Consider the following 220,853-nt stretch of genomic DNA (forward strand, 5'->3'; position numbering starts at 1 on the left):
TAGCATCTAGAACCCTGTATTGAAGATTTTAGCAGCATCTCCGCCAAAGTTTTATCATTGCTATGGTACTTACACCATGATGCGATGACAGAGCCTGACATCATGAACGAACATAGAGGAAACCGCCATATTTTTTTTTGTTTTATTTTACATTTGTTTATTTGTAATGATGTGGGAGAAATAGTTGGGCACAAGAAAAGAGTGACTCCTTAATCTGGCCCTGAGTTTAGGTATAGTATAGGTTTCCAATGCTGTCCATCACAGATGGTACGAGCTGGCTTTGGGCAGGTTTAACTAGAGGTTATTGTTAAGTGCAAAATGTTTTAAACCCTTTTGCGCCCAAGGGTAATTTAAACGCTTGTCATATGGAGTGTCAGAAACACACAGGATCACAGCTGTCACGTTACCTCATGATTGTTTCCCATGGAACTTGTGAAGCAGTCTCTCTCACCGTGGGGGGAGGATAGAAGTGATCACTGGAGCTCTCATTACTTGCCCATGATGTTCCAAGCTGTCACAGTAGTTTTAAAGGCCACTGTTTTTTAAATCAGAGGTTGCGCTACCATATGAGCAGGTTAAGCAGCTTCTTAAGGCCCAAAGTCTAAGGGCCTCCTCAGAGATTTCTGGGTAGAGAAACAGAATCTTCATGATGTGTGTTTTTCACGCGTTTCCGTTTGCTATACCTTTTCCTTTTATCTGACTTAAACGTAGGACCTCAACTCTTTTTTGCTAAAATCACAAACCACAAGCACTTGGCTGTCTTCCCCCAGTTTCCTTAGACCTATATATATATATATATATCTGGAGAAGGGGCATTAATCATATTTGCACAATTGGTTACCTGCCCTTTTGTTTTCTGAGCATTCTCTACAGATTGGTTTCCCTAAAAAACTGGGACACACATTTTTCCATCTTCCAAAGTGTTATTCTATCTAGTCAGATATATGTCATGGCTTAATTACTGTACCTATGGTTATTCTTTGGGGTATTTGAAAGTCTCTTTAATGCAAGCCTTATGCTTTGCAATCTGTTACAGGCCCCTCCAGCTCTAAAAGGGATTTAAAAATCAATTATTTCAGCATTCCCTGGCTATAAAAGGTTTCATATCTCATCGCATCTGTTCAAAGGTCCTTGGAAACAAAGCTCCTTGCAGCTAGAAAATATTTTTGCGGTAGTTTGTCACCCCTTTGAGCATGTGTGTGTGTTGTCAATCCTTTAATATGTGCGTACGCATGCTTACACTGTTTGCAGAGATTAAGCAATATAAAGAATGTTAAATGAGTATAATCTTTATATCATCTATCGATCTATCCATTCATCATTGTGTCCAAATGGCCAATTGTTGTGATCACTGTCCTACTAGGTCAGTTCCTGCCCCCGAACATGTACAATGAGGGTGACCATTGCCTTGGATTATAACCAGAATGGATTTGTTGTCCATCCTCTCCAGGAAAGAGGCTGGACTACTGCATATTTTTATTCTTATAATTAATTATCATTCCTATCACCAGAGTTAAGGAATTTGTCACAGAATGACTTAGCTTATCCCTTTATAAACATGCCCCCTCCCCCACCCTCTATATAGCTCACTCTCCTGGCATGTGTACAGATATGTCTCCAAGAGGCAAAAAGCAGGAATATCTCTCTATTTTTTAAATTTCCATATCATCCTTTATTTCAACCAGTTTAGCCTTTTATTTAAATTATCTTCATTAAATTATATTACTCCAGACCTCAATTTTTTTTTAACTTAATAGCTCAGTTTTTTCCCAGCATCTTAATTTTAAACACATTGTGCAAAATTACAGGGACCAAGAATCCTTCTTGTCCTTACCAGGATTTGGGTCAAGAAAATATTCTGCCCCCCCACAAGCTGTGTTACATACCCCCTTTCTTCACTTATCTATCCTATTGTGGATCCAAATTATGTAAATTATTTTCATTCATATTACGGAACTGATAAAACTGAGGTGTTTTCTAAATTAAACACCTTGCCCATTCCTGATAAAAAAAAAAAAATCCAAAATTCATTAGCAGCAAATATCATCAACACAAAAATCAAAGGATCCACAAACAGAAGCCTTTGGGGGCACTAATACTTGCCACCTCATTCACCACAAAGGGGTTGAGGGTCCTGAAGCTAATGAAAAAGGAGACAACTCAAAGTTCCTGAGGAAGGAGACAGAATCATGTCAGCAGAAGGAAGAAGATACCCAAGGGGGTGTAATGGAGGCCACACAACTTTGGGACAAGCTAATAAGCGGCAAGGCAACAAACTTAAGGTATTATGTGTTGCTGTGTGGCAATCCATAATACATACATTACATTTACAGTATAGTACACCAGCAGATTCTGGAATCCATTCATACCTTTAGCCGGTTACCCTGCTCTTTGTTTTATTTTTAAGTTATCCGCATACCTGGAAACATCATCTATTTAAAATTGAAGCATAGTTGTCTAATTTTAATATTGACCTCTTGTTATTTGCTCTGTCAAATGGACCTCATATCTATGTGTACATTATGATAAGGTCACCTATTAACGCTCCTGTTTTGTAAAGTAGTAAATAAATCCAATTTAGCTAAACGCTTATCATGGCTGGGATCTCCCATTGCCCTCATTAATTTGTGCTCTTCTTTGGACACTTATCAATTGGTATCCGGAATTCAACTACATAATCCAAATGAGGCAAAACTAATACAAATATTTTTACACACCGTCAGATGAAAAATAGTCAAAATATGTCTTAGTTTACCCTTAGTAGGGGTTTCGTAGACACAAGACGTGTTTTGCGGGCATCTGTGAAGTGTTATGATCTGAAGGTATGTGTTTGCCAAGGTGAAAATGAGTGACTTAACACGTACAAGAAACAGGAAAAAATGAGTTTTAACAAAATGATGTTATTTTGTAGGCTTAAGGAAATACAGCAGAAGCAGAGTTTAAATTATACTTTATTGAGGTTAAAATCAGGTAATCCCCTGATCATTAAAAGATATGTTTCCCAATGTCCAGGCCACACAGATCATTTCGCGTAGAACAGGGGGATGGAAATGATTGGTGCTTCAGTATGAAGTCTGAGATTGTAATGCCCAACCAATGTTTTCATTTTTTATAAAGTTTTTTTTTGACATTTACGTTATTTTTACCTTAAGTTATGTCAGTTACAGAGAAAGGAGAAGTTCTTTACATCAAGTGAAGGTATCCAATAGTGTTCTAAAGACAAACAAGAAGTCTTGACCCTGGGTTATCATACAAGGCAGAGGGATACTACAAAATCATTTGAGTCTAAACACCAACCCATGCTACACAGTCCCCTCTGACACACAAAAGAGTGAAACAAAACTGCATTTTTGTGACATTTAAGTCCAGATTTACCAAGTGGTTCCAAAGTAATCATTTACGTTCCCATTACATATCATGTTATCCATAAATATAAGACTAGAAGCATTTTAAGTGTTCCATTCTTTATAGGTTTCTGAATGAATATAAGTTTCTGGTACATATTCTCTTTAAATGGAACCTAGTGTCAAAAACACACTTAAATATAATAAGGAAAAATGTTTACATGATGGAAATTTAGGTCTTTTTAGATAGGACGCCATCTTTCTAACGTGACCACACCGTCTTTCTTCATTCTTTTATTCATGATCAGGACACGTGTAAACATTTAGTTCACTCAAAAATGTACAATTAAACTCTGGGTTTTTCAGTAAGTTTTGAAGATAGGTTAACTTTGCAGTTTGAGTAAGTATACTTCAAATAAACGTTCTTGTTTATGTTCTTTTAATAGAGGGTTACCATTTTGAAATTCTGGAAACGGCTTTATTCCCAAAAAACAGCTGTTCCCTTCCCTCACCTTAGGAGGTTTATAGCTGAGTTACTGGAATCCATATAAAATAACAGGTGTTATGCGTAACTATTTCTGATCGCGTTACAAAGGGCAGAGGCCATTGAAAATACCTTGTAAAAAAAGTTTAAACAATTACACAGATACTGTAATGTTCCTTCAACTGCTGTAGCCCAATAATGATACTTTCAGATCTGAACTATTATCAAGTTGTTTTCTGATGGCTATAATAGGCTAAATGTATCCGTCTTCTAACCATGTGAATAATTTAAAAATTCTGCCATTACAGGGGTGATAGATATCAAATTCCCCTTTGGCAATGAGGTAGAATAATCATTTGGTGCCCTTTGGGGGATGAAACGCGTAATAAAGCATTGACTGTGCACTTTCCACAACCATACGAAAGACAGATAGCGTTCCATATAGTTTCTTTCCATATAGTTTTTTTTCAAAAATTCACTCAATAATCTACATTCCAAAACCAATCCCTGTGTTCTCAGCTTTTGTGGCTTTATGTGCTTTTTAAAACCTCTCTTTCTTTCTGGGCAGTATATGGTATGTTTATAGTAAATCAAACTTAATATATTTAAGCCATTTTTTAGCTACAAGGATGCAACAACTGCTAATGTCCAGAATGTTGACTGGCGCCATATATAAGAGACAGTAATGTACAAAAAGTACAGCTGATACAAAAGCTTTGGCCTTTGTTATGGAACATGTCTAACTTTTATTGCTCCGTATAATGCAGACATTATTTATTGCAGACAGGAGGATGCCACTAGTTTATTTCTTCTATGCATTTTTCTGTTCAGAAATTGAATCTCTGCTGCATTTTGTTGTTTGTCCCTCTGCAACTATACCGGTTTTCTCAGCAGAAGATAGACCGGCATAAGTGTTGGGTGTCTTTCTGAACATCCCCCCGTGTTACAGTAAATAGAAAAGCCATTTACATTTGCATTACTGTCACTTTAAGATACATAGCCCTTTCCCATTGGAATTTAGCTTCCAACAAGAGAGTCCCATCACTAGTTAGTCGTGGATACGCAGATAATGGTAGCCGTGATATACTGTCTTCATGTCGCACATGGCAGGGCCTGGTTGGCTGTCTCTATACCATATGTGCCGAGCTGTACATCTGAAATAACTTCGGTCACTGGGGACAGCGTAGAACCCGCAGTGTGTCATAGACACTGGCAGTATAATGTTTCAAAAACACAAGAAGTATTTAGATGTAATCGCTTTAGCATCTATGAATATGCTTACTATGAGAAATGACAGGGAAGCCTTCCAAATGTTATCAATGGGCCTGAGACTCAATTATCGCCATAAGCAGTGAAAATCTGGAAAATTAAAAACAATCATTTCCTCTAAAGGCTCATTTTGAAGCTGATACACAAGCTCTACATAATCATATTACAATAGGAAAGCTGCTTAGATAAATGACACAAAGTATGGAGCAATGGCTTTCAGCTCAATCTAATTTAGATCCAATATCAGTCATATGTTAGTGGAGTGGACCCTCACAGATCTTGGTTAACTCGCTGGTAGATCCTCAGTTACCGTAGATACGAGTGACTATCTCAGATACATTACATTCCATGATGGTCAGGCCTTCGTGAAGATGGTTTCATGGGGGTAGGAGAGATGTGGGCTGCCTGCCACATAGTTACGCAGATTAGGTACCTTTGGTGGAAGAAGGACGTCATTATGTATTTTTATCACTATTTTTTAAGGTGCTAGGTAATAAGAATAATTTTAGTCTTGGTACATATGCTCATTAAAATACAGTGTGAAGTTTAAGTAAAGAACAGGCTGCAAGGGCTCATGAATACACATTTATATCAATTGATTTCTGCTTCCCTGCCTACTCATCTAAGGATTCACACATTAAAATGAAGGGGAGTCTATAAAACATGACACATTTCTAGAATAAAACAAAAAAAATGTATGTTTCCAAATATGTCTACTTAGAAACTTGGTAGTTTCTATTACATGTCTACATTAAATATAATATATCCAATTTCCACACACATTATTGTTTGTATCTTTCTTTAAAAGGAATTCTTGATTGGGTTTTAATGAATGGAGTTAGCGGTACCTACATTTTACCCAGTGCCATGGGCTGTCCAAAAGAGAGCATAACTAAATAAAAAATGAGACGTCTTCTGACACTTGCCTTTCAGAGGCTCGTACACAAGTTACATACAATTTCCATCGTTAGATGCCGCTTGCAATGTGGTTTGTATATATAGATTCCATTTATGATCTTATGAAAATTGAGCAATAGACCCACTTTACTAGTTGTGTTGACACCCGTCTCATGCAAAAATGTTGGCCACGGCAAAAAAATCACAAGAGGGCTTCAGAACCTCAAATAGAACCAAGTATTATTTCTTTAAAAGTACTTAACCAGTTCAGCAAATACACACACTTCCCTCTGATACTGAAACACCTAATATTACTAGTACTTTTAACTTTTAACCTTAATAACAAAAATATTCTTTTTACTGTTTACTAGCAGCAAAAAAATTCCTTCTCCTCCCTACTATTGTCGAAGTATTGATGGGTTTTCTAAATTTGGTAGCCAGATCTTTGTGCGGTTCTCCTTCCTCGTGATAGAATCCAGTTGTTTTAGATACAGGGGTGACTTTGGGAAGGTTAGAAGTACTCCAGGGTGCCCTGAGCTCCATTCAGCAGTGCACAGTGCATTTATCATTGTATTTTGTGAATTACTATATACCACGAGCCTCCTTGCAGGCCAACAGCTTTGGGCCCTGTTCCTATCTTTGGAAAAAAACCCAGCTAAAAAAAAACCTTACAATTCATTGACTTTAAATGTATTTAAATTAGCCGGTGCCACCAGCAAATGGGTTTCAAAAATCATCTTAAACTTTACAGACAATTATAATAACTCTTCAACATCTGAGCTTCTATCAAGTGACTTCATTTTGTGTTGAATTTCAGATGACCTGCAACAGGTGTTTAGTGTTTTTATCACCTTGTCTGGCTTATGTTGCAATGTAACAGGAAGCCCAGTCTTCACTCGTCCCAATGAATCCTCCTTGAACACATCAAGATCTCTGGCTTCCCAGGTGAGCCACTAGAAGGCTCATTGGACTACCTGGGGCGCTTGTATGGAAGTCTTGTTACTTTTCAGTCAAGGAGAGCTGTAGGATCCTCTCCAGCTCTTCCTCCTCCTGCTGCTTCAGCTTTATCTCTTCTTCTTGTTCCTTAGCTGAAAGCTCCATGGCTAATCGCAGTTGCTCCTGGTAGGTGGTGAATGCATTGCTGGAACCAGTGTGAGGAGGGCTGCAGGGTTGTGTGTGCTGAGGTGTCCTGAAAAATCAAGCTGGTAATTAAACAACCTTTCATACATACAATGTGGGAATGGAAGCAAAGCCAAATTAAAATGGCTTCATAGTTTTCTTGCAGTCTATTGCTTTTTGATTGGCTAATAGTTCTTAGGACCCAGAACGATTGATTAAAATAGTGTCTGTCTTTGGACACTCATATCTCTATGCTTGACCATCTTCTGACCCCTCCATGCATGCCGTATATCCCATGAACATAATTAGTCACACATACCGTTCTCCTTTCCGGGATTCATTGGACATCGGGTGTGTTCCAGGCTTGCTGTTTGTCAGAGCTTCCCAAATTGTTACCTGAAAAGTCATTACAGACAAGGCAGCATAACATTTTCTTAAAATTTCCCCTTTCCTGATAAATTACCTGATTTGTGCTACTACATGTCACATTTTAGTAGTTTATTAACGGAATAGTAATGTCCTTTTTGAATATAAATTTTATTTTAATAATCCTCTATCAGACCCCATCTCATCATACACAGTGTTTCTGAGCTCTCCTTTCACATTGATGGTACAGACGCCGGCAGGGAAACCATGAATGCTCAAGAACACTTGCCCTGATGCCTGAGAATCCATACATGCAGGTGCAGTTGTGGAAATTCTGAGGATTTTAGTCTAGTGTCCCTTCGTTAAGTTTTCTCCCCTTCATTAAATGTTAGAAAAAATGTCATGGCTCAAAGATATTTAGGTTTATTTCACAAGATGCACTTGAAGACTAGATTATGAAGTTTGCTTGCTATAATGCTTTTCTGCATAAATGTTCAAATTCCCATCTGAATAGATTACCTTTGACCCATCAATTCCCACCTATTGTATACTGAAATACCAATAGAAGCAGATATAATTCATTGAGTCTAAATAACCCAATTACCATTGTGTATATTTATACAAATTGATGGAATTTAGGTGTCAGATTAATGGGATAACCTCTCGCTACTTTTATTCTTTAAAGGCCAAAATGGAACAAGTACAAACAATATGTTATAACGTGGGTTCCTTGACAATTTCCACCCAGCCAAGTTATGAATAAACGGATCACGTAGTTGACCTTCCCTTAAAATAAGATGTCCAGTAAAATAGTGCTGGTGGCAATTTTTGGCTGTGTAACTTGGTAGATGAAACCTATCCATTAGTGAATAACTTCCATAGTGGAATTATGTGGCTTGTAACAGTCAGTGGTCCTGTGAGTGGGAAGCAAGCAATACATCTTACCTGGTCATACTCGCTTCCAGCTTCTAGCAAACTCTGTTGGATAGCAAATTGAAGCAGGTCATCTTCTTCCTCACGCATACTTTCCCGGTAACTCCCGACCACACTGTAACCTCGTGGAGCTTCAAACAATGATTGATCCATTTCACAGGCGCGTCCAGAAGCTGGAAACGAAAAACATGCGCAATACTCATTCATGGTGCAAAATAAACAGTGATAACCTACAACACAACAGATAGCAAGCTCTTTATGTATGCGGGCAAAGCAGTGAAGGGTGGAGGTCTTGAAGACCTTCTGAAATGTTGATGAGGATCATGCCACCTGAGCCAGAATTCCCGCACTCTCAGGGTGAGGTTAGGCATGGCTTATGGTACAACCCTCTGCCAGCCCAGCCAAAGACTTCCTCAGTGCATTGCCCGTCTGAGGACTGACACATACTGTTGGGAGCCCTCTGTCCCGTGTCCCCCTGGTGTGGCATCATACTTATAGAGCTGGTGCTGCTAACACTGCAGGAGTCGCTGCTCGGGGAAGGCGCTTCACTGCTGGGGCTCTGGCGTAGGGATGATACTGGCTCGTCACATCCATTGAGGTTGCCGAATGTGATGCGGGCGTTCAGGATGTGGAAAATGGGGATTTCTGCAGAAAGACACATTGTTTTACAACAAACAACTCCCTTTTAAGACAATGTATCCGTCCCCTTTAATTACACTTTTTTACACAAGCACAAAAGAGATACTACATTCATATATAGTATTGTACAGTATTTATGCTGTCCCCTTGGACCTGTCATTCTACTCTTAGTCCCAGCTACTTTATAAATGACATGATCTGTTCATGTGAAGAAATAAGTTCATTTGTGATCTTCACTAACCTATTTTGACAGGGAAACCAGGGGGTAGCCTGAGAGTGATAAAATCACGAAGTTTTGCAAAAAGTGCATTGCTTATTGCCATGAGGTCAATGATTGGAGCCACCTGTTCTGACAATGACAGGGGATGGTCCTCACACAGCCACAGCTTGGCTTTAAACCTGCAAGATAAAACATATATAAGGGGACAGGTTTACCAATGACCACGATGTGATCCTTTTTTGTCTGGTATTCTGGATTACACAAACGTTGTGTATATATTGCACCACCAACATAGCAATGTATTTTTTATTACTGTAAATATTTTAATCAGATAAAGTAAACGGCGGATCTAGATTTGCATCTAGACAATAAGAGCCGCTGAACAATAAACAACTTTTAAGAGCTTTTAAGAGGTACATTAGAGTGTCTCCTGCTGCTGACATAACCCACTTCTGTGTTTTGGTCGTGAGCTCCATGGGCCGTCCCATATCCCGATGTCCCAGCTCAAAATTAGGGTCAAAATATTCATCTGGTGTGATGGAGGTTGGGTTCGTCTGACTGAAGGTCTGAGTGATTAACGTCTGCTAAAAGAAAGTGAAAGTTTATTAAACCTTTGTGGGCATTTTACAGGCAAATTTAATTTATGTAACTTTTTAACTCAAATCAAGTCAGCTTAGATGAACACAATTGTTGTTGCTCACCAGTGTACATCTACAGGCATCAACATTCAGAACTGTAAAAGCATAACTACCAAGTCCCCTTCTTTGAGACCCAAAGCCCTTTTTTCTCCTCTTTCCTCCCTTTATCTCCCTCTTTTTTCAGAATCTCAAAATGTTTGCTGGGTATGGTTGGATCACAGTGTTCTACCTCTCTAAAAGTCACAATTAGACCTTACATTGGGTAAATGGCTACCAATTGCTGACAAATTCCCATAAATTGTACAAGTGAAGCCCCACACCTCTAACCACAAGTGTCTCCACCGTTGGCAGGTGTATAAAAGCTACAAACAAAAGGATAGATCCTTATGCATTATATCACAGCTTATAAGTGTCAGTACTTCATTTAAATTCGATTATTTACATTTTTTACCATCATCTAACATGATTACAATAAACTGTTCTTCAAAGTAAAATCCCTTCAATTCTGTTACAGCAACAAGGTGAGGAAACTCACTTTCATGTAGAGATTGTAAAAGGAATCAGTGCATATCTAATACAAAGGTTTACACACTTGGGTTAAAGTATACCCTTCGGTAACTTGACACATCTTACCTGAAATCAACTTCACATTAATGTCCATAAATCATATTATATTAGCATTTTCAAAGCATTTTTATGCACCAAGTTTCAGCCAAGCTTCCATGGATATTTTAATGGTCTACCTGGGTGCCCATAATACCTTTTATATATAACACTACTGAATGTATTTATTTCTGTTACATCAATTATAAATCAAAAACAATTGAAAGATACAATAATGTGTATCCTGGCAAACAGTTTATAAGCAAGAGACAGGAAAATCATGTTATTGAATATATTTACTCATTTAATACATTTTTTCATTAATTATTTTGATGGATGTTAATGAAACATGTTCTGTTGATGTAACTTGGCTCTTTTAGAACTGTGATGTCAGTAAAGTTTTCTTCTCTTCAGAAGACGATTAAAACAATAAAGTAAGGATTGCACAACCAGCACTTTATGGACACAACCCGTTCCTGGACTGTCTGGGACCGGCTGTGCAGAACAGAGAGAAAGGATGGAGGAAGTGAACATTTACACGTTAAGGGGCTTTTTCACTTAATCATTTAAGAGAACAACTGTGCAAAATCTAATATAAGTAAAGTTTACTTAATTGTGTTCTTAGCAACAACAAAAATCTTTACTATGATTTTAATGGTGAGCAGTCATCCTCACTTTCCTTGGGGTGCTGAATGGGGAAAATGGGAAATGTAATGGAGGCCTATTTTCCAATCAATGCTCCTCTATAAGTTATTTTTTTACAGGTTTCCCTGTAAAAGAGCTATGGTTATCCTAAGTGAAGTGGACATGCGATTTGGAAAGCGATGGACCCTGGAATTACATGACCTTTAATTATTGAGAAGCTGGTGCTGGCAGTGGAGATAAAGAGCTATGGAACGCAATATTCCTGACTGCAAGAGAAAGGAAAACACAAGTGAGCCTGCTAGCTAGATTGTGCTAAGAGCACATCCATACTTACTCCATTGTTTGGTCCCACATGCTGCTCAGCTATCCCCAGGAATGATTGCAAAGGCGTTTTACTGCCTGGAAGGCAAATAAGAGACACAAGGACAGATTGAAATGATGATGATAATTAGAAGCAGTATGTCACAGTCAGTTTTGTTCTTTGCCAGAGCATTCTGTTAAATGGGATGTAATTCTGCTTACCGATGGAAAAATCAGTTCATAGAGGAGGGAAGGATAAGACAAAATGTATAGATAATCGTTTTGAATCTGTCTCACATCTGACATTAATTTTATAAAATGAAATAAATGTGAATTTATTTTACTATATAAAATGTTCTGTGTCGCCTTCTCTGCTGAGCTGAATACTATTACAACTAAATGCAGTATTAGAAACATCAACCTCAATGCTCCTAAAGCCCAAACCCTTCTTGGAAATGACTCTTTAATAGATACTGATAGTTTGTTGCCATGGAAAATGAGTCTATTGTTTTTACTAAAGAGTGCAATTACATAATTGTATAAATGTAATCACACATTTAATATTGTAACGTATTCCAGTAACTATACAACACATGTATGCTTTAGGATTTTCAACAAGTGTAAACTGTATGAATGTCTTATATGTGATCTCTGAACATTTTTCAGTTATATATGCCCAGTTTAGCAAATCTGAGACTTTTGTAAACTATTGTATTAATATGCTTGTTTGGCGAGTGCCTGCCTCATTGCCTAATAACCTAATAAAAGGCTACCAAGGTGTCAACTCTAGATAGAGCTTATAAAGTGAGAGAGGAACCATATTAGACTTGGGCTAGGCAATGACTTTTTATCTTCCCTTAAAAAATAATTACATTTATGCTTAATTGTATTTGCTAATAAATAATAATAATAAACCAATATATAATACTAATAATATTCTTGCACTTGTGTTAATACCTTTACTTTTTCCCTTGTGCTGGTCTGATAGGTGCTCTGTGCGAGTTCTTGTAATTAATTCTACATTGGAAGCTCCGTATACCTAAAACAAGAAGCAGCTGCATCACGTGGCATCCAGATTTCAAATGTAAACCTTTGTTTGTGCATCTAAAGAATATGTTATCCCGTGGACTTACAGCCCTTGAGGTTAGTAATAAGGCAAGACGCATAGGGCACAGAACATAAAATCTACCGAGACACCAAATGAAACCTTGCTACAGAATAAGATAAGCAATGTTCTCATCATAGTAAATTGTATTTGTACAAATAATCTATGCTTTATTAGCCCCCTCAGTCTCAGGGGTTTTTGGTACCTTACATCGTACAGTTTTTGCCACTTTTATCAGATGTTGGTTATATTAAGGTTCCTATTTTCTGTGTTTGATGTATCCACAGAAATTACACCCCCCCCCCCAGAACTAACAGGGCTTTCATTGGAACCATAGAAACATGCAATATATAATAATTGTGAGTGCTAGTGCTAGAAAAACCTAAAACAACCCTCCTTTTTTTAACCCTTTTCACATTTCGGAAGAGGGAGAAGCATTTATCGCGCTCTTCCGTGCGATCCCCTGCACTGATCACGCTGTGATCACCAAGCATTGGGGAGTGCAAAGTGTGTGATCGGCCAGTAGGGGGACTGATCAGATATCCCAGCAGGCTCTAGCCGCTGCACGTGAGTCTGATCTCACGTGCAGCGGCAGGGAATTCAGGACGTACATGTACATCCTAAAGAGCTTTATTGAATGCCTTTTCAGGACGTACATGTACATCCATAGGAGACTGAAGGGGTTTTAAGCATATAATACCCTATCTCAAATGCAACCACTGACTGTAGTAGGAAAACCCTTCCCCAATGTGCACTCCAGCAAACCCCTTTAAATTTTGGGGAAATACCAAGTGGAATACAACTTTTTTTCAGACAATGGACTGCACACGTCAACACAGAGTTATATAGTTATATCGGGTTTTTTTTATTTAAAATTCACCAGCTATACAGTTTCTAGCAACTTGGTTAGAAAAGCCGTTGGATCAACATTCTATTGAAAACATCTGCATCTGGCAATCCCCTATAACCATTAAGTATAGAGTTTCCTAAAAGCTTGTTACTTGATACTAATGGGCCTGTAAGTGATAAGACGCGACAGGATTTAACTTTTTCTATAATTCATTTTACGCTATATGATGTCTGCCCAAAATTTCATCCAACCTTTGCTTCATAACCGTTGATAACTTCAGTCTTCTCGCTTCTCCACCCCAGGATTCCTGATTTGTTCCTACAGAAGGGAAGACACGGGGTCCAATTTAGAAAATCATGCAGAATTACAAGGGGTCATAAGCAAAAGTGCAAAATAAGTCTTATCCCCATATAAAACAACAAAAGTCTACTGTACAGTCCCATTGCATTGATTGGTGATAGGATAGGTTTCCACAACTTGCACTAGAATTACCTTTTCTATATACCCTATTTAGACTTAAAAACAGTTTCAATATATATCCATATCAATAGATCACTATAGCACAATCATCAACTAATCATTATTTCTATTCCATGATCAAGACATCTGGAAAACTATGCTGGGAGGTTCTTCCTTATATACACAGCAATTCTATAAAAAATAAATTCCTCCTGTGCCTAAATCCACCCCATGATGATACAAGCCTATTGCTTTAACAATAACGTTATGTGGTTTGATGCCTATAAAATATTTCCCAATAAGAAGAGAATGATTTTATGACATCTATAAAATTAGACAGAGGCATTAATAATGGCTGTTTTGCACTAAAAGATGCAGAAATTAGAAGCCAGCATATTTTTACGAGTCAGGAAATTGGTGGTTACTTTACGATTGATGGATCAAATAAAAAAATAAACCCAATCCTAGATTAGACTATTAAATTGGTAAGATATATATTTTACTTAAATATTTTAAAATGGGAAAGAAATATGTGTGCGCTAGTTGTTTTGCAGCGTAACAAATTGAAAAATGAAGAGCTATAATGAAAGGGTCGAGTCAGGTAAAGAATATAATAGCACAAAGAAGGGGTGGCAGATACAGTTATTGCTCTAATTTTGCTTTCTTTCCTCCTCTAGAAATTCTATGTACTGCATAGTGTTTTTTCTCGTATCCCTAATAAACTTTTTTTAGTCTAGAATGTCTCGTAGGCCTGGATATGTATTTCGCAGTTAATTTATTTTCACTCTGGAAATACAGGTAACGTGAACATAAATTATTCCTGCCTTATAAAACAGAAATGTCAGATTTTAAGCATGGTGTTAGGTTTTATAGACCTAATGCACAAATACACTTTGTGCCCAGTGGGAAACTGAGAACCAGCCGGGGTATATAAATATCTAATAACAGACAAAGCAAACGCTTGAAATCTCTATCTGCCCCGGGCAGTATCTCAGTGGATGATTATGTCATAAAGTTTATCTAAAAGCTAAAAGCTTCTAATACGATCAAAATCTGCCGAGATGCACTATTGAAGTTCACATAGCCCTTCCATCATAATATGTCTAGAATTTTGCATCCATCTTTTCTCTATAACATAACTTTTGCTCAGTTTAAAACTCCCCAAAATCTACTAAAACAATACATTGATGGGCTTACCGTCATCGTTATGAGATGCCTCATAATAAAATGTAGTTATGAGACCTGCGGAGTAGTCTGGTTTAAATGTTATGGTGGAGCAGCTGTTCCTATTTTAATAGTGCAGTGCATTATCATCACTTAACAGCGTTAATACATTACAGGAAGGCGGTAATGCACATGATCTCCAGATGTATTGTAAAATTATGGTTAACGTTAAATACTGGAGCAATGGGAGTATATTTTCTTCCCCATATTCTAAAATCTAACCTTGGCATTTAAAGTATGATGAATATTCTCTCAACTATAAAATGAATAGAGGAAAAATAGGAGAATAATCTGCATAAAGAATCCTCCGCTAACTCACCTCTCAAATCCAGGTTCTCTATCAGATTTATAGAAGAGATAAAGCCTGGTTCCTCCACCAACTCACCTCTCAAATCCAGGTTCTCTATCAGATTTATAGAAGAGATAAAGCCTGGTTCCTCCACCAACTCACCTCTCAAATCCAGGTTCTCTATCAGACTTATAGAGGAGATAAAGCCTGGCTCCTCCACCAACTCACCTCTCAAATCCAGGTTCTCTATCAGACTTATAGAAGAGATAAAGCCCGGCCCCTCACCTCTCAAATGCAATGTTCTTGGTATCCAGCTGTGTGGTTACCACAGGGGCAGTCAGGCGACTCATGGCTTGCTCTTCAGTGGGCTGCACGGCAGCCAGGAGAACTTCATGGTCCTGGGACCCTAGAGTCAGAGTTTCAGAGAAAACCACCCGCCTGTCGTGATCAATCTCCATTACCACAGCGCTGGTGTCTAAGATGATATAAACAAGTAAGGGCAAATATAATAATTGAAGTTAAGTAACCTTATGCTTTGCCCCATTAAATGATTTAGTGTCAAACGAAAATCAACTAAAATCAAGTAGCTACATAATTTTGTAACCAAAACAAAATACAAAATAAAACATGTAAATAGATACATGATAATATATGAATCAATTGACAGATATTTTGGTCCTGTATATATATCACAAAACTGCTAATCTTAACCTATACCTAGCTGGAACTAAGCCTACACTTAGAAACAACTTGGGCTGACCAAACATCAAAGCAAACAAACCGATATGATAAAAGCCACTGTATGGTATTTTCTTCCTTCACGAAAGATCTTGATCCTTAATCACAGTCTACTTAGAACAACAAAAATCTCTAATAAGACTATGATGGTCTAATTGTAGCATTATCACTGTTATACAGGAACGTTATGACAAACTACTTCCGCTCTACAATGAGACTGTTACACACTTTTTATAGTAATTAGATATTTAGGTTGTCAAATGCTACCCAGAAGCATGTAAATAAATAAAGACAGAATAAACATAAATAATTGGATTTTGTATAACAAGGCTTAAGGAGATAAGTTCAGATAAGTATGAGATTTTGAATAACCAACAGAAACCTTATGTAAGAGTCTGGCCATTTTTGATGCTGTAGAGGTTCGAACATTAATCAGTTCTTTGGGGTTGTCTTCCCTGTATTGTATTCCCTCACTGTTTTAGCCTCTATAACTTCTCATGGGAGGCTATTTCATCAATCTACCACCCTCTCAGTACTTACAAGAATTATCAGGCGCTTGGAGTAAGCCTTTAACATATGGTAGGGGAAGTTATATGTTTTAGCCGTGAATGCAAACACTCTTTGGCAGACCACACATTACAGAGTGAGCTCGAATGTTTTCATTATGGTTAGATTAACAGCCTCATAGGGCAGTAGCAATCTACTCTCTGACGAAACCAGATATTTGACTTCTTTCCAAAAAAGACCAAAGAGCTAGTAAATCTTGTATTTATGATTATGAGTCAAATAAATCTCAAGCTATTAATCACCACATTAAATCTAATCAGCCCCTAATATGTTTTATGTTGCAGTGGGTTTAAATATAAGTATAGAGAAAAATACTGACACATCCTAAGTAAAGTGCTTAATCCAGAGCAATCATCATAGTAGCCAGCATTTCGTTCTTGCCGATCGCTCCGGGTTTGCTTCAGGATTAGCTTTCGTAAATATGCATAATTACAATAATGTTTTATTACTATACCAATCAGTGGAATATCCTTGCTGATTAGATAAGCCTATTGCTACTGTGATTAGAAAAGGGTTCTAATTTTACGCCAGAATCAATAGTTATGAATTACCCCTAAGCACAAAATAATGCCCTATGTGTTTAAGCCATATGTATAAATGAATAAAATACAATAGGGTGCAGAAGTCCGCCATCTGCAACTGGTTTCATTTGATCATTTATTAAAATGCAGTACACTACTGTAATCAGTTGACATGTGTGATTTAGGAATACATTATTTAACACTTAAATCAATATTTTATCTCTTTGTTAAAACCTTACGTGGAATTGCTATTTATACGATCATCTTCACACACCATTTGCTTAGAAATTTTGTGACTGTTGCGACTTCCTAGCACTTTGATTTATATTTGTCATTTAACCATTAACACCTGACAAAGATTCTATAAGTATTGTTCTGCTAGCACTCCTTTTTTTTTAAAGGGTCTTTAAAGAGGAACATGACTTGAAATACCTTTTGTAGTCATGACAAAAAGAGCTTAGTGAAAGAAAACTGAGGACAGGTTGTTCTCTTGAGTGAAGAACTTTCCCAGCACTAAACTGATTATAACAAGGGAGCAATACAACACACAGAAAAGATTTTCTGAAAAACCATATGATGTTCATCCAAAGCAAGGCCAGGCAGACCTAAAGTGATCTCGCCATCAGAAGGCCGCTAAATCATGCTTATACCATCACAGAATAGAACAGCATCTGTGTCCACAATTAAAACCGATCTGAACCAGGACTATCGAAACGCTTAGTATGGGCCAAACTATACAGATATTTTATAAATACCCCCCTTACTGATACCAAAATCACTTTTGGTTGCAAACGCTGGGTTCAAGAGAGGAGATGGCCCCATGAGAGGCTAACACTACCGTGTTCAATGAAATATGGTGCAGGAAACATTCAAGTTTTTATTAGTGAAAATGACATATTTTGAGAAACACTAAAGTAAAAGCACATTGTGGCAGTGCACATTTGGACCCTATTGTACTACTGATAAACAGCGGTGTGCTTCTGCTAATAAACTTGTCGTATAAACCTAATTGAGAGGCCAATCATAAGAGGATCTGGTTTTACGCCAAGAAGCTGCACAGAACATTCTAACGTCAATCCCGCTAATCTATAAAGACATCACTACAGTACGAATACTGTTCCCCTCCTCTGATCAAAGATGTATTATGTTTCGCTCACATATCATTAACTTGATTAACATGTAATTACAGTCGAAGACGCATATATCAGTGTATATGTTTATAAAGCCACTCACCTTGTCCCCTGAAGATAAAGCTGCGATTCCCGCGTTGCCAGGTCATATGATCAAACCCAAGCAGCGTGGTGTCTACTCGCAGATTCTGCCCGCTCTTCCACACCTTGTAAGTGTCACTGGGGCAGATCTTGGATACTAAGGGCACTAGAGAAACAATGGACACTACGTTACTTAAAGGTGCAGTATGCATGATGGTTTATCACGATTTAGATTTAAATAAACTACCCCACCCATATTTTTAAATGGTTCTTGCTGTAAATCACTGCAGATCTTATACATAAATTATGGTAATAAAATGCAGCAATTAATATAACATGTATGTTGATGGGCTGCATTTTACCGCAGCATTTAGTGCATTTGTTAAAAGTGAATATATTTCACAACAATGACACGGAATTGAAATGTTCGCTGTAGATTACTATGCATTTTGCCAAAAGCTTTTGGAAACTATTAGTCATTCATTTTTGTACTTATTCTAGAAAAAGATGCAAGAATTGTATTTAACAGAAAAAAAGTTTGCCTTAACAATGTTCTAGATACTTAATGGATTGTATTTAATAACATTTCCCTAATTATTCTAAAGTTTCGCACAGAAAGTGATTTGTATGAAATTCTGATTTCTATGGTTGAATATAAAATATAACTGTGAGGACAGATACAGAGTGAAGAGGCTTTGTGGAATCAATTGCCTTTTGTATTTCATCAGATGAGAAAGGATTGAGGTTTTAACATTTACCATAGATACTCATGCCCTTCCAGACGACTTTTATTGTGCAATAATACTTAAAAGAAAGCAACTTGAAGTATATTGTTATGAATGCCTGCACAAGGCAGCTTATTTCTTTTGCTGCTGAAAGCTTCATATTTCCCTGACTTAAACCCCAAATCTAGTTATCTTGGTATAAAAGCATATCACAAGTTAATCTAGTTCATGTTCAAGTGCACAGCCTGATACTAATGGAAACCATTCCATCTGCACCTTAGTCGCTTCTCTCTTTTCATGTAATGCCAGACAGACTTGATGACGTTGATATCAGGGCTGCGTGGGGACCATACAATCACTTTCAGGAATCATTGGTCTTCTTAACACTGATATAAATTTGGGGTCAATAAATTGTCTCCATGGTGGTATTGCATTAAAGGTAAGTAGCTGCCTGTGCTTCTCAGCATTGAGACTTCTCCCAGACAGACTCGGTGATGTTGAGGTGAGGGCACCACACCATCACTTGAAGGACTTCTTGTTCTCTTTTACACTGAAGATAAGTGAACATCTTAATGGATTTGGCTGTATTTTTAGGGTCATGCTGCATAATAAATTTGCCTCCCTGATGGATAAGTATCTGCCTGTACTTCTCAGCCTTGAAGAGACCATTAATTCTGACCGATTTCCCCAACTCCAGTTGTAGAAATGCACTCCCAAAGTTTCATGTAACCTCCACCATGCTTCACTGTTGCCTACCAACACTCATTCTTGTACTGCTCTCCAGGCCATCGGCGAAGCTGATGGTGCTTCTGGTCAAATTCTGATTGTAAAGGGAATTGATGTGCCTTGATGTACCTATGATTGTCTTTTCCTTGGCAGAACTGTGCAAATATGGTCCTCAACATTTCATGTTTCTTTGTGGTTCTTCAAAAGAGTTTGAACAGAACATCTGGAAACCTCTGTTTGGCTTGAAGTTTTTGCCTGGGAGAAACATTGCTGATGCGGTGTAACTACCGTGTGTCTTGTTGCTGTGCTCAGTCATGCCATGCTTTATGGCTTTTGACATTAAACTTTCTACAGCAACCTCACCTTGTTAGTGCGTTTAGCTGTTCCTTACCCAGTTTTATTCCTGCTACACAGCTGTTTCTGTTACAGCTAATGAATGTGTTTTAACCTACATATTAAATTGATGATCATTAGCACCCGTTTGGTATAATGGTTTAATCATACACCTAACTACATGCCTAGAAAATCCATGACTTCATTAAAGTGTACCTAGGATTGATGCTGTTTTGAAGGCTAAGGGTGGTCACACCACATATTAATTTGATTTAAGTTTCTCTTCTGTTCACTAACTTGTGTAAATAATAAATGTGTCCAATTTTAAATCATTCTTACTTTACAGAATTTTTTCACATCTGCCAAAAACGTTTGCACCGTACTATACCAAACACACCATATACACACCATATACACACTATATATACACTATATACACACTATATACACACTATATACACACTATATATACACTATATACACACTATATACACACTATATACACACTATATACACGCTAGAACTATCAATATCACTTTTTTCTACTTACCCCAGCTTGTAAATTCCCATTTCATTTCTACATAAAAGTCTTGTGCCTGGGAACAAGGAAAAATATTAGCAAAACAAATCTTTGTGCCTAGTCTATTTGGATTTAACTTAAATTATAGCTAAAATAAAGGTTGCATTTAAATAATGGAAGGGAGCTAGTTTTTAATATTTTGGTAGTCATATGTTCCAATATTATTTATTTATTCATAGATTATTTATTTAAACATTCAAAAAGTATCTAATTCCAAAAATCACAGAAATTTTCCAATAACGAAAACATGTGAAATGGAAATGACTATCCCCAGCTATAACAGGACTTCAAATACATGGTGCTGTCTGAGTAGTGGCTATGAGCAGAGTCTTATGTGAGATACTGCTTGTCTTTATGGTAAAACATGGATAGGTGACGAACCATTGAACCCTGAAAAAACCTATTACATGTCTGCTCTTTTACAAACGTATAAAAAACTTGAGCTGAAATAATAAGCCCATCTTTGATACCAACGAGCACCCTGTAGGTAGGAAAGTCCTAGAAATGGATTTTGGACCTGGAGGACTGAGTTTTACACTGCTGGGCTAAGCGAGGATTTTACTTGATTAAAAAGACATTAAGCCATATCGACTGGCTTGCAATCTCTGCATTGTAGGTTACCATGCGATCTGCGAAGGTATTTATAGTGTGACTATTAAAAAAAACCCCAATATTTTCAGCCGTGTTCTTTTCTCTAATCACTGGGCTATAAGTGTTTGCGTCCATTATATCCGTAATTAGTGAATCATTTGAATTAATGATTTATCAACCCATTTCCAATACAGAATTAATAATTGAAGGTGTTGGTTTGTCTAAAGTCGCATGTGGTCATTCGACCTTGATTTACACGCTGATGTCATACTTATTTCATGCTCAGCTTCGAATATACCTTTCAAGACAATTTACCTATTATTATTATTAAGACATTTGAACAGTTCATTATCTGGCAGATTCAGAGAATACCCAATCCGGCAATAATTGTTAATGCAGAGAAAAGTTTATATAGGATAATATCAAGAGAAAACAATCATAAACAAACTAATAAACCGTCACTGACCAGTCACATAGAATTTATATATATATATATATATATATATATAACGGTTAAAATAGCCGTTATATATATATTATAATATATATATATATATATATTATAAATAAGATGTAAAATATTCATTGTATTCGCTGTGTGAATTATCAGGGGAAATATAACCCATTTACTGGCAAGAGTAAGATAAACCAACCCATCAATGACTAAATAGAATAACTCAGAGAACACATTAGCACTTAGTCACTAGTAATGCTCTAAGGATAAAACCAGACAGAAAGCAGGTAAAAGATGGAGCAAGTTCCTTGGGAATAAAGCAGAGAACGGGAGAGAAACATAAAGAACACGACTGGGTTGGAAAAGAAAGAAATTCACAGATTTGCTCACATACATAAAGCACTGTATGTTGGTTGTTTAATTGTTGAAAGTATGTGTAAACATGTAGGAAAAACAATAATTTTTCTTTCTTCGAACAGCATGCAGTTCAAAATAAACATTCTTTTTGCACTTCAATGTGTTGATGGCATTTGCCCAAGGACCATCATGACTGTCGGACTTCACTGTCAGACTCTTTGTTATATATATGTAAATATATGTTGTGAGGATATGGACATGGTTATATAAATGTGTGTGTATTATTATTATTATTATTATTCTATTATTGCTCCATTTACGTGCCCTGCTGGTGGACCTCTTTGTACCTTCTCAGAGACACCACTGATCTACCCCTGTTACAGAACACCATAACAAATGAATTGTGTCTTTCAGCCTGGGATTTGAAATCATGTCCCTTTCACATTTTTAGACTGTGTTTAAAACTAGAAAGCTACTTTCAGATCATTTTTTTCCAAGTCTGTGTAATTACATTCAATTAAGATGTAATGAATGTGATCAAACTCATCGTGATATAGACTGTGATTTACACTTTATACAAGGGGGAGCTGCCTCTGCAATCACACACATTCTAACACTCATTCAGTAATCCTGCCAACCAAAGAGCTTAAAAAATGGGAGGGTATACGGCAGAGCCCGGGGTATCACTTTTAATTTGCGTGACCTTCCTCTTTACACTTGTGAAATTATTTGGGGAGGAAATATGAAAAAGCATTGCAAAGGTGCAAATGCAGGGGTGATGATAGGAGTTAAAATAGTAATTGTGGTGAGAAAAAGTGAATGATGACTACAAAAAAAGAGATCATGAAACATAAGACTGGCCTGCAAAGACACAAAAGTAGATTAAATGTGGGTAAAGATGTGGGAAGGATGATGACATAATGGTGACAGCATTAAAGACGATCTGACTTCAGAATAAAGTTGAAAAATAAGCCTGATGCAAAAAAGTGAAGTTTAGTGATGGGTAGGTGAGAAACTGGAAGCCGGTTGAGAAAAATTATACGAAAAACGATGAGATAGTAAGAAAATATATGACGACCAAATGAAAGCCACAAACGTACTTACTGGGAAACATTCACACCTCTGATATGTATGGTTGAGTTATTTGTAGGCACCAGAAGACAACAATGTAGTCCATTAACCAAAACCATTAACCAGTTTCCGATTACCTTACGTAGTTTCTCCAGGAGAATTGGTATTCCTGACAGCCGTTTTATGGTTCTCTGGTAATCACGATGCCGTAATACCAACCGCACTAGTTCTAGGTCACGTGTGCTGACTGCCTCCTGAAGCACTAACGGGAGACAATTATTATGTGATTACATTAAACATTTTTACAAGAAGCAGTGGCAATAGAGCAAGCAAAGAAACTGCATGCGGCTTGCACCATTCAAAATCAACATAGTATACCAACAATCTATATTGCTTTTTGGTAAATATAATTTTTCATAACATATTTTTATCATTAAAATGTTTGCTGTTGGCTTGTGTTTTAGCTCCATGTCTCTTAGCTCCTCTGCAAGTATAATTCAAGTAAATGTATCTGAATCATTGCTGTTAACAACGCGTTTCTGAATCACATTGCTAGTGTATTAACAGGCTCTTGGATACTCAGTACAATAACTACATTTCTGCATTTTCTACAATTCTGGAACATTTTTTCTTTACACAATAGACAGTCCCAGAATGATTCGGTCTGGGATTTGAATTCCCCGGTGAGCTGGGTCCCCAGGAGGGGACATACAAAGCTAGGGGGACCGTCATGCAAACCTAGTTTTTGTTCTCACACAATAATATCCAAACCAGCTGTGTAACTACAGCCGCCCCGGGATTGCTCTAGGGGGCCTGGGCAGCCCCCGCGACCACTTATGTTTGTCTTCTCATGCCGATTCATAAACGTTTAGAAAGGGCCCTTCTGTCTTGGACCGTAGCGGTCCGTGTCGGAAGGACCCTTTCTGAACAATTCTGAGCTGGCATGAGGAGACAGTAACGAAGCAAGGTCACGCTATGTTACATCATGTGACCCTGTGGTGAAACCGAGGCTGCTCGCATAGTGTGTGAGCAGCGAACCAAAAGCTGCAGGAGAGGTCTATGTCTGTGTGAGCATGAATGCGTGTGTTAATATGAATATGTATGTGCTATGTATGTTTGCATGTATGCGAGTATGAATGTGTATGTTTGTATGTATATCTATGTATCTTTTTACGTATATGAGCATTAATGTGTATGCATACGTTTAAATGAGAGCATGAATGTGTATGTATAAGTTTATGTGAACATCAACGTGTATGTATCACTGTATATGAGTATAAATGTCTAAGTGTATGTAAGTGTATGTATAAGTGTATGTAAGCATGAATGTGTGTGTTAATATGAATGTGTATGTATATGTTTGTGTTAACATGTACATGTGGAAGTGGTTGTACAAGCATTAATGTGGAAGTGTTAGTGTGTTAGCATAGATGTGAGTGTATACTGGGAGGCAAGTGGAAAAGACAAGCTGTTTCGGGGCAAAGATGGCACAGACAAGTTGTTTGGGGGAAATGAAGCCTCCCAGTAGCCCCCACACATATACTCCATATCTTTTTATATACAACATGCAAATATAGACACAGACCTCTTGTGCAGTCAACATTAATTGCAGTCACCCGTTTTACCTCTAACAGTTAAAACAAGACCTACTTTTATACATTTTGAAACTTATCAAGTATAACAGCCAACTCAACTATGAGTCAAGGTTCTAAGACCAGCACTAAGACCAGCCCTGACAGTGTATAAGATATCTCTGCAAAGTGATTATACAGGTGACATGATCCTTTACAGAGAACCTGCCTCCAAACATGGGCCGATGAGACCATATACATCTTACAATGCTCTTTGTATGACTATACAGATGATATCTTACACAGAACAACATTACGCATTTGTATTATACTATAATTTCATATAATGGATATATCTACTTGATAGCACTGCGGTAAGAATATATAAAGAGCACACTGTTTTATGTCTTTGCATATTCATACACAGGCTGTATACTTACCTAGCAAACATAAAGTGAATATAGTGAATTATTATTAAATATGATTATGTAGAAGATGCTTAGAAGAACATGCTTTCTGTAGCTCGTTCGGTGAGCAAACAATGGATTAGACAGTGTAATGTAATTCTTCTGTCTCGTACACTGCAGGGTTTTTACACAGAATGCCCAGACACTCCATTACTTAAGGCTATTTTTATATACAGGACACTCCATTATGTTGAGATTATCCAAGATCAGCTCGTGCATACACTGTAATTGCATTACTCGGGATCTTAGAACAATGTAAAGTATAAAAAATGAGTAAAGATCAGGGTGTTTTTCCTTTCCACTCTGAGTAGACAGGGATTGATCCGTTTGATGGCTGTAACATGTCACCCAGTCTTCAATAGGTACTTGGCAGCTGCTTGTTGAAAATCAGTAAACCAACTAAGAGGGTTAATGGTGCGTGGTGTAAATCTACAGCTGATGTGACTTAAGAAATGTCAGTCTCTTTTACAATACATTGATTTTAACGTAGATTTAAAAAGAAGTGTAACGTACAATCCCTGTCCATGGTACTGAAACGTGACCCAAAGGGGACCTCAGCGAACTGTAAAGTTTATCTTTGGGGGTCCAGCTGACCACAAAGTGTATACTTTTTACACACCAGCTGTCTGTTATAAGTCACCAAGACTTCACCCATACTTGAATCTGTATCTTGCCACATTATTCCACATAGTATATGTCACAGTGATTACTGAGACCACTCACCTGTCCATCCACTGCGATTCTCCTTACTGACATCGGCCCCATGTGTCAGCAGAACTCTGGCACACTCTAAGTGCCCTAGTGTGGTGGCGAGATGAAGGGGGGTCCGGCCCCTGGGGTCCACCTGCTCAATCTGCTCCTGTACCAGGGAAAATGCAGTGTCAGTTCAACGTTAGACCTACCACAGTCCATATCACACATGGGTTATTCAATATACAACTTTCCAACAACACACTATAGGTACCAAATTACAAAGTACAGATCATCATCTGTGACATCCTCCAAGGAAAAAAAATAAAATCGGATATTAAGTAAACTATCATAAAAGAATAATAAGAAGAAGTAAGGCATGTGTGTTCCATTCATTTATTTTAGCTTGAGGCAGTAAACATGGTATTTTTTAGATACAGGGTACATGTTAGCGCTGTAGCATATATCAAACATCTCTATAGACTGCTGTTGGTGCGCCTAGAGCCCTGAAGTGAGCATACAATAACTTTCCTCCTAGTATTGGAGAGTGGGGAAAAAAATCTCCCTAATTAAAAAGTAAGGCACTGGCAGCTCTACTTTTTGGGCGAGAGGTAAACTGAACATTTTTCGAAGGTGGACCTTCATATCTAAAAGTTAGCAGTGCAGGCATAATTTTCAGCTTCCGAGGGTAGTCTATCCAGAGCGCGTCCTCTTGTGCACAACATCAGGGCTGGCCCCAGTCAGACGTTATTGGGCAAGGAATTGGCAGAACCTGGGTGGGTAAATGTGCGACTAAATGCCACTTACTTGCCCAAGGACAAAGAAACAGACTCTGTGTGACACCAGGAGGGTACATTAATGTCGCTGGGTAACTTGTATCTGCTTATGTGGTATCATCATCACTGAGCAATGGTTTAAACACACTAACCCTGATTACTCTCCCACTGGATAAACCCCATTTCACAGCGCCACAAAATGCTACCCTTAGACCTGCCATACTGCCTTTTCGTGATCACTTTATGTAATAAAATGACAAATTGCAATTTCACATCTGAAACACACCAAGAACATGGAATCATCATTATCGCATTGTATGATCGCAAGCCTAAAGCATTATAGCGCCATCATAAAGGTGGTAATTACATGCAGACATTCCAGTGTCATGGAAACGGATACCAGACAGAATACGTCTCCTGTGGTTTTTTGTTATTTCTCTTTCTCGGTTTCCCCAGTTCCTGCAAAGACCACTTACATGAAATGGAAAACAGGTTAATTTTTCATTAGCTTGACTTGCTAAGAGCACTAAGCATCCATGCGTATAAAGGGCACGATACCAACAGCGCAGGAAGCATATAAGCTCTATGCATTTCATTTGCTGGATTTAAGTCGTAGCCAGGAGATTTTGGGTGCAAACCTTGAGAGTGGGCATATATATATACATATATTTTTTTTTTTATATATATATATATATATATATATATATATATATATGTTCTTTAAATCTTTCAGATGTAAATTCATCATGAATTCTACAGTTTTTAGGGTTTAATTATTCATGATGTGCAAAATCTCCAGAAGATGATGCAGATGCTGCCTGACACCCTATGAACATGGCACAAATATCGAGGAGCCCCACCACCTGGGCTTGCCAGCATAGTGGTCTCCAGGGGTCTGCAGAGTATGACAGACGGCTGGGCACGTGGGTTGCTCTGTAGCCTGGCTTCTTCAATAACTCCCCAAGCTACTGCAAGCGTGCTCAGCCTGCTTATTGCTCGGCAAGGACTTTGTATGCCACATGGGAGAATGATGCAAACACATTCTATCAGGGCAGCGGCGCACCGAGCACGAAATACAAAAATAGCAGTGAGAGGGGCACGAGGGTAAGAAACCTCTGGCACACCGGCTGCTGCACTCTGTAATTCCCATGATATTTATATCACACAAACGCATAGACACAAAGACATCTTTGGCCGGGAAGATTCAGACTGAAGATAAAGCTATTCCATGATTTTCAAAGTAAACTGAGTTGTGTTCTTACTTGTAAATATGATTTTATCATGCGACTAAGTCATCAATAGGAAAAATGCCCCCTGGAAATAGAGACTGCTGCTCATTCTAACACTGGAAACACAATGAGCTTGTTAGATGCGCTAAACTCGTGTTCCAGAAAGTCACTGAAACATTGTTAGAAAATAACTAAAATACTGAAATATTTGATACTGTGTTGCATTTTATATATTTCTATGTAGCTTAGTAAATATCATATTTTGTTGTATGGATTTACTGTGCATTCTTTTTTTATTTTTGTATGTATTAAAATGCATATGATACTTTGAGCGTCCCCTTAAGTTATCTCTGCCCTATTGTTAAGTTGCTGATTGGTGTCGATGACAGTTTCATTGTGAATACGCACAAACTAAACAACGCACGGGGCTACGTTGATAATCGGTTATTGTCGTGTTTGGTACAGGTTGTAATTTCCTTAATACTACTAATAAGATAGACTGTTTCCTTTGTGAAACAACGTTTGTTTGCACTGTTTTCCACACTTCCAGTTTCTGAGCACACTGCAATTACATACTAAAGTTCAGAGGCAATGTCACAGCCCTGGCCCTGAAAGAGTGGGAGGAATAATTCCGTTATCATTATCTAATTAATGCCAGGTTAGCGGTGTCCATTAGGGATATAGTCATTTCTTTAGACACATAATTTACCTTGTGTTTTAAAAAAAACACTTCTATTTCCATCCCTGTGTTATTACGGTGTAAATTATAGCGCAGCAGGTAATGTTGAAATAAAAACAACCGCAGGGTTTTGGAAGAGGGAGGAAATGGGAATAACGCCGGGGATGGCATTAGGATACCAGGTCCCCTATGTGAAATCCAGAGCTGACCCCCTCCCCCCAAAAAAGCATATAGATACTTACAAACATTCAAAAATACATTGGGTGCATTTGGACATACATATAGATTGACACACTCGTGTGCAAACATAGTGACATATTCCTATAAATTAATAAACTCAACTAATTACATGTTTCACTAATGTAATTATATTGATTCTACTTACTACAGAGCTACGCTCACCATAAACTGTCCTCCGGTATATAGAATTTATAGGAGATCCCTTTTTTAAATAGCAGAGATGCAAGGGATAACAAAAATATGTCAATGCTAGTACAAGGTTTGATATACTGGAACAATAAATGTGTAGAACCACACAGTCTTAACATTTATTTATTATAGCCAAATAGCTAGCAATTGTGGAATAGCTGATTGATCATTACAGAAGTAAAATTGCTAAAACGGACAGAAATGCTGAAAAACGACAAGCAGAAGCTGTACTACTGTGTTCTTTGAAGTTCGTGTCTCTAATGAAAAATAAAGGTCTCCACGGGGGACTATAGCCTAAAGCTGCACTATTCATGTTACACTCTGAGAATACAATGCTCGCAAATGTGATGTTTTAGCATACTTACAGTATGTGCAAAAGTTTTAGGTAGGTGTGAAAAATTCTGTAAAGGAAGAATATTTTCAAAAATTTACATGCTAATAGTCTATGTTTGTCATTTAATAAAATGCAAAGCGAGTGAAATCAATATTTGGTGGGACCACCCTTTCGAAACTGCATCAATTCTTCTAGGTAGACTTCAGGAATTTTGTAGGCATGTAGTTAGGTGTATGATTAAGCAGTTCTACCAAACGGGTGCTAATGATCATACAACTTAATATGTAGGTTGAAACACATTCATTAACTTAAACAGAGACTTCTGCGTATGAGGACTAAAACTGGGTGAGGAACAGCTAAACAAGGTGAGGTTGATGAAGACAATTTAATGTCAAAAGTCACACACCACGGCAAGACTGAAACCAGACAATGTCTCTCTCAGGCTTCAAGATGTTCTTTCCAAGCTCTTTTGAAGAAGCACAAAGAAATAGGTAATGTTGAGGACTGTAGATGCAGTGGTTGGCCAAGGGCTGGAGAGCGGTAAAAGAATGAGCGTTTCCAGACAACAGTGAAGCATGGTGGAGGTACCTTGCAAGTTATGAGCTGCATTTCTACAAATGGAGTTGGGCATTTGGACAGAATTAATGGTCTCTTCAATGCTGAGAAGTACAGGCAGATACTGGCATCTGGCTGGCCCCAAATGTATTCTGCAGCATGACAATGACCCTAAAAATCCAGCCAAATCCATTAAGAAGTTAACTTATCTTCAGCCCTCACCTCAACATCATCAAGTCTGTTTGGGATTACATGAAAAGAGAGAAGCATTTGTGCTTTACAGTATCTTTTTCCACGCCTGCCTAAAGCCTTTGCACAGTACCATATAAATATTTTTGATATATGTATGCTACAGACAGAATGTGAAAATTGGCTATTCTACGCAACATCTGGGTGCTTTGTGGCAAGTGTGGAATCTGATCTTATTAACATTAAAAAGTTAAACGGAATGTGATGTCAATGCAATGACTTGCAGCTTCTTCTATTCTCTTATTATACGTATGATTTCATTAGTCTTTGGAATAGTACATACTTTATGCATTAATTTGTAAAACAACAAAAAAAACATATAATTAAGTATTCTGTAGAACACCCAGGCTTAGTATACACCACTTTATGTTTTTGTTTTTTTGAGGCTTAGCTATCAGTTGCTTGGGAAGACCAATGAATCTCATTTCAAGAGGGAGCTTTCTCCTGTTACTGACTGATACAGGGTACCGGCATATGAGGTCTTGGGGTTCAGCACTCTGAGGCTTCTCCTCTATAAATCTTATCTGTATATGAAACAAATTAATATCTAGATTAAATATCAGTGGGTAGTCTGTAAAAAAAATAACAAAGAAACAGCTGACGTTCTACTACATTCATGTGTACTATACCTGATCTCCCACTTTGCTTGTAACGTATACACGTATACACATATTTTGCATGTAATCATTTCTCATTTACATCCATTTTTTTTTGTTTTTAAAGAAACCATCTGGCAGCCCCATTCCCAAGAGACTTCTAATTCACATTTAAGTCATTTTTTTTATAGGACAAGTAAATTGCAAAAGATCCCAATGCTTTGCATTCATTATAAATTTGACGGATTATACCTGACTGTACGTGGGACGTGAGCAACGAGGTACAGGCCCCTCTGGAACCAAAATGCTTAAGATGCATAAAGCAAATGTTGATGTAAGGGACAGGTAACACTCTTCTTTTTTTTTTTTTTTTTTTTTTATATATATATACATGTCCACTTATAAACTGGTTTAGTGCATAGTGGAATATTGTGGAGAACCCCAATCCATAATATTTCCCCTACAGAGTCATAGAAACAGAACTTAACGGAAGATAAGAACCATTTTGGCCAGTCTGCCAATTTTCCCTTAAATACCTTAATCAGTCCTTGGTCTTGTCTCGGATTAAGGATAGCTTTAGGCCTATCCCATGCTTGTTTAAGGTCCCTCACTGTATTTTGATGGGAGGCTGTTCAATTTATTTATCACCATCTCGGTAAAATAAAACTTCCTTTATCTAGTCTAGTCAATAAACTAATAATGATCATAACCTGTACTTTGTGTATGGTATCAGATGGATACACGGCTGTCCAAAACATGTAAAATGTAGATGACAAAGGTCACCGTCTGAGGGAGTCTGTGGCAGTCACTGGATCAGACACCTCCTCGGTGCAGCTGCTGTACTCGGCTCCCACGGTGCAGAGAACACGCACACAAAGAAAGGACCTTTGTCCCAAAAAATAGCTCACAGGTACAATTATTGGCAAAGAAACTTACATAGAGACGGACTGTTGCCATAGTCTCCATAAACCTACAGTACAGTCACGTAGGTCTTATTTAAAAATGGAATAAACTGCAGCTGCAAAACTTTCCGGTTACGCATAAAAAGAATGTATAACATTCACAATACATATCTAAAAGTTTACAAGCCGTGATTATATTTTAAATATTGAGATTACCATGGTCTACGGTTTATCCACGGAGGAGGAAGCCATTTTGACCTGTCTAAATCTGCCCAAGAACAGCACGTGCAAAAAATTAAGATATTTAAAAGGCCACAACAGGCCACAATTCTTGGATATCGAAGCTTGTGTATAGTTGTGTAGTCAGTAGGGAACGTCGTAAAGTCTGCATACTAGGTAGGTGTTCAGTTAGGCGGTGAACTGGAAAGCTTACATGAAATTTTCAATGGGAGTCCTTGCTTCATGGTTCCATCTATGTGCCCAGGTTACCATGTCTTCCTTCTTCACAGTTGCCTCTCCTAGCCAGACCAAACATGACTGTGATAGCCTCCAATGTCGTCAGACACGCCTTGGACACAGCCACGTAACGGAAAGAATAAGGCTGCATTTTGCTACATTTTGGGCAACGTGCAGCTTGAGTATGGAGCATTGGATGCCATTTTTGGACTCTATATTTGCACAACGCCATTGTACACTACTGTGTGTGCAATGCCAATTCTGCATTGTAGAACTAACTATTAAAATTATTTACAATAAAGCATTAAGTATAAGTAGGCAATGTTTTATGCTTTATTTAAAAAACTTTGGGCATGGTTCCCTTCTAAACTACTTGTTTTTAGGCAAGGATACACGGAAGTCCAGCCTATCTGCAGCGTTTGAGGACAGGAGTTGTGCGTGCCTGCCTTACACCCTTAATGTAAATCATATTTTATATATATATATATTAATGTATACTGAAGTCGATCTAGCATAACAATCACAACACTATTGCGTCTGCTGGTGTTGCTACCTTTTGTGTTATACTTTTACCTACACTTTTGGCCACCAAAAAAGTCTACCCTGCTGAATGTAACACTTTTATAACTAAAGATGACTTTAGAAGCCTTATACTAGCTGAATGCCCAAATCCTTTCCAGAAATAATCCTGTTGCCTCATACACGATATGAGTTTCTGGTCTTGTGCTATTTACACGGTTATTTCTCTGTAACATAAAACCCTTTTTTCTGAGATGTTTTGAACCCCATCTCCATGGACGTCATGGTGAAATTAGATTTTTTTTTCTGCTCTTGAGACCTGTGTCTCTGAAATAATCCTTTGCTGCTCAGTTTGTAAACTTCAGTTTTTTTTTATAGGCTCCCAGAAATATACAGAAATATTTTGATTTGCATTGTGTCGGGGTAAACAGAATTCCTAGAAGCTGCAAAATTCTTTTGATGCACAAAAAAAAATACAGATTCTCTTCCAGCACAAATTTTTCCCAAAATATAAGCAACCATAAAGCAGAGGAAGTAGCTGAACTGTGAGAACCAGAACCAGAACGCCTCCAGAGCTTAACCCTTTTTATCACTACACTACTCTCCAGGTTGTAGCTTACTGCCCTGGTACGCAAAGGGTTAAGTATATATTTAAGGGTTTAGGTAATAAACATGATTTAAATTTTCCCCTTCTTAGCGTAAACAAGCATTCTTCTAGCATGCATTCATCTCCGATGCCTCGCTTTTCAGAGCTCAGCCTTGAAGTCACATTAATGTACAAAATATACCGCATGTATGTATTAAAATACATTATGCGCCTTCTAAATGCCTTGCTTCTAACATCAATACTAGTCAATATGTCAAAGAGTCACATAAAAAGGCTTGGTACAGACTTGTCTATTAGCCATGTCCCTAACCATACCACGGAACAGGTCCGGCCCTAAGATCCACAGCACCCTCAGCCATTGAGCCATAGTCACCCGCCTAGCGAAAAAAATAAAAAGATGGGGAACATTTTATGCAAGATTTTCCCTAATCTGTTTTTGTACAAATATACTAATATTTGTTTTAATTGGTATTTTACACTTATTCATTTTATTATAGCTGAGTTATATATATGAAAAATGTATTTTGTTCCCACTTTAAAGAGAAGCAGATTTAATTTTCTGTATTTCATCTCTATGGCGCTGTTGCTCCAGAAAACAACAACCAGAATTATCTCTTGATCACACGAGAACAGCAAATAAAAAGCCCAGTAGGATTTGTAAACCACGTGGGAAAGAAAAACCTAGGCTACCGCCTAGAAGCTCTGGCAGACTGGATGGTCAGCTATTGTCTAAAGACCATTTAAGATAATGCACAATGACTGAGCGGATTTAGTAGCATGCATGGCGCAGGTTTAACCGGGCCATTGAGTGTACTGGGAGAAAACGTACTTCACTACAGGACAGAATTCATATCACGTTACCATTCCAAGTTGCTTCTCTCACACGTGGGAAGAGACATAATGAACAGCCCTTTGACACTGGGGTCACTTAGAAATTTCTTTGTTTTTGAAAGAAAAGCTAATTTTGTCCATTAAAATAACATGAAATTGATCAGAAATACAGCACAGACGCTGTTAATGTTGTAAATAAATATGGTAGCTGGAAACAGCTGATTTTTAATGCTATATCTTCATACGCGTACAGAGACACTTTATCACTCCCATCACTCTGTGTTCCATCGTTGTGTTCGCTCATCCAAGTTTAAGTGTAAAAGGCTAATTATTAACTAATTATTAACTAAACCCTTTTGCAATTATGTTAAAACTAGAAACTTCCTTGTTTTCCATAAAAACAGCTAAGTGATCCCAAAGTTTTGAACAGGAGTGTATATTGGTTTATCACAGGTTGCAGACATTCAGCAGGAATGAAGCATAAGACTGGAGCCACTAAGATCTAAAAAAAAAAAAGCGAACGTAGGAAGGAAGGAAAATGACTATATATGAAATAATTGCTCCTGAGTATATACTTCTGCTCCTTTCCCACTGATATTATCTGGTGCTTCATTTTGTGGTCTGTTTATTATTTTGTCAATAAACACTTTATGTTTGGTAAACTACTACTTGTACTTTTTAATATTTGGTGTGCACCGTAGATCATCCGATTCTACTATTGTCTATATGTGACATGCAAGACATATCAGCTGTGTTACTTAATATATGACACTTGAATTTCCAAAACCTGGCTTGACATAGCCATCCTTCTACAAAACTCATTTGACGCAACCGTCTTCCTATCCGTTTAATGTGACAAAATCATCCGTTAATGTGATATAATTATCCTGTTTATGAAATTCTTTTTAACACCTGAAGAGCAAGAAGCAAATTACTAGTTAGAGCTGGAGTGATGCATTAAGCTTCTCCCAAGCGCCAGAGATTCATTAGAGAAAGTGAAACCATCCTGTCCTAATTAGAAGGTTTACAGGATAAAAATAAAATAACCGTCCATCTGCCCTGCCTCCTCACAACAAGTGGTAAACCCTTACCTCTAGGTCTAGGTTTTTAACCCTATAGTGTTACACTGTTGTGTCACAAGATGGTATGAGTCTCTAGGTTTTGTGTATAACATTGAAATCTAGCTTCATTTTGCTAGATAAAACCCACAAAACTTTACCTTACAAGCCCTACGAGCTCAGAAAGCCTACTTCACCTCCTATGAACTGATGTGAGCTTAAGCCCAATACATGGCTCCTTGAGGTACGGTTAACTAGAGCTGAACTGCACAGAATTCCTTCATTCCCTTTTTTACTCCCATAACTGAAGATAAAAACGTAGCAGAAACCTAGTAGCAGATGAGCCAAATGAACCGGTGCCAGGGTCGGGCTGACCACACAGGGCGGAAGTCCCACAGCTCAGTTTACACTCACAGCCAGCTTGACCACCTCGCCAACGAAAGTCAAAAAGGAAATGGTTAACAAGGATTTACTATACACTTCCCTACTACAGTCATGTAGTCATGGGGCTGTAGGAGACATCCTACAAAGATGATCTCCAAGCAGATAAACCTAACTATACACTGTTCTACTCAACACTATTATTATTATCTTTTATTTATACAGCGCCAATATTACACAGCGCTTTTTACAATACATGTATTTATGGGGTATGACAAGACTAAAACTGACAGACTAAGACACTGGAGAAAACTAATAAAAAAAAATAAGTGTTTAGAGAAGCATTAAATCTATCCTCATACTACCCCACTGTACAGCGCTACGAAATGTGATGGCGCTATATAAAACAATAAATAATAATAATACCCCAAAAACCTGTGTTCTTTAATCTCTCCCCATCAGCCTTTTGACCTTCAATACAATAAAATTATCCTCAAAGAACCAGTAGCTCGCCTTCTGTCTCATTCTCCCTCAACCTGCTAAAAGATTGTAACCACACACAAACCACTTCTGTACTCTTTATTTGTTCACGTTAACGTTAATTTTCTGTATTGCTGAGTATTGTTCATATACTCTCCTCTGATTGTGACAGCGCTGTAGCATTTGCGGGTACTCTCTAAATAAAGCGTAACGCTGATAATAGTTACATACAGTACATGCTTTGTATCAATAACAGTCAAACCAGTTTGTCAGCAATCAGAATAACAGAAGTGCATTCATTCTTGCTACAAACAGCTCATTCAGTCATTGTTCATAATATACCGTAGTTAACACACTTAATGACAGTTTTGAAGCCTTGGACCATTTGAGTTGTGTAACCTGGGGACACGTTGACTTAGAAAGGTTAGGTTGGTGCTGGATAGACTCCGTGTTACACAGAGGATTTTGACAGACCTCAGAAAGGGGTTCAGAGTATCCCAATATATCATCTCTTGCTGTCTCAACAATCAGACAATACACATGATAAGAGCATGCTCATAGAAAGCTATTTTATTAATTGGCTGAAACGTTAATTCTGTTCTGTTAATTCTATCTGCCTACATGTTTGAGAATAATTATGGAAATAGGTAATTATATAAAAGTACAAAGTGGTAAGGATATCCCAAAAAGCATTTCATTGAAATATTGGAGTGCCACTGAAACACCATCATTATGTAACAAGAAAATTCCTAATAAATCTAACTGCCATAATAACAGCAACTACAGGGAATCGTCTTCTTTGTGACTCTATTATGTCGCCAGGCACTCTGCATTATGGAATTCCGAACAGCACATATATGACTTCTACATGTCGTGGGGCACTCTGGGAAAGAATGCAGGAACACAAAAAGGAAAAAAACAGAGATTGCAGATGTGAGGCAATGCTGTGTGTGACACTTGAGTGTGTACATGTGAATAAATCCACATTTAATATGATCAACACATTCTAATGTCATTAAACATCTTTAGGGAATGATTACATAAGCCAATGCAAAGGCACATACTGGGTAGGATGTGAAAACCAATGTGAAATTTTGTACAGATAATACTAAAAAATGTATGGTTATATATATATATATATATATATATATATATTGACATAGACATTCTTGTATTACTAGGCATTGGTTCCAGCGATGCATTTACCTTCTGCACTACCGTAGACCCGATGATGGGCAGCAGCATCCCTGGCCATCCTCTTTCCGTCAGAGTCTGTATTGTGTTAAAAGGCGCGCCGTGCCTTTAAGACATGCAGCGCCTGGATATGACCTCATATCCCTGCTCTAGGGTGTTTAAAGATGCACGGCACCTTCTATTCCGGACTATGCACAGCCTCCATAGTGTAAATGGGCTGGTTGAGGAGATCTAAGATCTCCCCTGGAACTGGCCCATTGAGAAGTGGTATAATGGGGCCCTCCTGGCCCTGCCACCCTAAGCCCAGTAGTCTAACTCAGAATACGTATCTGATTGTTTCTAGAGCAACTAATGTATCGTAGGGGGACAATAATCTATTGGGGAATTTAGGGGTAGAGCATTTCCAACAAAAGAAAAATGTCTTTGGGCAATTCACTGAACACAATGCTTGATTGAGTGGCATGTCTTACAGTGAAATGCTGATGACTCCATTTACATCAAATTTGCCTACTCACAGAGCACAGCGACTTCACATATTAGCCTCATTCACAAAGTCTCTTTTCCAGGCTGCTGTAAAGTTATGTGTATGATGCGTATGATGATATATACATGCGCCACAACTGTATTCACACCAGTGATCAATTTGTGGGACACTGTCGGAATTTTAAATACACATAGATGCACATATGCAATAAACATGAACATTATTCAGTGTATCATCACAATATTTAACCAGTATGAATTACAGGCTCATTGCCATCTGATAAACTAACCAGAGCTGTTACTTCTGCGGTAAAGTTGATATATTAGGGTTGACCTGACCTGTCATAGGCTGCCTCTGATCACTTAATATTAAAAGTAAGAAATCTTAACAAAAGAAATAACATTTTCAGTTATGACTCAACCCGTATGAAAAAGACCTTTTAAACTATTTGAAGCACATTAAAATATATTATATACATCATAAAGAAATTTAGGATATATTTAAAATATTTAATAAAATGAAAATATTCCTACAAAACTTTGATGCAGTATTATATGTGTATAATATATATATAATATATTGCCAGGCACACAAATTGACATGTGACACAAAAGAAAGCATGGGTAGGTTTGTGGCAATGGAACTTGAACGAGCTTCCTAAAAGCTTATGCATCGTTTTAACGCAATTAAACCTTAAGTAAAATGCAAGATGACTGATCTGCTGCTGTTTATTTGCTTTACATGCTATAGAGACAAATCAATATAAAAGTAGAACAGCACCTTTAGTGGTCATTTGTGCTCAAGGGATTGATCTGTATTTCCTCCACTGTATTTCCTCCAAAGCAGCCAATACTTTCAAGGTCGTGGATCAACCAAAGATGAACATTTTCTATGCGGAGGCTCGCAGAGGATAGTGGGAGTTGTAGTTAAGGAATAGCTGGAAAAAAATCCAACTGTCCTCACTGTGCACAAAAGTCATGCCAAAACAGGTGTTTCATACATCTCGTGCAGATGCAAATGTTCCTTAACATTATGTAAATATGTTGAAAAGCTGCTTTTGCTGCGAGCCTATAAACGGGACATTTACAACAATATTGGGGAGAGAAGCTACGAATGACTAAGTGCTTCACTTTAAACAAATAATGGTCAGTCACCAAGACATCATGTTATACAGCCAATTAAAGGATCAATGACCCACTCAGTCTCCCACCTTCCTCTCCTTCCGTTCATTAATCAATTTGTTCTGACTTCAGCCAAATGGCTATGATGTTAAACCATCTATCTCTGACTCCATAGCTAATGTGTTGTGGTGTTGCATTGCCTGTATTTACACTGTTGCCCAGGGCCTGGGTTCAACAGCATATTGCCCCCCCATTTCCGAGCGAGCTTACCACTTGATATGACTTGAGTTGGTTTCCATTTCCACCATTCCTGATAACACTGATTATATCTGATCCACTGATATGGTATGGCATTGTATTACCCTGTCCCATCCCCCACCCCTGGGCTCTGTTCTCTAGTTTTCAATTTCTTCATAGCCCTTATTGCATCTTTTTGAAAGAAGTGGACTTAATTACCATTTCTGGACATGTTCTGTAGCATTCCCACTAAAGTCAATGGGAGCTCAGATCCAATTGAGAGATTAGTGGCAGCCAACACACGTGTCCTAGATAAACATTAATGTTCAAGTAGCATGTGCATGTAAATAGCTACGGGCACTTCTATTGATTTTAATGTTTAAAGCTGGAAGCGTGTTCATGTATACTCCCTGCTTGTTTGCATTCCATCGGAAGGAAAGACCTATAAAAGGTATGATTGAACTCCATCTAAAGACTCCTAAATGTGGCCGAAAATCAAAGCTTATACTGTATGGAAATGAATACATACAGGGCACAGCCCCCTGGGCGGCAGGGAGCGGGCGCCCACCAGTCACAACAACTCTCATGAACAAGCGGCTCATTCATGAAAAAGTTTTCATAAACCGCTCAGCGCCCCACTCTCCCCTCCGCTCCCTGCCACCGCCTGCGTCTGCGCGGCCTGGAGTACATAAGGTGAGTTTGTTGGTCTCTAGTAACGCTCAGCCAGTAAATAAATTCTAAGGAGAAAAATGTTCCACTAGGGCTAATTAAAAAAATAAAAGGAATTACAAGATTTTGTGAAAGATTTACAAAAACATCTAGATTTTATTACCGAAGAAGCATTTAAATCCAGAGGACATTCCTTCAGTGTGGGTTCTAATCTGTCTAATAAAACACGGCCATTAATGATCTTATTTCTTCATTTTTTACAGTTTTTGTTAAAAACTCTTCACTCTCTGTGCCACGTTATGATAACAATAGTAATACAAATGAAAAAGGAATGATACACTGAACCATGGGTTTCGTGGGCTAAAGAGCCAAATTCCTAGTGCATTTTTACATGTCTGCGATCCAGGATGCTTACAGTTTATATTACTCGGATGTGCCTGAAGCCATTAATTTTTGACAGTCTGCCACCGGCTCGGCTCTGTGTGTAGGAGTGATGAATTGTCCTATTCATCAAGGGATCATAAAGCAGATCTGCTATAGAAATACATATTGTTTGGAAGCTATTCCAGGAAAAGCTCTCATGACCTTATCCAACACCAGCTATGTTTAATAATCAGCACCTATTAGTATACTGGTACCTTCCTGCTATTAGGAATTCCAGTGCATTGGTACATCTTTAGGATACTGACAGGTATGACGCATAAACAATGCGTATTATTTAGAAATTATTAAATGGCTCTGAAGGGAAGCCATGTAATAATACCTAAAGATCCTGTTAGCGTTCAACTGAAAAATATGGAATAAGAAAAATGCTCATTAATTGTGCAGAAATAATATTTCCACTGTTCATGGATTCTTTTGAGTTAACTATTAAAACAAAGCACTGGTATTCAAGGGGCAAAGCCTAATATACCGGACGCATCTTCTATATCTTCTATATTCTCTATAGCAGTCGCCTATCCATAGCCATTGGATTAAAAGGCGAGATTCATCTGGCCACAAGACAAGACCACAGTACCAGGGAATCCAGCTCCAGATGAGCAGAAGAACATACATTGTAAAAAGGGTTTGAGAACAAAATAAACCTGTTCCTCCCAGTTCCACGTCATGTATCTTCCCTCATATGTACAAATTGTCTTATGTACTAGTATTAAAGTGGCCAAATCAAGATATATATTCATATTGTTACTATGAAAACAGCTTTAATACATAGGATTGTTTTTTATCATTAACTAAACTACCTGTGTTTAATTACTAACTGTAAAAAGGAAGGCATGATTGACAACCAACTGTATGCCAATGAAGTGTAATGGTGTTCTGATGCAGAGATCCAATGGGCAAAGCCTCTCTATACAAGATCTTAAAATGGTCTCAAACATTAATGGAGATTCTTCTCTGCAGAGCACATGGCAAATCAGTTAGGACATTTGGTCACCTTCCACTCCCTCCCCCAATGCAATGTCATTTCCCTTTTCTATCACCTTGGTCTCTAAGGGTCACTGGAGAAGATAGGTTACCAGGGGAGTGTCCAGCAGAAGGAGGACTTATTGTGTTTATAAAGTCCTGCCAACTCTCTCTCTCTCTTAGTGATGGGAAGTTCGGATCATTAAAGTGAATCGGATCATTTCGATTCGTTCACTGAAATGATCCGATTCATGATCCGGATCTTCGGATCACTCAGTGTGTCTGCACGGAGTTACTGTTTTCCAGTAACTCCGTGCAGGCACACTAACGATTAGCCCCGCCCCTTTCATTATGAATCCTCCCCCCTGCCTCCAGTGATGTCAATGAAGGCAGAGAGTCGTTCAAAGATTCGGATCTTACACAGATCCGAATCTTACAGTGATCCGGATCACTGTAAGATCCGGATCACTGTAAGATCCGGATCATTGTAAGATCCGGATCATTGTAAGATCCGGATCTTTGAACGACTCTCTGCCTTCATTGGCATTGTAATCATTCAGAGAATGTCACCATACTGTTATAAATAATACATTAATAATCACTGCCCCCAGGATTTACATTCCCCTTTACCTGCAACTGCACCTTAAGCTAACTTTATTAAATTAATTAAATTAACCCTCACCATTAAATTAACCCTAAACACCCCATCAACCATGACTGCCCTAAAATTAACCCTTAACACCCCATCAACCATGACTGCCCCTAAAATTAACCCTTAACACCCTATTAACCATAACTGCCTCCAAATTAACCCTAAACACCCCATTAAGCATAACTGCCCCTAAATTAACCCTAAACACCCCGTTAAGCATAACTGCCCCCAAATTAACCCTAAACACCCCATTAAGCATAACTGCCCCCAAATTAACCCTAAACACCCCATTAAGCATAACTGCCCCAAATTAACCCTAAACACCCCATTAAGCATAACTGCCCCCAAATAAACACTAAAGACCCCATTAAGCATAACTGCCCCCAAATTAACACTAAAGACCCCTTTAAGCATAACTGCCCCCAAATTAACACTTAAGACCCCATTAAGCATAACTGCCCCCAAATTAACCCTAAACACCTCATTAAGCATAACTGCCCCCCAATTAACCCTAAACACCTCATTAAGCATAAATGCCCCTAAATTAACACTAAAAACCCCATTAAGCATAACTGCCCCCAAATTAACCCTAAACACCTCATTAAGCATAACTGCCCCTAAATTAACACTAAAGACCCATTAAGCATAACTGCCCCCAAATTAACCCTAAACACCTCATTAAGCATAACTGCCCCTAAATTAACACTAAAGACCCCATTAAGCATAACTGCCCCTAAATTATCCTTAAACACCCCATTAAGCATAACTGCCCCCAAATTAACACTAAAGACCCCATCAACCATACCAATTTATTAGGTAATTTATCTGGAGTACATGCAATTAATTTAGGGGCAGTTATGGTTAATGGAGTATTTAGGGTTAATTTCAGGGGCCGTTGTGGTTAATGGGGTCTTTAGGGTTAATTTCAGGGGCCGTTATGGTTAATGGGATCTTTACGGTTAATTTCAGGGGCAGTTATGGTTGATGGGGTATAAGGGTTAATTTTATGCTGATGATTGAGGGTTAATTTAATTAATTTAATAAAGTTAACTGTAGGTGCAGTTATAGGTAAATGGGGGCAAACTCAGGGGAATCTAAATCCTGGGGGCAGTGTGAACATTATTAATGTATTTATTTATAAAAGTATGGTATCAGTAATATTCTCTGAATGATTCGAATCTCTGTAAGATTCGGATCCTTGTAAGATCCGGATCCCTGTAAGATTCGAATCATTCGACTCTTCGGTTCATTCGACTCTTCGGTTCATTCGACTCTTCGGTTCATTCGACTCTTCGGTTCATTCGACTCTTTGAACGACTCTCTGACTCTATGAGTCATCGTTCCTGTGAGAATTAATGAGCTGTAATCTGACCCCAGAGTGCTCTGCAGATGACTCACAGCTCTAGGATCAGGTTACAGCTGCATGATGATTCACAGACTGAACCGCTACAAACGAATCGTTCAGTCTAGTGAACCGACTCATCCGGATCACTAAAAAGAACCGGATCAAATGAACGATTCGTTCATGATCCGGACATCACTACTCTCTCTCTCTCTCTCTGAGTCTGCGTGGAGATGATCACAAGGGAGTGGTAATTGTATCACGTGTTTACAGGCTTATCCTGCTGTTTCTTTGTTATTTCCATTCAATCAATGAATAGTTAGTTTGGTAACAGCATATACTAACTTATAGTAATTTGTATATGTATTGTTAGTTTGTTTAGCCTCTCTTAATAAATATTGTTAATTGCAGAAAACAAGGAGTGTGGACTCTGACTTTACACTCGATAGTGGCTATTGATAGCATAACAGTGTAAATATATATATATTCATACAGTAAATGTTATTCAATAATTATAGTAAGATTCATAAAATACAGACACGTTTTTATATTTATAACACTAACAGACTGATTGTACTGGGGGTCAGCTTTCATATAATAAGCTCAAATAGTTTAAAGCAGCCACATCCATTGTAATGGAGCAACATGGATTATTTATAATAATGGTAAGCGCTAATTTTATGTCAAACAGGATATATGCAATATCAATGTCTGCCTAAGTGAATAAAAGAGCTTTGATTGTTTGTAAATCAAGTCATTTGCCATAGGCTGCCCTGTGTCTTTGCTTCACGTATGCTTTATAAGAAGAGAGTAATTGTTTTATAATCACCATATCCATCACTGTTTGATCTGTAGGTATATCATATTTTAATGAAGTAATTGCAATATTGCCACCTCTCATGAACCTTCCTACAAACAAAAGCTTATTCTTTTAAGACGTTGAGCTCCAAATGGGCCAGTAATAAATTATAAAGCAGAAGGTTAATAACCGATCCTTTCACAGATATCTCTGATCTTGCGAGTCCAGGAGATGGTTATCAAAAGAGTATCAAGGGATATGGTTAATCAAAGTCATTGTGTTAAACACAATGGCAAATGAACACAATGGTGTATAATTGTTGTTTACTGCGCTCTACAAGTCACAAAATGAAATGCAAACATTAACAATTCATTTGTCAATACATAAGGCTGCTGTAAACGACCTACACAAGGTTTAACTGGTTTTATATCTACATTTTCTATAATCAATTTACCCACAGGGGAACCGCGTGGATGCTTACAGCTTCACATTTTCGCTGCTACTGTGTTTTGGTCTTGTGATTTTGAGAATTTTCCTTGAAATTAGTCGACTGGGTCTTAGTCCTTGCCTTTACAAGTTAGTCATCCTCTTAATTTTAGTAACATAATTTTTCACAAGGGATAGATTTTCATTATCGATATTTATGCATTCCTTTTTGTTTAACTTCTGTTTGCTGGACCACCATAATTATATGATTAATTAGGCAACTTCAAAAGCATTAGTCATATGTGACTCCTTTCTTCTACATCATGGTTAACCAATGATTTGGTTTCACATTATGTTCTTTTCAATAAAGAATAATGAGATCACTATATCAGTATTATAGTTTTTCTTCTGCTGGTCTACATGGAAACATTACCCTTGTTTAGGTATAGAAAAATAAGTCGTTTCTCATAATTACAAAGAGTTTGACCAGATCTTACCACCACTAGCAGTAAGCTGCCATACTTTGCATATCTCCTAGATTGTAAACTCACAAGGGCAGGGCCCTCTTCTCCTCCAGTTTTTATTGTTTGTGATTTTACATTTATCCTACCGACTCTGATTGTAAAGCACTATGAAATCTGCTGGCGCTATATAAATAAATGTAATATAATTATGTGGCTAATGTTGGGCATCATCATCATGTGGTTTGTGCAGATCAAGCATGGTGATAAGGAGCTCTCTTGGCAGGAAATATTTTCTTTAAAATCAACTTCCAAGTAATCTGTACTCCTTATAATGGGAAAGGGAACCATGGGCTCAGTCATTCTGGAATACTTAAAAAACAAGCCACCTACCCAAGCCAGCTTTCCCACCTAGAGCGGTTTGAATTTTCATGCCAAAAAGAGAGGGATATACATATATATATATTATATTCCTCAGCTTCAAACAGATAGTATAGAGGCTGTGGAGTACACATTGTTTGCAGCTATCTCCATATGCTTATCAACTATGTATGGAACTATTGAGCCTTATCTTCCACCTGCAAGTTCGTTCAGAGCTCTTGGCCACTAAACAAGAAACTAGTGAGCACTTGTGCCAATTCATATTTTGTATATGCGCTTCTACTTGTATATTACTGACTGAATCACTTTTGGAAAAGTCCGCCACTGCCACACCCTGCAGTTAGAAACATTTGGCTCAACTCAATGACAAAATTGACTTTTGAACACTGTTTAAACATCTAAAAGGGATACTGATGCGTTCCATCAGCTTATATACCCCTCAACATTTCAGGTATCCAGATCTGGACATCTTGTGTTGAGGCATGCATCAAGAGACCATGCCGACATCAGAAGCGGGCAATGCCCCCTATGGAAGTGGGCAGGTCCCGAGGAATGGCACCCACCTTACCCAAATTAAGCTACCTCACTTTGCTCGGCTTCATAATATTGTGAGCAGGTCACGTGGGGACTACAATGCAGGTCTGTGCTGTAATAACACAGATTTCCATTGATTTTACAGCTCCTGGGGCCAGTCAGGTGAGATCAAAGGATTCTCTGAGCTGGCACATGATTCCCACTGCCCACAAAGGTGTGTCAGCGGCTCAGCTACCTAGGGCAGTACCTGAAAATCAGGACTGTCCTATCGAAACTGGGACTATTGGGAGGTATAATGCGTTGCATGTTTTTCTTACATAATACATGCAGAAAAATATTGGGGAATATCGGCATCAGTCCAGAGTATTGAGTTCAGACGATAGTCCAGCCCTTCACTCTATTTTGTTTATTTTTAGTGTGTCTACTAAAAGAGGTATCACAAAGGTAGAGAGGCTGCTTTGCAGCGTGTTTCCTCCCCCTCGTGCGACTAAGCTGTTATCTGCCGCAGTACATCTCAGCAGTTTAGCTGTCAGACTCACACAAAGCAGACAGACCGTCTCTATGGAGCTGCATTCACATCCAAGTATCTTTGGAAACGGTTCCTTATGATTCAAAGCGTGTAGAGCAGGAGGGATATTTGGAAAGTCAGTACCCATCAGATAATCTATCACACTTGACGCTGCCACGATGTCTTACTTTAATTTTAGATTCTCTGGTGACCTTGGTTAGCCTTACAAACGGTGGAATGAGACACGGCCACGTGAGCTCTAGCCAAGGACAGTGGAAACAACTGCATGTACTTAATTTGTTGATCGTTATCATGTTGATGTTCATCTTAATTATACATGAGCATATAAAATATGTGCACATCACTATATCAAGAGCTACAGTGCAGACACATTCATCTTTAATTAAGTCAGCAACAACTGACTACACCATACTTCCCAACATTTCAAAGAGAGGGGCACTTTTTTTTTTTTTAATCTTGCGGAACTCACTAATACAAGCGATTGCACTTTAAAATGTATCGCCACTTAAAACACGCTTCATTTTTGTCAGCACAGTGATGCATATTAAAAATAACCAACAGATTGAATTCCCATAAGGCTCAGCCAGACATACTACTTCCATGATGCTGGCTGAGCGTCATGGGAAGTGCAGCAACAGTAAAGCTGCAGATGCTAGCTGTGAACTAAGCGCCCCTAGGTGGATTTTGTTTTAAGATTTCAACATTTGGAGAGTGTTGTGTAGGGCTGCTGCTGTATATCCCGATAAAGAAAGAAATTATTATTTTTATTTAATTTTTCATTCTTCACTTTGACATAAGCACTGTTTTTCACCTTTCATAAACACACATATACACATACACTGCCTTTACACACACATATACACTGCCTTTGTACACACCTGTCTGAAGGCAGACCTTGCGCTCCCTAATGTTGAGCCAACTAGAGAGAGATTGTGATCTCCCAACTAGGCCTGCAGGCTACAGCTGTGCGCCCCCTCGCCTCACCCTTCCTCTGCCCCTGCACTTCTTTTAAAAGGTACTATACAAATTGATTGTAAAAAATCAGTTCACTTGACATTTGAGGAGTTGGCTTTAGAAAAGGAAAATCTGTAAACAATTCAATAGTAATAGGAAACAGGACAGAAGATGTATGAATGACCACAGGACGACAAGATATTATATCCCAACAGGGGTTTTGTTATTGGAACATTTATTATTTTACTGGTGCAGAGGAAGGAGAAGGCTTTTTTTTATTAAAAGCGCGACAAAATTCAAGGACACAGGACCCACGTATTATCGATTGAGATTACATTCGAGTGCGATGGGGGGGTTTGTACCGAGAGGAGACATTTGATCTTAGAGCATGTCAAAAAAAGAACTATTCTGTCTTGGTCAATTCATGACAATTGGAAGCTACATGAATGTTATAACATAGCAAGGCCGTATTAACTAGTTTTGTCATCCAGGGCAACAATACAATCACAAGACAAAGGGAACTGACATTAACCCTGGAACAAATCTTAAAAAGGTTAAATGTAAATATGTCAGTGGATCCATGTATTGTGGATGGACAGAGCTCTCTAAGGAGCTGACATTTATTTCCGCTGGTTCATCATATCAATACCAACAAACACAAACACTCTTTAACCGTTTGAGCACCAGAAGTAGAACTCACCATCCTTTGATTTAAAAGGCACTGACAATTCTACATAACTGAATTTTTTCACACAAATAGACATTTATCACATTTCTAACACCCCAGCTGTGAATGGCATATATAATGTTCCCTATTTTTTGTGTAATGCCACAGCTTATGAAACTCTGTTTAGCTTATGGGTATTCACTGAACATTTACTTAGTACGCACTTTGCTATTAGGCAACGGTATTGACCATTGTAGTCCACAGAACAAAAATGTGAAATAAAAAAACACGTATACGGGTACAGATTTACATAAAAAGAAAATCTAGGTATAAGCACTTCTCACACTGCAGACCGGCTTATAAAATGGCTGGGGCAGAACTCCAGGGCAACTGCAATATATGCTACACATGCATATTACTTGATTAAAGTCTTCTCTACCTCGCATACAAGCTGTGGAAGTAACTACCCATATTAGAGAAAAGCATACAAGGCCAATATAAGTATACTATTTCTATACATTTTTCACTGATGTATTTCACTTTTCACAATGGATTCATTTTATTGATATATATAATTTTATTTTATATTTTATATTTATATATTTTTTGTACATTTCATAGTTCATATTTGGTTTGCCGTGTTAGTTTGTTAACTATTGTTTTTTGTGTATAAAATTAGTATTGGTGTTTTGACAGAGAGCATTTTGTTATTTTAACGCTTATTAACACATTTATGTGTATATATATATATATATATATATATATATGTATATATATATATATATATATATATATATATACCATATATCTATGCCTTGACAATCATTCTATAGGCTTTTTTTTGCAGTTGCTATGTGTAGTATGCAGTATTCATGAAATGTATCCTGGCATGACTTTATCCAATAAAGTTATTCTAACCTCAAAATGTTGGATCACTGACGAAGCTCAACCAGATGGGTTCAGAAGGAGTGAAATGGCACGTTTTAGAATCTGAATGTGATAGGGATATGGCACCACAGACAAAACCTCACAACTACTACACATCAAAGCTCATACCTATGGGTTATCCTATACAAGGGTTATATATTCAATCTATAGAAGGAGAAAGGTCTGAACAATATGCCGACCTTCTAATCTTTTTAACAAGAACTCATTGGATGCATCACAGCCTAAAATAATGCTTAACCAAAGTGTCAAAACAAACTAGCATTATAATTCAGGATAGGTCTCTTTATCGGCCAAATCGTCCAACACTGTTAATAAACAAAATAACATTGTTGATCTTAGCCATTTATATTTTGGAACCCAATATTTTGTCTGTCTCTCTAACTTCTTTGTAGGAGAACCGTGACATTTGTTTATTTAAAAAAAAAAAACAGTAAAATGAAGGCTTATTTTAAAATAACGTTTTTGTTTTAATCAAATTCTGTATTTTTGCCTTATGCATGTGCTTTAGCTCTGTTATCTTTTCCCGATAAAGCAGGTCCACAAAGCAAGTTTTTTTTCTCTTGCCATGCAATATATAAAGGACGTTTAAAGCAATAATATAAACCAACCAAAGTTTGGTTGAGGGGGTGCTCTTACTTCTGCACGTTAGCCATAATAGCATTATAAATTACATAATTTCTAGTGCCATACAAAAAGAATAAAAAAAGATGCTCACCAAGGACAGACAGCAGCTTCATAGCCTGTCCCGCAGTCAGTCCTTGATTGGGAGCATCTCAAGGTTTAGCTCTCTTGTGCCATAACAGAGGACAAATCCCCATCAACATGTCAGTCTGATCCAGTCCAAAAGGGTAGTCCAGAACCGAAATGAGAGGCAAATTTCCTCTACGCAGGGACCAACAACCCCAGACCTACGTTTCAGCTGTCATTGGCCTCATCAGTCAGGGTATGGTTGGTATAAGAGGACTGCATTGGGAGGCGGGTCCCGCCAAAAAACTTGCGGGCGCGGGCGGTCTTGCTGGTGTTGCGGGCGGGAGTGGGCAGTCAGGCCCTGTACCTGTGGGTCCCGGTAATCCCGCGCAGCCCTGCAAGGCTGCAAGGCTCCCTTACAGTGTCTCTGCTCTTGCTCCGCCCAGGAACAAAGCGGAGTCACGTGATGTGACCTCACGTCCCAGGTGACTCCGCCTTGTTCCTGGGCGGAGCAAGAGAAGAGACGCTGTGAGGGAGCAACTCGAGGGCAGCCTTGCACAGGAAATCTGCAGTTCAGGTAAGGAGGTGGGCGGGATTGGCCACAAATGTGGCGGGAGCGGGCGGGATTGGCCACAAATGTGGCGGGAGCGGGCGGGATTGGCCACAAATGTGGCAGGAGCGGGTGGGATTGGCCACAAATGTGGCGGGAGCGGGCGGTAGTGGAACACCCACATTGCGGGAGCGGGCAGGATTGGGCAAAAAATCAGCGGGAACGGGCGGGAGCGGGATTAAAAAAGCTGTCCCGCGCGGGGCTCTAGTTGGTATCCTTCAAGGCACAAGAGAGATAGGAGGTCAAGGTCAGGGCTTGCCTTTACACTAGGGGTGAACCCCAAAAGATCCCCAAAGGATGAAATGGCATAGGAAAAGAGCAGAGCACCAAGAGCAGACAGCTGCTTCATAGCCTGTCCGATGGTGCATCTCAGCATATTATCTAAAAAGCTTTTGACTTTGCCTTAAGAGTCTTTCTTAAAATAAAAAAACATGCCTATTTTTTCTGGAATCAAATGGAGTCAAATACTTATGGAGAGAAGAGCCAAGGTTTGCCCGTTCCCACTCATCAACCACTTCTGCCCACCATCCGCTTACTACTACCTATACCTACCCCTTTATGGAAAGGAGGGCTCTGGTAATTATAAACTGATGGTAAGCCTCACACCACAGCTATGTCCCATATAACGAGGCCACTTCAAAGCTGGACAAGAGGAGGTAGGTATCATTCTTCCCAACTGAAGGTAGTTTATATTAAAAATGCTGATCCACTAAAAAACATATGCTCGTTTAATTCATGCAGAATTAATATTAGCTATTTTAGATCTCATTTAAAATATTTCCATGAGAAAGATTTGACAAATTACTGCTTTAAATAAAATGTGCTAAGCAGTTATCTATCAACTGTGGGGGATTTTTGTTTGCTTAAAACCTAATTATAGTTTTGCGTGTGGCAAACCTAGAAAACAGTTTTCAAATAGTTGTTAATGTTTGATGAGAAGCAGAGCGGGAAGGTAACCGTCGTATTGTTTGTAAGATAGTCATATTGTTTTTTGTAAAAAAAACATGAGAGGCAGATTTTCACTCTTTAAACAGTGGGTAGCAAACGGGATTATCAGCTATTAACACTTTCTTTTTCAGTGTTGCTATATATGAATATTTATGCAAACACACACCCGGGAACTTGCTACTTCACTGCGGCTGGGAGAGAAACGGGGCAAATGCAGAATCGCCTCATACATTTGCAAAACAGACGCCACTAAAATTTTAAGAAACCGCGCTGATATCCTATGCATTAACCCATCATGACCCTTAGGATGTACTATTATAAACGCTAGATGACCCTATGGAAAATGGAGCAGCATAAACCCGCTAGTTCACCATGAGGGTTGCCGAAGACCCAGTCCTCACCTGCCGGGATCTATGTAAACATTTGTCTCCATGCTCTGCCGCTCTCTCCCTTCACTTTGTACTGAAAGTGGAGTGAGACAAAACATTGTGATACATTGTTCCACAGCGTTCCACTGCACTTTAACCTCTTGATCGCCCTTCACTTCACCCCGTGAGCCCTCTAAAACCCCATTGATCTGATAGCGATCCGAAAATTTGGGGCACTAACTCTATTTATGGGGATTACACTTACTGGTGCAAAAATCCAGTTCTAGCAACCGCCTTTTTAAAGGTGTCACGAACACGGTATGTTACGAAATCCTTCGTAGGTTTTTGCATTTTAGTAACAATGCCCAATGCCTACGTAGATGGGCTGTAAAAAACTAGACCCCTGGTAACATTTCTGTCAAAAAGGTTCTCAGAGGTGTGCACCCCAGAGCAGCCCTGATTCTAAAGACACAAACGGAAAAATAGTTTGGGACCTAATTTTGCCCTCACTAAATAAAGGGTATCGCTTCGGGATGGATAATTATTACACCAGCATTGAATTATTTAGGAATCTCTACCTGTTTGAGACCTTGGCCGGGGGCACTGTGCATAAAAATAGAAAGAGCTTACCCCAGCAGCTACTTTCTCCCAGAAAAAAGTGTGCCAGGCTACAGGTTCGCACAACGAAGAAGTGCTAGCCCTGAATTACAAAGAAACAAAGGATGTGTATGTTCTGTCGACCGTACAAACCAAAGGGACAGTGCCAGTGACTTCCAGGGAAGGAAGGGAAGGAGAGGATCCAGCCAGCACACTGCTTCCTCGAATACAACACATATATTCGGGGAGGGGGGGAATTTGGCCGACCATGACCTGAAGCTGTACCAGGTACACAGAAAATTAGTAATATGGTACAAAAAAGTTGCTATCTCTTTGTCCCAAATCGGGTGCTATACAAAAAAGTTGTCACATTTTCTTTTTGAAACCCCCTTTGCCAAAAAAAATGTAAATCAGGAAACATCCTAAGGCTTGTTGGCAGACATTTTCCCAGCAGGATTCCTCCCCACTGCATCCAAAAGGAATCCCCGCAAGCGGTGCAGAGTGCATGAAAAATGGGGGCAGGAGAGACTCAAGTTGCCCCTTGGGGGGAAATTTGACTTGGACCACCATTCAAATCTCAAGTAACTATACAGGCATGTTCTGGTCTGAAACATCCAAATATCACAAAAAAACTATGCATATGGAGTACTTCCGTAATCTAGGGATGCAGCTGAGCATGTTTTGGTGTATTTCTCTACAGAAAAAAGACAGAAATACATACTTAGTGGGGTTAATTTAAACTGGTATGCTGTTAAACCATTCCAGGTTGACAGGCACAGGCCCAAATAGCAAATATGAAAAACCTGTGAGGTCCAAATAGCAAAAACAATTATGCGCATGGAGTATTTCTGTAATCTGGAAAAGCTGGTGGACACGTTTTGGTGTATTTCTCTGTGGTTGCCCTTAACCTGTGCAAGAAATCCTAAGGAACACACAAGTAATATTACGCACAATTTTGACAGTAATTTGTGATAAAATGGTTGCATGGTAAGTGTCCATATAAGCTCCTAGGAAAATACCTCAGGATGTCTGCTAACCAAAATGATTCCTTGTTGTGGATATTTCATAGATACTTTGCTCACTATTAATGTCACAAACTAAGCATACTAAAGGTAAAAAAAAAACTTAAAACTTCGAAAAAATCTACACTCTTTAATTTTTACCCTGTAAGAGCCAGAAGCAAATAGTATAAACATTATATGTAAATTAGGTATTTTCAAAATCACACATTATTAAATTTTGGGGTGTTTTTGTTAACTGAACTATTTTAGTGGAAAATTAAAATTCTATTTTTTATATATTTATTATAATCTATGTTGCGCTATAGTTGATGTATCAAAAGAAAGCTCTGTAAAAACAGTACTGTACTTAGTTTGTGAGCATTAAACAGGGACAAGAAGAATCGCAATGGAACAAAGATATGGGAAAAATAGCACTGGTCACCTAGGGGTAAACTCTTCTGTCACAAAGGGGTTAAAGTGCAAATGATGGCTGTAGTGTCCCTTTAAATAATGGTAAAGCCTTTATTCCTATGAAGATAAAAGTAGGAATGTCAAAACACTCATTCACAAAATGCACAAACTGATAATTTTCTTTATTTTAATGTTAAGTTAAACATTTGATTATTTTTATTGCCATCCTCTTAGCGGCTTACTATTTAGTAATAGTAATAAAGAAGAATGGGGCATATACATTAAATTGTGCCTGTGAAATACAACTTTGTTCGGCAACGTTTGCCATTCTAGTTGTTATCCGCCAGTTACAGGGCCGAGGTAGCCATGCCATGCTCTGTGGGCTACCTATGCAGTGTCTTTGGAGGCCTAATAATATGCTAGAGGGTTTTCTGCTACTATAATGTCATCATTTTGTCATGAGTGCATTTATTTTGCCTTATGAGATCTTATAATAAAGCTATATATTGACTTAAAGGTGCTGTCCCACCTACTCTGCTGTTACACTGCTCAACACTTAACATTTAATATTTATTCTGGTTTTCATATTACAATACATAATGTAGACATAGTTAACAGAATTTTTACAGATCGAACCGTGCATAGATGACATGTTTGAGCAGGCATGTCCAATTTATAAGTTCATCTCATTGATCTGTAAAGGCGCAACTCCAGTTTCAATAAAACGTATGATGCATCCATTCTAACATTCACACCATTCATACTGGGAGCAGGGGAATTCTAATCTAGATTGATCAATCATATCCTGGGAAGTCATGCTGGGGGGAAGCCTTTTTGTAGAGGTGTCGTTCACCTGTCTAATTGGTTCGTATGTCCCTTTATCTCCCATATTAGTCTTAAGCCTTGCTTCCTTAACTTGAGGCTAGGTAGGAACATCTGTTACTCTGCGCCCAGATATTCCAAGTCTCCTTAAAATGGTCTACTCTCCCATCCCTAAAGTAGAACCTTTTTTTCCATATTGTACTGATAATTTAATTGATTTGTCACTTCCCACCATTCCATATCCTCTTTGTCCATTTCCTTGTAATACATATCTTAGCCGCTGAACTTATATGCGTAAACAGATTTCACTGTTTGCTATTTATTTCTGGGAGATCTAAGAGGAGCAGTAAGGTTTGTGGGGAAAATGTAATATTCACGGCAAAAAGGGAATTAATCAAACGTGTTAGTTTGTATTTTAAATTAGCTCACCATTTATGGAGGATTGTTCCTCTCTCCTTTCTACATCTCCAAGATGTGGGTGAATGCAACATTACAAACGTCATTCCTAGCAATGTCGAATGACCAAACCCTTCCATGGAATTCTTTGCCTCAATCAAAATGATTGCCATGTGACACAAATCAGAAATTGATAGGTTGATGACATAGTAACTGAAAACAGTTTTAATTTGGCTACCTTGCTGTTAGATCTCAATATTAAGAATACTTTGCTTTCAATATTGTGAGTCTGACAGATCCTCGGTTCCAGAGCCGGACAACAGCCTATAATTGGCCAAGGTATTTAAAGCACAAGAACCCCATGGGTTATATGATTAATATGTATCAATTACTAATATATAGGCTCCTGCTCAAAGGATCAAAGTACATTTGCCTTGTATTCTATCTGCCTATTCCAGCGTTGCTTGGTTCCCTCACTTTTGTTCCCAACAGCCTCCTTTATCCACCATACTGAGAATATTTTCTCTGTCTCACTAGCCCGCCAGAGAAAAGTCTAACGATTGCATTCAAAGACTATAAAGGCATTTGAATGCATAGAAAAGGATTACCAAATTCTTTGCAATATTCTTTGCTTTTTGTAATCCTGAGCATTCCATTTAATACATTTTTATGTGAATGTGAAACATAAGTTTTTGACCAATCTAGACTGTTACTTTTTCCAGCTGTGAAAACCTTGAACCTTTCCTATTGTATGCATGTTTAAATTATCTTACTGAATTAAATATTTCCACTTCTGTTCCATTTATCTTCCACCCTCCCAGTAAAGTAAAACTTCCTTATATTACATCTAAGCCTCTGACCCTTTAGGCTATGAGCTCCAGGTCTAACATTTCTCTCCCTTTGAAATAGACTCCTCTCTCATACTTCATTTAGGTATTTAAATGCATCCATGTTGGGATCCTTTAGTCTTTTCTGTTAGTTTTAATTTATTTTTCCAAACACTGTATAGGAATAACGTCCCCAGTGGGTCCTTCATGCAACAGTCTGATGCAGCTTATATAATATGTTAGCAGATGCCTCATTTGTAGACATCAATTCCCAGTTACCACAAAAGCAAACAATCTGTTGGATACGCAGTCCAATATAGCAACAGACACAGGGCTTACGACATAACTATTCACCCATCTGACGGCAGCTATGATAACTTTAACTTAGATTTAATAATTAAAAGGTGATGGTAATCATTAGCAACGACAGATTGCTGTGGATTGAATTACAATGCAGGCTTAAGCAGACCACAAAGGCCTTACACTGAGTATTTAAAGGCGCTGTCCCACTTAATCAAAAACTTAACTGCAAGCTTTACTAATCATTTTCTCCAACATAACATAATACAGAACGAAAGATTTTTCCCTTTCTACAGAAACAACCAATTGGTGTCAGATGGCAAATAAAGGGACACTCGAGCCATCATATGTATGTTTTAATGCATGTGATAGTTTAGTGGTCCGTTTACGGTTTTATGTGGACTCCTTTTTAAATTCATGGGGTTGTCTGTAAAATCCCCTCACACGCATTTGCCTGAATTTCTTTCTCCTGCCCCCAGCTACTTAGCTTGCAGGAGATGTCTTCATTTCTGCTGCTTGGTATACTCACTACCAGTCACCTCCAGCTCTGGCTTGGCAAGTTTTCCAGGGTGGGGTCTAACGAGACCCCTGTGTGTATGCCTTCCCATCTCAATGGGAGCACTTTCTTGCCACTGATTGGCTACTAAAAGCAGCCAATTAGTGGCATACAAATGGGACGGCAGAGGAAGTGTTGAGCTGCAGCTTCTCCTAAAGTAAGTCCCTTTATTTTTAACAAGTTGAAGAATGCATATCAAAGTTCTTTAATATGCAATCTTTGTTGGTAAGGCTGCGTAGGTCACTGGGGCGGCCCTTTAAGTGTCCTCACCAAAAATTTCTAAATGAGGTAGAATCATTAATTGTGAACGAGAATCGTGAATGAGAAAAGCATCATGATTGTACTCCCAGTAAATTCATATATTTCAGCACTGAAAAACCCTCTTTTGACAGAAATACCTTATTGGGCAAAATATCTGGCTCTTTTAGTCTGTTCTGTATGTTTCTGAAGATGGGAAAATTGGTGACGCAAGTAAGAGTTTATTAAAGACATGGTCATGAGGACTGCTTTTGAACTACTGGGTTAAAACAAATTTGCTCAAACTGAATCCATGTGATAAAGTAATATTTCTAAAAACCCCAGTTCCATCTTGTTATTTTGCACTATACTAGACTGCATCCACCTGACGCCTGCAGCAGAATCTTTACTTTTTCCTACTACGCCTCAAAAATATGCTTTTTCAGTTTGTGACTAGTACTGACGTCATAAGATGTTTATTTCTAGAATATTTTAGCATATGCAACTTAATTTATATGCGCTTTCACTGCAGTGTACACGCACAATTCTGTGTGTTTAGTAGAACACTCAAACATTCAGAGCTATAAACGCGCAGTATCAGAGGAAAAGGAAGGAACGAGGAGAGAGGAAAAAAGAGGGGCCCTTGGGAATTATGCTATATGCTCTGGAGCCCAGGAGCACATTGTAGAAAGATGCAAGATACAAAGTAACCAGCACTAAGCATTGTGGGGCTCTGTGTAGACCTTTTTGGGGTTCCCCTCAATTCTCTCGTTCACTCCGTTTGCATTCCTGTCGGGAGGCACAGATCTCAGGCTCACTCTGTAAAACAACAAGAATATGAGGAACAGGAATTTTGGGGACCCGGGTCCCTTTTGTCAGCAAACTCCCTGTGAACCCTATTTAATGGGTACCACCTTTTCAGTGTATTAAAACAAACCTATTATCTACAAATTACACTACGGGCAATAACGATCATATATACAGTTAGGTCTTATGGTACCACAATGGATTCGAAAAGCAGTCAAGATGTTATTGAAGTGCAGACTTTCGGCTTTAATTTGAGGGTATTCATTCAAATTGGGTGAATGGTTTAGGAATTACAGCACTTGAAATATGTAGCCCTCCCTTTTTCAAAGGAACCAAAATTAATTGGACAATTGACTGAGAAGCTGTTTCATTGCCAGGTGTGGGCTGGTCCCTCATTATTTCTTTAACAATCAAGCAGTGATAGTGCCTGGTATTGATTCCAAGTGCAACATTTGCATTTGGAAGCTATTGCTGTGAGCTCTTAATATAAGCATACCTGGGAACAGGCCCGGACTGGGACAAAAAACAGGCCCGGGCATATAAGACTGAGCAGCCCATTTTAATTTATTTATTTATTGTTAAAGCCCACTTTTCATGTACCATCTTTGCATTTCCCCAAATCACTTAAACATTCATGGGTTAAACAAACTTTATTTAACATGACGGATGTTAAATAAAGTAAACAAACAAAAAAAAAACCGATGTTTTAATTTAAGCCCTGTGCGGCCGCACACCCCTAAGGCCGGCCCTGGTTGGGGCTGCCCGGCCCCTAGAGTGGCGGACACGGTCGCAGTTGCTGCGGGCTTAAGGGGCAGGTGCCCCTTATGCCCTGCGTTAATGCGGCCGCATAGGCCCAGTCAGTCCGGTCCTGACTGAGCCTATTTTAAGGTAGGGGCCTGGAGCTGCAGCTCCATCAGCCCCTACGTCAATCCGGCCCAGGGCCGCCCGGCCCATCGTGAAAATGCCCCGTGTGCCCGATGGCCAGTCCGGGCCTGCCTGGGAACATTCTGGCTCGGGCTACCCGAAACTCCCGTTGCCAAGTCGGAGGTCCCGCTGACATTAGTGGGTCATCCTGCTGACCTCACAAGCAGTCCCACTGTTGTCAGTGCGTGATCCCTCTGATGTCACAGGACACACACCATTGTAGGAGGGGAAGTTGGTGGGGACCCAGAGTTTCCCCGTACTGACCGAGAGACCTGGAGTAGCGGAGCTCCTCTGGGTAAAACCCGGAGCATTCCCAGTTATGAATATGAAGCCCAAAGGGGTGTCAATAGAGGTAAAGCAGGCCAACATTAGCCTAAATTTGTCCAAATTGTTTTTGTCCCATTTGCATCTATGGCTGCCAATGGAACTGGGTCACTAGCGTTTAATGATTGTATGACTGTTGGCAGCAGCAGGGTGAATTCTCAAGCATATTGGGCTATATTGTCAGCTCAGATTCAGCTAAATAATGCAAAATTGATAGGATGACACTTCACAGTACAAATGGATAATGACCCAATACATATTGCAAAAGCAATCAAGGAGCTGTTCAATCCGAAGAAGCGGTATATCCTTCAATGGCCAAGTCAGTCACCTGACCTTAACCAGGACCTGGAAATAATTGCATACCAGCCTCATAGCATACATACCATTGTGTCATTATACCAGACCCTTAGCATAACATCATTATTTTCCTGTTTGTAAAAATGGAAAACCATGGATTTTAAAACACATTTAAAGAGTATATTATTCATAGATAAGACAAATATGAAAGCACGTGGGGGTTTATATTTAAAGAGAGAATTCCAGTGGAAAGTGGTAAAAGTGGAGCAATCAGCAAACAGTCCATTGATTGTTCTGGTGATTAGACTACATTGAAAACCTTGGACTACAATAGCTCTTTATGTAGAGCCCCAATTGTTCCTAATATTACAGTAGACCATTATCCCGTTCAAATGGGTCGGAGCAATCAATATTGTCAGAAAAAAGAATTCTATTAACATATATAAATTACTCATAAAAACACGAAACAGTAGTTGTTAAATAGTGAAATGAAACATTTAGAGGTGATAAAGCCAAAGAATAATTTCTCATATATATTCAGAAATAAAAAGCTTACCGAGGTTTAAAGTCTGGTATCAAAAGTGTGTATGAACTCAGCATCAGACCACTCTTTGAGACAATCATATAGAAGAGCATTATATATATATGTGAATGTATGTCAGCCAAATAAGTCTCGACTATCCAAAGTAAGCAATACAGGGAAAAACATGCAGTGTAGAGATTAAATACATCTAAACCCTGCATTGCAGGTATAGATCAACTGAATGACACATGCAAGCCTGAAACTGCAGTCTGCCAGCCACTGACATGATAAAACCAGTTATCAGGACGCAGTCCAAAATAAATATATAAGAAGTGGCCAGTAAATATATTACCCAAAGTGAACATATAATATAAATCTAAAATATAATTGTATATATATATATGATAATAATACAATAATGCAATAATAATGGAACTTGCTGCAAAAGTGATCAAGTGAAACACAAACTTCAAATAAACAAACTACAATGTATAATCCTGAGCAAGGATAGCACCCAAACCACCAAGACCACCATAAAGTGAAAAATAATGAATAAACTTACAATTAAAATAAATAGGACCAAAAGAATGTAGTCAAAAAAGAAGGTATAAACGCCTTCCCAAAATTCTTCAAAGGGTTTTTATTTTTTAGTTAACCCTTTAAAGGAGGACAAGCAGTCTGAGAATTTTGCTTCCAGCTTTGACCTCAACCAAACTGAACATGCATTTTATTTGCTAAAGACAAAACTTAAGGCAGAAAATGAGCAGCAACAAGACAGCTGCAATAAACGCCTGGTAAAGCATCACTAGCGAGGAAACCCAGAATTTGGTGATGCCTATGGATTCCAGATATATGAATTCACTTCAAGTATTAAAAATTATAATTTTCTTCATGATTATTTTAGTTTTTTTCCCAATTACTTTTGAGCCTTTGAAAATGGGGGGAACGTGAGGCTGGAACAGTTAAGGTAAAGATGTACCCTCTGTCTGAGGACATCTTTTTATCTGTGTTATAACAGGTGTACTATAATGTATATCTGCCAGTAGCAAATAGCAAGCTCCCTGTTGAATTATTTTTCACGTGTGCCGGGTGCTATGGCAGAAACACGTTACTGAAGCCACAAATCCCAAAGCATGGGACATGTTCAGTCTGCAATTTATCACTGTTAGGAGTCACAGCCATTTCTCAGGTAGGGCTCTGAAGCAGGTGTGTCTCAATTAGATGACGATGGACAAATGTATGAAAAACAAATGCGCGATCTTAATATTTGTAGGAAGACAATAAGGATATGTCCATAGGGATCAATACAAAATGTTAGAAATAGGTTACGAGCCAGATGTAAACATCTAGAAGTCATGGTTGCATGTCACCTGAGACTTGTCTTGCTCTGGAGATCTCTCACTGGAGGATCTGACCCTCACCATCGCTCTGCTACTCTAATGCCTACTCTGCTACCACTCAATAGGGGTCTTTTAGTTATTATTCTTATTACAGGTCACCTTTTCATTTACATAAATAGTTTTAAAAAAAATATTATTGTACTTTTTTATGCTCCTTGCAAAAGACTTTCATCAGAGCAATTGCATCATTTTATTTTCTCATAGGAATTGTTTAATCCTACACTGTTTCAACTGATTATCATGCCTACTTGGCCTATAGGCAGAATGGGATAATTTACATACGAAGAAGCTTGTATTTTAAATTATAGTGTACAACAATATATGAAGGATTGCACTAGACAAAGAAATATAATGCGTAATATAAGGCAAATTTCTTAGTTTTCTGTGTGTGAACCATTAAGAATACACAAAGGGGAATGGAAGATGACTATTGTACCATCCGAGAATTATTCTGCTTATTGTTATATTCTTTCCAATACCTGAATAACGAATAACGAGATTTACCTATGGTAGATACCCTTGCCAAGCTGCAAATGCCCTCTTCCTCTGTGAAATCAGTGAGACCGTGCAGACTTAACCCCCAAGCCATAGGCAGCTTCAGATATTATTTTTATTTTACCCCTGACCCTCCCCAGCAGCAGGATGACTCCATGACATTATAGTCAACGGTGCTTCCAGCTCAAACAAGAATGAGCTGATGATGATCAGATCAATCGTGACAAACAGGAGTTACCTGATCATTAGGACAGCCACTTGATGACCACCCGCCCTCCCACAAACAGGACCCTTACTCTATCCCCAACCCCTAACATAACTGCTAGTTATATTCACTAAGCTATTGATTTAGTTATTCTTATGATTTGGCACTGACATGTAACGATGACATGCCACACATACAGTCTGTGGTATCTATGTGATCAGGAGAGGCGGAAATTATTTTTTTATTATTATTATTTTCTTACGTAGCGCAGCATGCATCTTCCATCCCAAAATGGGCCTGACATGTGAAAAGGTTGAGAGAAAAAAAAACCTGTGGTTTGAGGGTCTTGTGACCGTGTAACGATGAAATAGCACATATATGTGGTATCTGTGTGCTCGGGAGAAGTGTGGGATTATTTCTTGTGTTTTCTTTCTTGTTCCAGGTAGCCCAACGTAAACCTAAAAACATGCCTGAAACGGTTGAGCAAAAAACCTCAAATGTCTGTATTCCAGTTAGATTGGTGGTTACAGTGTGCAACCTAGGAAGTTAAAGGGGGTGTCCTTCAAATCTTCAAGGCTTGTGCTTTTAGGGAATATCTAGTCTTATGGGGTTAAATTGAAATATGGGACCTTTTCAGTGCCTCAAATAAAACATAGGACCAGTAAATCTGATTTGTTGATATTCCAAGTTTGAAAACCGAAATGCGCATGTTCCCAATTTGACAATGTCTATGAAACCTATGCTGTCTAGTTTTTGAAAATGTATAATTTTATGGGGTTACATTTAAATATGGGACATGAGCCCAGCAAAATGATCTGTCAATATATATATATATATATATATATTCATATCCAGTATATATTATGTGTTTTTGGTTACTGGGGCCCAACTCCGAGTATATCACATTTAAAAACAAAATCCAGAAGTACATAATTGATATTAAGCATTGTAACAACCAAAATAAATGAAAATTTCCAGCATGGGGTGTTAAAAAACAAACAAATTTTTTCATTTGCACTGGCTATGGATAGATTTTAATTGTTCCAACTTTTTTATATTTTTTCATACTACGTGATGGTTTATATATCAGTATAATAATTATGACTTAAAAAAACATACTTAAAAAAGATATCTATAATTTGTAGGGTACACAAGCTGGTGGGAAATCACAGTTGAATAAAGACATAGCAAAAACATGAAAATTGCTAAAATAACCCTGGTCCCTAGTGGGTTAAGACATCTGTTGGGTTTCTAATACATATATATTGTGTTTAATCTCTGAACACCATTACATAGCTATATTTAGCAAACTCTACGGCAAAATATAATATTTGGAAAACGTGACAGATCCACTTCATGTTCACAGTTTGCAGATACCATTCTTGTCTGATGTGAAGCAAACACAGATAGCACTACCATATAAGCAGATCTATTAATGGAAAACGAGTTAAATGTGACAGAGATTTATCATATTTTTACATAACTGTATTTTACTTTTAAATAATGGATTTTATTTTTTTAGAACAAACATTTGTGTTGTGTAACTTAATGTGTCCATTATTCATTTACTCGTGTTAAGGACTCCTACATGGTTTAGCTGTAACAGCTTAAAAACTGACTCCTGAAAAGAAACAACCCACTACTAATCACCTTGAAATAAAGCCCCCAAATTTATATTAAGCTTCACTTAGAGGGGAAAATTGATCTTTAGGTTTTAGGTTTTTAGGTTAGAATTTACAAAAAAAATAGATTTACCTTATTTTGTTCCAATAAGACCAGGAGGCCTTTTCCGCATCTTCCATCTTCTCCCTTCTCTTCTTTATTCTTTTTCCAATCATTACTCTGCTATCTTCTGTCTTCATCCGAATCTCCGCAGACATAACCTGTACTCGGAGTAAACTTCCTCCAAAATGGCAGAGCTGCTGTGATGTCTTCCCTACTAATCCAATCAGGGAAGAGGACAGCACAGAAAGTGCCAGCAAAGGACAATATTGGGTGCTTGCAGTGATGTCCTCTCCCGATCCTCCCCCCAGGGGGTTTCTGAATACAAATATGCAGACCTGGAGGCAGACCTTTGTCTTCAATCATGTGACATGCTCCATACACTTTCACCCAGCCAATGGGTGTCTGGCTGGACGATTAACACATCTAGGACCTCCCAAACAAGCAAAGTCATCGAAGCAAAAACAAGTAACTAATAACAAACAAATAATTAAATACTGAAAATTCATAAATCAAACATTTCCTTTTGCTAGAGATGATCTCTATTAGGGTAATCGCTATTAAACAAATAAATAAAAAATGAATTATAGCGCACGTAGCACCTACCACCCTTATAGGGTTGCCTAATGTTTTTCACCTTTCTCCTGACAAAACACAGGCTGCTAAAAAAGTAATTTTAAGGCCTTATTTTTTAAAAAATAGTCCAGTAATTTTCACAGGTAGCCAAGCAAACAGAAACTAAGACAGCAAGCAAGTGTATATAAAATATTGTGGGGCTGAAGAAATACCGAGGTAGTCAAGCCTATGATTCAGTTCAAACTGTTTTCTCTCCATTGAACCCCTTGTAATTTGCCTTATGCCAGGGGCTGACAAATATGGTTTGGATCTAGAAGCCAGTCCGAAAATTTAGTAGCCAATTTTTTTTCTTCACAATCATGTTTTTATTTTAATATACCCCCCCCTGGTCTGCAGTTAAATGATGTTTATTGGGGCAATACAACATAAAATACACCTTTCTTTAGTGCTACACGCCTTTGTAGGCCCGTGTCACTGGTCATAATTCTATTAATCTTGTTGTTAGGACTGCAGCCATCAACAGCATATATGATTTGATACTATTAGTGTTATACGACTGTGGGCATTTGCCCTCATGTTACGGTGACGTATACCTTTTACCGTAGGACTGGTGACACTGGTGTTTTTAAACATCTTTTTTGGTTATACCTTTTAACAAACACGTTAATAAAAGTGATGTTTTAGGGAGGGGTAATAATAAGGGTATTTTTGATCCCGGGAACAGGATTGGTTGGTTTTATACCTGTGTATGTGTCAGAATTTGAACAGATTGTTTGTGATAGAGAAAAACAGTAAAGGGCACACACTGAATTTTATGTTAATAATACTTCAAGTGGTTACTGAACTGGGGATTTGATTTAATGCCGTCTAAAATCCGGTAAGTTGCAAGGTAGATGTTTAATCGCCAGTAAGCAATTCAGCTTTCAGAGCCAATATCCCACCCCCTGAAAAACACTGCTAACTGCTCAAAACCAATTAAACATTTTGAGCATATCTCATAACCACAACTAACTTGAAGCCTAAACCACGCAAGTCTAAAGAAATCAAGGCAAACCTCTGCACATGAAATGGGATCAAGATAATAGGAAAATTCAAGTTCACCTTAGGAAAAATGTGCAGCAACACCAGAATGCGTTGAGATCCTTACAAAAGTATTATTTGTTAAACCAGTATGTCAGGCTCCTACCTCAATCCCCCGGCGGCAGCAAAGGTCTCCACCCGATGGTGGAGTCGCGGGATGTCTGGGACGTCCGGGACTTCGTCCGCGTACCACGCGGCTGCGGCCCACTGCGGCCTACGGCGAGCGAATGCCGCACAGGAGAAACGCCACACGTGGAGTGATGGCGGGGAGGCGTGGCCTGCGCCTCCACTGATGAGAAAGTCCTGGTTAGGGGCAGGATGAGTAGTGATTGACAGTCACTACTCCATTTGGACATACTGAGGAGGGATGGGTCTCTGTTATTGGTGGGGAGGATTTCTAGAGGGCTATTTAAACCCACAGCTTCTAGGCCTCATTACTTGATTGTTCAAGTCTCCACATACCTGTTTGCTGATACCTGTTTTGTACCTGTTTGCTGATACCCCTTTATTGGATTTACTGGACTTTTGACCTCGGCTTGTTTATGGACTTTGATATACTTCTCCTACCCTTGACCTCAGGATTGCTACACGGTACAGTTTATGCCTTTTTCTATTCTGTGGAATAAACTTGCTGATATTCCTGATATTGCCTGTTTGCCTCTATTGCATATCTGGTGTCTCACTGCGCTACGCTCCAAACCCTGCATACCCTACACAGTAATTACATAATTACATTTTCTTTTAAAGTTTACTAAAACCCTAGTAAATACATATACAAAACCCCTCTTAAAAAAGATAGATAGACCTCTGCCAAGTTGATATATCTGTAACAGGCAGTTCAGTTAAGTAACATTGATATTGTAATTTTTAGTAAATAATGTTTCAATTTTATTGCTGGTACACATTCACTAATCTATGGTGTGTTAAATTAGTTTCAGAACTGTCAACAACTCTAGACATAGTTTTTTTTCTATCATCGAGAATGTAGGTGTAAAAAGTATCAATCTTGGAGGTGTTAATACTCTGTGCACCCCATTCAATCAATTGAGTAAAGTTGTTTCCTATTGATTGATTTTAACAGTTGCAGGCTAGATTCTACAACGTCGGCTATGTTTTTAGTAATGAACTTCTAGCATTACATTTTAACCATTATTAACATCAATTAAGCTTTAGATGACTAATTGAAAGGAGTCCTAGATTTCTAACCAGGCAAACTAGATGTTTTCTAATAGCACTATATTCATGAGCACCGAGAAGCAAATTAGCACCCCAAGATATAATCTCCCATAAAATAGTAATAGCATCGGTTTAACTGCTATTAATTTAGGGAAGTCGGAAGGGGTTAGTTTTCCCATCTACTCCAGCACCATAGAATTGTGAGATTTGATGCCAGCGTTCATTTCATCCACCCCTCTTCTCCATGCCCATCCACCCCGCTATTCATTTTATTTATACATTCTCTTTTGCATCCTGAAACCATTCCCCCCTAATTACTGCTAAGAGAGCTACTGTTCCCTCTTTTTACTCCTTCATTTGTTTCAATTACTCATATAATTCCTTTAGATTGTAAACTCAGGAGCATGGCCCTTTTAAGACCACCATTCTTGCTAGGAACATTGGTTTAAAAATAACATAAGGCTAGAGGGCAAGCTCACGGGTCTTCACTCCTATTGTGCCTATATGTAAAAATGCATATGCATAGGTATATTTGTAATTGTACAGCGCTCTGTAATATTTTGATGATTAATAAAGGCTGATAATAATAATACACCATGCAGAAGCTAGAAGAGTCCCGAGTATTCTTGCAAAGATTTGTTGTAAAGTAAGGCAATAAAACAAAGAAGCTTTTACTCTACTTTAATTTAAATTTAATTTAAGACCAAACATAATTTTAGTACCGATAATGGTCAGACACCATGTACTTATGAAAATAGCCACTTCAGCCTTTTTATTTCTCCGTTTATTTCAACAAACCTTGTTTTGTATTTCATTTTAATGGTAAATTTGATTTTGATGGCTTATCGAAGATCAATCAACATCTTTACAGAGAAATAACAAAAGCCCAAATGGTTCTAGCCTCTTATTGTCAGGCTCATATTCAGTTTTGCTTTTTATCGACGCATTGTTCTAAAGGTAAACAATAGATTTATCATATCAGAACTGACAAAAGTGTACTGTGACCTGCCATAAAGGTCACCCTTGCCATCTGATTCTTCTAGACCTTTTGCGGGTTTCAGTGTTGTCATGCAATTTTTTTTTTTTTGCATTGAACGTTCTCTGTATGCGATGTATCTAGTTAAGAGCACTGCGTAAGGCAATGAATATGCTATCAAGACAGCTATTTTATTATTTCTTCTTGTCTTGCTGTGATGGAATAGGATTACTTCGTAAATCCACAACCACAAATATTACAGGAATCGATAAACGGGATAACGTGATTTATTCACTAAAAGAGAGTTGACGGAGTTGTGTTTCGGTTCCTTGAATGCACTACACTATGAAGGTCCAACCCTGGGGAAGGTCTGCAGGAAGAGCTTGGCTGCCCTGGAAAAATGTTTTTATTACCTCAAAGTCTCCTTATGGATTGAATTATGCCGGCACACATCAATATATTTTTCTTCATGGTCCCCATTACCTCTGTCTCTCTGATTACATATCTTACGCATTACTTTAGAATGTTTGCTAATAAAATTAACATTCCACTTTGACCACAGTTTTTCTTTTTTTTGTTGTTGTTCCCCAATTTGAGAAACAATGTGCAAATTTGTTTTTCAGGTGTGCGTTGGTTGTATGTGTACAGACTGACAGGTTCAGCAAGCAGCTGTATCCTAGAAACTTCCTCTAAACTGTACACATCCTATTAACCCTGTGAGTGCCGCAGGAGTCCGAACTGCATTGTTAATTCCCTTTGCAATCACACATTTCTCCGATTAGTTTTTTTTTGTACACAGTGTTGCTTTGAGATCGTTTTTTTCAGCAGCGCAGAGCACCGAATGAATATCTATCTTGGATTTTAAATTGAGCAGTCATAGCTTCCTCTGTGATGTCATCTACCAAATCTTTCATCCTAAAAGCACATTTGCGTATGAGGTCAGGATGATGAGGATGCAAGCTCGCACAATGCATTTGTTGAATGTTTGAATACTGCGACATTTATATTTTTTTCTCATTTACACACTTTCCCAAAACATTTTAAATTAACGCATTACATTTCCATTTGTGATTTGCATCTGAACACTTAACACTCTTTTTCTATTGACCTATATTTCCTCCTCTGGCAGAGTCACCCCAGTTGCCTCCAATCTTGGCTTACGTCCTGGACTGCTTTTTCTGTTTACAGGTTTGGCCTATCTCTGTAGGATGTCGATCACAAAATGAAGACTTAATTACCAATTCATTAGGCCCTAGCCTAAATTACCATTGATCTTCTTTTAAATAGCCAAATATTATTTTGCTACTATGCACATGACCTTTTACCAGTAAGATCTTATCCAGTCTTCAGAAAGTGATAACGCGATTATTTTGGGGAACAAAACACCACATCCTTTGGAAAAAATGTGTAATAAATAAGAGATTTTGTCCTTTTTAGATCAGTTTTGTAAATGTAATGTTGTGCTGCACAAGATCAAAACTACAAACATCCCACGTTGTTGTTGATCATTTGTCTCTTGATCTACACATTTGCTAGCATATTCTACTTTTCTACTGTTTGACAGGTTTATATTTATTATTCAACCACGGTGTGCTCTGTCCACTTAAATTTTCTGCTTTTAATCGTTTTCATCTCATTCATCAGAAGATCTTTCCTGATGTTTTCCTTCTTGTGTATGGTGAGAATTTCGGATGGACTTATTTGTATTGTTAAATGTAATAACTTATGTCTGAGAATGTCAATGTTATTCATACCTTTAACAAAATTCCAAGTTCAAAGTTTAAGGGAATTTCTATAATGCATTATTTTATTTAGCTCCCAATCCTTCTAAAAATTAATTGTGTTTTTGTCTATATTAAAACATACATTTGGGCCATTTAGCTGAAAGAGCATGGCATGCTCCATGTATACAAGATTGGGAGCTTGGAAGAGGGCTAAACCATTATGATTATCCTTGGGTTTAAGGGGGATAATGTGACTTGTGTAAGGACCCTGTTCCAGGCTATGCTTTTGCATTAGCCCAACTCAAATATATTTAGAAAGTTGGCTGTGACACCATTGGAACCAATAGCTGCTATTCCTATGGTGGCACTTCCTGCTGGATTATGGCCACAGGAAGTGCTCACCTGTCATTACCTCAGCAGAGTTATTCCCCGGTCCTATATAAGGCTGCTCCTCCTTATCGCCATTACCCTTGTGTGGTCTAGCGGCTAGTTTGCAGCAGCGTGTCATGGTTAAGATCTTCTGTTGCTGTATTGACATTTCTGACTTCTCCAATCCTGCTCAGCTAGTTCCTCTCCTTGACTGAAAAAACCTCCATTCTCGAGGGGTACATTCCTTTGCCTGACAGTCTATCCATCTTGAATCAAGTAGACTGCCTACACGGAAGACGTGACATACTGTAGGAGAGCAATTCCTAGGGTCAGCTAATAAGGGCAAACTTCAATGCAATGGCATACCACCAACACTGATACATCAGTCACCTCTTTGACACCCAAAGTAGTAAACAGTGATGGCCTCATGTGTCTCCTTACGTTGGTGAGGTGGAAGGCATAAGACATGGGTAAACATAAAATGATACATATATAAGGAAGCAATATTTCAAAAGGGAATTATATTAAAACATTATACAGTTAGTTTTACACAAACTGGTGAACATCAGGGAGATCTTTATGAAACCAATAAATAAAAGTTAACTGCTGTAAATGAACTAAATTGAGAGACAGAAATTAAAATGCTTAAAGAAAACAACATGTACTTAAAGCACAGTCACAGTTGTAATTAAATATGTCCAATGCTTTGTACCAAAAGACAACTGTTGAAATATCTTAAGGTGTTGTTGCATTCTCTAAAGGATTGGCATCTAAAAGTCATCTGTTTAGAGCTACTTGGAATAGCTTTCCTTGACAGATCAAGCACAATATGTAGATTTGTTCTTTTTTTTTAGTTTAGTAAGAAAGCTAAATTACCCTTGATCATTAATCATATTTTAGGACCCTCTGTATATTGGATATACAGTGACATAGTTTGCAAGATTATCTATAAAAAATAATAAAGGCACAAATATTCTACTAGAATCATATTAGAATCAGTCAAATTAAGCTTTGTTCTTTTCCTGCTGCTCAGTGTCCCCCACTTACTCATTTTACCTTATTCAAGTGGAACCCAATTACTGTTTTACACCTACTTTTTTTTTTTTTTTTTTTTTTACTTATTTTCCTGTGAATGTAGACATTAGACATCTGCAATGTGGCCGAGACTCAGTTGCATTACTATCGGGTTAGCCGGTAATTTAATTCCGATGTCTGCTTTATGATTAATCCAAAAGAGAAAATGTATTCCAGAAAATGTGTCCTGGCTGATTCAGACTACTGAGATTTGGAGCCCAAACACAACAGAAGGAGAACAGGGAATAGAACATGCAGATACTGTATATGGTAGATATTAGAATGGGCAGACATGGTTCTACAAAGATTATGTATGATTTGTGGTCACAAAGCGCAAAATCACTTGGGCATGGGATATAAGTGACATATTATTTATTAACGCACAAGTAAATTCAATTTTTGAGCATATTTTTTCATATACAGGATAAGTTCTATTCAATGTATTGTATGACCTGGCACCTCCTAGTTTTAAGAAGGTATAGGCACCGTATAGGTTTAAAGAGCATATGCTTGCTTTTATATGTTTGGGGTTTTTTTTGTTATTTTATTAAAATGCACATTTTCAAGAGCTTGGTTTTGTCACTGGGGTTTAAATCACTCAGTGTCAAGCACATATACTTGAATAAAAACCTCTTTGATATTAATGCAGCAATGTAATTCTGCCTTCTCGATTTCAAAGGGGGTTTGAGTTAAGCCATTAATGATTGCCAAACAGTAACCTGATCTGTGGAATGCCTTATTCCAATTACTCTAATAGATGAGGCTTAAATGGCTTTGAAGGAAGACTAAAACCCTAGGCCTGTAAGATATAGCAGTTGTACTGAATGCAAAGCATGATACAGCTTTGCTCAAAGAGGCTAAATAAATTAGCCACACTATTTTCTGGAGGAGAGACCTTAACAACCATGTTAAGGGGCAGCAATCATCCCAATGAGTCTTCTACTGAAAAATAAGATTTCTTAATGTTATGAAGGAATGTTTTTTTCCTACAAAGACCATGTCAGTTTTCATTTTACCACCTTAATTGCCTGAATATGATTGAAAAAATGTCATGAAATGGATTCTGTATTTTTTTCATCATCCTACATGAGCGGTCATGTTATTTCATCAGCACTCATCTAATAGTTCATGCTGAGGTTTCCTGTATTGAAGAGGTCTTGATCCATCGCTGCATAGGTCCCAATTGTACCCGTTAGGACTCAAATCCTTCTGTCACCTTTTTTCTCCCCGATGTTTTTCTTTTCTAGTGTATGAGTGCATCTCATGATGTTCTACAGCCCTACAGTCACATCGCTGTATAGACACCACAGAAAAGGCATTTTAAGTGCCTTACTTTATAGAATAAATAGACATCAAACTCACACAAAGACATGTCCCTGTTTCTAAGCTCAGCCCTAAATGTTGTTTGGCATGTGTGGCGTTCCTAAAGGTCGGAGCTAATTCTTCATAAAAAGGTATCATAGAGGTGCATATGGTCTACCAAGGCAGGCATTGCATCTCCAGTGTCTGTTTCACACCAAGACTCCCAGTGAGAAAATACCACACAGAAAGGGGGTCATAACTGATTACCTATAAGATAAGTGCATATAAAAATAGTAAACTACTTATTAAAAAAGAAAATAAATACACTACTCCCTCTTTCAATGTATCCTGCACCCCAAGAATTTTAAGTGGACCTCTCAACAACAATTGTATAGGATTTTTTTTTTTTACGCACTGTGATAGAGATAGCAAAGGATTAAATATAAAAATATATAGCCCCTGAACTTTGCGTTCTAAATGGTCTGGAATAACTCCAGATGTGCAGCTCTCTGCCACTGCCAGCTGCTTCTACTGCGTTTTCATGAGGATATAAAGGCATCTGTTCACAAAATTCCACCATGAAAACAGAATCAGAAGTCAAAAACACTAGCGCGGTTGAGGTACAAAGAACTATAAATAGATAGACGCCAATTATTATTTAAAATATATATTAGTAATTTTTTATTTCTTAATAGCAATGTTATTTTTTAGGTACAGGCAAAAAAACATATATTATTAGTTGTTTTCTTCTAATAACGTCTAGGCATACAAACTGATTCCCACACTCTGTTTTTCGCTGTGGGCAACAACCGAGGTTGACATATCATTTGGGTCTCACTTTAGGGTCATAAAACACCATAATTCCACATGCAAATAGATTTCGAGTTATTCAGATTCCAGAGGAAAAAATGAATGAGAACAGTGGGATTTGGCTCTATTTTAAGTCATTTTACCATATAAGGGAAACACAACACATAGCGAGTCCTTAATTCAGTTAACTTAGTTCCTATGGAACCAGGGCGTTAACGTCATACCAATTTAATTGAAAAGTGAATAAATAAAAACAAAAAAACAAAAAAAAGTGGCACAACAAATTGCTGGCAAAAATATGTGTTTTTTCACACTGCAGTACGCCCCGCTTTCCCATCAACAACCACGGGAAAGCCCACCGACGCCAGCAGGACCACCCGCAACGTCAATAGGGCTGCCTACTCGCATCCCGCAAGGTGGGCTCTGGGTAGCGGGAGCCTGACATTTCCCAGCTATGACAGCACTGTGCAAAGGTTTTAGGCAGGTGCCAAAAAATGCTTTCTTGTGGTCACACCAAATATCGATTTGATTTAGAGTTTTCTTCTGTTCGCTCATCTGGCATGTTTAGTTTTGAAAGCATTCTTACTTTACAGCATTTTTTCACACCTACCTAAAACTTTTCCACAGTACTGTATAAGTATATATAGCTACGTATATATATATATATATATATATATATATATATATTTAGATCTGTAACACCATTACATTGTCAGCGTAAATTGTTGGCGCTATATAAATAAAAGATAATAATAATAACACTTCAGCAGTCTCTGGGGTTAATGAACTCCATTGGAATCCTATTATTAGTACAAGCAGGAAGTTGTAACACGCTTCCTGTATGCATTGCTTATAACCAGAAATTGTCTGTAGTCTCATGGTTACTCTGTAAAGTTGTTCTTATGTGTGCAGAACAAGATGTGATGCGATATAAAGATTGTAGCTGTCATATATATATATATATATATATAGATAGATAGATAGATAGATATATATCTATCTATATATATATATATATATGCCTATAGTAAGCTAATTTAATCATGCATGGGATATGCATATGGCTATCCTAAATCTAAGAATATTGCTGGCAGACTAGATGCCTCAATGGTTCTCATCTGCTGGCAAATTCTGTTTATAAGTAAAAAAAATAGCAGGCATTTTTATATTGATTCCTAAGAAAATAAAATGAGATAAAATTATCCTTTACTGTAGGTGTTCAATAATTAGGTGATTATTAGGAATACGACTGTTCACATTGAAGTTGACAATAATCTTTTTTGCACGAAAGTTCCTATGTTCACATTATCTGGAGTGACTCTGATATGCAGCTGGTTCTCTCAACATTAAAACAACCGTATCAAAATTATTTGCCTTGTGTGAGTCTGTCAAACAATTTATCAACATATCTAAATTGGCACAATTTCCTGGCTGTTACTATAGTAACAATTGCCAGGCACTGCAAAAAAACCAACAATATGCATATAATCAGATACTTGAAATATATTCTTTCTCACCCTTTTCCTTCCTTATACAACCTCTCGTACATAAGTCTCTAGCACAGTAGCACTCACTCACCAGTTTCCATCTAATAGTAGGTTTAGAATGTGTCTCTTAGATTGTTATCCATCTGCTTCAATGTGAATTATTGTGGGAAAAAAAACCTCTTTAAGTTGGTTTGTTGATTACTTATTTGTGGTATGTCATAGAGGTGGACATGCCCACTTTTTTGCACCTGAGGTCATCTCTGACATCATTTGTGGAAAAAGCATTCTTTACATGCAGCACGGTACTGAACTGGTTTCACACAAGTTGCCAACATTTGGAAAAAAATTCAAGGACACACAGTTATCAATTACTTACTTGAAAATTTACCACACCCTCTGCCCAAAATCCCCATTATTATTTATATTATTAGTGGCAAAAGTGGCAAAGGCAGGCTGTTTGGGGGCACTGACAAGCTGTTTGGTAGCACTCATTGGTGGCAAAAACGGCACAGGCAGGCTGTTTGGAGCACTGACAAGCTGTTTATTGGCAAAGGGGGCATTAACAAGCTGTTTGTTGGCAAAAATGGCACTGGCAAGCTGTTTGTGGACAAAGATGGAGTATATATACTATTTGGGGGGCACTGGCAAGCTGTTTGGGGACATAGATTGTACAGACAAGTCATTTGGGGCACTGCCAATCTGTTTGGAGCCAAGGATGGCACAGGCAAACTGTTGGGGTACAAAGAAGGCAAATTGTGGCAGGTTAGGGCAGATATGGCATAGGCAGGCTGTTTGGATGTACTGACAAGCTGTTTGGTGGCAAAGATTGCACAGACAAGCTGGGTCAAATATGGCATAGACAAACTGTTTGGGGTACTGACAAGCTGTTTGGTAGCACTGACAAGCTAGCTGGTGGCAAAGATGGCACCGACAAGCTGTTTGGAGCCAAGGATGGCACAGATAAGCTGTTGGGGTAAAAAAAAGGCACAGGCAGGCTGGTTAGGGCAGATATGGCACAGGCAGGCTGTTTAGAGGCACTGACAAGCTGTTTGGTGGCAAAGATGGCATAGGCAGGCTGTTTGGATGCACAGACATGCTATGGCAAAGATGGCACAGGCAAGCTGTTTGAGGGCGCTGTGGTTTCAAGTATAGCTCCTCCCTTCACGCTCTTTCACACACACACACACTGTCATGCATACTCACACTCTCAATAACACGCGCTCATGCTCTCTCTCAATGTCTCCCTACCTTCTCTGCCGACCACTTCTGTGTAACCTTCAAATTTCCCTGCCTTTTCTCTTGCCTTTCTTGTTCTTTTCTTCCTTTTCTCTTCTTTCTTCATCATGCTTCTCCCTGGTACCAGCTCGGTGAACCAGGCATCCCAGAGCTGTTCCGCAAAACCGAGGAGTTTCCAGGCACACCCTCTCCCCCGATTGGAGGAATAGGGGAGAGTCTGTCTCTTTTTCACCTGACACTCACAACTGCTCATGTTCTGGAACATGTGCCAGAACACAGAAAGTACAGAGACAACCTCCCAAATCCCAGGGAAAACATGGGACAGTTGGCAACTATGATCATATCTAGAACACAGTGCACAAACTTTCAGACGCTCAGTCTTTACACTTTGTACTCACTTTTATCTTTACAAATGTCAAAGCACTCACAATCTCCAAGGAATACCCTGCTTTGCATACAGAATAATGCTCCAGCACAACACAATACACTCATCTGACCTCCCATACAAATGGGCTTACACTAGACTGTTCCATACAAAACCAAGTTCCTCGTTTGTATTTTACAGCAATGAGGTGTTTTGTTTGTTTGTTTTTTTAAACTTTTATGCAGTAAAAAGATGAATAATTAAAAGTAGATAAAATTAATTCTAAAAGTTGATGGCCCGTCTAACCTAGATGTTACCAAGGTTATTTTTCAATATAAACAAAATATTTAGTTTTCTAAAATAATAGATACAGTAAAATATATCTTTAGATAGAAAATATGAGTCTCCTCCCTAATGGATTGCTATCAGCTTCTGGCAGCAAGACTAGCTTGTTGCCCAGGTGAAGAACTTAAGAAAGCTAAGAATATATAACATTTCACTTGGAAGAAAGGTAAGTGCCTGTTTAACATATGTCTTTATTTGTAGTTAGTGATGGTCTCTTGTTAGGGGCACTCGGAAGGCTAGTAGTCTTTCAAAGGGGTGCAGATTGGTGCACTTTAAATGGACAAGATTATGGTATTTAATTAAAAATTTTATTTACCACCAGGAGCACATTGAACGTGATCTGTAGGCTACAAAGATAGTATTAAGCTTGCAGTATATACGAAGGCAAAACGGAAGCCCACTCCAATTTTTTCATTGTCCCATTTTTCAAGAGGGTCTTGAGTGTCTGGCTGATCAACTGGAAGCACCAAATTGACCAAGTGGAATCTCCAAAGCAGAGCTTCTGTAGCCATTTTCTTGCCATACAACTATCTATAGGTAGCCTTAATTGCATGAACCTGAGTTTTTAATAGGGTGGAGCATTTCCAGATGTCCTGTTCTATAAGGGATGAATGACCAAAACCCTATGGAAAGCACTAGTAACACATCAGATGTATATCAATGCTGTGTGTAGTGTAAATACACTACAGAGGGTCAAGATGCATTCTTGTTATCCTGGAACAAGAGTTTTCACAAAATACCATTACATTCTTGTTCTTAACTTGAAACCATGTGGAACCCTTAGGTACATTTCAATACATGCCCTAGTACTATTGGCTAACACTGATGTCTCCAGTCAATTCCCGTGTCTCTGACGTCAGAGAACCTAAGAATTATTAACACATTATAAATTAAAGGGACATTTTAACGTCACAGACATAAGTACATTAAGAGCTATAGGTTTGCATTGATTGGGAGTGCTTTTTGTGCATGTGCACAGGGTTTCTTATTAGACGCACCCGCCGAGCCAGCCCTGGAGCTTATCACATGGCAGAAGAAGCGTTCAGCCACACACATCCCCTACATCAGAAATAGCTGGGGATGGGGGAATGGGGAAAATGCATGTGTTTTGCCGACTTCTCCCCATGAATTAGCAACAGGGATTAAATGGAAATTTACAGGGACCACCCAGCTATCATATGCATTTAAATACATATGATGGCTGGATTGTCCCTTTAATTCCTTAAGATGACACTATACATTTATAAAATCATGTTCTTAAAATGGCACACCCTTACACAGAACTGTAGCTTTGCACCTTCTAACCATTATAAGGACAACCTCCACGTTAAGGTGCTTATTATCCCTGATTCCTGTAAATCCAGGAGCTTTCTAAATGCACAGAAATGCTAATTACATTAATAATGAACATACATCTGACTACAGATATGACTAATTACCCTGTTTATTTCACACTGGTCACACACTACAAGATAAGAGAGGTGATGTGGTTACTCACTGCTGACTGCACCCACTCACTCTCACCAGTGCAGAGTACACAGCCTTCACCTACAAATCCATTGAATGATTTCACGGTAAGGTGGCACCAGGTATCACGGTGCTGTACACTGTCAACCGATACATTATGATCCTTTACCTTTCATTTTAATAAGCTTTCCACAATCACACATGTTTAGCTATTATTATATTATCACATGTATTATTATATCGCTTGGTGCATCCAAGCACCTGTAATCACAGGCGCGGTTCCTAAATTCTTTTAAGCCCTTATAGATTCTATCTATAGTATACAGACCTATGGTCTTCACGTCTGTCTAGCCTACACCTTTCACTAATAGTGGCATAATACTGTGTAAATGGGATGTAGTGCTACAACAGTCAGGATCCTCAGTCTACCTCTGGCTGAGGATATGATTTGAATAGCACAACAACATAACATAACTCACAGTTCATACACCTATTGCTTAATGGGTTTCTAAGGCCAAATGACATACGCTGCACAAATTAATTATTTTAAACACATATATGCATTGAAACATTTGAAGGAACTTTAAAGCTAGTTTTAATAGGCAGCAGTACACATTACTACATGTCATGACACATCTCCTAGCTTCCTCCACCTGAGGACAAGGAGAAGCATTCATTCAATACCTCGTCTTATCAAGGCATCATTGTAGATCTATAGCTCCTTCTGCTTATTATAGATCTTAATTCCCTTTTCCCTTAACTTTTATATAGATGGCTTTTGATGTCAATGGACTGGTTGATAAGCCTAAGCCATAATGTTTTCATAAAATTCAATTTATATTATATAATATATATAATTACATATGGTTCTTGTACATCTACATAATGCAGAACCTGAGTGTTCTACACAATGCACATTGAATTACATTACATTGGGCACGTATATCCTTAAACAGTATATCCCCTGAACATAATATAATGTTTGTATAAATCCCCACATTGCTACATCAATATGTCTCCTGTGCAGAATGTATTTCTATATGGCACCTGCTTATGCATACTTACTTTGTACCCCTACAGGAAAGCCACCCATACGCTGATGCCTCATCCTACACCCACAGAGCACCCCATTCACAGTGACAGTTTGCCCAGAACCCACCTGCTTCTCCGGCAGCTCCTTCTCCAGCTCCCTGTATTTATTGTGCCAGACCAGGTAGTGCAGGGGGTATTTGCTCTCCGGACCTTTTCTTCCTGGCATCATCCTCGTCTCATGCTGGATTGTCCACCCTTGTTCCCAAAATCGTCATGCAGAACCGTGTGGGAGAGGGGACTCGAGTGGGGAGGCTCTGGTGGGTGTTAGCGGAGATGTGGGTGCAAGTGGATGTGCCTGAGTGTGTATGGCTATGTGCTGCTCCCCCTACACAGCAGCCGTGCAGGGAAGGGTAGGAGCTCAGCGCAGATCCACAGCAGCAGCAGACAGTTCCTTTTTCTTTTCACAGCACCCTGCAGCAGCAAGGACTGGAAGGGAGAGGCTGGCTATAGGGGCAAAGTTTGGGCATGCCAGGGAGGGGTAACCCCTGGCAGGCAGAGAAGAGCCTGCCGGGCAGCTAGGAGGGTAAGGAGAGGCAGTGCCAGGGGCTCCTGGTGGGCTCAGGACTCCTCCCTGGCAGCGCTGCCCCTGCTCCGTTGCCTGTGCATTGTGCTGGATGCTGCCAGTGACAGGCAGGAGAGATTTGCATTATGGGGGTTGTAGTTCGGTGTCTGGCTCCGGCAGCAGGTGTGGCTCTTAATACATGGCTGTCCCCATCAAGCAGGATCTTACAGACTGATTCTTGTAAATATACTTTGTATATAAATCACAAGCTTCCTGCAGTGACATCTGCCATACAAAAAAAAACACTGAGTATCTTTATTTACGTGGCATGTCTATTATGTAAATAATGTAAATACACAATTGAAATAAATGCCATTTTTGTTAGTTATTGTAATATTTTAATACTTGCAAAACAGTCCTTGTGATCAGTGTATTTTTAATCCTATGGTTTTGAAAAATAGCGTATAATTAAGTGGAAGAAGGAGTAAAATACATTTTACATTGTAAACTTAACCCCTAGTATGCTTGTCATTTGACAGGTATGTTATACCCATAGTTGTTAGTCATAGGGAGGCATATGAGGACTTCCAGAATATGGTGGGCAAGCCCAAGCCCTGCCATATAAGACAATTAGACTTCTGTCTAGATCTACGTACTGGAAGGGTTTGTTGTTGAAAAACTGCATGATTGAGGGGGTGGTGCAGGGAGAATTTGCAAAGGGATACCTCCCAACTGTCCCGATTAACATAGAACCGTCATGAATATGGGGTTCTCTCCCACAAAAGTTATCCGATCCTGCGAAATGGAGATTAGTCCCACATTGAGGCAACTTTTTCTTCTAATCACCCTGGCCAGTCTTGTGTCTCACATACTGGGCACCAGGATATTAAGTTACATCAAGCCCCCCCCACACACAGTGGCATAACAAAGGCCCCTACAGCCCATGTGGTGCAAGAGGCTTCTAAGTCCTTGGGGCCTCAATGCACCTAGGCACCCCTTGAAATTGTCCCAAATCTCCTGTTAATTATGTCATTATTCTTTTTATTACCGAGCATGCCATAACATTTGTTAACATACCATTGGCTCATATTTGGAGTGAAATTGCATTTATTTGACCCATGATATTTAGATCAAAAACAAGGTACATGCATCGGGAGGAGCCCCTAAGCTTCCCTCAAGATTGTACGTTTGCAAGGAGGGCTCTCTCCATCTAATGTATCGGTTTGTCTTAGTCAATTCTTGTCTTGTCATACCCCTTGAATATATGTATTGTATTAAGCGCTGCGTAAATTGTTGGCGCTATATAAATAAATAAATAATCATAACACAACTTGCAGGTTAGGGGGCATGATTTTTTGTTATGCCACTGGGAGCCCAAAAGACTGGTAACGAGGAGAGGGGGTGCATGGAGGGTAATTGGGCGAGGGGGCGTTTGGCTCATTCCAGACCACAGATGGCACATGCCACCCCAAGGCCAGACCACCCAACTCTATTCTGTGCGTCAAAGTTTGTATAAATGTTTTCATATTTAATAGTATACTCACACATTCCAACATTTCAGGTGACCAAAGAGGGACCCCTTTGTTTTAGAAGATGTTGTTATAGAGTAACCAGGGAACGGGGGTTTACCAAGTCTTTTGTGTAACTTTGTGACGTCTAGATATTTATTTAACCAAGTAAGGAATTCAGAAGAATAACATTTCCTATTGTTTCTATACATATTATTGTAGCTTTTAGGGCTGTAGCGCACTGGGATACACTCATAACCAAGAAATAGCAAGGGATGGTCACTGGGGCAGGAAAAGAGGGTTGAGGGGATTTGGGGCCAAAAGGGGACTGTCCCTTCTAAAGGGAGACAGATGGGAGGTATGGTGTATGTAGCTTTTTTTATTTAGTTGTGCGTCACTTGCTCCTAATCAATGTCAGTGCGGTTGTTTGTGGTCTGATTCTGGTATAAATAAGCATGTGATCATTATCGAAAATAACGTCAGACTTCAGAGCAACATATTATCTACTTAAAGATCACTTACTGTACGGCTACAAAGTAACTATTGTGTACAGTTATTCAGGGCACACATATGTAAATGAGATACCTAAAGGTGGAAGGGTATGACCACATTTTTACATAACATAATCTACATGTGCAAAGTTCTCAGAGAGCAATATTTGTCTTTGCATGGGCGCCCCCTACTGCTGACACACAGCATGAGCATCTTTAGCAATGGTCGCCACTTCTTTCACTCACTAATATGTACAGTTCAAGCAATGCTATTCATGTCAGAGTTCTGTCAGATCGTCACTAAGACATTGATTGTTCTGCTTCTGTTCATAACAAAATATCCTGTAAACTAGAATAAAAAAATCTAGACTAAAATGCCCTAGGAAAACAAAAAGGTTATTTTTTAGTTTCCGCAGAAAGATTTCAAGAGTAAACGTTTTTTACCACAGGGCCAGGCCTAAGTGGCTGGAATAGATGTCCTAGTGAAGTTTGTTTATGTGTGTATACATCAGTTTGTGTTCGATGATCAATGTGAGTTTGTCAGTGTATTTCTATATAACATCATCATTTTGGTTAAAAAAAAAGACACAATTCCATCAAGTTCAACCTTGCTGTTAATCCAGAAGAAAGCTAAAAATCTATTCCAATTGTGCTTGAAAAAGGGGAACAATTTCTTCCTGCCTCGCAAGCTGATATCTCACTGGATCAACAAGCTATAACTACTCCTGTCCCTATAACTCATTATGTCCCTGTATACAGGGAAAGGCTGGAACCTTCTGGCCCTGGGACAGGTAAAACCAAGTGGCCCCATCAGCCTCTTGTCGCCCCCTGGTAACTCACACACTAGCACACATATTTACAAACACACACATACACATTCATGCTAACACTCATACTTATACATACTAACACATACATTAATGCTCACACATAAACACTTACACATACATGTTCACACACATTTACACGTATACATTAATGCTAACACACATACACATTTATGCTAGCACAAACTTATACATACACTCTTACTCTAACTTGCAGACATACTCCTTCTCTCACCCCTTATCTCACCCGCAGTGTGCACAGCTTCATTTTTTAAAATGGGGTCACTTCTGAAGTGGTAGCAGAGCTTGGACAGCTTTACTAGAGACAAATAGGGACCGCAAGCCTTGTGTGTCTTTTTCCTCCCCTGATCTGCCTCCTTTCCAAGATCTTGGAATGTCTGTTACAGGTGTATTCGAGTATTACACAATACAAAAAGTAAAAAGTTTAGATAAACAGCAATGTGAGACATAAAATGTGCTTATAAATACAAAAAAATTAAAAGTATAATGGGAAAATGGGGAAAAAAATTATAAGGGGTGGCACTCTAGAGAATACTCTTGCCTGTGGTGCCATTTGGTCTAGGCCCAGAAAAGCATAGCATCCTTATTCACACTTCGTGCCGAGCTCCTGTTTGTCATCCAAATTGCCAATTGGTCCCTGAAATCTTTCTTATGTCTGAAGGTAAATTGGTCATTATAAAGAAAACTGAAAAGTCAACTTATTTTAGGAAAACGAGTGTTAATGTCCCTGCCGCACCGGCTAAAAAAGAATGAATATTAAAATACTCTGTGGATACTTTAATATGTATTCTGACACAAAAGAGGCAGCCATGATGCAGCAGCTGCCCTCCTTCTCTGAGGAGACCCCTGTACAGAGCACTAGAGCTGACTAGAAGTGAGTATATCACGTGCAGGGAGATGTGCGGCACGCATGGCATTTAGCTGGGTGTGGGGAAATGAGCAAATGCATATGGGTGTCAGTGTACAGTGTTAGAATGTGTGTGTGTGCACGTATGTGTTTGGGAGTAGGTCTACAGTTTTAGATTGTGTGAGTAGTATTAATGTATAGTGTTAGAGCGAGTGTTAGTGTATGATGATAGCATGTGAGCTTTAGTGAGAAGGTGATGTGCTGAGTGAGATACAGGGAGAAAAGGATCGAGCACTTACAAAGTACTTTCATATGTATTCTTGGTTTAGGGGACCCCCTAGGACACTGGAGTGTCCCTTTAAAGCGTAAATGTAATTATTAAAACACAATAATATACACTGGTATCAACAACACAAACTAGCAAGTGCAGAAACCATGTCACAATCAAATAAGAAATATATGAGCCATACTGTGCAGTCATTCTAGTGACATGCCGCAAACCCTGATAGGAAAGTCACCGTAACGTGTGCATCAACCAGCAAAGCAAGTGGAATGTAAACAGTCTGGTAGAAAGTTCTACCCTGCAGCCATAACGCATATTATAGCTCAGCGCATGGACCGCAAAGCCCCAAGGCACCAACTTACCTTTCCTCACTTTGGACTCGAACACATTCTTCATGTTCATCTAAGATGAACTACATTTTTCGATGATGATGATGTATTGGTATGTAGTTTTTTGTGGAAATCTAAGTAATATTGCTTTTACATTTGTGAAAAGATCTAACTGCATCTAACATTAAAAAACATCTAGTATTTGTGTTATCAGGGGCAGGCTGGCCCAGGAAGTAGGGGGCAATTGCTCCCTGGGCTGTTCCTAATTCTCCAGAGAGGGCCGGGCTGCTTGTCCTTTTGATATATTGGGGCCCTAGGTAACATGCTATATATCAGAGTCCCTTGTAAAATTGTTATCCAACAGAGATAACCTATGTTGGTGGTCCTTGGGGAATCACTGTTCTAATCAGTGGTTAATAAAACAATTATATAATCATTAATCACAGTTCTTTAGGATTCACATTTTCCAGTCTCTATCACAGCCTGCCTAAAAAATCATGACATATGATTCGGCATAGCTGGGTACTATCTGGAAACCCACTACCTAGTCCTGCTGAGCAAATATGAAGAAAACCACTTGTTTAGGAAAGCAGATACATTGGATTTATATTGGTACATATAGCTTTCATACTTAAATTACAAACGGGAGCATTAATCAGGATGTCTTGGCTTAGCTGTCACCCCTACTATAAATATGCTGACTGCAGCCGTTCCTGGTTACACTTGAAATCAATATATGTACAATTTTTTTCTCTCTTCCGTAATCTGATTTTAATGGCATTTGCAGGCTTGGGATTGATTTTACATTATGAGACGTGCTCCTGTTTCTTCCACAGCTAATCCCACAACCATGACATGCTGTTGACAGTGATGTTGCATATTGCAGTGCAGCTACACGTCAAGTAAGGAGCACATTAATCGGATGCTTATGGCATTTGCACTGACAGAATGTAAACATATACACTAGTGTATATAGACAAAAGTATCAGAACACCTTACCATTACACCATAGACATACATAGACAATAATAGTTATAATAGTTAGTCCCACTTTGCAGCTATAACAGCTTCCACTCTTCCAGGAAGGCTTTTCACAAGATTTTGGAACATTTTTGTGGGAATTTTTGCCCATTCATCTAGTAGAGCATTTATGAGGTCAGGCACTGATGTTAGACAAGAAGGCCTGACTCGCAATCTCCGTTCCAGTTCATCTCAAAAGTGTTTCATAGACTTGAGGTCAGGGCTCTGTGCAGCCGGTCAAGTTCTTCCACACCAAACTCATCCAATCCTGTCTTTATGGACTCTTTTTGTGCACTTGGGAACAGTCATGCTGGAATAGAAAAAGCCTTCCCCAAACTGTTCCCACAAAGATGGAAGCATAGCATTGTCCTAAATGTCTTTGTATCCCCCCTCCAGTATACCAAGACCTTTTGGACAGCGGCATGCTTCTAACTTTCTGGGACCTTGCTGAAACCTGGCTCTGTTTGGAAACATACATCAGCCTGGCAGATTCTGCCATCTTAACAGTACCTGTTGGGTATGCCAGTATATTGTTTACCAAAGGCAGAATGATAACAAGTCATATTGTTTGTGATGTAGATTGGTCTAAGATAACACTGCTAGAATAAATGCAAATGGCCAACATGCAGCTGCCTAAAAACATTAAGCAAAAACTTTTTTAAAAGGAAACAGTGCATGTTGAGGAATCTTTTTTAGCCAACATATTTCCATCATACCTTGGGTACACGAACGAGCTAGAGTCCCTCTCATTCCTCACCATCCAACCATTGTTCCTACGTTACGGGTTCTCAAGTGAGTTTTGCGGAAGGGTGCTATCGTTTCACATCCTAGCCCTCTTTTGCCTATTTTTCCTAATTCTGCTTTTCCTCCAGGTTGTAAAGTTGCGCAGATGAGTGCCTTGCTCCCATCAGGCATTCTTGTGCTCAGATTGCATCATGTTCTGCATAACCTCCAGGACCTTAGTATGATCCATCCCATACCAAAACATCTACCTAAATTTTATTTACAACTGAAACATTTTGTCTCTTGTGTGTTGGGGGATACCCGGGTGCTGCGTCCTCTCACGCCTATCGAGAAGCTCTCTCTTTTATACTCTGCCCTTCTGACAGCTGAACATTCGACCAATCCTTACTATTTTAACTTTTGGGAGGGTGAGTTGGGCATTCATTTTTCAGACTTGGAATGGAGACATATTGTTTACTTAACGCATAAGGGGGTTATTTTCAGCAAAACACAGGAATCAGCCTTCAAGATACTTACCAGATGGTATAGGATCCCAGCAGACTTGCACCGGTGCCTGCCACAAGTCTCCCCAAATTGCTGGAGGAGTGAATTACACACTCATATGTGGTGGGAGTGCCCCCTTCTGGTTGGGTTCTGGCGGTGATTAGGGAAGTGTGTGAACCTGAATTTCAAGTAACACCTCAATTGGTTTTATTGCAGGCCTCTACTATCCCTATAGGGAAATATATAGGGCTGTGATCCTCCAATAAAGGCCTGGTTGAAAAGGTGACTTTTCACTTACCATATGGCGTACCTGGTGATGGTTTCCAGGGGCTTGGCTCATAGACATGAGCTGAAATGGTTATATTGCAAGGAATTTATCTTCTCCTCGAGGTTCAAGACAATTATGGGGGTTGAAGTCCCGCTTGTCTCTTGAACAGATATAAATTATCTCTGCGCTTATATGTTTGTATGGTTACTTCTACTACTGCCTATTTCTTATTATTTTTATTTATTAATGGCAGTCGCACCACTCGCCACTTAGTTTTAGTTCTTTTATTTTCTTCTTTGTTACCTGTTATTGCCTATACCCAGGCTAAATTGTTTGCAACAAGTTGCCAGTAATATGTAGGTCTCATTGGGCCTTTATTCCTACTTCCCCTGATCATTTAATTGAACTTCATTGTATACGAACCAGTTGACATTGTCATTTTAATGTTTGTTTGGACTTACTGATGCCTGGATTTTATTTCACTGGGCCACTGTGCCGGTGATCACTCTGTACAACGTATGCTATTATATTTTATCTATATGACATGTGTCTGTACAAAATGCCCAATACTGACAAAGTATGTATGTATGTAAATGCGAGGGGTTAATGTTTCAATAAAAGAGAATTGATTCAGAAAAAAAAGGAAACAGCACAACACATTATCTGATACCGGTAATTCTTATCTGATACTAGTAATAGAAGCATGGAAGCATAGAAACGGGCAGAGCTCACATTCAAATCAGCGGAACAAAAAGAGCCAAGAAGGAATTACAGAGACAATGTTGCGGTGGATATCCATTTGTAATCCCAGTGTGTAGTTACTAGACTATGCAGACTCACCCTGTATTATTATTATTATAATTTATTGTTGTATATAGCGCCATCATATTCTGTAGCTCTGTAAGATGGGTGGACAGGACATAACAAGTAGTATGTAACATAACAAATTGACTAACAGAAACAACGGGTGAAGAGGGCCCTGCTCAAACGAGCTTACAATCTTTAATACTTCTAGGCCTTTGGCAGGAGAGGGTTAAGTAATGATGGAGCAGCATTTCCTTTTCCTGCTGACACTGTCACCCTCACACAATGAACTATAAATAGGATGCCTGAGTTATATATAACGGGCACCCTGCTACTGCTTTCTGGCGTTAACTTGCAGAGCGTTTTTAAAGCCTAAAGGTTATTGGGTGGTATTATATGTCTGTCCGTCTCAAACCACCATTAATAAATAGTGTCAGCATCATTAACGGGTAACAGATTATCCTATACACATCCCCGGGAAATTTGTGGCTACTCAGAGCCATCCCTTGCGGGTTTCGGGTAGGAGGTCCTGCTGATGTTGGTAGACAGTCTCGCTGATGTTGCAGGTGGTCTCTCTGACCCCGTGCCGCAGCGCTGGTCCTGTGACCCAGGGTCCATAGAGTACCGGAGAAGCGGCACTTTAACCGGAGTCTCTAGGCAAAACCCAGAGATTTCTCAGGTTTGGCCATACATCCGAAAACGTTAGTTGTACTTTTTGTTGTACACTTGCATATAGTATTATGGTCTCAGCTTCTATATATTATGACCATACCTGGAAATGGTTTGACTGTGAGTTTCAGGGTTTTTGCCCAATGTCAGGGTGGAGGGGCAGATTATCATGGTCGTAGATAATATCTAAGGCTCCGAATTGGTGCTTTTACTACCAGTATGTTGTGGTTGATGCCCCTGCTTCAATACAGGTGACTCAACTAAGTGTATCTTCAAATAATGAAAGGTTAACACATTTGGAGAGTCACTACATAGAATCATCACAATGGGCTACTAAAGGGTTAATATTTCTAAAGCCTCAGGGTAAGCTCATTTAGAAAGTTCACAGATATGATTATGACCCAAAGTACCTAATTTTTTATGATTTTGTTGGCCACCTCTGAACCAAAGTCACATTTTATGATGTTTCACATTAATTTAGGAGGCTTAACATGTGCCAGAAGTTGCCAGGATCGTCTCCATTTATCATCATTAAAAGGGAAGTCCCATGCAGCATAAAATACAATGCTGTATACAGTAGGTTAGCGTTGACAAAAAATATTTTTATCTCATTTTGTTCCGATAAACTTTTTTAATCTCGTTTCTCGCCCATCTGCTGCTTACTTATAAGCTTATACAGTATATATATATATTAACACATAAGTAATATTTGGCTGAAAAAGAAGGACTGTCTCTCCACAATAGGGAAACTTAGGCGGTATGAAACAATGGCGTGTTCTTAGCACCCTGAATGGCTAATAAAATCATGTCCATGTTACTCTGACCCATATTAACTTTGAATTCAAACTATAAAAAGTAAATATTTCTGTTCATTCCTAAACAGATTGAAGCAAAAAATGTAGCAGTTTGGATGTACCCTATATACTCAAAGACAAGGTGAGGTTATGGGGTTCAAAAATGCACACAAAAAATCGGGTTCCACTTCGTGTTACCTGGGCCAGACCTGGTATGTAACTGTGTGCCTGAGTGTGTTAGTGTGTGTCTGGGTGTGTTAGCGTGAGTGTCTAGGTGTGTAAGTGTCTGGTTGTATGAGCATCAAAGTGTGTGTGTTTACATTTTCGCAACCAGCTTATCTGATTTTTCTGGTATTTTGGTTGAAACTTCGAGGGTCGGCTCATCTGCCAGTATACACGGTATTTTAATGGATAAACTACAGGCATTGTTGTGAATAGAACAATGCTTTCTATGACCATATTGGCAGCCTTCCTGGAACATTTATTGAGCATTAATAAAACAATATGGTGCAATTCTCTTTTGACCTACTTTAAAAATAAGCTCAATGTGTTTCCTTGTAAACCAAACAAGCAAGCGCCTTTGTAATATTTTCCTATTTTTTTGTGCTAAATCCCAAAACAAATAAAGACATAAAAACTGTAATAGACAATTATACAGCAAAAAAACAAGCAAACTGGCCATTAGAGACTTTTATGAACTCTTGCACGGCAGCTCAGTTAATGCAAATATTTTTTTTTTGAAATTATATCCAATGTGAAAAGAAATAAAAGCCCAATTACTCAATAAAATGAAAAGGTTAGAACACCTTTCATGGTTTGCATTTTCCCGTCTTGCTTTTATGTATAAAACGTTGAAAGATAAAACGTAGATTGATCTCCCCTTGTAAATTCCATTGTTGAGGCTACGAATGCAAAAAAACAGAATGTTGCAGAATCTTGTAATACCTTTTTTATTGGACTAACAGTATTTAAAATAATAGACGAGCTTTCGGGAGTCCTCCCTTTGTCAAGTCAAAAGCATTACTGACCAAGCAAGTGAAAAACACAGTTTAAAACAGTTTAAAACTGACCAGTACATGTTCTGATACAGGGTTAAAACAGGGGTTAAAATAACAAGATAGAGAATTTGCAGACAAAAAACTAAGAGGGTCGTAAATAGTAAATAGTGGTCAGTAATGCTTTTGACTTGACAAAGGGAGGACTCCCGAAAGCTCGTCTATTATTTTAAATACTGTTAGTCCAATAAAAAAGGTATTACAAGATTCTGCAACATTCTGTTTTTTTGCATTCGTATACACTGGACTAATACGGCTACCCCAAACTACAGTATTGTTGAGGCTGGAATTCCGCACTTACAGTGAACTATGCAGAAAAGAAGGACGATTCCGTGTCCCTACACGACCTCAGCGTAGCTTTACGGTGCTTAAAATAACCCCCTCTACCTAATTCAATACTTCCAAGAATCCAACGTATGAGACAATAGTCATTATTTACAATAGATGGCTGACAGAAAAAGAAAACGGCCCACAGCACATAATACATTTCTACTAGAAGCATGCTGATCCTACAGGGGATTCTTTAGAGCCGTCATCAAACGGAGAAATATTCTGTGTAATTGTGATGTGGGACAATGAAACCATTATTATTTACCTGCGATAGCACATCTCACATTATAATTTCGGAGCATTGGGATATTCTGGCGTGCAATCACTAAAGAGGGAGTTTGCAGATGAATTGTAGTGACAATTACTGTTGCACCCATGCCAGGTATACATTGTCATTTTCTGTGATGACTCACCGTATACACCTCTACCACTAGTGATGGGGGGCTGTTCCATTTATCTACCACCCTCTACCACTATCTCTGCTACCAGTTATATACAAATATGAAAGGCAATAACCAATTGTCTGTGCAGAAGCGGAATTATGTACTCAGCTTTAAGAGTACAGACTGCAATCGCTGCACTAATGCGTCCTCGTAGATTGTTAGGTGGCGAGCAGCGGCCTCTTTAGCTCATGTAGCTGTTTGTCTTCTGCCAGTTCTAGTTCTGTCATACCGCGTGAATGTAAGAGATTGCCGATGATGTAATAAATAAAATGTAATAATTATAAAGTCTGCTGTCTTTTCTCTTCAGCCGGATTTAAAACTCCCTCCTCAGTACTGAAGCTTTCTCTCTAGCCCCATCTGCTGTATCTCCATTCATTACTGAACTCCTCCTTACCAAGAAACATGACATCATCTTTCAGGCAGACTCGGTCACACCTTCCTTTCTGTCTCTTTGTTTTCTTTTTTCCAGCCCGTCGTTGACTGCACCATATCCACATATCAGCTTTTTAAGCCGACTACTGCATTTACACGAAGATTATCACCATAACTCGTTGCTGATATGTTTAACGAGCACAGCAAGCAAATTAGTAGCTATCAATGTGCTGTATAACTACAGGTCTCACGGTCACACCTGGGAAGTTTCAGGAATGGCCCACCCTCCCAAAATAAAACACTGCTGCATTCTTAATTTGTGTAATAAATTCATACAAACAATATTGATTGCCATAGTATTGGTAAGGTGTTAGACTGGCTGTGTATGTATGTGTATATATGTGTAAGTATATTGAGTGGCTGCGTATGTATGCGTAAGTGTATGGTGGTAGAGTGGCTGTGTATGTATGTGTGAGTGTATGGTGTTAAAGTGGCTTTGTGTGTATCTGTAAGTGTAACACTGGCTGTGTGTGTATGCGTATATGTGTGAGTGTATGGCGGTAGAGTGGCTGTGTATGTATGTATGTTTTCACGGCAACACATATCTGGATGGCTGGCAACAGTGAAGGTGGCTATCCCGGTTCTGCTTGCAAGTTATCTGCAGCGATGACCTTCTCCTGTTGAAACAGCCAGGAATACGGAGTCTCTGAGCCCTGGAGCGTTCCTAGGTATGCTCATGGTGCGTAGCTGACTTGATCATTAAGGGAGGTGGAGCTCCCCATTATCAGAAGAGTTTACCTATTACCCGCCTGTTCCTTGGGTGCGAAGATCACTGAAGGTTCTGACCCTGTGCTTTGAGCAATGACCTAGATAGAAAATGGTAGCCGTCATAAGGGCAGGTCTGGTGTAAAGGGATGGAAATGGTTCAAGTATCATAAATAATGCTCCAGAACGGCTTTTTATACCTAACCTAACATTTAACCCTTAGGTGCCATACTAAGAGACAAATAAGTTTGTGGGGCGTGGGTGTTTGATATGGTGCTAATAATTTATTCTTGTAGAACACGTTAAGTGTTAATTATACTGCACGATGGGTGGCCATTTGAAGGATCCATCTAGTGACGTTCTGAAAATACAGGGGTTGGGTGAAACAACAAGGCATGTAAAATTGGAACATATGCTAGGGAGTTAAAAACGAGGCTTTAATAAAAGGCAGAGCCAGGATTATGGCTCATGGGAGAGGCTCAAATACAGCGAGTAAGTTCTATGGCAGCATTACTCATTGTAATTACAAGCTCTATGGACTATGGGGTTGTGCAATATTATAGTCAGGTAGAAACAGATCAGATCGCACGGAGCCAAGTCATTCTCTAATGTAGTAGCCAAAGTGCGGCTCACTGAACATAAGTCAACGTGACATCTAATACCATTTATAGATCTGCAGGGGAAGCTCTATGGTACCTGGGAGGACTCCAGGGCTGTTGAGTATTTTAATGAAGGGAGCTACAGTACTTGCCCTAATGAATTACAAGCCATAGAACCAAAGGCTGTAAACGGAATTTAATACAATAAAGTCCACGCGGTTTTACAGTATCCTGGGTGCCACTCAGGAAAATATTACGTGCGCTCTTTAGTATGTTTAACAAAGTAACCTTCGCAGATTTGCCACTTTATTCTTTCCTCTGAAGGTTTAATCACATAAAACCAGACACTTTTAATTAACGTTTATTACCAGTGCTTTTATGTCACGTGACAATGTACTGTTTAGTATCCCTGGCGGCCCTATTAAAGAATCGATAATAAAGCGAGTACACTGTGATGACTCTAATACGCATTCTTCATGAACAACAAATAAAAGGGGGGAAGCTGCAGCCCTGTAGCTGTCATTCTCCTGCGTGTTCCGGGGATTCTTTCCACTGATTGGCTGCTTGAAGCAGCCAACCAGTGGCAGGAAAGAGCTCCCGCTGAAATCAAAGGGGGCACTTTCTGTTCATGCGCACATGAGTGTGGACCCATCTCATGCATAGGAAATGGCTGGGGACAAGGGACGGGGCAAATGCATATGGGGGGATTTGGCAGAATCCCCTCTCCAAGCACTTGCAAAGGGGACACCATAACAATGTAAAGGGGTCTGCAACAATGAGGGGTACGCAACGCCCGCAGCACTTTCCGAGCCAGTGCTGGAGCTGACTACAGGTCACTATATGACTGGAGAGGGGATGCCTTTGACTGAAAACATCTCCTGCCCAGAAAATAGCCGAGGGGGGGCAGGGGATGGGGCAAATTATAATTACTGACCTTTAGGAGACGCTCCCAATCAGCGGAAGGGAAGTCGACACAAGTTCTTTCTGTGCATGTGCGCTCACCTACCCACTCTATATATCGGGTGGCTTAGGATGTATTCGGCTAAACACGCCTCCTGCGCAGAAACTAGCTGGGGGGCAGGCAAAGGGGGGGAATGCATATAGGGGGGGCTCTGTAGACCCCCACCCCATGCTTTTGCAAAGCAGACACCGCAAACATTTAAAGGGACCAGGCAGCTATCATATGAAGGCAGGGGTGTCCCTTTAACATGCCTGTAACATGTATGACGGCAGTCAGTCATCATGCTAGCTCCACACATGTGAGATCTGAAACCCCTGAAACTTCTCTCGGACATCCTGCCGTGAAGATGCTCGGCGTGCAGCCTCTCTCCTTCCTCCTCCTCCGGAGCCTCCCTCCTTCTCTCTCCCATTTCCTTTTCCCATCCCCTGGGGGAGAAGCCTGGGATATTGCCCCTCCCTGTCAATGGGCAGGCCTTCATTCAGTTTCCTGCAGCCTGGCTTCAGCAGCTGAGACTCAGTGAGGGGAGAGAAATCACATCCCGGGCAAAGCGCCCTAACAACCCGTTTCGGTGATAATATACGGGGGCGCGGGAGGCCGCCGGGGCTTGCAGGCCTCTCCCCCGCCTCCTGCCGGCAGCATCTGCCCGTATTCTCTGGCTTTGGGCGCAGGCTGCAATCAGCACCGTGGCTCAGAAGGTGATCCCTTCCTCTCCTCTGAGGATGTCTCGGAAGGTGCAGAGGGGCGAGGTGTGTGCGGACTGCAGCGCTCCAGGTAAGAGGCGCAGCGCCGGGCACACGGCAGGGTGCAGCTTCGCAGTCTTTGCAGGCAGGCAGGTGACATCACTGACAAGGGCCCGGGATCCAAGTGACTCTTCCACGGGCCTGATACAAGCAGGGGTTGTGGATGTGCCTCAGGCCTGTAAATGGAGTCAGCGGTGCATGTGTGTTAGAGATTCGCTGTATGTCGGCTCCTTACGGGTGTCAGGAGTCACTACAGGGCGCTAAAGGTAACCATGCCACTGTAGTGCCTCTCCCTAACCGTGCCGGCAGGGGGTTACTACCCTGGGTGTTGTTGCAGGCCTGGGTCTCCCTCTAATAGATGTTTGATCAGGTGTGATGGGTGTTTATTACAGTATACAGTTATTCCTTGTGCATCTAGTGCCATGTAGTGATTTACCTGGACTTGAGCATGTATGATGTCATCACCTCGTCATCATGGAAGCTGCTTGTGATAGTAGCTAGGATGTACTTATTCCTTACAGGAACTCCTTGGGTGGTTTATTCACTAAATGGTGAGTTTGCAGGAGAGTTGTGGCTCAATCTTGTTACTATTCATTACGGAAGGCTCACGCTGCCGAGTTTCTCCAGCTGAGCTGGCCCTACATAATGTATAGTTCAATGAGTAAGGTCAACTTGAAGATACCTCAGTGATTTAGCTATACATAATACAGGGTCAGCCTATGCAAATCCTACTGCAGAACCTCACTGGCTTTGGATCTTCATAATGTATAGTGAAGTCAAGGGGCTGAAACACAACTCTCCCTTTCGTGAATAGGACCCGCATTACATCCACATGTCATTTCATATTTTTTGCATGTCCTGTAAAAATTAGTTCTGGAATATTGGGATTATTTGGGAACATCTAGGAAACAGACATCATTTAGAGTCCAGCTTACACAGAACTTTATCACGTGGAATAACATGTAAAAGTAGCAAGCAGTATGCATTAATGGCTTTCGTTTAATAGGTATGTTTCCGAAATTACAATTGCACGTAAAAGAATGCATGATTGTGCATTTGTCATAAATTATGCTCGCTCCAGGGTCTGACAGTTATCCATGTTAAGGACTTCTTTAGTTTTGTCTTTGATCACGGCTCTGGTTGGAACATTGAGGTTATGTATAAAAAGGGATTCTGGAGTAAAGTCTGAATGGTGGTTTTCTTAGCATAGCAGCTCTTGGCCGGGAGGTCTGTGTAGAGACTTGGTTAGGTCTTGGCTTTCATGAAACCTTCAGTGGCTTTTACACAATAATCCGTCTCGGTAATTCCCATTTACTCTGTTAACAGGCTGGATATACAGAATCTTTCATACTCATTGGGGGGCTATTCACTAAATGAAGCGTTTGTAGAGATCAAGGGTTATTTATACTATACGTTATGGGGATCCAACCCCAGTGGATTTCTGCTACAGGAACAGCTTGGCTGACCCTGTATAATGTATTGTTAAATGAGCAATGTTCTGCATTACATTGTATTTTAATTTGTTTAGCTCTAGGAAGCTGGACAAGTGTCAGATGGGGAAAGAAAGTCATGGTCAATTGAAAGGCACTTATATGTAGTAGTTACAAGGGGTGCATTCCAGTAGAGCTGGCAGCAATAGTGATGCAAACCGGTGGGTGATAGGTACGACTGTTCCAGCTTAACCGCTCGAGCCTAACGGTGTGTGCTGTGTTGTATTGATTTCTTGGATATTGATCTCCTCTTTTAGGTTCCTAAAAAAATCTGTCTGGCTACTAAATGTCATGTGATTTTTTTTTTTTTTTTTTTAAAGCCCGTTGATCCATTCCAAAGGTCCATCTGAATGAAGGGGCATTGTTTTTGAGTGATGGTGGTTTGTGGCATTAAAGGAACAGCAATGCTATTTTTTGCATAACTATTTCTTTAATAGAGCGGAAGCTCCTGTCCTGCGCAGAAGAGCGGGGAACAACCTGCAGGCTCATACAGCGTGGCACAAACTAGCACATGTTTCCACTGCTCCTGAAAGGGTTAACAAAGGAGTCTTTAGAAAGCCGTAAAGTCTCTTGTTCAGTCGAGGTTTGTTACGTGGTCGCCAAGACCCCCTTTAGATCTGTATTGTAAATTTGGGGTCTTGCCAGGTCCGTACGCGTCTCTCGGGAGCGTCCGGCGTGGTATTCGGACAGCGCGGCTCCATGTTAATGGAGAGTTTCCTAGTTAGAAGGTAGGCTGGGTGGCTTAATGGTTTTATGTTGGAAATATACTTGTGAATCAACCTCAATGTGAATCTTGGCCCTTTGCGCATGGATGCCTTATGTAGCGATGTGCTTTTCTCATTTGCGTGATTTTGTAATCATCGGTTGTGGGTTAGTTTACTCCGCTTGTAAGTGTTACAAGAGACATCTATTCTCCCAATAAGTGCTTCCATGCAGAATTAGCTTCTCTCCCACAAGGATTGAAAGGGGTATTTTGCTCCTACCTTTCCTGTCTGTATATCATCTGTATATATATATATATATATATATATATATATAACAGATGGAATAAGTATCTTGTGATACCTTTTGGACTAACAGAATTTTGGAATGACAATGTTTTAGACTTGAGAAAGGGAGAAGAGCTCCCAAAAGCCTGTCATTCCGAAATTCTGTTATTCCAATAAAAAAGGTATTATCACAAGATACTTATTCCATCTGTTTTTTTGATATTGACACCACTGGACTAATACGGCTACAACCTCTAGTATATATGTGTATATATATATATATTGCGCGCACACAGTATGTGTATATAACCAATTTCTACCTAGGATAGTGAAACAGATGACATCACAGATCAGTGAATGGCTTCTATTATCCTTTTAAAGTTCCTGCATCATACTGTGTTGTGTAATATGTCATTTTCTATATACATTTCTATAAGTGTGCTGAGCATGATGGGACTTGTAAGCGTCGGAGAACGAGCAGAGATTGCCGCTGCTTGGAGTTTTTATTGCTTGCCCCCAAGAGTCTTCTGTGCTGCTTGCGTTTACACATCGTCTGATATACTCATCGTGATGAAACACATCTTGTGAAGTTTTTTTTGTGTGATTTATTCATTTTTTTTAATAGATTAAATTGAAATCTGATCGCTTGAAAGACTATTGCAGGAATAAAAAAGGGCAGTCATCAATTTAGTTTGCTGTCTAATTACTTTATGACTAAATCCTGTTGTAGCTGTCAGATTAAGCAGCGAATCATGTAATCATTTACTTCTCCAGCGTTTTATTAAAAAGAAAATATAAAGTTCTTCTAAAAAGTGTTCTGTTCTTGTTGTCTTTCAATAGTGATACTTTTCTACCATTTTTAATGGACTATGATCTAATTATTAAATACTTTTATGAGTGGTTAAGCACATTCTTACCACTGTGTAGTGAGGGTGGTAAATAAATAAGTGGAATAGCCTCCCAGTGGAGGTGGTAGAGGCTAATACAGTGAATGAATTGTAACATTCATGTGATGGGCATTAAGCTAACCTGAATCTAAGACAAAACCAAGGACTGCTTAATATCAGAGTCTCTACATCGGGAAAACTGGGCAGGCTAGATGGTTCTTTACCGTCGTCAAATTCTATGTTTTTATGAGAGGGAAACCCCTACGTTTCTGTAATCAGTTTATTTGCCAACTGTAAATGCACAGGGATCGCTTATAAGTAAACGTGCAGTGCTTGTGTTGGACAGCAGATGCCTGGCACACCCGACGTGCCTTTTCTTCGCTCGTTCTGTGACGGCAGGCAGATGGCGAGCTATAAGTAAACGACATGCGTTTCTCACCAAGCTGTCTTATATCTGACAGAAAGGGCCAATGATGCTAATATAGTGATCCCCCGAAGTCTGACGCTTGGAACCCACTTCAAATTGTTGACCTGATAAAGAGGGATCCCCGTATGCTCCAGGGATTTAGTCGTTTGTTTAGCCCTGTTACAAGTAACGCTAGCGCAGGTACGGAAACAACTAACAATTATCTTCTTCTATTCGCCTTGCTGCGGCTCCATGAACAATTTATTGGTCTGTCCGCAAGTAAAGATATATAAATGTTTAATGGCTTCTGAGTCGGATGAACTAGGGACGTTCTTGCACTTTTTCTCCCCTCTGTTGCTGTGATAAAACCACAAGAAATGATCGTAGCAGGAGAAAAGCTCCCTGTCTGATGACCTGTTAGCTATCTGTAAATTACATTGATACATAAAGCTTTTCTTTCCTTGCGTTTGGGAGGATTTGAGCGGAAATGGGTAGAGACGGTGTGATGTGACCAACATGCTTACAGCTACTTGGTCATTTGTAAAATTATTAAGCATCATTGTCATTCTCAGCGTACCATTCATTCTCATTCTCCCAACAAGAGAGCCCGTTGACCTCAGAAGAGTTCCTGCTCGGATTGTGCCTTTTGGATTCGAGCAGTCACGGGACTCCAAAACGGGGACAGACTCTAGAGGTGCACGTGCAGGATTGTCCAGACAAGCCATAGTTGGGGAGCCGGAGTTATCAGAGCCAAGGTCAAGTAAAACAGAATAGTCAAGGTCAGGTCAAGTCAAACACTGGATCAATAGTAATGATGCGCTTGGATGGGATACACTATGACAAGCATGGGTACAGCCATCAGAAGCCAAAGTGTAACGAACTGAGAGGAAAGGAGTCAAAATCAGAGTTGGCACCAAAATTCAAAAAGGAGTGACATTGCTCTGTAACATTCATACACCCGGGGCCCTCTTGAGTGTGGCAAGGCTGCTGTAGATTAAGGGAGCCAGGGCAGCAGCAACAGTAGATGGGCTATTGGAGGTTCTTGCTGCGAAACGACCCCTCTGGTGGAGAGAGACACCGGCTGGTGGAGGGCCCCGCCAAAAGAGATGAGGTTGGGACCCCGTGGCGTCGGTGGGAGGCCTACCCTGGCAGCGAACCTGCGGAAAGTGAAACTCATCAAGTAAAACTTGGAGTAAATGGGTTGAACAAAGTTCAACAGGGAAATGTGCATTTGTCCTTTAAGGTACATTTGAAAGAATATGATAAATCTGTGTATGGATTAAACGGGTCATTATGAAGGGGGCCTTGTTGCAATGGGAGGGCGGGGGGCAAAGGAGACCTCCTGTGTGCATGCACAGGAAACACTCCCATTTTTTTCATTTTTTGGGAGCACCATTCTGCCCTTATTGGCTACTTTGGTGGCATTAATCATTGGACCATAGAGGAGTGGGAAGCTGCAGCTTCTACTGTAGGTGAGAAATGTTTTCTTCCAACTTTAAAGAATGCATGGTAAAGTATTGTAATATGAACCGGAGTGTCCATATAATGTGCTGCTGCTTTGTAATGTGTGCCGTGTGTGGCCAGTTCCTCTCGGTGAGGCTGATGTGGTCATCCTATGGTTACAGGTGTACTTAGGAACTTTCCGGCTTGGGCTACTTGGAACCCCCTTCGGGGGATGTGGGTATGGGGTCCCGCTGACGACGGTGTTGCAGGATGCATGTTAATTTTAATGGGGAAGCGGCCGGGGTGTGGGGTATGCTACAAAGCAGCTTTTGGGACCAAGAGTTTCCAATTAGTGACCCTGAGAAGTGATGCTTCACCTGGAGTAAGGGCAGGCCCGAAAATGGAGCCAAGTGGGGCAACTGCTCCAGACGGCACTTTTGAAGGGACGGCACTTTGCCGCCCCAAGCCCTTTTTTTGTTTGTTTTTTTAAAGCGAAAGACAGAGAAAGGGGCGCCGAGTGGTTTTCGCTTACCAAGCTGTCGGTACCCACTCTGCGCCCTCTCTCTCTCCTCTGCGGTAAGTCTCCCTGTTCAGTCTCGGAACAGGGAGACTCGCCGCAGGACTGCTGAAAGGTAAGTACAAGTGGGTGGGTAAGGGTAGATAAGAGGGAGGGAGAGGAAAGGTAGATAATGGGGGGGGCGGCAGGGACGGAGGGAGAGCAAGGGTAAATAAGGGGGGGGCGGCATTTTAAAATTCGCGAAAAGAGGCTTTCCAGGTATGGCTCCATGAAACTGAGATTTGTTTAGCCATGACAAGAATGTAGTTTCATAATTTACAACCCGGGAAAGCGTTTAAGTGCCATATATTTATCTTCAACCATACTATAGCAAGAAGAAAAAAACAAACGTTTATAAAAATAAAAAAAAAACCCATTTCAGAAGGCTTGTTCAGAGCATGCGTTTCCTATTAGTCCATGTCGTCTCTGTTACACATGACAGTTCCTAGAAAGCTATGGGCCAGCGTGACTCTCACAGCTGGTGCACAAGCTTTGCTGCTCTGGGGATTCGTATGCCAGAAAACCTTTGACTCTTGATCAAGCCTGCGGTGATGTAATCTGGGGCATGGAAAAAAGCACTGTTTAACTTCAAAGGAAGAAAAAATATAATGTAGGTTTGATAGTTAAATAAGGGTGTTGTCTGGGCAAAAAACCAAACCTTGATCTGGCGATATCACATCATCCGGGATTATTAATGATAGTGCCGTCGAGCACAAAATGCTCCTGCGCACGCACTTCAATATTTAAAAAACAATTATTCACCGGGGATCTCTATGTATTTTCCTTTGTCTTGAATTACTACGCCTACCATCCGTCTGTGCTGATAACTGAATGGAGTCCAGGACAGAGTCCCACAAAGCCATAAGCTGTGGTCCAATGACAGGTGACGTTTGCCACTTCTCCTAAATCCTTAATAAACCTATACAATGATGTTTAGAGATGGGAAGAAGTAATGGCTGTGTTAGAATCCCATGTTCTGTACCACCCGGAGCAGGGAGCTGGACTCTGCTTTCACGGATCTGCATAAAAGAATTGGGTTGCAGGAAGCCAGAGGACATTGAGGCAGGAAGCTGCTTAATATGGAAGTCTAATGGTAGAATTTCTCTGTTTGAGCGTGAAATATCTTGTCTACAGTGATATAGATACGTTTGAAAGAATGGTTTTCATTTTGCTCCACTAGACTTAAGTGAATGATGAATGTCACTATCTAGAAGTCTTGATGGCTGAATCTGAGTTTGGCAGATGCCAGGAGAACACTACCTTCTGGAGGTCTGCTAACTACCTACCGGAGGTCAGCCAACTTCTCGTCCAACATCGGTGTCTGGCCTCGCAAATGCTGTACTGGTGAAAATTCCCACAGAAACTCTCCAGGCCTTCCAAGAAGAGTGGAAGCTGTTATAGCTGCAAAGGGGAACTGACTACATATTAATGTCTGTGGGCTTTGATTGGGATGTCCTACAAGCTTTGGGAGTGTGATGGTCAGGTGTCCACATACATTTGGTCATATCGTTTATATCACGTGCAGAAAAACGTGTTCGGCCAAACGCATCTTCTACGCAGCATTTAGCTGTAGGGTGGGGAAGAGCAAATGTGTATACGTTGGGGGGTGGGGGTCGACAATTAAGGGACAGCGCAATGATCATATGCGTTAAAATGCGTATGAATGCTGGCGTTTCCCTTTAAATATGGGTTGTTAAAAACCAGTAACTGTGTGTACAATAATGGAGTATCACTTGTAACTTCTCTAATCATTAGGAGTTTTTACATGTGGGCTGTGAGTCCCTTTCTATGTTACTGGAAAGATGTGACATTTTTGATAGTACTTAATAAAGCAAATCGTGTCTCAAGGTTTACCTGCTGGGTTAACTAGCTAGGCCCTGCTTAACTTTTTTTTGTGTTTCACTTTTGTCTCTGTCGATTAGCGTTTCTTGTACTTTTTATATTGTGTGTGTGTGTGTATATAATATAGGAAGTCAGCAACAACCCCAAAAATCAAGTCTCATACGGCAACTGTATTGAGGGGTACAAATGTAGATTAATGGCTAGCTCATCTCGGCATTGACACATTGTAGACATTAAATATTTATGATTGTGTGTGTGTGTATATGTATGTATGTATGTGTGTATATATATATATATATATATATATATATATATATATATATATATATATATATATATATATATATATATATATATATATATATATATTTATATTAAAATCACAAAATTAGTCCTTTCATGCCCATATTGTTTAGAGAGGGAGATGGCTATTCCAATGGTATACGGGTTAGCCGGGTACATGCGTGCATATTGTGCGTGTGTATATACCGTATATAATTTGTTTCATTTATGGAGAGTATTACATAGGTTTACTTAATATACTGGACTTAATATTTGCTTTAAGAATATTTTTAAGTCATCACATGACGTGATGAATGAAGTACACATCTATCTATTTAGTGAAGGGCTGAGACTTGTCCGATATCCCGTATTGATTCCGAGACAATGGCAGCGTTTGTTTTCTCCCGTTGGCTCCGGCGTGCTGATTTGGTGGAAAATGACACAATAGAAAATGTGCGTTATCTGCAGCAGGATAGCTGATAACAGGGAGGTGGCTTATCACAGAAAACAGCTGGATTATATTATGTGTTCCTGGGAGGAAAACGTCGTATTGGTTTACACAGATCCCTCTATACGGACCGTTTCATGTGACTGTTCACCTACCCATAATCCTCTAATAAAGCGCTAGCTTTCGTGAACTACAAGCGTCTTGGAGATCAGAGCTTATGCCCTGCTTACCCATTGTACAGCGCTGCGGAATAAGATATAAATAAAATAATTCCTATATATTTGCAGAAATATTCATGCTTCAAGTTGCAACAAACGTCCTTATGCCAATATTGTTGCGTGAATATCCAATTGTGTTTTTGAGTCAATACGCTGGCCAGTGCCACCCCAGCTGGTAAAGGAGACAATCCTAGAAACAAAAGAAAGGATCAGAACGTTAAAGAACAAACGGCTCGGCTAATCGTGAAACATGAAAAAAATGCGTACCCACCGCAAAAGTGTGTCAACTTTTAATAATCTTTCCATCCCACCTCTGCAATGCGCTATTAAAGAAATGAATGATGATGCACCAATGTATGCAAACTGTGCCTTCACTATCTGTGGTCCAGTTTAATTAGTCCCCTGGCTCCATTAGCTTAAGGAAAGGAGAGAGTTAGTGTTAAAATTGCATCTTCATCCCACTGACTTCGCTTTGGAGGGAGATCTAGAGTTTGTAGGCGAGTTCATGTTCCTCAAGCTAGGAGGGTGAGCTGGTTCTGGATAACGATGGTGGACGAGGAGACTTTGAAGGATTCTACTGGTTTCACTGTGCATTATATCAGGCCAAGCGGTCCCAACGGTCCCTGCAGATTGGTCTTGGACGTTCATAATATGTAGTGAAGCCACAACTGTGCCATTATAAAGAGTTAACTGCAATGAGGCTCTTCTTTAATAATGTATGGCCCCTCGTAACCCTGATGTCATCCTAACCGTCTATACATTTTTCTGTCATCTGCAAGACCTGAAAGTTTTTGACACGACTAGATTTTTTGAAGAATTGTTGGGAAGCTTGTAGAACCCAAGTCATGAACGTAGATTAAAGTTCTTGTTGGTAGGCTCATAGCCGCTCCGCTAAAGCAAGTCTCCCTCTTCGGACATTTGAAATGTTCGGGGTATGGTATAGTATGCAGAAAAATGTATGTTTCTATATGTTTATAATTGGCTAGGAATAGCTGTCCTACTTGTTTTTAATAAGTGGTCGGGATAAACACACGCAGTAATTCACCTGGCACTGATAAGGGTTGTGAGTTTTAATTCAGACCTCTGCTTAAATTCTTTTCATCAAGCATCATATAAAGATCTTGCTGCATGCCTGCACCACTGTCTTCCCCTTTCAAAGAAACATGGATTTAAAAAGGGGAGGAAAAAAACGTGAAAGTGAATTTACTATTAGCGCCCACAGGGACTTGTCTAGCGTGCTGATGCTCTATTGTTCCCTGTTTTTCTTCCTTTGGTGTGTGTGATATACCGAGTCAGTCATCGTCCAAATGGAAATTACTTACTTCCTATTCAAGTTTTGATGTCAGGTGGAAAATCTAGGTCAGGTCATTGTCACGTGACTTCCAGCTTGTCATAGTCTCAACAAACAGTAACTAATGCCAGCCTTAGGCCTTAAAGGGACGGTCTAATGCCTCGTGCAGCCCCGCCGATGAAGCATTCATACTAAAGTACTTTGTAAATATTTTAATGTGTGTTCCTGCCCGTTAATAAAACATGCGCAGGTTCAGAGCCACAGCAGAACTCCTCCTGCGTCCAGATGTGGCATCCGTTTTAGATGCTCTTTCAGCACTGTGGAGTAAGCATGAAAATCGATGTGAATGGGATAAGAACTAATGCATTCTTAGCATGACAATCCCCTTTATCACGTGGATTAAACTGCGCTGGGGTGTCCCTTTAAAGCACCCTATTTAATAACACATTATGTATGTAACTAGTACAATGTTAATGTTCTATACATTTCTGTTTAAGTACTCCTCTTCTCCTCAAGATCCGGAGGCCACCTGGAGCTCAGAAGTCTGCAGCAATGCCATTGCACGTAACATAGCATGCAACATGATCGCTATACCTGGGAACTCGCCGGGTTGCGGGAGTGGGTCCTGACACTTCAATTTCACCTTTAAATTGGGGTGCCCCCCCCCCCAATGAGGTCACGGGGCCACCCACCGGTTCCCAGGTATGATGAGCACGTTCATACTGAATCCAATTAAGATGCCCTTGTGTGAAGTTGTGTATTGCCAAGGAAGAAAGATTTGGAATCCATCTTAAAGCAAATTAAGGGTGAATTTCGGAAGTTACCTTTTGATGACATCACAGCAGTGAGAAACCATCATTTTGAATTATCTGTAAATATCATGTCAAAAAAAATCTTGCGACATGGTTAGTGGGAATCTTTCTAAGTGTGAGAACCAAAGAGGCTTATTAAACTGAGCTCTCGCCCCTGTAAGCTTACAATCTATTATGAAGTTGAGGGGAAAGGATTATTATGCCCTGCATAATGCCCAGTTATATGGCTGGTTTACTCTTTGCAAACATAACTGAGGTAGAAGCTACAGCTCTGAAGCTGCCCTCCTCCTCTATTGTATGACTGTTCTTGCCACTGATTGGCTGATATATATCATGTGGAAAGGAGATGTTTTCAGCACAGAAAATAGCTGAGGGGCAGGCAAAGGGGCAAATGCATATTGGGCGATTCTGTGCCAAATTTAAAGGGATCACATGGCTATCGGGCATATGACTGGAGTGTCCCTTTAATAAAATGAGATTTCTGGAGTCGCTCCTCCAGTTTTATTAAGTAAGACCAGCTTAGGGCTTTGTGTTTGAGAAAATTACAGAGGCTGGCTCTTTTTAATACGCATTTGAATTGAAATGTTCAGCTTGTCTGCTAATTCCCTCCCCCCCCTTAGCTTCTTATGACCTATCATTCAAACCTCCTAGGAAGGCAATTTTTACTCTTAATGTCCCAGTGGACTGTATGTTCTTATATGATGTGTATAATTAAGGTTTATACTGTCTATAGGTAAAATCTTAGACTTTCTTACAGGTCGATCCTCTGCTTGCATTATATATATAATCGAAAGGCCTTTTCATTAATCCTATCAATCCAATCTCAAAGCAGTCTCTTATCACCCTGAAATATTCAAGCTGCCATAAAGTAGGTGGGAGGAAGGCCCAGCAGTGTGTGGGAGAATGGAGAACAGTTTGTTTCTCAGCAAAGACATTTCCATTAATTCTCACAGTGTGAAAACTGCGTTAGAGTCCACAGTAACCCTTCCGTTCCCTCTTCCAGCTGTAAGAATGCTTGCATGTTGGCAGCAGTTTTGTCGTCTTTTGTTGTCTTTGAGCAGGTGCAGACATTCCATGCTAGGTGCATCACGTATGTATGAATCGCGGGGATAGCATTCTCCTCAATCTTGCCCCGAGTCTTACACATATACTGCCTTTACACACACCTGCCCATAAACACACACGTACACATACACTGCCCTTACAAACACCTGCACGTAAAAATACACATACACTTCACTTACACACAACTGCCCATACACGGTGCCTTTACACATAACTGCCTATAAACACACATACTCCACCTTGACACACATCTGCCCATGAACACACGTATACACATACACATACACTGAACTTACACACGACTGCCCATGCATACTGCCTTTACAAACACCTGCCCATGAACAGACACGTACAATGCTTACAAACACATATACACATACACTGCCCTTCTTCCCATCTGATTAGGGAGCACGGAAGCTGAGGTCTGAAGTGACAGACCTCACTCTCCCTAATGTTGGGCCAGTTAGAGGGGGATTGTGATCTGCAGCTGCTGATTGGGCAGCTGCTTTTCCCGCCCTCTCGCAGCTGCACCAAGGTGAGTCACCCTTCCTGCGGCCCTGCCAATTTATCTGGGGGATTTCTCCATAATCCATACCCCCCGGATGATTTCCGGGTGAGGGTTCCATCCCCCCTCGTCCCTCCGCGGTTCCTATGCCCGTGTTCAGAATCAGTGCCAGTGGGAGTGTAATTCTTCATGCACCCTTGCAAAGGTGATGGATTAAGATAGATGTAAACTTACATACAGGTTTGTATGGGTGACCTTAGTTCCAGCTTTCCCGATGTGCCGGTAAACTGCAGTAACATAGAAACATTGAATTTTACTATAGATAGGAACCATTCAGTCCATCTAGTCTGCCCTCCATTTTTCATCCTGTAGAGACTCTACTTTTAACCTTAATCAGTCCTTGGACTCATCTTAGATAGCTTTATGCTCACCCCATGCATGTTTAAATTCCCTATATTGGCCTCTATGGTGTTTGCCTGGGACCTGTTGGTCTTCTTTAAACTTTCTGTAAATCCATTGTTAGCTACACTTAATCATTGCTATTACTAGCCTGCGCTGACGTCTGGCACCCCATACACGAAGACATGTATTGCCAATAATAAAGACATATTTTGCATAACTGATAAGTTAACCCTTTCCAAAGTATATTGAATGCAAAATGTATAGATAAAATGTCCCTACTATAGAGAATTCCATTATACAATATATACACCATTTAAATGTTTGAGGTCACTTATAAATTTCATATCTTGTTTTTTTTTTAAAGAAAAGCTAATTTTGTCAATTTAAAATATGAAATGGATCACAAATACAGTTTAGATGGTGTTAATGTTACAAATGACTATTGAAGCTGGAAGTAGCTGATTTTTAATGGAATATCCTCAAAGGCGTACATAGGCCCTTTATCACTCCAACACTATGGTAGGTATTGCCGAAAAATAAGTCGTTGCCCACCGGATACCTTTATTACGACTGAGATTTCAAAAAACCCCATTGTGCTTCCCTGCTTGTTCTGTGGCATTCAAGCTGCCGCAAGCAACAGCATTTCAAGATCTGTTCTAATAGGATTCCAATATGGCACTAAAATAAACAATGGATTATTGAATATGCAGCACTTATTGCCGCAGTTAGTATGCAATTAGCCACTTCTTCCTGATGGAATAGCTCTGCATTGATTTCACAGCTTCCTGCCTTGTGACACAGAGATTCCAAAAATATACTTTGTGCTGTTAACCTTTTATGTCCCAGAGGGGTCTGTGTACTGCAGACATCCATGGTGCAGCTGGTTGTGTTTCACCGGGACTATACTTCAATGGGATCGGTCTCCTAAACGGTGTTTGCCAGAATTATGAACAGGTGCGTGGAGCCCAATAAAAAGATCACAAGCCAGCGCTAGCAGAATAGATACTGTGCAGTTCAGTAGAATAGTAATTGCAGGCTGCACGTTTTGACATTACGATGTCATGGATAAGTAACTGTCCCTGACTGCCCCACCAAAGGAGAATGCATATTATAGTACTCCGTTAGTAGTTTTATATGCATTATTCAAAAGCAAGATAGAAGCGGCCATTTCAAAGCTACAGCGGCCCTCCTGATCATTGGGCTGACGATTCTTGCTTTAAAACAGGCAGTCGGTGGCAGGAAAGCATTCCATTGAAATCAGTTGGCGCGCTTTCCTTGCATGCACGTAGGATTGTGAACAGACCCCATGCTCGGTATTCACAGAGCCAGCGCTGGAGCTGACTCGGGGTAAGGAGGTCACACGCTAGGGGGTTTGGGTGGCCAAACATATGTCCCAGATGGAAAATAGGGAAATGGAGCAAATATATATGGGTGATTCTACATGACTCTCACGTGTAGCAAGAAGGGGGGCGCAATGGAAAGAGGGACCTCTCCGCTATCTTCTGCATTAAAGTGCATATGATGGGCTGGAGTGTTCTTTTACATTATTGTTATTGATTTACTCTGCTATGGGTGTTCGTCACAGTTTCTGTAGTTTTTTTTTTGGGGGGGGCATGGTTGGAATTGGTGTAGCTCATGGTATTCAGCGTGAACGTCTGAAGGTAGGGACTGGAAGTAACTGTCATGGCTCGTTTTTCAGATATGCCTGAACTCCTTGCTTTGGAAAATAACTCCTGGCTGTTGCTGGAACCTGATGGAGTGGAAGGGATGGGCAGGTCACTCCACGGTTACCTAGAAATGACTCCATTATGTGTGAATACATCGCTCAATATACACAGCGTGCATCCAAGACGGAGCTGATGCGTTTTTCTGACCCCGAGCAAGTTTGTTTAAAGTTCAGAAATGCGTGCTTTGTCATGTAAAGACTGCACAAGCTGTCAAAATTCACAAAAAACACCTTAATGACGAATGCCCTGTGTTCTTTTTCCGCAGAACAGATGTAGGGTTAAAATAGGTTTTAAATACAAAGTGTTTCTTTATTGCATTTCATAAATTGGTGGACCTAATTCTATATTTGATATTATGTTGTACTCTATGTCCTGTAATACACAATCTATGGACAGTCAGCAGAACCCAATGACTGGAGGTCTTCAGGATAATAAGAAGGGGATTTATTTTGGGAAACGTGTGTGTGTGTGTAAGTGTGTGTAACATAGTACAGCCACCACTTAAACTGACACTCCAGCCATCATATGCACTTTAATGCATACAATAGCTGTGTGGTCTCATTACATTTTGATGCATGGGGGGGGTTCTGCGGAATCTTCGTGTAACGCGTTCACCCCTCTGCCGCCCTCCAGCTCTTTTCAGTGCAGTGGATGTCTCAGCTGAACACATCACCTTGCACGGGATATACTCCCAGTCCGCTCCAGCACCGGCTCCTCCATGCATGGGGAGGGCAGCTGCAGGGCTACAGCTTCTATCTCTGGAAAGTGCTTCTTTTTATCAAAAGTGGACCTTTTACAATGAGATCTGCTCCATGTTTGCCAGTAGTTGTTGTCACATTCCATTAAACCCCGTATGCTTTGCCTGATTTAGAGGCTGTCAGAAGATTAATTCCCGATTTTATATCCATTTTTCTCCCTACTTTTGCTTTAAAATCTAATTACGGTCTTCCCTGTTCTCTCTAGTCAAATGCAGAGGACAGGGGGTTCTTAGAAATGTCAAACTGCATTATGTGCCGTAATAAATAGTCCTCCGTGTGGAGCATTAGTAATACAGCTGAAATCTTATTTCTGTGAATAATGATCCCCTTTGTCATAGGGTCAGTGTCGTGTTTGATGGTTTTATTTTACTTTCAAACACTTGTATTCCTTTTACTTCATGGTGCTTCTTGTTAGCACATGCCTTTTATTATATAAATATTGTATAGTCTGTAATGTGTCTTGTATGAGCTGTGTTGCCTTCATTTCAATGGTAGCTCTTGTCCTTGATGTTCTTGCCCTTTGCCTTCTCTGTTGGAATTCTTAGGGTTCTAGAACATCGACTCAACTAAGTGTTTCTCAAGCTCTTCTCACCCAGTAACGAGAATTTTCTCACCCAGTAACGAGAATTTACAACTACCAGACCTCTGATGTATTAATGTAGAATATTTTTCATTTCACGTAAGTGGCTGTCTGCTTAGACAAGATCGCGGAGTATCTGCACAGGCGTCTGAAGCAAAGACGCCTGGTGGGCAAGCCGTGGGCCGCAGCACAATAAATTAGAATGGTGGTAGGCGGAAATTACCAATGTTTCCAATATGAGTATAGGGGATATTCAGTATTTTATGTAAAAACTACTATATCTTCCTTAAAGACTCTGACAATGGAGAATCTCAGAGAAAGTGATTTCCTCTGTCTGTGGATTCGTCCATCACTGCTATGTGTGCTAATAGTCATAGAATAGATTTGCTTGTAATTTTTGGTACACTTGCCTTTTTTGGGCAATTTGACAAGTTGCCCACAATCCTTACATTGTATTAAGTAGAAGAACCAGGCTCTGTCTTGCGCTGGTCACTCTGAATCACCTCATTGTTTAAAATGTCTTAAAACTGTACAAAATTCTGTACGGTTTTATTTAGCCTTTCATTCCGCCGCACAGACTTCCCATTATTTTTGGTACCTTTGGTCATAGGGTGAAGTGTAAAGAACCACTGCCCTACCGCTTCTATAATACAGGCTGAGCTCAGATTTAGCTTGAGGTAGTTGATATGGAAGGTGCAGGAGGCATACTTAAGTATGCTTCCTCTTTAACTTCCTCTTCTTCTTTAACTAAAAGCAGTCTTATTTTCTGATGGCAACATCCAAAATGAATGCATTAGAATCCAATACACACTAAATTAAAAAACAAAAAACGGGGGTAGAATGTCTTTTAGAACATAGTATATGGTTAATTTAACCCCTTTCCTACCAGCAAGTGGCTCCAGATCGTATTGTTAGGTTTCTGAATGTAATCCTTTGATTTTTGTGTCTTTGTCACAGTTTGCTGTGTTTCCTACACTTTCAAGAACTGATTTTGAGTCTCATTTTGCTTAAGCTGTCCACAACTTGCCATGACTTGCCAAAGCAATAATCATTCTGTGAGTAGACTCAGAAGCCTGCCGCACTAATGCGTTGCAGTGTCTTGAAACTTCACAAAAAGAATTATAAAAATGCTAATGGCTGCTAATTTTATTTTGTATTTCTTTTTTTTTTTATGGGGTACCCGCAAAACTATTGGCTTTCATATGTATTTTATTTTAAAGCACTATGTGGAATGAATAGTCATCTCAAAGTCTGCATCTATATATATAGAAGGATTACGGATTCTCCCTATGCCGGTGCACGTTTCTTTGTGCAATTTTGTGTTTCTATGGCAATATCTTCCACACCAAGGCTTTGGATAAACTAAGAATTCATTCTATTACAGTTGATATTGTTACATTTCCTTGAAATAAAATAACTGCTTTGGAGTCGTCCAGGTCCCCTCTTTAAAACACCCTACAGTTTGGTATAACAGAAGAAAGTTTAATTCCATTGCACTCGAATATACTAAGGAAACAAACCATGGCAGATCCTCGCGGTGTTTGTTAAAAAAAAAAATAATAAAACAATTGGTTTCCATGCCAACAGTCTATCAGTGCCTGCTTTTGTGTCACGTGACAAGTCATTCCCTGAAAAGATACAACTGAGGCAACGTTTTACATGCTTAATGTATTTACATGGAAACATAGAATTTGTTGGGAGAACCAATCCCCCCCATCTAGTCTGCCTGTTTCTCTTGCTGTAAAGACTTGGGCATTAATCATCAGTCACTGGGCTTGTCTTGGATACAGGATAGTCAAACGCCTATTCCCTTATAGTGTTAACCTTTACGACCCCTGGCGGGATGCAATTCCACTCTCCACCACCCTCTCTGTAACGTCATACCTTCTTGGAAGTGTTTAGGCATTCATTATGAATATTATTTCTAGTGCTGCATTTAGTAACAAAGAGTTAAATTGTTAAAATGAAAAAAATCAATGTTTGGTTGTTCTGATTTATTTGTATTCTATATGTCCAAAGTTATGGATACCGCCAGTGCAAAATCTAAGCATCTGCGTTTATTCAGCTATAAGGAACACGGTGTGTCCCAGGGTGCTGGGTGCATATAGACATGCGCTATATACTGAATCGCTTCCTTCTGTAATGTTCTAACCTTAGATATTTGCTGTAAAGGCCAACTGTTTTTCCATATGGTTAAGATGGCAATTACCTTCTGGACTGCTTTAATCTGAGTCTACTACTGGCTTTTTTTGTGTCCCGTGTTTTAATCTTAGTTCCAAATGTCTCCACAAGGGTGGAGATAGTAATGAAATGCTGCCTACAAGTCCACAACAACTGGATCCACCCGATGCTCATTCTTATGTCCCTTTTGAATGAATGTATGGAGTGGAGTGTTTGATGTGTAGAGAGTGGTCTGTTACTAGCCCATTAGACTCCCCCTCCCCGGCAGATAGTTGCTGCCCCCCCTCTACTATTAAATTTAGGGTTGTTTCTTGCTTTAGCACCAATAGCCTTACCAAGTAAGTTTTAGCAAAGTGTGTAGCTTTTGTAATATGTTTCTGGCCCACATGGAGCCATTTTAATGTTTTGTTTCAGTCCATGCAGGTGAAAATACTTTTTACAAAACATATGCACATTTCTACAGTGCTAAAGTAGTGGGTGCTAATACTAGAATATTGTATATAGTTAGGTATATTACAATGTTGATACTTTATTAGAAGTAAAGGAATAGTCTAGTCCCCTAGTTTGTGTTTAAAATGCATATTAGGGTTGAATTTGCATGGACTCCAGTGCATTTTACTGTGTTAACTCGAGAACTCCCGCTCCTATTTTATCAGTTAGAACATGAGGTTGATTTCCAAACAATTTTTTAAATCAAAATTTGTGGTGACATTGTAGCATTGATATGTCATGAATCCCTAAATCAAACCCCCCCCCCCCGTGGCCAGCCAGTATATTCATGGAATGTTGCTGAAATCCTGCAACTTCCCCTGACACTCTTGCCAGCGCCATATTTAAAAGGAATGTCGGCTACAGAGAGTGATCATATGGCCACCAAGCATAATTTTGTTTGTGTTGCTGAATGCCTCAATATCAAGGCATTTCGGCAACACTGGCTGATCGAAGGAAGTGATTGTTGATCGCTTTCTAAGATCATTTCACCACATGACGTTCGAGGCACGTCATGTGTCATTAACTGTAACTTTCAACTTATTTACGACAGTCTTGGGAGGTCTGTCAGATACAACCTAGAGAGTTTCTAGCAGCCCTTCTGATGGTAATCAATGCAATAAAACAGAGCTAATAAAAAATGCTCTGTTAAGTACAACAGCATATTTTAAAATGTTCTTGATCACAAGTATTTTAATGTTACAGTTTTAGTGACTGAGTTGGAGATCTAAGATTAGTTTATTATAAGTAAGCTCACAAATGGTGTTACGCACTACCTGTTGTGTCCTGTTTACCTATTGTACAGCGCTGTGGAATATGATTGTGCTATGTAAATGAATAATGGTAATTGGAAATTTACTGTTGTGTCCTCTGGGATCCATGTGGGCAAATATATAGAATTTAAGCACTTCCTCGATTTCCAGAGGTCATCAAAGGATTCGTCCATATAGATGAATAGAGCACAAATCAAGAAGGTTTGGGACTATCATTGACAAATCACAAGGGATTATTAAGGGTTCTGACTTTCATAGAAGGTTTTCTTACAGATGGTTTGGATAGTTGGCTCTCTATGGGTATGTCCAACTTGTTAATCTCCTCTATCTGCCTGAAAACATCAGTCTTTTTTTTTTCTAATGTGCAGATCCCGGTTGGGCTTCCATAAACCGAGGAGTCCTGATCTGCGATGAGTGCTGCAGTGTACACCGAAGCCTGGGAAGACACATCTCCATAGTGAAACATCTCCGGCACAGCATGTGGCCATCTTCTCTCTTGCAAGTATGTATACAATAATGTGTCCTAGTTGGATGCAGCCTTTGGGTTCTCTCGTCTCTTGGGTTGCGCTGTTCACGGAAAGGAGCATTTATATTACTTTTGAGAATTTACTGTGTGACAATACTGTTTCTGTTTTTGGGGAAACTCACACTTATTATATAAACTACAATATGTGCCTGTCAATAAAATTGCATCCACTATTTCTCTCTCCCGTTCTCTTGCACACACTCTCTCTATTTATTCTTAACTCCTTCTGCACGCTACACTATCTGCCAGCCCCTCCTGTCATATGCAACGCTGTCTGGCAGCCCCGCATAGTAATATACATATGCACCCTACTGTTCAAAAGTTTGGGGTCACTTAACTGTTTTCATGGAGAAAGAGTATTTCTAGCTAACATGATTGGAAAATGGGGTTTCTAGTGATCGATTAGGCTTTTAAACTTAAACATGAATAAGCAAACACAACGTGCCATTGGAACACAGGAGTGATAAAGGGCCTCTGTATGCCTATGAAGATATTCCATTAGAAATCGGCCATTTCCAGCTACAATAGTCATTTGTAACATTAGCGTCTACACTGTCTTCTTGATCGGTTTTTAATGGACAAAATGTGCTTTTCTTTCATAAACAAGGACATTTCTAAGTGACCCTAAACTTTTGAGCGGTAGTGTATATTCACAAACTGATCATAATGCCACCGATGCCAGGTTCTCTTCAATGAAACAGCCACGCATTCATTTACAGTTGGTAAACAGTGCTTTGGCAAGAAAGCGTGTGTGTGTTCCAACATGTACGATCTCGGTAAATGCATGTGGGTAGTAAGTATTTCCACATCCTTATTAAGTGGAGAAACTGTTTCGTTACAAAACAAAATCCCACACACACATGAAGTTTTATTGAACCGTTGCATGGTGTATCAATTTTTTCTTTTCTCATTCAAATGTAAGTGAATATGAAAATATATAAGGAAAAATAAGTATGTACTTTAGTGCATGTGGTAGGTAATCGTTACCTTGTAATTTACATTTTACATGATTTCAGCGAATATATCGCCCGCCTGGGACTGTGTACACGCCATGTGCTCCGTCCCATATCGGCTCACGTGTGCAAGATTGTGATAGGGTCAAATGAGATCCCATCACTATCAAATTTGTCACTTCAATTGATTTCAATGGGATTCCTGTATGGAAAGTCTATTCTGTTTCTTTGCACTGATCTACCCCCTTCCCGCTCCTGATAGATGGTGCACACGTTGGCCAGCAATGGCGCCAACTCCATTTGGGAGCACTCTCTACTGGATCCTGCGCAGGTTCAGAGTGGTCGACGCAAGGCCAATCCCCAAGACAAGTTACAGTAAGTATCAGAGCCCATTAATAGTTGAGCTTTACAGAAGGAAGCCATAAACAGTCTAACTGTCCTAAATTCTCTCTCCCACCCAGCCCAACGAAATCAGAATTCATCCGTGCCAAGTATCAGATGCTTGCTTTTGTACACAAATTACCGTGCCGTGATGATGACGGAGTGACTGCTAAAGACCTTAGCAAGGTGAGATTTTTTTTCCTTTCAGGATTGAGTTTTAATTTAAATATTTCCTTTTCTGATGAAGGAATTGTCCGATCGGTGACAAATTAAGTTTTGTTATTATGATATGTGTATGTTTTGTATGTTATGTTATGTTTTGTGTATGTTTTTAGACAGTGGTACTTAGGGCCCTCAAGGTATTCCTTGGGATGATAAATGGTGATGCTTAACCAAAAGATACATTTTAAATACAAGGCTACGTGGCTAAAGTCTACGCAGTCGTGTGCCTCATTAATCTCTGAGTAATGCCCTGTTTCCCTGGATATTTTTTCAGATCAGGTGCCTTACTGGGGTAGTTTCAATCTTTTGCAGTATTTCCATGAAATCAGAGATTAGGAAAGTCTGTTCCCGCACACTCATGTCGGTTATGAGACTTGTCCAAGTCATTTGCCGTGTCCCCATATCTTACATTTTAATATTGATACATTTTATTTTTGCCCTTTACATCTTATTATAAACTCCCTGATTTATTTTGTATGATTCATTCAAACATCAATATTGGTATTAAAAGATATGACTTATTTTATAAAAACCAGGATAGTCACAAATTGTGTCTTTTGTCTCATCTCTCATACAACATCTGGTACAGACCCTTAACCGAGTTGTTCAATTACTCGCAGATCTTAACAACTCATTGGATTTTAATTCCAGTCTGACAATTTGACATAAGCTTTTTTTAACAGGTGGAAAAGGAAGCAACCAGTTCCACCGTGTTATGTGGTCTCACCAAGTTAGATCCCAAGTCCCTCCTATGTGGACTATTTGTGAAAGAGAGTAGTTTCCCTGATTGTTAGCAGCCTTGACATTCATTAAAGTCAGCAGTCTAAATGAACCCATCTAATGCTGCTCACAAATTAAAAGTAGCAGGGCGAGTGTATTAGAAGCCCACCTCTTATGTGTCTCCTAGGGGAACAATCATCATACTTTCCTTCTGGTGAACCATAGGCAGGAGAACCATAGGCAGGAAAACCATAGGTAGTTTCAACAAATTCCTAAATGCTATGAAGGGCCCATTGTGCAGCGCCTACATCTAGGCAGCCTCCTCAATGGAGAATACATATTAAAGTAGTTTACCGTGCGTTTATTAAAAATAACTTGCTTACATTTAGAAGAAGCTGCAGCTCCATCGTAAAGCAGCCAATCAGTGGCCGGTAGTTTAAATCTTGTTAGTCTTGTTTGGCCAGAACACAACTGCAAGCCAAGTCCCCGGGTGATGGAGCATGTGTGCAAGAGGGAACCACAGGGACATATAATGAGGCCACTCAGCAATCGTATGCTTTAAAGTGCCTATGATGTCTGAAGTGCCCCTCTTAGTGCAGCTGAGTAGCATTTTTAGTATTGAGCGTCACAGGAGTGGAGTGGAAGTAGTGGATCCTCTAGATCTAGTAGTAAATAATTAGGGCAATTACCACTAAAATGTAATCTTCTTTACTAAAGCTGGGTGACCAAGTTTCAATTAAAGGCGTGACTTTCACATTAGGAGTGTTTATTTGCAGGTAGAGTTATAGAATTTCCAGTTTTATATCTTTGCTATAATTATAATAAATTCTGCTGATATAAAGCTGCACATATGGAATCCATACGATTTTAGTATTCCTATTGTTTAGTGAACGGACAACTGTGTGTTACTATTGCTAATAAGATCTACACAATACTGCATTTAGCAGAAGCTTTATAACGGCGCCATTCTTTTCCTCTGCAGTGCATTCAGATGCTCATTCAGATGCTCATTCATCCGCGTGGCAGCTGGGTGTGCTAGCACTGCAGTGCCGAAGAGACTGCTGCGTGTGATAGTTTGGAGCAAACTCACATCATGTTTTCGCATTTAACTTGACATCTGGAGATTATGAAGAATAAAACAATCTTTAATATAAAATGTTAAATTGGAATTAGCGTTTTTAGAAGCAAGTGATCAGGTCGCTGTTGTTAAGTGAGCTAGGCCATGTGCTATTTAAAGGTCCTGCTAGTGATATCCCAACACACATTTAATTAATTTTATACATTAGCTTTTACATAAAGACCACATATTACATGTGACCATGCCGAGGGCGCCTTGCTTGGAGTATACAACGTTGGGTTGTACTGTTGACTTAATGTTGAATTCTTTCATTTTTTTTTTTTTAACAGCAACTTCATTCCAGCGTGCGAACTGGGAACCTGGAGACCTGCTTACGCCTGCTTTCTCTTGGTGCTCAAGCCAATTTTTTTCACCCGGTAATAACGTCCTTGAAGTTTCCTGCGTACAATCCGTGAGCTAGATAAACCAAATGCTTCTCTGCCGTCTGATTCTGTGTGTTAAAGTTCAATGTATGAGGTTACTTTTTGCTTGAAAAGGTCATCCTTGTGAGCCTCTGACATCCTGTCATTAGGAAGGCAATTGACAATGTTTAAACCAATGTGTGTGTATAATATAAAAAATATTTTAAATGCAACATTGCTTTTAATTAACTGCTCAGATTAAATTTACAACATATCCCCGCACATCAGTTGCAGTTATAGGTAAATCTACTGCAAAAATACATTTGTTAATGCTCACTGGCAGAGGACCCAGCAGAATTAAATATAACGTTTGTGATCTTCCACAGTTCCGTTCTGTCTGTTGCAGAGAATGCTTTGATTGTTGAGTCTTTGACACGTAGCATCAAAACGACTGCATTTGTTATTTTAGGAGAAAGGCACTACTCCTTTGCACGTAGCTGCTAAAGCTGGACAGATTCTCCAGGCTGAGCTCTTGGTGGTTTACGGAGCTGATCCTGGGGCGCCCGATGTGAATGGCAGGACGCCCATTGATTACGGCAGGTATGGGCATCCTGGCGGGTTTCTATTCTGTAAGTGAGTTATCAATGAAAGGTGGGTCTGGATTAAATTTTGGAATGTGATCTTCTGCCCTTAGTAGGATGATCCTACTGATTGTGCTACCAAACTCTTGAACTTTGCACCAAAAATTCCCAATGCCTTTTTTTTTTTTTTCTCCTGAATATGTGTCCTGAGACTGATATGATTAGCAGGCAACACTCCAAAACATTAAGATAGAATTTTGCTGTAGAAAGCCTTGCAATAAATGAGTAATATTATGTTTTCATGAAACCATTAAAGTTAACCTCCCAAAACGATTCATTTCACGCTGATGCTAATTATGTGTTGATGATCTTGATCCGCAATCCTCCCATGAGAGTGATCAGATATTTATTTTCTGCAGGCAGGCGGGTCACCATGATCTGGCGGACAGACTGGTGGAGTGTCAATACGAGCTTACAGACAGGTTGGCCTTTTACCTCTGCGGACGCAAACCAGGTGAGTTCTTAACTGGGCCTGAACGTACCTAGCTGATCGTTTATATAGGGAAGAGCACATGTATACATTTCAACCATCAGGAAGAGTTTTTATACTTAGAAAATGCAATACAATTAATTTTGTTGAAAAAACCTCAATTATCCCTGATGATGATGGCTTTATTTACTTTGGGTTCTGACAGTCGGAGATAGAATCATAAATAATGTGCCCATCTGTACCATGCATTCACAAAACTGTGCGGTAGCAAAAACGCATCCTCCATATGAAGGCAGATAACTGTGTATTTATGGTAAGTGCGATAATTAACCAGCGTATTGTAGGTGGAACTTTGTGCTGGGAAATAAACTCCTCTCTGGAGCTGAATAGAACACACGTCTGCTTCAGCACTTTAGAATCCAATGAACCGTTCATTTAGCCTGGAACGGATCCGCACAGCGCTGGCACTTTGGTTTGTTAGACTGCATTTATTAAATGAGCCGACCCTTCAATGTACATTTAACACACTGGAAAAGTCTGATTGTGCAGCTTGTTTCGACAAATGATGCTCAGAAAGCATTAGTGAGAATGGAAGGTGTCCAGTCATAACATCTAGAGAGAGAAATCTACAGTAACGTAGCAAGCTGTGGCTATGTATACCATGCTATGTACACTTAAAACCGCATTGTGTGTGTAATATATATATATATATATATATATATATATATATATATATATATATATATATATATATATATATATATATATATAATTACTGTACATATGAGTAATACCCTGATTTTTCTGTTGTAAAATTAAGCAGTAGATAATTCCTTTTTTCTTTTCTTTTCAAGATCATAAAAATGGGCATTATATTATTCCTCAGATGGCTGACAGGTGAGTGATTTCCAAATGTCAAGTAATAGACTTGTTTGACCCTGCATGTTAGCCTAGTGATGATTAGAAAGCCTTGCACAATATACCCTATTGTTACATCAAAGCATCTATATCATACATGTAACTTTTTCAAGTGTTTCATTACCACTGCCACCAATGCAGCATGTAGACATTAACCTTTTCAGTTACCGTTAAGTCCACCAGTAAGTGTTTAACATTTTGATATGAATGTAGCCGTATCCTTAGCTCAGACTTTCCCTTATGCAAATCAATAAAATACCTCCCACGTATCACTAGTGGTCGTTGTGTTTGGATATGCCAAAGTCCCATTGACTTCTGATCCGTGTCTAGCAAGTAGTATGTGAGAGCATCTGATGATTTGTAAGAATAAAAATGCTCCCCCCTCCAAAAATTGCTTGTAATAGAAATCGCTGGCATTAATCCCAGTTATACAAAGTCCTATTGTATTGTTACTGTACCGTACCTCCCTGACTGCTGCTGAACCACAGGTCCCATAATTATCTCTAGAAATACGGAAGGGACGTGCCAAATCGGATGTAGTGAAGGTGCATCAGGTCGGGATTGTATGCTGCACAATCCCAATGATAAAGTTAAATTAAAATGTTGGCATATAATGTTAGCTTCAGCATTTGCATATTATAAAAATGTACTTTATTAATTTTAAGAGTGACTTGTATAAGGATACTGTATATAACGCACATTAAAAGTACATTCCATTTTAAAATGTTCCACATATAATGCAGTGAAAAAGGTCTATGATTGCAAGTACAAGAGCGCCATCTCTTGGTAGCATAGAGTACTTCAGGCTATAATTTATTTTAGTTATAGACATCTTGTAGTGCAATAGGAAGGGTTCAAATTAGCCGTAATGTTAAAACAGACCATATGCAAAATTGAAAATAACATTAATATGTGTTAAGACATACTTGTACAGAAGGACAACATAAACATGCTCTTGTAAGTTACGACAGAGTAGAACAATACGTCTGTACATAATGCAGGCGGTTATTTTTATACCTTTTATACCTTGTTTTATTTAATGTGTGCTTTTAGCTTTCTATGGTTTTGTTTGAAATGTGTACCCCTGTCCAGCTCTTGTAATTCTACAGTAATTACCATTCCATGCCACTCTGCTGTATTTGTTTGTGTGTATATAATATATATAATTTGCAAGATTTTTCTGTCCTGCCTTATACGACATCATGTGATGGGCACTACAGATATATTGCTATACTCTATGGTGTATATGGATCATACTCACAAATAAACTCAATAAGCAATCAAACCTTTTTCTTTCATTCCGTTGAATTATTGATTGATGGATTAAATACAGAGTGACTATTTCATTATGTTGAATAAAAAAAAGCATCTCAGAAAGTTATGCCTTCACTGTGAAAATTAAACACGTGAAAAAATTGGTCATGGCGCAAACTGTGAAATGTTCCCGTTACCATGGCAACCCATGGAATGGTTCAATCAGCAGGCACTTTCTATTGGTTAACTATTGAGTTGGAGATAGAAGTATATTCTAGCGTGAAGTTTTGGAAGCGTTTTAATAATATAAAGAATATATACCGCACATAATTTATTCACCTAAGGAAGATCTGGCCGATTAGTTAATTTCTAATGTCTCACTTAAGACAAAATGATGTCACCTGTGGTGACTTAATTTTATCTCTAGCGTTGCCGTGAGGAGTGTGTGGTAGCTTGGTAAGGGAATAATCATATTTACCATGAATCCATGTTGTAAAGATTTAATGTGTGCACACTATTGGATATACACGCTAAGTGTCATATATTTTGCTGTTTAATGGTTTTTGTTCCTCATCTCTGCTTCTGATTGTAAAGATAACTTGCTGTTTAACTCCTCCTTTCTTCTATTCTTTCTTGCGCTGCCCTGGATCTAGAACACGTCCCCGAGGTGTGCCCCAGAGGTACTGTGTGACTTGGGCCGGATCATACCCTTTAATGTGGTTCTGTTATACATAGTGAAATGTAATGAATCTCTAGACCGTTCGGTGATATTGGACGACAAGAATAGCTGTGCGTCAATCACAGCGCATAGCTCATCGTTAATGAGGATTGGGGTATTTAACTATAAAAACAGTTAATAGGGGAAACAAATATTTGAAACTATGGAATAGTTTATAGCTATCCCAGCAACCTATCCAAATTCAGCCAATAGGAATTGGACTCTGACTGGCGATTGGCAGTACCAATGAACCAGCAGTGTCTCACGGCACATCCCAAAGCCCTATTCGGGACGGGTGAAGCCTCATCTCCTGTATTGGTGATAGCTAGACCTGTTTGCTGTAGTCTGAGCCCAACATGAGGCCAGCCGGTCAGCTCTCCTTGTGGTCAGTTATGCACAGATCTGTGTGTCGTATGAGCATAATGGCCACTGCAGGTTTCTATGGAAGGACTGGCAAGCTTTGACCCTCCTGTTGTGCCCTGTCAGTCCATGGGTGGCATGTCCTGGATGATGTACTAACCATACTAGATATATGTGCTCTAGTTAAGGAGACTATTTTATCTTCCACAGCTCTTCGATGCCAGCTGTTCCCTGTGTGCTTCTAATAAATGTTATAGGCTCCGCAGAGAATTGTTTTGTAGCATTAGTGCAACCTCGCACCTTATCTCCTCTAGCTTTGTATCGCAGTTATTGTTGCCTGTGTATTCCAGGCAGCTGATCTCCATTGGCTATGTCCTGCATTGCGAACCTACAGTATAGGGACATTTACGTGGCACCTGCAGTGTTGCACTGGTTTATGTACCCCGCTACCACACTCGCTGAGCTCAGCGCTGCCCCTAGTGGTGTACATGTTGATGAACACTGCTTTTATTTTCATTAAGCTATACAGCACATCCTAATCTAGTTTAATTGCATTGAGAAGAATAAATGTAATATTTTACTCTTGCCACCACAGTCTTGTGGAATACCTGGATTATACCAGACATAGAGCACTAACACGTTTCAGTATTTCATACAAGGCCTGTTGGCTTTTAATTAGACTGTAAAGCTCTTGCTGCCAATCAGATGATGAACTTTAAGTTCATGGCGATGCACTTAACCGCACGGTTCGTTCCTTTGAGACCTTTGTCAGCGCTCGCATTGAAGCTGTAGTTACTGGCTAAATGTGTTAACCAAATGGAGCTAATAGTAGTCCTCATGGATAACATTACTTGTCATTGCTAAAAGGTACACCTAATTGAGTCACCTGCATTCAAGCAGGAATATCAACTATAACATACTGGCGACAAAAGCACCAATTGGGAGTCTTGTATATGGTCACATGAGTGCAGAACAAGAAGGTGTCTGCACCAGACTGTGTGACCCCGAGAAACTGCCCCAACACCCTGAGTTTGGGACAAAAACTTAGGTGCTCCAGGTCAAACCCTGATAGTTGTGAGGCATGATTGAGGCTCTCTGGTGTTTTGGTAATTTGCACTGGATACTAGTAAATTTAGAGAATGCCCTGCAATGCCCGGGTTGGCAATGTGTTCTTGGGTCTCCTGGCAACAATATGTAGTCCTGTCCTGGCTCTTTCGGTTTGGACAAATCTGTTCCTAGAAACTGTTCATTGCTCCAAACCAGAAACCCTGAGCAGCCAGAGGAACCAATAATGAATTCATTTTCAGAACTGCCACCTGTTCCTCCAATGGCTCCACCACTTTGTGGAAGTTCCCAGAGAGGCCAGAATAATGAAGACCGATTTGCTGAGGAAAAAAGCACCTCTTTCTCCGCAAATCTATCTGTATTATTATGGCCTCTGTGCAAAAGGGTGGAACCATGGGGACAGCCTCTCCCGTTTTGCCAGTTGTGGGGAGAGTGTGCCTGGTGGCTCCAACCTTTTGCAGAAGTTCAAAAGGAGGCCATGTCCACAGAGAAGAGGTGAAGAAAGAAGACATGAGGAGCAGCGCACGAAGAAAGAAGAACAGAAGATGCAAGAGAAGGAGCGGAGCTGCATGGCCAGGAGCAGGGACACAGAAGTGGTCAGCGGAGAAGGTAAGGAGAGATTCAGAGACTGTGAGAGAATGTGAGTGAAAAAAACAGCCAAAGCTTAATATTAACACAAAAAGGGTGAAAAGTGATGGAACAGCATATGATTTCAATACATAGGTCATTTATTTAAGAGTTTCGTGTATCACCGAAAGCCATACAATTCTTAATGGGGCATTACACCGAAATGCATTGTCTGGATATGAGGATTACCTTCACTTGAAGTTTATAACCTTGCCAGCACAAAACCATCCCATACAGATGTGTACCTGGCTTACTATGTGTGATGTCAACAAGAGTTGTCAAATGTTTTGACAAATAGGCATACATTCCAATGTTCTTCAAGGGGCACTCTAGGCGTCGTAAGCACTTTAATGTTTACGATATGCGTGTATACGTACTTACATAAGCATTCTTGTTGGTTGGGCTATGTGGCGGTTGCATTGTCCCTTTTAATGGCTATATTCTTATTTTACTGTCTGTGGTTCTTGTAGTCACTGATGGCAGCTGCCTGCGCAGACATGTTGTTATGTGTAAGATCTGAGCAGCACCCAAGCCTGACACATGCAGAGACGTTTGTTCGCGCTCCGTTCTGTTACCGCGTGATTACAGTTTGCATTCACGTTTACCGGTTGTTTACCTCTTTATTATTCTCTTTTTGTTTTGTAGTTTGGATCTGTCTGAGCTCGCTAAAGCTGCCAAAAAGAAACTTCAGGCAGTAAGTCTTTCTTCCATAACGACTTACATGGGAACCAGAGAAACAATTATTTTTACTTATTTTTTTTTTTTTACATTCCTCTGTCTTCTTTTCTGCCTTTTTATTCTGACATTTTCTATGTTCATCTGCACCTACTGCTCAGTCTTCCTGAGCCCCGAGCGTCCGATATAATTACCTGGCTTGGATGACTCCCTCTACATATATATATATACCGTATTGGCGCGAATATAGGCCGCACTTTTTTCCCCCACTTTAAGTTTTTAAAGTGGGGGTGCGGCCTATATTCGGGGTCTAGCGCCCGACGCCCGGGACATGCAGTCCCGGGCGCCGGGCAGGCAGCGGGGTTAGGATACAGATCCCCCGCAGCGGTGCAGGGGACCTGTATCCTACTGTCTGATACGCTCAGACAGCCTCCCCTGCCAGCACTTCCCACGGGGGGGGGGGGTGCCGGCACGGGAGGTTATCTAAGCGTTTTACCTCTGCCCACCCCCGACTTACCGGAGCAGACTCCCGGGTGTCTTGCGGGGCCGGCGGGAGACATTTACGCAATACGCAAATGCAACTTCCGGTAACGGTACCGGAAGTTGCATACGCGTATTGCGTAGATGTCCCTCGCCGGCCCTGAAGACACCCGGGAGTCTGCTCCGGTAAGTCGAGGAGGGGGGGCAGAGGAGGACAGCGGCAGCGTATCGCGGGGAGGGAGGACAGCGGCAGCGTATCGCGGGGAGGGAGGGCAGCGGCAGCGTATCGCGGGGAGGGAGGGCAGCGTATCGCGGGGAGGGAGGGCAGCGTATCGCGGGGAGGGAGGGCAGCGGATCTCGGGGAGGGAGCGCAGCGGATCGCGGGGAGGGAGGACAGCGGCAGCGTATCGCGGGGAGGGAGGACAGTGGCAGCATATCTCGGGGAGGGAGGACAGTGGCAGCATGTTTTTTTTGGTGCTTTTTTAAAGAAAAAAAACTTTTTCTTTAAAAAAGCACCAAACTTTTAGGGTGCGGCCTATATACGGGGGCGGCCTATATCCGAGCCAATACGGTACATATATATATATATATATATATATATATATATAATTATCTCTCTGCTAACGTCTTCTGTCTTTGTGTGAGTGCCACTTTCTCTACACCCCCCGTCTTCCATTAGTAACAGGACCCTTGTGTTCACAGCTCAGTAACAGACTTTTTGAAGAACTGGCCATGGATGTCTATGATGAAGTGGATCGGAGAGAAAATGATGCAGGTAACTATAGATATATTATATATTATATGCCTCTGTAGCGATTTAACACGTGCCACCGAAAAGTGATAATTTACAATGTCTTTGAATTGTAATCCTATAACAATCCTAAGTATTTGGTAAAGAATCCAGCCAGGTATTTGAGTGGATATATACGAAGCCAAATGTGTATTTGATAACATTTAAATTAGCTTTGAATAGGGAGAATGACATAAAATAGGTTCCCCAGGTTCTTTTTAAATGTCAGGTGAACCGATAACGTTTTTAACACAGGAATTAAATCTTAAAAACACAAAACGATGGAGGTGATAGAAGATTACACATCTACCTAGTAGCACAAAATTTAAAACCCTTAAGTTAATGGTACTGTGAACACTTCCAGTTATGTTTCTTAACCATTTTCATTCATAAGACAATAAGATAACTGTCAGCTCTGCTGAAAAACGTGCATTATCACTTATTTATTTATTTTTTATTTTTTTTATATGGTGATAACAGTTCAGTGAGCAAGTGAAGTTACATGCTGGTATTATAATAGTGACTATAATAACATGTTACGTGTAAAAAGGTACTTTGATTCAGCACATGTCGATAAGGATTAGTTCGGAAACTTTGAGGCTTGGTCTGGGCCAAGTTATACGAATAAGTTATTATGGTGGTTATTATAATTACTGCTTCTCAGTAAAAAGGTGCTATATGATACAGCAGATACAGATATGGATCAGTTAGGAAACTTACAGGCCGGTCAAATGTGGTCATGGATAAGATACTCTTACCATAATTTCACAGGGATCTAGAGTGTTTTCTGAAATTAAAGTCCTTATAGTATTTTATTTTTGAACACAATGCTCGCTCTCGTAAAATATGAAAGATCAAGTGTTTGACTTTCTGGCCGCTTCTAACGGTGGATCCTTTTAAATCTGCTCTTCCACCTCCGCTGCTGAATTGAGCACTTTTCTAACTTCATTTAACATTCAGTTGTGTAGACATGCTTTCCTCATGTTATAAATGCCATAAAAACTGAAAAGGCTCTTTAAGATTCTGTATTTTATTTTATTAGACTTTTTAAAAGGAAAGAGTGACGTGACAGATCTGTTGAGGTTTGTTACATATTGGAGATTAAAGGTGCTGTCCCACTTACAAAAAAAACCGTTGACTAGGCACACATATATAAAAAAAGAAATGCTGGGGAGTTCTATAGCCCTATAGTATACATTTCCCATAAGAATCTGTTGTTAGACTAGGGTTACCAGTTGGCTCTGCTAAGTGATCAATTTACTAAAAACCCAGTTGGCTTGACAGGAACATTTTTTTTTTATTATTATTTTTAGAAATGCAATTTTTGGGGGGGCCAGGTCAGATTCCAATAAGCCATAAGCAATCTGTCTCTGAAGTTTTACTTTACTTGACAGGAATCGACATGTTCTGCAGCAAGGTGCAGTGGTCCTAGCAATACATCTTTAGCAAATTAGGTGACAGTAAGCACGTTTGAGGGCAAGGCAGACTCTAGGCAGTGTGTTGGTCTCAACTTCTTATAAAGGGGAAATCTTTGGGAAAAACAAGTGCCCAATACAGTAATGTAGTTTTGCATTAAAGAAAACTTGATTTTATTTCATTTTGTTTGTGATATTTTGAGTGATTTGTCCCAGTTCAAACACTGTGGTTATCTGATTCGTTATGGAAGTGCTAATTGCCCTGCTAAGTCCTGGTTAATTTTTCCCTTTAAAAGCTTTTATTAGTCACAGCATCCAGATGGGAGATTAAGTCTGAGCCATTCTGCTTAGGCAGTACAAAAAGGATTCAGCGTCTAGAGTTCTTAGAAAAAATACAATGTTAAATGCTTTATAACATTAGTGAAAACAATGGTGTCTGTTTCCCTTTAATTTGAAGGAGTTCTGTTCGTAAAGGGACAATCTACAATAGAAGAATGCATACTAAAGCACTCTGTGAATAAACCCAACCATTTGCGTAATTTAATACATTATTTCAAAAAAAAAAGAACAAATGAAGCACTTACCTGACACAGAATTCTTAACCATGCTGCAAAGATGCCTTCTTCCTCCATGATCTGACATTTTGTGCCACACATGTGTTATGGGGGGGGCTAAACAGATCCCTGCATGAAGCACTGGATCTGACTGGAGATGAGTCTGTCACATACAGGGAGATGCATTCAGTTAGAGGGTGGGGAAGTGGCATATAAATTTTTTTTGGTCTGTTTTTGGTCTGCAAAAACAGACCATGTGAAAATGTAACCCCTTGACAACAATTGACATTCCAGACATGTCACAGAAATGCATCCCATTAACGACAATTGGCATGTCATGCGGTTAAACGAGCATAGAAAGCAATCGATTGCTTTCTTTGTTTTGCTGCAATGCCTCAACATCGAGGCATTCAGCAACACCAAAAAGAATGTAGAAGTCCTAAAATTGGCACTGTGCCAAAAATCCTGGCATGGATAGAGTTAAAATACTAGGATCTGATATACCATGAGGTGTCTAGTTTTGTAAAGTTTATGATTTTATAGGGAAAATTGAATTGGCCAGCTTCAAAGATCTCCCAAATAACACATGGGACAGGATGACCAGATGTCAAAATTCCAAATTGAAAAATGCGCACCTTCTAGCCCTCAAACATTTTGCATGGGTTGTATCCCTGTACTCTGGAGATGTTGCTGAACACATATTGGCTGTGACATATACCAGGAGCCGTAAGTTCATACTTAAAGTACAATGTGTGTGGGGAAAAAATGCAGCAAAGTTACTAGTGAACTGACTGGCCTCAAAATGTCTCAAATAGGACATGGGGGCAGAATGACCAGGTATGAAGAAAAAGAAGTTTTTAAAATGGCATTATGATACTTTTTATACATTTTTATGCTTTTTTGCATTTCTGAACTCAGGAGAAATATTAGAATGTATTTTTCCAGTAAAAAAAAAATTTTTTTTACTGCGGAAACTTTAAAACAGCCATTGTCACGAAGAGTACAATAAAAATTAAAAAGCGCTCTGTCCTTAAGGGGTTAAAGGGACCACACAGCTATCATATGCAATAGAGACACTTTAATGCACATGATGGCTCCAGTGAGGTTTTGTACAGCACTAATCTTATTGAATGGTAGGCCTTGAGCTGTTTTCCTTATTGACAAAGAGAAATCTTAATGTAAGTAAGCACATTCAAGCATGTTTATAACTATAGCACGGGTCCTGGTTTAACCTTGCTACCTGAGGAATTCCTTTATGAACAAGTCATATCTTGGTGGGACATTTACTTTGTGTGATATGTGTGTGCCCTACAAGCTATGAGGAAGTCTGATCCTTCTTTTGCGTGTTTACAAGTCTCAATTATGACATTTCCCCCAGATTCCATCCAGATCTGTGTTTCTTGGAGCTGTATTAAACACTCCAGTCAACAAAAGTTTTTCTTTTGCCCCAGCACAACCCACCCTGCTTATTCCAGACAGAGACGTCAGATGTAAGAGCTGCCAGGAGAATGTGGGAAGAACAACCACCTAATAATAAGCCCGTTCCATTGCTCTAAAGTCAGACGGGGTTAACCCAATATAGTCCTGAGTGCCAGAACACACAATTTATAGCACAGCGGAATCCGCGAGTGACTAATCCTGACAACAATAACAACTCACAAAAGTGGTTGATACAGTTTTTTCCCGAAACAGTTCCTGGCCCAACCCACATTCCATACAGCTGCCAATTCCTCAGTAGTGTAAGCAGACGTTAAAAGACGTTTTCAGCTTAAGGAAGCAGACCGAGTCTTTTATTCTGTCTCCTTGCTTAACCCAGTTCTCATGAGACAGCGGACCAGCAGGCTGCATACATTCTCCACCCCGAGCTAAGGACACGCTCTGCTCCTTTACTGTGGTCCCAGAGTTCCAGATTGCCTGTAGTTGGGTGCAAGTTGTGTCTTGTGTGTCAGATCCTGCTTGCTGTGGACAGAGGTGCTACCTATAGGCCAACCCCTGCCAGGTATGCAAACATCATCCATGCTTGAGGTTCAAGAGTACAGCCTTTAAGGGTGTGTGGCTTGCAATAGTTCTTTATGTTTGTCCTCTAATGTCCGTACTTGTTTTGCCTTCTGTATACTAACAGTGAGTATTTATAATGTTCTTTTGGTCTGAAAACGTTTCTTGTCTTTCAAGGTGGTGTGCGTTAATCCAGAGCTGCTTGCTTGTCTGAATCACCCAGTGTAACGGCTAAACATGCCATTCCTCTAAGATCATTTTTGTTTTACTTGAGGGGTTGTCTGTTCCAAGTCCTGTTGCAGTGTTTTGTTTTGTGTCGGAAGCGAGTGGGGGCTGTAAGTGTATCAGTAATAAAAAGTTGACAAAAGGGTATAGACCATGACAGAAGCTCCACAGCAGGGGTGGTGGATTGAGATGTGTATTATGTATCCATTAAACAGATTTTCTCATTCTTGATATCTTGATGCATTCTAGAGGACCAACCCTAGAATGGCTGATCTGGCCTGACATGATGCACAGTTAAATCATGAGACGACTTGAAGAAATATCCTTGCATTCCCTATCCTGTAGGAGAAACTCACGGGGGTTGGCCTGTCATAACGTGTAAAGAGGAAAATGAAAATATTCAACTTTTGTATAAAGTCCCGGTTCAGTAGGTACACAGAAATAATGATCGTCGCAGAGCGATATAGCCAAAACTGGTGTGCGGATGGCTGATATGGGGCCATTGATGTTCGTTTCTGTCTGTAGTCGGCTTTATTCAGAAGCCCGTCTGAGTTTTAGGAGCATGGGGACAGCAACATCTATGGAGTCCTACCGTAGGAGTGTTTGTGCACCGCTAATCTCGGCCAGGTTTAGAACGTATTAGCTTCTTTGTGCTTATTGCATTCAGTGTTGGGTATTTTTGTGCACTTCCCACTGTTACCCTTCCCTGTTTCATCCTCTTAAAGTTATTTTTAAAAAACAAATTTTTTTTTTAAAAAAAAATCCCTGCTTCTTGCACCTGTGTTAAAGCATTGTGTTTTTACAGCTCTGGTCTTCCGTTCTCTAGCACAGGAAATGTCTGCAGCAGGTGGGCTCCGTTTCAAATTGGCCGGGGTTACATTAAAGTCACCTAAGAGAGCTAATATGAGATCCAATGTCGCTGACTGCTTTGAAAAACCGCAAAGACCAAGGCTAGACAGCTTAGTTTGTCATCTTCACGCTGACTCAGCCAGGTTCACTTTACAATGAGCTTCTGGTGTTTAACCTTTCAGTAGAATATTGAGTGATTAGCCATATTCAGACAAGCTATATATATTTATAATGTTCTTTGATTCTCTGTATTCTGCTAAGGGGTTGTATGATGGTTTTAATTAAGCCTTCTTTTCTAAATTATTGTTAAATTATGAAGTCACAGTTTGATGTTTTTTCTTAATTTTTTTTAAATTGTTTTATGGAAATTACTTGAACTGACTATTGTGGGTTTTCTTGTGGTTTTCTTTCTTTTTTTGTTCCTTGGGATACATATATAATGTGATCAATATTAAGAAAATTAGACTAAGACTTAGAAGTGCCTTTTTTTATATTGATCTCTACAGCTCTACCTCTTCATGGATGGCCACTCATTGCTAGATAGATTTGTCTGGCCCAGATCAGGCAATTGACTAAACTGGGTAAGGGGCACAGTGTCTTCTGCTTGTGATTTTGTGACACAAAGCTGATGAAGATTCCCCCGGCTTCCCACATACCTGGGGGCTTCCCACATACCTGGGGGGCTTCCCAGCAGAGCCACGTTTGGTGATTATTGATAAAAGCTGGCATGCTCCCTGGTATGGGTTTCGGTAACACATGCGATGTCAAGCCCCGCGCCTACACTAATGCTCGTGTGAAGACACCAGCATATTGTCCATTAGCATGTTAAATATTCTTTATATCAGCGGTGTGATAGAGCTTTTCGTGAGGTGGCAGGGCTCTGTAATGCTCACGATAAGTATGAATGTGCTTTTGTGTTTAGGCTTTCCAACGGCAGCAGCTGGGAAAACAAAGTGGGATTAATATGAGCTGTATAATTAGCGCTTGGGTGCCCAGAAAAACAGACGAATGCTGAGTAGGCATAAATGAACATGTTGCAAGAGCAGGTGTTCAGGTTTTGCCACGAGGGATATTGTCTCCTTGTTGCTGTTGGATAAGACATTCATGTTTTACAGAGTGTAGGACCCTTATGTTAAAACAATGTGACAGTAGAACCTTGTGTCTTCTGAATTAAACCAGATTCTGTTAGATAAGTGAAATGTAAACGTTCTGTGTTTTTAAGAAGAAGGCTGAGTTTTAGCTATAAAGATCATTATTGTGACGCGAAAAGTTTAGTGGCACCAGTCAAGCAATACTTGTGCTCTGGGTAAGAAAAGGTTGGATCCTCACATGGATCAAGACACTATGGCGGATAAGAGTTTGATCCAGCTTGGCTCCTGCTCACGTTCCTCTAATCTTTATGAGCCGGGCCAAACCAGGACTACATTGCCCATCTATTGTATGCTCCATATCATGTTCTTGCATTATCAGAGCTTATCTTGTGTTTCACCATTGTAGGCAGTAAGGGGACATAGAAGCATAGTTTGAAGGCAGATAAGAACCATTGGCCGCTTTGGTATGCCTCTTTTTCCTGATTTAAACGGGGCAGTGTGTGTCTTGTGGTGTCTGTTGTGAGGTCAGCTGTACTAATAGAGCTCCTTTAGGCCCAAGCAAGTCCAAGAACCACTGGAAAAATCTTTGTATGCAATTAAGAAGGAATTTAAGCTGAGGTGAACCCAAAACAACCACATTTGTTAATGACGTAGGAAAAATAACTTTGGTCTTGCCAGTCCCTGTTTGAGACTCTAAACACTTTGAAGTCAAACCAACCTCCAACTTGGCAAGACTTCTGCGAGCGAGGAGAGAAAAAATATTTGTAATTTTCATACTTACTACAGACACGGATAATGGGAGCTTAAAACGCTGGCAAAATATCTAATAATTAAAATGAAAAAAATAGTGACAGTACCATAAAACCAAATTTTCGGGTGGCGAGAGAAGAAAATACAAAATCGATACTGGATGTGCTTCTCACAAATGTGCTAAACATAGTATACCTTCAATGCAAAAATGTGTAGCGTATATATTTGAAAATGGCTGGGTAACTATGCTAAAAATGTGAATCGATCTGTATAGCCCAAGGGAACAATAGGTTCTGCAAACACAAATTAAGCATACTTTTATTATTTACAATCTATGGACGTTCTTTCCCCATTGTGTGTTTATCATTCTTTCTTCAGCTCCCCGCTGTGTGCGATGACGCCGTGAGCTGGGCACTGCTGCCTACCTTGTGAATCTCTGATCGTATGGGCATGTCTGTGCCTGTCGGAGTGCTTAGGAGTGGTTTAAAATCTTACAAGATATGGTTTTGCTTGTTTGAGAGAAGGTTACATCGATTTGCCTTTATTTATTGTCATGTTTACAGCAAGCACAGTTGTGCACACATGCAGTTTGGGGAAGGCCTTTTCTATTCCAGCATGACTGTGCCCCATCGTACACAAAGCAAGCTCCATAAAGACATGGTCTTGAGTCTGGTGTGGAAGAACTTCACCAGGGGGCACAGAGCCCTGACCTCAACCCCATTGAACACCTTTGGGATGAACTAGAACGGAGATTGCGAGCCAGGCCTTCAGTGCTTGTGAGAGAGAAAGAGAGGTGCATTTCTGGATTCCCAGCCTTATGAGACAAAACGACCCTTTTCCTCTTTATCCTCTTCCTGTTTTCACAAACGCTACGCATAATCTTTTTGGCATTAACACTTTTTTGCATTGGCACTTTTCTTAGATACAGTTAAAAGCCATATAGCAAACCTCGTGTTATAAAGAGCTTGCAGAAATAGTCCAGAGAATTTGTGGTTCATCAAGAAAGTATTAGAATGAAGATTCACGGAAGTGATATAGGTGACTTTAACCCAGGATGTGATGGCGGCTGCGAGAAGAGTTTCAAAAAGTTTCAAAGAGATACTTTGCGGAGTGATCAGCAGGGAGTGGAAAAAGGTCTTATTACATTGATGCCTCATTTTGAGCCTGGCTGGGCTGTAATGTACTTTTCCTTATCCATGCCTTCTCTCTCTTATAGTCTGGCTGACTACACAGAACCACAGTACTTTGGTCACTGAGCGCAGTGCTGTACCCTTCCTGCCCGTCAATCCGGAGTACTCTGCCACTAGGAACCAGGTGAGTTGATGAACAGAATCTCCTAACTAGGACTGGTTATTCAAAACCAAAACTTAAAGCAACGTATTTAATACATGCAGGGCTGGGGCAGGGATTTTTGCCGCCCTAGACAAAAATGTATTTGTCTACCACCCCCTTGGAGTCCGAGTCATGTGAGCACATCATACATGACCCACTCCGCTGCATGGAGGGCACCTACACCGCAGACATAGATCACAGGTTGCTCAACCCAAAGACCAGCCCTTTGTACTAATATTGCACACACAGGACTCGCCCCAGCACTGAGACTGCATTAATGGGACCGGCCCAGCACCCAGATTGCACACACAGGACCCTCGTCCCATCTCTATATCTCTCCCTTTTCTCCTCCCCTCTCATCCCTTCTTATCTCTATTATCTCTCCTTCTTTCTATCTGTATCTCTCCTTTGTTCTCATCTCTCCTCCCTCTCATTACCTCTATATCTTTCTCTGCAACTTTTCCCCATTCTCATTTTCTCTTCTCAAATATCTTCATTCTCATTATGTCCCCTTTTAATCTCTCCCCTTTATTTATCCTCATTATTTCTCCCCTATATCGTTCTCTTTCTCACTATATACATACTTAATACTATGTACATAGCCAGGCGCATGCTTACACGCATACCCAGGCAGACACGCACAACTCGCTTAACCAAGAAAGTCTCAGTCGGGCTTTGATGCAACTTCCCCGACGATGTTGAGTGACCTCCCCTTCTCCTTGAAGTTAGAGAGATAGAGGTAAGCACAAAATTAGTGCTTATAAAGATAGTCTTGGCTTCAGTCTTGCTTGCAAAATTCACTGAAGTCCTGCTTTTTCCTGACATGCTTAAAATTTGATATGAAGAAGGCTCAGTCAAAGCTGTAGGAAGGAACAGATTTGGTCTGTGACCTCTGTCAGTCTAGATTAGTGATCTAAAAACTCGATATATCATCATGAACTGAAAAAGGTCCCGGAACTGATCTTCCCTTGTTGACTGTTTAGCTGCTCTGATCATAAAACTACTAATTCTGAAACATATGGTGGAACTTACTAGCTTAACTGATGACCTCAATGTTAAATATATTGGGCATACCGCCTACCCTGACCCTGTTATACAAAATCCCCTGTCCCTCTTTCCTCCTCTCTTTGGCATTGAGAATGTTTGCTGGGTATGAGAGTGTTCGTGTTCTACAGCCCGAAAGATTGCAGTAACTTATGCATAAATACCGTAAAATGTGATTTCTTCCCAGTTATCGTGCAATAATCAGTAGTTCGTGGCATCTTTTCCAAACCGATGTCTGTCTTGTAGGGGCGCCAGAAGCTGGCACGCTTCAACGCCAGGGAATTTGCCACTCTGATCATTGATATTCTCAGTGAAGCCAAGAGGCGACAGCAGGGCAAGACCACTATTATCCCCACAGGTAAATGGACCGATTGTATAAAGACACAAAATCATGTTAATCGGTTAACAATTGATTCATGAAAAGTTGAAACAAAAAATAACAAGCATTAAATTCCAATGTGCATTCCCCTAAAGCAGATGTCTGTAAATACCCATGCTTTTTTTATAGTCTTTCTCAGTGTCCTGCAGCTACTTTTCTTTCGTAGCAGGCAGCTGATACAAAGTGTGTTGCTTGCTCAGGTTAACACGTTTTATTCTCCTATTCACGTCAATTAAACCTATCCTTTAAAAAGACGGTCCAGGAGCTGACCCAAGCAGAAATGACAATTCTTGGTTCTTTGGGCTTTTCAGACAATCTAGACTACTCGCTACGGAACGCGAATGACTGCGATGATCAGCACGACTATGACAGCGTAGCCTCTGATGAAGACACGGACCAGGAGCTGCTCAGGAATTCCAGAAACAACCGAGCCAGGGTGAGACGGGCGGCAGCGTGCTCCAGCCTCGCCATCCCGTGTTAATGGTTTTCTAGTATTTAACTGTTACTTGCGTGGTGTGAGTCTGAGTGTCTGTAGTGACTAGTGAGTCGGCTGCTCTTGCATTTCCCATACAATTTGGGTGATGGGAGTTGGCGTCATGCTACCGCTTGGCTTGCATTGGTATTTAGAATATAATTCTCAGGCTCTCTTTAGTGTCTAATCATTCTTCGTTCCGGTCTGTCTCTACTCTCTGTGCAGAGCATGGACTCGTCCGACCTCTCCGATGGCCCCATCACTCTTCAGGAGTACCTGGAAGTCAAGAAAGCGCTCGCCACATCTGATGCCAAAGTGCAGCAACTGATGAAAGTGAACAGCAACCTAAGTGAGGAGCTGCGCCGACTGCAGAGAGAGGTACCAGGATTTATTCATTCCTTGTGCTGTAACGGTTAATCAGGTGTGGGAATTTATTTATTATTGTGCATAGACCAGGTTCTGTGTATGCATATATGTGTATGTTAAGCATTTTATATATATATATATATGCGTCTTTAGGAATTAGTATAAATTGTTGCCCAATTATGTTTCGCGAGCGCCCTTCCCTGGCTTCATGTTGCAGTATATTATCTTTTCTTTATATCTTCTTATGGAACATTCATTTAAACAGTCACTGACAGACTAAGACGAAGTGATACATCATTGTTTTATTACCATTACTGTAGATTCATAAGTTGCAATCGGAGAACTCACAGATTAGACATCAGACCGGCCCTTCGCCACCTCCACCAGCAAACCCAGAGAGGACTGAGCACCAGGTGTCGGCAGCTCACCGGCGGGACCGCCAGGCGTTCTCCATGTACGAGCCTGGATCGGCCCTCAAACCGTTCGGGCAATCCACAGATGACCTGGGCAACAGACTTCAACCTTTCCATTCTGGGGTACGTGACTCTTACTTCCAACCATCACATGGAAACATTTCCCTATCTCAGTGTCTTTAAGATTCCACTCAATGTGGCATTAGAAACTTTTTTCCCTTGTACTATGGAATTCCTTCTCAGACACAATTATTGATCCATGTATTGCCTAATTTCCCTTTTGTTTGTGAATGCTCGCTTGTCGTGATGAGCTGTTGCCCCACTTACTGATTTCATCAACTCTCCAAATTTCAGTTATTCTGTCTAGGGAAAATATACAAAAGGGCGAACGAGCGGGTTTGCTGATGTTCAGGGGTTTTGAAGGCTATTGAACCCGGTTTCTGGGTATTTATTACATGTACTATAACCAGCACATGCAAGCATTCCTGTTTAACACAAAACACTGGGTGTGCATTGAAACAAATGTCATAATACATGCCTAGCTTGTAGGGTACAAGAGCAAGCGTTTTCTTTTTGTCCTATTAAACATTCCCATTTATGACATCTGTTCTCAAATCTAGCACGTCCTGCAGACTAAATTCATCCAATTTAGATGATGAAACTATAATACTGAACATGTTCTTAGTGACATTAGGTAAATCTGCTGCCATATGGTGAGTGGAACTGGCCAATTTGTTGCTCCAATCAATCCCATGAGTCGTTTTGCACCCTTTAATTTCCGGGCATTATGTAGCGATCTTAGTAGTAGCCAATCGGGTGTCTGTCTTGTGTGCCCGTCGCGTCCTGGTGGAGGTAAATGTCTCATGTAGTTCCTATGTTTCTCCTGTTATAGATTATACAGTATCCGTGTTCTCCTAATGTTTGTTTGCATGCTCCTTGACGGTCCCCTTCCTGTTCTAGATCCGGAAAGGCATCTCAGCCTCTTCTGTGCCCTTTCCCCCTTTGTCCTCCCCTCTGTTCTCTGGACCCCTGGACACTGCTCGGAACATGGTGACGTATCCCCCCTTCCTTATGTATTCACTTTTTATGTAAAAAAATGGGATCTAACTCATGATGTTATGTCCTGTCTACCTATTGTACAGCGCTACGGAATTTGATGGCGCTATATAAAACAATAAATGTTAATGATGTTAATAATGAGGGTTTTTTCTTTAACAAATTTACGGTAAAGTTATGGCCCTAATCGCAAAATAGCCTCACGCTCTTTTAACCCTTTGCAATGTTACCTTACTGGCCATATCGTGGCTGACTGTTTGTATGAAGCCGTCCGTATACGGTTGTATATTGGTTAGAGCGTTAAGGACGGGATAACGGATTGTATGAGCAGGAAAGAGACGACTAATAGTTTGTGTTTTCTGCAGCCAGTTAAAGCCGATCGACATGGTAGCGGCACAGACAGCGACTACGACAACACCCAGAGCGCTGACACAGGCAGTGGGTACGTAAAGATAATATATCATCGTATCGACGTCTGTGTGTCTTCTTTATGCCTATTTAAAGAATGACTTGCTTTGTATGAGAGCTGCACTCATGCTATTTGAGTACTAGGTTATACCTAGAGCTGATGAATGTGTTGTACGTATCCATGATCCTTCATTTGCGGCCCCAGGACGGATGTATTTGTATAGCCTCCCGCTGTATTTTGCTTTCATGGTTGTTTGGAGTTTCCCAAGAAATCTGTCTGATTTGGGAGCTTGAAAAAACCAGTAAAGGCCGCTTTTTGTTTTTCCCCCTACAGAGTGGATGGGAGAAGGTTCCTGGACTTATCTCGGGATGAGGACCTCCATCCAGAGTCTGAAGATGTGGAATTGGAGTTGGACCCTACGCTGCCGAGTACAGAGGATGTCATCCTCAGGACGGAGCAAGTGACCAAGAACATCCAGGAGCTGCTGAGAGCTGCGCAGGAGTTCAAGCACGACAGGTAATCTCGTTATTTCATAACTCCTGATGGGAGAGTCACTGAGGTACAGACCTGTAGACGCAAAGGTTTTATAGAAATCTAAGTGTCATATGATCCATTAGTAGAATCCATAGATTACATGTTTGAACTATGTCTGTGAGAGGTTTATCATGTGTGGGGCTTTAATCGAATGCCTGGTGATGTCAGAGAACATGGGACTGTATACTATCTGAGCAGGGCCCTCCTTACCTGTTTCTGGAAGTCTAATTGTTATTTTATATACTACTAGTTATATAAAAATATAAATAAATATTTATAATTATGAATAATAGTGGATTCTGTCCCTTGGTTTGTAAAATGAGTCAGTATGACCGAGCAAATTCTAATTCTCTATTTTTTCTGCAGTTTTGTTCCCTGCTCAGAGAAAATCCATTCAGCAGTAACAGAAATGGCATCGCTCTTCCCCAAAGTAAGTTATGTATTTTTTATTTTTTTTTACTTAAGTTACAGATATGAACCGATTCTCTAGTTATTGTACTTGAGTGACTGACGTCACCAGATGCAATTCACCAGATGCAATTTAAATATTTGTTTTAACGCTAAACCAAAATTATAAACACGTTTTTTGGCTGGGGGTGTTGACTTTTTGACCACAGCCCCGGATCATTTCCCCACATGGGCGTCTGAGTGCCCTACTGTGCAGTTGCGCTTTATGGTGGTCTGAATGATTCTTATCTGTTGTCAAACTCTGTTTCTACATATATATATATATATAATCTGTACACATAGTTCATATGTAGCATATAGAATTTAAAATGTTGGGTTTGGGAAGCGTGACAAGTCCACTTTAACTTCGTAGAGTTATCGGTGAGCTTCAGCTGGAGTTTAGCAACATGAACCTACTATAACTATATATTGGAGGTTCAAGGATGTTTAGTACGATACTTGGTTCTTATGGAAGAGACTTTAGTGAATACCTAGAGAGGATAGTTCACCGTTACATAAATTGATTGGGGAAAAATTGCCATATTCAGCATTTTTTTTTCTGTTTTAGAAGCCTGCTCTGGAAACGGTGCGTTCTTCCCTGAGGTTACTTAATGCCAGCGCTTACAGACTGCAGAGCGAGTGTAGGAAAACGGTTCCTCCAGAGCCTGGTGCCCCAGTAGACTACCAGCTGCTCACTCAACAAGTCATCCAGTGCGCTTACGACATCGCCAAAGCAGCCAAGCAGCTGGTCACCATCACTACCCGGGAAAAGAAGCAGTGACCCCCTACAGTAGCCAGGTGGCCCTTCCACTTTCTCATATCAAGTCCCTAAGGCCTGTGATGTGTTCCTAATCTGTACTCTTCTGGAAGTGCACAGCCATCAGGATACCCCTGTGCAACCTACACAGACTGGGATATGGATTTATACACTCCTGTCATCCATCAAGAGCTGGTCCCCTTTGTCAGCGGAAGGCTTAAAGGTGCAGTCCCAAGCCTCAAAGCAGCCCTTCCTATCAGTTAGTTAACTTTATGGTACAGGCTTTGCGCTGTTCAGCCAAGCATTGCAGTGCAGCTAGTTGGTTTACGATACAATATGCTTTACAGCAATTGCCAAATTGTTATCCAAAAGTAATGTTTATACACCAGACTCTTGTTTACTTGTACTTAGACAAGAATGTATTTTCAACTTTGCTGTGCATATACCGAGGCTCAAAAAGCACATCATGTCTGTAGGCACCAAGAACCCTGTATGTTCTTACTATTCTGAGACATAAAAGCATGCGCACCAACTCACCATTTCACAGTTAGGACCAAAGAACGTTCACGTTTTATAGAAACCCCCAGAAAGCATCGCTGGAGAATGTCTGAATTCGATAGATATTTCGACATCGGAAGGAAAGAAGCTTTACTCTGGGACTGCACCTTTAAATGCCTCCCCGGGAACACGTAAACTATGCAGTGGAGCGTTGTGAAGTCTACACGTCTGTCTTCACGTTGTGGGTCACCAAGCGCATGGAGCAAAGCTGGTTAGTAGTACAGCAGCTCGCATAAAGAAAGACACGGACACCCCAGGCACCTATGAAGCGGATGGCACTTGTGTTATCGGACCGTGTCATTCATCGAGCACAAGCACAAAACGCCTGGCGTCCCGGAAGACATGCAGTACTAACCCTTGAGGAGACAGCGTGCCCCTCTGCACTACATTGTAAAGCGTTATGGGGTTATTGTGAACTAGTGAGGCTAATCTGAAACTTACACTGGAATCATTGTGCGTGTATATATATACATATATATAATATATTCTAAACATCTCTTTTTGTTATCGGGGTGGTATGGGGGGTGAACTTAGAAGATTGTTTTAAGTATTTGGTGTGTAACCACTTTAAGCTTGTTACCCTACAGAGTAGCACAATACAGACGCTCCATAGCCTGCAGGACGCTAGCCGGATCGCTATCCGATGTCCTCCCCTCTAACACCATAGCCTCGCACGGCGGTGAATGGCACCTTGGCATGGTTCTTTCCCTGCTGTCATTTACATTGCCTTTGTTTTGATATTCACGGTCTATTTCTACTCTTGTGGCCTCGTCGGAGCTGTGAATTATAGCAATGCGACGATTGTGCTCTTTAATATATCATACCAACAGCTAGTGCAAAAAAATATATTAATTGCTGTTCATAAATCCACTACTTCATGTGTCTCGCCATTGCCAGGCTACAACCGGCCGCTAATACTGGCTGAGGTTTCAACTGGAAAATAAGGAAAAAGACTATTCATAGACAGCAATAATAATTTGGCGTTGAAATAAAATATTATTACGATTATGTAATCTACCTTAAAAAAATTAACCGTTCCATTCTTTTTCCTTCAAAAATGTACATCGCCACCACTAGTGAGCTTCTCAGTACAACGCTTTCACTTTTAAACCTTTTCTTTTACTGTTTTTTTTTCCTCTCTATTTTTGTTGTGTTTCTGCTTTTCGGTAACACATGCCATACTCTGTACTGCTATGAACGCTTGGTGATGGGTGTTTTATGTACAAAAGATGCATAATGTACATTTGTATCAAATTAAACCAGTAACATTGTGTTGTCATGTGGTTTTTTAATTTTATTTTAAAGAAACTGCCCCGTTGCTTTTTATTTTTTCCCCTTCTGCACCTACGTGGCACATTGTGCTTGGATAACATTCTTCCGTTCTTATAATTAGTGGTTTAGTGGTACTAGTCTCTTTATGGATAGAAAAATGTTATTTTGGGACCGTTCCCTTGGTTACTGTAATGTTCCCTTACAGAGGTTAATATGTATGTTTTGATTCAGTTGGCTTCAGCTAGTTATTAAAATAAAGAAACCCGTACTATGGAATTCAGCGGGATCACAGAAGAGACACGGAAACCTGCATGAAACCAGTAAGAGTGCAGAAATACCGCTTCGGTTCCTGGCCGTATTTTATATAACAGATTATTATTTTAAATATGTTTTGTTTCACAATTATGCCCAGGACCTGGACATCAAGTAGCCCAGTGTTTGAACCACACCTGTCCTGCAATACATTTCACTTTAATTCACGATCTGTTATGAAGGGCTGAGCTGGCCCTGGGTAATGTATAATTCAATGAGACTGGATAAATCTCACTGATTTAACTCTATATGTTAGAGGGCCAGCCAAGCTCTTCCTGCAGCTCACTGGAGTTGGTCCTTAAGAATGTCTAATAAGACACGACTCTTCCATTAGTAAATAAATCCCGATTAATGTATTTCTATAGAAAAGAGATGGAAAAAGTAATGTTATGTTACCATTTAAGACAAAAAGAGACATACTAGGCAAAAAGGTATAGATGACCTTAATTTATGGAATTAAACTTGCTCAATTACCAGAATTCTCTGTTTGCGTCTCCTACATCTCACCCTGCCCCGATAAACACACCTCCGCACCTTTCACCCGGGATAATGTATAGACCATGCTTCATAACAAAGGCTTTTTGGACTCTGGAGTTTCTTTAACCATAAAGCTCTTATCAAGCCAGCTGGACTACGGTTAGCCATCAAGTGTTTGTGTGTCTGTAACACGTGATTACCCAACCTTAAGCATAGTCTAACCAATAGTATGCAGACACCGCTCCTAATCACTGACTTTTGGGTCTTCAGCCGCACCTATTGCTAACAAACAGGTATATAAAATGAAGCAGCCGGCTCCATAGACAAACATTGGCAGCAGAGCGGGCTGTACGGAGGAGCTCAGTGACTGCTAATGCGAGGTGGAAGCATCTAGGAGTGAAAGCTCAGCCATTAAGCGGCAGACTACGCACGCTCCCAGAGCGGCCACTGTTTGCTGCAGCACATAGTGAAGATCGTTATGGACTCTGCAGCAGTGTAAACATGTTCCCGGAAGTGATGAAGGATACTTCGCTGTCTGGAAGTCTGATGGACGAATGCATGCTTGCCAGATGCCACCTACCAGAACGGATAATGTAAAGTGAAACGTTTGGTGGGGGTAGAGGAGGAATAATGGTCATCCATAACTCATACCTGCCGCTGACTGTGCAACTCATCTATAAATATACAGTTTACTGCACTGGGTGCAAAGCAGAATTCTACATACAAAATGAAAAGCTTGATCTGCACACATGGAAGGGGACAGGACACACACATGCATTTATAGTTTGACGCCACAAATGATAAACAGCTGTTGCAAAATTACAACAATCCATTATAAAAAAAATATTCTTTTTATTGAAGGCACTTAAGAAAACTATTTTCATGTACAAATAGCTTAAACCATTTCCACAAACATTAAAAAAATAAATACTCTTAAATAGCGAGAGGTAAAGTTCCCAACGTGGGGATAAACGGCACATTGGAATTCACTCCATATAGAGCTTTCTGAAAATAAAATCGACACTAAAGCTCTCTGGCACGCAGATAATTTTTTTTGTGTAAAATATATGCTTAAAAGAAAAAAGCATCGGGTTGGATCTGAACATTAAAGATTATTCAGGATAAATCTGGTAAACGATTGGAAATCTATCCACATCTGTTTTCTGTTCCCCTGGAGTTTCTAAGCTGGTTTCACGGATTGATCATCAGGCATTACTCGGCGGTATCGCTCCACACGATGTCGGAATCACATTGAAAGGTGCCTCGTGATGAAATGGACATTGCAGTGGAATGGTGGCGTTACTTCACCTACAGTTATAATCTTTATCTGCATGTAAACCTTCCAAATGTTCACTGGACGCCACATACATATCACTTAAGCCATAAATTAAAGTGCAACCCCCTGCGTCCTAGTCAGAGCTCTCGCTTAAACTCTCATACAGCAGCACAGGGCTTTTCTTCCGGCTGATCCATTTCTTCCTCTTACTGTGGCCTTGTATTAATCTTCTCTTAATAACAGCTGTCAAACAAACACAAAAAACTGTTATAAATATGTTTATGGAATATGTATACCCAACAAATAACCTAACTGGCTTTATTAAAAATGATTGGTCTTCATAAGCAATAAAAACATAAAACTAAGTTTGAGTAACCTGCTAGAAAGTCAAAATGACTGCTCTCTGTAGTCTTAAAGTCCCTTAAAATTTAAATTGCCAGGAATACCAAATATTCGTTGATATGATAAAAAAAAACACTTCTCCTTTATTATGATGTCATTTTCTTATAGTAACTTTCCTTGAATGTTACCACATCTGATTTAAAACAGATTGCTTCGCCCTCAGAGATTGACAGGTGTATGTTTACATACAATAAAGAGCTTTAGTGTAGCTGATAATAAAACACTAGGGGCTTAGAGGGGGCCTGCAAGCTGCACTTTAATGCTCTCCTCCAGCACTGATCCGTTTGTTGGCACAAGTGGCGGGTGCTCACGGCTGGACAATGCTAAAGCAACCACAAGCCACCAATTTATTTTAATTCATTTTAATTTAAAAGATTTACTCACACGCCACTGTTTCGGTTTCTTCAGAGTGCCTTTCTGAAGCCCAGTACAGGCTCTGGCTCTTCCGGAACTTCTTATAAATTTGCGTGTAAAGGACGCAAATGGTCAATAATACAAATAAGAAGATCAAAGAAGCGGCAGCCCAGGCTGCATCCTCTGAACGAGGTGTGAGCAAGTAGTCATCAGAAGACTTATGCAGTCCAGTCCCAGATCTCTTTTGGGCTGCAGGCGGAGGTGGTGTTGGCTCGTGTTGACATATGCACTCTTTCTTCGCTCCCGTGTTGTTTTCCAATGACTTTGGAGGTGTAGCTGGCAAGGCTTTTGGAGGTTGGTCAGTCCATTTTTCAGAGTTTCCAACATCTGGTTTTCCAACATTGTCCTTCTGGACCGCGTTTACGTGATTGTCCAGGTATTTAGAAGCATTCAATTCTTGACTTGGGGTAGATGGTAACGGTCTTTCCTCGTTGTCCTCAAACTTGACAAAGGTATTTTCACGGTTTTCTATCGGAGGTGACTCCTTGTTACTATGTTGTGAATTATTTCCCAAGACTGGTATTTCTTTCAGCCCTGGAGGCTCAGGAACGCTGCTATCAGCAGTCTTATTAAACCCTGTGCTCTGAATGCTGCCTCCTGTACCTCCAAGATGACCTTCTTGTTCGGGCATAGGAGAAGCTGCCAAAGAGGCCGGTTCTACACGCTCAGTTTTTGTAGTAGAAGAAACTACAGTACCAGCGTCTGATAGGTTTGTTTTGTGAGATTCAAATACATTCTGTGACTGCTTTGCGGTAACTTCAGCCACAGGGGTGACGGGTAACAGAGACCCACGGAAGGAAACTGCTCTCCTCTTCTTCGGGTGAGCTTTGCTGAACCATTTGCCAAGGTTTAAAAAGGAATTGCTCAACACCTAGTCATAAGAGATAAGGTGAAGGACTCAAATTTATTAAAATGGTCGAACAGAATTTCTTGAGAAATGTTCCAAAAAACATATTTTCTATGGATACAAATTTCAATGATCTTTAACCCCTTAAGGACAATGGGCGGTCCCTAAACCCATTGAAAACCATGCATTTTGTCATTTTGTCATTAAGGGGTTAAGAGTATATTGGCTTTTTTGAGGCACTACTCATGAACCCAAGCAATTAACCGCTATGTACAAAGATGTGGACTTACAAGAATAGCCCCTTTCATTGTGTAGATGAGGAAACATTTTTCTATGATGTTTAAACCTTTTATTGAAAATGAATTGCAAGGAGGATTGGCAGAAATGATTGAAACATGGGACTATTGGGTTTGGATCTTACCTCTGTGTGATTTCCAGAGCGTGCGCCTTTATCAAACATCATCAATGACGGCTGGATGAGCAGGTGCTGATAATAGCCATTCTTTCCACGATCATGTTGCTGGTAGACGTTGGCCTGCAGCCAGTCCCTAACCTCGTTCAGGCGTAAGCGAGACATTTCCAACGTCGCACACCATGCAGCCAAGGCAATGGGCTGAAATAAGTAGACACCAGGAAAGCAAATTAACAACCTCAACATTCCATCTGTTGATTTTTTGTCGTTCACTCCACACCCTATTTCATCTGATTTTAGTTGTATTTATCACTTCCTTTATAATTTAAGCATATGGCAAGCAAAACAAATGTACCCGATCTCTTGAGAGGCTCTTTAGAGGGGTGATGATATGCTTGTACATGGAGGATCGGGCCACTTTGGCTAATTCTTCCTTCAGTTGTGGGTTGACACAGGGGTGATATAGGAAAGACACCCCTCCTTTCTAGAAAACAAAGAGGTGAAATTGCATGGTGTGCAGACAATTATAGTCAACATAAAGGACAGTAAGTGATTTAAAAAAAACCTACAAAAATAGGTGTATAAACAATATTTTTACCTTAGCGAAAATGTGAAATATACATTATACAATGGATGAGGAAAAAACAAAGGAAAGAAGCTCTCTACACGTTCAACGTTTCTCAAGCATTACCCAGCATGAAAATCTAAAGTGCAAGATATCAGCCGCATGCTACAGAAACGCAGCGTAGAAGCAGACTGATCTGCGCATGTTCTAAGAAGGCGACATTGCGGATGTGCGCAAATTAACTAAAAATGTATGAATCTGCACAAACCACTGCATTTCTGCTACTGGATATTTATATTAAAATAGAACTCATCAACATGAAATGATTTGGAGTAACAGTTGTTGCGAAAGGGACAAATACCGGTGTCCTGTTGCTGGTCCAAACTGATACATAAATACTACACTTTACAGACAAATACCAAGTCACATGGAAGCTACCAGAAAGCATGCTACCCCCTCAGAGGGACCTACCTTGAGGTTGTGCACCCAACGTTGGGGTGGGCAGTAGATGTACTCTCCATACTTGGCCCATTTTGGTCGGTGCATCCCGCTTTAACATAAGAACACACATATCCATATGAACCCCAATAACAACAGAACATAAGAGTAATTGTTTCCGAGGAATTAAAGGCAAACCGTAAAGGAGGGCATCATTAAGTCCCTCTGTTGTGTTGTCAACGACCCCCCCAACCCCCCGACGCTACGTTTTGCCTTTGGATTTTTAGGTTTCGATCAGGGGAATGAGCAGGATAGTGGAACGGTTCCGCTGTCACATTTTATGTAAAATAACGCATTCATGAATTTAAGACAGACCCGTGATATACATACAGGCCATGCTGTTACTGAGCAGTCGTTATAAAAGGTTCTTATAGTAACCGTTAAGGTCTAGAAAGGATTACTTAGCACAGAGACCAAGCAGAGAATGTGAGAAGACGCCACGTTGCAAATAACTGCTCTAATCCTTTGGACTTTTATTCAGATAAGACATTCACTGTTATCACCTGTTGGTGTTTAGCTTATCTTCTGTTGTGTTTGTATCACTTTTTACTAGCATACTACTACAATGAGCTGTATATATCCACATACCGTAGATGTGTCCCAATGGCACGTTGTGCTCGTTGATCCAAGTTTTAGTTTAAAAGGCTAATTAATCGTTAGAAAACCCTTTTGTAATTATGTCACAGCTAGATATGACCCCAAACATTTGAACGTTAGCGTGTGTTCTGATCCATACCGATTTCTGTTGACTGTGTGAAGGTACCCTGTCATTTACACTTTAACATACATATATATATATATATATATATATATATATATATATATATAGAAACATGTAGGAATCATCATTTAACCCTTTGTGTGTCACACAGTGGGTAATCATCTAATCAGTAAACAGCAGGACATGCCAGGCGGTAAACGTACTGTCATTCCCCTCGCTGTCACGCTGCCATATGCTCCTTAATATACATTCTAGCCTTATCAGTAGTTGCCGTCACCCACCTATTCGGGATACGGGACGTGTACTCTATCTTCGTGTCCATACAGGCGTGGTAGGAGTTCTATAAGATAAGGTTAATATATATATATATATATATATATATATATATATATATATATACACACACACACACACACACACTAACAGCCGATTATCACCATCAATGACAAATTTGCAATTACTTCTACCGATTATATATATATGAGAAAGACTGTACTATTCCGTGTATACCTTCTCTATAAACATGTACTTATCACGGATAGAGAGTGGTTTATAATCACAACTTATTAGTAAGTATTTACAAGAATAAATTACACCATGCCAAAATTCAACTATAAAAAATGGAAAATACAATCATAAGGGTTTTTTTTCACCATTTTTTTTAGCATAGTGGGAAAAAAAAAACATACTAATTCCATTTCAGCATCAATATCCTTGGAGAAAGTGCACCACGAAATGACACAATCGGGTGTTAACCCAACAGGAACAAATGCCATTTCTGGAAAACCCTTCTCACCTCTTCCTTGTAGCTCGTGGATATACTCGGAAGCACCTGAGAAACAGAGATAAAGCCGTAAGGATCACACACAGCAGCCGTACTATTCTTTATATTAAACACGACGGCACCTGGAAAGCTGTGGCTGATTTCTCCTAGCTGCTAGTTCAATGGCATTCTAGAATAAGAAGCCAACGATTGGGGGGGAAATAGCAAAAATTTTTACGAGAGATTTACAAACCCAAATAGGAATTGTAAACGTCAGAACGTGCCGGATTTTAAGTAACCTGGGCGGAATCATCACAGATTTCTGACCTACCTCTACTCAGAGTACACATATATATATATATCCAATGTCCAAAGGAAAAAAAAAAAGTTGGATGCAAGAGGAAAAGTAACACATGAAACAAAACTAATCAAACATTTACAAGATAAATACACTAACAAAGGAGAGTGAAAGACAAACGGGGGCCGGTAAACGTAATAGTGTGACTTTAATAGTGTTCTGTAACACACAGGGGTTTGGGCGATAAAGAGCCATTTACTATAATAACGCTTTGGTGGTCGGTTACCTCGGGGGGCGGCCAGTATTCCTCGGCACACAAGTAGGCAGATTTATCCGGGACGTCCACATCAATGTTAAACTGCAAGAGACAAACGCGTTAGAAGCTGGGATCCGGGATAGAAACACGTATGTAAACGCCGCAGCCTGATCCGTGACGCAGGAAAGATAGCGGCAAATACACGAAGGTGATCCCAGCGGCAACTTTAACGTGAAGCATGCAAAGATGCGTGTACGTGCGGCAGCCGCCAGCGCAGCGATACACGCCATTCAGAAGCTTTATGACCAAATGGCTCAAATAAATAATATTTAAAGTTCGTGTTTTGGTTCATTAACACACGGTTACCCAACTAACAGACCCCCAAGCGGCATGGCACCGGTGAGGGGACAGGAGGATTAATACCCCGTCCCCCGGTACTGATCGCCCCGTCCTCGGGTGTTACCCCTGCGGACACTCTTTCTGCCCCTGGAACCGTTTATTTTTACTGTATGATGCGATTACTGACGCTTCTCAGTATATTGCGTGATTTTTCCTTTCAGGTATACTGGTGGTTACTGACAGTATACAGATTCCACGGCTGTACGCACTCGGTTCAGCTGTTGACGTTCACGCTCTGTGTCGCACTTTCGCTTGTTTGTGCGAAAAATCTACATAATTACAAAACTTCAATTCTTAGAGAGACTTTCCCGTCACGGGTTATCAGACAGGCGCCTACTGGCGGCAATGCACTTTATTTGGGCGATTTTTCTGGCTAGGACTGCTTTAATCTTCCGTTAGTTCTCTGTCCGGTCCTATAGTCCCGGTTGCTGTTATCAGAACCCGCTGCGGTGTGAGTCTTACACGAGAACAAGCCTGCAGCTGGACCCGGCACTCACCCGTCCGTTATCGCACACAGCTCTGGCGTCCAGCACCGTGCACAGGAGCAGTAGGCAGCGGGCGCACAGACGCCACATCTCGGTTACACAGAATTCCCACACCGTGGAATACGGCCTGCTCCATACGTTACGCCTGCGTTCCAGGAAAATCCCCACCAATCAGCGAAGAAACAATTCGCCAGCCCTGCGGTGATTGGATAAAGCCGGTCCCGCCCGCACACGTTGAACGAAATCCAGCCCGTGGAGAATGTTTTCTATATTGTTAACCCAATAGTTGCCAAATGCACGTGCGAACGGCTGTACACCCGTACGATAACGCACTGTGCGGCGGGGCGGGGGCTGCTGATTATTCGGTATATTGTAACGATATGTAAATATTTATCCTGATGAAACATATTATGGCAGGGGACATGCATAAATAATATTAAAATTCATATTGGTAAACATTTACACGGCTCGTTTTTCTATCCGTTAGCAGCGGCTTGAATGTTTCGTTGGCTGCGATTCTTTAAAAGGTGTGCCACATTTTTATTATTTAATGCTAAAAACGTATAATGGGGTTTCACAAACTGACAGCCAAGAAATGGCATTTCTAAGCCTATACGTCAAAAGAGTACATTAAAGAGTACATCTTCAACAAAATGTGATCCATGAACTGTTCTTGTGGTTCTCGGCATGATGGGAGTTGTGGTCCAGCTGTGCTGGATGGCTGCCGGTTATCTAACCGCGCTTATTCATGTTATAGCTGAGCGTTCAAACATGACCTTCAGAGTGTTTGTATTGTGACTTTCCCAATCCCGGAGAACGTTGTGTAACGTTAACCTATCGTACCCAACACAAACCCGCGTTACCAGGCTTGTGCGCTCTGATTCTCCAGTTTTTAGGTTACTGTGCGCTGCAACATTTTCTAAATAAAAATAAAAAAAAACTGGGCAGATAGATGCTGCATTTACTTACATTTTCTTACAAAAAAACTCTCTTAGCAGGGAGGGGGGAAGATACAATATTTCTAGATTGTAAGCTCTTTTGTCCCAGGCCCTCCCAAATTGTTATGCGGTGTCCGGTACTGGGGGGTATAGCCCCCCTGCCAGGTACCTGAAGGCAAATCACCCCCACTATAGGAGTCTATACCTTTCTGGCATGCTGTATCCGTGTTTTACATCATATTTACATCATACACGGTTACTCAATAGAGAGGATGCGGGTACCCCATTGATGCCATTCACTACCTGTTTAACTATTTAACAGCGCCGTGTGATATAAATAAAAAAATAATATTATATATAATAATATCGTACCTTGAAACAAACATCCGCAAACATGCAAATGGTTACATAGCTATATCAGCAAGAAAAAGAGGCGAAAGGTTGGCTAGAAAAAGAAAAAATGAGAAAGGAGAGAATAACCAAATCAATATATACCGGTATATTTTAAAATGTTCGCTCTGATGTGTGTGTGTAACAATGCGTAGCGCAGCGACTAATAGTTGACCGCTTGTGTATAGAGATTGGGTTTAAGTGGAAAAGTTAAACCAATTGCACGGCAGTTACGCACTTTTTAAAGATGTACCATTATCAGAGACTGAGGGAACAGATAATGAATTGATCCTCATCATTCTAAGGTCCTCTTATTACGAATATATTCCTTCTGCCTGTTCTGGTTCTGAAGCTATAACACATGGTAATCTGACCCCACGATCTTCATGCACATTTTTGCCGCACTTGGCTGTCCTCGAGTATCCTGAGTTTGTAACCGCGTTCCACTAAAGACAATAGAAGTGCTTTCTTTCAATAAAAGCCATTAATGGAAATATTAGCATTTCTAACAGGTCATAGCCCAGCGGAGCATTGGCACGGAGGAGGGAACGGCAGGCTTCATCTAAACACAAACATGAATCAGTGTTTAAACAATGCGCTGCGGGAACAGCTCAACCTTTTCAAAAACCCTGAAGCCAACTAGAAGGTGGCTGAACCTTTAAATAAATAATTTGCTAAGTAACTGAGAAAAAAAAAGATTGGCATTGATGAAGGGTTCAAAGACAAAACAGGAAAGAATATCAGATCAGTGCTGTGAAATGGGAGGAATATGGGTTCAGTGCTTAATCTGAGTTCTACAGCTTTGTTGTGTGTAACTATCCTACTTATTCTTTTAGCAACATTATTTTGGACCAAAAGGAAAGGGGATGACAGCATTGTAGAAGATGAAGAGGAGGAGGCGCATGGAGATGTTTTTAGAGGCACTTGGGAGTCCCTGCCTGGGGGTTATCAGTTGATTTGTAAGCCGTCAGCTCTTGCCAACTGGCTTCGGAGAGATATCCAGCGGTTGTCTTATCTGGACTCCAATCACTGTTGGTGGAAGAACTGGCCACATCTCCAGACAGTTATTCAACACTTGCTACCAGCTGACAGAATACTGGAGTTGGCCAGGGACCATTTGCAGATGACCGATGGAGGTATAGTTGCTTTGGACTGGGTGGTGGGCCCAAGACCATCTTCCAGACCTAGAAGAAGTACAAACACAGTGGTCAACCCACCTCTTCTCTTGCTAATTCCTAATTCATTTGGGAAGATGACCAGAAACCTACAGAAACTTTCTCTGCAAGCCCTAGAAGAAGGTTATTACCCAGTCATTTTTAACCGGAGAGGCCAAAACGACTGTCCACTGACCAGTCCAAAATTCCAAGCTTTTGGAGATCCTGCTGACCTTAAAGAGGCTGTCACCTACATTCGTTTCAAGCATCCATCGTCCTTGCTCTTTGCGGTTAGCGAGGGTCTGGGTTCTGGACTCCTGCTCTCCTATCTAGGAGAGTGTGGGTCATCCAGCTATATCACAGCCGCTTGCAGTATATCGCCAGTGTTCCGCTGCCAGGAATGGTTTGAGACCGGTCTGACCTGTTTCTACGAATGGGCTCTGCTACTTTATCAGAAAGTTATTCTTAGCAGGTAAGTCCAGAGAGATACCTTTACTGACATACCATAGAACACCGGCCTGCCTACTGGACACAAAGTTGCCAGTCCTCCCCTGCTTGCTGGGATGCAAGCAAATAATAACCCACCTTCCATCTTCTGCTACCTCCTAAATCTTTTTACTTTCCGACCCACTCGCAGGACGCAACCGCCCAAATTAGCTGTGCATTTAAAGGTACTGATAAAATACACACAGAAGTGCACTTTACCAATTAAACTCGCCCAAAACCGTACACGAGGAATACCCCTCCTAACGGTATTGCTAGCGTAAACTTTAGCCCAACAAGGAAAAGAACAAAGGGCAGAAATGGGGACTTTAGACGCCGACGTTTATGTTGATTCCACGGTAGTTAAAGTTTCCCGTTTTTTTTAATCGATCCTGGCTTGGTATCTGTAACTCCGTTAAAGTTGATTCAAAAATCACGATCAAGAATAAATTGGGACTATTACTTCTCAAATAAAATATATTTTACATCATATATTCTGAGAGAGCTAACAAAAAATAGGGGGGGGGTCATCTGTATTTTAAAGCTTTTCAGTGGTTTACCATTTGATTTTCAATCAAAAGGCTTATATATTAAAAACAAACAAACAAAAAAAAAAACTTATTGAGTTTTAATCACTTCATGCATGTTTATATGTGGTGTGGCGGGTAAATAGTCTAGTAAAGTAACTAATAGAGTTCCCCCTTGTCTTGTTCACTGCAGATACTCCACCGCTTTAGCAGAGGTTCTTCCAACTGATAAACTTTTTCGAAGCTCTTCCCTGCAAGAATTCCAGAAGCTTTTATTTTGCCCGACCAGCAGCGAGAGCATAAGCTGGGAGAGCTACTGGGAGCGTAACGACCCCCTCCGTGACGTGGATGAAGTTGCTGTACCAGTTTTATGTATTTGTAGCACCGATGACCCCATTCGAGGACTTCCAGAGGCCACTCTTCCCATTGAGCTCTTCCGGACTAATCCTTATTTTTTCCTTTTATTGACACATCATGGAGGACATTGTGGTTTCCTTACTGGGTCATTAGAATCATGGAGTCACGAAGTTACTTTACACTACTTCAGATCCATTACGGATTTTTTCTGTGTAGAAGAGAAAACAAGGGGACAGTCCAGACGTCAGAGTTCAAACATGATTGGCAGGCTGAGAAGAGCAACACTGCAACGACGTGAAAGGCCTCGGCACACAGACCCCGAAGAGATATTTAGCTGGAAAAGGTCATACACTAGATAGTGAGGTGACGAGGCTTCTTTATTTATAAACAGATTTGGTGATATTAACTAGGATTGTCAATACAGGCCAAAAGTATACAACAATCTCAATCTGGTGCAAAATCTGGTCAAAAGGCCCCAAAAGGTAAAAAAAAAACCACAAACAAAACTGTTATGAATGTTCCAAGAGCATGTGTTTAAATACATGTCATAATGAATGGGGTAGGTTTAAATGCCTCACCAAGTTAACCCTTAATACAAAGTTAAAACCAAGAGGGGGGGACTTAAATCCACCAGCCTAAGCATCATTACACAGTAAAATGTTTACAGCATTTCTGTTTAGCATGGAAGATATAATTCCCCCTATTCTGGATTAATTGGCCAAGTAACTACCTTTTACCTCCGGTATCGATTTATTAGGAGAGCTTGTGTGTTTTGGGTAAAATACATTAGCAGTTTTAACACTTTACCACTATATTGTAAGCTCGTTTGAGCGGGGCCCTCCTCACCTGTTTCTGTTAGTCAAATTGTTATGTTACATACTACTTGTTCCGTCTACCCATTGTACAGCGCTACGGAATTTGATGGCGCTATATTAAGCAAATAATAATGTGTGCTCTTTCTTTACCTTTTTAGTGCCTTCATATTAAAAGTTACATTTTAACTTTAGGTGTATTTATCTCCCTTTTCTCTCTTATTTGTTGGTGTGATAGTAGGGGCCAGTTGTGTCTTAGTTTGGTTGATATGTAAAAACGTATAATTATTCAAGAAATGGTTTTACAAAAAAAAACAAAGAAACACGCTCCATGTGTACTAAAATTACTTTATTACAGTTGATTTTTTTTTGTTTGATTTTTTTTTAACATTTCCTTTGCTATGATACAAAGGATAATTACAAACAAAATATTACATAGGATTTATTTTTCTCTCCTTTTTCGGACAACTTGGTAACAGCTTTAAATGCACAGTCTATACAATTAATACAGGTTATATAATATATTGTGAAACCAGAGGAATACCAGAATACTGACATTACACTGTACAAGAGACCTCACTGTACAAGACCTCAGCAAGCGGTGGGGCGAGCGCACCCCACCGCAGATAAATGCACACCCGCAGCCGAATGGGATGGAAATGCATACTGGAATTGTGCTGATCAATTTCATTAAAAGGAAGTCCTTCATTTTGCATTCACTAGTCATATAATGATGAACGGCAGAAGCGTCAGAGCAAATCGAAAACAAAGCACACTTTATGTTACATAGCCAAGTCACTTTAAGCCTTTACATACCACAGAATTAAGCAACTCGCGACCTCACTCTGCCGGAACATAAAGACCTAAAATGAACTTTGTGTATTAAAACGTGCTGGCTAAATGACAATAATATACGCTCGCGTCGTTACAAAGCATGCATGGCTGATCAAGAAAAATTTCTGCTGATGGCAAAGTTGTAACAGTTTTATATATCCATAAAAAAAAAAAAAAAATAAAAAAAAGAACAAAAAGAGCGCCAGATCCATCTCATAATGTAAAGGTTTCAATGCTGTCGCCAAGTCTGAGCTTTGCCCCGAGGCTGACGCAGGGTTTGTATGACTATCCTGGCAGATATAAACATGGAACCTGTTGGTTCTTTAAGTAGTGACACTCGAGTGTCTTCACATGGTTACAATCATGGCCTTAAGAAATATTATTTATTTTTTTTGCTATGCAGAGGTTATAAGGCACGGCAGTGTGGTTGATTATCGACTGAGAAACTGACACGTTAACCTGGAAATTACAGAACTAATCGTATGCAGGCCCTGATTTAATAGCATTTTTACTTCTAGAAATATTATTGAAGAAAAAAAAAAGGGGAAAAAACCCTTATCCCAGTAACTTTCTCCTCCTCAAAACTGCATGTAAAACATCTACAGTATCTCTCTATCATTCAACCTATTTTTATTAGACTGCAAAAGAATCCGAGTGGCCCCCTATCCGACCCAAGTAAGCCCACTGGAGCTGCTTCCACAGGTACAAATGGAAGCACCGACTCTTTTCATAGCCCGTAAAAAACACGTGCAAAGGAGAAGCCTCCGCCGATGAAGAATTGTGTTGCTTTATTCCTTTAGTATATGGATTTCATGCGGGCAACTAAAACGAAATTGACAAATACCAAATGGATTATTCAGCAACAGTGGTCATTATTGTAGTGTCAGAGAGGTTTCGGGGCAAGTGGGTAAACACATTGACAAGCACATAAAACATGGAAAGGGGCTAGCAGCATACATAATATGAATGACTATAAATAAAAATTTGGAGAAATGATAAAACAGACATTCGCACAATATTGTATATTAAACACAACGGCCCTGAGCATTAAAATGTTTTAAATCCATCACACTACAGTTCTTTAAACTGTCATTACTTGAGACAGGCGAAGAAGCGTCAGACAAGTGCAAACGGTCACATGAATGCAAAAGTGAAATAGGATTTTGGCTAAGAATGAAGAGTGCAAAAAAAAAAAAATTATTAAAAAAAATATATAGAGCACTACCACTAACTGTGGGTTCTTTTGGCAGTGCCTGCGGGTGTGCATTTAAATCCTCCTTATAAAATTCAGTTCTTAAGCATTTTCTTCACTAAAGGGAAGAAAAAAAAAAAATCATGTTTTTATGACGTATGCAGAATTTTTTTTTATGCCTTGACATGATAGATAGTGGGAGTGTACAGGGTAAATAGAACGAAAAGGTGTAGAGATTCTAAATGAAGAAAAAAAATATATATATATTCATACGTATAAGTTCTACAAATAAATGTGCAAATAAAAATTCTCAAACATGCTGGGGTTGGAAATAAGCCTCAAATGCAACAATTTTATAATAAAAAAAAAAATAAAAAATAAAAAAAAAATGATAAATTGCATGTTTTCTTTTAACTAGAGCTGCCAGAAGCACCTGGAACGCATTGCAAGAAAGAAAGAAAATGCAGTTTACGGTCATAAGGACGAATAATCTTTACGGATTACTTAAAAAAAAAAAAAAAAAAAAAAAGGTTATTTTCAAAGCATAAGCGATTATTATTCCTTATTTTTCAGCAATAAACTGACCCGCAATGCATTCCTGGCCCCTCCCTATAGAATTTGTATATTTGCCAATAAGGGAAAATGTTAAGAAAAAAAAAAGTGTGTAAGGGAGGCAATTATTTGGTAGCAACAATGTTAGAATTTGAGTTAATTGTTTTGTTAGACAACAGCATCTTGTTTCTTTACTGTTTTCTGACCATTTCTTCTTCACAATACAAGTAACAATTTTAAAATGTACAATATACACAATTCTACCCACTGCCCACCCCAGCGTCTCAAATATGAGCCTACAAATTAGACGTTTATATTAGTCCTATAATATAAGTCCCTCTTAATTGGCTGAAATGGGCAAAGGGTACGCTTATAAATAGATTTCTTTCATGTTTAGCAACTTAAGTGTTAATAAAAAAGGCTCTAGCATTTACAATTTATTAAGTCAATATATCTGTGTAATATGCACTAATTCTTTTTTAATTTTTATTTACACCAGTGTTTTTGCTGCCCTCTCACCGTCCTCTTATTCGACAGGTAAAATATCTCCTGCTGGGAACTAGCGATAGGCAAAATATATTGCGGTACTAAAAACAACAAAACTGTCACATGCCCTGTTGACCAACTCAGTTTCTAATTTCCCTATTGACCAGGGGTAGACATTCCACTTGTGATATTACTGCACTATCCCTAATTAAAATGAGTAATCCAGCCCGATTTTCAAGTTAAATGCACATTTAAGTCAATTATGCACGGACTCCAGTACATTTTAATGCATGCAAACAGATGCATGCATTCTTTAGTTCAACTCCTCCCCCCAGCTGCCTCTGCTGAAAGCAGGGAGCATACCGTGGTATGCTTCTTAACCAAGCTCAGTAGAACTCCCATTCTACTCCACGGAAGCCGATTTCCCACTGGAATCAATGGAAATAGAAGTAGCCAATCACATGCATGCCATGTGAACGATTATGTTTTGCCAGCACACATGCGATTGGCTGCTGCTGCTTCAATGACTTCAATGGGAATGAAGTTAACATGCTGATGCTTCCTGGTTTCAGTAGATGAAGCCAGGTGGGGATGTAACAGAAGTCCCCAAAACTATGAATGCTCCAACTTAATGCAGTAAAATGTTTTGGAGCTCATGGAAAATGGACTAGACATTTTCTTTTTATTTTGGCTTAACTAATGTATGTGTCACTATACATGTAAACATATGGCCTGAATTACATTGCATTACACTCCCATATAATTCACAGCTCTTCTAGTAACTCCAAACTGCAATCATGCGCAATCTGAGGCTAAGTGGCAAAGATAGGACTTCAAACCCTGGACATTACTCCAGAGAAGCACAGCTAAGTACACATTGTATCCTCCTGCAAACACTTTCTACACTCCTGGCGACCTCTACATTTAGTCTGCTGAATTTCAGTTCAGAACCCATCAAATGATCAATGCACAAGAGAATTCTTCCATCAAGGCACTCATGTTACTGCCTGTGTTGTAAAAGCCTCTCCTTGTAGCAAAGTTAGATATATTCCTGAACAATGGCCACACTGACAATGCATTTCAGGTGGATGGCCCCTACACAAGATGTGGAACAAGGTTACCTGTTAATCGTAATAACCCCCAAGGACGTTACGGCTGCTTTGACAATCAAACAAAATAATAATACTTTACTGTTGCCTCTGAAAAAGCCAGAGCAGTGTAGTGTATAATGGCAGCTAGAAACCAGGAATGTATTTATGGTACTTCCAATATATCAACATCAAGCATGGATGTAAATATTAAAGATTTCAAAAGAAACTACTATAAGAAGCAGAATGCATGTGTGACTCTTTAAAATGGCTTGGTTCCTTGATTTAGTTATAAGTACTATGTATGTATGTAGTACTATCTTATTTGCCCCTCTCAGAACATTAGCAACTTTAAAGTGCAACATTACAATAGGCTTATCTCACGCAACAGCTGAACGCAACAGCTGAACACAACAGCTTCTGGCAACCTACAACTTTCTGCACATTCCCCGTGCATTGGCACGTCTAACACGGTGCATGGGGTTTTATTCATGCAACCAGATGGGCGAAAATTGGCAGCCCTAGAAACTGGTATGATATTAATCACTTTGGTAAGCCAGTCCTGCTTCTACTAGGTACAGTGCGGTGATTAAATTGGGCGTTTCAAATGGAAAGTTCATACACAACAACCATACATACCTCCTTAAAGATGACCCACAAGCCAACTGCCCAATCTAGACAAGCCTTCCAAAAGTTATTTATTGTCCAAATGGCATAGTTAACACTGACAATGTAATACCACCCTCAACCGCGTGCACTAAAAAATAAAATAAAAAAACGTTGGCTAAAATACATTCCAATTAATTGTACAATGACTGTGAAGCACTTACACGACAGCTGCCTCATTTATAGCATGCTCTAATGTATGCTTACTGACTTGTACTTTACTAATTAAAAGTTATGATTTCACTGAACTGAAGTAGCAAATATCACAACATGACACAAGCAGAGTGGAGAACATGGGGTTAAAAATTTTGCTATATTATTTAAAAAAAAAAAAATTTGGCAGGTTTTTGAGTCCAATAAAGAATATTTTAAGAATGCTCAGCACAGCAGCCCCAAGAGCACCAGCAATAACATTACTAGTTGAATGTATGAAGGGTTGCTGGATGGTTCCTAGAGCTTATGGATTCCAAGTTGGTAGGATGGGCCACCCCAGAGCCAACGTTTACCATCAGATTCATCACAACATTCCATACCTCTCTTCATACACACTGTTCTGAACTCATTCAAACCATCTGATCTGGAATAAATGAAATAGTTTGCATCCTCGGCAACTACGGACCATCAGTCTAAATATAAATGGGGAATTGCCGCAACGAATCTCTGCGGTGGGTTGGCATCTGAAAACCTAGCAGAAGCTGTGAAATACTAGGGAAGGCTAGTGTAAATGTAAAGCCATCATGATAGATAATATGTTGCCTGAACACAAGAACATGGAGGATGTCAGAGTTTCCATTTAAAAAGGAGGAGCACTTAATGTTTACATCCATACGTCAAGCACTAAACTCATGGATTAGAAATTGACTTGAACGCCTTCGGCTGGAAAGCATTTTTTACGCCTCGCTACCAAACGGCCAACCAAGTAAACAGAACAGAGTTACTGCGGTCACACTTCAGGTTAACTATCAAGACGTAAGAAGTGTATAGGGGTAAAGTCTCAATAGAAAACCATTCTGTATAATATTTTACGTGTTGGATAGAAATAACTATAACTGAATTGAGTATCAAAATAACAAGCTATGAGAGTGGGGGGTGAATGTTTATAGTAGTTACTAGCATACTAAAGCAATATTTCTGCCTTGGCATGATTATATCGCAGGTACAATTAAAACATCTTAAAATAGAAAGACACGGCTGTTTAATTTAGTGGTTTAGCCTGTATTAACATCGTACAATGAGCGAACAAGCCCAGTGCACTCCATGCAATAGTGTTCAAATAATAGTGTTGGATAACGCTAATGGATAATTATGGATTGTCTGTGTCCATGTCCCTTCATGTAAATAGGCAGGGGGGGGGAAATCACCCAAAAGTTCTGAAGGACAAGAATTTGGCATCCCATTATTTAATATTTTGTCAGTGAAAATGGAGACAGACATCAGAATATTACCCCTGCCGTTATTGTTATATATGTCAAGTAAATATATTTAATCAGACAATATTTCTAGTTATCCTATTCCTGTTAGGATGCCTGACCAGTTAGGGCTTTAGAGTAGATCCTCCGGGGGGGTGGGGGGCAGATCCCCCTGACACAAGATACCAGGCAAACCGGGAGAGGGGCGCATTACATCCCCCAACAATGAGAATAAAGTGAAATCCCTAGATATCCATTATTTAATTTGGCATACATGATTAAAAAGAAAAGTACGATCTGACAGCTTCCCCTCACAAACTATATTTTGGTCGACATTACCAATTTTGTCCAGTAGCACCAAACCTCTTGGGAAGTTATGACTTTAGGATCCTGCTGCCCGGCACCATATGATAAACTAAGGTTTATGCGCATGGACTCGCCAAGAGATGCAAAAACGCATACAATGCAAGACAGTGCGCCAGTACGGAAAAACAGCATTCACCCGACCAAATGTTGGAAATCTTTCGGCAATCGACTTAAAACTCTCTTTAATCTATAGCACTGCAGTTTCACAGAACGAACCCAGTCCGTCCATTGGAACAATCCTCATGTATCTCTAAACCTTTATACCTTATCGTTATATTCTTATATTACTTGTGAGGTTCCGCAGGAGTAAATGCCCTGCGATTGGCACCAATACCAGCATCTAAATAGATAAAATTAGTAAAATACATAAATGTGATCCTTATTTCAACATATCAGCATCTATCTGGCTCATAGGATTACATGCATGTGACACTTCAATGTCATCTTGTATCACATGCAATCAATCATAGTAACAGAACACACGGTAACATGAAAAGTGATTTGACATACTCGCATGTGGAATGCATAAGCATTTAGCAGTTAATCTTATGTTATGGGGGAAAAAGAAGAGCAGCGAATGGTTGGCTCTTAGCAGTATCTTTAGTATTGTGGCACAATCATAAGATTAGACTAAAGACACAAAAGCATGGATTCCAATTAGCCTACTTCTTGGTATATACCTGTGAGGCCACGTAGGAACAGTAGATGAACTACCAGAAGTACATGCAGAAATTTATGGGGAATAGGAGGAATAACGACGCCATCCTGTTTTATACGAGCATCAAACCAGTTAAAGGAAACCTGTTAAAACCAAAAATCACAGCAGCTCTGAAAAGCTTTGCAAATATTCTCAGCAAAGGGCTGCCAAGCTTCAACCAACTGTTAAAATATTAAATATATCAGCGAGAAAAGGGAAATGTTACGTTCAATTTATATATACCATTGTACAGCATACGGTCACCATGGGTGGAAATGGAAAGTGTAAAAATGATTACAACTGCATGCTGAGGAAATGTGCATGAATGAAAATTGGGTTATAAAATGTACAGACATAAGGGTCCGAATTATGAGTTTTGAGTTTGAGATCAATGAATAAAAAGCTTGGAATAAAAGACTAATTGGCACAGCCACATCGCATGATAGAAAATAATATGAAAACTACCCTTTGGTGTTGGAGGAATCTTCAAAACAAATCATGTTAAAGGTAGGAGTGGAAGCTGTGTTTCTCAAGCTATTGTTGAACTAATCTCAACAAATCTCATCATTCATTCTTTAAACTTAGGTCTATCCAGGTTAATTTAGGATGATGCATTTAAAAAAAAAAAATCAGCTAAGGAATAACAACTTGGCCTAACCCTTGACATAATATGCTGAAATCTCATTTGCTGGTTTAAGCACCAACTTAATGAATACCTGAATCTGATGTGTGTTGTTTTTTTTGGCCCATTTAAAGCTGAAAGTAATCTTGCATACCTTCAACAGTTCAGCAGATTTAAAATCGATGCTCCCAAAAACATCTGGATAGAAAATGTATTGACTGCGCAGGGTATCACACGCAAGGTGCCATTCTCATTTAACCATGAACTAGAACATACCCTTAATGCCTGCGTTCCAAAACATTCTAATAACCAGGGAATGAACCAAGATTCTGAGGAGCAGGAATTGGTGTAATGTACATTTTCATAAATTGTAATCTAATTATTTTAAATGCTTTGGAAAGACCCTCTTAAAATCATCTTTGCTGAAAGCCACTCTCATCACATGCTTTAATTTCCAGCACTCGTCCATCTTTTACAGATAGAAACCCAGCAGCCAATACAATCATACGTTAGATAACACAAACATGTAACCCTGTATAAACTGATTAAAATACATCATGTGTAGGAAGCCTTATTTTTGCAGCTGCTCAGTACCATTGAGAAAGCTGCTGTGAGGACATCTGTAGGCAGTTTGCGTTGAATGGTCAAAAGGAATGGCCAATAAGTTCTTTTTGCAGTTATGTGTAAGACATATGGGAACCATTGGATATCTGTGAAGTAACACTTGTGCTCCTACTCATTCCCTGCTCTGTCCGTCCCCCAGAAGCTGTCCGCCTCAGAGCCTGGGGGCTGTTGCGGACCCCCATCGTACTGCCACGGGGGACACCTTGTACGGACCCTGAAGGATGACCCCATGGTTGGGGCCCACCTTGCATTGGGTGACCCCAGGCTTGAGGTGGGCCTCCCATGGGGTGACCCCACTGAGATCCAGAGCCACCAGTGGGATTATGGGACCAGCCAGAAGCTCCCGGGTAGCTGTGGCTGAACGCCTCGGGGGAGAGATTAGAGAGTATCATATTGCTAAAGCCTAGCCTCATGCTTTCAGAGTCAAACGCTTCAATTTCCCGTGCTTGGCGCTCCAACAGACTTCGTATCCGTTCGGTGCGCTCATTTTGAAGAGCCAACATTTCTTCTTCAATCTACGAATAGGAAAAAAAAGAGACATTACAGAAAAGCCAAAACACACATTATATACAACAAAACAGTGTTAACGACAGCACAAACCTCATCATAGTCTCACCTCCCTGTTTTTACAGAGCACAGGTTGTTACAGGACAATGCCCACTATACTTTTATTATGTTCCCATGGCTTTAAGGAACATATGTCATATTATGCAAGAAGTTGCATGAATAGCAACGTCATCATTTATTCCCGAGTTCTTACCTGCCCAAGATACTCTGCTATTTGAGAAGCTAGTTCTTACGAACTAAAAGCATCCCGGAGATAAAAGTGCAGCATCTCTTACGTACCCCGACGCAGCGTGCAACGTATCCACATCAATATTTACGTGTCATTTGTCCTTACACAAGACATGTATCCTTACATAATAGCACCTTGGCGTCTGAAGTCTGGCTCAGGTGACACTCAGCTGTATCAAACAATGGATGCCTTGGGAAAACCAGAAACTAAAGGGACGCCCATACAAAACTTTGTGCAAGTGTGCTACTCTACTTCAAGTAACAAAACCTACTTGGCACATTTTTTTTAATTGTATTTATTTATTTTAGATACCCTACTGACGATATAAATCTTCCACATCCAGAAGGAAGGAAATAACGGAAATGCTACGTACCTTTTGCTCCAGCAGGGCCCTGCGCAGTGAAACCCTCTGCTCCAGTTCCCGCAGCTCGCGCTCGTGCTGAGCCTCCGCCTGCATCTTGATTTTGCTTTGATAGGCATTTAGTAATTCCAGCTCCTGCTGCAGCTGCATTTTCAGAACTTGGCACTCTGCTTCTTGTGCCTCATCCAGACGCAGCTGCCAAACCAGGTAAGGACAGGGTGTCACAAAACAATACAGCTCCCTTTACTTACACACGGCCCGCTGCCTTCTCGGATAATATCTAGATCTACATTACATTTATATAAAAAAAAGATGGACTGAACTTTATTGCGAGTGATCGCTTACTACATCCAAATTCAGGCTGACATTATTTGTACTTACTGCTTGCGTAGACAGCATTTCATTAATGCTGTGATCATACTGCTCAGCCAATATCGCGAGTTTGCGGGTCTGCTCCTCTTTCAGCCGTTTGAGCACCGCCTTGTGTTCGTTCTTTGGTGTGGTCTCCAAGAGGTGATTCCTCAAAGCTTTATACTGGCGTGTTTGGATTTTGCATGTGTCCTGGAACTGCTTCTTTATCTGTAACTCTTTAGACTGAACATAAGAAGCAGCCATGCATTAATTACATGATACAAAAATAGGTTTATAAGTGACACAATGGCAAAGCCGGTCACCACACTGTAGGTAGAACGCTTGGTCATATTCTAGACAAGGGCCATAACCAGCAATGGAACCAGGTGAGGTAGCCGGAACCATGGCGCGTGGAACTTCCCCAATGTTCTAAACACACACACACGACTGCCGCAGTATCAGCGGAAGAGAGAAACAACAACAAATATTTCAATTAAAATGAGAAACTATAAGAAATTAGGAAAATGTCAAACCTCTCTCCTTGGGTGAATTAGTGGAAACTGACGCAAGAAGCCAGGGTTGTAACAATAAATGTCAAACCACCATTGTTTTGTATGAGCAGAAAAGCAATCACAAGATTATAGAAAACCAATAGGGGAACTGTAGATAAAGATGGGTATCAGACAATGGCTGACAACATGCATTTCTATACAAATGGGAAGAAATAATCCTGTAACCCCTATGGAGAGAAGGATTCATAATTCATTGTGGGAATGGATGGATTTATTCAACCATTTTCTGCCTCAGAGGGTAATCAGCCAAACGCACACAATCTCACAGGGACAGCTGCCCCGGCACCGAGAAAAAATCACGACCAATTAGTACAAGGAAAGTTAATAACAGGGCAGAAATCAAACATCTGTCACTGCTCAATGGGAAGCTGCTTATGATCAGGCAGAATCGGGATCTCAGGCCGTCTCCAACAGCAAATTGATTTGCTGGCAAATAAGGTTTCCTGAGAGTAAAATTTAGCTCAGTTTCCAGCAGAAGAATAGATTTCTTTTGGATTTATGGACAGAGTGTTCTTTTGGCAGCACATAAGGGAATAGAAAAATTGCAAAGGAGTTAAAGAGAAAGTGAGAAATATGGACTGGACGACACGATTCTAGACTCGCTCACAAATCAGTATGATGTTATCGGTCCTAATAATATTGAAAGTAGAATCATCTTGTTTATTTCACATAAGCCAATTAGCCTGATTTGACAATCTAAGAAAATATAATTTGAATATATTTTGTTATCTTTACACCCCGAAACAAAATAAAATAAAAAGGGAAAAATAAAGACCTGCTTTCTCTTTAGGGAATTTCTTATTGTATGCTTTAGCAAGTCCACAATAGCTTTTTCCCCAACAAGCTGGTTACCTTGAGGCTTTTGGGCTGCTGTCGGACCTCCATGACATGCTTGCGCCTAAGCTCCCTCTCGCGTCTCTTATTGTATTCCAGCTGGTTTGTGAGTTCTGTTTGGTGCTGCAGCTTTATGAGTTCACATCGCATCCTCTGAATAGTATTAAGGTGTCGGAACTCCAGCTCTTGCATGGATTCGTGCTGTCGAAGGAGCATTGCATGTTCTAAGTCCTTTTGAGTCTGCCTTTTGTTGAGCTCCTAAAAAACAGACAGTATATATTGTGGAAATTAGATCCTCTGTATAAAACAGTTGTTTTGGAATGCTAATGAGTAAACTAGAAGCCAAACAGACAACAATATGTCATGTAAGCCCAAAATATTTCAGACGGAGGGTCTTGGTGGCTGCAGTCCATAGGTAAAAAGCTCATATTATAACAATCTGAACCATCACACACCTCTCTCACTAGATCCTGCTCCAGGTTGTGCCTGCCAAGCAGCATCCGCCTCTTAAATCTGCGGCACTCCAACTCCAGGTATTGCCTTTGTCGTCGCAGGAGATTAGCTTCTTCTTCAGCTTGGTAATGCTGGAAATTCTCTTTCTGCTTGGAAAGCCATTCCTGTTTTTCTTTCTTTGGGGTACTCTGGTTTTCATTTAGCTCCTAGTAATACAACATACGCATCAGTACAACTGCACATAAAGTTTAAACAGGCAAACGGCTCATTCTAAGCAAATATACAAGCTGGGGTGTACTGACCTCTTAGCTCTGACTTTCAACAAGAGCACTACATGAACCACTGAGCACAGGTCTCAAGCAATAAGTACAGCGTTTAATAACACGGAACGCGATTTGTTTAAGGATTAGAGTTTGGTACCTTCTAAAGAGATAGAAAACCCACTGCTTTGCTGTACCATTCTACTGTCAAAAGAAAAGCCTTGGGATACAACGTAATGAGATGCGTAATTCCAGATATTTGTTATATAGTATCTACAGCTTAAAAACTGTATTACTTCTTCCAACTTCAAGGAAGTGACAAATACTTGAGTAAGACTGAGTTGTTCACACTTTCCAAATGACCTCACCTCTTTCAGCTGCTCCTTGCGAAGTTTATATTCTCGTTTTTGTGACTCTAAAAAACTGTTCAGTTCTTTCTTTTGCTGCGCCTGGATATGTTGCTGGAATTTTTTCTCTTCATTTGTCATCAGCTTTAGCTATTAAAAAAAAAAAGAGGATACAGAAATCAGAGAGTAATTTTGTGTGTGTGTGGGGGGCATAACACATAAGTTAGATTTAGTCACAAAGTAAAAGGGCCCGATATCGGTATTGTAGCATTTTTACATCAGATCAGTGAGCCGAAAGATGGTGGTGCTAGCTCCAGCTAACAGGGGAGACTCCAGGCTATGTTTTCCCACCAGGGCAAAAATCATAGGCCGTACTATTACGTCCTCTGTCTCCACGGGTCACAAAGAGGTTAGCATAGAAATATTTACATTTAGCTGGTATACAATACATAGCAAATGCTGTGTATTTTTGTTATGTGCTGAGAGCACACGAAAGACTCACAACCTCACCTCTTTATCCATAGCCGCCTGATGTTTCTTAATAAGTTTTTCCATTTCTGCGGCAAAGTTGTTTCTCTGTGTTTCTAGATCTTTGTCTAAGCGAAGACGATGCTCATCCATCTCTGCCTTAAGCTTGTTCTCCAATGCCATGAGCTGCTTCTGATGTTGCCTCCTCATGCGCTTGTAGCCAGACATCTGCTCTCGCAACTCAGAATCCTGCTCATGCTCCTGAATCTGCCTCGTCACCTAAAAGCAGAAAATCAAACAAGGATGTAAGCTTATTGGGTGGGTAATCCTTTGTACATTAACAGCCAATGCAGCCATTTTGCTCAGCATGTACATTAAATTTAGTGATACAAGATGTCTCCAAATATGGTGGCTACATTTTAGTTCTTAAATGATCACCTTGAACTAATGTCAGAAACAGTACAATGTGGAGTGGAAGCCCTGATTCACCAAGCATACATACAATCTCTACATGTAAACACAATTACAATCTGACAACGTGCAAGCACAAACAGTAAAGTCACAAAGGTAAGGCTTGTTTTGGCCACAATGAAAAACACTTCACGTGTGTAGACATTCAGCAATACTGCTACGTAAAGGTATTCCCATTCGGGGGATCAGAGACTAAAGCTCATTTAAATCACAAATTAAAAAGTTACCAAAGAGGCTGTGCGTATGGTGGCAAAGTGTTCGCGGTTGCGATAGTGAGATTTATGACGAGAGACTTGGGGAGGAGACTGCGGTTCTGATGGCCGCGTTCTAGGTTCCGGCTCTTCTGGGTAACTTTCTTCCTCCTTAACACAAAAAAACAAACAAACAAAAAAACTTTATAAAACAGTTTAGTCAACTTATGTCTTTACTACAGTGAATGTGAGGCCTCAACAATCAATCTATAAAGGGATGTAAAAGTATAGTAATATCTGAAAGTGCAAAGATTTGATCACGGTGAAAGCTGGGGCTTTAGGTCTAATATATGAAGACTTCACTGAGAGCGTAGAAGATTTATGGAGAGCGGTAGACACCGATGGGGAGGGAATCTGAAATGTGTGGCATAAGCACACAATACGTGACAATACACGTGTCGCAATAAGTGACACAAACAAAATAAGGTTTGGTATTTTTAAGCCAGGTAGAGACTAGATTGGCCTAGCGCTTGCTCAAACTACGGGATATGACCCACTTGCCGGTCATATCCCATAGTGCGAGCGATGCACGTGGAGCCATGTGCGAGAAAAAGCACTGGGTCACGGGAAAAAAGTCTAAAGAACACAGTTGTCCCATCAAATATTCACTTTCTTTGTCAAATGCAGGCAATATAGCATTAGTGACTAAAGATACCTAATTTAATGAAAAGCATCATTACTATAATTATGTTACTATCACTGAATTGGATAGACGATGCCTGAAAACCACAAAGAAAAATTAGCAATAGCCTCTCACATGGTATTTCAGGGCTAAAATCCATACACGTGGGGGTATACTCACTGGCTTTAAATGAATGACAGAGCTGTTTGACATCACGGTATGATCTCCTTCCATCATGTCCAGCTCACTCTTATCATCCGAGGCATCAGGAAGACTGTTCACACTGCTGCTTTGACTACTGGCGCTGATAGACATGCTGGGAATAGACTGGTTGCTACCAATGCTATTGACAGTCCCTGATCGGCCAATGCCATGTTCTTGATCCTGGAAGAAATTACCTGCACATTAGAACTTTGCAATCTAGCAACCGAATACCGAGCGCTGGTCTTACACCCTACGCAATGAAAATACACTTAAAAACATTATTTTCCATTTTTTGTAGGTCCCCCATTTGCCTCAATTTTCTAGCTTTTAAAAATTCCAGTTTTCTCATTACCTCATCACGATCAAAGTTCTGGAGGGACACAGGATTTTACATTTCCATATTCAATCAGTTACCCAAGAAGCTACACATGGCCTGTACACTGTGCTGGTAGAAACATCAGATTATAAGAGCGCTACACATATGACCAATGGCTACATGACCCAAAACATTTCCAAATACATCATAGCACATAAAATACAACGAGGTGGCACTTCAGCCGCAGTCACTTTTCTAATGCTGCCGGCTGTAGAAATCGAGCATGTTTAGGGTCACCAACAACAGGTATCGTTGTTTTGAATAACAAGACCCCTCGAAGAACAACCACTGAGTTTTGTTTTTACAGTGAGGCAGATGACTGTACTCGCTAAGCATTTGGCAGAAGATTGATGGACAGTTTATCATTTCAATCCCCTGATACCACTAGCCCTGTATTATATATAGTATAATCTGTTTTAAGTTATACCTTACGCAGTAGGGGTTGCTCTAGATGTGTTGGCCTAGTATTTTGTAAGCGCCCAAATTATGAGTTCTATCAGCTTCAAGATAAAGAAACGTTGACTAGTATGATAACGGAATGAAACTAAGAAGGTGTCGGGTACCTCTTCCTCCTCCTGCGTCTCCACAGCGGGCCCATTGTGAGCCTCTTGGAAAAGCAGCTTCTTCATCTTGCGATACTGGAGGTTGTCCAGCTCCCTAACAGCATCTTTTGTCCTCTGGATCAGGTCAATTAACACTGTTTCAGGCCTCTCCCGCAGGACAAACATGTGCTATACAAATAACAAGAGTATTAGGCAGTACAAATCACAGTAACACAAAACGAACGCGGACAAACCGCATACAATCACTGTATTACAGTTAACCACCGTAACGTATGTTCCACCGACAGCACACCCGACACGCAGAAAAAGGCTCATCATAAGTATTAACCGTACAAAATGTTTGGATAATGAGAAAGAAAATATTTTTGTGTGAAATATATTAATATTAAACTACATAATAAAGCATAGAAAGTAAAACATTTATAGCAATATAGTAATATTGAGAACAACCCTGCAATAAAACCAAATAGGTTTCCAATGTAAATCCTAGTCTAAGACGTGCAGGCAAGGACACAAGGTAGGTCATCTATTCCTAACCCACTATTACACAAGCTCTTTTATTAGTGTATACTTTATATACATTGCTTGAAGCATGGCACCGAGTGGCAACTATATGAGATTGAGCTTTCCACCAATTTACAGCTACCTTGATTTTGTTAAATCCCATCAATGTAGGGTAGGAAAGAACTTAAACTGTTCAAGATCAGCAGCATGCCTCTTATTCAATCTGCTTATCTTGAGCAAAAAGATAAAGGCAGCAAAAGCCCTTCACAAAAATCAAATACACGCCTGTATGAGTTCATCTACAAAGAGTCCTGCTCTGAATTCATAAGAGTAGGTGGGAGTTTTAGGTAGAGACATTTACAATGCAGATGCAGTTACAATTATATATGTTACCACTAGGAGGCGGTATTGCTTAAGGAGAATATATTTGTTTTGATAGTTATCCATCACAGATTCCACAATGAAGTTTTATGTACAATGCTACATTCAAGGCCTCTCAATGGGGTTTACAATAAAAACAGTGGGATTGGAAGTTAAAGCCGGTAGAGGGGGTTATCGCTACTGTACTCTCTCTAGTTAAAGGTGGCAAGGGAAAATTACACCAGGACAGGAAACTAAATATGTCAGTTCTGCCGCAGATTTATAAAGAAATGTACTTCCCTGGTTTTAAACCAAAACCTTTAAAACCAATACTCTGATAGAAAAGCAAAAACCACAAGTTACGGGTGAGTTAATGAAATACCAGGTGCTTTATCTACTTTAGATTTTGGCAGGGAGGAGGGAAAATAGGAATTTTGTAACAATTAAGCTAAAATAAACGTAGGCAGCTGAGAAAAAGTTACCAACAGTAAAGATTGGAATGTTCAGGCGTTTCACAAAGGAAGTTTAAAAAGAAAAAACACGCATACAAAGGTTATTTATATTTTCCTTTTTAGTAACACTGACCTTAAGCAGTTCATCTGATGTTGGCCTGTCTTGAGGGATTTTCTGAAGACATGAATCTACAAAGTTCCGGAAGTAGTCAGACCTAGAATAATAAACAACCCCAAAACACGTAAGGGAAAATTCTCAATTATGTTTAAGAAACAATATTGCATTTTCCATATAACTGTTTTTACAACCGGCAAATACCATATCATGTAGATCAAGGAAGGGCATGCAAAGAATCTGGGTGAACAACTAATTTGTTTTTTTTACTTGCAGTTCTACAAATAGCCACTAGGGCAGCATATTAGGCATCATTTACAGAATGCCTGGATCCTCTCTTTGCTCCAAGCATTCCATTTTGCACTAATCCATATCAAACTGGACAGTGGAAGACAAAGGGAAGGAGGTGCGTTTCTGGTGAGCTATGTTACCATAGAAGACGGTATACTAAGCCTATATTTATTTAGAATAAAAAATGTGTAATCTAGTTTGGACATATCAGAAAGGTTGTTCCAAATATCCAAATGCCCTGCACAGTCAGGAAACATATAGTTAACATGCTGTTAAAGGCTGTATTCGTATTGCGGACGGCGTGTTATAACAAGTCATCTTTCCAGGAAAGGGACTGGCTGCCTGGCAGCGGAGCGTATGAACCTCACAGGGCTCTGGGTGGCAACTCGAGTCCGAACCAAAGAAAATAAAACATCGCACATTTCATCTCCGAGATGGTGTACGGAAGGTAACACGTGTTCGATTTCTGAACACTGGGAGATGTGCGGGTGTGCGTCACAGATTAACACCAATTTAAAGAAAATATACACAAAAAAACATATTTTTATGAAACTATAGAATACCCTTCTGTGTGGACACCAATTATGTCCAATTTGTTAGAGACAGGTTTATTAGTTGTGAAATACACTGAAGTCCATTCATACTCAACTCCATCATACATTAAAAAAATATTCAAAGTTAGGGACTGAGGATCCCTTTATAAGATATATGAAAAAGGGAAAAAAGAAAATCTACATAAATATAATCTGAGTTTATGAATGCTATCCTACAAGCAGGAGCTCCAGGTCAATGAATGACGTTTACCACATTAAACCTTTTACTTTAAATTCACTCTCATTTACAGCCTCAAAGTTTCAAATGGCGATAGCAGGTTTTTTGCCATTAATCGAACTAAACAGTCAATGGGATTCAATGCCAATCCCAAATCCTAATTCTTTGAAGTCAGAAAGGACAGGAACAGGTTATATATTTTGTCTTTTTGAAAAGCATTTTCTTTGAAGGGTATTGCATTCGACTAGCATAAAGTTGAATTGCAAGGCTTTCAGAATAAACAGCATCGAGGGCCGTTTAAAAAAAAAAAATATACGTTTAATAATGTGGCATACTCACCATTCGTTAGACTGAAGAGTAGGGGAGTCATTCTGCGCTATGTGGTATAAGGCACTCATTGCATTCATATTAAATAATGGAGGCTTCCTTTCAGCTGCATAAAAATGTAAAAACAAATAATGAACACAAACCAACCATTTAATGGCTTTACCTATAATACTAAGAAACATTCACAGGTACTTCCGTAGCTTAGCTCGTGTTCATGAGTGCTCGATAGGGAGTGGCTAGCTATGATATCCATACAAATTCTCATTCATCCTTCCTTTACATTTCACAACCATCACTACATAACTAAACAAGGACACCGGGGTGGGTATTGATGTTGTTGATGTACAGGGCACTTGGATGAAAGTTTTGAATATCTATTACATCTCATCCATGTTCACACAGTGTACTTTTTAGTTATTGATTATACTGAATACAAAATCTAAATTGTAAAAAAGTAAAAAGGAGCGACATAAAGCCATCATAGGGAATGAGAAAATAGTCTGGGCTTATTCTGAAGAAAACATGTTCCTTGTATTAAAAAAAAGTACACAGAAACTTCAGCAAACAAGGGTTTTGTTCCCATTATGAACTCACTACATTCCAGTACCTCCGAAACCAGGCCAGCGAGCCATTAATCAAACGAGGACAATATTATCTTTGGATAATGTCACCCAAAAGATATTTGTTCTTTTTTTTGTCCAAGTGGAAGAAGCTCTGCATAATTATTATTATTACGTATAGTTTTCTATAGTACCATCACATTCTGCAGTGCTGTACGGAGGGTAAACAGGACATAGCAAGCCGTATATAAAATATAACAATTCCACTTACAGAACCAAAGGAGGAAATAAGGAATTAAGCAACAGTCTAGTTCCCAAAAGTTGTACTTTTATTTTTTAATACGAAATAACTTTAATATGCATTCGGAGTGTCTGGGACACTAAACCGGCCCTTTAAACGAGACAGACGGCTCATTTTGGAACTCTGATAACTAAAGAATGTCTGCGCTGATTTGCATGCGGTAAATTACACTGAAGTCCATCCAAAATCAATTTCAAAATGCATTTAACATGAAAAAGGGTCTGGAGTCCTCATATAAATCCTGGAGTAAAAACCATAAAACCCAACTGCATGTGTCCCGGGATATCAGTCCTCTATCCCTGTACACGTCCTGCGCGGTGGCATTTAGAATGCTCTGCAATCAATGTTTACCTTTTTCAGTCTGTCTTGCTCTTTTATTGAATATTTATCTAGATTGTCGGGACTTACCAAGCTCAATACAAGTGATCCCCAGAGACCATACATCCACTTTTCCATCATACTGCCCTTCATCCATGGCTAATATTACTTCTGGGGCCATCCTAAAACAAAGAGGTTTGTAACCTGTTGGTACACATGCAGACATGGCAAAATATAATACAAAGAACACACTGTGCATTCTAATACTGATTCATAAGAAGAGTAGCGACACGTCCGCATTTACAGAATTCGATCCGTCCTCGCTTCTTTCTCTGGTCTTTCGTCGTTGCTGGGAGGCCACTGGTTTATATGCGAGGTCATATTCTAGGAGCAGATATTACGGTAGAACGATGCTCAGCGCTCTTATCAGACTGTAGCAGACAAGCATACGAAGCAGACTAGCGATAACTGTTGAAACATACAGGCTCTGGACAGTATACCAAGTGCACAGAGTCACATTGGGAAAATAAGAAAGAAATGCAAATGAAAATATAATAAAATAAAATGGCATAAATTCTCTTACCAATATGGTGTCCCCACAAAGGAATTGGCAGGAGAAGCTATTGAAGCAGATCCAAAGTCAGCAAGTTTTACCTGGCCTGGTTCTGTGAGAAGGATATTACCTGCCTTGATATCTCTGAGGAGGAAATGATGTTGTTACAAATTGTAAAAAGTAGACCATTCGGATGTAAATTTTTTCATCGGATTACCGGTGACCGGCAGCACCCCTGAAAATCACAGCCTATAACCTACACAGTTATGGAGGTCAACAGAGCGCAGGCATTTCAATTTAATGGCTCAATAAATGAATTAATATTTCACTATTTTACCTGGCCATTATATTTGTCTATGTGTATATAAAATCTGCACGACTATAAACTTGTCACAAACCTATATTACGGGGTGTGATTAAAACACGGTTACGGAATGAATGTATTACTTAAACATCTACTTGGACAGGGAAATTGTTCTAGGAACACGGAAGTTATAAGATAAACGTATTACCTGTATTGGCTAGAAACGGTAAAGGACAAAATGTGTATTTTGGATGATGTTCGCATACATAGCAATAAAAAAATAAAACTGTTTTTGGGCCCTAAACGAAATAGCCACATGTGGATTTAAATATATATATATATATATTTTTTAAATGAACTCACACAAAATATATATATTTTAATAGAGCTTTGTGAAGGTGTTTGTACATTAAACAACTCTAAATGCTGGGAAGAGCAGCTTCAGGTATAAGCATTTATTACTGTATTCCTTTGTTTTGATTGATGCCATGAAGGGAGACAAGCCCTGTAACACCATTAGTTATAAAGGTGAACCCTTTAAGTCGCGCGACATTAGTCACAAAATAGTTCTCAACGTTTCAATCACGTAATCTCGAGATAAACTGATGACTTCTACATTTATTGTTGCTAAAAGGACATAATTTCCAAGTCTGCTACTCTATACAGTTAACAGGCAGCCAGCAAGATGCCATTCGGAGTACTTATGTGTAAAGATTAAGGTCATCCTAACAAGAGGGGGGGGGTCTAAAATGTGCCATTTGAAGCAGTAATATAAAAAAAGGGATACCAATTTACACTTGGAAAAACACACATACACACATACCAATATACGTACCTATGGATCAAGTTATGTGAATGCAAATAAGCTAGACCCTGCAGAGCCCCATGAGTGATCGCGGCTATTTCAATTTCTTGCAGCGGTTTTTTGTGTACTGTGAGAAACAAAAACAAAAAAACACGGTTACATCCATAAAAAAGTTATGTCAGAAATATTTATTATTTCTTGAAAAACATAAGTGAAGTCATAATAATAATAATAAATAATAATTACCTTCTAGTAAGTCAGATGCAGATCCTAGACAATATTCCATCACAAGCTGGAGGGAGAGAGGAAAACGAGGTGAGGAGAAAATCTTAAAACTACAGTCGTTTTGTCAGATACCATATAATTTACAACTATAAAGATGTATATATAACCCTGGATATAACCCTGGATCTGGATAGAACAGCCTCTTACCCATGCTGTGTGCTCTCTCAGATAGCAGCCCTTGTACTCTATACTGTTAGGATGTTGTATCCTTTGAAGAAACTTGACTTCTTTGATGATGTCTTGCCATTTCTGCAATGCATACACAGAGGATACATATATTATGCCATGATTCAAAAGGAGGAGACCAAAGATACAACGTATATCTACAGCAGAAAGAAAAAGTAAGAGAACCTACTTTGAAATTACTAGCATTCGCGTATACATTTGTCTTAAAATACGATATGATCTTCATATATAGTTACAATACTATTTATTTAATACAATTTGTTGTACTGTTCTTGTCTTGAATACATCAATCACACATTCACAGGGTGAGTTAGAAAACGTATGTGAACCCTATGCTAATCACTTCAACAAAAGCTAATTGGAGTCAGGAGTGAGCAAATCTGGAGTCCACTTAATGAAGCAAGGTTGGATGTGTATTGTAGAGCTACTTTAACATTAAAAAAACACAAACATTTTGAGTTTTTTTATTCTCAAGAAGCATCTGCTGATATTGATCAATTCACACCTACCCTAGGGTAACAGCTAAGGGCTTAAAGGAATAATTGGAACTGGTTAAAATCTCCATTCGATAGTTTAACATACACAAAACACTAAACAGGCATGGAGTCCAATGCAGGACATTACGGAGAAAGCCGCTGCTCTCCAATTTAACATCGCTGTTCGCCTGAAGTTTGCCAAAGAGTATCTCGACACTCCACAACACTACTTGGAAAATGTTTGGTGGAGTGGTGAGATTTGCAACTTTGCATCATAGTTGTTTTTATAACTAAAAGTTAACTATTGTATTCCTTATACAAACTAAAATGCTGAAAGACTACTTCCTGGCCAGTTAAAGCACAAAAAGGGGGAGGAAAGGTCCAGGATTAAACACAAAAGATGATATTAATGCGGTTTTTCCACTTCTATTAAAAGAACAAACAGTTTCTCCCCAAGACTCTTGCCAGGGAACAAAATAAATAATACATCCAAATAACTGAATAGAATATAAGTTTACTTATGTCTTAAGTGAACCGATCTAAAAGCCAATGCCGGCAGAACACATTCATACATTGCAAATCTGCTTCACCAGACGATGTCAAGCAGAGGGTACACAGGCAGGCAAGAATGATTATGCCTATAATGACTATGGGAGCAAAAGTATTTTTTTAATCAAATCAGCCGTTTTACAACCACATACTTCAGCATGTATCTACTATTAATTTGCATATTTCATAAGAAGACCTATGAAATGAATGAGTACCAGCACCGCAGGACTGCAGGGGTTAAACATAGTAGTTTAGTGGAACATTTTTAGTGCAATTGCGATATAAACTGATAAGAAAACATATTGCAGAATATATAAGTTATACAGTATACAACATTACCTGATTTCATATGTTTAACCCTTTTTTGTGCTGGGATAAAAAAAAAAACCCCACACCATAAAAGAACACGTGTAACTCAAACAGCAATTTATAATAATAATAATAATGTAAATGGAAACATTAGTGTTTAAAGGCTGGAAAGACTGATCTATAGTTAAAGTCTGAAACTCTAGGGAAAGATAACTTATAAATAGAAATGTAACATTCGTAGAATGATTACTTCTCATTTACAAGTCTCACAGGACTAAGGCCTTCGAAAATTGCACTGGGAAACTTCTGCCCGCTCTAGGGAAACAGTCATCGTAATTCTAATCATCTAAAATATACACACAGACTTAAGGCTGGAGAAATCCCAGGAGCCAAGCAGCCATTCCTTCTAAAATATTTCAGAAGATATAAGCTGTCCGGGGTTCAAATGTTTCTGATTTGCCTCTATGGACTACACATTTCTTTAGTACCACACACTACTACATACACACACATTACAAAATTATATATATATATATATATATATATACAAACACAAAACTACAACATCCTTGTGTTGGGTGTTTCATTTTCACAACTACATGCCAGCACTAACATGCCAGCACTAACTGTGCAGTTACTTGAGAATCCATACATCTTATGCCCATTTGGAGGAACCTTTATTCATCCCATGCCGACCCAACAAGAACAGAGTACACAAAGCCCAGTGGTCCACAAGTTACACCTTCAGCTGCTATTGTGTTTCCCATGAATCTCATTGCAAAAACTTGGCAAAATTATGTCGACAACAGCTGTAGATCTACCTTGATGAAGGGTAATAAACACTTTAAAATGTAAAAGCAGATGACAACTGACCACAATGACAGGAACCTCGAACCAACCTCTGATGTGCAGCCTTATCAGACCAACATTAGATCTGGTGGCCCAGGAGAAGGGTCTGCGTGGAGGGTGACCTACCTGGTTATGAGTTGAATCATTATAGATGCCTCAAATCTAGCTTCCTGAATCTTAGTGCTAGATCTTACAGAGAAATGCTTTGAAAATATATTATATAGGGCCTATGCGACTCCTAAATTGAGATTTCAGAGTGGCCAGAGTGCCAACTCAGATTGCCCTTAATGCAGAGGGACTGGTGCCAAACTGCTGCATTGCTTCTGAGCTTGTCAGAACATTAAACCCTTTTGGGAGGAGGTCCAGGGGTTCATAAAGCAAGCCCTGAAGCTGGATTTTGTTTGGAATTCTGTTTCAAGACATACATAGTATTCCCAGCAAAGGGAAAAACATATTGTTGGTCTTTTCAGCGGTGGAAGAAAAGGAGATTCTGTCACAGTGGGTTCACTCACAGCCACCAACGTTATAAATGGTGCTTTCCAGGCTTAAAATCCTCTTCCAGATGGATTGGATAAGGAACTCAAAGCAAATTATTTTATTACTGAATAGCACCCCTACATTGACACATTAGATTAAGACCTCTTAGCTGTATTCTGAGACAGAATATGGATTTATTCGCAGTTATTGCAAGGCAAACACCCCATCCTTAGTATTAGTACTACAGAGGGACATGTCAGGTGTTGAGGCAGTACCTGGGTGGTCATGCAATGAGATATGTGGGTCACAAGGTTACATACATCAGCTGGTTTGTTCCTTTCAAGCATAAAGGCTTTATTTATTGTTAAACAACTGTAGCACGACAATCAATGTATGCTTTACTCACTTTCCCCAATAACTGTCTTGTCAACATATGCTTCATGCAAGTGATGCAGGACATTAAATCAAGCGTGCCGCGCCTCATCACAAATTCTCTTTGGAAAACCTACTGTACTGAGGCCTGTGTCTGTAAAGTTATGATATCACCTGACATGGTGCTCATCTTTTACAAACAAAGTTTAAATTTCTGCTTAATGTTCCCATAAAGGTTAAATGAAATCTCAAAACAGAAGTCAACCCCAAAATTCAATCTATTTTAAATACTAGTATATGTGACCATCATCAAAATGGTGCGCACTTTTTGTGTGATATATTATTGTTATGAAAAGTGTATTCTCCACATACACACATATAATCTGAAAATATAAACCTATAACACCCTGTCACGTGTTGAAGTTTATCAAAATAAAATAAAAATACTTCCCTATTTTACACTGCCGCAGCCCAACAAAACACTCCTCTCAGTGTTCAGAAAACGTACAGAAACAGCAATCGGGGCGCATGTGTATATATGTGTATCTTTTCTTCTATTTTTCTTTTTTTCCTATATACACATGCGCCCCGATTGCTGTTTCTGCACACATATAATCTGCAAGGAGAAATCTTCCCCTTTTACAGAATTTAATACAGAGTACACACACTAATTATATATATATATATATATATATATATATATATATATATATATATATATATATGTATGTATATATATATATATATATATATATATATATATTATACACATACACACACACACACACACACACACACACACACACACACTGGAAAGCAGAAAAAACAAGGTATTTTAAGAGGATAAAGTTCTGCTTGCTGGTTGTGTTCTGCTATTTTTGCTTGAATAAATGTGTGAATACATTCAGTGAATACATAAAGTCATAAAATAAAAAAATGTGGGCAGGCTAGATGGGCCGAATGGTTCTTATTCGCCATCAAATTCTGTTCCAATAACAGAGAAAGAGGTACCACAGAATCAAACAGATCCAGAAGAATAAATAGGCAACGGTTGTAACATTTGATACGTAGCATGAGACGTTACATACCTCATTTGACTGCTTCCCACTGTAGGACATTTTCTTGATGGCCACCACTTCATTGGTACGCACATCGTGTGCCTGAAAAAGACAAACAGTAGTTTAAAATGTGCGGTTAACCTTCTGCTGGAATCACAAAAAAAGGAAAAGAATACAATTACAATTATTAGAAACATCACACATATCACTAAACATTTAGCAATGTGATGCCTTTCCCTAAAAAGCCGCTCATAAAATAAATAAAACAAAACACACCACGTTGTTTTATAGACCAATGTTTGCTGTACCCTCTCTTACAATCCTACTGCCTGCTATAAATCGTGTTTCTTCATTTTAAAACAATAGTGATTTTTGTTCTACAGTCCTAGGATGGTCCAGTTTTATTTAAGAGCATTGTATGAACCACAAAAGATTATATTAAGACAACAAAGCAGGAACTGGTTGAGACATTTTCCTTTTTAATGATAAATATGCAGTTTTTTTATGTGTATACGTAACTCTGACCTTAAAGAGCAAAACATCTAGTTTTAATCGGAATCAGCTAGAAAACAGGAAAATACTCTGTGTCAGGGTTCTTTAAACGTGGGATAAGCGTTTGAGCTGCAGCATGTGTAGCCGCTATCTCTGCAGGCCACTTGGATGGGCTTAACCCATGGGTCAAAAGTTACTCCTCCCCGGCCCTTTAAACACACAGAGTCATTTGAGTTTGTGATGTTACTGCGCTGGGTCATGGGAAAAGGTTTCATGAGCACTGCTGTATATGCTAAACTCTAATAATTTATATTATACCTCAGAACACCTGAAACGACCAAAGAGGGACCCGTTTCATTCAGAGGGCTGTGGTTATAGGTGCAGCTAGGGTGCAGGGCTTTACCAGAACGCTATATGTGAAAATGGATGACTATATACGCAGCTGAGTTAGTTACGCAGTGTTGAGAGATTGTTGGTAAGAGATATGAGAACTTTTGCCAGTAATATATACGTCTAATATGTCAGTTTGGGACCCTAAACGTGGGTCTTAGCATTAAACCACCACCAGGGTGAAAAGGTTTATAAAAAGCTTAATGTTATATTTTACTCAACCTGCTTTTTTCTTTATTAAACAAAAATAATAATATTACAGACAAGAAATGTCCTCTTGCAAAAACAAGAGCTATACAGACTGCCACTTACAAAATAAACGGCTCCAAAGCTTCCATGGCCAATTTCTCGAAGATCCGTAAAAAGCTTCTCAGGATCATCTCTAAAAAAGAGCTCCGCTACGTCTGGGTCCTTCAGACTTCCGGCTCGACTCGTCGACGGCATCGTGCCGTCTAACTATCTGGGCTCGCACTGTCCTATCAGCTCCTGGTTCATCTGTGTGAATGGCACCTCGGCAGCATGGATTACTGAAGAAGAAAGCGAGAGAAGGCATGTTAGCCTGGCCAGTTCTGGAAACATGTATGATCTAAAAGTGAGCAAATATACACCACTCTCTTTAAAGTATGCTCTAAAACAAAGAAAAAATTATAATCTGGGAAGTGCCCGATATATTGTTTCAGGCTGTTCTCATTTTTTCCACAATTCACCTACACAGCGCTGAACAATATGTAGAAGTGTACAAATTTGGTAAAGATGAAACCTTTATTGGCTAACTGACATATAATAGATCGCAAGTTATCGAGGTCTCTTCTTCAGGCATATCCATTATACGTCAGTAAGCCAATAAAAGGTACCATCCTTGTCAAACTTGTGTTTTTATGGCAAACATGGCACAACTCCTTACATAACTTTATAAAGTGTTAAATTTGTGAATACCGGTAATATTTTTAATCGGGAACTAGACATTTACACTAGCGCAGCCTTCTTTCTAAATCACTGTAAAATAAACCGAAGAATTTGCATTAAAGAGAGAAGAACTATTTAGAAATATATTTTACAAATGTCTAGAAATCTCGAGTACAAAAAAAATAATAAAAATAAAATAAACAATTAACAATAGAAGTCCAAAACCCAACAACAATTGAAAAGTAGCCGGGAGAGCTAGCCGAGGGTCACTGAAGGAATGTTCTTCTCGTGAGCAGCGATTATGTCATGCTGTTCCATCTCTTAAGAAACGTCAGTCTTACAAAAAGAACATTGTTGGAATAGGACTACAAAGATCCCACAAAGCATCGCACTCAACATCTGTTCAGCTGAAATTCTTCGACTAGAGGGAAATGCAAAATGGCTTATTGAGGGCAGAAATATGTTTCAAAGCCTGGCTAATCATTGCATTGTTTCAGTAAAGATCCAAAAAATTATTATTATTAACAGTCTGCGTGACGAAAAACATAACGAGGAGCAACCCATTTTTTACAAGAAAAAAATAAAAATAAATAATAATAATACTTCAGTTCTGAATCTGCATGTATGACTGGGCGCTTCCGGTGAAATGTATACTTTTACAGCAACATGAATGAAACTTGCAAATATGTTTTCTGTGACCCTGTGAACACACCCTGTTCAGTTCTCCGATGCTTTGCTTCTTTTATTTTCCCCAACATCTGGCGGCAATAAAATGCCCAAGTGTATTCTGTTTCAAAGACTCCTCCTCATTCTTCATAAGATACTCGTGCAAGATTTAGAAGTAAAAACGCAAAAGAACTTTAAGTCAAACTCAAAAGTGTCCAAAAACTATGGGGTTAAAGGGGTTAAGCCACCGTCTCTACAAATCAAGCGAAGGGGTTCACTCTCTTGGGTTGATGACAAAGGCCGGTGTATAAATCATTATGAATAATGAGAAAGTCAATAATTGCTTCGTGGGGTTTCTTTCCTAAACCAAACCGCAGATGGGGCTGCTGAAGAGAAGCTCCATTATACAGCACTTTGGGACGTTCCCTTCACATATTAAGAAGTAGAGAAGCGAGTTACTAAATTTGTCAATGCATTTTTTATTTAGGATATAAGAATAAATATTCAGCAAGTCCACTCACGTTGCATTGTATCGTATGTTATATAATACACAGAAAAAATACACAACTTTTACAGCCATCTATATGGGTCATCTGTATAGAATGACGCGCGCAGGGGTGTTTAATGTGAATCCCCCTCGTTACTAGAACTGCAAACCCAGCTCTCCTATACAATGTTTTACGTTCCCGATAATGTCTGGGGAACAAAACGACGTTAAAGATAACTAGTTAAAAAAAAAAAATTTCAATATATATCCCACTGATTAGATTAACTAGAACTTAATATACAGCGAGAAAGACCACGTGATGATAAAATCAATTTAGGGCTTTAAGTTCTAGTTTTGGAATGTATGTGCTGTAGGAAGCGACGTGGAAATTGTTGGTGCTATATAAAAAGTTATTAATAATAATAAATAATAATTACATAAATGTTTTCAGTTAAACATAGGGACACCAAATCCCCAGGCATGCAGAGCTGCTTGCCCCCTCACCTTCTATTTACTGGCACATATGACAACGGCTGGACCTTGTAGGCGAGGAGATTTGGGGTAACTGAATGCCTACTGCTAATGCCAGTGCACACGAACATGCGCAGAGATACAGCAGTATTGCTTGCCTGCCACTGGGACACCAGATGACCAATGTTTGCAAGACAAATGCCCCTTTTTTTGCTTAACAGATCTGTTACGTAAACACGGTATACTTTACTGAGCGCTGAAAAACAGACATGGCTGCCCTTTAGAAAAAAAATGCACCGTTTCGCCTCCAAACAATAATTTAAACCTAAAAACCCCTTTCCAAGCTTAGTTTATTATCAGTAATTGAAGCAGCGATACAGGGAGTCGCTGCCTTACACAGAGAACGCACTCAGAGGAAACCGAGCCGAGCGTGAAGATGAACAATGCCTAATCATTACACAATGGGATTCACTGAACGCCTTCTACTTGTCTAAATCCGACAGCCACTTGGATGTTTATTCGGAGTCCGGGTGACGAAGTTTGTCAACAGATCAGGGATGGTGCTGGAGGAATGAGAGGCATGCAGCAAAACACATCATCGCGAGGTTACCCATTACACTACTCGTCAAACACCAGGTAACAAAGCACCTGCACAGCGCCCAGGCACGCAAATGAAGGGAACCGAGTTAAACGTGTTTATCTTTTCCTACATTTCTGTGTAGTTTGTGGTCATGCTATACTCCAGACAATTATGGGGACATGACCAGGTTTATTCCTTATCACCCCGAAGGTATGCAATGAAGGAAAAAAAAAAAAAAGAAAGATAATTTTTGGCTCCTCTGCATATTTTATATATATGTATATAATTTGTAAGGCACTTTCAGACATACTCTGCCTGTGAAATTAACATTCATCAAAACGAAATGATTTGACAGGAAAATGTCTAAATAAAATATATATATATTTATTTTTTTCTTCTTCTTCAAGGAGCCCTTTCCAGCTTCTGATTAAAGGTAAATATTTGTTCTACCAGTTCAATGAATGCATATTCAAGCGCTTACAGTGTCCTTTAACATGACTTCTTGGCTGAGCCGGCTGTCTGGGACACTAGCGGCCCGTTACCTTACCGTGCAAGATAGATAAGGAGTATGCCGAGGGTGAGACTATTCCTTAAACAAAAGGTTTCCAGATCAACGAAACCTGTTTAACGTCTGTAATGCAAATTATATTTTTTACTTGTCCTTCAAGTTAAATAAAGAGAATGCCAGACAGTTTCTGCTAGGACTGACCCTCCCAAAACAGACTTGTGTTTGGCGTTCCCTGGTCACCAGGTTGCATTTTTTTCTTTGAAAGATGGGGGTGAGAAACAGAGGTAGTTGAAGGGAGTGAGGGCGTCTCTTCGGATACACCATCCCGGTCGCCTTGGAGAACGCAGATAGAAAACCCAAAATTCCGGAGGATGATTTTCGCTGCCACAGAAATCAAAGCCTCCTGAAGCTGGAAGATTCTGCCAACCGAGAATTCCCTTTCTCGCCATAATTCCTTTAACTGCCCCACCCCCACCCAAGACTGAGGCTTTATCCTTCCAGAAAAAAAATATTGATTCTTAAAAGCTGTCCCTCGTCCAGGGGGGTCACACAAGATATGAAACGCAAGTGCAAAGGTTACAACTCACACGTCTGATCTTTAAAATACCTGACATTTTTTTTAAAGTTTCTTAAGAAGTTATTTATGTTTATGAGTGTAGGTAGTCGCTCACCAGTTCCATCCCAACATTTCTTCTCTTACACAATACAAATGTGTGTCTAAGACTGTCCAAAAATACATTCTGTAGGACACTCTTGTGTGACAGCGTCACCTCGCTGCGGGTGGAAGCCAATAGGGAAATATACTTAGTGTCCAACACCCTTTGCTACGCGCCATAACAACTACTGGTCACGACTGAGTACTGGTCACGACGAGAGAGTTGAAAGCACGTATTTCACGAAGTGTCTATCGAATAACGTTTTGGGGTAATGTATAAAATGTGATTGTGGCATGAAGTAAAAAACATGCTTTTATCACTCAATCGACAATGGCCTGATCCACAGAACATTGAAACGGTTGCTATAGAGATAAGGTGGCTTCAAACTTTGCACCAGAATCCGATTTTACGCATTAAGGTCGTAAAGCACACGCGTGTCTTTGTATGTTTCGCCCCACTGCTCCCAGTGTGAAAACTAAAACAAAGACGCATATTTTAAATGTCTTATAGATCTACATTTCTACCTTTCCTGAATTTCGCCCTCCAATTTCTAACTTATATTAATACTCTGAAAAGAACACGAAAAAAAACACTTATTTTTACCGTTTTCAAAACACGTAGATACTTCAAGCTCATTGAAACGTAGATTCCCTGATGGGAATTCTCATGTGAACAAAATCTCTCCTCAAGGATCTATTGTGTATTACTCGGCACGATTTAAAATGAGGCACTGCCGCACCGACTCATACATTTTCACACGTGTATTTATCTTCCCGAAGCAGTACGTATATTAAATAGCCTTCAAATAAGGTTGTGTGGCTGTGTCACATACAACTGTCTTGTGTGGGACTTACCGAGCACAACAAAGGCTTCCATATTGGCATATTGGTTTGGAATTGCAATATATTTCATACATATACACACACATACACACATATATATATACATACATGCATGCATAGATGTATGTATGTGCACAAAAAGTGCTCTAAATGTGTTGGTTTGCAGCCTCGCTGTTTAAGACCATGTTAAATGGATCTATTTTAGTAGAAAGTGGCAGTGCCCTTTCTTTTCAACGTTGATTTTGCATGCCCTGTAGACAGTCTACATACACCTCTTGGGTGTCTGTTCCTTTAAACGCAATACATTTCTTTTCAGGCAAACAACGCAAGCTCACACATCACGCACACAGACCCCAGATCATGGAGCGCTCCTACAGCGCAAGACACCGTGTGGGGTAACGTCACAGCTCGCGACCTGTTCCTTCACACTAACGCTGAATTTAGATATAATCATTATAATCAGATTAGTGATCCATGTACTACAACCTGTTTTATATATAAAGAAATGGTGGCATACGATTTGTTTTTACTTTTTTTTTTTTTTGGACTCTCCTTCAGCTTCTAACTCTGGTGAATATCTTTTAGTTTTCTCTGCTACTGAGCAATCTCGGAGGATGATTTCATTTCTACAAACTATTGTTCCCTATGAAAAACTGCTGTTAAGATTCTCAAATGCAGAGAAGCCTAGCACGGGATTTAGGTGATCAGGTCCCAGTGGGGAGGAATCGCACTCATGGCTGGTCCATAAAGAACCCCTTGTATAGCAGTTCTAAACAATGACCCTTCACAATAATGCTTTCTTTTTTTAGTAGGGTGAACTTGCATTGCTCTTCGTGAATCTGACACCATAGTTGATTGGCTTACTTAAAGCTGAAGTTGCTCGATTTTAAAAAACGGATCAACCTACAGCGCAAGAGGGGTAAAGAATACCCCAACTGATGAAAACTGCTGAGAGCTGCGCTGGGGAGGGGGGCTGATGATAAAACGTCTGATCCACTCACAATCTATGGCCCATGGGAAACGCAGATTCACTATTTTGTGTCACCGTTCTGTTATAAATGCCCTTTGTTATGGTGTCATAGCATAAAATGTATATAAACAAACATCCCAGCACTGGAAAGCATTACTGAGATGAAGAAATTCTAAAAAACAATCAATGGATTTTTCTTTATAACAAGAACTGGTAGAGGATACAGTGAAGGAATTTAAACACGCATGTGACCGGCGTAAAGCTACCCCGAATCTAAACCGTGACATTACTCGCCCAGTCGGACAATCTAAATAAAGAAAGCCGACAGAAGTCAATGACAAAGAATCAGCTCAGCGTGCTGAAAGTCACCCAAAACATCACATGACTGAAAACAATGGCTACCTCCCGGCCTGCTGATAAAAAACTTTACTTGAGCAAAATGAGATAAAACCAGGTTTATCATCAATGCTTAACTACTGTATAGAGCGCTGTATTAGAGGCACAGCCTAGCCATCATATGCACTTTAATGCATGTGATAGCTGAGTTATAGCATACCTTTTTTGTATACAGATGCACGGCGGGATTGATAAAATATCCCCGCAGATCTGACACTTTATGAGTTCCAAGGGGTCCTGATGAGTCCCCACCACGCGTGCACAGAAAGCTCCCGCACTGGAGCAGCAGCGTTTAGCACGAAAAGTCGCGGGACTATGGACGATGTCTTTAATACCAAATCCACCAACAGATGAAATCAATAAAAACAGGACTAGTAGTGTAACACAAGTTTATGACCGCATTAAAAGTCAGCACACATGCATTTGTCTCCCTCTTTATGATAAAGGTAGTGCTTGATTGTGAACAAAACATGATATACAAGTGTAAGTTGGCAGCTCCCATGAAAGCAAATACCAGGATTGTGTTTCTATTAATTATTAGATGACAGAAGAAGAAAAAAAAAACACTATTAAGAAATAGGCTCTGGAATAACCTATAACGCGTGAAAGGTTTCTCTAATTATTCTTACAGATGCCATGTGGATTAGCAACCTCTACTTTTCCAGAGAGCCAGGCAACTGGGTTTGCTGACCTTAAGGAATTAAGGACCGGCATCAGAAATGGGGCAGAATAGTCAGCAGTGCCAGCATAAGTCCCTGCATAGACTTACACCCCAAACAGTATGGACTGGGAATAAGATAAAGTGATAGTCCATAGAATGGTATTGTAACCAAGCACAGGGGGCAGCTGTTATATCGGCACAGACAATTTGAAATCCTTTGCATACACACAAATGTATCGGACAGAAGGAGGTGGTAAGTTCACAATGTACTTGCCTTCACAAAGCACACACCAAAAAAGCTACAAAACTCTAGCAGTAAATAAGACAGCCGTGGCTACTACACTTTTAGGAGGAGTGCTACTGTGCAATTGTTTTCCCCATAAACCATGATTTAATCTGTTCATATAGCTTTGCTCATAGCAAGCTAAAAAGAAATGTCACTATCCCATGCAGCCCCATCAACGAAGAATAGAGATTAAAATATGTTGTAAGTTTGTTAGAAAAGTATTCATAAACCTGTATGTAGAAAGGAATGCCTGCTTGGAGTAGGCAGGCAGTGGCAGAAAAGCACTTTCCACTGAAATGAATGGGATCTGCTTTCCAGGCATGGTCATGTTAGCTGCACCTGGCTACCTTATATACGTATGCAGTGGCAAGCAGGAGATACGTTCATCCTAACTTACCCTGCAAGCCAATGAGTTCGTAAGCCCGGAAAGAGGCAAATGCTTAAAAGGGAGGGACTCTGCTGGACTCCTATGCATTTGCAAGGGGAGTAACGGGTCATTTAAAGGGGGCAATTAGCTGTTATATGAATTAAAGGGCACAGAGTACTTTAATATGCAGTCATCTATAGTAGGGATGTCAGCGACATTGAAAGGACAGTCTAATGTGTTTCTCTACATCTCTCATCTGTCATATGCAGTGAAAGCAGTAACAGAATAAGCTGTGAAGGTGAATTCCAGAAAATGTTACATCAGAAAATGCCAGAGAGGCACACAACCTTTTTCAATCTGATCCAAGAGGGTAGACATGCACCGCTGGATTGCTCCAGTAAGATAGCAGCGTCTACCCGTTGAGCTTCATGGAAGCCATCAGAGATTGAGTTTCTACCACGATTTCTTTTTCCACTCGCACCTCAACAAGAGGTAAACCAACACCCACTGTTAAGGGGACACTCCGGCCATTGTATGCACTTTAATGTGTTTTGCCCCTTCCCAGATATATCCTTATTTAAGTAAACATTGCCTTTTAAAAGGGGCAATTTGCTGCCCAACAGCTTCATAATGTATGTGCATGCAGATTAAAGTGCTTAGCAACTACTTTAGTATCCATACAACTGCTTGTACTGCACAGCGTGGCCACAGCTACTGCAGCATCCTCCACGTGTGTGTGTTGGGGGTCGCATGCATTCTGCATGGCTAATAAAATGGGGAGAGGGGTATAAAAGATAGCAAAAGCATAATTCTGAATAATCCCTCTACACATACAAAACAAAAAGGTAATAAAAAAGGTTGTACTCCACTATGGCATAGTGCATTCAGTAGAACGGAATGTACATTTAATGTGACTGCATATGTTGCAGAATGAAAACACATGAACTATTTAAGCTATTGCATTGCAAGGTCAAACCCGTGATTCATTATCTGTGATGGCCATCAGATATTTATGTTACTGTTTCATTTAAGCAAAACTTTCAGAAAATATGTTTACAAAACACTACGAGAAGAAAAAAAATGTTTTTAAAGTATTAATAACTATGCGACAACGTTCAGCGGGCCAGATCTGGAATCCTTCTGAGCATACTAGCCATCTCGGTATCAAGATTTTATTCCAAAAATGAGTAAGGGTTGTGTAGCAATAGCCACCACGCCCTGTATTAATGAATAACCCTGCATGAAATGCTTTCTGCTTTCCAAATCTATTTTAGTGCAGCTGCTTGCCTTAAAGGAGCACAGCACACACAGAATGGAGGAAGCAGGAGTGTAAAGCTCAGCAGTGACAACCCCCTTATAGTAAATTATATATACATATATACTCTGTCATCACTATAGTGGAAAGGCCATATAGCTGGTTCCTCTCGTCCTGCTGCAGCTTCTCTTGATCCCCTGAAAATGGACACATGCAATAAAAGCTGCTGCGCTACTAGAGAAGGGTTAGATCAGCGCCTACTTCTCTGATATTAATGGGAAAGTGATCTAAGATGCAAATGGCTGCAGAGACTGTTAACATCCCGGACTTCATCTCCTGTGAACTTATATACTATGTCAGGGGTGTCCAACTTGCGGCCCTCCAGCTGCTGCAGGACTCCATCTCCCATAATGCTCTTTCAGCTAAGGGGCTGGCTGAGGAGTATGGGAGATGGAGTCCTGCAGCAGCTGGAGGGACACATGTTGGACACCCCTGTACTATGTCATAGTTGCCTCATCAGGTATTACGGCAGAAGTGGATTGTAATCATATTCAAAAGCCACCATGCATCCCAACATACAAAACCCCAGCGTGATGAAATGTGCCGTTCACACCAGGTGAAGTACATGTCCGTACGTTGATTACGCCACCGCAAAACAAAGGCTTAACATTTCAGGTTAAATGTCCTTCCAACGCATTTTTGAAAATCTATTCATTACAAGTGTTTAATAGATTAGCTCCAGATTGGTACATATTTAGTTTTTTCACATGGAAGGCTATGCAGATTTTGTATGCTAAACGGTTTTAGGTCATGTTCTGGAGGAAGACCAGTGGATTCCTTCAAAAAAAATAATAATAATAATGCATTCCCAAGTGAGAAGCTGCATCTGCCCTCTACAGACTTATGTTTGGCTCTTGAAGCAGCCAACCAGGGGCAGAAAAGCATCCCCACTGAAATCAATGGAAGAGTTTCCGTCCAAGTGCACGGGAGTCTCACTAGACCCTCACCCAAAAAGAGCTCGCCGAGTGCTGGGGATGACGGACGGTAAGTCACATGCCAGGAGATGCGTTCAGTTGACATCTTGCGCACTGAAGATAGCTGGAGGGCAGGAAAATGTATATAGAGGGGATTCTGCAGAATACTCACATGCATTTGCAAGAGGGACACCACATAAATTCAATGGGACCTCTGAGTGCATACGACGGCTGAAGTGCCCCTTTAACACACTGAGGAATACTCCAGCTGGGTTACGACACTATGACTGTAGAGTGCTGCAAACACTTGTTTAATTGTAAATACGCTTACATTACAGTGTAATAAGTGAATTATTACACGGACGTTACACAAAGTGACTCCCAGCAATCGCGTCTGTTTGCCAGAGGAAGTGTGCAGGAGAGCTGACCATTTCAACTCGCTGGTACTGCTATACGTGACAAAGGGCAATCCCTGGTAAGCTTCTTGTGCAAGAGTTGAGCTTGCTCTATATAATACATAGTTTAATCAGCTTGATGAGTTTTAAGGAATCTTCCATATACCTGTGTGTTATGTATGGCCCACCCAGACCTTCTCTATGACAATCTACAGCGAATAAATCCCAAAATGTATGTAATTGCAGGCAGGGAAATACTTCCACTAGCCTATGCAATGTTTTTCCAGCTCATGCATACACATAAAATTATAAACTGAGAATTCCATCTTGTATCCAGAGAAGAAATTTCATTCTTAAATGCATTTACGGCCGTTTGTCAGAAGACAAAAGGTTGCCGCATATATTTTGTTTTAAAAAAAAACAAAATGGGAACAATTCAGACAGAGCAGAGATTCTAAATGTTTTGTCCCTTTCCACAGACTCGATGGTGGTTTGCATCTCAATAGAAACCATCTTCCAACAAAGAAACTGATTAAATGCCATACGAATGACTAAGGAGTTCAGATCAGGCTGCATTTCTGGCCTCGCATTATCGCACAGATTAGAATTACATGCCACATATTTGCCAGATCATAACAACAACGTGCATGTTTTAGTCTTCGGAATAGAATCAGCAACACATAACGTGATTTTTCGGATGTAAAGAAATAGCTTTTTACAGGATTGCGGGGGTTTTGTTTTTAAGTTTTACATAATTAAACATCATGACATTTCTACCATCAAGGCCTGGATGCTGGTTAGGTCAGAACTTAAGAGGCCTCCAAATGAGTACAACATCTACTATGATGCTGCTATGGCCATCAAGAAAACTGTAAGTCTACAACAGCGTGAAAGCTACATGTGTCAAGCTTTGGTAGATGATAGGTGATCACTTATCGAGGGACTGAGGCTCTAACCGGTGCGGGTTAGTGGTATTCTGACAAAGTCTCCCAAATAAGAAGTTGTGGAAGACTCCGCCGCGTTCCCAAATTCCTTGGCCGAGACACGGTCTGTGAATTCCCAAGCTTCATCTTCCGCATAAATCACAGTATTATACGCTATTCTGTAAATCAGTCAGTAGTCATACTAAAACCCAAAACTTCTGATGACAGAAGAACCAACCAAATCAACAGATCACTTCAGACCATGTACTGATCTGGGTTAATGCAATTCTTGGCATATAAAGCATGTCCCACCACAGATAACCGTCCAATGAAACAACCACCCAAGAAAGCAGTAAGAAGGGAAAATCTTCTATAATTATAAATAAGCAGTAAGAAGGGAAAATCTATCTATAATTAAAGTAAATAAAAGGCACTTTCAAAACTAATGAATATACCTCACCAACAGTGCTATCCAAGTGAAGAGTCCTCAGACAATTACAGAACACGAGAATAAGGCAACTTCTCATTTTGGTGAGCAAGCAGCCCATCACTTTGTCGCGCACGCATAGAGAGGTAAAATGTTGGTGAGGGAATTAAGTGTGTGTGTAATATATAAACAATAACCCCTCATTTTAATGCATGTAATCTGGAGCAGGGCCCTCCTCACCTGTTGTTTCTGTTATATACTACTATATATTGTTATGTCCGGTTTAACCATTGTACAGCGCTACTGAATATGATGGCGCTATATAAGAAATAATACTGGAATTAGAAAGGGAAACTACTCAAACTAGTCTCCATTTTTCTCTCTTGAGACCAGGAAGCATTAACGCACATGTTCAGTGGGTTGCCGCCGGCGACTGACGTAGCAGCCAGTCATATGTATGCTAGCAAAGCATGTGCTCAGACAGCATCAATTTGATTGGCTGCTGCTTTTCAATGGGAGCTCTGCTCTTAGCGTAGAAATGAGTAAATCATTAGCGATTAAAACTCAATGAACAAATGATAACGCTACAAACCCTTACAATATACTACGATAAACAAACACAGCAGGCGAAAGACTCGAACCTTGAAACCTCTACGATATCCTCTTATGCAAATAAGTGAGGTCATATTGAGTGTGCCGGTTAATCTGCATTTGAATATTACCTTATTAACTTCATGAAGGGACAGACCTAAACTGATCCGAACCCCATTTATTTCTCAGCAGTTTCCAGTGGCATCCAGATCCCTGCATGCGCAGCCATGGACATATCCACACTACAGCACACAAGGTATTCAACACAAAGCACACTGTCGGCTCCTGCAGACCACACAATGGCACACCAAGAACATTTCAAACATACGTTTTTATGTACATTCATGCCTGCAATTTACAGATACCGTTAGACATTTTATCTGCACATGACGGATCCGCTTTAACAACCCAACAAATTAACTAGTAATAACTAGACCGGAATTAGTCACAGGGGAATAGGTCTTAGTGTCAGACTCATAACGTGCGTGGGGTAGCGGTATATTCCATATCATGCCTATTAGGTCATCTAACAAAAAAATGGCAGCGGGGTGTGCAGGAAAGACTAAGGGATCTCAAGATGTATAGCTTGGAAGGGAAGAAGAGAGAGAGGATGTGATAGAAACAAAGGAGGGTAAATGTTAGAACAAGAGCCCATAATCTAAAACTAGAGGGTCTGAGAAACTTAGGTGGAAGGTAAGGGCATTTAACTTTAATGAGAGGGTGGTAGAAAAGTGGAACAGCCTCCCAGCAGAAGTGACAGAGGCTTAATACAGTAAGGGAGATTTAAACATGCACGGGGCAGGCAAAGAGCTATCCTGAACCTAAGAGGAGACCAAGTACTGATTAAGATCAGAGTCTTTACATCAGGACAGATGGGCAGATTAAAACGGGCTGAATGTGGTTACCCGCTGTCAAATGTCTGCTATTTCATTATGTAATGCACCGTGTAAACTAAGGAACCCTGCGTTTCATATATACACCTGAATACACGCATTCCCTTCTTACCGCATTGGGGAAAGACAAATAAATGCCAAAACTGCTTCAAAATAACTTTGTCCAGCCCTGAATGAATAAGTAAACTTGGAAAATAAATGAATTTTAGATTATTTTATGTATAGATAATCCTTAGCAGGCATAAATAAACTGTCATACAATTTTAAGACGACGATCATACAGTTAAAGAGGCTGGGTGGCTATTTTTATAGACCAAGTTCCTGCTGTGTGAACGGCTGAGCCGGCCCTGCATGGTTCAATGTATAATGAGACCATTGACTGATTTAACTATACATTATACAGGGCCAGCCAAGCTCTTCCCTTCAGCATGACGTATAGTGAAGTCAAGGAGCGGAAACACAACTCCCTTTAGTGTATAAACCCAAATGTTGCCTTATTTTCAACGAAACAAGTGGGGATTGAAGAATTGCTCATTGAATTTAATCCTGGCTTCTTGCGCAATCACGGCACAGAGACACACAGGCATTGAGACACGCGTTCGCTCGAAATGCTTTCTCTCGGGACAGACACTGAATCCTGTTGGTCGCCCTCCGGCTTAATAGCACGCTAGACCCCAAAACAGGCTAATGTACCAGCAAGAGGAAAAGAGGCAGAGGTCCAGGAGCTTTTCACATGAAAACACCCAACAGAACAAGCGGAAGGCCGGGAATACTATAATTATACTAAAGGAACAGAAATGCCAAAAAAGATATGCATGTTTGTATTTTAGACTGAGGTTTCCTCTTGTTTCATCAATCTGTTAAAAACCATCTACTACAGGAACCACATCTCTGAAATCTCTCACAAGTTTGGTTCAGTTAAAGAGGCGACAACAGAACTATTAACAACAAAAGATAATGCTGGTAAAAGGTATTAACGTACCGCAACTAAGTATTAGTAACTAAGCACTGAGTACTAATTAAACTGTTGTCTTGCACACAATAGAAGAGCAAACCCTGTTAACCCTTCGTCTGATGGTCTGCAAATAGTGAATATTGATTTATATACCAAAAAATGGTTTGTCTTCTAAAATTGCGTGTGTGTGTATTATATATGATAGAGAGAGGGAATTTAAACATGCATGGGACAGGCGTAAGGCTATCCTAAATCTAAGACAACACCAAGCACGGATTACAGGCTACGGCTTTACATCAGGAAAACGGGCAGACTAGATGACACGAATGGTTCTTATCTGCTGTCAAATTCTGTGTTTTCGATTATATATATACACACATACACACGTAAATTTAGAACAATTAGGATTATACAGTGGTTTATGTGGGATCTGGAAGCCAGAACGAAAAGTTTAAGAACTGTCATTTTTTTTTGAAGCCAGGAAGACTTGTAGCCAGCGACGGCTGAAAATGGTCACGACAGGTCGCAGCTGTTAAAGTTTTGGGAGCCGTGGGTAGCTGGCTCGTGGGATTTGCCCACTCCTATCACTACAGTAGAGTTTGTGAAGATGTATGTATAAGACTTCCACGGCAGGGTGCAGTATTCTCTTGTCACAAATGAACTAGAAGTCATAAAACACAGGCTTATTTAGTCCTTATAACAACAGGGGGGGGGGTGCTGCTGATATAACTTGTTTCGTTATGTTTTACAAAATATATATGGGGTATTTATTAGAAATGACAAACACGTTTTTCCAATTAAAATAACTAGCCCTGTCAATGAATTGTGCTCGGGTGACACTGGAAAGGCACGGCTGACGTTTAGTGCATTCATCATACTCAACATTCCATTGGTTGCTATGGTGATTACAACACTTTTCATCCTAGTTGCTTTAATACATAGTCCCCACATATCAGAAGACACAGTTTAACGTTCAGAAAACATCAGACAGTAAAAAGGCAGAGCATTATTACACCGCTTTCTAAACTCACACCGCTCGGCAATGTACTATCGTACCAAGCGTGTTTACAGGACACCCCGGCGAGCTTATGGCACAGATCCCTCCACATCTGCAGAGCCTCACCGGCAAACAACGAGCAACACCAAACCGAAATCACACACCACATGAACACAGGCGAAGGGAAACATGCGAGCAGAGGTGGGGCTGGAAAGCAGTACAGTATAAAGACAATGAGAATGATTTGCCTTTGTTATTAAGTGCAAGTATGTGGAGCCACTAACCTTCCTCTAAGCTCCTTCCGCTGCCGTTTCAGGCCTCCCCTCCTCCCCTTCAATAACATTTACAGTAACAAACACACATCCAGGCTGTTTGTCAGGGAGGATAGTGGAGATCCGCAGCACTGCAGCACTCCCAACAAACACAGAAACAGATCGAACGCAGAAGGGAGGCAGGAAACGCTCCCCAACACAGACTCCGACAACCATTCAGCCCATCCAGTCTGATCTAGTGACTCAGACCTTAATCAGTTCAATTCAGGATAGATTTATGCCCGTCCCATGCATGTTTAAATTCCCTCACTGTATTAAACGCCACCACTTCTGCTGGGAAGCTGTTCCGTGTATCTAACACCCTCACATTACATCTAAAGCCTTTCACCTTCTAGTTTTTGATTACGGCGTCTTGTCCTGACATTTCTCCTCATTTGAAATACACGTCCTTCCTGTACGTTGTTACCCATCCAACTACCAAACAGAGGTTATTGATTTAGAACAGGGGGGGAAAACAACCATACATCTGACGCCAAGGACAGCGTGACTGACGAGCACCCACGGACAGGTCATCTTTATCCAGATGGCCATGAAAAGCTTAGGCTGTCTGCTGCATCGCCGAACGCTGTCATCCATATTGCTGTCAGTGATTTAGTAAATAGGGGACGTCAAGCTGTATAACGTACTGTTCTAATTATGGACAGAAAGGCCTACAACAAACCGGGTTATTATTATTATTGTGCTTAAACACAAAGAATTAACCGGCATTATCCACCGGGGCAGGCAGATTAAGTGAGATCGTTCCCCATACTTTCTGGGGTCTATTCACTAAAGGAAGAGTTGTGTTTGAGGTCCTTCATTATACATTATGAAGGGCCAGCACCAGTGAGAGTCTGCTGCAGGAAGAGCTTGGCTGGCCCTGAATGGTGGATAGTTCAATCTTACTTATTGAACTATACATTATGAAGGGCCAGGTTAGCTCTCCATGCTAGAGGTCTTTGCTAATGATGGCTGTATGAAATGAACAGCGAAGTGAGGGAGGTAAAACTCTCCCTTTAGTGAATAAAGCCCTTTAACTTGTTATGCTGTAGAATAATCAGCACGCGTTGTTACAATAACTACCCAACAAACAAAAAACACAGCGACCCACAACCGGGGAGCGGGTACCTAATCTCACAACAACAGGGGCTGTCCGTGCTGATAGACAGATCCAAGTGCCAAGAAGCTGTCAACACAGGGAACCGGAGCAAGCCCTGAACAGACCGGAGCGAGGCCTGGGGAGGTGCCTGCTCCCGGGGCACCCTGCCTGCTGGCTGCCCATGTTTACCCCGACACCCAGTGCATCTGAGCGAGGCCTCATCCTCTCTCCATGGCAGGGCCTGGGAAGAGCAAGTCATGTGTCACCCGCAGTATACAATGCTAGGGCGGGTCACTGCCGATTCCAGCTCGGCTCCCCGGCTCACAGCGTGAGAAACACAGGCTTTACCTTATCCTGGATACGGTCCGGGCGGCCTAGGACAGATCCCGAAACGAGCTGGGGAGGGGCGGCAGGAGGGCGCTCCGAGCACCGGAAACAAAGGCCGGCCCGGGGCAGTGTGGGCGGGGAACTCAGGGAAGGAGGCGGAGAGGGGCGGTGGTAATGGTGGCGGCCTGCAGAGGTGACCGGACCCTGGGTCTCCGCCTCTACTCGAAGGGCGGGTACTAGACGCCCAAGATGGCGCGTTGCTAGAAGCGGGTGGCACGGTGGGGGCACCCGGGAGCGCGGCGTACATTCACCTCGTTAAGAAGGCCTTGGAAGACCCACACCCGCCTTATCTTCCTTCCCCACTCGGAAGCCAAAGCGCAGTGCTGTCGGCCGCTCCCGTCACGCTTTTTACCGATAAACGTTTCCTATTGCTCTCGGTCTGAGAATGGCAGCCAGTGGCACAAACTACCCAGCATCTAGGCTAGAGCGCCCGGCAACTCCCGGTCCGCCCCACTCAGGAAATCTCGCGAGAGCTTGCACCGCCCTTCTCCACGCCGCTGACAGCAGACTGGAGAAGGGGGCTATCTGGGTCCTCCTGCTGGCGGGCGAGAGCGGGTCCCGAGAAGCTTCCTAAAGCTTATATGGGTGGCGGCCGTGGGTGACAATTCCCTCATGTCGCGGGCTGGAGTTGGCCGGCCCGGAGTATATCGGGGGGTCGCGGGAACCGTGCTGCCGAACACATACCCTGCAGGGACAGGACTCGGGCGGGAGTGCATATTGGGGGCTCTGCATAATGCAGGGGGTGACCCTGTAATGCATCTCACGTATAACTGCATCATGGAGGGCCGTTTGGTGGGGTTTGCCCTTCATACTGTATAATGATTCAGTAATCCGCCTGCACACTCATGGTTTAGTGAATAAAGCCCATAGCGGTGTTACTAGGCTTTCTGTGAAATTACTCGGAGTGTTTGGTACCCCGTGTGTGGCGAGGGCCTGCCGGTGCTGTCACCGCGCTCGCACATGGTGTATGTTACTGTGCTTAGAAGATTTCTACAAACAGGAACTCTAGAGATTTGCTCTTTTTTTTTTTGCCCCGTAATCTTGTCTTCTACGTATCCGGGAACCCTCAGGGTTTGAGCCCCAAATGTCGGGGTGAAAGGGCAGATTCTCAGGGTCACAGTCTGGGTCCGACTCCCTCCTGTTTTACTCTGCTGTGATCGTATATGATTCCCCGTTGGTGATTTAGTTACCAGTATGTTATTGATATCCCTGCTTGAATCTAGGTGACTCTTTAGATAATGACAGGTTTCCACGAGGACCAGTTTTAGAGCCATTTGGGTAACACATTTGGCAAGTCGCTATAAAGAATCTTCAAAATGGGCTATTAATATGTGAAGGGCCCCTGGGTCTGCAATTTTAGAAAGCCCCCAGGTGTATGTATTGGGCCACAAAGCATCATCAACAAGTTACATGGCCTAACCTCTAAAAAGCGATGAAACTGGACACAGGCCTGGCCCATGTGTTTAGTGTATTTAGGAACATTACGTTTATATAGCGGCAGCAGATTCCATAGCGCAGTAGAAAGGTAGAATCTATTTCATCGATGGCAGAATTTTTTTTGTTCTCATCTGTGGCCAGTACCGGGTAGAACTGGATGAGACTTGTGCCCTTTCATCCTAATTGACTATAATACAAGCAGGATAGGGAACAATGGACTCGGCGCTAACAGACACAGATCGGGGCTAAGACTCCATGTGAAAAAACAGGAACAAAATTTGGGACGCAAGACAGGAAATGTCTGGAAGCGGAGTCTGAACGCCCGTGATCTGAATACGGAACGAGCGAGGGAAGTTGGTTTGGAACTCAAGCAGACCTTGGAGTTATCTCTTGTTTTCAGCAGGGCATAAAAAAATCTTATTTCCCCTGATACTTTTCTGAAATGTTAGTTTATGTGTAGCTCTGCTGGAACTTTGTACTAATGTAAAACACAGAGGTGCGTTTTCGAGCACAGGATGAAAATGTATTTCCCCTTTCTCTCGCTATAAAGCATATACGGGGAACGTCCCCCCAACCAAACAACTCCCACGTCGCCTCAAAGCCCACGGTACCGCAGACACAGTGGACAGAATGACAATTTATTCTCCTTTCCTTTAACTCTCTCTTATAGAGATAAGGAGACTGTCTACCCGCAACCAGGCGACTCCCACATGCTGCCACTTGCCATAGGCTGAGCTCTTTCATTTGAAGCCGATGCGGTGATGTACTGCGTTACTTGCGTAGTCACCCAAGTCTGTCTTATTATAGAGATGGGTTCATGTAAATTGTGCACAGTGACATCTAGTGGTCGATTATCTAAATAGCTTTATTCTTCATGCAAATATTAATTATAAGTTATAATAACGTGCTGTACCACATATTCTGATTTTTGTTTTATTTTAATTGAATTAGTAGCCTCATCCACAGCACTATTGAACTCCACAAACCTCCTCTGAAATATTTCTTTACAAATCAAGAAATGTTTTGCCTCATTCAGATTTTGTACTAGGCACCCTAGTCATGTAGCACAAAAGCTCACACTGTTGCCATATGTGATTAAACCCACGGTGAAAGGAAAAAAATTAATCTGCTAAGGTTTATTTTCTTAACACACTAATTAATGAGTATGATTAAAGTGTTTAAGTGGAACAGAGCCTTTCAATATATTTGTAGAAATGTAAATATTGAAGTTAATGTATGGTTACCTGGGAGGCGACTGTCAGTATCTCGTTGTGTGTTTTTTTAAACCTTGGATCTTTCATGATGAACACCTACTCATGAAATAACCATCACATACCTCATGCCTTTTTCTGCACCCATCCCTTGTCACCCCAATTTGTATTTTGCAAACAGAAAAACATGTCAAAGAAGTTTATGTAGAATTGCAGTGCACTTAATTAAGATGTCATATTTGACACCAGTTTCTGATCATAAAACTAACCTGTTTAAATAAATGAAATATACTCCTGATTAATTAATCCACATCCACAGGACTTACCCAGCACCCAGATGACCTCTTAGAGTCTCAGGTCTCCTATCAGAGTCTCAGCCCGGGCTCCTCTTAGTCTGGCTCAGGCACAACTTTTATTCATTTGTATACCTTTTAGGTAAAACAGTAATGGATAGACTGTCAGAAAACAAACATATACTCTACCCTTTCAAAATGCGTGCGCCCATAAGCACATACATTCATGCTTGCTCCTACATAAACATCCTAGCTTGCGCTTGCCCTTACATACAAACACATTCAAAACACAAACACTCCCCTTTCTCATGATGTCTATCTTATCTCATTATCTGTCATGTTTCTCACTATCTCTCCCCTTTCTCACTACCCTCTTTACCTCTACCTTTTGTCTTTATCCCTCCCCTTTAATCCATCTCATCTCTCCCTTTTTCTCTTCCCCTCTCTCTTTATCTCTTTTTTCTTTTTTTCTTTTTCCCTTACCGCGTTTTCCTTATCCTTTCCATTCTGTTTAGCTCTCCTGCTTGTTCTCTTTATCTCTTTCCTCTCTCCCTTCACCTCTTAATATCTTCTTTTTTCTCCCTTTCTTTCCCTTTTTGCCCCAATCTCTCCTCTCCAGGAGCTGTGTTTTTGGCCTAGCACACTTCTATCTTTGGTGTTGTGCATTCGCAGCATACTTACTGCTAGCCAGTTCCATAGTTGGATTAGCGAGACTGCGTGTGTGTGTGTGAAATTAGAAAGAGGAATGAAACATTATGCTGGAGCTGCAGCTTCTCCCCACACTCCCAGACACAGGTAACAAATGTAAATTAGAGGATCTTAATATGCATTCTTTGATGGTGAGGCTGCATGGAACAGCCATTTGTCACAGCTGTAAACTTAATGTGGCTGTTGATACAGCAACCAGCATTACAACCACAGCATTCTTGGTCAGTTTGTTGTCAAATGTTTCTATTTTGGAAGGTAGATGTTAATCATGAAGGTAGATGTTAATCATGAATATGTTTAAAAAAATAATAGAGAAATGGCAAGTAATTTGCGTTCCCCAGTAATACAATACAGGTTACATGTGAGTTGAATCCAGAACAAATACAAGGAAAATGTAGTTGAAAGATTAGCCATGATTTTCTGTAAGTGAGTTTTCTAGGAAGCATAACAGCCTTGACCATCAAACAGAACCCTGACCTATTTGCTCGGTTAATTATTTGTAGAATGCTTTCAAAAATATATGAGCTTCTGCCCCAGAGTATTTTGCATGTGCAAAGAACCAGTACACACTGGGTTATGATGTCATAATTCTGTACTCCCCCCCCTTAACAACATGCGGGGTAAGGAGAAGATAAATTCCCCTGCCATCTCAGTAGGCCATCATCAGTGAGGTGTAGCTTCCTAGCATTTCTCTCAAAGCTTAATCCCTGAAGAGCCCTTTGGGTTTTGCCAGATACAGTTCACAACGATTCATTGGAGTTTAAGCAATACCCTAGGAAATAATTGCGCACCTGTTGCATGCTAAATCTATAACATTTGCATTACAATAACAATTTGAAATGCTACATTAGATTGTTAACCAGCCTGTAACAGAATTCCTTACTTCTGATCTCCCAGTTGGCTGAATAATGCTTCGGAACGTTGTTAAAATGCATCATTAAAGCATAGCATAAGAACAATGTAAAACTACACTTCATGGACCAGTTACACTTGTCCTTGGGGATTTTTGTTAAATGTTTCATTTGGAAGGCACAGCTAAGGGAAAAAACTAGCAGATCTCGACCTAAACTTCTAATGCCTTGAAAGCTAGTCTAAACATTGATTAAATATGTACCAAACGTCTGCCTCCGGGGAAATTCCAAATAAGTGTTTTTCTTTTTCATTCTTGATGATGGTGTCACCTGTGCTGAGAAGCAGCAGCTACCTATACTCTAAGGTGGGAATAACACAGCACCCAGGGATATAGAACACAACATTTTTTACACTCTACCTACAATACAAACAATATTTTGTTTAATAATATAACACAGTGGGACTTTAATGACCTACGCGTTATTATTACTATAATCTAAATATTACGAACACATTACTTCGTTCTCCCTCTGGAATCTGGAGGAAAGGATGATGCTTGTAACCAGGAATAGCTATTATTTTGGTTCTGGTGCACAGTCAACAATTATCAAAGTAAACTAAAAGAGAAAAAAGAAAAGATATTAAAAAGTACGGTTTACTGGAGAGGTATTTAATAGTAAATAAGGTCAATGAAGAAAAGGTGGAAGCCACTATAAACTAGTTCCAGACCTCAATACAATAATAGTCCCCTATAATGATTCACCCTGGCGCTGCTCCATCCTCCTTCTCACTCTTATATCAAAAGCTGTCCGGGAATCAACTTCAACAAAATTGCCACAATAACCTAATGGGAACATGTATCGATCGAAATCATGTCAGAATTGATTCCTCTATCAGGTGGGGATTTGGGAAGGAGAGAAATCCGTTGAACAACATAATCGGGTTTGCCTTTCTATCCTTCAACGTGTTCAGAAGGAGTAGTTGAGTTTCATTAGGAAAATGAATGACAGCCCAAATTAGTCACGGAATAACGCCTTATCCACGGCTATCCACGGCTCAGTAATTCAGATAGTATTAGGGAAGAAGCGGACTAGGGTTGAATAATTGTAAAGGTCTGAACTAAAAAAACAACCAAAATATGGGTATTAAAAATATATTGTACTCGCCCATTTTCAGCAGACAGAAAAAAACCTACCCTAGGTGATTCCTCTGTCTCCAGCACCATCTCCTACGTACACTTTGCTTACTTTTTACTCATGGAAGTAGCGCGTCGTGGTACACCCTACCAGCTTAGTGGTCTAGCTAGCTGCCTAGTTTGCCTATATGGATGGGGATGGCCCTGGTTGGGAAGTGAACTGTTTGAACAAGTATGAAGTGATTGTACCAAAAGTAAAGTGGAGAAGTGGATACATTTCTCATTGCCCTGGAAGCATTAAACCGAATGAAATGGTCTCTATTTGTCTCCCTTTGAAATGAATGTTGGTTAGGCTCCACATTAGCTTTCATGTTTAAAGCTGGAGAGCATCTAAGAGAGTGACAAGGTAGGTTTCCAGATCACTGGTGCATCATGGGAGATGCCTTGGAGACATGAGTGGGTTGAGGTGAAGGTAGTAGAGGGCAGGTGTAAGTAGGGGCAGAACTCTGTGGGCGGCTAGTAGAATATTTGGAGACATACGTAGCGATTTAGGGGATGTTATATTTTTAGGGGCTGTATAACTTTAGGGCAGTCTAGGTGAGTAGGTTTGTGTTTTAATATAAACAAACATTAGGAAAGTTGCTACCAGTGTTTGACGACCAGAAACCGAATGAAGATGAGGAGGAGGTGGGGGTATTTAAAAAAAATTTCATATGTAACTAACAACCAAATCGCTAAGTTTCAGTCTACAACCATCTGCTGTGTATAAGAAGCCTTCAGGCTGTGAAGCCTTACCTCCAGGCATTGAAATACAACTAACCGGCCATGAATTAGCATCATCATGAAGGTGGTGTTATGAATATTTCGAGAGTCGCGTCAATAATATCAATGATTGTTGAAATAGGTGAAGCACGCCTAGCGTTAACATTTGAGTAAAGGATAGGTAGTGACAGAGAGGTGAACCTGTTTATAGCATTGCAAATATTCTACCTGAAGTAGGAAATAAAAAATCCTGTTTCCTGGTGAATGACTAACTCACGGCATGAGAGTGATTGCAGTCCTCATATTCTAGTGGAGTGAGGTAATGTAGCTAGAAATAGCAACTGACAACCTTTAAAAACTGAGCTGGTTTTCATTCCTCGGAGACTGGAGGCACACCCCATGCTGTGCTTTATTCATGCTATTTGTAGAAAACAGAGAAAAATGCATACTGATGATGTGTGAACATGCTTAAAGGGACAATACATGACTCTATTAAACGACAACATCACCAAAACAAACAACAAAACGATTGTTCACTCATGACCAAAGCATACCTGTCAGCTCTTCCACAATCAAGAGAGCTTCCCAGTCTACCTTAGCAGACTCATAAAGGTTGGCCAACGAATGATTCCAGGAGTCACTCCAAAAATATTTTTTTAAAGTGCCGTTTTTGAAATTAATGGTAGGTTTCTTTGGAGTCGTTGTTCTAGCAGATGGTCTCCTAGAATGGACGTGGCTTGGAAATAAATTATTTTGAGGGTGTTCATTCTATCATGTATTTAGTGTTAAATAAGGTACATCATGTATAGTTTTCATTCCAGAAGAATTGGAAAAGATGAAAGAAGATGTCTCCTCTGAGTTTTTGGTACACAACATTTTACAGTATGAATCTTCTTCATCTTATAGGTATTACAAACTATTTGGGATCATCCTCTCTGGCAACAATACGGTAATGTCCCATTTGTGTGTTCCAAGATGAAAGCCTTCTACGCAAATAATAAAATTGCCGGGACAGTAATTGAAGCAAACAATAAGAAATAACCAGTTGCTCTTCTTGCAAATTGCCATTAAAGCAATTAAAAATATGGAACCCTTTATAAGCTCCCCGTGTTGTGATACCTGAGGGATACAGTGTTCCTTTAGACGGACTTTAGAAAGCTCTGGGCTAAAGATTTCTATTGCTGTGCAGGTTTATCACCTAAATAAATAATAGAGCTTTACGGATATAATGAGTTGCAATTCAAAAACCGCTGGTGACAGATGTGTTCTTTCTACCAAAATGATAAATAAAAGATCGGAACTAAGAACAATTCCACAGCAACTGGTCACAATATATATTAAAATAAAAAAAGGTTGACGTCTTGATAAGAGAGCTATTTAAAATCGATATCGTTTCATTTCATTGGTGGCGGCTCTACGTTTGGTAAATGTTAAGAAGGCCAGAAACCGCTGCCCACCTGAACCTGCCGGGTTAGGCCAGAATATGTTTATTGCAATAGGATCCCTCTGGATTGTGTGTGGTTTGGTTGTAATAGGTTTAATTTTGAAGATCTGCTCAGGGTGTGAGCCCTAGAACCTGACGCACCTCTACATGAAGTCTTCTACTTGGCAGGAAAGTTATTGGTGATCTCTTAGATCTTTGTTTCTATACCTTGGCCAAGCAGCAGCCTGTTGTTGTTGTTGTTGTCGATTCTGTAACCTGTTGAGTTTTCTTTTACTTTACTGAGAAGGTGTCGATAAGTGGAACACTCTTGCAGTAGAAGAGCTAGAAGTTACTACAGCGATGGAGGTAACGCATGCATGTGATAGACATACCGTGATGGAGGTAACGCATGCATGTGATAGACATACCGTGATGGAGGTAACGCATGCATGTGATAGACATACCGTGATGGAGGTAAAGCATGCATGTGATAGACATACCGTGATGGAGGTAACGCATGCATGTGATAGACATACCGTGATGGAGGTAAAGCATGCATGTGATAGACATACCGTGATGGAGGTAACGCATGCATGTGATAGACATACCGTGATGGAGGTAACGCATGCATGTGATAGACATACCGTGATGGAGGTAACACATGCATGTGATAGACATACCGTGATGGAGGTAACGCATGCATGTGATAGACATACCGTGATGGAGGTAACGCATGCATGTGATAGACATACCGTGATGGAGGTAACGCATGCATGTGATAAGACATACCGTGATGGAGGTAAAGCATGCATGTGATAGACATACCGTGATGGAGGTAACGCATGCATGTGATAGACATACCGTGATGGAGGTAACGCATGCATGTGATAGACATACCGTGATGGAGGTAAAGCATGCATGTGATAGACATACCGTGATGGAGGTAAAGCATGCATGTGATAGACATACCGTGATGGAGGTAAAGCATGCATGTGATAGACATACCGTGATGGAGGTAACGCATGCATGTGATAGACATACCGTGATGGAGGTAACGCATGCATGTGATAGACATACCGTGATGGAGGTAACGCATGCATGTGATAGACATACCGTGATGGAGGTAACGCATGCATGTGATAGACATACCGTATGCCTGTGCTTAATTAAATGTGGATTTCTGCCCCCTTCTTTTTACCCTGTAATTTGACAAATGGGAGCTCTTTCACGGAGTCCACAGATCTTGAAAGAAACACTGAGGATCTGTGAGGTGTTAAAAACTGCATACAGTATATATTCAGTACCGGTCTATAACTACATCATATCAGCCTCATACCAGCGAGTTTTCACGTTTATTTCAGAACTTTTGATGCTATTATTAGACGTAGAGACACGTAATGTCTGCATTGAATTTGCTTTTATATTTACTGATACAAGAAGCTATTATTTTCAGATAATTGAGTCTATCGCAGAGAGTCAGGAGCCAGGTACAGACTTGTAAATACGTGTTCCAGAAATTCTGATGTTGCACATAAAATAATACGTTGTAGGCATAAGGGCTGGATTCGGATATTAGCGAATGGTAATTGGGGAGAACTCGGCATTAAGTACATAGGGCCCAAACATCATACATATAGCTACATATCTCTAAGAGTTCAAACTAAAAACCCCATCTGTTTTGTATTGCAGGAACCGTGAAAGAAAATTGCATATTAGTGAGTCATGTGCTGGTTAGAAAAAGATTACATATTTGGCAACCTAGTCCATAGTAGGGCTAAAACATCAGGAGTCCGTCAACTTGGAACCCAGCCACGCAAAGAGGAGACGATAAGGTCAGGGATAAAGTCATGCATCTCAATGTTTTCTTAAGGTTGTGCATTGGTAGAAAAGTCAATGTTCATTTTAAGGCTTGATGCCTCTTTATTGAGCCATGAACCTCCTTAAACATTGAAATAAACCCGTGAAATAAACAGCAACACGCGTGCAATGTTATATGAGAATAAAAAAAACGTTTGTGAATGCTGCCTCTGCAACGCGCATGTTCAGCATTCGGCCACCAATGAAATCCACACGGTAGAAAACAAATACAAGAACAAGGAAAAAATATTGTTTAATTTAGTCACATGGAACACAGGACGTCGCTACCTCAAGATCTGGTGTGTAAGTAGCTGTATGTTATGTCTTCTTGTGATGGTATTTTTTAATACTGCACTATTGGCATGAAGATTTTTTTTCATACCCAGTAAGTGTATAGTATGGGTGAAGAAGACGGTCTCTGGTCTGCAAGGTCAATAGTGTTTCTTGATGGAGATTGCCATTAACCTTTTAAATATCATAGAATAAGCCCAGCAGTGCCATTCGGTGTGTTGCTCATTCTTCATTTAAAAAATGTCTGCATAACTTTTTGGTGCTTACAGAGTTAAGGTGTCACCTTTTGCTTATTACTGGGACTCCAAGGTAATTTTAGGTCTCCAGTTACACCAGTGGTAAAAAAAGGGGCCAAGTTCTATTGCACTTTACTTAATCTTAATGTACTTAGACTTAATGAGCACAGTAACTTAGATTGTAAACGCTACAGGACGGGGATCTCAAAATGCCTGTAGACTTTTGTACTTATTGTATAATTGTACCTAGTGTACTGTAAAGCACTAAGTTAATCTGTTTGTGCTCCATAAATAACAAAATAAATGCATGCATATATTAAATGGAAGTTTAATAGTGGAAGTTAATGAAATCCCTTAAATCGGGGTATGTAATACGTTCCTGTATTAAAACCCTAGTTCCTTGGAATAATAAAACCACAAGGAAGGTTTATTTGTAGCATCTGATTAAGGCTCTAATATTTATGGGAAAATTGCAGGCCAGGAAGCCGAGCAGCTTGGTGGAAATCGGTCCTGCTGTCCTTACCGTGTTTACCTGGATGTGGCACCTTGAACCTTGCCCAAAAGCTCCCAAAAGCTTATCTACCTTTGTTTGCTGAAAAAACAAGTTTTGTCTTGATCTGCTGCAGGCATTTACATTTTACATAAGCAACCTAGGTTAAAGGGTACATGGGGATGGCTGGCAGCGTTCAACAGCCCGCTAAGCTGCTTACATATTTACTGCACGCGTGATGCTAACCATAACTATACCGATATTTCAATAAACGGAAAGCTGCAGAGCGATCTCGTCAAATATAGACAGAAAATGGTCAGCCTGCCACCCCCACCGATAAGTATGGCACACACAAGATGTTCGTTATACCCCAGAAAACTTTCCTATCTGAAAGCTTAATGTTGGGGGGACGCAGTATATGGGAGGCTTATTTGTTAACCAATTCATGCATTAGGATGTTTTTATGCTATGCCCAGGGTGGCACTCCAAAGCACCTCAGGCTTCAATCTGCCTTGACCTTAAGGCCAGATAGTCGGGCTTTCACTTTATCTAAGCCAAAAGAAGAAGCAAATATAAACGTACATGTTTATTTTCATGTGATATGTCTGTGTGTTCGCCATAAATTGTGCTCTATTAATAGGGGACATTATCGGAGAATGTAAATTGCAGGGCTGCATTTACACTGTTGCTGCCATGTATCCTTCACTTATGAGTATTTACTGGGTATTTGCCAACATAGATTGTAAGCTCATTTGGGCAGGGCCCGCCTCACCTGTTGTTTCTGTTAGGAAAATTGGTATGTTATATACGACTTGCTATGTCCTGCCTACCTATTTTGCAGCGCTACAGAATATGATTGAGCTATAGAACAATAAATAATAATAATATAATAATTGTAAACTTGTGAGCAGGGTCCTCTTTACCTAATGTATCAGTTTATCTTACTCTGTTATTTCTACTTTTGTCATATCCTTTGAATATATGTATTGTAAGAAGCTCTGCATAAATTGTTGGCACTATATAAATAAAAGATAATAATAATAGTATAAATTGCAACCACTAACATAGAGGCCACACTGCCTTTTTGTAGTTACAGTGACCTCATCTGGTATGTCAGTAGTACTGCAGTATTGAATAATGTAAATAATGGAAAAAATGTTGAAATTTCAAAAACTGATAAAACACCACAGACATTAAACACAAATCGTGTAAAGTGCCAGAAGTAAATCGCAGAGTATGTACACTCTCCTTAAAGAAAGATAGGAAATGATCTCTCCACGGACTCTTCTTGTCTCAAAAAACGTGCATATATAACCAGCAAGAGAAAGTTCCGCTCAAAGAATGTTTCAGATGAAGTTTCCTTCTGGCAACGAGCTGGCACACATCAAATATCTAAAAGTGTCCTCCAGTAGATATATAGGAAGCTCCTGGATCTCAGAGTCTTGGCTGAATGATCGGTAAAATCAAAGTTCTAAAAATGTGTTTTGTTGTATCTTACATAAGATTTTGTTTCTACAAATGATCAATAAGCAGGAACATTAGCTGCTATGGTGAAAAGATTTTTAGAAACGTTTCAATCTTTATCACAGTTGTGGTTCATAAGTACCATCCTTGTATTTGTTCTTAATTTTTTTTACATATCAAGTAAGGTTATGGGGTTCTCATGATTGCATTAGAGCTCCTCTTGGAATCATTAGATGACCTTCTTTTAGAAGTCAATGGAATCTTTTACTATAAATAACCCCACTTCTGCTGTATGACCATCACACATATCGTCACCTTAAGGTGATCAGGAGAGGTGACAAATTCTAGCTCTTGATGTCAGAATGATCAGCATATTACTTTGTCGATCACTTCACAAGCACAGACATCGTTTGTCAACAGAATAATATTGGACGTTACTCATTTAAATATTTTGACCCATAAACATATATTCTGGTGACAGGGCCCTAGAATTGATACTCAGCTATTATTATTAGGTTTCATGATAATCTGTGACATTTCTGTCATCAAGGTGCAATGATTGGAATAAATGGGATAAGCCAATACCTCCTGGCCAAAGAGGGACATATTGGTTTTAGTTGGTGTATATACAGTGGGTAGGGTTTTATGGAGACTTTCTGTGACTTATTTACAGATATTTATATAACTAAGTCATTTAGAAGAAACAGGAGTAGGGCCAGGAGAGCGAGGCTTCCTTTAAGGTTGAGCTCCAGTCATTCCTGCCCATCGTACTCCAGAGGATGATCCAGGAACCAAGTGTAGGCTTGGTGCCACTGACAAGAAGAGGTAAGGGAGTATGCTGGCTCCATAACGAGAGCCACTGCAGATGGTATAGCTCATGCCGCTCTAAACATGAATGCTTGGATTGTGACGGAGCGGACCCAGAGTAACCTGGCTGCAGGTACAGAGGACTCAGACAGGAGCGAAGAGCTCAGTGAGCGATAAAGAATGTTGACATGGCCTAGAGCATTACAGTGGTTGCCGGAAGCACTATCATTATTCGGTGGATTTAGTACGGGTTCCCGACCCTCCCTTGTGTCTTCCTGGTTCTTTGAGGTTGGCGATTGGTTTAACTGGATGGAAGGATAGTTTGAGATAAAGTTAGTTTGCCTACATCCGGAATATTTTTCACTTACTGAGTATTCAACTTAGGGGGTATTTCTTTATAGATCTTTATAGATTTCTTGTTATTCATTTGAAGCAATTTTGTGGTAGTGAGTTATGTGGAGGATTAAGGTTGTGACAATCAGGTAAAAGAGTTGGAGGAGATAAAGACTGTAATACGATATGATGGTATTCACTTATCTGTCATTGGATCAGTTATTTCCTGTATAGGCTGGTAGGTGGTATCGAGAGGGTTTAATGGTGGATTTGTTCCAGTCCACACTTTTCGAGACAGGGGTAGAGCTCGGCAAGACAGTTGGATAGACTGGCAAAATTGGGACTGTCTTGCACAAAGAGGGACAGTTGGGAAGCATGGTTAAAGGGTTTGAGGGTCAGAAGCTCTAGGCCTAAGCAGTCATGAACCCAAGTTTGATTTGGAAATGCCACTGGCACACTAGCCTGATGTACTACTAGAGACTAATGTACCATTCATGCAAAAGAGACCGTGACAAATGCTCTTAAACCCTGCAAAGTGTTTCACACAGAAACGCCGGGAGGTTGGTAGGGACTGACATATAAAACATAATGTAACGGTTATAAAAAAATGACTCTACTCTTAAGGCTTAGCCAAGTGCAAGAGTCAATCTTCAAGAACATGAAGCAGCTGCTCTCCATGAATACTAGGTTGTCACTTGATACTTATGTTGAGTTTTTATTGACTACAGTGAGGAGACACATTATTTAGAGCTTAAGAGAAGCTTAATGATCAAGATTTCTGTGTGTTGTGAATTGTGTATCAGCAAATAAAAAAGAACAAATAAATGGCAAATTAATACAATTCCGCTTAACTGAATGTGTTACACAGTGAAAATGCTATACATGCTGTGGCCACTAGAGGGCATTATAGAAGAAATACTTGGAGCTGGTTGTATGGCGTTATCTTCTACAAAGGTAGTGAATGAACTTCTGTTTACATTGGACATTACAGTAAAGTATGAAAAGTATTTTCTTTAAACTCTTTTTATTTGCGTTTTCAACAGGTTTACAACATCTAGGCAAAGTACACAATGCAATCGCCTAAACACTGCTGTCTCCTGGTTCACATCCTACCTTTCCAATCGTACCTTCAGCGTCTCCGTCTCCAGTGACACCATGTTCACCCCCCCCATTACCCAGAGTATAAGCCTCTAGGCCAATCTATGTAATTGAATAGGTGGTCTGCCAGTCATGTGCCAGTCAGGTGGGATGTTGAAACATCAACTGCAATTTTTGTTAAATGTCATTTGGTTGAAGCTTAATAAAGAGACGAACTGGTTTGTGTCTCTTTTTGCAATCTGGCGTCCAACCAGGTCATTTGAAATATAACAGAGTTTACAATGAAATAGTCAAATGGTGGGGCATTCATGATCAATCAATTGGTATAGCTGTCAATGCTATTTGGTTACGTTTGGCAGAGCCTGATTGGGTTGGGGCAACTATTCCAAATAAAACCATAGTAAGTGTTATGGGACATGTAGTAAGCTGACTAAGACATACGGTCACTTCCTCCTAGAACGTCTGGATATCTGGGCAAGACCAAAAGAAGTTATATAGGTCTGCTGGGAGCCCTTGCATTTGGTGCAGGTGTTGTCCCATCAAATAAAGCCTGTGTGAAGTATATGTGGTATGCCATAATACATTGAGGAAGGTAGAAGCTTTCTCAACATCTGTATCCTTTCAATCACCTCCCCACAGGTAGCATTGCCTAAAATGTTGGTCCACTGAATTGAGCCAACTACGATACCCAAGTGTGGTTATTGTTCCCTACATTCCCTGTAAAATGCAAAATGTTCTTTCAATTTTCTTTCGGGTACACGAGAAGATACTGAAGAAGGTGTAGCAACTTTGGGAAGCTAAGAAGTTTAATCAGCATTGCTTTACTCCATAGTGTAATTGGCAAAAGCTCCAAACTCCTCGATGCGTATTTAGAACCGTTGTTAAAATAGGCGGGATATTAAGCGAATATAACCGAGCAGGATTTTCAGTACCCAGATAGCGGATGTATCTTAAAGCCCAAATTAGGTAAGGATTTAGGTTTTCTAGCCTTTTTAATGACTATTTCTACCACATTTGAGCAATAGTTGCAAGGTATTGGGTAAGGATGTGTGGGGCTCAGATATTATACAGTAAATGCCATAAACTTGATCTCCTTATGTCCTATAGGGACACCCTTGAACTTAAGCAGGAATTAATCAGTACCCAGATCAAAGGATCCAGTGTTGTATTGAAAAGTAATGGCAACAGATGAATAGTATTTTTTTCTTAAATTCTAAATTTTAATATGAAAACTTAAGTGGTAAAACTGTAAAAATTAGCAAGCCCAACACAGCATTATTAATTAAATATTTCGTTCGGTATTATGTTGGCCATACAAGGGGAAGCACTCGTGCTTAATTATCGGTATATTTATTTTATATTTATATGTATTTGTTACATATATTGGTTGCTAAATTTTTGCTGAAAATACCCTTTTTCATGTTTATGTTCTGTAGTTTGAGCCTCTAGCCTTGCTGGGTTTGTTGCTTTTTGAAAAGCTCCTGGCTCCAGTTTAGTCGATTTGCAGATTGACTGCATAACGTTGGCTTAGATGAATTGTACCTTTGACTCATCCTACGTTAGATCACAACTACAGATTTAATCAAATTCTAAGTATGGCGTTAATACGTCACCCTAGACAGCTGCAGCGAAGACGGCATGTTTCAGACAGCTCATGTTTTACAGCGAATAAAGGGACTTCCCCTGAAGTCACATCATGAGTCACAGACACCTAGGAAGTCCAGGCAGTGAGCCAAAGACTTACACAGAAAAAAGATCAGCTGATCCCCTCTCCCTCCTCTTCCCTTTCAGAAACGTGTCTAGGACAGCCAGGTAAACACAATGTGTTAGTTCCACTCACTGTAAGTTTGACCCCGAAGAGACCCTCTCATCTTACTAAACAGCTCTTAGAAATGTGAGTGAGGTGATTACATCATCTAGATCGTAACTCGTGTGAGCAGGGCCCTCCTCACTTGTTATGTCCTGTCTACGAACTCTAAACTATGCACCACTGTTGACAAGAGCACCCATAGACAGGCTGCATAGTTCAGAGTTCGTTCATTTTTTAGCAGTATAACAGAGACTTGACATTGTGACAATGACCCCGTTTGCCCTAAAATATTTTGCCCTCTGTTCTCAACTCAATGAACTAAAACATAGGGTCGTTCAAGCTGTGATGTCATAGCTCGGCTTGTCTTCTTTGGCTTCCAAGGGGTTATGAGGGCAGCAGTAGAAGAGAGGCCGGGGTTGGCCCATAATCTGATTTCCCTGCTTCTCACTAGGTGACCAAGAAGGAGGCGTCTCTGTCCCCAGGGATTTATATTTGTGTGATCCTTGTAATTGTGCCAATGACTTCTTGGTTATTTTGCATGGAGTAACACTTGACACACAGGTTGCTCATTTGCTAGTCCCACGTGATTGTGAACGCATCGCTTTGCATCACATGGCACTTTTCTTTCATCATACAAAGGACTCAGATTATTGTTGCTCTTTAACAGAAGGAAAGCTAAGGTGCGGTAGGGTTTAACGCCATTTATTAATTCTAGGCTGGAATCCAAGTCACATGGGCAGTCACTCTATATTTTAATCCCCTCTGTACTACGAGAGGCTCTAACATCTTAAACCGTGAGCTGGCATGCAATCTGGCAATGTGTTTAGAATATGTCGTCTCTAGGCACTGCATAACATATACAACATACAATACTTTCTGCTGTTATACAGGCAGTGCCAGTATCATGTTCAGCAAACAATTAGGCAAACAATTGTACATCTACATCCTTTTCACTGGAACACGGGTATATTATACAGTATATTACGTCAAAGGCAAGCCTTTTTATAAACAGTAAAGACACCATGAAGAGATATTCTTTACGACTCTCTCTATTGGAATAGAATGTGTTCATTACTAAATCCTCACATGGATGATAGTCTCCCCAGCTATGGTGGCTTGGTTTGCCTTTGAACCATACCGACTGTATGCAAATCCATCACTATGACTTTGGTGCTGAAATCAGGGAAAGAGTTAGGGGTACGCTCTTTATTTAATTTTTCTCAAACCCCATACAGAACCCTGGAATTCATGGAGCATTTTAGAATAACCTTACGTCATTGTCCCCATCCTTGTGGTTGATTTTTTTGTCCTTAGGGTTGTCCACCAGCAAATATATCTAATGAATCTAGCACTAGGATCGAGAAGAACTTTTTTTTTCGTAAAACCTAATCTGTGGGTGTGGGTTTTAGGATAATTTCCATTATTTTCATTGAATTGTGTGATCACTCAGTTACCATCATAGGAAAGGGGTCACTCAGAATAACGACTCTATATTTATATTCTAAGAAATATTGTCTGATCTAGATCATTGCTTAGTCATAACCACTTAGTACATTTTATTAGAATGCGTGTATCAAGGTCTGGAATGGGCTGTATAGTTTTAGCATTCAGGAACATAGTAAGGTCTAATAAATATATTTTACAAAAGCATTCCATCCAGCACTAAAAAAGAAGAAAGTATATTAAAATAATGTACTCACGCATTTTTTTTTTGCCCTTGTAGCGCGGCACGCAACTCTAAATTCTTATATTGAACTTGAGTAAACGTTCCTAAATCTTATCCCTTTGAGACACCGACCATGGATTATTTAATATTGCAACAGACTTGCAGAACTGTTAACACCTTCTTGATTAAAATTCTTTTGATTCCATACCCCCATTTAATTCCAGCATCGGATCTTTGTTCATAATAGTTCCTTTAATCAATGTCATTGGAAAGAAAATTAATCCTTTGTGTTTGGTAGGTGCAAAAATTCCTTCCCAGAAAAGATTAAACTGGAATAAGCATCTAAAGACCTGGCAATTTATTTATTACCAACAATAAAAGACTACAAATAAAATCAATGCTTGCTAACAATTGGGCTTAATATAATCTTTTTTCTCTCTCAAAATGATGGAAATACATATATATATATATATATATATATATATATATATATATATATATACCGTATTGGCTCGAATATAGGCCGCACTTTTTCCCCCCACTTTAAGTTTTTAAAGTGGGGGTGCGGCCTATATTCGGGGTCTAGCGCCCGACGCCCGGGACATGCAGTCCCGGGCGCCGGGCAGGCAGCGGGGTTAGGATACAGATCCCCCGCAGCGGTGCAGGGGACCTGCATCCTTCTCCCCGATACGCTCAGACAGCCTCCCCTGCCAGCACTTCACACGGGGGGGGGTGCCGGCACGGGAGGTTATCTAAGCGTTTTACCTCTGCCCACCCCCGACTTACCGGAGCAGACTCCCGGGTGTCTTGCGGGGCCGGCGGGAGACATTTACGCAATACGCAAATGCAACTTCCGGTAACGGTACCGGAAGTTGCATACGCGTATTGCGTAGATGTCCCTCGCCGGCCCTGAAGACACCCGGGAGTCTGCTCCGGTAAGTCGAGGAGGGGGGGCAGAGGAGGACAGCGGCAGCGTATCGCGGGGAGGGAGGACAGCGGCAGCGTATCGCGGGGAGGGAGGACAGCGGCAGCGTATCGCGGGGAGGGAGGACAGCGGCAGCGGATCGCGGGGAGGGAGGGCAGCGGATCTCGGGGAGGGAGGGCAGCGGATCTCGGGGAGGGAGCGCAGCGGATCGCGGGGAGGGAGGACAGCGGCAGCGTATCGCGGGGAGGGAGGACAGTGGCAGCGTATCGCGGGGAGGGAGGACAGTGGCAGCGTATCGCGGGGAGGGAGGACAGTGGCAGCATATCTCGGGGAGGGAGGACAGTGGCAGCGTATCTCGGGGGGGAGGACAGTGGTAGCATATCTCGGGGAGGGAGGACAGTGGTAGCATATCTCGGGGAGGGAGGACAGTGGCAGCATGTTTTTTTTGGTGCTTTTTTAAAGAAAAAAAACTTTTTCTTTAAAAAAGCACCAAACTTTTAGGGTGCGGCCTATATACGGGGGCGGCCTATATCCGAGCCAATACGGTATATATATATAATCTTTCCTCTCATTTTCAAAATGTTTTTTTCAGAAATAAATACATTTTAATTATTATAATGCAAATCCAAAATGGAATACATTATGTATCTTCATTTAACGATGATTGCTAAAAACATGTTTTTGCCATTGCAGTGTTTGTGAATAGAAGAATAATGTAAGTGCTGATCTCAGGAAACAAACGATAAAATGTATAATATGGCCTTGGCATTCTCATACTTTAATGGCAACCATACAGACTATAGATGGATTTTTGCTGACATGCTTCACTGCGGTTTCTGACAGTATACTATAAATTGGCCTTGTATTAACTTGATATAGCGGACCTATTGTTTACATTTTTTACATGTAACAAATGGCAAAAAGAACTTCAGTTTGGTAAATTATTCGATTGTCTTTCCCGAAATATTTAACTCTAAATTGAAGAATTAAAAACAAATAAGGTCTTCGTATTGCATAAATACCCATCGGAACCTAGAGAATGCTGGAGCCACATCAAGCAGAGCCTTCATGCGGTCCAGAGGTATTCGCAGATCTGATGTTTTTGGTCAATACTAAATTTGTTGATTTGGAAATTAAGATTTAAAGGATAAAGATGCACTCATGTTTATCTCATTTTTGGATATATTTGTACTTGTCTGCTTAAGGAGTGTTGTGATCAATTATATTTATGGATCTGATGAGGGGGGGTGATCAGTTCTATAATTCTTCTTTATCTTTCATTTTTGATTCACGTTAATTGTGAAATATAGATTTAATTCCACTGTTAACGCCACAATTTACATAGGGAGATTGATGGTACATTCCACGGGTTTACAACTAAATATTTACATTTTTGGGGGTGTGTTATATGACATAATAAAGGGTATGACAACACAATTTATTTCACTGTACTGATTTCCTCCCTTTTAAATTTATTTACCACTCTTTACATTTTCAACCCCTCTTCTAACTGCACTACTGCTTTATGCATTATTTGCTGTGCTATTCGGTAGTTAATATCCTGCATTTAAGTCAGATATTTTATTAAAATACGACATTTTTGGAATACTTTTGTTAGGAAGCCAGCAAAATCATCAATACCTAATCTCATAATAAGCAAGTAAGTAAGTTAATATACTTTTAATAATGCATCGACTTCTATTAACTTACAAAAAATGTATTCAGTTACGGGTCAGAGGGCATTGCAGCTTAATAGCTTCTCAAAACAGAAGCAAGTGATTTGCACAGAAAAAAAATCTCCATGATCCATTAGTTGTAAACATAATTAATTCTCCTGAGGCACTTAGAGGTTACTTGCACTGGCCCTAAACTATCTTAGGTGTGTTATGTAGCAGGATAGAAAAATGTGATTTGTTTTCTTAATTCTAGAATGCTAGTGTCAGGGTTGGCATGGGTTGGAGCTGGTACACCACTGACCATGGTGACTGATAACATAAACAGAAGGCCAGAATAGGATAACAGGGCCAGAATAGGATAGTCCAAGGCAGGTGAGGGTCAGCAAGCAGGCGGCAAGGTTCATACACAGTTAAACAGGCAGAGGTTGGTAGGCAGGCTGCAAGGTTAAACACGAGCCAAAATCGGAGTAAAGAAGAAAAAGACCAAAACTACAGCACAGCACAAGGACAAGCTCACTGTAGGCAACAGAACTACTGAGCACTGGCATGTAAATCTTGAGGCTCTTTATAGTGCTGCTGATGTAAAAGTGAGGTGGCCCTTAAGGTGTTTTGCACCTTACATGGTGCTTTCTCATATGCATGCCCAGTGTATGCATGTTGTTCGAGTTCGAGTCCATGTTTGCGGTTGTGGTAGGGAGCATCAGAAGATTACTGCCATACTTTCTGTTGAAATAATTTTGCAAATTGGGCTATGCCCCTTGGGTCCACTGAAGGGTAATGTTAATGCTACAGCATACAAAGAAATTTTAGACAATTTTATGGCACTAGTTTGGGGAAGGTATGGGTGTACCCCAGTGCCCAAAGAAAGGTCCATAAAGTTTGGTATGGAAGAACTGAAGTGGCCTGCACATAGACCTTAACCCCATCGAACACCTTTTGGGTGAACTGGAATGGAGATTGCGAGCCAGGCCTTCTTGTCCAACATCAATGCCTGACCTTACAAATACCCTTCTGGATGAATGTTCAAAAATTCCCACAGAAACACTCCAAAATCTTGTGAAAAGCCTTCCCAGAAGAGTGGAGGCTTTTATAGCCACAAAAGGGCTAACTTTATATTAATGCCCATGGTTTTAGAATAGGATGTCCAACAATTTCATACCGGTGTGATGGCCAGATATCCACACATGCCATTATATAGCCATAACCAACGTATATGCTTCCTGCTGCTCATAAAGTGTGTTACATGACTTCTGACTGCTATTAAAGAGTTAAATTCGACCGCTCATTTTCATAATTTTTTTTATTATGAATAACTACTGATTCTGGAATCCCAAAAAGTCCCTGGTGCCGAGTCTATGCTCCTGTCAAATGCTTGAAACGTGATCAAATAAGTCACTGGATTGCATGTGAGCTGAGCGAGTTATAGGAGAACTTAATGACGGATTGTTCCCAATGGAGAAGGAAAAATAAGTCTTGCAGTAGCTAGGAAACTATTACTTAAAGGCCTGCACACTTTACAGTTGTTGTGAAAGTGGTTAGCAGATATTTCATTATCCCAACATGCAAAAAAAAAATAAAAAAATACACTGAATACAATAAAAATAGGAATATATTTTTAAGTTAGAAAATTAAAATCAAGTATTTTTCTGAATCCTTATTTTGATACCTTTTGTATATGAAACTTATAATAAGGATTCAGAAAAATATTTTTGGGGTACCATGCAGAGAGGTATCTTGGTTGGGTGCCTTTCTAGGCCTGACATAGGGCAGTGCCCAAGCCTTCCCCTACCACTTACCTCCACAGCTGCTGCCTACCGTGCTGTGGTGTGGAGTAAAGTCTCTATGGAGTCTGGTAAGGCACATAACTCCATATTGTATATAGGCCATTTACAAGGTATATCTCTGACCTCCTCAACCAGCCCAAGAAAAAGTGACACGAGCCTCACCACACTTTCCCCCAATTATCCATCCCATAACCTGGAAATGCCACCTAAGGCGATCATACATCACTGGTCTCATGCAGTATGGGATATGGTGTGGCATACTTAACACAACTAATGTTTTCTACTACTTCAACCACTTCTTAACCCTTATAATGTCTGGCTATATAAAATTTCTTTTATGGTATTTAAAGCAAAAAAACTAATTTCAAATAAATTATGTATCTTCATTAGGTATTACAAATTAGGTTGTTATTACAGATTTTTTTTTTCTGTTTTACATGCCTACTATATTTTTATATGGCTTACATTTTATGATAGTGCTAATATAGTACAGTATTTAATGCACATGCTAAAGCAATATTTATTGTTTTACATGGAACAATTATCCAATAGTGGGAAAAAAATGTATGATATATTATATTCACAAAAATGTTCAGTTTTATTCCAGCTTGCTCTAACAAATTATGAAATCATTGATCCATTACAAAAGCTACTCTAAACAAATAAAATATTTATATTTTTTTAATTATTTATCATTGGTTGGTACCGATTTATAATTTTTAGGACTGATATCTTAAATGTATCTGAAAAATACTATTTATAAGTATAGTTAAAGGGACAGAACACCTTAATATAAAATTTGCATTCTCTCCTGCCACAAGCCTCTTGACATACATAGATATTCTCTCAATAGCATACTTGTTTTTTGTCAGTGCAAACATATGGGGAGTTATTATCTCAATTTAAAATAAATCAATTACTTCAGATATGTAATCAGGCTAACTGATTTATTTAACCTGTTCAAGCAAACCAAAGTTTTATGTTGTTAGGTAAGCAATGGTCTTTATAGAGCAACTAAACTCTGTGTAGGCTCTGAAGAGCAGGGCCCTCTTCTTATTTTGTACATGTATAATTAACATGTGTTAATGTATTGTCATTGTAAATTGTATTTGTTAAATATTTTCACTGTAAAAGCGCTTTATATTCTGTTGGTGCAAACCGTCAAACCCTACTTATATTAAAGGTAAGGTTTTTACAGGTATTGTCTAAAAACATTCATTAAAAAATGGCATACAAACCTGTTTTTATTGCCTATTTCCTGTACCATGTCTTGTCTGTGGCACAGTTGGCAGTGCTGGTCACCAAAAGTACAAGTGGCAAAAAAATGGCACTGGCACTATAAGGCCAAAGACTGCTAAATGACATGCATGTGGACACTGACTGAATTTGCAAGGCCGTGTGCCGGTATACTAATTAGTGTACTGGAGGAGGTGGATCCGCACGTCTGCTTTACTCAGCACCTCTGAGATGATGAAAGTAATGAAGTGGTCATTCTGCTGTGTACTATGTGGGTCGATGAATACCAATGTGCATTTTTCACTTGATCGCACTTTGGTACTTTTTTTTAATCTAACTTTGTTTACACCATGAAAATTAAATTTGTTTATCACTGTTCATATTCTTAACTGTGCATTCTGTTGAGCCAACCTTTTATAGGTTTTTTCTGCATTAATGGTG

The 220,853-nt window shown here is 40.0% G+C and overlaps 5 protein-coding genes across 9 annotated transcripts; 2 read left to right on the forward strand and 3 right to left on the reverse strand.

The window, feature by feature from the left end:
- Positions 1 to 5,669: 5,669 nt before the first annotated feature.
- ANKRD13B (ankyrin repeat domain 13B) lies at positions 5,670 to 79,066 on the reverse strand. Of its 2 annotated transcripts, none has more exons than XM_053457042.1 (15): positions 78,472 to 79,066; positions 26,020 to 26,155; positions 23,396 to 23,520; positions 20,756 to 20,801; positions 18,444 to 18,587; positions 15,670 to 15,859; positions 13,664 to 13,730; positions 12,415 to 12,496; positions 11,492 to 11,556; positions 9,722 to 9,852; positions 9,293 to 9,450; positions 8,905 to 9,057; positions 8,425 to 8,585; positions 7,433 to 7,509; positions 5,670 to 7,183 (listed from the first exon to the last, which is right to left on the reverse strand). In XM_053457042.1, exons 1-15 carry the CDS (start codon positions 78,571 to 78,573, stop codon positions 6,994 to 6,996), a joined length of 1,827 nt encoding a protein of 608 aa, XP_053313017.1. In that variant the 5' UTR covers positions 78,574 to 79,066; the 3' UTR covers positions 5,670 to 6,993. The 2 variants fall into 2 exon arrangements, with proteins under 2 accessions (XP_053313017.1, XP_053313016.1); XM_053457041.1 differs by having other exon boundaries at positions 9,722 to 9,855.
- Positions 79,067 to 92,995: 13,929 nt separating this feature from the next.
- GIT1 (GIT ArfGAP 1) lies at positions 92,996 to 138,865 on the forward strand. 3 transcript variants are annotated; one of them, XM_053457043.1, is made up of 21 exons: positions 92,996 to 93,290; positions 112,772 to 112,905; positions 114,145 to 114,257; positions 114,344 to 114,449; positions 116,613 to 116,699; positions 117,154 to 117,284; positions 117,685 to 117,779; positions 118,610 to 118,652; positions 120,581 to 120,607; positions 123,343 to 123,391; positions 124,555 to 124,627; positions 132,738 to 132,835; positions 134,144 to 134,255; positions 134,588 to 134,712; positions 134,974 to 135,126; positions 135,435 to 135,650; positions 136,488 to 136,577; positions 136,949 to 137,025; positions 137,326 to 137,508; positions 137,893 to 137,956; positions 138,542 to 138,865. In XM_053457043.1, the coding sequence occupies exons 1-21, from the start codon at positions 93,239 to 93,241 to the stop codon at positions 138,752 to 138,754; spliced, it is 2,241 nt and encodes a 746-aa protein (XP_053313018.1). In that variant the 5' UTR covers positions 92,996 to 93,238; the 3' UTR covers positions 138,755 to 138,865. The 3 variants fall into 3 exon arrangements, with proteins under 3 accessions (XP_053313018.1, XP_053313020.1, XP_053313019.1); XM_053457045.1 differs by lacking the exon at positions 136,488 to 136,577; XM_053457044.1 differs by lacking the exon at positions 120,581 to 120,607.
- A 3,507-nt stretch (positions 138,866 to 142,372) lies between these two features.
- Positions 142,373 to 148,933, reverse strand: TP53I13 (tumor protein p53 inducible protein 13). Its single transcript, XM_053455845.1, has 9 exons — positions 148,698 to 148,933; positions 147,832 to 147,903; positions 147,281 to 147,316; positions 146,766 to 146,824; positions 145,737 to 145,815; positions 145,056 to 145,184; positions 144,710 to 144,901; positions 143,412 to 144,312; positions 142,373 to 142,868 (listed from the first exon to the last, which is right to left on the reverse strand). Exons 1-9 carry the CDS (start codon positions 148,773 to 148,775, stop codon positions 142,759 to 142,761), a joined length of 1,656 nt encoding a protein of 551 aa, XP_053311820.1. The 5' UTR covers positions 148,776 to 148,933; the 3' UTR covers positions 142,373 to 142,758.
- A 1,675-nt stretch (positions 148,934 to 150,608) lies between these two features.
- Positions 150,609 to 152,977, forward strand: ABHD15 (abhydrolase domain containing 15). Its single transcript, XM_053456903.1, has 2 exons — positions 150,609 to 151,639; positions 152,371 to 152,977. Exons 1-2 carry the CDS (start codon positions 150,783 to 150,785, stop codon positions 152,891 to 152,893), a joined length of 1,380 nt encoding a protein of 459 aa, XP_053312878.1. The 5' UTR covers positions 150,609 to 150,782; the 3' UTR covers positions 152,894 to 152,977.
- An 8,699-nt stretch (positions 152,978 to 161,676) lies between these two features.
- On the reverse strand, positions 161,677 to 197,407 carry TAOK1 (TAO kinase 1). 2 transcript variants are annotated; one of them, XM_053457047.1, is made up of 20 exons: positions 197,170 to 197,407; positions 180,228 to 180,442; positions 179,064 to 179,135; positions 174,905 to 175,006; positions 174,719 to 174,764; positions 174,503 to 174,599; positions 173,394 to 173,507; positions 172,901 to 172,992; positions 171,644 to 171,737; positions 170,261 to 170,342; positions 168,812 to 168,979; positions 167,849 to 168,052; positions 167,023 to 167,157; positions 166,367 to 166,603; positions 165,878 to 166,006; positions 165,252 to 165,455; positions 164,815 to 165,054; positions 163,421 to 163,633; positions 163,052 to 163,234; positions 161,677 to 162,397 (listed from the first exon to the last, which is right to left on the reverse strand). In XM_053457047.1, exons 2-20 carry the CDS (start codon positions 180,357 to 180,359, stop codon positions 161,936 to 161,938), a joined length of 3,006 nt encoding a protein of 1,001 aa, XP_053313022.1. In that variant the 5' UTR covers positions 180,360 to 180,442; positions 197,170 to 197,407; the 3' UTR covers positions 161,677 to 161,935. The 2 variants fall into 2 exon arrangements, with proteins under 2 accessions (XP_053313022.1, XP_053313021.1); XM_053457046.1 differs by lacking the exon at positions 197,170 to 197,407 and adding an exon at positions 196,880 to 197,047.
- Between the last annotated feature and the right edge of the window lie 23,446 nt (positions 197,408 to 220,853).

Source organism: Spea bombifrons, chromosome 2, assembly GCF_027358695.1.
Source record: "Spea bombifrons isolate aSpeBom1 chromosome 2, aSpeBom1.2.pri, whole genome shotgun sequence".
Classification (NCBI taxonomy): domain Eukaryota; kingdom Metazoa; phylum Chordata; class Amphibia; order Anura; family Pelobatidae; genus Spea; species Spea bombifrons.

Bases quoted from the DNA above. Each gene is read 5' to 3' on its own strand.
- ANKRD13B (XM_053457041.1), bottom strand. From the start codon at position 78,573: ATGATGCCAGGAAGAAAAGGTCCGGAGAGCAAATACCCCCTGCACTAC. The intron at 18,588-20,755 runs GTAAGTAGAAAA...TTGTTTCTCTAG, and splicing joins ATGGGAATTTACAAGCTGGG to TGCCCTTAGTATCCAAGATC. The intron at 9,058-9,292 runs GTTAGTGAAGAT...GTCTTTCTGCAG, and splicing joins TGGTTTCCCTGTCAAAATAG to AAATCCCCATTTTCCACATC.
- GIT1 (XM_053457043.1), top strand. From the start codon at position 93,239: ATGTCTCGGAAGGTGCAGAGGGGCGAGGTGTGTGCGGACTGCAGCGCT. The intron at 114,450-116,612 runs GTGAGATTTTTT...TTTTTTTAACAG, and splicing joins CTGCTAAAGACCTTAGCAAG to CAACTTCATTCCAGCGTGCG. The intron at 135,127-135,434 runs GTACCAGGATTT...CCATTACTGTAG, and splicing joins TGCGCCGACTGCAGAGAGAG to ATTCATAAGTTGCAATCGGA.
- TP53I13 (XM_053455845.1), bottom strand. From the start codon at position 148,775: ATGTGGCGTCTGTGCGCCCGCTGCCTACTGCTCCTGTGCACGGTGCTG. The intron at 147,904-148,697 runs GTGAGTGCCGGG...TGTCTCTTGCAG, and splicing joins CTGTGTGCGATAACGGACGG to TTTAACATTGATGTGGACGT. The intron at 142,869-143,411 runs GTGAGTAAATCT...TTTGTTTGACAG, and splicing joins AGAAACCGAAACAGTGGCGT to CTGTTATTAAGAGAAGATTA.
- ABHD15 (XM_053456903.1), top strand. From the start codon at position 150,783: ATGGGTTCAGTGCTTAATCTGAGTTCTACAGCTTTGTTGTGTGTAACT. The intron at 151,640-152,370 runs GTAAGTCCAGAG...TGTTCACTGCAG, and splicing joins CAGAAAGTTATTCTTAGCAG to ATACTCCACCGCTTTAGCAG.
- TAOK1 (XM_053457047.1), bottom strand. From the start codon at position 180,359: ATGCCGTCGACGAGTCGAGCCGGAAGTCTGAAGGACCCAGACGTAGCG. The intron at 167,158-167,848 runs GTGAGTATACCC...TTTTGTGTTAAG, and splicing joins CTGTCATTCATTTAAAGCCA to GAGGAAGAAAGTTACCCAGA. The intron at 166,604-167,022 runs GTAACTTTTTAA...TTCTGCTTTTAG, and splicing joins CCATACGCACAGCCTCTTTG to GTGACGAGGCAGATTCAGGA.